At 38.3% G+C, this 250,182-nt stretch overlaps 7 protein-coding genes and 1 long non-coding RNA gene across 17 annotated transcripts; 1 reads left to right on the top strand and 7 right to left on the bottom strand.

The window, feature by feature from the left end:
- Positions 1-20,343: 20,343 nt before the first annotated feature.
- gna14 (guanine nucleotide binding protein (G protein), alpha 14) lies at positions 20,344-28,611 on the bottom strand. Its single transcript, XM_084415197.1, has 7 exons — positions 28,380-28,611; positions 25,743-25,927; positions 25,447-25,601; positions 23,476-23,604; positions 23,268-23,397; positions 22,972-23,125; positions 20,344-22,092 (listed from the first exon to the last, which is right to left on the bottom strand). Exons 1-7 carry the CDS (start codon positions 28,546-28,548, stop codon positions 21,902-21,904), a joined length of 1,113 nt encoding a protein of 370 aa, XP_084271323.1. The 5' UTR covers positions 28,549-28,611; the 3' UTR covers positions 20,344-21,901.
- Positions 28,612-36,177: 7,566 nt separating this feature from the next.
- Positions 36,178-48,714, bottom strand: gnaq (guanine nucleotide binding protein (G protein), q polypeptide). Its single transcript, XM_084415198.1, has 7 exons — positions 47,674-48,714; positions 45,196-45,380; positions 43,565-43,719; positions 42,244-42,372; positions 41,960-42,089; positions 39,806-39,959; positions 36,178-38,669 (listed from the first exon to the last, which is right to left on the bottom strand). Exons 1-7 carry the CDS (start codon positions 47,807-47,809, stop codon positions 38,479-38,481), a joined length of 1,080 nt encoding a protein of 359 aa, XP_084271324.1. The 5' UTR covers positions 47,810-48,714; the 3' UTR covers positions 36,178-38,478.
- A 9,872-nt stretch (positions 48,715-58,586) lies between these two features.
- hnrpkl (heterogeneous nuclear ribonucleoprotein K, like) lies at positions 58,587-88,035 on the bottom strand. Of its 7 annotated transcripts, none has more exons than XM_084413094.1 (16): positions 87,910-88,035; positions 85,017-85,127; positions 81,544-81,641; positions 81,404-81,460; positions 80,481-80,524; positions 75,577-75,649; positions 74,337-74,450; positions 74,084-74,212; positions 73,619-73,929; positions 72,992-73,045; positions 68,352-68,394; positions 67,172-67,187; positions 66,962-66,994; positions 66,764-66,831; positions 64,940-65,109; positions 58,587-59,505 (listed from the first exon to the last, which is right to left on the bottom strand). In XM_084413094.1, the coding sequence occupies exons 2-16, from the start codon at positions 85,075-85,077 to the stop codon at positions 59,475-59,477; spliced, it is 1,302 nt and encodes a 433-aa protein (XP_084269220.1). In that variant the 5' UTR covers positions 85,078-85,127; positions 87,910-88,035; the 3' UTR covers positions 58,587-59,474. The 7 variants fall into 7 exon arrangements, 4 of the variants coding, with proteins under 4 accessions (XP_084269220.1, XP_084269221.1, XP_084269222.1 ...); XM_084413095.1 differs by having other exon boundaries at positions 68,352-68,391; XR_014627883.1 differs by lacking the exon at positions 67,172-67,187 and having other exon boundaries at positions 68,340-68,391.
- Positions 88,036-89,406: 1,371 nt separating this feature from the next.
- On the top strand, positions 89,407-119,069 carry ntrk2b (neurotrophic tyrosine kinase, receptor, type 2b). 2 transcript variants are annotated; one of them, XM_084415193.1, is made up of 19 exons: positions 89,407-89,890; positions 91,961-92,035; positions 92,116-92,187; positions 92,322-92,390; positions 92,499-92,644; positions 92,751-92,902; positions 97,190-97,322; positions 102,090-102,404; positions 102,500-102,517; positions 104,508-104,525; positions 104,755-104,772; positions 104,883-104,911; positions 105,668-105,767; positions 106,682-106,870; positions 108,475-108,605; positions 108,718-108,890; positions 109,989-110,229; positions 115,679-115,837; positions 116,031-119,069. In XM_084415193.1, exons 1-19 carry the CDS (start codon positions 89,676-89,678, stop codon positions 116,214-116,216), a joined length of 2,439 nt encoding a protein of 812 aa, XP_084271319.1. In that variant the 5' UTR covers positions 89,407-89,675; the 3' UTR covers positions 116,217-119,069. The 2 variants fall into 2 exon arrangements, with proteins under 2 accessions (XP_084271319.1, XP_084271320.1); XM_084415194.1 differs by lacking the exon at positions 104,508-104,525.
- Positions 119,070-122,121: 3,052 nt separating this feature from the next.
- On the bottom strand, positions 122,122-151,316 carry kcmf1 (potassium channel modulatory factor 1). Of its 3 annotated transcripts, none has more exons than XR_014628047.1 (8): positions 151,100-151,316; positions 135,699-135,866; positions 135,382-135,521; positions 134,075-134,176; positions 130,739-130,916; positions 130,327-130,612; positions 127,056-127,371; positions 122,122-124,204 (listed from the first exon to the last, which is right to left on the bottom strand). XR_014628047.1 is itself a non-coding variant. In XM_084415195.1 (7 exons), exons 1-7 carry the CDS (start codon positions 151,113-151,115, stop codon positions 127,110-127,112), a joined length of 1,152 nt encoding a protein of 383 aa, XP_084271321.1. In that variant the 5' UTR covers positions 151,116-151,316; the 3' UTR covers positions 126,592-127,109. The 3 variants fall into 3 exon arrangements, 1 of the variants encoding a protein (XP_084271321.1); XR_014628048.1 differs by lacking the exon at positions 122,122-124,204 and adding an exon at positions 126,592-126,763; XM_084415195.1 differs by lacking the exon at positions 122,122-124,204 and having other exon boundaries at positions 126,592-127,371.
- Positions 151,317-153,808: 2,492 nt separating this feature from the next.
- On the bottom strand, positions 153,809-209,506 carry camk4 (calcium/calmodulin-dependent protein kinase IV). The gene is made up of 12 exons (XM_084412850.1): positions 209,410-209,506; positions 209,162-209,308; positions 187,137-187,215; positions 186,412-186,474; positions 186,068-186,150; positions 184,883-184,955; positions 165,939-166,029; positions 165,092-165,166; positions 164,891-164,966; positions 162,070-162,196; positions 157,816-157,968; positions 153,809-155,209 (listed from the first exon to the last, which is right to left on the bottom strand). The coding sequence occupies exons 2-12, from the start codon at positions 209,269-209,271 to the stop codon at positions 155,045-155,047; spliced, it is 1,095 nt and encodes a 364-aa protein (XP_084268976.1). The 5' UTR covers positions 209,272-209,308; positions 209,410-209,506; the 3' UTR covers positions 153,809-155,044.
- A 2,155-nt stretch (positions 209,507-211,661) lies between these two features.
- wdr36 (WD repeat domain 36) lies at positions 211,662-235,301 on the bottom strand. The gene is made up of 23 exons (XM_084414842.1): positions 234,989-235,301; positions 233,675-233,702; positions 233,458-233,558; positions 232,494-232,611; positions 232,273-232,405; positions 231,842-231,896; positions 230,586-230,718; positions 230,329-230,504; positions 230,104-230,224; positions 229,948-230,013; positions 229,274-229,357; positions 228,122-228,285; positions 227,917-228,031; positions 227,661-227,826; positions 223,846-223,954; positions 223,452-223,531; positions 221,962-222,069; positions 218,683-218,780; positions 218,453-218,598; positions 218,246-218,362; positions 216,986-217,067; positions 216,708-216,895; positions 211,662-211,927 (listed from the first exon to the last, which is right to left on the bottom strand). The coding sequence occupies exons 1-23, from the start codon at positions 235,148-235,150 to the stop codon at positions 211,778-211,780; spliced, it is 2,700 nt and encodes an 899-aa protein (XP_084270968.1). The 5' UTR covers positions 235,151-235,301; the 3' UTR covers positions 211,662-211,777.
- A 393-nt stretch (positions 235,302-235,694) lies between these two features.
- Positions 235,695-236,781, bottom strand: LOC311294143. Its single transcript, XR_014628018.1, has 4 exons — positions 236,702-236,781; positions 236,577-236,603; positions 235,970-236,068; positions 235,695-235,831 (listed from the first exon to the last, which is right to left on the bottom strand). It is a non-coding gene; the product is annotated as an uncharacterized lncRNA (long non-coding RNA).
- Between the last annotated feature and the right edge of the window lie 13,401 nt (positions 236,782-250,182).

The raw sequence follows: 250,182 nt of genomic DNA, 5'->3' as shown, positions 1-250,182 counted from the left end.
TGTGGAGGCCATTTGAGTAAAGTGAACTAATTGTCATGTTCAAGAAACCAGTTTGAGATTATTTGAGCTGTGTGTCATGGCATGTTTTCCAGCTGAAAGTAGCCATTAGAAGATTGGTGCTCGGTGGTCATAAAGGGATAGACATTGTCAGCAACATGCTGCATACTCAGGTGGGCTGTGGCATTTAAACGATGCTCAATAGAAAAGGCTATTGCAACTTACGTTTCATGCTGACAAATCAGAATTGTTGGGTCTAGGTAACACTTCATCAGATAAATAAAAATATGTCATTGCAAAAGGGCGGAAGTTTTTCTTGATTAAAGAATATGAGGGCACATTAATTAAAAACAATATGTGCACAGATTAATTATTTAAAATAAATACTGCAAAATATGAATTGTCTATTTTGATTTCATGATGACTAAGTACAATTAAGTGGCCTTTTATTTAATTAACATTATTTAAAAATATACTTTAAAGATTTGAAGTACACTTCAAGTGTTATACCTTAATATTATACCTACTACAGTGGTAACTGACAAATAATGTCAACATTAATATTTTTTGTTGTGTATCTCACAAACCCTGCCAAGAACATGTCAGTTTTATATTTCACCCCAAATTCATAAAGACATTGACACTTTGCATAAAGAAAATGAAGCATATGTTACATTATATAATTTTCACATTTTCCCCCAAATTCACGTTCACATAACATAAGAAAATGTAATTCTCATTAGTGTAATGGGAAAGAAAAGCATGATATATTATTTATATTAGAAATTATTTTTTACATAGTGGTAGTATTGGTAGTAAATTTATGCTAATAAATAAATAACAAAACTAGGTCTGGCTGGGATAATTCAAACAGAATGAGTTTGTATGTTAAAGGGTTAGTTCACCCAAAAATTTTAATTCTGTCATTATTTACCCTAATGTCGTTCCAATCCCGTAAGACATTAGTCCATCTTCGGAACTGTTATAAATGAGGCTGGCACCCATTCATCCAACTGCCAGGGGGAGCTCTCTCCCGAATACTAACATGGACTATTGCTTTGTTGGTTAATTCCTTCCTCACACCAGTATAAATAGCCATGAATTTCCACTGCTTCCTTGTGAAGTATTGCCAGTCTATCACTGCCTTACCAAGTGTTATTCATTGCTTATTATTTGCCTTCTTGTTATGACCAATGCACTTGCCTTATTGGATTACTGCCTTTTGGATTTTGAAAAACCACCTCATGCGAGCGTGAAAACTTTTTTGCAATAAATGGGAGTTTTTGCGAAATTGACATGTTTCCATTGAGCGTATTTCCAATTTCAATATGCGCAATTTGAAGGGTAATGGAAACGCGGCTTGTGTTACTACTGTGGAGGGAAGGATCATCAAAACTCTGCTTGCCCTCACAAAGGGAGGAAACATCCAGTCTCCAAGACAAGTGTGAGTACCAAGAACCTTTCTTCTCCCTGTTCACACAGTTTTTCACTTCTAATTGAACTCTCTTCTGATGATAAAGCAAAATACATTTCAACGCTAGTTGACTAAGGAGCCACACTTAACTTGATCCACCAAGATCTTGTGCAAGAACTACAGATACCTACAGTACCTGGTCTCCCTGCAATCAATATTACTGCTGTAAATAATGCACCCATCGGCACATGCATCACTCTCCAAACCGTTCCAGTAACACTCCGATTTGGCCTATTCCACATAGAAACAACTACCTTGAATGTCATCAACTCCTCCAAGCACACTCTCATCTTGGGCCATCCATGGCTGGCTGGCCATGATTCCACCATTTCCTTGAACCAGGTGGAGCTCAAACAATGGTCAAATGTCTCATGTCTCACCACAAGTATTGAAAGTCAAGTCAAGTCACCGCTTTTAACAATATGGACTGTTTCAAAGCAGCTTTACTGTGATTATAGGAAATTAAAGTAACAGAGATTGTTTTGGCTTTACAGCAACAAGTTATTTTCCAGCTAAAGTTAGTTTTGATAGATTCACTTCTGTTGCAAAGATCATTCGTTATTAACTTAAGGGCCGCTTACACGACACCGTTCTAACAGAAAACCCTTAACATGCTCCGGCACGCTCATTCGCACAACAACAGTGCCTGGTGGCTCGAGAACGCAAACCTTGAAATAGGTTCCAAGGTGCAAGCCTTGAAAAATACAAAATACAAAATAAATAAATAAAGTCAAAGCAGCTCAGCTACCTCCTCACTGTCCTTGGGATTGTGCAATTGAATTATTACCCAACATGGCACCACCCAAGAGCAAAGCCTACCCATTACCCAGACCTGAAACCATGTCAATGGAGAAATGTATTGAAGAAGCACTTGAATCCGGGTTCATCTGTCCTTCTACTTCCCCCACTGCGACTGGTTTCTTCTTTGTTGAGAAGAAAGATGGAGGTCTCCTGCCATGCATTGATTACTGGGGTCTCATTACACTCACTGTCAAATACAGGTACCCACTACCTTGAGTCCCATCTGCTCTTGAACAGCTTCGCGAAGCCCATATCTATACCAAGCAGGACCTGAGATGTGCCTATAACCTAATTCGCATTAGAGAGGGTGATGAGTGGAAAATTGCATTCATTACCACCAGGGGGCACTATGAATATCAGGTTGTGCCCTATGGCCTGGCTAACTCACCAGCAGTGTTCCATTCCTTCATCAACAAAATTTTCAGAGACCTCATTAACAAGTGTGTCATCGTCTACATTGACGATATGCTCTTTTACTCTTATGACAAGAACCAGCATATCAAGGACATCAAGATGGTCCTCTCACATCTACAAGAGTACCAGCTCTACGTAAAGGCAGAGAAATGTGAGTTCCACACAACCAAAACCACATTCTTGGGTTATATCGTCAGTCATCAAGGTGTTGAAATGGACAACTCAAAGATCCATGCAGTCACAGAATTGCCAAGACCCTACACAATTAAGGAGTTGCAACGTTTCCTAGGCTTTGCAAACTTTTATAGATGCTTTATCCGCAATTACAGTCTAATCTCTGCTCCTTTAACTTCTCTGTTAAAGGGCAAACCCTCTAAATTGATTTGGAGTAACACTGCTCAGGAGGCCTTTAAGACACTCAAAACAAGCTTCACTACAGCCCCCATACTAAAACACCCCGACCTCAATCTACCTTTCATAGTGGAAGTTGATGCATCCGACTGTGGCATTGGTGCAGTCCTTTCCCAATGTCATAGTAATCCCGGCAAGCTGTATCCATGTGCATTCTTCTCACGTGAGTTGAACTCTGCAGAGAGGAACTATGATGTAGGCAACAAAAAGTTACTCTCCATGAAGGCTGCACTGGAAGAGTGGCGCCACTGGCTTGAGGGGTCAATCCATCCGTTCCAAGTAATACCGACCATAAGAACCTTGAATACATGAAGGGGACCAAACGACTGAATCCAAGACAAGCCTGCTAGTCACTCTTCTTCACAAGATTTCAATTCACAGTCACTTATCATCCAGGCAGTAAAAACAGCAAAGCAGATTCCCTTTCCCGCCATCATGATCCTCCTCACCTTACACCACAAAATGAACCCATACTACCACCATCCGTTATCATTGCACCTATAAGCTGGAACATCATGGAAGAGATCCAAAGAGCACAACAAGCAGACCCAGTACCACCTGAATGCCCTCCAACCAAGCAGTATGTACCTTGTACACCACGTCAAAGAATGATACAGTGGGTCCATACCTCCTCTAGTACTGGACATCCTGGCATCCACAGAACCATTAGCTTGGTGCGTAACTCATTCTGGTGGCCCTCTCTCACTAATGATGTCACTGTTTTTGTTAAAGCTTGTCCAGTATGTGCATAGTCCAAAACCCCCAGAGATCTCCCAGCCGGCCCGCTTCAACCGCTGCCTATCCCTCAGAGACCCTGGTCCCACCTGTCCGTTGACTTCATCACGGATCTGCCTAACTCCAATGGGTATACCACTATCTTTGTTATCATTGACAGATTTTCAAAGTCATGCAGATTAAATCCCCATGAAAGGTTTACCCACTGCTATGGGAACTACTAGCTATGTTCTATTCCACTAAGTCTTTAGGATTTATGGCCTGCCAGAAGACAGTGTGTCCAATCGAGGACCCCAGTTCACCTCCAGAGTCTGGTAGGCCTTCTGCAAACAACTAGACATCAACATCAGCCTCACATCAGGATATCACCCAGAGTCAAATGGACAGGTGGAAAGGCTCAACCAGGAGATAAGAAGGTATCTCAGGTCCCACTGCAGCCGTGAACAAAAAAGATGGAGCGATTTTCTTCCTTGGGCGGAATACGCTCAGAACTCACTCACTCCTCAACCGGACTCACTCCCTTCCAATGTGTGCTAAGCTACCAGCCTCCATTGTTCCCTTGGACAGGCGAACCCTCTACAGTGCCTGCAGTGAATGATTTGATCAGATGCAGCGAATGGGTGTGAATTGTTAAACAGATCAATCCTGTGACATACCATTTGGAGCTTCCTGCTAACTACTGTATTTCCCCCTCCTTTCATGTGTCCTTGCTGAAACTGGTCCACCCGGCATATGGCCCCAGAACCATAGATCAGGCTTAGAAGAGGGAGGGGTTCTGTAATGAATGAGTCTGGCACCCATTCATCCAACCGCCAGAGGGAGCCCTCTCATGAATACTGACATGGACTATTGCTTCGCTGGTTACTTCCTGCCTCACACCAGTATAAGGCTGGATCCCAAATGGCACACTCCGGCCTAGTGGACATCCGAGTCCACAAGAGAGTGTATTTTGGGACAGTCTTGATGACATCATGCCACTGAAAGTCAAACAGCCAGGAAACTCCTCCCCTCATTTATCTGATTGGGTGTTCGCAACTTCGCAATGATTCCTGGGTAGGTAACTTGTGTGGAGGGTGCGAAAGTGCGGGCTTCGCCTAAGTCTGCATTAAGGGTACAAAGGCGGCGCTCGCGAGCACACCTCTGAGTGATGAAATGCCGAATGGGACACCCTACGGACTTGTACACTTGGCGAGCAGGCGCAATTTAAGGCCACGAGACCGCAAGTCCACATGAAGTGTGCCATTTGGGATCTAGTCTCAATAGCCATGCATTTCCACTACTTCCTTGTGAAGTATTGCCAGTCTATCACTGCCTTACCGAGTGTTTTTCATTGCTTATTCTTCTTGTTATCTCCTTCTTGTTATGACCATTGCGCTTGCCTTATTGGATTACCGTTTTTGCCCTGTTTGCCTGTTTGGACTGATTACTTGTCTCTGATTACCCTGCCTGCCTTATCGACCACGTCTCTGTCTAGTGTAGTATTGGACTTGTTTGCTGAGATAGGCCTATTTCACAAAAATGGCCGCCGAGACCGGAAGTAGGGTAAACTCTTTTCCGGTGTAGGAGCGCTAGCAGTAGCAATCGGAGAACAATGGCGAAGACTAGAAGCAGTCAGACTTGTTGTGCACCTTTATGTTTCAACTCAAAAAAGAAACAACCTTATTTATCGTTCCACAGCTTTCCTTGCGACGATATGTTGAAGAGGCGTTGGATTTGGGCTATACGAATAGAGGAGGGGCCGACATTTACAGTCAGGAAAGGCAGCACTTTTTTGTGTTCTAAGCACTTCACGGAGGATGAAGTCCGTGTTAGAGAGTCCGGTTTTAATTATCTTACACCGCAGGCCGTGCCTTCCCGATTTTCATGGAACAACTAGGGAGAAGTTACATTACGCCAGACACGGACGGCAAAAAGAGGTTTCTGTTGTGTACAGGAGGAAGCAGAAATGGAGAGTGCTGATGCCGCGCTGCTGGCTGGTGCAGGAGCACGATTACGACAGTCGCCGTGATTTTGTGGGAATAGATATAGTAAGTGTGAGTTTAGTCATCAAGTGTAATGCAATTTTAATGAATGGAACAGTGCTTTTTTTCTAACTATAGCTGCTGTTGCTATTGATACTGAGACAAGTAATACATTAGAATTTATCTGGTTATCAGAAAATATACCATTCATCATTAGCTAAATCCAGTATGTATTTACCTCAAGCTGATGTGGTTCCTCACGCTTTCTTAATGACCTATAACATCTGGCCCGATTTGGGTGAACTAAGCCTTTATGGTTAATGTTTCTCAAAATATACAAGGGAAAGTGCATATGTTTATGCTTTCCATTACATGTTTCCCACTATGTACTTTTTTCATTTAAATAGTACTACAGTGTAACTAATTGTACAAGAAAATATTCTACATATAGTATCTAAATTAAAATGAGGTTTATGACTTGTTTATTGACCTCCTTTTAATTTAGAGACTATATGTTGAATATTTTCAAATCATATACACTATTGTGGTTACTATGTTATATACTGTAAATAGAGCCTTGTGTTCTCAGTTGATCATTCTCGTGATCACCCATAAAGATTCATTGTCTTGAATCTGCCCCGTGAAAGTGTCCATAAAAGAATTTACACCTTAAACCACAAAAGGTAAACAAAAAAATCCTGCTATCCCATGATTTATCATGTTCTGTGATTTAAGATCCCCACAGTGTTGAGAGAACCGTGTTGTGTGTTCAGTTACTCACCAGCTTTTGCAGGTCTCTTTCTGTTGCAAATCTCTCGTAAGTGTTAAAGGAAGCAATGGGAGGTGCTCTATGACCTCTTACTCAGAAAGTGTTTGGTCCAATGTTCATTGCTACGGCAACTGTGCCACACCTGACATAACTAAGTGTAAAGTTATAAATCTCTGCTGGAGTTCTCTCATTGCTCAGAAACACATTTCTCTCTCTCTCTCTCTGCTGGAGTTCTCTCATTGCTCAGAAACACATCTCTCTCTCTCTCTCTCTCTCTCTCTCTCTCTCTCTCTCTCTCTCTCTCTCTCTCTCTCTCTCTCTCTCTCTCTCTCTCTCTCTCCTCTCTCCCTCTCTCACTCTCACTCTCACTCACTCTATAGGGACTTTCCATAGATATAATGATTTGTATACTGTACAAACTGTATATTTTATACCCTAAACCTACTTTTAACTCTAAATCTAAACTTTCTGCATTTTTATATTTTCGAAAAACATAACTTGGTATGATTGGTAACACTTTACAACAAGGTCCTATTTGTTAACATGTTAATGCATTAAGTAAACTAAAAATGAATTTTTTTTTTTTACAGCATTTAATAACCTTTGTTAATGTTAGTTATACACAATGTTCATGCTAGTTCACAGTCCATTAAGTTAACATATGCAACTTTTGATTAATGAATAATGTAGGCCTATTGGTAAAGCTGGGGGCCACGTGATGCAGGTGGTGAGGATAGACATGCTTTAATGAGCTCCTATGATTAGCTATATTATTCGTCGAAATTCCTTCATTAATCTCCATAAATGGAATATTTTTTAGTCTATTAAGTATCTGGAAATGTATTATTGTTTATGACAACACAATTTCTATGCCGAAAAGTAGGCTACATAAAACACGACCAATTAGCAACACTGCCGAAACTAACGACCTCAACGCTAATGGCCGAAGATGTGGAAGGTGAAGTATCCTTACAGACTCTGTGAAAGGAGATCAAAGCCAACCATCTCCTTTGACAATTGCGAGGGCGCACAGAACGGGAAATATTTCGTCGAACAGAACGACTCCAAGGGATAATCGTGGCGAAACTCCTGAATTTAAGAGAGAAGCAGAAAATCCTTCAACTTGCGAGAGAACATAAGGACGTATACTTTGAAAACCGGCGCATTCATTTCTTCCCTGATTTTAGCGCGGAGCTGCAGAATGATCGGAGGTGAAGCGAATGTTGAGAGATCGGGAAATCGAGTACTCCTTCATATACCCTTCCAAGCTGCACACGGGTAACGTTAAAGGGTGATTCTCGCGAAATTAGACTTATGAGGTGTCATGAAGCATTTTGATGATAAAAGTAAATGCTATCAAAATAAGAAGGATACAGTTATAAACATCTCTTAATTTTGCACATGATTTCAAATGACATCATAAATACCAATTGTGTTGTTTTTTCCACATTTAAGGGGAAATTTTTCATTACCGCAACAGCATGACTGGATTTGGGTTGTTTGAGATGGAAATAATTATAATAAAAAAATATAAAAAATAAAAAGCTTCAGTGCATGTTATACCATAAACATTTACAGTAAAGAAACATGTGGTATTTGGTGATCATTGGTAAATGAAGTGACAATAATAAGGAATATAAATGTCCAAGACCAATTTTCTCATCCTCTGCAACAATTTTCAATCATTGTTTAAGTCCTCAAAGAACTAACATTTTCAAGGAATTTTGTTGGAAGGGACATAATTGACTGTGACACTCAAGATGGCTACCAGGGTAAGCAGTTCTTATTTTTTCTCTCCAGATAAAAGTTAAAATTTTGTTTGCCATAGTACCGACATGGCTTTTTAGTTCTCATTACTGAAACATGAGTTTGTGAAGTTTTAAAAAATGTTGCCGTTTTAATTTTTTTTATAAACCCCATTATGGTCTAAATATAAAAAGAGAGGGAAAGTTTAGCTAACCCTCATTTAGCTTCCATAGTTAGCAAGAATGTTTAAGGTCGCTTATCCTCCGCAACACCATTATCATTCATTCTCAATGTTTCTCAATGATACTCAATGTTTCAGTAATGAGAAACAGACTTATGAAGGAGAGACGTGCACTATAACTCTTGCTCATTTCAATATAACTTGATATTTGCCTTCTTCTTGAACAGATTGCGTAAACAAAATAGCTTTTACAACCCCCCGAGCAGGGGTCACTAGTTTTTCATTTTTATGAAGTGCTTCCACAAAAAGCAGTATGAATGCAGTATAGGCCACCTACTATAAATGTAATATTATTTAATATTTAATAGTTTTACTGTAAAACAATGTATTTCTAATTTTTTTTTTTACGAAATGTTACATGCACGATGGCTTTTGTGTATTTTGTTACAGGCAAGCATCAGTTGAAAAGAAAAGGGCATCAGCGAAAGACAGGCTGGCAAAGCATAGGGAAAAAATATACAGCAATCCAGTGTTACTTGAGGAGTACAGAAGAAAGGAGAGAGAGAGGTCAGGGGACAGGGTGATAATAGAGAAAAAATATAACTTGGATTCATTGTTTTGACCAACACTTGCACTCACTCCCACACAGACACACGCATGTGCACAGAAACATAAGTACACACACAGACATGCATGTGCGTACGTACACACACACACACACACACACACACACATACATAGACACACACACGTACACACTAATGCTGACATGCAAATGTGAAGGCTGACATAATTGTACAGTATTTCACACACATCACTCACAGACATGCATGCCCATGTGTGTGCGCGTGCTTACACTCACACATGCATGCACACACACACACCTACCATTCCTAAATGAACAATTGTGTGCAATTTTGATCATAGTCCAAAGTTTGTATTTATGTCAGTGCTTACTGCATTTCACCTTTCATTCATTTTTCCTTTTCCAGGTATCGGAAACGAACGGAAAATGGTAAAATTAAGACTACTCAGGATCTCACAAGTAGACAGCATGAGAGAAAAAAGGCATGGTACTGTGATGATTACGATAAATGAGAAAATGAAACACTGTTTATGAAATAAATATTCTTTTAAAAATTGTATGTGTTTTAAAAATGTAAAATAGGGTTAGGCATCAAACTCCTTTGTCAGCAGTGAATGTGTGAGCTAAATCTAATTTCCGAAACATTGATCCTCATTACCGAAATGGCATTTTCATTACCGTAACATGTATCTTTTTCACAAATTAAGTAATAATTAGATAATCATATTTTGTTTTAAAATGTATATACATACTGTACAACACTACTTACGACGATTTACAAATTGTAAATCATCACGTATGTTTCGGTAATGAGAGAAAATAAGGAAATTACAAAAAATATGAAAAAGTAATTTCTCTAGTTTTACATAGCTTTGAGCATGAGTAATAAGAGTCTTTATAAAGCTTAACTTTAACATTAGCCAAAAATACAAATTTTTAACCATATATTTAATATAATGTCATGTTGCGGTAATGATATATTTTTTTTTATGGACTTCATCTAAAAAATGTAAATATTTATATAGGAAATATTTTTTTTTAATTTTCTAAAAATAATGGTTATAATAAGGTCAGACCTTAATCTTATATGTGCAAAAAGAAAATTGGCTTCAAGGATATTTTAAAAATTCTGATGCTGGACACCTTCTAAATCTGGATTTCGTGAGAATCACCCTAAAGCAAAGATCTTCTCCCCGCCATCTGAGGTTAAGAACTTTATTGATTCACAAAGCAAGGACACAGAAGCTTACTCCTGAATGATAATTGATATACTATTCTCTAATGGCCTTAAAGATCACATGTGAGTTAAGAGTAGACTTTATTTTTCTTCTTTCATTTCATCGACCAAAGGCAATAAGAAATAACATCACTCACTGTTGCTATCACAATTTACCGCTGTTGTGTTGACTGTTCCTAGTCTAGTTTGTAATATAGCCTAATACTTTATTTGGTAACACTTTAGAATAATGGTCCGTAGTTAACAAGTAGCTATGCAGGAAGTAATAGGTAGTACTGCATTAACACCGAACTTAATACTATGAACTAATATGGAAGCAATATTAACTAAGCAGTAAGTAATATCTAATTTAGTACAAAGGTAGTTCCTTGGTAGGTATTTGATTATTACTAAAGAAATATATCCTCATTGAGAACGAGGGATAGCCTCATAACCCTTCACCGCTCCTCCCTCAAGGGTAGCGAGGGGGGAAGAACCACTCAGGCAGTTTTCGGCAGTAAAAGGTGCCGTCCACGACCTAGTAAGCTATCCATGCACTTCGGGAAAGAAGGGCACTGGAGCAATCGGCATCCTGTCCTCTGGGGGCGCCCCAGGTGAAACGGCCAGTCCACCCATTACAGATGGACCAGCATGCTCCATGGGTGACTCCACCGGCAGCGGTGGAAGGGAGGAGTAAGGAGCCCACAGGGAATGCTTACTGGGCGAGACATCCAACACTATCCTCCTATCACCCACCCCACGCGGCACCCGAAGGCGGGGCGTGGTAATGGGGACTCGCGCTTCGCGGACGAAGGCGAGTCTCGACCTCAACACCGCAACAGCACTCACGCTGAAACACCAACACTGGGAGGTCTTCCCGGAAGAACACCGACACACTCGCTTGTTGTGTAAACAATAGTACTCTTCAGAGACATCTGATTGGCTCCGAAGCAAAAGGCAACTGGTGCGTGCGTCCACTTCCGTGTTTATACCCGTGCTGCGGGGGGGAGCGTGTTATCACGCACGCCAATGTTGAATTGGCTTGATTAAATAGTAGTACGAAGAAGACAGGCTCCCTAAGCATGATCCCCATTCAGTCGACGTCGACTACGCTGCAGATACACACACCATAAACAAAGCAGTGTGTGCTTACCGTTTTGAATATCAATCCTTTTAAACACTTTCTTTATTCCACTCCGCTCATGTTAATATTGAAATATTTGCCAAGGAACACTCAGGTAAGATGACGTAACATTAGAACAGCCTTCTATCTGTACCGTTTTGACTTCTTTGCTTGCTGTTTTGCTATTATTCTCGTGCAGTGACTTGTTCACTAAGCTGAACAGACAATCAGAGTCCTCTCTCTCACCGACGGCCCGATGCCGATTAAACATGTCGAATTGTCCGAAAAAAGCCGACAAGGACCAATCTCAGCCAACGGTGCGAACACACTGAGAAAACTTAGTTAGCCGATGCACAAAACTGCCCGACGGCCGACCATCGGCTTGATGTATCCAGGGCCTTATAGGCAGTAAAGTTTTGACCAAATTGCTTGCCCTAAGACTAGAAACTGTTATAACAAAAATAATACATCCAGATCAGACAGAATTCGTTAAGAATAGACAAGGCTCCGATAATATTAGAAGGCTGTCTAGTAGTAATGTCTAAAATTGGGAAGGTTTAGCCCACCTTTCTTATTTGGTGCTTGTAGTTTAAGAAGTTGATATTGTAGCAATACAAATAATTGAAATTGCTCAAAAGTAGAAATTATCAATGGTCATTCTGTCTATGGATGCCGAAAAGGCTTATGACAGAATTGAGCCTACTTTTCTTTTTGTAACCCTAAGAAACCATGGGCTTTGGGTCTAAATTCATTGGATATTTAAAAACTATTTTTAATTCTCCTAAAGCACAAATATACACCAATGGTATTATGTCAAGCACCTTTACATTGTCTAGAGGTTGTAGGCAAGGCTGCCCTATATCTCCTTTATTATTTGCCCTGCCCCCCACCCCCCCACTATGTGTATTTAAAGGAAAACAGTGATATATCTGGCTATAAATTGAATTATGACAAGAGTGAAGCATTTCCTATTAATGTACCAGATGAATTAAAATATATAGTTACACCACTAACACTGTGCACTAATGAGTTTAAACATTTAGGTATTCAGATTGATTTAACACATGATGACAAGTTAAAAAAATTGTTTTGCTCCATACTTCTGGGCAGAGTGAAAGATGATATGCTGAAATGGAAAGAATTATCATTAATTGGCAAAGTCCGTGTTATAAAAAGGATAATTTTACCTAAATATATACATTTCAGTGTCTCCCCTTGAACATCCCTAAGTCTTATTTTAAGGAACTAAAAGTGCTTTCTGGCTTTCTGTGGAAAGGCAAAAACACTAGAGTAAAACTTATTAAACTTCAAGCACCATATAAGAAAGGCGGGCTAAACCTTCCCAATTTTAGACATTACTACTTAAAGGAGAACTCCGGTCAATTTTAACATTGAGCTCATTTTTTTGTACATTTGGAGTGCTGTCAATACAGAGAACAACGACAAAAATCGGTGTTGCCTACACCGAGTTATTCTATTTTTAAAATTTGCACCCTATTGACTTCAATGGGGCAAGTAGTAAGCCTGCTTTTTAGCCTCTTAACATCCTTTAAGTGTCATTACAAGTGCACAGAAAATGTGAGTGATTCCTTCCGAGTGAACACGGGTGGATCTGACTGCAGTAGATGTTAGAGATATTAATAAAAATGAAGTTAATTCAGCCAGCGCTCATACCTTTGTTTACATCCTGTTTTCGGTGGAAGGCCATAGTAATCGATTGTCGAGTTCACGCGCATAGGTTTAGTACCTATGATCACGCGCGTGAACTCGACAATCGACTACTATGGCCTTCCACCGAAAACAGGATGTAAACAAAGGTATGAGCGCTGGCTGAATTAACTTCATTTTTATTAATATCTCTAACATCTACTGCAGTCAGATCCACCCGTGTTCACTCGGAAGGAATCACTCACATTTTCTGTGCACTTGTAATGACACTTAAAGGATGTTAAGAGGCTAAAAAGCAGGCTTACTACTTGCCCCATTGAAGTCAATAGGGTGCAAATTTTAAAAATAGAATAACTCGGTGTAGGCAACACCGATTTTTGTCGTTGTTCTCTGTATTGACAGCACTCCAAATGTACAAAAAAATGAGCTCAATGTTAAAATTGACCGGAGTTCTCCTTTAACTTTGCAATTTTGGCCTTTATATGGTTTTGGTTGCATCCTAATAAGGTTGATACTAGCTGGACAGTGATAGAACAGTGGGAGATGAGTTCCATCCCACTAAAGGTTATTCCTTTTTTGGGCTCAAAAAGATGTTTGTCTACATTCACTAAAAATCCATTAATACATCCATACATTTTCTGCATGGATGGAATCACATAATCTATGCAGCCTTAGTACTATTCCGCTTAAGCATTTAGGCTACCCCTTTGTGAAAACCCTATTATACTTCTTGTTATTGCTGATGGCAAAAGCATGGGCGAGTAAAGGTATAAAGACACTGGACAACTTATATGCCATTACTCTTTAATGAGCTTTGAATTGCTGTCCCAGTAATATAAAAATCCCAAAACATAATTTCTTCAAATATTTGCAAGTCAGACGTTGGGTCAAAAAGATCACCCCCCCAGACATTCCCTAAAATTCCAACACGGTCGGCATTTGAAAATGTTGTTTAACAAGATTGTGTCCTCCCTAAAAGGTATTGCTTCTGTAGGATACAGCACATTAACAAATTATTTTAAGCCATTTGACAATGTAATCTTGAAGCAGAGGTGGGAAGGAGATCTTGACTGTACATATGATCTGGTGGAGTGGGAATGTGTTATGGAAAGAATGCAGACTATTTGAATATCTACCAAACATAGACAAATCCAATTTAAAGGTATAGTGGAGGATTTTCCTGAATTTTAGAAAAGATCCGCCCTCTCCACTTGAAAAAATGCACATGCGCAACACTCTACCTGCTCCCGAGAGGTAACGCCTATTAAACGTGTGCACGAGAGAGCATGCACGAGCCTAGTGCGTGACTTGTGCCAGGGCTAGCATCGCTAATCATAGCTTACATTAACTTTTACTAGCAGTGATTTTAAATGGATTTCTCCAAATAGCATGCCAAACTTTACCTGTCGAGTAGAAACTTCGCGACTGAGGCATCAGTGGGAAGCCCAACCTGTGCTTTTAGCGCACCCCAGCGTGTGAAATATTATCCCCAAAACACTCTGGTCTTGTTTCTTTCTTGAAACAAGATGGCCTTTCTCTTCTTGTCATACAATTCGTAGACACTTTTTCTCTTGGGACCCTCAGACATTTTGAAAAAACCCGGTGAGAACGGTGAGCTTCAATGAATGGCTGAAACCGTAGCTCACCACACATATACACCTGAAAGTGCGCATGCGCAGAAAGCGAAAACTACCTAGGGACGAGCACGTACGACGGCCTTACGTAAACATATCACCAGAATGATTGACAACTAGGAGGACCAATAGTCTTGATGATCCACCCGGAAAAAGAAAATCCTCCACTATACCTTTAATATTCTGCATCGAACATATCATACTCCTCAGAAACTTCACATGTTAAATACTGACATATCTGCAAAATGTCAAAGGTGTAAAACGTCTGAAGGCGATTTAGTCCATATGCTTTGGAATTGTCCTGTTTTGAATGACTTTTGGGAATATATAATTGATATATCTTCTCAAAGGGTATAGGTATCCCAATTAGTAATGATCCTAGAATTTGGATATTAGGGGATACTGATTTATTAGATTCCTCTCATCATAAAAAGTACTTCACACTGTTGGCAGGAACTGCAGGAAAAAAAATGTAAAAATATCTACTGTACTGCCCTCCACTGTCACAGTGTGTATCAGTGCAATGCCAGGCACAAAACGTTACATTTTGACCGTGCTCTCTACAGATGATCATGGATTTTTTTTGTATAAGCTCTTTTTGATTGTGGTATACAACAACAATTTCAAGTTTTTTTGTTTTTTTGTCTGATAACTATTACTCAATTGCACATAACAGGAGGATGTTGGTTAGAAGTCTATTATTTTATGTTAGAGATTCAGAATATGCTGAAGTTTGTATTCATTTACTACAAGTATGCTGCTAGTACAGGCTAGTACAGTGCAGTGTTGGGACATATGCTGGCAAATGTAACCTTACAGTTGACTTGCCAAATCACTTCCACTTTGCGCTTGGACACAAAGACAACGCAGCCCTGAAGTGTCAACTAGTCTCTTCCCCTGTGAAGGCCTCCTTCCCTTCCCTTTACCTCTGTACAGATACAACGTTATCAAAATGATCTAGTTCACATGGATACGCGGAAACGAAAATTCTTTATTATGCAGGCCGGACAAGTAATTTGGCGATGTCAATTTGTAAAGAAAGATATGTGCGCAGGCGCGTAGTATGTATATATATATGTATATATATGTGTATATATATATATATATATATAATATATATTCAAATGCGCATACCTATAGACTAAAACACATGATAGGTATGTGCATGCTGTCACCATTTTCACGGATTCACGTTTTTGACGTTTTTGAAGTTTACATGGAGATGAAACTTGCGCCTTGGAACCTGTTTCAAGGTTTGCGTTCTCGAGCAACCAAACACTGTTGTCGTGCAAATGAGCGGCCGGAACACATTAAAATGTTCTGTTTTCGGTTGAAACGGTGTCGTGTAAACGGCCCCTAAGTTAATAACTAATGATCTTTGCAATGGAAGTGAATCAATCAAAAACTAACTTTAGCTGGACAATAACTTTATTCCTGAGCTGCTGTGAAGACAAAACAATCTCTCTTACTTTAATTTCCTATTATCACTGTAAAGCTGCTTTGAAACTATCTATATTGTTAAAAGCACTATATATTAATGAAGGTGACTTGACTTGACTTTACCTGTTCGTTATGTTGTCATTATCACTGTGTATTTAAGTTCTTCTTTGTGTTCCTTTCAGTGGTCCGTTATTGTGTGTTGTGTGCTACACGCTGTCTTGTTGCAGTTCCAACCCATTGGATTACCTGAGTTTACTTTATTTAAATAAAAGGTCTTATATTTGATCTTCTCTGCCTCTTCTCTTCATCATCGGACTTATAACGTTACACCCTGAGTCCCTTTCCTAAATTATTTATTTTGTCAATTTTTGTTGTTAGCAATGTATAAATAATACAAGATGTTAACGCTACCATACTCTAGCTGAATTGCCAAGAGTTCTGTGTATCCTTTGTTGCATTGTTCACTTCATGTTTCCCTGCTGCTCCGTGGTGGTTACAATAGTTACCCTCGGGTCTTCCTATGACAATTAACCATGCCCTCTCATTACATTACATTACTTATCAAATATATGTGTTTTTAGTCTAGATTTGAACTGACGGCGTGTCTGCTTCCCGGACAATGGTAGGAAGACTGTTCCAAAGTTTTGGTGCTAAATAGGAAAAAGATCTACTGCCAGCAGTCGATTTTGATATTCTAGGTATTATCAACTGGCCGGAATTTTGGGATCGCAATAGACGTGAAGGACTATAATGCGTTAAGAGCTCGCTCAAGTACTGGGAGAGCTAAACCATTTAGTGCTTTGTAAGTAATTAGCAATATTTAAAAATGTATACGATGTTTAATAGGGAGCCAATGCAGTGGTGACAGAACCGGGCTGATATGGTCATACTTCCTGGTTCTGGTAAGAACTCTAGCTGCTGCGTTTTGGACCAGCTGTAGTTTGTTTATTAAGTGTGCAGGGCAACCACCCATAATAGCATTACAATAATCTAGCCTAGATGTCATGAACGCATGAACTAATTGTTCCGCATTTGTCATTGAGAGCATATGACGTAATTTAGATATATTTTTTAGATGGAAAAATGCAGTTTTACAGATACTAGACACGTGACTTTCAAATGAAAGATTGGTATCAAAGAGCACACCCAGGTTCCTAACCGACGACGAAGACTTGACAGAGCAGCCATCAAGTGTTAGACAGTATTCTAGGTTATTACGTGAGGACGTTTTTTGTCCAATAATTAGAATCTCTGTTTGTTTTTTGTTATTTCAGAATTAAGTAATAGGAAATTACTATTTATCCAGTTTTTTATATCAGCTATGCATTCCATTAATTTTGTGAACGTCACGTCAGAGCGTGAAGAAATATAGAGCTGAGTATCATCAGCATAACAATGAAAACTAATGCCATGCTTCCTAATGATATCTCCTAAGGGTAGCATGTACAGATACCCCTTTTCCACCAAAAAAGAACTGGTTCGGAACTGGTGCTGGTTCAAAGTTGGTTCAACTTGCGAACCTTCTCAGAACCTGTTTGTTTTTCCACTGACTAGATACCCCAGCGAACAACGTCGTTACGTCACTGTGTACGTTGCCATACGTCTCAGCTTTCCCAGAAACGTTTGTGCCAACTTCAAGCATAACAATTACAATGGCGGACTATATCGTCTTTCTGCAAATGTTTCTCCTGGTTTTGCGATCCTATATTGGGGTCAGAAGAAGACGTTTAGAACACATTTGTGCTGCTCGTCTGGATTACTATAGACGGAGGTTACGTTCGAGAAGAAGTTCGACAGTAACCCCGCCCCCAGCCCCCGACGTAAGCATGACGTGGTAAAAGAACGGTTCTAGTCCAGCAAAGAGTTGGTGCCGCTTTGGAACCAGTTTTCCTGGCCGAGAACCGGTTCTTTGGCTGTCGAAACACAAAGAACTGGTTCGCGAGTAGGCACCGGCTCCGAACTGCCACCAGCACTGCCTTGGTGGAAAAGGGGTAAGAGTGAACAGCAAAGGTCCTAGCACTGAGCCTTGTGGGACGCCATACTGAACCTTTGATCGATAAGACATCTCTTCATTTTCTGCTACAAACTGATAACGGTCAGATAAGTATGATTTAAACCATGCTAATGCAATTCCACTAATGCCAACATAATTTTTGAGTCTATTTAAAAGAATGTTGTGGTCAATAGTATTGTCAGGGACCAAGCAGTTAAGCAAGAGAAGTCACAAGGGAAATTCAAAAGTAAAGCTTTTATTTCCCAACCATCATGACAACAAAATAAAGATAAAGCTTTGGGCCCAAAAAAAAAAGGTCAAATAAACAGACAGTAACTAAACCTCTAAACATAAAAGACCCAAAAATACAACTGACCTCCTACAAAAGAAACGGACTTATATATTGGCTGATCAGACCAATTTTGACACACAAGGGAAGACTAACAACAACAATACTTCATAAACTACAAATAACAACAAAATCTACCTAAAACTTATTCCAAAAGGAATATACTTTTACTTAACCTTAATTCAACAAAAGTACTCAATATAATATAAATATAAATATAAACCCCAAAATATCTAAGGAGAGAATAAGACATAAACAATGGTAGTGTCCAATTAGGCCACCTCCCCCATAAAGCTGCTCCTTAAAGAATATCCTCGCAGATACCATTTCTTTGGTTTAATCATAGCCAGCTTAAAAGTGTTTGGTACGTATCCTAATGACAAAGATGAATTAATGATATTAAAGGGATAGTTTACCCAAAAATGAAAATTCTGTCATCATTTACTCACCCTCAAGTTGTTCCAAACCTGTATGAATTTCTTTCTTCTGTTGAACACAAAAGAAGATATTCTGATGAATGTCAGGAAACCAAGCAGTTGATTGAAAGTCCATTAAGTCCATTGACTTCCATATTATTATTTTTTTCCTACTATGGAAGTCAATGGGGACCAGAAACTGTTTAGTTACCAATCTTATTCAAAATATCATATTTTGTGTTTAACTGAGGAAAGAAATTCATACAGGTTTGGAACAACTTGAGGGTGAGTAAATGATGACACAATTTTCATTTTTGGGTGAACTATCCCTTTAAGAGGATCTATGACCTCTGGAAGCATCTCTTTCAATAGCTTAGTCGGTATAGGGTCTAACATACATGTTGTCGATTTAGATGAATTAGAATGAGTTTAGAAAATGCTTCCCTCTCCTATAACAATGAATATTTTATATTAAGACTCCACCCATTACAGTAGTGGCCATTTTGAAAACTACAGTGTTCAGTTTTTTTTGCTACTCATTCAAATGTTGTTAAATTCTTACAAAAAGTGCAGATGATCTTCGGACTGAGCCGCACAGAGATTACTGAACAGATTTTTTTTTGTATTCATTTTTGTTCAATAGTTATGGTGTCGCGAACATAAGGTCAACCCAAAATTGCTTTAAAGGCTGTATCTTGGCCAAACTTTGATAAATCGAAACGAAAATTGGTACGCTTCATCGGAACCATGATCTGAGGGGCCATTCCAAATTTAGGAACAGGGCCATCTACAGGTTATGAGATCTGGAAAATGGAGAGTTCATTTTCATCTGCACTTCTGAACCAGCTGTTTTTTCATGTATGTTCAATTTCTGATGTTTTTACTCTTCCTGCTCTTCACTGCTGTTGCTGCTGCTTCAAGGGCTTGGCCCCGTATCGCTGCTTGAAGCTATATTGTTTTACTTGTGTTTGTCAGTCGTTAAATGTTTACTTGTATCCTAGGTTGTCTTGTGTTTCTCCTGCTCCCTGTGTTTTCAACCTTGTGGATTATTTTAATAAATCTAACTGCATATGTATCCGATTCTCGGTGAGATTAGTCCGTCTGTGTCAAGATAATCACCCCCTCAAGGACCACACTTGAGATTTTCATTTTCATCCAACTGCATGTGGATCCAATTCTCAGCCTGCTCCTTTCCCTGCCTGAATTCCAACATGTTACACTACATGTATCATGAAGAAAACAATGATCTAAACTTGTATCTGATGATGTTTATGTTGTATTCATGCAATACAATTTTAAATAGTAAAATTGCATTTCAGATTCATTTCAAACGATTTTCAGTTGCACCCTTCTGAAAAAAAAAAAAAAAAAAAAAAAGTGGGATGGCATGATTTGGCACCTAAATGCAAAAATAAATAGTTACTTGATGGAATTAAGTATTAAAATGCATTTGATATACAATCAATTGTGTTTTGTCACACTAAAATACAACTGCATTGCATCTGTTGTAAAAAAAAAGAAGAAAAAAGAAAAAGTAAATACAATTTAATGTCATACTAAAGTTTTACACACATTAATTTAGATTCTACCTAAAGAAATGATCACATTAGAAATTGTGATTGTATATACAGTAAATATTTACAAACGTGATACTTAGAGTCGTTCCATACAGGGTAAGTAAATTAACACATTGTTGTTGAGGGGTGGGGAGGCTATTTCTTCAACTTTAAGAAAGAACAGAAATCAGTACACATGATTTCTTTAGATGATCTCATGTTTCTTCAATCACTTCAAACATGATCTCATGTTTCTTCAATCTCATGATCTTCAGTTGCTGCCCAGGTGCTACAGAAAATGGCTGCCCACTGCTCTGGGTGTGTGTGTCCACGGTTTACAATGCTTGTGTTCACTTCTCACTCATGTGTGCACTAACTTGAATGGGTTAAATGCAGAGGACAAATTCTGAGTATGTGTTGGTTACCATACTTGACCTTCACTGTCACTGTCACAGATTGGTTCTCACTGCAAAAAAGACTTTACATCACTAAATGTAGAAAGATTAAATAATATCTAAATAAAGTAAAACTATATCTAGTCAATACACATGCAAAAGTTGGACTAATTATTTTAGAGCAACAGCATTTATTAAACACTACATTATTTTAATTACAGTTAACTGCAGTTTTTCCTCTTGTCAACTAACTAAGTAAGGACCACCCAAATAATCTGTGATCAGATGCATCAATGTCACAGTGTGTACTGAGGTATCATTCTGGTATCTATGTCAGTGTTGTAGAGACTATTTGAATAGACAATGTCTACACATGATTTGCATGGATTCAAATTCTGTCTTTTATGACACATGTCTTAATTCATATTTCATTTAAATTTCATGTGGAATGGCGGATACTGACTGAGAAAGCCACATGAAGTGTTAATGTCAATATAACACTCATTTACTCTCTGGAGTAGACTTAGTTTACTGGGAAGTTTTTGGATAGTTTGATGGCAAGTTGGCAGGGTCAGAAATCACTGATATTACTGAAAAATAATTAATTGAATTGCTGGTTGTGTTTTTAAATAACATTTAATCAATTTTTCACATTTATTCTGCATGGGCCTATCAAGCATAATATGGGTTTTAATATAATTAGAAAAATGTTGTCATGAAGGAAAGAAAAAAAAGTCCCCGGAAATCCAGAGGGTAAACACTAAGAACAAAACTAAAGGGAAAATTCACCCAAAAATAATAAATACAAAAAATATTACCATTTACTCACCCTCATGACTTTCTTTATTCAGCAAATCACTAAATTAAATATTTCTTTTTTTGAGTAGAATTTCCCTTTAGTTTCCGCCAATGCAATAAGAATTCACAGTGTGCTTTTGCCATGATCTCAGCACTCACTCACACACAGATCACATTCACATTTTCACTGACTCAGAGGTAAAAAAAAAAAATCCATGTATAAAAGCATTTTTATCACCTAACTCAAGTTAAATGTGGACAGGATGTTCCGCAGAATGGTGTCCTTCACAGCGTTAAAAACAAAGCGGATATTTTCAGTGTCGGTTGCACATGTGAAATGTGCATAGATGCGTTTATTTGTGTCCCTGTTCTGTTCCTCATACATACTCAAGATGAACTTCATTGCGGCATCTGCATCATTTGCAGGGCCTGTTGAGTAAGCAGATAACACAGATTTCATTATGTCTGTGGAGGTCAGTGGCACTGCAGCAGTGTTGGGGAGTAACTAACATTTTCAGTATTATGATAGTAGTTCAAACCAGAGTAATGTAGCTTTTCTTTTTATATATATCATCATTTCATTGCTTTTAAAATAGCTTTCCCCACACTGCACTCTAGAATATTTACCACAATAAATGACATCTTAATTTATTTTTATTTAGTAAACACTGCATAAAATAAGACTTGTCAGAGAATGTGTCTTTTGAGTCAGAATGAAACGGAAGTTGCAATAGTTTTTCTTCATTATATGACATATATCCAAGGCTTCTTGAACTATACATTTTTTTGGAAGGGACTTGATTTTGTCCATCAGGAATTGATTAAATCATTGGATTGTTGTTGTTTGCTAATTGCTGCGATCTCACGTAAGTGACAGGTTGCTGAACGGGAGGTTTTGGTCCTGTCCTCACGCCAGTGAAACCATCATAAGAGAATAGAAGAGATGACGTTGTAAGGGGCAGGGGAAATTATTTTTATTAAAGATTACGAGGGCACACGAATTAAAAAATAATAATAATAATGTGCACAGATAAATCATTTAAAATAAATACTGCAATATTCCATAGAAACATTTTGTTCCAGTGTACTGGCAGATTTTTTTCTCTTCACTTAAATTGTTTTTAACATGTTTGTACCTAAAACAAGTGAAAAATCTGCCTGTTTGGAAAGACAAATTATTCTATGAAAACAAGTCTTATGCAGTGTAAATTGACCTTGTTTAAATAATTTTTAGATATTTTAACTGAAAAATAAGACAAAAATGCTTGTTAAGAATAGGAATTTAAGCCATGTTGTTGGCACTCCAACCTGTATACTGTGGGAAATACGTTTTAAGGTCTGACTTTAAGATCTTCTCCTTCAGGATATCTGTCTTATTGAGGAAGAGGATGATAGATGACTCCTGGAACCAGGGGTAAGAGATGATTGTCTTAAAAAGTGCCTTACTCTCCTCCATGCGGTTCTGTGGTGGTAGAACATCATATCAACAAAATAAACCAACATGAATCCAGAGTTTATCTGTCAAATGAATCACCTATATTGTAATGATGGCAAATCTTAATAAACCATAAGAGCTATTTGAGAATGCAAGGAAGTGGGCTAACCTCATTCGCACACTCATATAAGACCTGATCGTACTCGCTCAGAGCCACCAGGTAGATGATGGAAGTAACGTTTTCAAAACAATGGATCCACTTCCGTCTTTCGGACTTTTGGCCTCCGACGTCAACCATTCTGCAGCAACAGCAGGGATTTTATAATTGACAAAATGGGTTACAGTCATCTTCACACCACCAATAAATTAAGAGTTACCTGAAAATGACAGTCTGAAGGTCAAAGATGTACTCAATAATGCCTGTGGTTGGAACTCGGACTCGTAGAATATCCTGCAGAGTCGGCAAGTAAAAAGCTGCAGATATTCTGTCAATGTCATCAAGGTAACTAGTAAAGAAAAGAAAAAAAAAACATTAAAATGATTTGTCTTGAACCCAATGAACACCAAAGCTCACCAAACACAGAATTAAGCATATTTCAGATTTGCTTGATAAAGAGATACAAAACATTTGTCCTTAAATTACCAAGCATATGCCATATTCATTTTCTGTTTTCATAGTTCTGTAGTATGTTTGATTGTGTTCTAAAAAAATCACTCATTCAAGACATACATTTTATCAGTTCATGAATTCCCTAGGAATCAAACCTTGCCGTTGCTAGTGTCATGCTGTACCATAGGCGTAATTCTATGGGGGGACAGGGGGACACGTCCCCCCCAATATTAAAAGAAGGACAATTTGTCCCCCCCCCCCCCCCCCCAATATTTGATCATACTGTATGATTATGCGGGCAATATCGATGTGATTGCAAATACGTCTTTCTTTCCAGCTCCGAAAATATAAAATCCCGGCCGGTCCATTTCCCAAACCATTCGACTGGCCTTACACTATACATTAACAAAACCTATTTCTTCTGAAATCCATGTCATGTTTTCCCTATGCCTTTAGTAGCTCGTGCACCGCCAGTAAGTTAGGAAAAACCAAACAGAAGAAGAGGAGCGCGAAATCTGACAGACATTTGGCCTACCTGTCAACACTCCCGTTTTTCCCGGGTTTCTCCCGTTTTTTAGCCCTATCTCCCGGACCCCTCCCGGTTTGTTTTTTCTCCCGGGAAACTCCCATAATTTGCATGGCCCAAACTGAGTAAAGCCTCTGTTTAGGCTATTAAGGAAATATAATTTTGGCAAAAGAAGAACTTTTATTTTAAATAAATGTTCATTTTAAATCAGCCTATGTCAGTGTGATATGTTACCATATTATCATGCTTAACACTAAGAATTTGAATAATTGTAGTGTGATGATCAGATGCAGATATCTAAATCAGAGAATATCATAGGTTCGGGCGGTTTGCGGGTGGATTATTTATTTTTAACAGTGGATTCGGGTGACTCGAAGTGCACCAGATTAATGAACTTACCTTTAAAATGTACAAAATTTTCTTCCGGGGGAGCATGCCCCCGGACCCCCCTAGAAGTGTCAAGTACACTTAACAGCATGACTGTTGTATGCTGGTAAGTGTTCGGACTCTGACTTTTAGTTTATTTTGATTAAAAAAATGTGTGCATGCGCCAACACAAAAAATCCCACAGCTGTCCCCCCCAATGTGTGATTGACAATTTCGCCCTTGTGCTGTACAGTCTGAACTATACAGGTATTAAAAATAGCAAAGAGCAGTTTTCTTCTAAATTGTAAGTAGAGCTCTTACAAAAAGCACAATAACACAGTGATAGTATCAGGTGGTAAATAGCAGGTTTTTTGATATATAGGCTACCAAGTCAAGTCAAGTTTAATAGGGTTTGATACAATAGTAATTGTTTCAATACAGCTTCACAATAATAAACAGGAAATGTCATTTTAGCTCGCCAGATGTGGGACAGTTCTGCTTCATTTGTTTTGTTTATGGCTGACTTGCGGCATTGCTATGGCTTAATTGTGGCCCAAATCTGGCAAACAGGAGCGGACCGCCCAAGTGCCATCATTCCACGCGGTATGTGGGCCGGATGAAAGTGTCAAGTGTGGGCCGGATCTGGGCCACAGCAATTTTGCTATCTGGGATTCATTTCAATAACTGTAAAGTTCATTCATTGTGAAACAAGTTCAAATCAAAACAAAAAAACAATGTCCAAAAAAAACCACTGCATTACTATGGTGCACATCTACAGTATGGTAGCCTATATAATACAATGGTTATTTTTGTTAGTGTCAGAAATGAAATATTCACTGCACTTACTATTTGGTAGAGTCTGACAGCTGGAACTCTCTCCTGCGTTCAAAGCATTTCTGCAGGCCTTGGTCTTTCCACATACTCTTGATGGCTTCAGCATATTTAGCCTCCAGTGACAGTACTGTTTCGGGGATCACATTTTTAAGCATTGCAGCATATGTCTACAACACACAGATAGATTTCAGTGTTCTCTCTTTCTTTCTTTTTTTTTTGAGGGGAGAGATAATACATGTTTAGTTAGATATTATATATAAATTTGTTGAATAAAACATATGCTTTGTCTTAGAATTCCTGGTGCATACTGTGTTTTTTCCATCAGCAAAGGGGATGTTCAGGTTCTCCATTGCTTGAAGCATGGTGTGGATGGAAACAATGATATTTTGGAACACCAGCTTGGCAAAGGCCCTCCTGTCTTCCTCACTGTAGCCGCTGCCATGTATAATTCTCATCTGCTTGATGAAAGTGCTCTTCCCGCTCTCCCCTGTGCCTGTGGAGGAACACGGAAAGTTTTATCTGTGAGACATAATGCATTCGATTTTTGTGTAGCTACCTGAAAAGTTTCTTGTGGGAGAAAGCTGTTCCATTAGCATTAAAAGGATAGTTTAACCAAAAATTTGAGTTCTGTCATCCTGTCACTTAAACCTTCTTATTTTGCAGCTTTATCTGGTCACCATATAGTTTCATTTTATGGAAAATAATAGCTTTTGGACTAAGTGTCTCTATTTGTGTTCCATGAGGAAACATACTTTGCACATATTATGGTGAGTAAATGATGACAGAGTTTCTTTTTTGGGTAATTATTCACTTAAATATAAATGGCATAGCTTCAAAGACCTCTAGTGGACTACCGCAGTGTGTTCACGACTCGCTGCTCCTAATGTGTGTGCACTAACTTGGATGGGTTAAATGCAGAGGACAAATTCCGAGTATGGGTTACCATACTTCGCATTCACGTCACTTCACTTTATTGCTGCTCCCTTTTTTTCATCTCAGTTTTGAATTCCACTTTGCTCTGATGTTTTTTATTTTAAAAAGTATGTAATTCATACAGAAAATATTCCTGTTCTTGAGGAACCTGATGGTGCTGTATGTTGAGGATAAGACTGCAGGGCTAATAGTTGTCATACTCATCTTTTCTTTACCAACGTATAATTTAAAACCAGTTTTATTTTCTTTCCGTGGAACACAAAAGTAGACATTTTGACCAGTTCACGATCAATAAAGCAAACAGAACAAAACAAAACAAAACAAAAAAGTAACAAAGCTCGAAACAAAACATAAAATGAGTCCCTTTTATTTATTCCAGAATATTCCAAAGGTCAGGCAAAGCAATTAAATATTCCAAAGCAGTTTGAGAACTTTTTGTTATAAACAGATCATAATCCATTCATCCATTTTCCAAATCACTTGCTGGATGCTGGAGCCTTTCCCAGAATCTCAGGTCATGGGCAGATAAACACCCTGGACAGATGGCCAATCCATCACAGAGATAAACAGACTGAAATATTTCTTCATTGTTCACTAATAATTGTCCAAAGTTGTCTTCTACTTATTAAAATTTGGTGTGGAGCGAAAACGCAGCTTGGCCAATCTTCAAAATATCTCCCTTTTTTCACGAGTTCACACTTACATACAATTAGAGGGGGTAAAGTTGAATGCGTGTTTGATAAATAAATGAATGACAGATTTGTGTGTGTTGGGGGGAGGGGAGGCTAGGTGAACAATCTGTTGTTAATAATAATATTACTGTTCTAACTGTTATTTTGCAGGCAGCCAACTTTACCAACAATTCTCTCACACAAAAAGATCTATTCACTCATGCTCATTTTTAGAAACACATAAAGACCAGACAAAGACTTCTAGTATGGATTTACTATTTTGCATATTTGCCTTAGGATATAAACATTGTGTCATCAAAATGGTCTGCCAGTAAGGTGTGAATGATTTGTATATGATTTGTATTAATATGAAACCGTAGTTAAACTATATTTAGACACAACTTTTCAATATAATAATCTATAGACTGCAATACATCAACTGAAATCATTTTTATTGTGATTGTGAGTATTGTGGTTGATTATTGATGATTGTTTTATTTTTGTGTCTCTGTTTGAGGCCGTCAAAAGCATATTTTACTTGACTACTAAATAGTATGGACAAAACCACGTATGATGCCATCCACAAATAAATCATTCCAACATCGCAGCACTGCATACTGATCTTTTACATGTCAAACAGGTCTGACAAATGGGAATTCTGTTGAAAGGGTGTAGATTATATCACAATTATAACAAGGAAACACTGGATAAGCTTATTCATCTGTTCTTTTATTAAACTAGTATCAATTTACCTGATCAGAAACAGACTGAAACTAAAATATAACATAAAAATAAGAACGCACCAAGGAAAACATAAAAGAATCTGAATCACGTGAATAAATGCGTGATTAAAAATTGTTGACATGCTGGAGCTGATCCTATCACCTATCCTATGCGTGAGGAATTCACAGAATGTTCTTGTTTGCATGCTTACCCTGACGTGCTTACTTGCATTTCAGATTCATAAAGAATAGAAAAAAATAACGCCATACTGTATGAGATGTGTATGAATGACTTTCCATTGACATCTTTTTGCATGTTTTTGCATGTGACCACTAACAGTTAGAGGAAATATGTCATCTAAAGATCTGAAGAGTGAATTTCATAAGCTGTAAAAAAAATATTGTATAAAAGTGGTAGCACATATCATCTGACATTGTGTAATTGTGTAAACATTTAGTAAATAAATGATTGTTTAAAGGTTATTCAATTAGGATGCTGAACAACTCGAATGATTGATATTTACCATTACATTTTTTTGGGTGTCAATCAAAATAAATCTACATACATAAACAAACAAACAAACAAACAAACAAACAAAAAACCCAAGAAAGTACATACCTAAAAGCAAAAGTTTCAGTTGTCGGGCTGCATCCTTTTTGTCCATTCTAAGCTGTCTCTCAATTTCATGGTGAATCCTGGCACATTCTCTGTCTTCACCTGACATGCAGCAGTCCCCCATCCTGGACAACTTGAACCTCCTCCAGTACTTTGCAGTTAATGCATTCATCACCTCACTCAGCAGTTTTAAAAGAGCTGTCTTCAAGAAACTCTATAGGAACACGCCTACCTCAGGAGAGGCTTGATGCACTGTAATTTACAGGTGAAGTTTCTTCCTCATTCAATGGGTGGGTAGTGTCACGTAAGGCATTTGTTTCCTTTTTCCTCTGCACTAATGTCAGTTGCTCTCTGCTTGTTAAATAATTATTAACAAAAAGTATGACGTTCTTCACTGTAAAAGAAAATTCAACTTCCATTTTGTCAGACAAACTCTGTTTGATTGAACTATCGAATGTGGAAAAAGTTGGTATTACATAAAGTATTAAAGTTGATTTTTGACCATTTACTTTGACCAACTTAAAATATTAAACAGCAAGAGTTTAAGATTGGTGTTATATACAAATTTCTGTGGTAGAAGTCATTTGAAATAACCATTTCAGTGTTATACAAGTTAAACTAAGAATGTTCTATAGCACTATTATGTCAATGCTCATCCCAGCAAACACAGAACGTTGGCACAATGTATCCACCCTTCTAACAACTTTTTAACAACATGGCCAAAAGGTTGCCATAACTACGTTGTGTGGTAAAGGTTGTTATAGAACGGGTTCCTCCGCCCAGCAGGGAGTCCAGGTTTTACAGCCGGTACTCCATGATCCCAAGAAAGGATGGGATGGTTTCTTCCGATTTTAGATCTGCGCTGTAGGGAAGCTCAATAAAAAATCAAGATGCTTACTCTTAAGCAAGTCATGTCACAATTCAGGTCGAGGACTGATTTGTCACTTTAGATCTAAAGGACGCCTACTTCCACATATCCATCCTTCCACAACACAAGAAGTTCCTGAGGTTCGATCCCTTTGTGCCTTAGTTATGTGGAAAGAACCTTGGTTCCTGTCTCAAGGGCCCGTGCTGGGAGCTCCTTGTCGTCGCGTCATGCTAACGACAGATGCTTCCCTCACGGGTTGGGGGGCGATTATGAGTGGTCGCCCAGCCCAAGGTCTGTGGCAGGACCATCATCTCTTGTGGTTTATCAACTGTCTAGAAATGTTGGCGGTGTTCCAGGCTCTGAAACACTTCCTGCCAGACATGAGGGGCCATCATGTGCTTGTCAATACATCTGTGGTCTCCTATACAAACCATCAGGGGGGTCTGTGATCGCGCCCCTTATACAAGTTGGCTCACCAGATCCTCCTGTGGGCCCAGGGGAAGCTACTTTCTTTGAGAGCGATATATATCCCAGGGTACTTAAATCAGGGGGCAGACATCCTGTCAAGGCAGGGGCTAAGGTACGGGGAGTGGAGACTCCACCCCAAGGTGGTGGAGCTCCTTTGGGAGAACTTAAGTCGAGCTGAGGCCGACCTGTTCGCAACCCAAGAGACCACACATTGTCCACTGTGGTTCTTACTCAGCCATCCAGCCCCTCTGGGGTGGGACGCTATGGTGCAGACATGGCCGAGGTCACATCTGTACGCATTTCCCCGATTGCTCTTGTGATGGATTTTTTAATTAATAAAATAGTAAACTGCATCAAACTAATCATAACTCTAACATCTAACATTCTAACACTTTGAAACACAATGTACTAAGACGTTCTGGTCTTTGGCTAAATGTATGTGTGCCCTTTCAGAAAACTTGTGACTTTGAGTGTGTTTGTGTATAAATAACAAATAGGGGAAATTAAACTAGACAGATGACTAGGTTTGATTATGAAGGATTCATTACCTAGCAACAGAAGGGCTTGTATATGAAAACCAATCAAATTGTGGGGAAATTATGTAAAGTTTCATGTAATTTTGCCATACCCCTTATTCAATAAAAACTGTTGTATTTGTGTTTTCGGTGGGATTCTCAATGGAATTTGTCTGAGATCCTCCGGCCTTGCTTCTTGGGATATGCTCTGGAGAACTGCTCTGAGATCTCCCGGCCGTGATTAAAGCATTTAAAGGACATTTGCTGAAGTCTGTTTGTCGATTATTCCTGTGCAGGAAGTAAGGAAGTTAGTGGAACAAGTTATTTAGCGAAACACTAGAGACCTTATTACCAGGTGATAGTGTGGATCGGCTCAAGAACACTATAGTGAATGAACGTTACGTATAATGAACGTGCGAGTTGACGCCTATCTAACCGCAATCTAACCCCGCCTAAGAGTCTCACAAAGAGTCGAACAATATCGGTCTCTATAGGTGCGTAGGGGAAAAATCAACCACACTCTGCTCCCAGGAGTTCTGGAAATGGTTCGCCAGCGTCTCGCTCCCTCTTCAGGGAACTAGGGTTACATACGTAACCGAGACGATTTCTATTGTTACCTTTGTTCCCTGAAGGAGGGAACGAGACGTGATGTCGATGACTGACACTAGGGGGTAGCACTTGGGAGCCCCAAACACCTCTGATACTTTGAGAAAAGGCTGATGAGAATTGGCGAGAGGAATTTGCATACTACTCCCCCGGACATAAGGACGTGCATCACTCATTCAGGTTTGTGCTGAGGGGCCAAGACAGTGTCCCAGCTATTTCAGCATGCACTTCAGAGTTTTGGCAGTAGGGACACCATGTCTCGTTCCCTCCATCAGGGAACAAAGGTCAGAATAGTAACCAAGACTTTCCCAATCTGTCGGTCACTTAGATGTAATGTTGATGACTGACACTAGGAGTCCCCCAGGGAAAACGCCACAACAGCTGAACCATGTTACAAGGTTTTGGTGGTGCATATGTCGGCAAGCCCCGCATGCTGGGTAACAAGGGCTCTCACAACATCGTAACCTACTCAACGCCCCACAGAGCAGAGAGTCTCGGGCGAGTAAGCGGGTGCATATCAGCGTGAGATAGATCTGGAAGCACTAGCCAATTGTGTAACAGAGAGACTGTGGCTGTGTAGCTCGACCAAATGAAGGAGGTATGTGATTGTAACAAAATCCCTATCGAAAATGTCCCTACTAAGCGCACACTTATCAAGATGGTTACATTGATGGTTATATTGAGTCGATTGATGCTGTAATTGAAAGCGAGGACGATTTGTATTCAAAGTTTTTGTTCATGGAGGCGCAGGGAGAGAGAGAGGATGAGGAAAATGGTGGCAGCAATAAAAACGAGACAGACATCTCACATGTTGAAAAGGATGTAGTGAATGAGGCAGATTCACAGATTGGAAATATGCAGATGAGAGATAAAATGGAAAAAAAATGAAAGGGAACTTTTCTATAAAAAATGTTATCGAAAAATAACAATAATTTATTGGCCTGGTCCCTGAAGTCACTGTGAGGAGGGATTTCAAAGTCTGTGGTCATATTGGAGAGAGTGGGCAAACCGATAAAGGATAAAGGACAAAGGTGGTGAATATTTCAGTACAGAGCATATTCAGAAGAAGTTTCTACATTCTGTTGGCACAGGTTTGATCAGTGATTATATTAAATTTCATCTGAGGCTGTCCCTGAACGCTTCAAAGATCTCAGATGAAATGTTGATAAACAAAAAATGCAGAAATGCAGGGAGACACCAGCAGCAGAGGGGCGGAGAGAATCTATGAGATGGTTAAACTCCGGAGAGGGTCAGAAAATGTCAAAACAACCCTACTGAGCTTACGGCCAATGGAAGATTCAGCTACAGAAAGGAATGCAGAACTTGTCAGGAGAAAGGTGTACAAGATTGGAAAAACTCATTGGTCCTAGATGTATAGTTGACTGCTTCAACTTCAGATGTAAGGTGTGCCTGTGCAGGCGCTCAGGGACACAGTCCCAGCTCATCATCAGTGAGGAATGGAAGAATATTTGCTTTCCCCACATTGTGACAAGCAGCCAGAGTGAGCTGCTGGACGAAGGGGAAACCCTCTTTGGCCAAGTGGGAAACCAAACCGATATACCCTTCTCTGAATGGGTAGAGTTGAAATTCCAATTAGGGTTGAAATGAGGGGCCCAGGCAAAACTCCTGGTGCCTGTGCTTCTCTCAAGTGAGCAAGGCGTAGAGCAGCCTCCAATCATAGGCTATAATGTTTTTCAGCAGCTGGTGACAAAGGGAATGGAGCAGCCTCCTGATATCATTCCAGAAGTGGTAAAGGAAGCTTTCTCATGTGATTGCAAAAAAGCAGTTGTATTGATTAGAATGATGCAGAACGGGGACCAAGTTGAAAAAGGAGTAGTGAAAGTTGGATGGATCACTACAGTAGTTGCCGAAGGACAGACAAAAACTGTGAAATGTAGTGTGAGGGCTGGTCCTCTTGTTTTAAAGGAGGACGTTCTGTTTGAACCAGAAGCTATTCCACAGTGGCCGGAGGGACTTGATGTCACTAAAATGGTAATCAGTCTTCAGAAGGTAAAATAGACAAAAGTTCAAATCCCAGTTACCAAAATCAGCAATGAGGACATTATGCTTGCTCCCCATACTATACTAGGATGAGTACAGCAATTCAGGTCCATTTATCCAGCAGACACGAAACCTGCTACTTTGAAGTCAGACAGGAATAACAGTGGTGATGGTGTGGTGGCTGGAGTAGTGGTCACTGAAAGTAAGGATATGACCTGTAGGGATGTGAAAAGTCTGAAAGAGGTCTGTGGGACCCACACTGTGGGACCCACCAGTATCAATCGATCATCTCACCCTGGAGAAACAGAGAAAAGTTAAGAAGCTGCTGGGGGAGGAGTGTGCAGCATTCTCGAATGATGAGAACGATGCGGGGTGCATCCCGTCATTCCAAAGACACCAGTTAAGCGTACTTATGTCTCCATATCAAAACCACTACACAAAGAGGTGAAAGAATATGTGGAAGAATATGTGAAAGACCTTTTGAATAAAGGATGGATTCAGAAGTCTTGCTCTTCTTATGCATCTCTGATCGTCTGTGTACGGAAGAAAGATGGTAGCTTAAGCCTCTGTATAGAGTCCCGTGAGCTCAAGTGCAAATCTATCCAAGACAGTCACCCTATCCCATGGGTACAGGACATGCTAAACAGTTTAAGTGGAAGTGCATGGTTCTCGCTCCTGGATCAGGGGAAGACGTATCATCAAGGGTTCGTGGAGGAGGGCTGCTGCCTCTTTAGACCTAGGCAACACCGTAGGCCTATATGCTTATTATAATTAATTTCATGAAAACACACAAACATTTTCAATAATTAGGCAGACTATGAGGCAAACTGAAATGATTAAATCGAGACGTGGTGGAATTAGGGAAAGTGCGACTCATAGACTAGTGTCGCACACAAACTAGCTGTTGTCAGCCTATTCCTGCTTTTTGTTTTTGTTGCAGTCACTGTTGAAAATCCCAACTCGCAAAGATAGGTAGTGCTAAATGGCAAGATAAACTTCGTTGCACGATCTGAGAGTCTGAAACAAGGATTGGTGGGACGTTGTCCTGCTCCACTTCACAGACGCGGAGTGAAAAGAGAATTTTAGGATGACGGGACACTAATTTAAAATGACACTTTATTCAACAGGAAGAACAGCTTGTTCAGCATGTCATACATCATTACGCTATTTCAACACCATTGCACACGCACAGTCCTTCAGTTTCGGTTTTCAATCCGATCAAGTGTTTACATGTCCTCTCGATCGGATTAGTTAAGGAATAAACCACCCCTTTCAATCCGATTGAAATTTAATTTGGATCGAGCTAAATTTTAGGTGTTTACATGAAGGCTTTTCAGCCTGATTGAGCCGTCAATACGATTATTAACGAAATTATTTGGTCTGTTGCAATGAGCCTTTTGTGAAGCTCACTTATCGGCTGTGCCGGTGTAACATCGAGAACACAGAGAAAGTCTCGCGACCCCCTATAGAATGATCTGGGACCTACAAGTGGGTCGCGACCCACTGGTTGAGAAACACTGGTTTAGACTAAAAAAGTACATTTCTCAAAATATTTTATGTTCCACAAAAGAAAGCCAGTCAATATGAGGGTGAGCAAATACTTTAACCTTTTTTTGTTCTCCTCGTGTACCTTGACTAACACTGGAGATCATGTTACATGCTGTACAAGGAACTAGTAGCATTACACCTCATGCTCAAAATGCCAATTATCAAAATTTGTTGGCTGACTGGTTTTAGAGAGATTTTAGGCACTTTTCAGATGGCCAGATTAGGAGCCAAGCTAAACCAACTATGATCAGGTCAAACCAACTAAGACCAGCAACCCTGCTTAGACTGTTTTGAGAGCAGTTTTTGGTTGGTTGGTTGGTTGTTGTTGTTTTTTTGTGTGTTTTTTATATTTTTTTATTTTTGATGACCTGAAATGGCGCAAAATTTACATTTTAAGAAGAAGATGACTATGCTAATACTAGTTTTATAACATTTGAAAGGTAAAGTGAGAGAAAATGCTAGTAGAGCATTGTGAATGTGAATATACAATATGTCCTCATTCAAGCGTTTTGCAAATGTAAATATACAATAAGTTCTTATTTAAGCGCTTCACACAATGAGCTTAAACCAATGTGCAAATGTCACCCAGATCATCAGCTTGCACATCCAAGATTTTTTTTTTAAAAGGCTGAACCCACCTGGCCCCCATATGGTTCCAACTTGGGACCTGTCCAGGCGGTAAAGCGAGTTGGACATCTGCAGGCACTTTTCGTTAGTGCATCCTGCCTTCTGTTTGGACCGAGTGACTGTAAGGTCATCCTTAAAGGAACACTCCACCGTTTTTTGAAATAGGGCTTATTCACCTTCTTTCCTACAGTTAGATAGGTGGGCAAATGCATTTTTGTCTCAGTGCATGCATTGTTTTAGTTTGACAGGGTCGGCGCTAGCTTAGCTTAGCATAATGAATGGAATCCTTTGTTGCCAGCTAGCATGTCCTGAGTAAAAGTGATATAAAAAATAAAATAAAAAACACCTAATTACTTCTTGTGGCCTGCGTATTCACAACAAGTACAAATAGTTAACACTAGGTGATTTCCTAGGCAGATATTGACTTATATATTAAGGACTATATTAGTGGGAAGCACAGGCGAAGCACTGCTACTTGGGCGTGATATCTCTGAGCCCAAGTAGCAGTGCTTCGCCTGTGCTTCCCACTAATATAGTCCCATGTCAATATCTGCATAGGAAATCACCTAGTGTTAATCTGCATCGCTATTTGTACTCGTTGTGAATACGCAGGCCACAAGAAGTAATTAGTTTTTTTTTTTTTTTTTTTAGATCACTTTTACTCAGGACATGCTAGCTGGCAACAAAGGATTCCATTCATTATGCTAAGCTAAGCTAGCGCCGACCCTGTCAGACTAAAACAATGCATGCACTGAGACAAAAATGCATTTGCCCACCTATCTAACTGTAGGAAAGTGTTCCTAACGGTGGAGTGTTCCTTTAAAGGGGGGCACGACCAAAAAAGTTTGAGGACCACTGCTTCTGTTGCTCTCCTCATTTGTAAGTTGCTTTGGATAAAAACGTCTGCTAAATTATTCAATGTAAATGTAATGTAAATGCACTGAGGTTATATTAGTAACACAAACGTTACTGTCCACAACCAATGAGGGGGAATCCATACTGTAGTTGGCCATCCAATAGGAAAACGTTTATTTCCTATATGAAGTGAAACTATGTTTGGAAAGATAAATAAATCCAGAACTTGATTTCATATTTATTTATTTATTTTGAATAAAAGAAGTTTGTTAATATAGCAAAGAATTCCATGCTACGTGTCACATATGTGGAATATTCCACTACATTACATCACCCAAATGAAAATATGAGAAACAAAATCACGTCATGATAGAAACAGGCTGGCTCATCTATGATGCTACGAGAGTGAGCCAATAACCTGTGCTGTTTGCCACAAATATGCAGAGAAAAACTTTATTGTCATAAAGACAAAAAAATATTTTAATTTAAAAAAAAAAAAAATGCTAAATACAATTTCATGGCTAGTAAGAAATATGTGTGGCTGTTAAAGTGTTGTCTTGAAAGTTTTGTCAAAAGGGGTGCCTTCCTTGTCTAACTCCTGCACTACATGTTCTTCAGATCATCATAATTTCAGATCATCATGGTATTTAAGCAGCAGAAGATGGTTTTGTAAAGAACTAGAAAATAATAATCATCTTTGTGAAATGTAAACTTCTGTTGTGGGAACAGGCTGTATACTTAAGAGTTTAAGGTGTCTTGTGTTACAGCTCATTTATGCAACCTTTTGGGATGGAATGAGGAAGTATGGACAAAAACATGCTATTATAGGCTTAGTTCGTCATCCATAACTCCATCAAAGTCAGCCAGTCTAGTCTAGTCGACTAGTCCAGAACTTATTAAACTGTTAAACTTATGTTTAAGTACAAAATATGTACTTGATTCAGTCCAATGTCTCCTGAAATTTCCATCAGAAGCCTTAAGATATTGAAATAATCTGAGCAGAGAACAGCCATGTCTCATTCCAGCAAACCTGTTCTGTAACCTGTTTTTTAACACTGTGCAGTAAAATCATCAGGAGCATTTATTAACTTCTTGAACTGACAGATAAGTGTGGAATAAAGGTAAAGAGTTTGACTTCCACTTTCCACACCAGATATGTTTTCATGCTTTTTGTGAAATGATCGAAGTGTGGTTCTGCTAATGTTCTTTCAAATAAATGCCGCTTGGTTTGATATTTTGTTTAATGCAATGACATTCAAGCAATTTTAAGTGGCTTAAGTGTCTATGGGGTTTTATACTTTTTGATACATTTTAGCAAACATTATACAGTTCTCTCTAAAATAGCAGCCTTTTATTGCAAAAAATGTTTTAAAGCAGAAAATTGTCCAGTGATAAAACCCAAATTCAGCATTGTTCATACTACGCAAACCACACAATTGTCAGCTTCACTCCAAAAAAAAAAGTTTCAGAGGATCACAACAGCAATTTGGTCCTTTACTCATGGCTGAACACAAAACATTCATTTGTTTGACAAGCATCTAATCACATGATACTCTGTACAAATCCGCATCATCTTTAAAACAACTGCACATATTGACCAAATCTTAATTACACCACACTAACCACACTGTAAAGTCAATACAATACCAGTAAGAGCATCATTGGCTCACTGAGAACACTTGTTGGGTAATTTATCACACACACACAAAAAATTCAAAATGTATGCAAGTGCTACAGAAAATATGAATGGCACATTTGTAATTTAAGATAAGGATGATTGCACAGGAATCGTCTCTCTTAGCACATCGTTCAAGCTTTGTTACGGAACACTGATGAACTTAATGGATGAGATCATGAACAGTATGTCATCATCTTTTCTGAAAAGCGCAATGAGAAAATACAAAGAACTGGTATGGTATAAAAATAAATGATACTGGCAAGTCCAACTTATTGCCTGTGGTATGATTATTAGTTTGGCAATACATAAAACTACCACATTAGAGGAACTTTGGCACTTTTAATGTAAATGTTAATGTAATCAAGCTGTTGTCTATTCTTTAACAATGCATGTGCTGTGAAAGGTAGAACAGACCCTTATCTACTAAGCTTGCTCTAACTCTTAAAAAGAAACTACGGTGTCACAAAACCAAATAAGTACTTTTCATTGCCTTCTAATGACCACTTGCCCCACATAATACTTAATATGTCCAAGACGGAGAAATCTTATCACGTTTATAGCAAATTGCTCAACGGGTACAATTTAACCAAAAAGAACCTGCTACAGAATAAACCTTAAACAAGAGGAAATCATTTCATCTGTAATAAAAAGTTCAATAACATAAAATTTTTCATTAAAATGGAATAATAACATTCAAGTTGAATCCTGTGACGTAGCTGCGAGGTGCAAATAAATAATGACAAAGTCGTGAGCAGCTTGTTTTACAGTTCTTAGATAGAAATAACTTGTATGTCCAAATTCATGGAGCAGAAACGGGGACAACCGACTGCTCATACAATTAAAGCAGACTTAATTGGCTCACAGCAGGGTCTAGCGGCAGACTGATGAGTCCTTTGACCAGGCCAGAAAAATGACAGAACCGTAACTGGCCGTTGTTCAGACTAGATTGTATTCCTTCAGTGTGAGCTGCAAGATGGTGTCCTTGACAGCAGCAAACACGAATCTGATGTTTTCTGTGTCAGTGGCGCAGGTGAAATGAGAATAAATGATTTTTTCGCAGTCTGGATTCAGGTCGACAAACATCTTCAGGATGAATTCCCGTGCGGCTTGAGCATCTCTCTGGGCTCCTTGCAGAGGAAAACAGATCTTGGTTAACTTGGTCATACTGAAAATCATCTGAGATTTTACTTAAAATAACCTCTAACTTGGACTACGTTCACACTGTCAGTCCTAATCTGATAATTTGTGTATCCGATTGGATTCGGATTGGGTATCGTAGTGATGGGCGCTTTCGAAACACTGCTTCATGAAGCTTTGAAGCCTTTACGAATCTTTTGCTTCAGAGCGTGTAAAGTGCCAAAGTCATGTGATTTCAGTAAACGAGGCTTCGTTACGTCATAACTGTTTCAAACCGGTTTGAAATTTCAATGGTTAACCAGTGGATTCTAACCGATCTCTGATACATTTTATACATGTGTAGACATTTTAATGAGACAGTGTCTTATTGGCCTGTTTAGCTGAGCCATCCATGGAACAAACAAAAAAAAGCCCTAAAAATTTATAAAACAACATATTATACAGACACTTGATATTTAATCTTAAATGATTAGTTAATTCCATTTGATAGATTTCACTTTCAATAAAACATTAATCAGTTATGATTAATGTTTGGCCTGAGTTTTTGTTGTATTTACATTTTTGACCAGCAGGCGTCACCAGTGAATCATTTTGATCAGCACTTGATTCAATTGATTCGCAGCTTTGAAAGGCTTTGTTTCTCCCATCACTAGTGTATCGTAACTGTTCAGGGCTGCCTTTCCCAAAAGCATCATAAGCCTAAGTTGTTCATAGAGACCATTGGTGGCAACTGTTCTACGATTAACTTAGGCTTATGATGCTTTTGGGAAATGCAGCCCTGATCTGATTTGTGTGTCCCATTGCTCTCTCTCTCTTCCATGGCAATGACGTTGTGCTGGTAGGACTATGCCAAAAACATCTGCAAAGTTGTATTAGAATATGACAATGTGTGGCTGCAGTGCTGGACTACTAATGAAGCAGCGACAGAAATGGAAGTGGCTTTATTCCATGCTGTCATCTCTGCCGCACAGTTAAAGAAGTGAAGACATCCCATTACTGGACCACAGAGATGCCTCCATTATATTATAGTTCATATAGGATCATAAACTTACAACAGTAAATAAACTGATTAGTTAGTTTCTAAGAAAATAGATTAAACAAAACAACAAAGTATTTTTAGACTTACCATCATATTCAGGAAAGTAATCTACAAGATGTGAAAACATTATTTTCTCTTCCAAAATGTCTTTCTTGTTCAGAAAGAGAATAACTGATGAATTCTGGAACCAGGGGTATGTTATTATCGTCCTAAACAATGCTTTGCTTTCCTCCATTCGATTCTGTGGGGAGAAATAACATAACAGGGCCATTTCAGTGGTTATTTTAGTCCTACTTTAGTCCAGCAATCAACACTAACATTCAGTTCACTGCTCCTGACAATTTCAGGAAAAAAGAAATCAAAGTACTTTCATTCAAGCATTGCTAAAGTTTGCCAGCTTGCCATTTAAAGTAAAAAAAAAAAAAAAAAAACTAGTTCAGTCTCTACTGGTCACATGATCACATCATTCAACCAGAGCACGGAGAAAGCCAAAGTCAGTTTTTATACGGTCAGTATAGGTACAAATTTGATTAAAACGTTTTTTTTTTTTAAATGTAGTGGTGTAATTATGTAAAAAGTTCATCATCACACATCAACAAATGTCCTCCTGCACGTTGGTAACTGCAATAACTTTTGAGAGTATTGATTTCACAGATTGAATTCAGAACAGTAAGTAATATTTCAAACCAGCTTTACTACTTTTTATTCTTTAAGAAATAAGAATAAGAATAATCTTGCAAAATATAATTTTATATCCATATCTATATTCTAGGGGCTTTATATTTTTATTCAAAAAATTCACAAACTTGTTAACTACATCATGACCTATATGATATATTCCAACGGTCAAATATGTGGAAGTGAATGTGTTTTGTCATTTAAACATCTTTATAATGATCATGCTAGTTGAACTATAACACGCGATGGCCACCATGTTAGTTTGCACCACAATTCAGAGAATCGGATTTAGCCTACATCATGTAAATTCATCCATTTCGGGATCTCCCGAAATGCACCAAAAGTGGATGGTGAACTGGGAGAAGAATAGAGTTAACTTTATAGTTTCCTACACAATTTCCTACACTATCTGAAATGAATAAAACACATCAAATTATAATTGAAAGGATTATTATGACAGCTTCCATAGACATTAGTGCAGATTAACTGAAACTGAGAGGGCACACATCAGATATGAGGGGACAATGCCCCCTTTTGCCCCATCGTGGTGCCGGCCCTGTCCTTGACCCCCACAAAAAGCATTTTTAGTGCGATTTACACTAACTTGGCAAGGCAAAATTACAATAGTGTAGGGGTAAGGTGCGTGGCAGAGGGTTTTGATGCAAATTGACCAGAGGTTCGAATCCACCTTTTGCCGAATTCGCTTTACTCCCTTTTCCCCATCACATTTCATATCAGAAAGGCATTTATTTTCAATAAAAATTTAAAAAAATTAAAAAAGTGTAAATAAAGTGTCTAACGTATGTTTAATAAGTGTTTATCGGTTAGGGTTAGCTTTATTGTCCCAATAAGGCGGCATCCATTTCATAATTTTAATAAATATAATTATTAAAACTATGTTATTATTGCATACTGTTTAATGTACAACAACACTGAGGTGCAAATAGTATCTTCCACTATTTATAATTATAAATATCATCTAACTACTATTTACACTTATTGCAACGAAAACACTGCTATTTTTACAGTGTAAATAAAATCTATCACTATTTTCACTTAGTGTAAATAGCAGATTACTAAGAAATGCTGTTATTTTCACTTAGTGTAAATAGAATCTATTGCTATTTAAACAAAGTGAAAATAACAGCATTTCTTAGTAATTGCTATTTACACTAAGTGAAAATAGCAATAGATTCTATTTACACTGTGTAAACAGCAGCTATCGCTATTTGTACTTATTTTCTTTGCGATAGCTGCTATTTACACTATGCTGTTTTAACTTAGTGTAGTATTTACACAGTGTAAATAGCATCTATTGCCACTGCCAAAAAAAAAAGACATCTATGAATGTATAAAAACAATGTAGTGATTTGTTTAATATAAAAGTTAAAGATGCAAAAAAGATGACATTAGATTATGTCACTGAACCTTATATGATCAATTAAACATCTGTGCTAAAAAAAATAAATAAATAAATAAATCCATCACACAAACTAGTGTGTTCTGCCAGCATTTAAAGTGGCGACTAACAGCTTTGACTCCCTCTGCTGGTGCTTCATTTACCTCATTGTCAGACTCTACCAGAACTTGGTCATATTCACTGAGTGCTACCAGGAACATGATGGAGGTGACGTTTTCAAAGCAGTGGATCCACTTCCGTCTTTCTGACCGCTGTCCCCCTACATCCACCATCCTGATGAGAAGGAGGGGTCATGAGGTTAAAAGATCCCACGCTTTGGGAGCAGTTTGGGAACATGCATGCATCTGAGCACTGGGCTGTATTTTTATATCAGTGTAGTACTAGATGAACACCTGACTAGAAGAGTAACTGTAAAGAGAAGACTTACCTGAATATGACACTGTGTAGATCGAAGGGGTATTCAATGATGCCTGTTGTGGGCACTCTCACCCTGAGCACATCTTGCTGGGTGGGAACGTAAGAAGGGTTGGCGATGCGATCTAGTGAAGTTAGGTAACTGTAGACAAACAGCGAACATTTTACAGTTCTGACTGAGCCATCTCTATGTTTTCTACTGCAATATAAGAATATGTCCAAGTTGCATTTTACCTCAAGCAACAAAAACAAAAAGTATTATATGTAATTTATCCTGGATCAAGGAAGCATATCTTGTTGCCATTTTTTTGCACTGTGAAAATATTTAAGCTAATTAAGCACATTCCCCATTCTCAGTGTATTTTAATTTTTTCCCATTTATTTTTAAGAACATTTAAAAAAATGAAATTTGAAAATTATACATTTATTTAAAAATATATATTTTCTTTTTTCACTACAGTGATAAAACAGATTTTTTAAAACAACTGTTGTGTATAGATTGGAATATAAAACGTGCAGAACAATTTAGATAGTATAGCTGTCAGAATGACATGTTGGTTTAGCATATTAGTTACATCTTCTGCAAAAACTCACTTTACTCACTGTTTTTCAGACTACAGCTCAGATGATAAATATTTCTCAGAGAGATTTCAGAGATTCCCCCTGTAGCCAATCATTTTATCCCTTAAAACTTTTAAACGTTTTTTCCTAGAAAAATTTCAAAATGCCTTAAAATAGTTTGAATGTAACTCTACACCCTTGTCTCATTTAGTATACGCAGTTCTATAAATCTATGCAAACTAGCCCAACCTCCACTCACTCGCACCAGCTCAGAGATCCACACGTAGACTTTATTATTTACTAGGTAGTTTGTGGCAGAAACACCAGCGATTACAAACCGCGTTTTTGAGACCGTCTTTGGTTCTCTGCAGTTTTAAGAAGAAAATACTCAGCAATGGTGCTGACTTAATTTGTACATGGTTTTTCTTAAAGCATATTAAAAACATCACAAAGACATATAAACAACATTAAAAGCTTGATTTTCACCACAGGGGGACTTTAAGTATCAATTTGGTAACAAATTTTGACAGTAACAGTAAATAGCTCAGATCATTCGGTCTTGGGAGAATTTTGATGAGAAATGTTTGGATGAGAACTTTGAGTGCAGACTTTGGTGCCCTTTTCCTAACAAGGATACTCAGAGAAGCAGAAGACTTCATTTAAAGCCCCATGTGTTCCCCATTTAATCTCATTGGCGTGTAGGAGAAACAACTGAGACAATAGAGAGGTCTCATTGTGATTCCTCTTTCCTATGGAAGATAAAAAGCACTCACTATTTTGTGGAATCCGAGAGCTGGTATTCTCTCCTCCGGTCATAGCACTCCTGAATTCCTGGGTCATTCCATAAACTCTTGATGGCATCTACATAGGGGTTGACCAACATGAAGACCTTCTCTACATCTACTTCTCTGACAATGTTTGCATTGGCCTGTGAAGAAAGCATTTAAAAACAAAGCAGTGCATTTAAAACAGTGATAAGAAGCTGATGCTTCAGCCAATGGGACACAATCAACACTAAACGTCATGTCCTAGCCCACTTATACGTAACCTGGTTACAACTTTATTGACCCGTTTTACTTGAGACTCAAATTTGTTAAAGTACTATTTGTCTAAAGTTCTCACTTCACCTGACCCAATAAGATGGAACTTGATTGAGGCTGTGTTCCATAATATTTCAGCTACGCACAATGGAAAATGGGTTTGCCTTTGGGGGTATCTACAAATGGAAAAAAGCAAGACGGCACATTTCTGCAAGGCAGTAAAATGGTATAATTAATTTCATAGCTTGGAGGGGTAATTGTGTTAAGCCTGGGCAACATGATTAGCCAAAGTGATTGCATCTCTCTCAGGGTATTTGACTCAGTGTTTGACCTACTTCATGGCAAAGTTATTTGAGTGGCACCTAATCAATTTGAACTTCAGTGTGTAGTTTTATACACATAAATGCATTTGGAGCAGTGGCAAGCAGCACAATTAATCTGACACATTAAGCCATGACTCTCATGCAGGCAAAGCAATTTGAGTCCAACTCACAACATTTTCCCCAATTCACTGCAATATTTTCATATCCAGGGCTTGACATTAACTTTTTTGCTCACCAGTCACTGTGGCTAGTGGTTTTCCATAGTTACTAGTAGCCACTCAGCATTTTCACAGGCCACAATTTTGACATTGATACCATAGGGAAAAACTGCCATATAGATATTTTTCATATTATCTCATAATTTGGCGGCCGATATATTAGGCTGCTGTCACTTTAAGACCTGACTCACAGACCCATTATACTGTTTTATATAGCCAATATACTTGTCTTGTGTGCGCAAACTTTGGGTGTGAGCACAAAAGGGAATGAGTAAAATTATGCTCAATACGAGCAATCCTATGGTGAAATTCAAGCCTTGTAACACCAACAATATTCATCCGGAGCAAATGAAATGCGTGACTAAAGGGTTTGTGTGTAATTCGCTGTTGGAGAGATGATATCTATCCTGCGGAAGAGTTTCAGATATTTCAGTATCGATATGTCTCAAAAAAAAAATCGATATTTTTGACAACACTAGATTGCACTTGCCAAAGATGCCTTTTTTTAAAGTTTATATTATATAAAATTCAATCCGCCAAAGTGGCTAGTAGGAGTGACGGTTTACACGCCACAGCTGAAATACACACTCATTTGGCGGGTTGGCAGGTGTTAATGTCAAGCCCTGGTCTTATCTATAGAAGATGCAAAAAAATGCCTATCTGTAACATTCACAGCACTATATAATGTACATTCCTTCACTATGAAAACCTTGGCTCACCCTTTAAAAGTTTGACCTGTGACCATGTCAAAGTAATGAATGCATAACAAATCCACAGACACATCACAAAAGAAAGAGTGAATGGGTACGACAAATTATTGTACCTTATTATGTTCATATTTGTAAAGGATCTGGAGAGTTTCCATTGCACGTATCATGGACTGCAAAGATGTGAAGATGTTTTGGTAGACCAGCTTGGTAAAGCTTCTCCTGTCCTCTTCTGAATAGCCTGAGCCATGAATGATTCTCATCTGTTTAATAAAGGTGCTTTTCCCACTCTCTCCAGTTCCTGAAAGTTGTAACATGTGAAAAGTAAAGTGTTAGCAGTGGAAAAATCCAGTAAATTCAACAAACTGGTTTGTTTGAATGGTTCTTTCCCATAAATGAAAGTAATACACAGATTTTCTTGAATCATCACTCCAAATATGTTCTGATGAAGTCTATGTCAAGTCATGTAAAGTCACCTTCAGTTATATCAGAGCCTTTTACAATACAGATTGTTTCAAAGCAGCTTTACAATGATAACAGGAAATTAATGCCACAAAGGTTGTTTTGGCTATACAGCAGCTCTAGAAGAAAGTCATCTAGCTTAAGTAAGTTTTTAATTGATTCATTTCCGTTGTAAAAATCATTAGTTATTAACTTAGGGGCCATTTACACAACACCGTTTTCAACTGAAACCAGAAAACTTAATGCGTTCTGGCTGTTCATTTACAAGACAACGGCGTTTTGGTGGCCTGGGAAGGCAAACTTTGAAGTAGGTTTCAAAGTGCAAGTTTTTGAAACGGATTTTAAAAGCGGTACTGTTAACTTTAGGGGCTTTTGCACTGGATAGTTCTAGGAACTAACCACCAGGATGGTTCCTCTAGGAACGTTTTCTGGTTGCATTCACGTGACCTTTATTTTGACGGCGCTGTGAAACGCCAGAGCCTGAGCAAACAAACAATTCTCGCATTCTCCGTGTTCATTAGTTTACGATCTAACAGTCCTGTCTAATATGTTATTAGATAGAACTAGTAGACAGTAATGAAAAGTTATTAGCTTATGCCATGTGGTTGATGTCCAGAGATGCTATGGCAGAAATACATAATCATGTTTCGCCTGGTCCCCTCAAAGTTGCGTTGGATTTTCTCCTCCGCGTAAAGGTTAAGAGGCCCATCTATCACCGTTTTCCATGTTCGTAGAGTTAGTTTGTGGAGTAAATATATAGGCTATAATCTGTGTGTTTACACAGCCTTTTTAAAAATGGCGGGTTCTGGTGTACTTCGCCAATCAGTGTACACTAAAGTCAAGTAGGTCACTACGCTACACTAAAGTCAACTAAATTAGTTTCTCCAAAATAGTTCCTAGTTCCTGCAGTGTGAACGTGCCAAAATCCGGGTACTTCCACCAATAGTTCTAGGAACTATGAAAATGTTTGGTGCGAGCCTTTGTGTAAACTTCAAAAACGTGAATCTGTGAAAACGGTGACGGCGCATAGTATATTGGCATGTGCGTTTGAATGCGTATGTGCATAATTTTGTGTTTGTATAGTTAAATAATCAGTTACATCATTAAGTAATCAATTAAGGTATGTAAATGAGCCTGTTTTCAATTAGGTTTAAGAATGTAGCTATGTTTTGGAACATGGTAGCTTGTTTCTAGCTGCATGACCATCAATCATGTTCCCAAAACCAGCTTGACCACTTAAGGATAGTTCACACAAAATTTTTTATGTTGTCATTACTCAATTACTCACCCTCCAAAAGCTTATCCAAACCTGTAACAAAAATATTATGGAATTCAATGGGTGCCGCCAACTCTCTGGTTACCAACATTCTTTAATATATCTTCTTTCGTGGAAGAAAGAATCATACAGGTTTGGAACAACATGAGGGTGAGTAAATGATGACAAAGATTTATATCCTTTTAAGATGATAACTGGTAGATGGTCTCTTTCCGGTCCAAGACAGCGAACTTACACCAACTAAAGACAAGCTAATGTCCAGTTTAGACAAGTAAAAAAAATAAAAGCTGTTAAATTGAATTTTCCAGCATAGAGGAACATAGGACAAAATCTCTCTCTCTCTCTCTCTCTCTATATATATATATATATATCATTGGAATTCAGGAATTAATCTTAAAGGACCTTTAAAATAATGTTCTTATAATAATGATGATAATAGGCATATTGTTATTGAATATATAGCTATTATAAATGTTTTGCGAATCGACTCGAGTGACCAAAAAAGGAATCGAAACAAAAGAACAATTAGCCTAGATGATGCATCGATTCCACATTTTGTTTACAAGCACTAAAGCACGAGTATGTTAAGAGACAATCAAATCCCACCGCACCTGCAACAGTTGTCCCACCTGTCGAGCTTATAAGATTCAAAATATAGCGGATCATTTACCTTCCTCAAAAAAAAAAAAAAACCGTGCAGTGGTCGAAGACACTGAATCAGTTACCTAAGAAACGTATTTGAATGAATGCTTTTTATTTTCAGATGTCAGTTTAAAAATAAAACTACTTGCAGTTGTTACGCCTTGACACATGCACGCAAGTTTTGGTAGAGTCGCACGAAAGCACCGGCTCGTACCCAGCAGGAGCAGTTTGAGCTCGCGCCGAGCGTCTTTCTTGTCACGGCGGAGCTGTCGCTCGATCTCATCGTTGATCCGCCGCGCTTCTTTCGCCTCCTCGCTGAGGCAGCACGCCATGATGGAGTCCAGCGTCATGATTCTTTTTACGAGCTTTTCAGCAGTTCCATTGAAAGAACATCAGTCCCAACTCAAATTGCAATCATCCAGACGAGGCAAGAGAAAGAGTCCCCCTGTAGCGCGTTAAGGAGAGAATCCAAACCACATTCAAAATGTGTCAGTGACTGAAATCCTGATGCGGTTTGAGCTGTTTTGTATCATTCACAAAAGCAACAGATCCTTTGGAATTAATAACTCCATTGCACGTTGTTTTTATATTTGGTGTTCAGTATTGAATGTCTTTCTTCAATACAGTGGTAGTTCCTCTTTAGACTGTGTTAAAGCTGTCCATGAACTTGTGGTGGGGATTATTTGCATGAATGGTGTTGCACCCGTGTAAAAGTCGATCTCCACACCGGGCGTGGTATCGCTGAATATGGCCGACAATACCCTGGAATGCCGTTTCCAAACGTTGTGAACGCTACAACACTCTCGCTCATCGGACAGGATCCGCGCGTTTGAAGCGATTGTGTATTAGTCCATTAGGTTCTTCACGCCTGTTGATTTAAATCCCAGTTTGAATAGGCTCGATTTTGACTCTCGACTCTTCCATATGCAATAGGGATGTATGATTCTCGAACGAATCATTCTTTTGAACAGACTCTTCTTAATGTTTCGAACGAACCGATTAGCACGCATTTGTGGAAAAAAGTAGACTGTAAATAACTTTGTTTAATAAACCGTACAACGGGTGATAATTTGTGTTTTTTTTTTTTTTTTTTTATGGCACAAACGGCAATATTTAGCCTACCTTAACATTTATTTTGCTACTAAAGTAACGAGTAAAATTATCAAAGGGACTTATTCTGGTTTGACTCAAATGAATCAATGTTTGAAATCGACTCAATAAAATGAACTGTCCGAACCAACCGAATCGCTAAAATGATTCGGACTTGTCTTCTAATAGCCCATGTTCATTAAGGCATCAGCATCATCCACTCCCTGTTCAGGGTTCCTACGCAGTTTGGAAAAGTATGGATGGAAAAGAATGTAATTTGATTTAAGTAATTTCCAGGTCTGGAAAAGTATGACAAAGAAAGAAAGAAAACAGAGCATGGAAAAATATTTGTTTCCAGACTCTATATAAAATTAGTAATTTCTAAAATAAAATAAATGTATTATAGCCTACAAGCAGAGTGTTTCATGGTGATTGTCAAACACGACCGAATGGTTTCAATGCACACATTTTCATTACACAAAACTGTTTGTCTTTACCATAAGCTATTCTCTTTTGAACTTCACTAAAATAATGTTTATTTGAATGCCACTTGAACCAGCAACAGATAAAGGAGCAAATGATCATCTAAATCAGACTTACTTTGCTGTTTGGTGATCGTACAACATTAAACAATGATCACAATATCAAACCGATGTGTCAGAGGTGAATATTTGCAGGTTATAAATTGTTTTAGGTTTCTTCTCATCATGTACAAGTGCATTTTATTACTTCAAGAAAACCCATAAAAAAAAAAGAAAGTATTTACAGATGACTGTACTATATCCCAGTGGGCACCTTGATATCAATTTGACGTCAAAAGTTAGTCAAGACTTGATCAAGATATTGCATATAATTTTAAGGTCAGTTTGAAAGGCAATGTCTTCCAGTGGTAATTAGGTGAATATACGAAATATAATGCTGAAAATGTATGACCCATTTATGTTAAATATGGTCTGAAAAATCCACAAGGTTTGGAAATTTGAATTTTGAAATGGAAAATGTGGAACCCTGGACCAATCTTAATACATTGTTTAATGAAATGATATTAGAATTTAGGAACCCATACTTTGTAAGTAATCCTTTCTTACATGATTCCAAAATAACACAAAAAAAAATAGATAGGAGACATATATCCTACAGGGAGCTAAATGATTACAAACTATCTGTAGAACAAAAGTAATTTAATTAAAATATTTCATCGTAGTTTCAAAATAAGCCATGTTCTCATTATCTGTCCTGGGGCCTGTTTCAGAAAGGAGGTTAAGTGAAAACTCTGAGTATGTTAACCCTGAAATGAGGGAAACTCTTAGTTTTCTGTTTCAGAATGGGAGGTATGTTAAACCTGAGAAAGCAGAGTAAGTCAAGCCCGTTTCTGAAAGAGAGGTAACTTATACTCAGAGTCAGTTACCATGGTAACTTACTCTGTGAACCTGGTCAGGAGCAGGTTTTCTTAGGTAAACCCAGAGTTTCTATTGGTCTCCTCCCCTTTTTTAAAGAGGAAGTAGTGTTTAAACACCTCATTCATTCTTTCAGTACATTTTTATTAATAAAATTAGTCTTTTATTAATAAATTAAATATTGCTATTTTTACTGGGTTTTTTTTTTTTTTTGTAAATAAGATGAAGTCTATATAACTCCTTACCTGGCAATTGAAAATACAGTAGTAGATTAGAGTTACATAATGTAGTTGTAAACAAATTCTACAGAATTCAACTGGCATTTACTGAGAATCACTGAACTGTGTTGATCTGTGCAGCAGAAGTTGATGAACCGTCCTCCTGCTGTTCTTCCACACTCTTGGGGCAGGGGGAGAGATAAGAATACCCATTTATACTTAGATTTAAACTTTGATTCTATAGGCTACTCCACATAAAAATGTGAAAAAATCTGAATGTGTAGATTGTTTGATGTGTAGACACTGTAGGCCTCTCTGTGGCAGCAGAAACTCTTTATCCCCATCGTCCTGTGAAGATGAGCATTTGGTCGAGTATAGCCTACACTTTATAACACTATTTGTCATAATGGTGTATTGAGTAGGTTACTTACAACTGCCTGGGGTTCTGTTGGGACAGGAGGCTCCAACAGACAGATATTACCATCAGAATCTGTTGGGACCAACAAAAACCCAAACCAAAGTAAAATAAATGGAAATATCAAAAATAGCCTATATAAAAAATAACACACCTCTTACATTTTATGAAGGCCCTTGGACCTTCGGGAGTGACTGGCTCTGAAGTCCCTCCAGGAATTCCCTCAGCCAAAAATGCTGATGCACTGCTAGACACTGGATGCTATTTAGTTATTTATGTCAAATGTAAAGTCAGGTAGCCTACACCCATGATATGCTCAAGCCTTACTTGATTGAATTATGTTTTCATATTTAACTTTCAGCTGCTGCCATGTTCTTTTAATACCTGCAGGATTGCACCTATACATGAAAATTAAAATTAGGTTGAATAACATACTGTTCTTTCACCTCTGATATTATAACAGTTGGGTAAGTTATTTGTATTACTAACTACAAATGACATCTTCAACAGTGTAATTAGATTAATGTCTACTTATTACTAATTACTAAATCCCATATCAACCTCAACCATTTCAACAATACAAGGAGAGACAAGAAACTGCACTTTTAATGCTTTCAAATAAACAATATACAATTGCATGAATTATTCTTGAATTGACCAAAGTGTGTAGAGGGAGAAGGTTACATAAAAAATATACCTTTTAAAAATGTATGTTAAATATACAGAATTGTTCTATATTCTAATGCAATTACATCAGATTTTACTTTAAATTACAGAAGAATTAAGAGTAATCCCTTTAATTAAATTGCAGTATTTAGATTACTTGGTAATTAATTACACCCAACACTGTATAACTAATTAAAATGTAAAGGTGAGAAAATGCAGACCTCTTTTTGTCTGGCGCTGTTGCCATGGTGACTCATAATATCTGCGCTCCATTGATAATGGCTTTTTATAGTTGTGGTGCACACGCTTAACTCAGGGTAAGTCAACTCAGAGTTCAAGTTTTAACTCAGAGTTGGTTGAACCTCCTTTCTGAAACAGGCCCCTGATCACACTCTCAGGGTTTATTTTGACTGATTATTATGATTTTTACACTTCCTTACAGTCACATGTTTTCCTTTTCAATACAAGTGTTCTGATAAACACAACATTCCATAGAATATGATTTAGGAACTTGACCTGTTGATCTAGTGGCTTATTGGGTCTCATCATGAGTTTTATAATTAATGGTTTCCAATTTTTCCAAAGAAATCCCGTATACATTTCTTTAGTGTTGGGAAATTAATTTCTTGACCTAAATTAGATTTTTAGTGAATAGGGTGAAAAAAATTTCAAACAATTACAACAAATCTTCACAGTTTATTCGCTATAGTTTAGAAAATGGTAATAAAATATGACAAGAACTCAGAGTTATCAAATCAGTTGATATTTCACTGGTTTTGTCCATCCTTCTATAGACTGTCTCACAAATAATTAGGTTGAATAGCTGTCAGCTGTTAAATTTAAGCGCACAATTAGATAATACCAATTTAGGAACCAATTACCAAGCAATGCTTAATTTTGTTCAGTCTGCAGTGTAAAAAGATTGCATTAGCAATAAAAAAACAAACAAACAAAAAACAACAACACTTAAGCAAACCAGGTCAAAGTGTCTGAATAATTTTTGGTCCCAAGTTTTTATAAATTTTACTGGTAGTCCACTGTATGAAGAATTTTCAGGTATAATATGTCAGTTTACTTTATTTTGCTATCCTCACTTACATAAATGAACTAGTGTCCTGCACCCACTATAGTTAAGAAATATATAAAAAATTAGATTTGGTTGGACTGTATTATTCTGATTGTTCCAATCCAATCTGACTTCTGACCTATAATGCTGCCTGAATCATAATCATACACTGTTGGCCCCTAACTGAGCCTAGGTTCTCCAAAGGTTTTTCCTTCATTCTGTCACCTGATGAGTTTTGGTTCCTTGCCACTGTCGCCTTTTTCACCTTTGTTGCCATTGGCTTTTGACTTGCTTAGTTGGGGACATTAAAATTGAACATTTAATTTAATATTCAAAAATAATATTGATCTGCCTGCATTGACACCATTATGAGAACTGAACTGGACGATGACATCACGGTTTTCTCTAGCCTGGATGCCAGCCGAATTTAGCTCCGCCCACAACATTTTTAGGTCAGGAAGTTCGGTCTGGACTTGATCTGTTGTGAAGCTATTATGCCCATAGACAGTATGATTATGCCCGAACAAAAGCTGTTTGGACCAATCAAATTGTCAGGGCGGACTTTAAACGATGATGGACAGATGATCAACAGTAACATAATCATCAACGTCACCAACGAGCGCTTGGGTTGAATTCGTTTACAACAAAGATGACTGCCGCTGGAGAATTGGGATTTCACACAAATAAGTCAGATAGAATAAATGTATATTTGGCGTGCTGTCCGAGGAGAAGGCTCCGGGCTCGGTATTCGGCCTGAACCCAAAGTACTCCCTCCGTATTCCTGGCTGTGGAAGAACAAGCCAAGAGTGAGTGGAAGGATGCTGAAAACTGTCAAAAACTGAAAACGTACTCGGTTACTAACGTAACCTCGGTTCTCTCTAGAAGAGGGAACGAGTACTGCGTAAGTATCTTACACTAGGGGGAAAATCTCTTTTCCGCGAGATATTGAAGCCAAAAATTATCCTTAATTTTGTAATAATGTAAAACGCGTTGCGGCAGCATGCAGACATAGGCAAGACAGCTCGCGTGCCTATTGGCTGACCTGCGGCAACTGCAGCAGCCTATCGAGAGAGGCCTCTCGTGACGTCAAATCCAATGAGGGTGCTTCGCGCCCACTGCATCACGTCCCGCCGAAACAGGCGTGGCTTAGGCCTATAAATACAGCTCGACAGGCTGATAGAATCTGGTTTTTCATCGCCGAAGCGAACCAGAGCGTGTTGCATGCACGGCTAAGATACGCAGTACTCGTTCCCTCTTCTAGAGAGAACCGAGGTTACGTTAGTAACCGAGTACGTTCTCTTACGAGAGGTCTCTTGTACTGCGTAAGTATCTTACGCTAGGGGAACTCAATGTAAAACGCATTGCGTGCTGAGATCCAACACCAAAGTCCCAAGGGCAGGTGCCTGGGGCTCATATAGTGCACGATCACCAGGGAACTCACAGAGAGTCCGGGAAAAAAGGGGCTAGAACAGCATTTTTTCCCAGATTTAGTAGCGTCCTATAAGGCCTATAATGCGGGAACCTCTAGGTTATAAAACCTTATAAATGTAGACGGGGAGGCCCAGCCTTCCGCCATACATATATCTTGCAAGGCAATCCCATTGGACCAGGCCCACGACGAGGCCATGCCTCTTGTGGAGTGCACTCTGACATCTAACGGGCACTGCAGGCTAGTCCCTTAGAATGTCCGCTGAACGAAACAAAGAGCTGCTCCATCTGTCTGAAGACAGTCGAGCGAGACACATAAGCCCTTAATGCCCTGACCGGGCAAAGGAAGCTCGCGTCCTTCTCCTCATTAGGGACCGGCAGTGCCGACAGGGAAATCACCTGTGCCCTAAACGGTGTGTTGAGGGATTTTGGAATGTACCCGTGCCTTGGTTTGAGTATGACTTTCGAGTCATTTGGCCCAAATTCCATACATGTCGCACTCACTGAGAGCGCTTGTAAGTCCCCTATGCGCTTCACTGAAGCGAGAGCCAGAAGAAACACTGTCTTGAAAGACAAGTGTTTAATATCTATCGTTTGGATTGGCTCGAATGGGGCACCTTTCATGGCTTCCAAAACCGTAGAAAGGTCCCACATGGGGACTGAAGGAGGTCTAGGAGTAGCCACGAGTAGCACTGAGCATCCATTTTCCCTGAATCGCTCTAATACCTGAGGCAGGAGCGTGACGGGGGGAAAATCATAGAGCGGGCAGCAGGGCCAGACATGGGCCAGCGCATCCCTGCTCTTGGAAAAAAACTCCGGACAGTGAGCGTTGTCTTGAGACGCAAACAGGTCTACCTTCGCTCTGCCGAACTTCTTCCACAGCAGTTGGACTGTCTGTGGGTGTAGAGACCATTCTCCTGTCGGAATATTGTTCCTGGACAGTCTGTCTGGTCCTATATTCAGAAGGCCTGGCATGTGCGCTGCTCTCAGCGAGCGCAGATTGTGCTGAGCCCATACCAGGAGGCGTTCCGTCAGCCTGTAAAGGTTTCGGGACCTGATACCTCCTTGGCGATTTATATAAGCCACCACTGACATGTTGTCTGAGCGGACCAAGACGTGGTGTCCTCTTATCTGGGGACAAAAACGCATCAGCGCGTTGTCTACCGCCAACATTTCCAGGCAGTTTATATGCAGAAGCTTCTCCTGTTCTGACCACTGGCCGAAGAACGGTCTGCCCTCGAGCAGCGCTCCCCATCCCGAGGTGGAGGCGTCCATAGGAACCACCTTCACACTCGAGAAAGTCCCCAGGCTTACACCTGATTGGTACCAGTCGGTTGCTCTCCAAGGATTCAGAGCTGAGACGCATTTCTGATCGACCTTGAGAGAGACGAAACAGACCGGAGTTCCAGGCTCGGCGCAGTACTCGCGCTTTTAGCCAGAACTGCAGTGGGTGCATGCGAAGCAGACCCAGCTGAAGTACTGACGATGCTGAGGCCATGAGACCCAGCATTCTCTGAAATTTTCTGAGCGGGACAATAGCACCGCAGCGGAAGGATTCCGTCATGCACTGAATATTCAGTGCGCGCTGTGGCGATAGTTGCGCTGTCATAGACAGCGAGTCCAGTTATGTGCCAAGAAAAGACATTCTCTGACTGGGAGACTCTTCGCCCAATTGACTCTGAGACCCAGATTCTCGATGTGTTCGAGTAAAATGGTCCTGTGCTCTATGAGCTCTGAGTGTGATTGAGCTAGAATCAGCCAATCATCCAAGTAGTTCAACACTCGCATGCCCCCGGAGTTTCAGGGGTGCGAGCGCCACGTCCATGCACATCGTAAATGTACGGGGTGCCAGGGACAAGCCGAACGGCAGGACTGTGTACTGATATGCCTGGCCCTCGAAGGCGAATCTCAAAAAACGCCTGTGACGCTATTTATTGCGTCTGTGAGCTTCGAGCAGACGGCTGTTTCGCACGGCCTGCCGTGGAGCTGGAGCACTTCGGCAGGAAGTGCTTCATGGCCTGTGACGCTTTCTGCACTTCAGCGAATCTTTCCACGAAATCATTGACGGAAGATCCGAAGAGGCCGGCAGAAAAGAGGGGAGCGTCGAGGAACGCAGAGCGCTCTGAATCAGACATCTCCGAGAGCGTCAACCACAAATGTCTCTCAGCTACGGTGAGAGAGGCCATGCTCCGTCCTATGGCCTGTGCAGCGGACTTAGTGGCATGGAGAGCGAGGTCCGTGGCGCTCCTTAAGTCCAGCACGCAAATTGCTTCTGGTCCATCTTCATCCAGTTTTCGGAGGAGATCGGCCTGGAAGATTTGCAAGGTGGCCATCGTGTGCAACGCCGATGCAGCCTGTCCAGCGGCGGTGTAAGCGCGGCTGAGCATGGTTGACGTCGTGCGGCAAGCTTTGGAAGGTAGTGCCAACTTAGCGTGCCGTCCAGCAGAGGGCGGGCAAAGATGAGCCACTATGGCTTCTTCCACCGGCGGAAGAGAATGGTATCCTCTTTGGAGACCAATGGAGAATGGTCTTTGACACCGTCAACCGCGGAGAATGCCAGCGAGACAGAGGAACGCATTCTGGCTGAGAGGGGAGCGTTCCATGACTTAGCGACTTCTTCATGAAGCTCAGGAAGAAAAGGCGCGGGTCTAGAAGTCAGCGAAGCGCAGTCCCCTTGAAGGAAAAATCCATCCAGCCGGTTGTGCGCAGGCTGCTCAGGCGTTGACCACTCTAGGCCGAGGCTCGCCGTGGCCTGTGCGAGTAGACGCATCAGCTCTGCTTCGATGCTGGCTCTTTTTCCAGACGGCTCGCGAGCAGAGGGCGCGAGATCCACAGAGCTCGCCCAATCCTCACTGCCCGACGCCAGGATAGAGCAGGTATCATCCCCCACAGACGCAGCTTCTTCGTCGATATCCACGACGGAAGCGGCGGCCGCTGTCCATCAGGAAGAGACTCTAGCGAAGCGGGTGAAGCAGGCGGGCGAACTGGCGAGCTTTTGCGGGTTGGGGGAGGTTCCGGGACCCGATGAGCATGGCACTTTTTAAGGCGCGGTACCGCGGCGGGCGGAGGTGCAGTCTCAGAGAAGGATGCCAGGCGAGTCCTCAGAGTCACCATAGGCAGTAGCTTGCAGTGAGGGCAGCCGCCGTCAGCGAGCGCGAGAGCTGCGTGATCTTCACCCAGGCAGGAAACGCAGATCACGTGGCGATCCCCGTCGCTGAGTGGGGCTCGACACGAGCCACAGGAAAGGGTCATCTTCAAAAAGACACCAGGCTCTTTTTGTGCAATGAGAGTGTGTGTCGCGGCGGCGAACACACATACACACAAAACACAGTAGCAGAGAAAAGGATATAATGCCGGATAGCGCAGCAGGAACGGCGACTGAAGGCGGCGCGGCCAGCGGCTTCAGGTGCAGTGGCTCGTCCCGCTGAAAAGGCTTTCTCAGACGGTGCAGCTTCTTTCTCTCCGGATCCAGCGATGCGTGAGCTTTGCTGAAGAGATGAAAAATCAGATTCTATCAGCCTGTCGAGCTGTATTTATAGGCCTAAGCCACGCCTGTTTCGGCGGGACGTGACGCAGTGGATCTGACGTCACGAGAAGCCTCTCTCGATAGGCTGCTGCAGTTGCAGCAGGTCAGCCAATAGGCATGCGAGCTATATTGCCTATGTCTGCATGCTGCCGCAACGCGTTTTACATTATTGCAAAATTAAGGATAATTTTTGGCTTCAATATCTCGCGGAAAAGAGATTTTCCCCCTAGCGTAAGATACTTACGCAGTACGAGAGACCTCTCGTAAGAGAACTGAATGTTAGGTGAGTTGACAGAGTGAATAAATGCTTCCTCTCATGCTGATAGGGTAGACATGGTAATTGTTTGATAAGTTGATTGGATTGATTATTTGAACGTGCTCCTCCCGAACTTTGTTTATAAAACATCATGTGTAGATTCCGCCATCGCGTCTGTTATAGAAGATATCGACATCACATTCATTTTAAAAGAGGAACAGAGAACCGCGATCAAGGCATTTGTCGATCGGAAAGATGAATGAAGAACATACGTCACTTACTCCGTTGCTCTGATTGGTTGTAGGTCTATCCAATTGAGTGCAGAGGCATTTTCCTTCCTGGTTCGGTTGAAACACGCCCCATAATCACAGCCCAATGGAGCAGTATTCTGACTAGAATCTGAGTATGACGACGTCAGGCTAGGTTTTGAAATTACATGAATTTGTATATTTTAATGTGTTTGAAAGACAAGCCTTCCAGAGACAGTAATCCAAGGTTAAATGACTCACTAACTGATCATTCAAATAATGTGTTTGTCTGGAGCTGATTAGATATGCATTGTTGGGAAAACACTTCTTAAAAAGTGAAGTGATTTCTGTAAATCCAGTGATGAAGTGCTGTGTGGGTCTCAGTTTTCTGTATAGGCTCATGACTAGTGGCTGGTCTGTGTGTGCAATTCAACAAACCTGAAAGACCTTCTGAAAGCAGTAGACTAATAGAAAGTGAAATGTAAAATATAACAAAGAATCAGAATCAATGAATTATGAATAATTTACTGCCATTGTGAAAATAACATGTACTCATTTAATCAATAGAAAAGTAACTGTAGTGTGATTAAGCCTATTTTAAAATGTAATATAATCTAATTACAAGTACTTCATTTTTGGAGTCCGATTATGTAACCCAGATTACATGTAATCAGTTACTACCCAGAACTGGGTATTAGTTCATTAAAAGAACCCTGGTTACTAGATTCCTATATGCACTGCACATTTGAATTGCATCTGTCCCTTTTGAATGGAAAAGCACTACAACCAAGATACAAACACACAACCAACAAGTCATGTTTTAGTAAAAGGTGGCACAGATTTTATTTTATTTAATTTTTTTTAGATTTGCAGCACATTTTACAAAGACACCAGAGGGGACAATGAGAAAGAAAGAGATATGAGATCATGGAAGAGACCTGCAACAATTTTTTTTTTTACAGAGAAGCTTTTATTCCCCCCCTCCCCCAAACCGTGGAGAGAAAGAAGTCTAGAAAGATCCATCTAAAATGGTAAAAACGCTTACAAACAGACGTACAAAAGCGCCAGCAAGATTTAACGGATCCCAATGTCAATGGAGTAGAAACGGTCAATCCATCTCTTGAAGTTTTTCGAATCTGAAAATCGGGTTGAGAAAACTACCAAAAAAACAACAAAAAAAAACAACAAAAAAAACACAGGAATGAATCATTTTCCCATCCTGAATACCTTCATTTTTCAAATCAAAATAGACGTTCATCCTTTAAATAAACCGGCACTGATATTAAAACTTTAAAGAACTGAACTTAATATTTACATTTCCCCCAAAAAGTCTCATCATCAAGAAAACAAGATAAATGGGATAATAAATTCATTGGCAAAAAAAATAAAAATAAAGATTACATTCTGCATGTTGCACAGACTAAGCATGCAGCTCTGGTAAGGCCAACAGCGGACTTCACAGATGGGCTCCCTCTACTTACAAAACAGTACAATCAATAATGGAAAAATCACGTGCAGAAAGAATATGTTAAAGAAATATGAGGATCCACTTGCTTTTGAGAAAACTTTTCCCTCAAATATGTTGTTTAAAAAATATTGTTAGGAGAACTGGCAGGGAGCACATCTACCCAAGAAGCAGAGGAATGTAGGTTCTGAAAACAAGTTGAAGTGAATGGGTATGGCAGTTTGGCTTCGATCTCCACCCTCTAGAAGAACCGACCAGAGTACTGCTTCACGCTGAAAGAGGAAATGACACAGATGAAAACAGAGACAAAACCTCATAGTGCTGGGACAGTTCAGCCAGCGGCCAAGTGATTTATAATCGGAAAACGCTGTTACAATAAACAATACAAAAACTGTATAATATAAAAAGTAAATACAGCGAGTACATCATCTGGTTTATAATACACTGCAGGAAATATTATTAAACATGTTGATTTACTTAGAGCATTTTAAGGTTGTTTCCTGACTCTATTAGCATCTTTAAGGTTTACTCATACTAGCAAGCAACAGGTATTTAAGTCAACATGAAACATTTTCATACTTTTCTTATTTCAGAGTGAAACAGGATATTCACGTGCACATTACTGCTGTCATATCTCTGTTATGCCCACACACAGATACTTTAAAACATCAGAAATTTGACGACTTTAACTCAAATTAGGTAGGGATCGACTAGTTGATTAGTACGGATGACTAGTTTTTCCCTTCATATTTTGTTTTGGTATTTTCGCGGCTATGCTTTAACGTGCAAGCACTATAGGAAAATAAATTTGATTTGACTGCCATTTAGCGGTTTTACCTAGGGCTGTGACGATAACCGAATTACCGCAAAAATGAGATTCCTACCACGGTGCTGAGGTCATCACCGCACTTTTTTTCTCCGAGGCCTTTGCGAGACGAGCGAAGTACCAAAGTGACAGCAATCAGTGGCGAGCACTTACTGATAGCGTGACTCGCTATTTGGTTGAAGAAATGGTGCCATTCCGTACTGTTGAGATGCCAGCGTTCACAGCCATGCTACAGCTTCCTGACCGAAAGTACTTTTCTCAAACAGCGATCCCTGAAATGTATCTGTCAGTGAAGGACGGCATAATATGAGACTTGAAAGACGTTGATTATTTCTCAGTGACAACTGATTTGTCATGATATGCAACATGATGCCATACACGTCGCTAAATCGTACATATTTTACGAGTTGCCCAATTCGTATAAATTGCGAGTAAAGTAGTAAGATGGTACAGACAGAAGGCGGTTATAATTTTACAGAATCTTACCTGAGCATTCAAATGAACAAATATTTTCATAACAACATGAGCCGACTGGAATAAAGAAAGAGATCAGCGTGATTGATATTCAAAATGGAAAGCAAGCGCTGTTTTATGGTTTTTATATCTGCAGTCCTAATTTCAGTTTCCATTTTTGAATGACAAAAACAGACTATTGATACCTGCTGATATAGACAGATATTTACTTGCACGCAGGCGCAGAACACACATGCTAGTTGACAGTCGCAGTTAACTTGACAGTTAAAAATCAACTGGTCCAACTGGCTCTTTTAGCTAACTAGTGTTGACAAGAGATGTTGCATATAATTTGCGGGCATCAGGGAGCTGCTATCAATATGCGGGGTATTGAAATAGCTTTTGATCAATTTGTCAATGACCCTCAGGATATGTTGAGCAACAAAGCCTCCGCCATCGTCTTGTCAGTCATCTCTCCTCACTCTCTTCACGTCATAAGTAAAATCTCGACTCTGCAGCTCTTTATGGAGCAGAGCAGATGCTTTTAGTTTATAATTGTAGTTTAATTGTGAAAATTCAATGGCATCTAAAATTTTGGTTTTGTAGCAACCTTATTTCCAGCTAAAATAACTATATTGTGATGTATCTCAGTGAGAAGAAATATCTTAGTAATTGTATCTCATGATAATAAGACCACATCAATTAAGAAGAGTAAAACAGGGTCCATTTTGATTTCATGCTGACTTTATATTTAACAAAATGACTTAACAATACCCATGCAATAAGAGTGAATAATAAGAGCGTTTCATTTGCATGAGAACATCATTGCATGTTACAGACAGGAGCCAGTTTTGCATTAGAAAGCAGTTACAGTAGAAAGCTAGCATGTAACAGTAGAAAGACTGGTTTACGTCCATGCTGAATCAACAAACAGCAGAAAGACTTTAAAACAGCTTGATTTCAGACCGAGTATAAACCAGAAAAGACATGGTCAGATGAGAGTACAGATGTTAGTCAGAGAAGGTTAAACTGGCAGGCCTCTTCAGTTAGGGTGGGTGAAATGTGTTTGAGGGTAGGGGCAGATGATGCTGGGCCTGTGCTGTAGGGCAGACTGTGATTTGTTGTCACTTCATCTAACTAACAACAACAAAATCACAAGTCTTCCACACAGAAGCAAGCCAGCGTTTACTCCACTCTCCTGGGTCCCACTCATTTGCCCCTCTGTAAATTATGTTTGGATTCTATCCCAAATGGAACTAATAAAACAAACCCTTTTGTACACATTTCACAAAAGGAAAAAAATGTGAAAGGTCAGGCAAAGAGAAGTGCATGAAACAGCAGTCATATGTATATGAAGCATGAAGCAAGTTTGTAGAACTATTGAAAATACAATTTAGTTCCACATACAAAAGCAAAAAGAGAGGCAATTTGGATTAGAATTTCAGCACCTCTATAGGGGCTTTCACACCAGGACTCAGTTACAGGATCTAGCCATCAAGACAGTCCCCCGAGAACTACATTTTTTCCCTAGGGCCATTTTCCTGGATGCAATCGCACTGCCAGTAGGAACTCTGAAGTGACGCAAGCTGTCACAACGCCCTGCCACTCTGGTTGTTATGCAAGACTATCTGGTTGTTATTATAGTATTATAGCATTTGCCGTGTGGTTGATGCCAAATGTCGCTAAGTGAGCAGAAATACATAATCACGTTTTGCTTGGTCCCTTCAAAGTCGCATTGGATTATCTCAGTGTAAAGGTTGAGAAGTACCTAGACTTCGGCGTCAGTCCATCTATCCATGTTTACGTTTATGCATTTGGCAGACACTTTTACCCAAAGCGACTTACATTGCATATCAAGGTACACATTTACATTCTTATCAGTTCTTGCTTTCCCTGGGAATCAAACCCATGACCGTGGCGTTACAAGTGCCAACACTCTACTGTTTGAGCTACAGGAAAGCCAAACGTCAAAAGCCAAATGTTCATGGAGTTAGTTTGTGGAATAAGTATAGGTAAGCAATTTGCACAGCTTTTTAAAAATGGTGTTTCATATGGCCAATCAACGCAGGTTACTTCTTCGGTAGTTCCTATTGCGCTGGGTTAGACTCTACTATGATGTAGGAACTATTTTAGTCCCCCCAAATTGCAATAACTAAAATAGTTCCCAGTTCCTGCAGTGCGAACATGCCAAAAAGCGGGTACCTCCGCCAATAGTTATAAGAAATATGAAAATGTTCCTTCGGTGCGAAAGCCCCCCATTTTCACCCTAACAAAATACAAAACTTAGTATACTTAAGGAAACAAGGATTTGTGTAACTGTGTCCAAACCAGGTATGACTAGTGGTGCACGATATATCGGCCGCCGATATAATATCGGCCGATATGGTCATTTTTTTACACATCGGTATCGTTCCGATGTCAAAATATGGCCGATGTGAACAGGCCGATATTTAATGTGTGAAGCTGAAGAGGTTGATGTGAGAGAAATACACATTTCATACAGATGACATAAGCAGAGAACAGTCTGTTTTCTTTCATTTTGAATTGTTCTGTTTAAAAATAGAAGTTTCAAGCTTTCTATATATGTCTCAGGTCTGTGAGGCAGGTAGGTTTCGGTTCATTTATGAGACGCGCTCCAGGTTCACGCGCCGTCGCCTCTGTCCTGATTAAATATTTTCTAGTATATTTACTTTTTATTTATTAAATCCAATTCAATTCGTTGATGAAACATTGATCAAAATTAAGATACAATTAGGTTTCGGTTCATTTATGAGACGCGCTCCAGGTTCACGCGCCGTCGCCTCTGTCCTGATTAAATATTTTCTAGTATATATACTTTTTATTTATTAAATCCAATGCAATTCGTTGATGAAACATTGATCAAAATTAAGATACAATTAATACAAAACGAAATTAAATTTAAAGACAGGCTTTGTGCTTTCTGCTTGAGGTCTCTGTGAAAGTTTTAAAGCAGTTTTTAAGTGCCGAGAGCGCTCACGTCCGTAACATTGTTAATGCAGTCCAGTGCGACTTATGTTTTTTTCCTCCTCATGACACATTTTTGACTGATCGTTTTTTGACTCGTAGATATTTGAATATATTGCTTGATATATGATACCCATTCGAATTTGATTTTTCTCAAAAGTGACAGCGCGTGTGATTTGTGGATTCTGATAAGCGCGAGTGGAGAAACAGGCGTTTATTTATTCATTCTCAGTGTTGAGAAACGTAGCCTTCATGTGTTATTGTGTTAATAATAACTAAAGTAGCCTACCTAATTATGTTACATATTTAGTTTGTATGAAAACTATCGCGTTCGTTACTTATGGATTAAAAAAGTAGGCTACCGGTGCTGCGCGAGCTCTCTCTCACAAACACGGACGCGCGCACATAGAGAGAGAAGATAATTGTAAAATGAAAACGGGCTAAGTTTAAATTTTGTTCTTGCTTGTTTGTTTTTTTCTGTCAAAATGTCAGAAAGCATTTTGTATTATCCATCCGTGTTTTTAAAATTCGTTAAATGACGGACGTTTTACTGTTAACACAGCCCATATGTCGGATTCGTCTTATAGCCTACTTGTTATTATTTTTAGAATAAGTGATTCGTTATGCTATTATTGGACTCCTGTCTATTCATTGTCAACTGTTTTCTATAAATATGTTTGTATTGGCTAACATTTATTCAGCTGCGTGTCCTGTTTAAAATGTGCAATGTTCAAACGCAAAGACAGTCACAAGAAGCCCTTTTCCCTGTGGTATTTTTTAGAATAATATTTGGATATTGGAATAATAAATGAAGTAGCCTATCTTAATTGTACACATGTTCCTGTTTTTTTTGTTTTTTTTTACTGTTTTCTAAGGGTTTCTTAATTTTAGACAAGTTGACCAGCACACATTATATGCAATGCAATGTGTGTATGTGTGACATATTTTGCACACAGGTAAAGGTGCCCAATATCAGTCATTTCTAAAGTAAAAAAAATGTGTTTTGGAAAATAGCTCTTTATTTGATAATCATTAAAATTTGTTTTCTATACAGAGATATCGACATCGGTAAATATCGGTATCGGCCATAACAGCAATATTAATATCGGTTATCGGTATCGGCCACAATTTTCACATCGGTGCATCCCTAGGTATGACAATATAAAGCAGATGAAAATAGATTTTTTTTCTGTCCAGAAAAAAAGCAGATCTATAAGGATCGTTATATGAAATCATTAAAGAACCGTAATTGTTAAGTGGAATCCGAACCCACACTGAAATCTAATTGGTCCAAAATCCCATTCTGATTGGCTATGATTCAGCACAGCATTTTTGTGAGCACAGAAAAGTTGCTGGAAACCTGTCGCACCTGGTCAGGACACATGATGGTTAGGTGTCAAGATGGGGTTGTGGTAAAGTGATGGAATAGGTGATAGACTTGCCTGTTCTGTAGTAGATACTGGGCATTCTGAATCTGGTCCTGTGTGCCTGTGATGGTAATAATCCGGTCCTCTGAGCCCTCCAGAGGCTCATCTATTTTGATAGAAGCTCCCGACTCATGACGAATCTGCTTGATCCTCTGTCCGCCTTTCCCAATGATGGAGCCGGCCAGCTAGAACAAGAGTTGAGCAAAGCTTTAGTAAGTACGATTCAGGGTTATTATGGTATGCTAAAACAATTGATTTGAAGTATTTGAGTTAAATTAAATTAAATAAATATCTGCCAAAAAAAAAAAGAAAAAAGAAAAAAAAGTTAGTTTTCAAAGGCAGTATTTTGGGTGTGAATTAGGGCTGGGTATAGACCTTTAATCACCGTTCCCATGTCATCACATCCGGCTCCGATTAGTAGCGGAATCGAATTTCTGCCTGCATTGTTAATGGATAACCAATTTTGCCAAGAAAATAAAACTTTTGAATTTGATAATAAATGTAATATGTAGTCTTATGTGATACCCCAGCATGTATGGGTCTCTTTCATTTTAATGTGCACCATTATCAGAGCGATCAAATTGTCAGGGCTGCCAGATTCGCCAGTCATGAGATGAATAAGGATCTGCACGCTGCTAAAGTTAATACCAGAGGAATGGTTGTAATGCACTGTTTTAATTTGATTTTTTTTTATTGTTGCAACAGGTTCATTATGATTAATCTCCCATTTTGTCTACAATATATCTGATTATTGCACTCAAACTTTGATGATGTCCCATTTAAGAGGTTTTTTTAATAATCAACTCTGGGCTGGAAATATTCCCTTATTTGAACAACTTTTTAACTGTACAAATTTGATACTACTTGATTGTATCAGAAAGTAAAGAAAAAGCATAAAAAATGCAAACATTATTTTTCGTCTTTATTTGTAATTAATGGTTATATGCGATTATGTACTGCACATACACATATACATATATATACATATATATATATATATATATATATATATATATATGCATTACATAATCGCATTATATATATACACACATATATATATATATATATATATATAGTAGGCTTGTGCGCTCCCCTTTAAATCATGAAATGTGTGTCGGAATAACATGACACCATTTTTTTTCCTGTCATTATACCCGATTAATGATTGTAAACTGGTGTTTTTTGATAAGTAGCTGTGATGAACTGAACATGTTGTGAACTGGACGGCATTGGCTGCGCTGTGTGTTTGTTTTGCATGCAGCCAACGAGGACAACTCAGTAGAAAGAAGTTTTTTGCCATTTCACAGTATACTGTCTTTTTTGCATTCTGTCTTAGGTCAATTTTGTTTCTTTTGCCATAGCACTGAAGATTCAGTAGAGGGAGAACGCTGACAAAGAAACTTCTAATAGAACAAAATTAATAATAAAACCAAACTATGCAGTTGTGTGTTAGTTCAGCAGTATGCATTAACAACTGCATATATTAGCACAAAAATAACTAGTAACTAAAAATAATAAGTAAAAAATGTATTATATATAAATAAATAAATAAATAAATATGACTAAATATATAATACAATAGTATATAAGAAACAATATATAAATAATACTAAAAATGGCACTTGTGCTTAGATGTGGGCAAATCAGACTCGGGTCATTTCCCACCCGCTTGTCTTTCTCCCTACTATTTCCACTCATTTATGTGCACCACCAAATAAAACGCAAAAAGCCGCAAAAACAAAAATCTATCTAAAATTTCCTTTTAAAATAGTATGAAAGCACAAACTATAATAACCTTATATATAATATGGTTAATAAATCTGCACATTTTACACTCACATCTTTAGGGATGGTCACTTGTGTTGTAATAACAGGCCCACCAATGTCGCTGTAAGAACCTCGACCACCTGATGACACAAACATCTTACTGTGATTCAGCCATTTTATAGTTATATGTCGGCCTCTCATTCACACTCTTATACAAGCATAATTACAATATTTAATGCATATTCCATTATCACAGTATCTGACACTCACCAGATTGGAAGGGCTCCCAAGAAGAATTATTGTCTTCAGGTGAAACAAGAAAAGAAAAGAAGATGGAAAAGGTGATCAAGATATCAGAGCTACGACAGAGAAGGATAAAGAGAGAAAAGCAGGAAACACTACGCTATCAAGAGGAGTGCAGTGCTCCGTTTGACTGGAGGTAACCTTGAGCTGGTGTGTGTGAAGCTGAAAAACACTCACCATATCCACCTCCACTCTGTGTACAACGAAAAAAAAAAAAAAAAAAATTCATGGAGTCAATTCAAAGAGCACAAGCATACACTCAAAGCAAATTCTCATATTTTTCAAGCTCCCAATCTGACACACACATTTAAAATGAAAGCAATAAACCACTCGAGGCCATGCAATACAGTGATTTTACCCCACTTAAAGGTTTTTAGGTCACTGCTTCACACACCTAACGCTCCTTACCACTGTAAAACACTTGTAAGGTTTGGGTTCAAGGGGCTAATTGCTTCTTTTTTTTTTTTTTTTACTGGCAACTGCAAAATGACAGATACTGATGATCAATAAATAATTAAAACTCATTTCTATTGCATTGCAACATTTTCATGACAATTAAGCATATTTAGCCTAATTTACATTACTGTAATCTCATAAAAAAAAAAAAAATTCACAATATTTAACTCATTGCATTACAATTTCTGTATTACAATTGTGAGCCCACTGAACAATGAAAATGGAAGGAATAAGTATTATGGTATCAGGAATCAAAGGAGGAAAATGGATTAGTTTGTCATGAATTTGCCAGAATGCCAAAATCCTTAATTCTAAAACGGTCTTCTTTTTTTTATTGCAACATAGAATATATTGCCATTATAAAAATAAACAACTATTCTAGAGAGTTTATTACATCGTTGATATTAGACGATTGTAGAATAGCATATTGGCTATATTGCAGCAGCTTCGAATGTACCACATCCAATTACAGTCTAAACTATCAGTTTGTACAGCAGAATTCAGCATGAATGTGCTTGATCCTCTCTGTGGACAACGACAGGCTTGCCATCTTCCAAGCGCTCAACTCACTCAGAGCAGCGTTGCACAAAGTTCATTGGCGAGTGTGATGGCTTTCACCTACGTATTTAACTGCTCCTTGGTAACCAAGGCAACAAGTGATTCAAAAATCTGTTGCCAAGCAACAGCAGGCCAAACCAGTGCACTAGGCATAAGAGCTTCACATATGCATCCATTACACTGTCACTTCAGAGAGAGAGAATAAGCCATTACACTTTTTTTCTGAAAGTGCCCATTAATGACATGAAAAAGACTTTCCTTCACAATGATAGATGACAATCAAGTAATGAGTCTCAGTATAAATGTTGCAAAACTACAAATTCACATGCACATTTATCCTCACCATGCTCTCGTAGCGGTCTCCAGGTCGCCCCCTTCGATCACTGCTTACAGGAAAAGAGACATGCTTAATTTGATATGCTTGTAGTGGGCATGCATCTGAAAGCTCTGAAATAACCCATATATATATATCAGAGCTTTCCTGTCTGTCACACGACGCACAGAAAAACGCACGCCAGTTTCGTGCGCACCAGAATAGAGTTCTCTTTCGTGCTTAAACGAATAATATACACAATTATATCCTCATAAGAGCAGTCTTAAATGAACGTAAAGCGTTGTGAGTGAGATCCGTGTCATCAGCAACCACTAATGCTGTCTGTCATTAATGTTAATCAAAGAACAAAGATAACAGAAAATACTCACTGCTCGAGACTAAAGAACTTTTGTAGCTTTAATAAGGATTAACCTATATTTAACTTGTAATTTATGCAGTGCAGACTGTTTGAGAACTTTATTCAATTTCTGTATATTTCACAGGGCACAGGTAAATATGACATTTATTATGGGTTTAAGTGAGGAATTATTTTAAGTTCACTTAAATGAAAAGTTATATATTTTTAGAATAATAAATGGTAATTTTTTTTAGAGGTTTCATTACACCAATGTTGAGTGACTATAATCATATAAAAAAAATAAAAAAGAAATCTATTTCATTGAGACATCATGTTGTATTAGTAACAGTGATACTGGCCTTCATTCATAAAAAGACATTAACCAAGTATTTAAAATATTGGCTACTGTCTTTATGTAGTTTCTACATTAATTTGGAGATTAACATTGAAATTATTACATTATAAAATAATTTATTTAAATGATTACATTTTGTATATTAATAATGAATATTTATAAATTAAATATATATTTAATTAAAATATTGATATTTATTTAAATTATTTTTTTCGCAAATTCTTCTGGTTAAAATTGCAATTTAAAAAGTGTTGTGCATATATATATATATATATATATATATATATATATATATATATAAAAATAAATAAAGACTAATAATGTTTATTGCAAATTTTTTACAAAATAAAAATTACTACTATTGTAACAACACTTTCATTATTAAAAATAAAATAAAGTATTTAAGAATAAATATAATAATAATACATTTTATTTTACTGAAAACCTTTATCTTATGGAAAACTGCAGGGTGCCCTGTTATCATGCAGGCTGTCAGGGACACAGGCGGCCTATAACTATAAATCATTAGCCAGGAACACTTCAGTACACTAATACTGGAGAAAAACACATGGATTGTCTACTTCAAATTTTTTTAGCGAGAAATAATATTTTTCATATTTTTACCCAAAATTGGGTGATGTGAGCATTCTAAATATGTTTGTTTCATTCATACTGGAAGCCGGAGGGCGCCCTCGCGCAGACAGTCCAAAGTATGCCTCACAGAAGTAAAACTTATAACTTCCAGAAAATCCCTAATATGGACAAAGGCATCCAGCTATCACTGTAACTGAATAAAAAGAAGATAGAAAAGCTTTGACTTCTTTTAAACAAAGATAATAAACAAGACTACAACAGTTTTTCTGTATTCTTCAAGCCAACTCATGTATTTTCATAAGAATAAATTATATTTATAAATGCAATGAATGCTAATCGACATTAATTCGATTATAAAAAAATAATACATACATACGATAATATGTGATAGGAAGCCACTTCAGATCCTAAATGGAAGTTATTTAAAATATTTGACTGACATTATTAAGTGAGTTTGGAGTAAAACGTAATATTTGGTACATTTTGCTTTTCAAATCCACATCATAAGTGACTCAAAATCACAGCACTTGCAGAGACGGAGCAGCTTACTGCTTTTTTCAGTTTACTGAACTGATCAAGCCGCTCTGATCACACTGCCACTCCTCACTATGAAACACACTGTACATATATTTATTAAAAAATAATAATAATAATAATAAAAAAAACCATTATGCCATTTCATATTTTCACCTAGCCAAATCGGGATTTCTGTTTTATTTTGATTAATTGTGCAGCCCTACATAAAATAAATATTTAAATTGAAAAGGCCATCATTTGATTACAAATTGTAATTGAACAAAGCAGTATAATTTTAACACACTGCTGAGAGTGAATATTCACTAGGAACGAGACTTGAAATTGAAAAAGCATGTCTATTTTTTCATGTCTATCAGCTTTTAGGTCAAACATAAACCCATCTTGAGTCCTCATGAGTCCTTAACTGTGCTATGGAGTTTCCTTTGTGTCTTTTTTATTCAATCAAATTGCGTTTGAGAATAAAACTAATTATATTATAATTAAAACAATTAAAAGATTGCAAAAAAGTATTCTAAGGCTCAAAAATAAAGAAGTTGATCACAAAATGATTTACAGTGCATGTAAATCTTTGAAAACCTTTATTTTTCGCTGTGCATTTCGAACACTTTTCATCACAAACGCACACATTTTGCTCTCTTTTCTGCTGTCTTTTTTGTGGGTCTAAATCTTTTGCTTGCAAGTTGAAAAGTTTTGCTTGCGAATGAAGCTGTGTCTCAGTGGGCGGTCTCTACCAACCAGGATGGAAGACCCTTTTCTATTGGTCACCCTGGATCGAAGTGACAGGTTGACCACGCCCACTACGTTTTCCCGCTGCTGCCGTGCAGTGTGTCTGAGAGAAGAGTGAGCGGACTTGTAACATGGCGAGCAACAGGTCCTTTACTGGATAAGATAACTGATTTAATATCACTGTGGCGAGCAAGACGAGGCCGGTGGCGTGATTACTGATGAGCGACACCTGCGCGACACACTGGTCTCATGTCTCTCACGGAGGATGAAGATGGAGAGGACAAGCCTGGATTTTACATTGTGTTGTGTTTTATTATGTGTGGCCAGTCTGTAGTTAGTTTTACCGCAGAATAGATTTTATTAGCCAACACAACAGCATTGCTAGCAGCCAGAGCCACCAATAGTAGCCTATACAAAAATTGGTTCTAAGCCAGTTTTTTTTATATTTTGCTGTAGTGTGTCAGTAGGAAAAATCTGTTTACATTTCCAAGCATTTCAAAATTAGCTGATGTAACAAATACATAACATTCAGGAGCATTTATATGTAACTGTGTAGGCCTACTTAGTTTTTGACTAAATACAAATTCAGATCATTGATCACAAATTATAAAAATCACTGTTATTTCTTTACTTAAGGTACACTATTTAACTTTTGGTGCCCTAGAGACATGCAGTTTTGTTAACAGACAGATCATGCAAATGACATAGCCTTTAGTGTGACTTGCTACTAGTAGCTGCTGGTAGCAACAGCCGGATTCTTTTCTGACAGTCAGCGTTATTTCAATCTCTACTTAAGATTAAATATGAATATGAAAAATTATGAATATGAAAAATATCTAAAACCTGTCGTGCTAGATAAGTGCATGTAAAACAATGTAATCTATATATCATTAACGAAAGAAAACGAGTGAAGTAATTTATATTTATATTATGTATTTTATGTACCTACATTATCATAATTTTTAAGCCTAATATTGTTAAAAGCCAATGTAACGTCTCTTCTGCTGCTAGCACAATCACGGTTCTGGGTAGTCTAATGAAATGATCCGGAAGTTATGGCAGATCAGAGATGATTACCTAAGCCCGACCATTTGGCCCGACTTTACTGGTTTAGCCAACGTTAACTATTTAAATGGTAGATCATAACGAGAATAATTCAGTTCACTTGCCACTGAGTTTATGATATTAAATCAGTAAAGGACCTGTTGCTCGCCATGTTACAAGTCCGCTCACTCTTCTCTCAGACACACTGCACGGCAGCAGCGGGAAAGCGTAGTGGGCGTGGTCAACCTGTCACTTCGATCCAGGGTGACCAATAGAAAAGGGCCTTTCATCCTGGTTGGTAGAGACCGCCCACTGAGACACAGCTTCATTCGCAAGCAAAACTTTTCAACTTGCAAGCAAAAGATTTAGACCCGCAAAAAAGAGCTAAATTTGTGCGTTTGTGATGAAAAGTGTTCGAAATGCACAAAGAAAAATAAAGGTTTTCAAAGATTTACATGCACTGCAAATAATTTATCAACTTCTTTATTTTTGAGCCTTAAAGGTATAGCGGAGGATTTTCTTTTTCCGGGTGGATCATCAAGACTATTGGTCCTCTTAAGTGTCAATCATTCTGGTGATATGTTTGTGTAAGGCCATCGTACGTGCTCATGCACACGATTCACACGATGGCGTGCGCTTAAAACACAGGTTGGGCTTCCCACTGATGCCTCAGTCGTGAAGTTTCTACTTGACAGGTAAAATTTGGCAAGCTATTTGGAGAAATCCATTTAAAATCACTGCTAGTAAAAGTTAATGTAAGCTATGATTAGCTCGTGCATGCTCTCTCGTGCACACGTTTAATAGGCATGTGCATTTTTTCAAAAAGTGGAGAGGGCGGTTCTTTTCTAAACTTTGGGAAAATCCTCCACTATACCTTTAAGAAGACTTTTTAGCAATCTTTTATTTTTTTTAATTACAAGATAATTCGTTTTACTCTCAAACACAGTATGTTTGAATAAAAGACACAAAGGAAACTCCATCTTGTGCTTTCTCCTTTTATGTTGATTTGCAAACATGTAGTGTGCCAGTCAATTTTCTGCTTTTGTGGTTACTTACCTTGGTCTGTCATCCATATTGCTGTGATAGCTCTGGTGGGAAAATCTATCACCTCTGGAAACAAAAATGGTGTAATCAGTTAATCAAGTATGATTCATGATATAGGACAGACTGTCCAGAGAACTCACAGAAACTGCATTGATTCCCTTATTTACATCATTCAACAATATAATGGTAATCACTTAAAACACAAACAACTGGAAAAGATAATAAAAACGCACCTAATTGCAACATTTATATAAAATAAAAAAAAATGAATATAAAGAAATACACCAGGACTTAAATGTCCACAAAACCAGCAACCATAAAAACAAGATCTAATAATAATAATAATAATAATAATAATAATAATAATATATAAAAATGAAAATTATAGTTCCTATCATTAGAATTATGTTAATTTATTATTTTTGTCTATTTTTTGATACATATATTTTTTTCTTTTCCCATGTTTGATTATTTTGTTCTGTACATTCTGTAGCGCTTTTTGAGTCTGAGAAAGGCGCATTACAAATAAAATGTATTATTATTATTATTATTATTATTATTATTATGCCCTTTTTGCAAAAATAAAATGTAGGTTGTAGAAAACACTGCAATGCACAAAAAGCAACATTCTCTACATACCCTCCTCTAGGTGGTGGTGGTGGGGGCAGAGGCAGATTTCGGGCCCTACTGCCCCCACGTCCTCCTCTACCTGGTGGCGGTGGAGGTGGTCCACGGCGTGGGCTCATATCATCATAATCTCGTCTGGAAGGGGGCATGGGACGGCCACCACGGCCAGGAGGCATGCGATCGAACCCTCCCCGGCCACGCATCGGGAACCCACCCATAGGCCGTCGCCCTCTCTCTTCATACATCATGGTAAAACCACCATAGTCATACGTTTCATCATAAAAGTTTGGGTCATAGGGCTGGGCTCGACCTTTAATAGGAGCCTACAGATAACACAGGACAAATATAAGCTTTATTTATGAAGCAAAGTGTTTATCTAAAGAAACTGTGAATGTTGCTACAATGTCAAATGAGAAAACTGTATAATAAAAAAAAAAAAAGGGTAAAAAAGTCCTTGCATCTCTGTCATCATCTCACCTCTGAAATCAGCTCTAGAATGACCTTGATGCACTCAACCACACGCTCAGGTTTACCCCCGACTAACACTACGCGGTCAGTGGAGTGGGGGCAGCATTCCTGGAAGAGCTTGATTGTAGTCTGGGTATTCTTAAAAATTAATACAATTTCTCATCAGAGAAATACATATTTTTGGTTAAGCTGATATAAATATTTTAAGCTTCCTGGTTCCGAACTCTATTTTACGACATGGTATTTTTAGCACTGAGCTTACCTCCCTCAGTTCCTTGATCTTGGCACCTTTAACTCCGATAATGCCTCCGGCCAAACTCTGATGAATCAGCAGACGCAGCTCACAGTCAAAGTCAGTCCCGCTATAATGCTGATACTACCAAATATACAGAAAAAAAGAATGTTTAAGGACACGTGCAAACCAACCATACATAGTCCCATCCACAGCTTCTCTATTATTATTCATTGAAATATTTGATATAATTAATATTTTTAAAACAGTTTATATATTTTTAGCAATGACAAAAACTACTGTACTGTATACAAAGTCTACAGTAAGGATGCGATGCACCGATACCACTTTTTTTCAGACCAAGTACAAGTACTTAAATTTGGGTACTTGCCGATACAAGTACTTAATAACACCATTACAGGTCTTCTAACAATGTTTTATTTTCATCAGATGTTTTTCACTTTCTGACTGTAACAAAGTATACAACTTGTATAATCAAACTGGTTGTGTTAAAGGAGCTAATTCTCACCCCCCCCCCTCTTGACAATTTAGCAGAGCATAGTTTGCAGTCTGCTCTACTTTTATCATCATCGCTTATCTTAAAATATCTCCAAACGGCTGACATTACTCCTCATTACTAGACTACCTGCTCAACTGACGAGAGGTTAGGCTAATGTCACTTTGCCATAAGGGGCCGTTCACATATCTCGTTTTTTGCGCATGCAAATTCGTTATTTCAAATGTAGGTGCAAGCGCGCTCGTAATAGAAGTGGCGTGGCGCGCTAGTTTTTCCAGGCGCGCCTATGGTCATGGTTGCATAGCAACGACAGAAGCCACGAGAACGCAAGCGCTTGTGGAAAGGAGGAGGAAGCAGTGCAGCCGCGCTTTCCACACGTTTTTAGACGTGATATGTGAATGGCCCCTCAAAGCGGTATTGGGTGCGGTTGTATCGGGGTAGTTTTACAAGTACATGAGCACAGTATCGGACCAACACCCGAGTACTGGTATCGGTATCGGTGCATCTCTAGTCTACAGTATAGCTTTCCAATTTGGAATAAAATATTGTATAAAGTCGGACTCAAAATTTAAGTTGTTATTCACTGATTTTTTTTTTTTAAATCATATGCGTTTGGAACAATGCCTCAACTTTTAGAGTAGACTAGCGTACAGCTGACATCAAACCTAATGGATATGGACTAAATCCTGCAAAACACCAATTTGGATTTCATAGGGTTTTTAATACCTTCGATACTGGGTTTGGTATGCTCACCTCCTCCAGTGTAGGGATGATCTTCAGCAGAATCTCACCAATGGTCTCTATATCTGCACTCACACTCAGGATACTGTAGCAGAACATCAAGTGAAATGAAAGATAAAAGCAAAAAAAACAAAAAGAAAACAAAAAACAGATACAAAACTTTAGATCCTGAGCCCTGCTGCATACCACAAAGCAATTAAGTAGGGGGAAATAACAATTTAAACCAAAAGAAAGTAAAAAAAAAAAAAAAAAAAAAGAGGACTGCTGAACACATGTTTTAAGTTTTCCAACACTGGACTGAGATACGGGCAATCGACATGCACTCAGTTCTCGCACATTCAATTAAAACAGGCCTTGAAGAGATGGGCGACAGTGGAAGGGCTGAGACTGAACAGGCACTGTACGGCTACACGAGCCGAGAAAATGAGAGAGAGCAAGACAGGCCTGCTTACCACTATGCCACCACCAGATCATTTGGGAGAAGAAAGGAAGAAAAAAAAAGAAAAAAAAAAGTCTCTTGCAATTCACTCTATGGTGCCATCAGCACATCACATTCTCTCAACGACGAGAGAAACCAAACCAAAAACAAACAGAAGCAGCAAAAGACCAAGGCGAAGGGGAAGGGAAAGAATGAGAGATTTTTGCAGATTAAGAACCTGAACGTATGTGGGCTAAGAGAAGGAAAAAAAACAAGGGGAAGGAAATGCAGCACCAGAGAAAAATCAAAGACAACAGTGATGAGTGACAGAGAGGGCTGCGTCACGGCACTAGCTCAGAATCATGGACAGTGATGTTGTGAACAGTGAGAGAGGGGGGCTCAGGGGTTGGGGGAACAAGGACAGAGCGAAAAAGAGATGGGCTTTTCCACAGAACACTGTCAGAATCATCAGCTATGAAAATAATCATCCAAACTAGGGCTGGGCAGTATAATGAGGCGTAGGACGCGATAACTGGTAGATATTTTGCAATATTATGGCAGCTATATCTGCATGCATTAATGTGACACTTTTAACTTTTAAACAGTTTTAAGTTACCGCAAAGACCAAGAAGTAATGCAAAAATACTAGCAATGCACTTAAATGAATATTTTCGCAAAACATCAAAAAGGAAATGAAAGTCGCCATGAAGTTTTTTTGGCTTTTAGTAGGAATATGTTAGCCTTAAGGTTATCTGTAAGCTAGTATGCTGCAAAACAATGACAAAATTCGCATTTAGAAGATATTAGCATTCAAAACTTAGTCTCTTACTTCCGCCAATATGTATCAAAGATTTTCATGACATCACGATGCACTTCAGCTTCTCATCAGATTTTCTGTACAATCAAATGCTCTCTAGAGTCTATAGCGTCCCGCCCTCTACATTATAAATAGACGCTGAAGCTGCAGCCAAAATCGGTCAGTTCACACATTTACTATTTTCTTCATGATGAATGACAGATAGGGAACGATTAAAATATGCTTTCCATTGGGGCGAATGAAGTCTGGTTTCACGTCATTGTCACACGAACCGCCGCAGCGTGCAACAGTCTGCTCCGGTCCAGATACACGATAGCACAAAGCGGATCATATGCACGAGTCGGCGCAGACTACAAAATGTATCGGACCCATCTGAATTATGCACAGAATGCTATATTTTAAAGCGATTTGGTGAAGGTTAGGAGGAGAAACGGTTAGAAATTAGGAAGAAACTTTGGCTTTATCGAGCCAATCGGCTCTGGCCGAACTGATATAAATTAAACGCTACAAAACGGGAGGGGTTGTTCGGGGCTTTAAAAAGCAACTTTTTAATGTTGTTTATATGTCTATGTGGTGTTTTTAATATGCTTTAAGACAAACCATGTGCAAATTCATAAGTCAACACCATTGCTGAGTATTTTCTTTTTGAAGTTTACCAAAGGCAGTCTGGAAAACGCGGTTTGAAATCACTGGTGTTCCTTACGTCACAAACTACAACCAATCCCATCACGAGGGGGGCGGGCTTTAGTATATCATTAACTATGCTATGAAGCAGGGGAGTCACAAGAAAAGCCAGGTTATCCCGGTATACTTTTCTGTTGATATGAAAAATAGGGTACATTTAGCAATATAGAGGGTGAATTATGTATAAGATGTATATTACGATGTTATGATGAACAATATGCCTTTCTCCACGTTCTAAGTTGTTCAAAGGGTTTCTAAGCATACTGATGTTTAGAAGGCAGACTGAGATGGCGAACGTGTTTGTGTAACATTAGCTTGTGTAACATGGTTACACGGTTTGTGTAACATTAGCAACACATTATTAGCTGTTTGATAACAGTCAAGCAAAAGGCCAATCATAATCATAATCATACAGTTATGTGTCCGACGCTGTAGAGAGCGATACATAAAGGAATAAAATGATTGACTACAGGGGGACTTTGAAGTTTTCATTTAGCCGAGAACCGAAACTGAAAATAAAGTTGCTGTAATTAAATTTTGGTAATTGGCAATTCTTTATGCTATTCAGGGTGTCATGTTCTCAGGTGATAAATTAAACCAGCCGTAGTAAAGTGAAGCTGCTAGAATAATTTTAGTAGCATCTAAGAAGCGCTAATTAAACGTCACTGTTTCAGTCAATGATTTCAGCGCTCCAAAACTGAAAAAAAATTAATAATAATTGGGCCGCTTCACCCAGATATTTTTGATTGTCGAAGTTTCAGTGCATTACAATAAAATACAGAGTGGGACAAATGTAGAGGTGGTGGTGGCGGTCGATTCAACTTCCAATGATTCGAATCAATTCATAAATTGATATTCTAAACGTCTGTTAATGTTGATGTTGACGGAACAAAGAACGGTGCAGCACAGGACAGTTTAGAGAGCACACAGGCTTGCAACAGGGGACAAATGAAGCTTACTTGACAACAAAAGTTCCATATCAGTATTTTAACAAATAGAAAAAAGCCTTAAATAACGTATAATTACCAGCAATCCGGCATAAGCTTTTTTGTACTTTTTACACGAGAAGTGCGTTCAACATGGACGTGCAAGCGGTTGCTGTGGTAATGAACAATACCTGCTTGTAAAAGCGAATTAACATCTCCTGTATCGTAGGCTAAATCACCAAATATTGAGAATGCAACAGTGCATATTATATTTCTATAACTCCAAAAGACTGGCCACTGATCGGAACCAGCTGATATTGGTACAGGTATGATGTCACTTTGTAGGCCAAAATGCAGATACATGTTAGCATTTTAGCACTTCCAGTTCCGTCGTCCTGAAGTCAATGGGCTTTTTGGTTAAATGGCTGAAACAAGGTCTGTGGTGAACAAGCTCAAGACACTTCCACGTTTTATTCTACGACAAAATACATCGGTATAAACACACTCGTGATTTTTTTAAGCCGTTATGCATCTTGAAAAATTGAGTTGCTAACAAGTGGCTAAATGGGACAAAAGAGGCTGTCGGGGGCATTAAACGTTAGCCTCATTATGCTTATAATTGTGCTCAAACTATGCTAACTCAAACTTTCAGGGGAAATGTTTTTAAAATTAAAATAAAACAGTTGTCGGAAGCTTAGTGATGGTGACATTAAAGTCGTGGAACCGTGGTGTAGTTAGTTTATAGCGTACCTTTAGCTTTTTGCTTCTGGCAGCTGCATTTAGGCTTCAAAACTCACAAAAGTTGTGTTCATCTGTGAAAATAATATTTTTTACAGTATTATATCTCAGTAAAAATCCTAATGGGTTTTTGTTGAGGGAACCAGTGTGATGATAACTACTGGTTGGCCTACAAAGTGACGTCATACCTGCACCACTATTTCGACGATGCAAAAGACACGCTCATGCCATGAGAGACGAATATGTAAGGCTGAGTCTGTTTTAACCGGGCTTGAGTAAAATAATAATGTAATTTATTATGAATAATATAGTTCAATATAAAATATTTAGATAATATAAATTGATTGATGAAGTAAAACAATTGAAAAATAATAATTCAACAAAACTTTTATTAAAGTTTAATTACACCTATGAGCTGTATTTAATATCAATCAATTGGGGGCACAGGTTCTTAGGGGGGCAGCAAGGACAATAAAATTAAATAAATTTATTGAATACATTTTATTCAAAAATCAAGAAACAATTTTTAATCGAATCATGACCCCAAGAATTTATTATAATCGAATTGTGAGATTCCAAAAGATTCCCACCCCTAGACAAATGCAACATTTAGTTGGTTTTGGTTATTGAGGAACGATGCAACTTCTCGAATATTGAATTAATTTGGGGCATATTCACAGGTGTACCTATTTTACAAATCTGAACGCAGACTATCCAATCAAATTTTATATTTATAGTTTTAATGTTTTGAGTCTTTCATTTTACAAATGTTAAAGCTGTTTCTGCTATCAGACTTAATCTTTTGTTGAATAATCTGGTATTTTGGTTTGTATACATTATGTTCCAAATAAAAAGAACATTTAGCTTGAAACGCATTTAATTCACTCAATTATTTGAAAAGTGGAATTACATTATGGTCATAAAAAAAAAAAGAAAAAGTTGTGTTAAATGTGCACCAAAAATCACATTATGGTCATACCGCCCACCCCTAATCCACACATTCAGCAGATTAATATGAGTGCAGTCTCTCTCCGAGGCAAGAGAAGTGATTGATTACATACAATTCTGTGCAACAAAGAAAGTTCGCAAATTATATTCAAAGACTTAATGGGGGTGTTGGGGGAGGAGAAAAGACATTTAAATATATACAAAAAAATATATACAAATTAAGAAAAAAAAAGTCAAATGGAACAATACACGTTTCTTAAAGGGGGGGGGGAGGGGGGGGGGGGACTATATGTGTGAAAATGTTAAAATGAAACAGAAGGCAGGTTATCAAAGACATGTGTTCTCTTTCTAATCAGGCAGTGAGGCAATAACTGGTGGGACATACCGCTCTGGGCCACTGCTGTCTGGGACTGATACACTGGCATTGTACTGCATTGGTCGTGGAGGTTGGCATTGGGCAGGGGCATTCAATCACATGATGTCAAGTAAGGTGCCCGTTTAAGGAGGGGCACGTTTATGGGCGGGGCCAACCGGGGTGTCAGGTGGGCGGGCGGGCGATCAGGGGCGGAGGTTGGGCCAACATCAAGGTGGGCAACGCAGGAGGGGCAAGTCGATCCAGTACATGGGCAACGGAGGAAGGTGGCCAAAAACAAAAAAAAGTAAAGGAGAGGGAAGAGGGGGAGAAGGAATACATTTTTAATTGAATACAAGGCTTTACTCAATCTACTGTCCAATTTTTTTTCTTTTTTCTTTTGAAGAGACTTGGCAAAGAATGCACAAGAAAAAGGGCTGGACAGATCTAAAGACACTTTAAAATGTAGAACCACTGGGCATTGGGCAACAGTGGTTCATACAGGACTATGGGTCAGCTCAAGAGTCAAGACATCTGTAATTGGGTTTTCGAAGTGGGGGAGAGTGAAAGAGAATGTCTTCAACAATATAAGGTTGAGAAGTACCTCCCCTTTTATACACAGTGTCAAAGACTCACAAAATAGCCCCATTTCAGAGAGCTTGTCTGTCCAAATGAGCCAACCTATAGCTACAAAACGGAAGATCTGCCCTCAGGATCAAATGCATTCAAAACTTTGGAGGATTTTAATGGGATTTTAATGGACGGATTGGTGTCATGAGTTTTGATTTCTGGGATTTCAAATCCGACTGATTCGTGTTTTTGACTGATAAAGCTGAAATGCTCATGAAAACAACTGTTGGTCAAAGGATGTTGTCAGAAGTCTTGTTAATACTTGACCATTAGAGAACATTGTTTAAAAGCTCATGATAAGCATGCAGCATGGTCTTAATACTCACATCTGTGCGCAAGGCTTTAATGTTCTTGCCTCCCTTTCCAATCACAGCCCCTGCATTCTGAAAACACAAAATTACACTGTTAAAATGTCATTATACTGAAGAAACGGAGAAGAAAAGTGCATGTGTACGGCTTTACTCACTTTGCTCTGGAGAAGCACCCTGAGTTCCACCATTTCATCTGCGTTGCGGGAGCGTTTGAATGCCTGTTCCTCATCCATGTCCTCAGCGGGGCGCTTGCCTGAGGGAACACAAATCTGGCACTTGAGCCACAACCACAATTAAGACATTCCTGTTTATCAAACTGCTCGTTCTGAGAGAGTGCCACCATGGAATTCAAAACATAATCAGACACTAGTGGATAAGGTTCTCAAAAAAATTTGAGGACCTATAGAAAGCAGTTTAAAGAAGTACAAAGGAGACATCCAGAGAAAATGCTTTTAACAATCATTCACATACACACTTTGTGGTAAAAGCTAAAGCTTTTGAGCCAATAGAGTGCAACAGTCAGGATCTGGAAGTAAAAATCCCATTCATTTTCTCCATAGGCGAATTGATTTTAAATGATATCTTATAAATCTTTAAAGACTATTAGGCCTATTGTGAGGACAGAGTTGCTAATCGATGGTATATGCTTTTGCTGAAGCCATCACTCCGCAATTTCAACTTAACTTGCACCAAAATAACATTTTAGTGCCCACCCACTCCCATTAAACACTGCAAACAACACAGAGCCAATCCCCATTGTGTGTGTGTGTGTGTGTGTGTGTGTGTATTATGTATACAAGCCAAAATCTGCTTTATTATTATTATTATCATTATTATATTTACAACAGGATCTGCATTTTCATGGGTTTAAATAAAAAATTGTTTTGTTATAAAGAGACAATAAAAACAACTTAGTGCATCAAAACCACTCCTTTTGCTCCACTCCACGCCAAACATGTCAGTCTCTGAGTAACATGTAATTTATTTAAGCCATAAAATAAACTTCAGGGTTCGACATTAACGCTTTTCTGGGACAAGTGAAAGATAATTTTACTTGCCCAACCGGACAAGTATCCTGATTAAAACGTCAAAAACAACAAAATAATGATTCTGATTTTATTACATTTAGTCTGAGTGGCAACTGATAGTGGATAATAACACAACCAAGAGTGTTGTTTTCCTGAATAACATGATTGAAAAATGTGACATTTCATACAACAGTTCAATAAAGTAGTTTATATTTAAGCTATGCAGTTATGGCAATTTCTTCGCTGTTTTTGCTCGCGGGTTTCTCTATAGAGCTCCCCCTACAGCTTCGGAATAGATATTTGACAACACCGTCGTAAAAACTCATTGGCGACTCTTCATGCTTCATTAGGCCTACTGAACGATTCAGTGTTTGAATGAATCAGTTGAGTCACAGATTCAATGACCCATTCATAAACAACTGCCTCATTCTTAAATAATCGGCTGTTTGAACGAATCGTTTGAATAATGACTCACTCAATAAGACGGTCACATGCATCACCTACTGACAGTTCAGTTTCATTTTTAAAAGTCAAATCAACTCCAGCTCGTTTTATAATTACCCTAAAATCAAACAGTTCACCCCTCATGCACGTTATCACGTCTGTCAAAAACTTGGCTGGCTGTCAGCTGGAACACATTAACATAAACTCATGGGCATCAATCACTTCACTAAATACTTTAAGAAATAAATTATTACCAAACAATCCATCCGTTCTCAACAATAATAATAATAATAATAATAATAATAATAATATATATTTTTTTATATTTACAACAAGCAGAGGTCCAGGGAGTACACACATTACCTGTAAAATCCCCACTACCAGATGTTTTGAATGTGCTTTCGCTTTCCAAGAAGATAAAAAAAAAAAAAAAAAATGGTGGTCTGTAGCTAGCAGATATCTGACAAATCATGTAAAAATGTAGAATGTTTTATTGGAAAATGAAACATTTTAATCAAACTTTGATAATTGGCTTAATCTTTTAAACAATTAAGATGATAGTGATCAAACTACATTTAAAAAAATAATAAAATAATAAATAAAAATTATTCACCTGTGAAGTTCCTGAATCTATGCTTATGAGGGCCTGTTTACACTTGGTATTAAGATGCGTTGTGGACGTCTGATTCACAAATAGAACGTATCCGTATCTTTTGTCCACTTTCAACCACTTCTGTCCTGATTTCTTCAAGGGGAGGGTCAATGGGCAGATAAATGTATGGGCTTTTTCAAATTTTCAATGTTACGGACATAATAAGCTTGAGCAATTTACATACAGTATGAACGTTCCGTTCCGTACAGACGACGGAAAAACAGAGAGAGCTCTATAAGGTTTTGTTTCTGCTCTGATAGCCACGCCGAACACTGTGAGTGTGTGTTAGAAATGGTAATATAATGCCGAAAGAACATTGTGCTTGGTATGTTTTTCATCTTCAAACCAAACTTGGGTCTTAATGCCGACAAAGTTTAAATCCCGTCTGGCTAGCACACTTCCCATAATGTTCACAGATTAAGTCAGTAGGCAGAGAGTAGGCTGTCTTTTGTGGCTGTTTGAACGCATTCGATCACATGAGCGTTTTCATCTACCTCTGGAAGTGGTCTAAAGTCGATAAGCTCAAAACTTTTTAGACCCCGTTTACCCCTGTATTTAGCGTCGTCCACTTCTGATCCAATCGACCAAAACGCTTCTTTTTTTAAGTTATGTTTTTGGCCTTTTTGTGCCTTTATTGGATAGAACAGTAGAGATTTTGACAGGAAAGCGTCGGGTAGAGAGAGAGGGGAACGGGATCGGCAAAGGACATGGGAATCGAACTCGGGTCGCCAGAGGTGCGCTATATGTCAGCGCGCTAACCACGAGGCTATCGCCGCCGACCAAAACGCATCTTAATCGCAGGTAAAAACAGGACCTGAGTGTCAATTATGTATTATGTATAAGGTACGTCTCTGTCTCTGTCTCTGACAGACAGCATGTTGAAGCCATCGCTTTTTATTTGATTGTCATTCAAAATGCTTCATGGGATTGTAGTTCTTTCCTCCATTAAAGTTAAGAACACAATCTTGTTGTACCTTTGCCTTTTTGTCAGATTTTAGTTGGTTGGTTCATGACTTTTAACTCTTTAATAGGGATGTGCAAGAGCACCAAAGTACTTGGACGCGACAGCAATAATCGATCATGAAAACGATGATCACCGTGACTTTAAAAAATACATTTCTTTTTTAGTTTTTTTATAGTTGTTTTATTGCAGCATTTTGGGCGGTACAAAAACATTGATGATTAATAATCCAGCAGTGTTATTTTTTCTCGTCATGGCTTAGAAAATGTGCAGGCTCTCTGGAATCACTTGATAAAGTAGATGAAAATACAATGAAGTGCGAGATGTGTAGCGCCAATCTGCCAAACATAACGTTATAATGGAGCACACTACAAAATGTTGTGAATTCTTTGTGCTTTAGTTGCCTGCGTTTGTTGCCATGAAAAAAAAAAAAAATCCTTATGGGGATTTAAATATTCCTATGGGAAAAATACTTCCAAAAAACCAAAGCCACAGAAAAAGGGGGTGGCCACTGTTGCGCTCTATTCAGAGACTATACATTACCGTTAGTGTCAATGTTACTGAAAGTGGTCTCTTCTTCCTGCTGATCAATTTTTGTCTCCATTGTCTTCAGCCAGCAGTCAAAATGGAATAGGCTGTCCTCGACGGGTCACTCTAAGAGACAGTGTGTTGAGTATTAAAAACAATGCAGAAAATACCTTTTTTAAGTCCACATGAAATCAAAAATATGTTTATTTAACGAATACTCGGGATGCACGATATATCGCCCACCATATCGGTATCGGCCGATGTGTTCATTTTTAATGTTATTGTTATCGATAACATTTTTGCTTTTACTTATTATTTTTTTTTTAATAGCCTTTTGTTTTGTGAAACTAAGTTTGTAAGTGCAATTGTAATATTATATCTATTTTGTGTGTGTGTATATATTATATTATATATACACATACATATACATATATACACATATACCAAACAAATGCATCCGATTTGAGTATATATATATATATATATATATACACACACACTCAAATCGGATGCATTTGTTTGGTTAACGCCGTAGTAAAACGCTTAGGCTACTGGTGATCATCTTCAGAGCATGCAGCTCAAACAGCAAAGCACAACATTAATAACTATGATTGGGGCTGTCATATTACATAACATTATAATACTACTGTAATAAAATGTTGTGAATTCTTTGGGTTTAGCCTAGTTGCCACGTTTCATTGCGTTCTTATGGGAAGAGTGCATCCACAACAGGAGTTACATATCCTGACTAGCACATAACTTAGTTCAAGTTCACGTTATTTTGTGCAGATACAAGTTGTAATATTATGTTCATGTTGTATAAATATCTGATTAATCTCATATAGGATGCGTTTCGTTGATTTAATTAACCCACTAACAAAGCGCTTCACCGGTGTTCACTCAGCTTCAGCACACACAGCTAAGTGCTGTTATTTGAAACAGCAGATAATATTACTTTTAAATGTTTCTTTTTAATAATGATAATTAATATAATTAATAATAACAAGCACTTATTTTTATCATTATTATTTTAATCATTATTATTTTAATCAACAATATGATTTAATTAAAATAATTGTATTATTGTCCATGCAGAGGCCATTCCATTTTATTTATCCATGGCACATGAATTTTGATTCTTTATATGCAAGTAACACTGTCCAATGACTTGTTTGCATTATTTAGACATTATCTTATTTATTTGGCTGGCAATAGGTGTTTTTTGTTAATAAAGAAAGTTGGCCAAAATACATTTTAAAAGTTAAGGAATACATTGGTTCAAACTAGGCTACTGTATTGTATATGTTTGTATAGGTTTGTAAGTGCTTGGAACATGGTATCGGCCAAATTTTTCATATCGGTGCATCCCTAATGAACAAACTTTCCTTGGTAATAGCTTGTTCCATATATAAAACGACTTTCAGCTGATGTCAACAAGGCTTTATTTCTCAACGCCTCCATCCACCTGTCGGTGGTTCTGATTTATGTGGCGATCCAACACTGTATCAGAATCGTACAAAATGTAAGTAAAAGTCCTTAAAATCAAGAATTATAATGTATTGATTATACGAAGAACTACATAGGCCCAACAATATGCAAAACTATTAACATGATCTAGACTGAACAGGAAAATGATTTGATGAATTTATGCTACAATACTGGAGTGTTTGACTGTCTGAACTAATGGACTTTGACAACAACAGAAAATACAGGAAGTGTTTTCTCCTGAGTCCTGCATGGCAAAAGATAAGCCTGTTCTTTCATCCTAACTACACATGATAACATGGTTAGTTTCGTTATTTGCATATAACACCATTATTTCCCAGAATAAACCAGCGACTAACCAGTTGAAAACCACTGATACAGAGACAACTTTTCACAATCCAATCATTTCCAGATTAGTCAAATCAAGTCCTGTCCTACAGTTTTATCCTGTTCACTCCAAAATATGTTATTTTAGAGAGTCAAACAAGTCGGTGTCTGTACCATGGTGCAATATTAGTACTTACTATAGTACTGAATATAACCGTTTTCATGCACAATGTTATTTACATGGTAATTTATAGAATACCATGGAATTACCACGGTGTATGTCTACAAAAAAATGGTAATAGAACTTTTCTGTTATTCTTCTTGTCTGATAATATACAAATATGTTAGGCATACGGTTACTTTAAAAGCAAATTCAAAATACAAACAAGGTATGCAAGAAAGAAAGCAATTAGAAAAACGTTCTAATTTAATTAATTTGATCAAATACAAGACCATTTAAACGCAACGCGCATTTTGGGACCTGACGTTAACTAACATTCACACTGGTTACAAGGACTAGTTTAGGGCTGTGTCAAGGCCCAGTGCTTCAAAATGGTGCGCAAGTAACGTTAGCATTTAGCCTGCTAGCCTTCCAGTTCCAGTTACCATAACAGTACAAGCCTTCATTAATTGACAACACAGCTGCATTTACTGAACTTCACAAGTGAAATACATGTCAATTTTGCGGACTTTAACAAGAACATCTGTCTGAACATTTTAAACGAACGTCCTATTTTTGCACAAACGATCTATGGGCACAAAATGGCTTGGAAATTCACAACACGGGATTTGGTTAGACCATTTAACGTTCCTCTTTTTATATAACGTTAGTTTGTTTCTGCGTGCAAGACTCTGCTTTGGTTGAATAGTATGAGGGGAATTATTGTCTGCTGACTGTTGCGACTGAACAGCAGGAAACTCTCCATTTTGAGAAAGGCTCGTCTTAGCAAGCTAGCAGGTTAATTTACAGCACGGCGACGTATATAATGGTCTAATTAACGCTCGACAGTTCTGTTATTTATTATTACAGGAAATAACAGCACAATTTCCAACGGAAGTGACTTTGTAGTAATATGGTTCAAAATATTTAACAAACCTGCAGGCAGCCCTTCCGTCACACCAATTTTCGCCCGAAATTTCTGCGCCTTCTACCTTGATTTCATTGTAGGTTTACGTGCATTTTTTTAGCTTCGTGATTGGCTATGCCAGAACTCAAACGCGCAGCTGTATTGGTTAAAAAGACTGTCAATATAAAGGCTAACAATCTAATTGGGTAACGAGTCTGTCAGCCTTGTGAAATTGCCCCGCCCCTTAGCATTCGCTTTCATTATAGGATATCGTCATAGCAACTGAGAAGCGCTGTCGTTTTCTTTGGCGTTGAACAGCTTGGTATCATATATCATAAATATAATATGTATAATTTGTTTTATATACTCACAAATTTACTGTCGATCAAGGTGCACCCTCTCATGCCGTTCGCATTGGACATCGCACTGTATTGCAAAAAATAATAGGCTACAAAACCCAGTAAAACTGATATAGACCGATAAGAATACAGGACGTATCTTATATTGTACAGGCGCCTCTTTTTAAGACCAAAAGGGTGGCTTTAATGGCCGGAATGTAATCATTGTGTTAAGGGAAAAATCATATAGTGATTGCAGCTCACATTGACTGTGATAAAAAAAAAAAAGTGTTGCCTAATGCATTTGTCGCCCTCTCCTGGTAAAAAATATAACAGTCCGTCACCTTTCACTTCATCTTTTGGCTTGTGCTACTATAGTAATTTCCTAAACCAAGGGCCCTCAATGTACACATGATGAAATTAACTCAAATGTTCATATAACGCGTGGAATCTAGTGCAGATGGACTCTAACTTCTCTCACAAGATGAACACGGACGTCAAATGTGAGATTCAAACATGAATTTTCCGAATTCATCATTGCGCTCGCGCCCGTTCCCTTCAGTTCACATAAACTGATAATTCGGTAAACACCCCAAAGTAATATAATTTATTATTTATTATTAATATTATTTCGTCTCCTTGCCATAGACTACACTGCGATTGGAATGCGAGACTGACATCAGTAAAAAAAAAAAAAACATCCTGGCATTTTTGTTTAGTAATTATTTTTCTAGATGCAGCCCATCTTGTGCGTCAAACAGCACGTCACACTCCAATGGCTATTCATGAAGTTGTGGTAGGATTGCTGAAAAGAGGATGGAAAAGCAACACAGCCAGCTCATATTGAACTGTTAAACAGACGAACAAATGAAAACAATCAAGCAATTTCCCAAATTACTCGATATAAAAAATAACATAAAATAAAACATATTTGACAGCCTATACCAATCTCCTCGTCCCTGTCAATATGCATCTCCCAAAGATAGCCCCTTGACAACATAGGTGATCAATTATTGCCGATATGACATCGCTGAGAGCATCTTAACGTCCCCCTCCACATGTAATTACAGCGATGGCTGAGGGAGATGCGGTCGGTAATCAATAGGCGCTTGCAGGTACGCGCTGCTGCCTCTTCACACGCGCGCGCACACGCACACTGTCTCGCTTGTTTTCTTCCTCAGCGCTGGATGTGAGACGTCAGCGTCACCACCGCAGCCCGTAGACACACACAGCCTGCGGCCACACGTTTTACCACCGCGTCTGGAAGAAGCAAAACCCGGATAGCGCAACATATTGGCACGCGAACATTTCCCCGTTGCGTTTTCACCTTTCTGCGGAGACCAGAAAAGGCCACTCATGACAGTCTCGCGTCGCGCACAACGTCTTTGCGCATCCCACAGCAGCGGCGTCTCATCTCGGAATTGCTGAAAATACTACAAGACATTACACAACAGTGAATGCATCGCGCTAGACCTGCTATGACCACAGGGGTTCATGGAATGGCTCGCTGGGGGTTGTGTGGGGTTTTATTCGGGCTGCTGAGGCTCAGCTCGGCTTGTCCTGTGTCGTGCTTTTGCAATGCCTCGAGGATATCGTGTATCGATCAAGAACCAGGGATCGAGGATTTCCCTGTCTTGGTGCCAGAGTCTGATATGGAAAACATTACGGATATGTAAGTGCAGTGTTTTAGTGAGAAATAAACCGGGAGACCTGCTCCTCCAGCTTCACGGATGCGTAAAAAAAAAAAAAAAAAAAAACATGCGCGTGTGTTTGTGAGCGTGTGCGCGTGAGGTGTGTGGGTAGATTCCTCAATTCGTCGAGGGACAAAATAAGTTTAGTGCAGTGCTATTCCATGACATCCACAGCCTGACCATTTCAGCCACGGCTATGAGCATGTGTGGAGTTTGCTACGATAATTCAGGGCGTGCGTACGAGCTCTTGACATCAAACGAGACCATAGGGTGACATGCAACAGACATCATGTCGTGTGTGAGAGAGGATGAGAGCGGTTGAAGGGAAGGTGTCGGGGACACGATATACAATCGATAAGTTGACATGATAGCATATCTAAAGGTTTATATATATATATATATATATATATATATATATATATATATATATATATATATATATATATATATAAAGATGATCACTCAGAGAATAATTTAGTGGGGCTGCTGACTCACCTCAACTGACTTTCTCTACCATAGCAGAAAAGAGAAATAGAAAACACAATCGGCTTACACTCAAATTTATAAATCGGCCACATAACGACATAACTCTATTAGATGCATATCGGTGAAGATAGAGCGTCCGCTTCACAGAGATTTAAATCAGTGATGATCTGATATGCATTAGGCAGCACTGACTGGCTTGAGAGACCGTCAAATGCCTTGGTCTTGGGAGAAAAATGTCCTTTAGGCCTGCCGTGAGGGAAACGCTTATAAACTGCTGTTATTTCCGAATAAAATTCAGTTTTACGCGTACATTATTCCATGAATTGTTGTGTATAGGCTAGTTGGGGAGTAGTCTAACGTGTCCGCAGAGCAATAGGCATCGGCGCCTACGCAAATATGTCACTCCGTTTCCACGACAACGGCTCACTGGACCCACTCCAGGCATGTGCGCGCGCTGTAGTGAAATCATAGCTTTTTCACGCGCACCTTTATTAACTTGTTCATATGGTGACGGTTGATGTCAAATTACCGTGCGTCTATTTAAGCTGTCTCTGAAAAAAAAAAAGAGAACTGCCTGTTGATATTTTCAATTTTGCTCTAATTTAATAATCACTGTTTTTGCATGCCAGTGCGCCTTGAAAACAGTTGACTTGAATTTATTTGTTAGACGCGTAGCTACCTTGTTAAATTATGTTCTCATATAATATTACTGAAACGTATTATGCTAGCAAAAAAAAAAGTATCATTATTTTCTTGAAAATAGACTGCAATGTAAATACCATGCTGTACTTTTTTGTAAGGTCAATATTCACTGAAATTAATTGGCTTTATTAATAATATAGTTACCTATAGTTCATATATTCTAATACTGAAACTTACTAATAAAAAAGTAACACAAATACAATAAAAATAAGTTTTTATAAGGTACCATGGTAATAGCATAGTAGTTCTTTGAAGTTACAATAGCGTCCAAAGGTTTAGATTTAGAAATATTTATTTTTATTCAGCAAGGATGCTTGAAATTGATCGAAAATGACAATAAAGGCATTGTTACTGTATTTCACTGAACTTTCTATTCATCAGAGAATTCAGATTTTTGTATTTACTTGTTCACTCAAGTAATAATCAGCACAACTGTTCAGCACTGATTATGATAAAATATATATATATTTCTGATGCTGAAAATTCAGCTTTGCCATCTCAAGAATAATTTACAAGGAAACATTTTAAAATAGAAAAGAGTTATTTTAAATTGTAAAACTATTTCACAATATTGCTATTTTTACTGTATTTTTAATCAAATAAATGCAGCCCTGGCTAGCATAAGAGACCTCTTTGAAAAACATTAAAAATCATAACAACACAAAAAAAACTTTTGAACAATACTGTATAAATCACAGTACTATGGTACAACAATGTTTTTTAACATATGCCATGATAGTTAAATATCATGATATACGAAGATGAGAATTATCTTCAATAAATCATGATACTATTGTGGTATATTCATCAATGTACCACAGCACTTTTGTAAGGGTAGTAATCATTCCTTTTGCTTTCCACAGCTATATCTCAAATCAAAAAAGGCTATTTACAATTAACGAGGACCATATGAAGTTCTACTCGAATCTCAGGAATTTGTGAGTATTTGATATTTTAAGAAAATATTGACACTTTATAGAAGAGCAGAACTTATGTGAGCATTTACTGTCTCCCACAGAACAGTGACCAATACTCACCTGACATATGTATCTACGTTGGCCTTCTTCAACAATTCTAAACTTCAATATCTGTGAGTCTATTTTTTAAAAACTGAATTGAAATGTAATTATTTAACAAATCTGTGATGTTTTCAAAGAAATCTTTACTTTCAAGTAATTGAACTGAAAGTAACTTATTTTTTATTTTTTATTTTTCTATTTGTAGGAATCTCAGAGACAATAACTTATCAACACTCTCTTGGATGGCAATTCGTAATTCAAACTTGTCGACTTTGTAAGATCTTCCTTTCAATAATAACACTTACAAAACTATGTACAGTGGGCTGTTTGTGCAGCATACAAAGCAGCCTTCGGTTCCTGAATCTGTTTGGGTTTGCTATAGGTTGCTCTCTGGGAACCCTTTGCAATGTGCATGTGAGAACATCTGGATCCAAGTCTGGTTGGATGATAGTGAGAGAGAGGGTCTGCAGTGTCTACTGGAAGGAGGAGGGGCAAAAGCCCTCTCTAGACTCACTCTACCGTCATGTAGTAATGGAACTCAAACACACTTAATGCACATCTAATTTGCACAGTTTGTGGTAAGAAGTATTAAAGCATAGTTCTTAAAAACGTGAAATTTCTGTCCTTATTTCAGAGTATCCGCATGTCGAGGTCATCCCTGCTGTCGTCAGTCTAATGGCAGGAAGTGATGCTACTGTGATGTGCAACGTGTCTGGATCCCCGACCCCCGAGCTATCCTGGAGCTTAAATTCTAGTGATCACCCTCCTCTCTCAACCAGCCATGAGGTAACACCCTGTTTGCCCTTTAAGTATAAAGCTAGTTGGAATAGCATACTAACATAGTGCTCTTACTGTTTCTGCAGTATGCATATTGTAGGCAGCATGCAAATTGTCTATAGGTTAAGAATACGTGGTCAACCTACTAAATGTGTATTCAAACACTGTGTGCAATATTGTATCCCACAATGCAATGCGCTTTACTTCACATTCCAATTTTTGTTGACGGATGTAATTATAGCCATGATGTTAAAGGGGTCATGACATGAGAAATAAATTTGGAGGATCCCAGCACTGGAAACAAGTGATGGATAATTTTAATGGTGTCCTGATTTGCGTCAAAGGATTTGTTTGTATGAAGCATTTTGTTTTGTAAATGAGGCACATGGAGAGTTCGCAAAGAAACTTTTGTTGAAAGATGAAGCAGCCAACTATATTGGATCTGACAGCAGCTGCATCACAAACTCAACTTTAATTTTGAAAAACACAAAATGATTTCATAATGCTTTGTTGGTAAATGATGGTTGTATATGGATAATGTTTTCAAAGCATGTGCAAGTGGGCGTTGATACTGTTTCCTATGCGTTAGCCAATCATAACAGTGGCAATTTACTAACAAGTTTTAAATTGATTATTTCACACAGAGGGTCAGAATGAAATAATATATGTATATATATATATACACTGAACAAAATTATAAACACTTTTGTTTTTGCCCCCATTTTTTGCCCCCAATAAGAGTGGCCTTTTATTGTGGCCAGCCTAAGGCACACCTGTGCAATAATCATGCTGTCTAATCAGCATCTTGATATGCCACACCTGTGAGGTGGATGGATTATCTCGGCAAAGGAGAAGTGCTCACTAACACAGATTTAGACAGTTTTGTGAACAATATTTGAGAGAAATAGGCCTTTTGTGTTCATAGAAAAAGTCTTAGATCTTTGAGTTCAGCTCATGAAAAATGGGGGCAAAAACAAAAGTGTTGTGTTTATAATTGTGTTCAGTGTATATATTATTTAATTCTGACCTTCTGCATGCATGCATATATATATATATATATATATATATATATATACATATTGTGTGTGCAAAAAAATGAAGTGAACCTCAAGGAACATAGTAAAATAATTAAAAACATCTATGTCATGACCCCTTTAAATGATAGTTCACCCAAAAATGAAAATTCTATTGTCAGTTACCAAACCCTTAAGACTTTGATTTATATTTGAAAAACACAAATTAAGATAATTTTAATAAAACTTCACATATTTCTGTCCCTCCATTGAAAGTTCATTCCGTCAAATCTATTTGACACTTCAAACAGTTCATAAACAGATAAGGTAAGAGTAAAAGCAATCCATATGATTTGAGTGGTTTAATCCAAGTCTTCTGAAGAGACACGATTGCTTCATATGATATAACATTTGTAATGTAATGTAATTTAGGCTTTTATTCATATAATCTTTTTATTAACACACAAATACATATAGGTAAACACATCAAATATGGTAAAGAGAAGTTCAATCATTCTTTCTTGACCAGCGAGAATAACCTTGTTGGTTCTCGGATGCCATGTTTAATGTGCTCTATGCATGTGTGTTGATTAATGTTTATATGTGAATGAAAGCCTAATCCATTTATCATTTAAACTGATCATGTCTCTTCAGAAGATTTGATTGTAAACTGACTATTCTTTGAAGATGCATAGCATCATGAGATCTTCCACAAAATCATAAGTAACCTTAGATCATGATGATAAACTTGGTGGAAGTCTACAGAGCCCCTATAGGGAAAAAAATATGAGATGGGAGGAAAAATTATTTGTCAATGCTTTTGCGTTCTCTCGCAAATGTTTTGCATTCCACCGAGAAACTTTGCATTCACTCACAAAGAACACAAAAGTTTTGCACGCAAATGCAAAATTTCTTGGGGGAGCGCAAAGGTTTTGCGAACAAACGCAAAGTTTCTCGTGGGAACACAAAAGCATTGGAATCTATTTTTTCGCCCATCTTGTATTTTTTCCATCACCATGTCCCTCTAGGGGCTCCGTAGAATACAGTGTTTAACGCGCTAAACTGAAGTACAGTGATCATGTTTTATGATAGCCCTTGTCGTAGGCCTATACGGATCTCACATCAGTTTTAACCTCTCTACTCCTTGCGCCAGTTTTACACATTAAATACGTTTAAACATTTAATCTCTGTAGCATCCTATAATGGGCTTTCAAAAATCATGACTGATCACAGCGCTGAAACCACAGATGCTTGACTCTAGCCCGTGAAAGCATTATGTTTCCATTAATATTTAAAATGCTCACTATACTTACATTAAAGGAGCCTTCACCCATGGTATAGCAGCCTGTAAAACAGATTAAATACTGAGATGTAGAATAAGAACATGGATTATTTAGCACCAGTTAATGGTGCTTTGTTCACCTGGGATGTTTGGTGTCACTGCATAGTTAAAGAAGACTATGGCGAGCATAACAAACAGCATTAATCCTAACCCTGAGTATGACATGTAACTCGCCCAGCACAGTTTGTGCTACAGATATGAATTACTTTGTAAGCAAAAAGATTTGTATATTTGCCTAGTGATAAAATGACTGAAAACATCTCATAGACTTATGAGAAATCTCATAGACTCATAGAGGAGAAAAATGTAAAAGAAACATTTTGACTACTGTTTTCACTTGGTACCAGATGTGCAGAAAACATACTGGCTTGCTTTACTGACTGCAGTAATGTTTGTGAGGTTTATTAATTAAATTAAATTGTTAGTACATAAAGGAAAATATAATGCATATTTTAAAACGATATAACAATGAACATTTAAGTTGTATCTTAAGTGTAAATTCGACTTTCATATTATATTATATGACTTTCACAGCTAATTTAGGTTTTGTTTATAGTGAAATTATGTTATATTATTATGTTGACCTATTAAGTAACATTTGGCTTATATCTAAAGAAAATATATTAATTACGTAAGTATGGTCTTTATAATAAATAAAATGTGTTCTTTGAATGTTTTTGTCTTGGGGCAAATACTTTTGATTTATATTAAATAACATTTGAAATAAAATTTGAGAAAAAAATAAAATACAGTCCCATTTCTAGAGAAATTGGGACATTTTGTAAAATTCAATCAAATTAAGAATCTGTGATTTGTAAATTCTCTTTTACCTTTATTTAACTAACAAAAGTACAAAGAAAAGAATTCCAAAACTGACCAAACTAATTGTATTTTGATTTTGATGGATACAACACACTCCAAAAAAGATGGGACAGAGGCAAAACAAAAGTGAAAAGGCTATAGAATACGTAAGCAAAACTGTTTTGAAACAGTCCACAATAAGTATTTGAATTGGTAATAGGGGATGGTTTTGGGATTGAGGGTAAAAGGAACATCTTTATAAGCAAAGACTTATATGCTCTTTCAATGCCAGGCCTCATTCTGCACGTGCTACAACAGAGTGGCTTCTTAGACACTCTACACTGTAGAAGGGATGTGCTTGACTGCCTGCCTGCAGTCCAGATCTGTCTCTTATTAAAAATGTATGGCCAATCATGAAAAGGAGAATCCGACAAAAACGACCACAGACTGCTGAGCAGCGGTCTTGTATCAGGTGAGATTGGGCAAAAATTCCACTTGCAAAAATGCAACACTTAGTATCCTCAATTCCCAAACTATTAAAAAGTGTAACTAAAAGTAAAGGTGATGTGACACAATGGTAAACATGCCTCTGTCCTAACTTTTTTGGAGTGTGTTGCAGCCATCAAAATCCTGGTCATTTTATTTACAAAATACACTTAAGTCGGTCAGTAAAAACATTGGAAATCTTGTCTTTTTTTGTCAGTTAAACAAAGGTTCAAGATAATTAACAAACCACAGATTCTTGATTTTATTGCATTTTACAAAATGTCCTAACTTTTCTGGAAATGGGGTTGTAAATTTGGCTGTAACAAATGAAAGAATAGTTTTGGTTGGTCCAAAATTGTATACCGGAATTTCAGAAAGTTGTTTGGGTGGTCTTGCTTGACTTTGGTCAGTAAGAAAAAAACACTTATAAATGACCCTGAATCCCCTAGAAACCACATAACAACACCCTGGCACTCACTCATAACACCCTAGCATCATGGTAACGAGTTTCACATGGCCAAGTTTAGATTTTCTTCAGTAAATTTAAAAGTGTAAGTTTCAAATGGAGTCTACCTAATTCTATGAAGCATAACAACAGCCAATATTAGATTGATGTATACACATATTCGAGTTGATGCGGTTTCTTTCTCACAGATCAGCAAAATCGAGCTTCAGTCTGTGCTGACTCTAATTGGACTTTCACCTGATGACAACGGCAGAGAGCTCACCTGTAGTGCCGAGAACATTGTGGGCCAGAATGAGGCTTCCGTCCTTCTCAATATTCTTTGTAAGAACTCAGTCTCAGAAGAAGTAGATTTGCTTTGCATTGTTTTGTTCATTTGAGTGAGCCCCAAGTTAAGTTTCATTCCAGTTCCCCTCTAACAGAAGGCCTAGAGCTCAAATAGTGGTGACGAGTGGTATAGACCAAGCACACAAATGCTGTACTTGATTTAAAGAAACTTTGATAAAATATTACTCCATAATTATATAAAAGTATAAATATTATTCCAAAATTATATAAAACTATAAACAAACTATTTCATTTATTTTATTTTTTTTCATTTGAATGTGCTCCTTCCTCATGCTCAAAATACCAATTTAAAGAGAGAGGGGTTTAATGTCCTCCTAGTCACTCAGATAGAACAGAGCTAAAACAGGTTAGAGTTCAGTCCGACATTATTATGAATCATTCGGAGTCAGTACACTGCTTTGAGGATCATATTACTCCCAGTTCTTGGCTTATTTTTTGTTGCACAAGACTAGTTGATTTGTTAACTTGTTAGACTTTCTCCAACTGGATCACTGAATCAGAGAGTAATTAACTTATGCAATTGGATCAGTCAATTACATAAATTAATCATTCATTGCAAACTGTGAACCAGTTCAAGCGATTCATTGAGGGGTGATGTCATGAATTGGACATCACTATTGGATCTTGGTGCAGATCTTAATTTCTTCACTTAAAAAATAACTAGCAATGGCATATGAATCAGTAGAATTGAATTTTAGTGCAAATCCATCTCTCACTTGGTTAGAAGCAATCCAAATTTGGCAGATGCCAACATGGACAGGTTGCGTTGCATCCTCATCCTTTTACACCATGAATGAAAACTATTCAAGGCGAAACAGCTGAAAACCACTTACATAGAGGATGAATTTTATTTCATGTATCACAGTTTATAAACTAATGAAACACCAAAGATTTTCTCTGCAAGAAAATCTCTCTGAGAGGTACCTATATTGTGCAATCCTGTAGGACTAATACAGAAGACCTTAAAAGTCAGCCAGTTTTCTTAATTTCCATTAAAAAGTAACAATTTAACATAATTCAATTTTTTTTTTTTTAAGAGTTAGTAACCTAGTAACCTTTCCCAACACTGCTGATGAACATGAATTAGAAGACTAGAACATGTGGTTATGTTTCCATGTATGGGATACTCCTATTGTCAGGTTTCTAAATTGAACGAATCTGGTTAGTATTTAACAATATCATCATGAGAATATAGAACTCAATACTTCAATAAACAATACTAGTGTTAAATGTTAAGCATGCAGTAAGTGATTTCTGAGGAATGCTGTTGAAAGTGGATCGGACCGAGCACCACAACACACTTGGCAATCAGCGGTAGGGGGCGTTTACACTCATGATGAGGGAGGAGAGAGAGTGAGCAAGAGGGAAATTTTAAGACTGTAGAAAGAGAGATGGCTGAGAGACATTACAAAAAGGTCAGTGGAATATCACTGGAAAAAGAAGGTTTATGATTAGGCAAGAGCTTTAGGACCCACGTTAATATTGGAAAAGATTTCCAGCGCTAGAGAGACCTAAGGCCTGAAAATGTAACATTGGGTTTGCTATGTATCACTGAACCAAGATATGCTGTTATTGTAATGTTAGCTATAGTAACAGGACAGTTTTGAGTCATTGTTTGTTTGGAGCTGGTATTCTGCTGGCAACTAACATCAAACTCTTGCTTGTATACTCTGGGAAGTTCGGATCATTTTACTCTGACTCGGATCTTTGAATCTCGTTCATCAAAATGAACTAATCTTTTTTCGAGTCATTTCATTCATTTCAGCAGAATGTATTTAAAATGTTACATGTTATTAGCCAAATTCCCCAAACACATCAAATGTTGATCGCATTTAGAATGAGAAAAAAATTGCGACGCAAGGAAAGGCCAAATTATGAGAAACAGAAACGATTAATTAATTTATCTGGGTCTTCAGGCTATGCAGTCTGTTAGTTTACCTCACCTCCCGATCTAAGCCGTTCGTTCATCCTGCGACATCCCAATAAACTGAGCTTTGCAGTCTGTAGTACCGGATACAGAATTGATTAGTACACGTTTCAAGTCTATCGACTTCGAGTTCGAGTCATTCGTTCATCACGTGACAGCCCCAAAGGCTGAGCTAGGCAGTCGGTACCGGATGTAGAATTGATTAGTTCATCTTTTGAGTCTTCAGGTTCAAGTCGTTCGTTCATCACATAATAGCCCCATAAGCCTTAAGACTTCTGACCCGAAGACTCGAGAGGTGAACTAATCATTTCTTTTTCCGGAACTGACAGCATAGCCTCTATGGGACTGACGGGAAGAACGAAAGACTCGGACCCGAACTCGAAGACTCAAGAGATGAACTAATAATTTCTGTTTCCTGTACAGAACCCATAGGATGTTGCGCATGCACGGTCAACACAAAATGAACGAATCACTCTCATAGACAACTCGGTAGTCCCGAGTCAGATTAAAGATTTGTTCAAAATGAACGACTCATTCATGACCGACCCATCACTAGTACTGAATATTTATTTTTTGTTCTTCCTTGTTCCTTCGTCATCTTCGCTTTATATTTCATTATTTTGCTTCGATAAAGCTATGATAAAGATACATCCACTCTTGCATTGTGTGTTCGTGCATTTTGAGGGCGGAGCAATGAAGGGAGGGGTGTGTTTGTTTGGGTTGATTTCAAATGTCAACAGCATTTCTCATAAATCGCTTACTGCGCCTTTCAAGTTTAGGTTTCCATCAGACTATGTTCCAAATTTTTAAATGAAAGTAAAGTCGTCAAAACTATGAAATAAAAGAGATGGAAGTATGGGAATTATGTTGTGAAAAATGTTAAATCTAAAGTATCTTATATTCTAGCTTAAAAGTCGCCACCCTTTGCCCTTTACATGGTCAACATTTATAGCTCTGCACACTCTGGGCTTCCCTCAACCAAAATCATGAGGCGCATCCTAATTTTAAACAGTATTGAAGGAGTTCACATGTTTGCTAGACACTTGTTGACTGTCTTTCTTTCACAATCTGCTCCAATACATCTATATAAAAAAAAAAAAAAAACTATATAATTTTGAAGGGCAATTGATACTGTAGGCACAATTTATTTTTGTCTACGAAACAAATTTGAAGCAGTCAAACATAAACCATTAGATCAAAAGTGCAAGGAACATAAATTCAAGTCAAGTGTGTCCAAACTTTCAATTGGGGCTGTAAGTAAAAATCACTCAACCTCTAATCGTTTTACCATTTTCCATTATTATTTCAGTGGTGGAATGTGGCTGTTTATTAAAGGTGCAATTTGCTTCTCAGAATTTGTGCAAAATAATTCATGTCATTGAGCAGTCACACTCACAAACATTGTAAGTAATTAATATTTTTCTATGATTTGTATGTTTGATGTCTTCCAGTTATATTTTGACATTTTGACAAAATAATAGGATTTCAAACTGAATTTGAGGTTCTGGGTCATTTGACATGCATGTGTGTGGAGATTAGATGGCTTCCTTTAAGAGAATACAACTATTGGGCGGTTTTTAAGAGCTCAAGATACATTTGAAAATGTGCCAAATGCTTAAGATTCAGGAAGTTTCCCCTCAAGCTATCACATTAGTCTACTGGGCCTGACAAAACTCACATTGTTGCATAATACTGCTTGAAAAACTTTTCAACGCTTTCCCACTCAATAGTAAGCTTTAAGCCTTCTGGTAGAATTTACCCATTTTATTTTATGTGGTTATTATTGCTTCTTTCATAGTTAAAGGAATAGTTGAAACATAAAGGAAAAATTAAGTTTTCAGTCAGATTCAATGAAGATTATTTACTCACCTTCATATCATTCCAAACGCTTCCAATTCCTGGAACACAAAAGCAGATGTTTAGCACAAGGTCCAAGCTATTCTTTTCCATAAAACAAAATAAACTACCATTCAAAAGATTGGGGCCAGTATTCAGCAAGGTGTGCATTTAAAAAAGTGCCAGTAAGATTTTAGAGAAAAAAATATAATAAATGCTGTTCTTTTGAACTTGCCTGAAAGAATCAAATAATCCTGAAAACATTTCATGATTTGAACACCAAATCAGAATATTAGAAAGATTTATGAAGGATCATGTGACTCTGAAGACTGGAATAACGGCTGCTGGAAATTCAGTTTTGTCATTACAAAAATTAATTATATTTTTTAAATATCTAACGTTTGAACGGTAGTTTATTTGTACAGTAAACTGGGGCTGGCAAGCTTTGAAACATATTTCAAATGTCCTGAAGCCATACAATTCATGCTTGCAATTCAAACATAGCACATTGCAAACGCCCAGAACAAGTGCAAGAAAAAAATACTTTTCAATTAATTGACATCAAACATGGCTCATTGCATCTTGATGAGCAGCTTGGAAATTCTGCTGCTAACATAACATCTAATTTTTCTCTTAACTTATCAGTGACAAACCAGTTAACAACCAGCTTTTAGTCTTTGACGACATCCTTTTATCCATTTTGCTTTTGGTTATGCATTGCATGTTTCTTCATGTTGTTTTGTAATATTACAGTAAACCTCTTCATTTCTTATCATTCTCTTGTATTTCTCACCCTAGAATCCTTCTTTATTGCCCCTCCATTCCATGTGCTGTCAGACACTTTCCTGTCGTCAAACTACAGCAAATTTTTCCACGTTCCTCTTGTTTACTCCTGTGGAACATCCTGTGATTACACTTCCTCTCCTCCCCTCTTTCCTTCTTTCTCGTTCCTCTGCTCCTTCTTCTTTCTTCTGGGTCAGTTCCCCCTACTATAGTGCAGCTATACCAGCCTGTGAGGAACCAGGACTGGTGCATCCCTTTCACTGTGACGGGCAACCCAAAGCCTGATCTGCACTGGTACCACGAGGGAAAGCTGCTGGAGGAGCAGCAGTACATTAGGACCGAAATCCATGAAATCACAGATACGGAGTACCACGGCTGTCTGCAGCTTGTCATTCCCACTCACATTCATAACGGCATTTACACGCTGGTGGCCAGCAATGAGTTCGGAGAGGACAGCGGAAACGTGTCGGCACACTTCATGCACATACCTGATGTGGACCACTCGGGGACAGGTATGGCTCTATAATGTGATTTATTATTATGTTATAAAAGAATACAGCTTATTATAGTGTACAAGCAAACTGCAGTCATATTTTTGTTTCCACAGAGGGAGAGTTCTATTACGGTAAGATCATTTTAGTGAATTATAGCAAGCAAAATTTTTAAAACAAGTAAGCTGGATGAATCTTTTTAAAGGAAATCACTCCCCAACAAAAAACTTTCACCCTAAAATCAAAATAAATAAATGAATTATATTTTGCATGAAGAAATCTGTTTAAGACCTTTAAGATTTTTAGCATAGTGACAGTATTTTTGATGACAAGTAAGCACATTTCCCAACTAAATTCTTCATAACTGTGCTTCATTACTGTAATCCAAGGAGGAAGAAGGCAGACAAAGTGCCATGGTTACTAAGTATCAAGGTGGTAATGATGGGGGGAGGAGCCAGGCAGGCCAGGAATGGAGGAGTAGTCAGGCGAGAATCCTGAGCACAGCCAGGATGAAAGCCCACGGTGGAGTCGACGGAGGGAGGAGCCATAGTGGAGACTTGGCTGACAACACCTGGGGCATGACTGATGGAGATGAAGCCAATGGTAGTGGTACCTTGGACGCAGATGGAGAACAGATGGGACTGGGCAACACCGATGGTCCTGGAGGCCGAGGCAGAACCGCAGCAATGAGCGTCCGAGGTGGAGCCAGGGTGCCTGATGACTGAGGTGAAGCCGGTGGGACTGAGGTGGAGCCAGGGGGAAGGCAGAGCCAGACAGCCAGACGTCTAAGTTCTTGACTCAGGCAGGGTGAAGTCTGACCAAGGCAGAGCCAGATGGACGAGGGAGCCCATTGGAGCCGTAAGGATGATGGTATCTGTTGAAACTGAGGGAGGGAGGATCCAAGGTGGAGCCGACAGGTCAACGGACCGAGGTGGAGTGAAGGGATCAGGAGTTAGAGGCGGAGCCAGAGATCCACTTGCCTGGGCAATGCTGGTGACTGAAAGACCCGATGCAGATCAACACAACTGAGTGCCGTTAGAGGAGAAATCGAGGTGCTCAAGGAAACCAACAAAGATGTGGCTGATGGACTGGCTGAATTACAAAGCGGAGGCGGGAAAGGGAGGTTGGGTGGGATCAACGACGATGACACAGACTTTGTACTGGGTGATGAAACAGGCTTTACGCAGCGGCGGTGGGAGGGGTCCTCCTCCATTCCCTCAACCTCCACTACCACTTCCACGGTGGCACAGGATTTTGCCGGCTCACACACCTGGTCAGACTCACTGTGGGGCTCAGGCTCCAAGGCGATAGTTGGCTTAGTCCTCTTGTCTGGCTCGTCCATCGCGGCAGATTTGAGCTCCCCGTCTGCGGTGGGCTCTGGCTTAATGTTTGTGCATGGCGTGGGGGGTGGTTGGCTGGGCTCTGGACCTGGCACAGTAACGCGAGCAAGGTGGGGCTGTACGATGGTAATGGTATTTCTTTCAGCTTCGCCCACAGTAAATACATCCACCCAGAGACTGAAGTTTATGTACTCAGCTAACGTCCAGCAGGTATTCCCCTGGGGCATCAGGAAGTCTGTCCAGCCCGCACCTGAAGCCCTCCATAAGGGTGTAGTCATCGCAGGTGGCGCGGTGACAGATTTAATCATGAAGTCGTGAAAATCATCCTGTTCACATGCAAATATATATTTTTTATTATTATTATAAATTAAGTTCAGTGCAACAAATACTATACTTGACATTTGACTTTACAACACACCTTTATAAATAATTTATCATACATTTTAAGTAATATATATTTTAAAATTACATTCATGCAAATTTTTGCATTACAATAGACTACTGGCATTTGGAGTTTGTGCTTAATTGCCATGAAAATAATGCCACAATGCAAAAAATCATAGTTGTAAAAAGAGACTTTAGTTTAGACTGCATTTTCTTTATGCAAAATATAGTTTCATATGATAATGGGGTGAAATATTTCGTAGACATTTCTTATCAGTTTTCATTAGATTTACCCAGCTGCTGAAAAAATAAAAACATTGCTAAAATACAGTTTATAGAATGATATTTATCACTGAATAATTCATTTCGATTTTTTTTCCATTTAAATGATGTAACACAGACACAACATTTAGTCCAGGTAAGACTGTTTTTTCGAGACTTTAGTTTAGACTGCATTTTCTTTATGCAAAATATAGTTTCATATGATAATGGGGTGAAATATTTCGTAGACATTTCTTATCAGTTTTCATTAGATTTACCCAGCTGCTTAAAAAATAAAAATATTGCTAAAATACAGTTTATAGAATTATATTTATCACTGAATAATTCATTTCGATTTTTCTTTCCATTTAAATGATGTAACACAGACACAACATTTAGTCCAGGTAAGACTGTTTTTTCCTTTATTGCTCACCATTTATATGTATTTGTTCAAACCTTCAGATTTTGAACTGCAATCGTATACTTAGTGTTATTTGTTTTGTCTGTTTTTAAGAAACCCCACAACTGGAGGACAAAGTTGCGGTATGTTTTTGTATAGAGCGATTAAAGGAATATTCCAGGTTAAATACGTCTTGAGTTCTACCGACAACATCTGTGGCCTGCTGTCAATTACTATAGAAAATTGAGTAACACTTTATTTTACAGTGTCTTTGCTACATATGTTACATGTAGTTTCTATAGTAATAACTATAAATTATGCATAATTTCATGCAACTAACCCTAAACCAAACCTAACCCTAATCCTAACCCTATAGTAAGTAAATGTAGGTAATTAAAGTGTAACAAAGACACCTTAAAATAAAGTGTAACCAAAAATTGTTCTTTCAGTTTATACTTAAACTGAAAGTCAGTGGGGCCAGCTTTCCAGAGAGTTTGAAAGCAAAAAAATGAATGGTAATACTTTTGTAGTTGGATGAATTTTTCCCCAATGACTTCATTTGTAAGAACGCATTCTTTTTTGTTTGCTTATACAAACTGAGAGAGAAGTCACATTATTGTCATCAGTGGTAATCGACAGCAAGCCTCAGATATTGTTGACAGAGCTTAACATATATTCACCAGGAATATTCCATTAATTGTTTGATATATTATTGGACAATTTACAATTGCAACAATATTGTAGAAGAAAGTGATTTCAATATATAGTAAGTGTCTTTCTTTGATACAATGTTACTTCTATAAATGTTTTAGGTTTACTGTGCTAAATCAATTCAAACTGACTCCAGATTGGAATCGCGCTTGGTAGAGTAAAATCTACTATGTGTTTTTATATTCTAGGTTTACATAGTGGTTGGGATAGCTGTGGTTGCTTTAACTGGATGCATCGTTATGTTAGTTTTCCTCAAATATGGTAGAAGCTCCAAGTTTGGTATGAAAGGTAAGTTCATCATTTAAATCTTTTCACTTCTGTCAACATGAAATCAAAATGGACCCTATTTACCTTCTTAATACACATACCTGGTGTACGATGCTCCCATGTATGTTATTTCAAATCAGTTTAGGCATTGTTTTAGCAAACATTTTAGGGGCCGTTTACACAATACCGTTTTCAACTAGAAATGGAAAACCTTTTATGCATTTTGACCATTCATTTACAAGACAACTGTGTTTTAGGGGCCTGAAAACAAACTTTTGAAAACATTTCAAAGCACAAGTTTTTGAAAACGATACCGTTATCCTCTCTGTGTAAACTACAAAAACACGAATTTGTGAAAACAGTGAAGTTATGTGCATGCGTATTACGTGCGCAGTCTAGGCGTGTAGTTTTTCTTTACAAAGTGACATCGCCAGCTACTGGCCTGGCAGCATAACACAGCGCTTTTAGTCATTTCCGCTAATCCGTGTGAACAGAGACAAAGGAACGCAAAGGAAAAACGTTTCTGTTTTTAGTACGTCGTTGTCGTGTAAACGCACCCTTTGTTAACTTTCAGGTCTGTCTCTATTCTAATATGGAACTCCCACTTTTCAGTTCTCATTGGAAAATAATTTTTTTTCTAGTATATCTTGTTTCACTCAGAAATTTTTTCACATTATGTAAAGCAAAAAGACTTTATTAATGGCTGGCAGATAACATTATCTATTACAGTAACCTACAGACCACAAATATAGAATAATAACATAGAATAATATTAATTTTAGTATTTATTCAAAATAATTGTTATTGTTTCCTCTTATAATAATAAAAAATTGTGAACGCATTTGTATGGTATGTTTATTCATGTGTATTGACCCAGCGAAGGCTTTTCATTTCTATGGATTATTGTCTGTTTTTTTTTTTGCCCTCTCCACCAGGCTCCTCATCTGTCATCAGTAATGACGACGACTCGGCCAGCCCGCTCCACCATGTTTCCAATGGCAACAACACGCCATCATCCTCGGAGATGGGCCCAGATGCTGTTATTATCGGAATGACAAAGATTCCAGTCATCGAGAACCCCCAGTACTTCCGCAACCCTGGCAGTATGCTGAAATCGGACACTCGTGAGTTCCCGTGGCGTGCTGGGCCGTCAGCGGCCCCACTCCATCCTCTGCAATAGATTCCAGCCTAGGTTACCACTGGTCAGTTGTCATAGTAACCTCCCCTTCTATCACCATGGCGATGATATCAGGGATGGCTGACGCTGTGTAACTTAATCACTTTTAGACTGTACATTTCAGCAAGCATTCTTCATTCAAATTTTAGGATCCAACACAGTTAATTTGTATCTTACCAACCTTATCAGTCATTAGTGGTGTTTGCTAAGGCAAGCATCCCACAGGGCAGCTCATATGTAGGGTTATGTCAGCATGAAATCAAAATGTACCTTATTTATTTTATTATTGCATATTAATGGTCTTATTATGAATGGTTAATCCGTACATATGCTTTTTTGACCTCTAACATTATCTATCTTTAATGTCATAAATTACTCTTCCTGTGATCTCTCCTGAGTCACATCTCTCTTCTGATGTATGCAAGGCTGCGCCAGGGTTATCATTAAATAAAAGTAAGACATAAACTAAAACCATAAAAATGTCATTATCTGAAATAAAATGAACATTAGCTAAAAAAAACTTAAAAAAAAAACTAAAACTAACAAAAATGACAAAGACACAACAAAATTTCTAAACCTATCTAAAATTAAACCAGAAAATATAGAAGAATAAAATATAGACATATTAACATTTTATACTGTATAATACAATATAAAATATAAAAACTACTATAATAATATATCAATGATTCTAAAATAATACTGGAACATGTTGCATTGATTTAGCCAATCACATTCCAGTACACAAGCTCACTTTTTACAATCCAGTCAACAACTGATGGAGAAACTCAAGTCTTGCCCTACATTTTCTCTCTGAATTATGTAGTTGTAAAGTAGTAAACTTCTGTTTTTTGCATAAATGAATGACTGAACAACAAGACTTAAAGGGATAGTTCACCCAAAAAATTATTATCAATCATTAATTACTCACCCTCATGTCATTACAACCCTGTAAGACTTTCGTTCGTCTTTGGAACACAAATGAAGATCTCTTTGATGAAATCTGAGCAATTTCTGTTCCTCCACTGACAGCTACGCAACTACCACTTTGACGCTTCAAAAAGTTCATAAAGAGATCATAAAACTAATCCATATGAAGAACCAATGAGTTGCACAGCACGTTTGAGCTTCCACAAGAACCAATGAGGTTTGTTTTCATGCGTCAAACAAGTTCGGTTGAGCTTCTGTTTATGTTCGCTGATCAATGTTTATATTTGAATAAAAGCCTAAATTAAATCTGTTCATCATATAAAGCGATCGAGTCTCCTCAGAAAATTTGGACTAAACCTCTTAATTCATATGGATTAGTTTTACGAAGTGGTAGTTACGTAGCTATCAATGGAGGGACACAAATTGCTCAGATTTCATTAAAAAGATCTTCATTTGTTTTACGAAGATGAACGAAAGTCTTACAGGTTTGGAACAACATGAGGGGGAGTAATTGATGACAGAACCCCGACAGCTGCCCACGATGCCCTAGTTTTTATATGAACAACCATCACTCAAATAGTAAAAATCTAGTTTTAACTACAAGTGTTATTTGTTTTGCAGTTGTCCAACACATAAAGCGTCACAACATTCTGCTAAAGAGGGAGCTTGGAGAAGGAGCTTTTGGAAAAGTGTTTTTGGCTGAATGCTATAACTTGTCTCCTGACCAAGAGAAGATTTTGGTGGCTGTCAAGGTATGGTATATTTACACAACAAAACATTCACTGAAATTACGCAAGTAATTTCAAGTATATACATAAGAGATAATACAAGTAAGAGAAAATACATGGCTTTCTTATCTCACAGACTCTGAAAGAGGCCAGCGAAAGTGGGCGAGCAGATTTCCACCGAGAGGCGGAGCTCCTGACCAACTTGCAGCATGACCACATTGTCAAGTTTTATGGCGTGTGTGTAGAAAGTGACCCCCTCATCATGGTGTTTGAATACATGAAACATGGAGACCTCAACAAGTTTCTCAGGTTTGCATGAGAGCGTTTATAACACCCACACTTACTGTTTTTATAAACATTGATGTTTTAGACAAGTTCTAGGTTACATACAAGTTAAATTGATAGTTCACCCCCAAATATTTTTTTTTCATCATTTACTCTCATCTTGTATGAATTCTTACTTTTGTCCTTAGAGTGAAAGATAGTGAGGTCCAAACCTACCTTGCTCCACTTTCACTTAGACATTCTACTAGCTATAAGTAACTTTGCAACAACATGTCAACTAACTCTCATTAGAGTTTTAGTAGACTGTAGTAGACTGTTAGGTTAGGTGTTAGGTGTCAGGGTTAGGGTAAGTAAAATAAGTTGACATGTAGTTGCAAAGTTACTTAAAGTCACTAGAATGTCTGTTGAGGGGCTAATAATAACTAATAACTCAAAATAAAGTGTTAGCAGATATTAAGCAGACAGCTTACTAAAACTCTAATGAGAGTTATTTGACATGTATTTGCAAAGTTGCTTATAGTTAGTAGAATGTCTAAAGTGGACCATTGAAATAAAGTGTTACCAAAGTATCTTCTCATGTGTTCTACAGAAAAAGAAAGTCATACAGGTTTGGAAAGCAAATATTTGTGGCCCGTGCTAGCAAAAAAAGGAGTCGGAATGCGCACAGGCTGAATCTGAGCTACAGGCAAAACAAGTGAAAAATGTCAATTTTGTCAATTCTTTCTAAAAGTATCTTTATTTGTGCATTTTCTGAGAGGAGTACATTTCCTTTATCCATGTGCAGTTTTTCTCTGCTCGCTTCTTGCACTTCATTTTTGAAAATTTCCTCATTCCGACTCCTTTTACCAGCATTTGTATGTAAAGCAATGCATATACAATGGAAGTTTTTGGGGCAAGAAATGTGAAGCTAATAATTCTAAAGAACATGGATTATTTCAATAAAGAAATTGTTCTAAGTCTAAGTAAGTCGAAAATTTTTATATGGCTTTACATGGCTTTTCATGTAAACGTGTGTCGTCCGCTTTCTGATCTTCAACTTTTTTCAGTCATACACATGATTATATACACTTGATCATACACATATTTTCATCCTCCCATATTTTCACTCTCTCTCTCTCTCAGGGCGCATGGTCCAGATGCGGTGCTGATGGCGGACGGACAGCAGAGTTTGATGGTGGAGTTGACTCAGCCTCAGATGTTGCACATTGCTCAGCAGATAGCAGCAGGCATGGTGTATCTGGCCTCACAGCATTTTGTGCACAGAGACCTGGCCACACGTAACTGCTTGGTGGGAGAGAACCTGCTTGTCAAGATAGGAGACTTTGGCATGTCCAGAGATGTGTACAGCACCGACTACTATAGGGTAAGTTTGGGTCACCTCGGAAATGTCCATATTGCTATGGTCCTTTTAGTCTGAGGAACTCAAATATACTACAAATTTCTTATTTCATTTAAATCTATATATCTATCTATGATCATACAGAAATAAAATAATTATATAAAAATAGAATTATAGATAATAAATTCCTTTTAACAAACATGAACAACAGCGTTAACAAAATTATCCACCATATAGATTGAAGGGACAGATTTTAGTCATTGACCCATATGAATTTTTCACCGGTTGATTCTTAAATTATTACATTTGTACACTATACATCTCCCAAAATTGATTACCGGTATATCAATTTTTTATATTCTTCTGAATTTGAACCACTGAATTGGTGAAAGCAATTTTGTAAAGCAAAATGGAACGGAAAATAAAATGGACCGAAAATTTCCTGTACTGTTATAGGTGGCATTTTAAATATAAAATATTTTTTAATATTTTTTAAATGAAATCTGGAGGGTGAATATGGATTAAATTGAAAAATAATTAAATTGTGTGTGAAATGTTTTCAGATGAAATATTCACAGCTTAAATATAGAGTCATTGTGAATTTCAGCCCCCGAAATGCAAGCCCTGAAAATACAATACATTAAAATACAAGCACTGTTAATGCAGTGCTTTTTTTTCATTTTTATTTTTTTTACTTTGTGTAATTCAACATGCTTTTTTGTTTCAAAGACACTAAATTACTTCCATAGGGTTTGTTGATCAATATGAATTAACTATTAATGCGAATTAACTATTCTCTCTCTCTCTCTGTTACTTAAAATATATAAAAACATATTTTGCTTTGGTTATCTGTTACAGCAAAAAAAAAAAAAAAAAGGTAGCTGTTCATGCTGTTTAATTTGCGACTCCAAACAGAATTGCAAAAAGAAAGACTTTTGATTGAGCCAATGTTGCCATGTCGTGACGCCCAAGTAAACATACTGCAATTGTGTTGCCACTAATAGCACAACAAATGACATATTACAGTGTTCAGAACCAATCATTTCAAACCGAATTAGAACCATCCTATTAAAATGCTGCCTATCCATACATTCTTATTGGGTGCTCAAACTAAACCACTGAGGAGTGTGGACACAGAAACTCTCCAAGAACTGGTCCACAGGCCCACAACTGCTCAGAGACAAATCTTTGCTTAAACATTTACGATGTGTGAATGCAAACATGAATACGTGTTGCAACAAAATATGCTAGAGGACTTTTAAAGTGATTTATGATTGGATGAAAGTGAATGACATTAGCATGTATGTACCAAATGATGATTGTTTCCAAACACTCTTACTGCCTCCTTCCACTTTATCTCTATCTGCCATTGGAATAAAAAGGTAGTCCCAATTGAGTCGAGGTTGACATGGGCTGCTCAAGCAGAGCATTGACTTGAAAGTGTCACAGAGCTACTTATTGATTCTCTGCAGTTCAACCAACTGTCAGAGGTCGATTATAACCTAAAGTCAGTTCTAGTCTGGGTTATTTTTTCCCAATCCCATTCCTTTTGTTTCCTGACATTTCTTATTTGTCAGTTAAAGGCAAAACACTTTTTTTTTTAAAATCTGTTCTAATTTGTTGAACACAGATCTGACATAGGGAAAAAATGAACACCTAAAAGCAAAGGGCAGTTTGTATATGTCCATAATGGATAATATGACTGATTTATGACTGATCATTTCCCTCATGAACACTTTTGTTTTTATGATTTATTATTATGACTAATAATTATTTAAATGCATGCATCTGAACAGCTGATTAAATACTGTAAATATGAAAGTGCCTCAAAAACCAACAGTTCCCCACAGTGAGTTCTTCCAGAAAAAGCCCAGACCATCTGACACTGAAGGGCTCTCCCAAACCTGCATGCTGCCAACACAGCCGGAAACACTCTGCTGTGTCAGCAGCCGTGTGTGTGTGTGTATGTGTGTGATGAAGGAATATCAGCTTCCTCTGCTGTATAACAAGAGAAAAAAAAAAAACAGGAAAACAGGATTTTGTCATTGCATGATTTCCAGGAATCCTGCAATGCAATGTCAAGATAATGAGGTCAAACTGTTTTAAGTTTTTCGCGATAAACTAGGCATTGTGGCAAAGCACTGTAGTCAGCAGGCACCTGGAGGACTTATATTAGACATTAGCTGCAAACTGCATGTTTCATATCAAGCTAATTCTCTCTGTTATGCTGTTAATGCCCCATATGCTCAATCTGAGAGTGGATGAAGTGTCTCCCATTTATGCAAGCGTGATTTTCAATGCCACAATTCCTATTCTTCTGGTCTTGAATGAGTGGAAAGTTCATTGTGCTATCTAATGAATTGTTCACCTAAATATGACATTTATCATCACTTATGCTCATGCTATTCCAGGTCTTTTGAAAGAGACCCAAAAAGTGTTGAAAATATTCCCTTCTGTGTTAGCTCTCCAGTCTCATTTACACTTCTGCATATTCAGTTCTGCCACATTGTGATTAGTCATGATACACAAGAACCAATGGCATCTGGTACTTGAGAGCTGCATTAGAGGGGAAGCTTAACAATGAATCCTGTCTGTTCTCCACAAAGCTATTCTGTAGCTTTAGAAGAGTTGGTATATAGCACACAACTTGATTTGGAACTATTCTGGTTGTAATGTAAGGGAACTTAGGTTTAGGTTTATGTTCAATGGTGTTACCTAGTTATTACCCAGTTATTGAAATTACATGACTGTTCAAAAGTTTGGGGTTGGCACCATAAAGGTAACATTTTCTATGAAGACCATGCTTGTAATGAATTATAGCTCCTTTTATACTTATTTATAAGTAAGTATTACTATTTTATAAATACATTTATAAAGACCCATTAAGACCTATACTGCATTATAAGAACAGTTATAGTTATATTTTTGTATTTAGATCATTTTTTTAGAATTACTTTTAAGTTATGCATTTGCCTTTTCAATGCGCATGCTCATAATCCATTATACACTGATTTTTAAGTATTAATTAGGCAGTCGTATTGTTACAGGAATATATTTATAAAGATGCAGCCTGCATTGCTATTATGTTAAATTATAGTTCAAATTACTTTTTAGTCATTCAGATTTATTTCTGTCAAATAAGTGAATATATTGTCATAAATAGTCGTGTTGTGTTCATATAAATACTTATTGTGAGTGATAATACAGGTACTAACCTTTATAAATGCATCATTGATAGCTTTAAGTAAAGTGAAAACATAGGATTCAATTTTCCTAAAGCAAATGTTAATAAATCATGAAGATGTGCTCATTATACTTTTTACGTTGTTTACTTGTAAATGTAACTAATAAACAATAATTTCTATAAAAATAAATAAATAAATAAATAAATAGAAATCATTAATACAAACAGCTGAAAAAAATATCTTTTTTTTTTTTAATGTTACATACTAGCAAAACACTGCAACAATATATATATTTTTAAAAGATACTTCCAAACTGCTATAAGCAATGCCATGCATATGGATGAGGAGATATAGATCAAAATTACCATTCATGACCTCTAATGCAAACATTAGCCATTAAAGACATAATTGATAACTAATTGGTACAGAAAACAAGCGTCTCTGGAACTATTTAATATTTGATAATTTATAAATCAGTGTATAATGGATTATGAGCATGCACATTGCAAATAAGCAAAAATAATATAAATGTAACTATAATTGTTCTTATAATGCAGTATAGGTCTTAATGAGTCCTTATGAATATATTTATAGAATAGTAATACTTACTTATAAATAAGTATAAATGGTGCTATATAATTCTTTATAAGCATGGGCTTCAAAGTGTTACCCAATTTTTTTAAAGTTATTATGCTCTCAAAATTTGATCAAAATACAGTAAAAACAGTAATATTGTGGAATATTATTACAATTTAAAATAACTATTTTCTATTTTAATGATTTTAAAATGTAATTTATTCATGTGATGACAAAGCTGATTTTTCAGCATCCAGGATCAGTGTCACATGATCATTCTAATATGCTGATTTGGTGCTCAAGACACATTTCTTATTATCATCAGTGTTGAAAACAGTTGTGCTGCTTAATTTTTTTGTTCAGGATTCTTTGATGAATAGAAAATTCTAGAAATCATTAGTAACATTATTAATGTTTTTACTGTTTTTTTTTTTTTTTTACCAATTTAATGCATCCTTGCTGAATAAAATTATTGATTTCTTAAAAAAAAAAAAGGTTTTATATGTATATATATATACAGTACTGTGCATGTTAATACATGTTAAGACACTGTAGTGTGTCAGTAGGAAATATTAGAAGATATTTGAAAAATCCAGAAGAACTGCTGGAATGTCTCCAAGATGCTTGAAGAAACCTTCCTGCAAAGCCTACAGTACTATGAAAAGTACTGGCACTTGTGTTAAAATGCTGTAAAGTGAGAATGCTTTCAAAAATAAAATCACAAATTGAATTTGTTTATGATTTAACTTCTATTAACTAATTCAAATCAATATATGGTGTAACGACCCTTTGCGTTTAAAACGTCTTTTGTCCAGGTACGCTTGCGCATAGTTTTTCAGGTAGCTTTGCAGGAAGGTTTCTTCAAGCATCTTGGAGACGTTCCCGCAGTTCTTCTGGATTTAGTCTGTCTCAGTTTTTTCTGTTTCTTCATGTAATCACCGACGGACTCGATGATGGTGAGATTAGATCATACCGGCTGTTGTCAGACTCCTTGTACATACACAAATCTCACTGGATTATTACAATTAATGGCAAAAAGAATGTTTGGAAATGTAAACTGATATTTCCTACTGACACACTACAGCAAAAGATATAAATAACTGACTTAATTTTAATTAAGGCGGGGGGATATTAACATGCCTAAGACTTTTGCACAGTACTGTGTATATATATATATATATATATATATATATATATATATATATATATATATATATACACATATATATATATTACTGATCCCAAACGAACGGTAGTGTACATGCAAAACAGGATTGTAAAATAAAGTGCTACCAATAGTCCTTTAGTATGCAAATAATATTGTTTTAAAAAATAAATGTCTATTATCTATTGATAGATACTGATGACAGAACACTACAATACAGTACTGTACCTCATTTTTTAAGAGTGTTATAAAATTATTAGTGTTTTTAAATATTAACATGAATTGTTAGATGATGACAAAGGAAATCTAAATGTCAAAATAAGCTAAGTTAGCATGCACAATTAAATCTCAAATGTCAACCAATTCACACAATTAAAACATCTCCATTATTGGCAGATAACTAATATAGTACTGATATATTGTGCATCCCTTAAATGTATATAGTTTACTTAGCTTATTACAGAGACACTATTATTGAAATGGTAGATGGATATAACAAGTGCATGTGCTTCTATCAGTCACTGTGAATCTGTATGTTTTCTATCAGGTGGGTGGTCACACCATGCTGCCCATCCGCTGGATGCCCCCAGAGAGCATCATGTACAGGAGATTCACCACAGAGAGTGACGTTTGGAGTCTGGGTGTGGTACTCTGGGAAATCTTTACCTACGGCAAGCAACCCTGGTACCAGCTCTCAAACAACGAGGTAAGACATCAGATGTTACATACCTAATCATACATAACCTGTATCTTATATATTCACAAGGGAAGTTTGATCTTTCACACACAGCGATTAGTTTTACCTTGTAAAAACTACTGTTTCTAGGCAGACTGATGCACCCTTAGAGAAGCCTGCATTCAGTTGTCATTCTGGACCGTGTTTGTGCTGCCTCCTGCAGGTGATCGAGTGTATCACACAGGGACGGGTGTTGCAGAGACCTCGTACTTGCCCCAAAGAGGTGTATGACCTAATGCTGGGCTGCTGGCAGAGGGAGCCCTACATGAGACTCAACATCAAAGAAATCCACAATCTGCTCCAGAGCCTGGCCAAGGCATCGCCTGTTTACCTGGACATCCTGGGCTGATCCGTTTGCCAGTATGGGTGTGTAATTGTTAGTAAGGAAGAGTGTGTGAATGCATGGTATAAAAGGAGTAAGGGATGGAATATAACTTGAGTGACTGAAAATAGATTCTGTGTGTGTGAGTGTGTGTGTGTGTGTGTGTCTGTGTTTTCATAAAAATGGCTTGTGCTTCAGCCTTCTCACCACATAGACTAAAGGCCTTAAAGTTGACTGTGTGCATTGCTTTGAGTTTTTACATGTCTGGACATGTCCATGTCTGTACTGCATCATTGTGTTTTCTAAAAAACCCAAATGGTCTACAGACGGAAACATCTGATTGTTGTAAATATGCATCAGAGACAATGCAGACCTTGTGTTTTAGAACCTTTTTGAAAAAGGTAACTCGGTTTGGCAAAGTTTACACTTGTTTTTCTGTCAGCATTTGTTTATCGAGATGGACAAAATTTGGACTTGATGAGGACCCAGCCATTAGCACAACCGCTGATGACACCCTGGCGACATTCTGGCAGATCGCAATACTATTCATACCGCAAATTATCGAGTAACAATCATGGAACTGCCATTCATGTTTCATTTGGAATTTTTTTGGAACACATCTGATATAATTTTAGACTATTCTGTGCCAAGTTTTGATGTCTAACGCTGAGGTTGATGAAAGGCGTTTTTGGACGTCTCAGTGCACCATCTAACTCAGTGCGAACTTTGTAATAGAAGCACAGCGACAAAGACTCCTCCAATTTTTTATTCTTTTTTTTGCTTCGGAAGAGGCTTGAGGTTGGACATAGTGTTTTGGAGTGAGCACAGAGGCAAAGTCACCAGCAGTGGCACTGACATTTCTCAGACTTTGTTTGGCTCCCTGGCCATATGCGCTGAAGTTCTGACTCAAAGGGCACTTGTCTCTCGAACTGTGGTTCGAAGAACAATGGGAGAGAAGCTGTTCTTGTGTCAGTCAATGGTAACATCTTCTTTTTTTTTTTTTACCTTAGGGTGCTTACACACTAGAAATTGATCTGATGGACTGACCATCCGTCCGTGGTATTTCCCTGCCTTCAGCCCAATATACATAGGTTTTGGAGAATAGATGGATGGACAGAGCTGGGGCAGTTTGAAATCAAGCTGGAAATACAACCAATTGGATTTCTGAAAGCACAAGTGGACCCGCCTCCCTGAGATTCTCATTGGTCTACGGATGCCCACGTCAGAGCACGTTCTCTCCACTTTTGGTCACATAACAGAGCATCAAATCGACGAATTCCCAGCGTTCTCCGACATGGCATAAACTAGTGTGTAGGCGCCCTTATCATTGTCATGTTGCAATTTGATGGACCTTGCCTTTGCAAAGACCGAAGATTTTTATCTTAACTGTTCCTGGGGAGAACAAACCATAGATGTTGTCCATAATGCAACCAACCTGCCTGAACAGCTGGATTTATTTGCTCTCTGATTATTCATTATTACGTTTATGTAACAATTGCGAAATAACTGCTTAATAATATGTGTATGTGATAATCTATGATCGATTTGTTTTCGATGTAATATGGTCCGTTTCAAAGCGATGGGCTTGGTGGGCACTGTGAAGTGAATGTTCATGTGAGAATGACACAAGTCGTACTGTCCCTGAGGTCACGACAGGAAGACCCAATGAAGGGACTGTCCCGATTCAACTTGTGTTCCAACCCAGTTACCAGAGGAGGACTACAAAGGACTAAATGGAAACTTTAATTGTTATTATCAGATGACATTATACATTGCCTTTGGAAAGTATTTAGAAACTGTCTCTTTTTTTCTTTTTTTTTCTCAGTTCGTTATGTTGCAGCCCTATGAAAAAAATTCATATCAGTCAACACTCCAAAGAAAGTAACAAATTTGTGAAAACTTTGCAAATGTATTTAAAAAAAACCTGAAATATCACAATGATTTAAGTATTCAGACCCTTATCTCAGTACTCGGCTAAATCACTTTCGGTAGCGATTACATCCTAGAGTATTTTTGGATGTGATGTGACCTGGATTTAAGGATTTTCTGCCTTATTCTCTGCGAATTCTTTCAAGCTATGTCAGGTTGGATGGGGACTGTTGGTGGACAGAGATTGTCAGGTCTCTCCAGAGATGTTTGATTCATTGGGTTATTTTTTTAGCTCTGGTTGCGTCACTCGAGAACATTCATAGAGTTGTCCCTAAGCCACACTTGCATTGCTGTGTGCTTAGTTTGGAGGTGAACCTTTGGACCAGTCTAAAGTCTTGAGGGCTCTGTAGCTTTCCTTCCATATTGACCAGTTTCTCAGTCCCTGCGCCTGAAAAACACCCCCACTGCTTCACCGTTGGGATGGTATTGCACAGGTTACAAGAGGTGCCTGGTTTCCTACACATGTGACGCTCAGAATTGAGGTTCATCCGACCAGAGAATCTTGTTTCTCAGTCTGAGAGTCATTTAGCTTCTGTTTTGTGCAAATTCCAAGCATGCTTTCATTGGTCTTGGGCTCAGGAGAGGCTTCTGTTTAGAAATTATAGAGGCCACTGTGCTTTTGGGGACCTTCAATACAACAGCTATTCCCAGATCTGTGCCTCCACACAAACCTGTCTCTGAGCTCTGAAAGAAATTCATTTGACATCATGGCTTGGTTTTACCTTGATATGAATTTTCATCTGTTAGTTAGACCTAAAATAGACGGGTGTGTGCATTTCCAAATCTCGTTCAAATCAATTAAATTAGCCACAGGTGGACTCCAGTCGAAATGTAGATATATCTCAAAGATGATCCAGAGAAATGGGATTCTGAGCTAAATTTCAAGTGTCTTAGCAAAGAGTCTGAAAACTTGTGTCAATGTGATATTTCAGTTTTTTATTTTTAATAAATTTGAGAGGCCCGGTAAGAGTTAAGCCCACAACACACCAAACTGATATCAAAGAATTAGCGGCGACGAAAGATAAATATTGTCACCTCGCATCAGCCAAAAAAGGTGAGCTTGAACACAACAGCCAACGGCCAACTAGCACTTATGTTCTGTTTCTGCATGAGAGGAAATAACTGTCTATTCCAGCAGATGGCAGTAGTCTATATTCAACATTCGTGCTTGCTTACAATTTTGAATATAAATTGGGTTGATCAGTTGGTCTTCACTTTCTCTATTCTTTATGGCCATGTTGTTATAAAAGCCCTGTGCAATCACACACTTCGCACAGCCATACACTCACCTAAAGGATTATTAGGAACACCATACTAATACTGTGTTTGACCCCCTTTCGCCTTCAGAACTGCCTTAATTCTATGTGGCATTGATTCAACAAGGTGCTGAAAGCATTCTTTAGAAATGTTGGCCCATATTGATAGGATAACATCTTGCAGTTGATGGAGATTTGTGGGATGCACATCCAGGCTCCCGTTCCACCACATCCCAAAGATGCTCTATTGGGTTGAGATCTGGTGACTGTGGGGGCCATTTTAGTACAGTGAACTCATTGTCATGTTCAAGAAACCAATTTGAAATGATTCCCCCACACCATTACACCACCACCACCAGGCTAGCCTGCACAGTGTTAACAAGGCATGATGGATCCATGTTCTCATTCTGTTTACGCCAAATTCTGACTCTACCATCTGAATGTCTCAACAGAAATCGAGACTCATCAGACCAGGCAACATTTTTCCAGTCTTCAACTGTCCAATTTTGGTGAGCTCGTGCAAATTGTAGCCTCTTTTTCCTATTTGTAGTGGAGATGAGTGGTACCCGGTGGGGTCTTCTGCTGTTGTAGCCCATCCGCCTCAAGGTTGTGCGTGTTGTGGCTTCACAAATGCTTTGCTGCATACCTCGGTTGTAACGAGTGGTTATTTCAGTCAAAGTTGCTCTTCTATCAGCTTGAATCAGTCGGCCCATTCTCCTCTGACCTCTAGCATCAACAAGGCATTTTCGCCCACAGGACTGCCGCATACTGGATGTTTTTCCCTTTTCACACCATTCTTTGTAAACCCTAGAAATGGTAGTGCGTGAAAATCCCAGTAACTGAGCAGATTGTGAAATACTCAGACCGGCCCGTCTGGCACCAACAACCATGCCACGCTCAAAATTGCTTAAATTACCTTTCTTTCCCATTCTGACATTCAGTTTGGAGTTCAGGAGATTGTCTTGACCAGGACCACACCCCTAAATGCATTGAAGCAACTGCCATGTGATTGGTTGATTAGATAATTGCATTAATGAGAAATTGAACAGGTGTTCCAAATAATCCTTTAGGTGAGTGTATATGTGATATGGAGTGTAGATTGAGGTGAAACCCATTTTAATAGGTTCAACATTTATTTTAATTTTCACTTTTAGGGTAAACATTTAAGCACTGTGAATTTTCACAGGAGAAATCCAGTCACTTCAATAGGAATTGTGTGAGCTCTACTGTGTGAGCTGTGCTTTATACATCATTTACACTATTGAAAATGGACATTGTTTTTTTTGTCCACAAGATTACACTACTGTGAATGCACTTTAAGGGTGAAACATAAAAAATGAAGGAATCTAAATACTTTCTGAATGCACTAAGTATTTCCAAAGTGGAGTTTGCTTAGGCAAGCGTCACTATTACTGTTGTTCATACCTAGGGCTTACTTTAATATTACACTAATAGGTACACATTCGATTCAGTTGTATCTGTAAAACCAGGCCGGTCAAAACAAAATCTCGTCGAGTTCTTTAACCTGACTATCATTACTGTGGATTAATTCCAGGGCTATAGTCCTTCGACTTGTCCTCCTCTGCAGGAGTAAACGTTTTTCTTTTTTTTTCCAATTCAGATTGATGGGGCTCCTCGTGGTCCCCAGCAACAGATTTTGCCCCGACTGACTGATTCTTCAAGGTGTGAAGAACTGGAGATGTGTTGCTTTGAAAGCGTCTGTATATATGCAATTAGACTGTAAATATACATGAGCAGGATCAATCATTGTTTGTACACTGATGTCAAATTCTTTCCAAACAGTTTATTGGCAGGACCTACTTTTAACAGCCGACATCACGAGTCGTCAAACAGTGTCCAATCGAGTCAAGTGTCGGTCGTTACGGTCATGATCTTTTGAGCAGTGACTTATGACCTCTTAGAGCTTTGCACTTTCTTTATAGATGTACTGCTCATATTTTTGTAGTTTTCACCCTACAATTGTAAGCACTGCAAAAAAAAAAAAAAAAAAAAAAAATGCACTGAAAGAGGTTATTTACATTGAAGGGGATTATTTGCTAATGTTACAGATATTGGAGAAATGTATTCGGTCAGTTACGCTAAACAATGTTTCTTCTGTTGTGGCAGACTGACTTTACATGAAGACTTTATTGAACAAACATGGCATTTTCTCCATTTTTTGCTATACAGATTTCTGTCTGTTCTAATAGCCAGCCTGTACTTTATAATCCATTCTGTACAGTTCTAATAGATGTCTATATAAATAGTATGTTCTCTATATATTCTGTTTTAAACAGGCATCACGTCAAATGTGTGACATTATAAAGAGAAGAAAAAACATCTAATGGGCCTCTGGCAATATGTGAGTGTACAGTTTATTTTTCGTAACAGTGTGTGTTCTTTTTCCTGTGGTTGTTCATAATGAAAATATGATTATTATTTTTTTTTATATCTGTAATTAATCAACTTGCCTTTTCCCCTGTGTAGTAAACAATTTGACGTTACCAACACTTACTGCGCCCTTTTTATTTTTTGTTTAACTGAGGGTTGATTCACATCCAGGGGGAAAGAGCTCCCCCATCCTTGTTTCATTTCTGAAAAGCTCTTAACATTGTATATGAAAGAAGAACTGTGATTGAGCACTGCAACACTGTTTATGCATTATTTATCTTGTAACCCAAGTTTTTTTTTTTTTTTTGCTCAGTTGGATCAATCCCATTAAAACTGTCGGGAAATGTCCTGGTCACCCCAAAATCAAAAGAAAAATAATAAATACTCTTTTTAGAACAATTTTTTTTTTTTGATTTTGGGATGGAATATAATCTGGACATAATGCACTTGTTTAAGCAATTAGACTTAGACATTTATGTTCCACTTTTCTTTTATTGGTTTAGATGGATCACTGGTTGTGAGAGAGTGAGTGAGTGTGAGTGAGTGTGTGTGTGTGTGTGCGCGCTGCCGGAAGACTCAATCTCTCATGGCTTTAGGTGTCAGTACTCTATGCTTGTGCATCCTGTGAGAAGCTTCTCTGCAGTCAGTGGAAATGTTCCTTGTAATACTGTGCATTTAATAAAAGTGGTATGTCTTACAATATTGTTTATATGTTGCAAATTATATTCATACCTTTAAAGGTGCACAAAGTAAGTAGTTCACTTAAAAGTAAAACAAAAACAAAAAAACAATTCAAATCAGTTTCCTGTTTGCACACAGCTGGTTTCCTCTCGCAGTTTAGTATTAATATCCAAAGACCACTGTTCATGATCAACCAGCTAAACCAGCTATACATAATGACTTTGTACACCTTTAAAAACCTATTCCACACACACACACACACACGTACAAACAAGTCTAAAAGCTTGGGGGCAGTTACACTTTTTAAACGTTTTTGATATGCTAACCAAGGCTGCATTTATTTCATTTGATCAAAAAATAATAATATTGTGATATATAATTAAAATGAACTTTTTTCCATTTTTCCATATTTAAATTTTTTATTTATTGCAGTGATGGCAAAGCTAAAATTACTCCAGTCCTCAGTGTCACATGTTCCTTCAGAAATCATTCTAATATGATGATTTGCTGCTCAAGGAACATTAAAGGGGTGGTATAATGCCCTTTTCACAAGATGTAAAATGTAAAGTGTGTATGTGAAGTTTTAGCTCAAAATACCCCACAGACAGTTTTATATAGCATGTTAACAAGTGACAAAAAAAATTCACTTTTTGAGGGTGAGCAAAAACGCACCGTTTTGTGTCTGTTCCTTTAAATGCAAATGAGCTGCTGCTCCCAGCACAGAGGGCGGAGCTTCAAGAGCTTGCACTCACACTGACATGCACTGAAAATTTCAAAAACTCTCAGCCTTTTATGTTCAAACCGGATTCAGACAATGATGGAGAGACTCAAGAAGAAGTGACAACATGTAGAAGCAGCTGGACATTTCTGAAAGGTTAGTTGATGAATTTATGTATCTTATGTGTAGTTATATTCTAGTCATTGATTAGCATATTCTGTCTTGATAATCCGTAAATCGTGTTCAGGGGGCGTGGTTTATGTAAATTATAGGGTTGGTGATGTCACTAACCCTGGAGGAATGTGTAGTCCCAATGAGTTCTTTAAAAGCAAACATCCCCCTTTGCTTTGAACTTTGAGCTTCGCAACTTTGCAGATGTTGTTTATGCTCAAACAGCAACATTACACACTAACTAAAGTTAAAAAAGTGAAATCATAATCAACCAACCCTTTAATGTTGAAAACATTTGTGCTGCTTAATGTTTATTTATTTCCCCCAGTATTCTTTGATGAATTGGAAGTAAAAAGTATAGCATTTATTTGGAACCATTTTGTAACATTAAGACTTTAATGTCACATTTAATGCATCTTTATCCGTTTTTTTTTTTTCGTTTTTCTTTAAGGAATATATGTGAATCCTCCATGTGTAGGGATCCGTCATTCATTGGCCTGTGGATTTAAATACAACAATGCAGTAAACTAAGGCTTTATTTACTATTTCAAAGAACTTAAGCTAAACTCATTTCTCTTCATTCTAAGAATGATTTGGTTTTGAATAATTTGTATTATGTAGTTGCTCACAAAGAGTTATTTTGGTAGAAAGGCCACTGTAAGGCATGAGAGGCATCCCAAGGGTAATATTTAGATCTAACAATAGCCGGTGAACTGACAAGGACAGTTGTTCCAAACCAAGGCACGATTCACAGAGACGATCAATTGTAGCTTGCACAAAACTTCTTGTGGCGAAGTGCCCGTGGTAAAATGGCATCGGGTATCTTGAGGCTCGAGGGCTGAAGTCTTAGTGGTGTTCGTGATAATTGCCTGTGGTGGACAAACGGTTGACAAGTCAAGCACTTTTTTCTGTTTTAAAGCAGCATCTTTAATATTTATGGGCTTGAATGTGTTACTTTTCTTAATAAAGCTTAGAGATGAAGTGCGATTTTTTTTTTTTACACTAAAATACCTTTCAACTTCTGTCCAAAACAATTGTGCGAGTTTGGGGCGGGACTACCTGTTTGACCAAAGATTGACAAGATTTGCATATATATGCTATTTTGTAGAGTGAAGTGTGATGTGTTCACACCGAAAACTCACAAGAAGCGCACTTACCTTACCCAGATGTTTTACTTGTTTAGCCGAAAAAAAAAAAAAACGCTCAGCTTTTTTTCCGTAGCGGAAGGAGCACCGATACAACCCTTCTAAAATTCATGCACTAGTACATAGTACATCATTTGGGATACAACTATGGAGGCGATATATGAAAAATCTATTTAAAAACCATCAGTGGTGTTTTACTAGGCTGTAGGATGAGTTTCTAAATAGGTTCATGTGACTAGTATTCAGACCACAGTCACAGAGTAAGAGGGTTTGGTTTTCATCAAAAGCTGTGCGCCGTTTTTATTGTAGTATTCTAAATTTACATTAAAAAAGAAAGCCTGCCCATGTCCTAGATCCATTATGAAAGTTAACGCACAAATTCCATATACATCTCATTGTATTTTACATAGAGGATAAAGAGTATAGGCATGGAGGTGGCATGACCAATCACAAAGCTTAAAAAAAAAAAAAAGAAAAAAAAAAAAGATAAAAAACCCAGAATAAATAGAAGGTGCTGTCTATTAGCAGAGTATGTAAGCATGTCACTCTTTTGAGAAGTTCAACATCAAGCCTGTAGCGTGGCAAATCTTGTGCCCTCCTTTACCGAAGAAGAGAGATGGGTTCCAAGCGTACTAAAAGCAGAAATGTGAGGAGTAGAGCGAAATGACAATGGAGAGCTTAACTTGTCTGTACAGGTGCATAAGTTAGAGAGTACATCTGGTTACACAGACACTAAGACATCGACGTCTAGTTAAAATGGTAAAAAGCAGGTTATCTTTTGTCGATACCCGTCTTGTTCTTTTTCTCGTAGGCAACATTTAATATGTTAATTTGCCACGCCCAATCAGGGCAGACCATTTTAACGTCCTACAGAGCGCAACAGTAGGGTTTCCGAAGTATAAATCCTATTTACTTCCTCCAAAAAGAAATGGATTTTTAACAAGAACATGTAAACAGATCTACAATGAGCTCAGTTTGGTTTATAAAAAAAAAAAAAAAAAAAAAACCTTTTGAAGAAAGAGTTCCCATAAAGCACTATGAAAGGCATAATCAAGTAAAGGACCGGTCACACTAAGACTTCATTTTTAATTTGAATCAACGGCTCTTAATGAGTCTGTTCAGACAAACATTTGCATGCCGTCAATGAGATTATTATTATTTTTATTTATTTTTTACGGATGGGTGTTCTAATCTCTTTTCCAAACTGGCCAACCACCAATAAGAATGCCTCCCAGAGTCACTGCTGCTTCAAAGAGAATTGAGAATTTTCACTCCTTAAATTAAATTACTTCTATATTTGTTAAATTATTTTGCAATAAATATACAATGACATGTAATGTTGTCAGCCTTACAATGACAATAAAGCCGCGTTTCCACCGAAATTACCCTGAACAATGAGTTTTTTTCCCCCGGACCTGTTGCTGTCTGCGTTTCTATCGCGGTCTAAAGTACTGTGAAGATTAGGCAAATTACTCCTATGACGTAGGCCTGCGCGCGACTTTCCAGTTCCCGCTGGATTTCACCCTCCGCACAGAAGGTGAATAAAGCCTGAACCTCGTCGTCGGTCCAGCGGTCGTAGTTATTTATTAAATTACACTTTATATTTATTTGATTATGTCATTCACAATGCTTTGATGGGTTGAGGAGTTCAATCCATCACTAAATTAAGTATACAGCCTTGTACATTCATCTTTTTGTATTTTTAAATACAAATTCAAGTTTGCAATTTTGCGATTCATCTCGGAGTTTGTTGGTTTCGTTTTTTTATCCTTATGAAGAAAATGCATGTGAAAACCCCATGTTGCTGATAAAGCGAGCGTTCACTGTTGCGCTCTGTAGCGTCACAGACAAGGAGAGGCAGATTGGAGCCGAGTGACAAAAGCGTTTAGCAGTTTTTCTCGCGAAGCTAATGCAGGTTCCAATTTTGCGGTCGATTTCCATACTAAAAAAAAAAAAAATCCTACATCTTTTGATATTTCACCCATTTCAAGTGGGCTTCTGTTCAAGTAACCCTGGGGAAAATAAAGTTAAAGAAAGCTTTGGGATATTTTGCCTTTTTAATGACAAGGTCATTAAAAATCATGCACGCTGCAAATAACCTCATGCAGTAGTTATGGTAAACCATCCAAGCACTTTTATTCATTAATATTCATAAATACACACAGCAGCTTCATTAGAGAAGGTCTCTTGTTTCCTCTTCAGTTTTTGAATGTGGAGTATTTATAAGGAGAGCCTTTTGCAAGACACAGGAAGCAGAGGTCTGCCACAGATACCTACGCTCACCTGCTAAAGGAAAAAAATTAGTTATGTGGAATTGATTATCAACTTATATATATTTATATATTTATATTTCTTGTTTTCTCTCTCGCCCCGATTATCTGTCTCTCGGTTTCGCTCACTCTCTCACACGCCTGTTCTGATGTATTTAGATTTTTTTTTTCCCTCTCGCTCTCCTTTCATGGATTTATACAATGTAACAAAGGTGACAGACCTGAAATTACAATCACCAAAAAAAAAAAGAAAAGAAAAAAAAAGAAAAATTTTTTTTAGAGAGAGCTGTGTTTTTTTTGCCCACCGTCATTGGCAGTTACAGCACAGAGGACATTGTCTGCGTTGTGGTGGGATATCATCAAAGAGGAGGCGGTGGAGGCTCCTTGCCTGTGGAGCTCTCCTTCAGGTTGAGGCTCTCCAGAGCCACGTCTAAAGGCATGATGTCCACGCAGCCCATGGCGCCGAAGTCAGCAAAGTCTCGCCTTTCGTCCTCGTCGGAAGACGAGCTCTCTTCTCGCATTAGTGTGGACAGCAGCAGCTCCTGCACGAACAGGCTGCGGTCCGCGCGCTCGCTCTCCAGCGCCTGCCGTTCTGCCTCCGACATTTTCGGCTCGTTCAACCTGGTGGAATTAGATGGACGGAGGGTGACTACTGAATTACAAGTACTAAACTCAAATACACTTTATTTTGATGGTCCCTTTGAACATTCTACTAACTATAAGTAACTTTGCAACGACATGTCAACTAGCAGTCATTAGAGTATTAATACGCTGTCTGCTTAATATCTGCTAACTCTTTATTGTGATGGTCCTCCAACAGACATTCTACTGACTACAAGTAACTTTGCAACTACATGTCAACTTATTTTAACCCTACCAGTCTACTGATACTCTACTAACACTCTAATGAGAGCTAGTAGACATGTAGGTGCAACGTTACTTATAGTCTCAGAATGTGTTAAAGGGACCATCAAAATAAAGTGAAACCCAAATCTGTAAAAGAGCCCTATGAAATCTTTTATATTTTCCCAAAGTCCATTTTATTTCTAAGTTTATATTTTAGTTTTCCTGCATTGTGTAAATCATAGGGCCCTAATAATATCACATTAACATTGAGTGTATGTTTTCTACAACATCAACTAACTTAGACTTAGGGGTGGGCGATATACCGGTAGACATGATTAACCGGTAGAGATTCAACGCTGTGCTGCGGCACAAAACCGTTCAAACGCAATAAGCAGCGAAAGAGAACTCATATGCACACACACCTGAAGCGTGGGCACATAAAGCCGCTGCATATAGAGTGTGCGAGTTCTTTTTGGCTCTTATGTGTCAAAATGCCCACCTTTGCAAGTATCGTCATATATATTACATATAATATTACTTGAAATTGATTTCTTTGTTTCTATTTTATCACTGACTGTTTACTCTTCAGTGAGGTTCTTTTTTTTTTTTTTACTTTGTTAGCTAGGCTAATATTACGTTATTTTGTGATATTAAAATTGGTGATGAGATTTATGAAAATGCAATGGTATAAATGTTTTATATAAAACTTGTTAAAAGAAAAAAAAAAACTATTTTGTGATATATATCGCTATCGTGAAATAAAATGACTCATATTGTGCTACAATATATCATATTGCCCACCCCAACCTAGCATTATCATAAAAAGGTCAAAATATCGGACATTTTAAGACGCTTACAAAAAAAGTTCAAACATTTTAACAAAACTTATATTATTTTCTTTTCTAAGAAATAACAACAAATAATGCCAAACTAAGATAGCATGAAACTTGCAATTGTCTTTTTTCCCCTTACTGTGATGTATAGCGGTTGGACAATGAAACTGAAACACCTGGTTATACACCACAATGATTTATTGGTATGGTGTAGGGCCTCCTTCTGTGCCCAATCCAGCATCAGTTTGTCTTTGGAATGACAGGTCCTGCAGTGGCCAGAGGGATTTTGAGCCATCCCTTCCAGAACAGTGGCCATGTCACTATGTGATGCTGGTAGAGGAAACCGTTTTCTGACTTGCTCCTCCAAAAAACCCAAAGTGGCTCATTAATATTTAGATCTGGTGACTGTGCAGGCCATGGGAGATGTTCAACTTCACTTTCATGTTCATCAAATTATTGTCACAAGTCTTGCTGTGTGTATTGGTGCATTATCATGCTTATATGATGAGAATGGTTCGGTTGTCCTTTGCAGTGACGCACCCATCAAGCACAGTAGGGAATGCCATGATATTGCAGCCCAAACCATCAATGATCCACCCCGTGCTTCACTATGGGCAGCAACAGTCCGGGTGTTAAGCCTCTTTGGGGCTTCTCCACACCGTAACTCTCACAGACTTATCAGAGACAAATACATGTTTCACATTGTCCACAGCCCAAGATTTGCACTGTTGGCACCATTAAAACTGACATTTGGAATTGGCACGAGTGACCAAAGGTTTAGCTATAGCAGCCTGACCACGAACATTGACTCTGTGGAGCTCCCGTCAAACAGTTTTGGTGGAAACTGGAGAGTCGAGGTGCACATTTAATTTGGCAGTGAGTTGGGCAGCTGTGGTTTTATGTTTTTTGGATACAATCCATGTTAGTATCTGGACATCCCTTTCAGACAACTTCTTCTTGCTTCAACAGTTACTCCTGTTGGATGTGGTTCGTCCTACGTGGTGGTATGCCGACATTACCCTGGATACCATAGCTCTCCATACACCACAAAGACTTGCTTTCCTGGTCACAGATGAGCCAGTGAGACGCACGCCAACAATTTGTCCTCTTTTGAACTTATGTCTCCCATTATGTTGTGGATTGCAATATTTTTTGTACAGCTGTGCTATTGGGGCGGCAGTGGTTCAGTGGTTCATGTAGGTTGTCTACAAACCGGAAGGTTGGTGGTTCCATCCCCGGTTCCACCTGACCAAGTGTCGAGGTGTCCATGACCAAGACACCTAACCCCAGCTGCTCCCGACGAGCTGGATGGTGCCTTGCGGTCATCGGTGTATGAATGAATGGGTGAATGTGTGCAATATGTAAAGCGCTTTGGTGGCCATGGGTCTGTTGAAAGCGCTATATAAATGCAGTCCATTTACCACTTACCATTTATTGCTCTAACTCAACCTTCACACTCTGCTCTTACTGATAGAATGTAAAATATACACACATACGTGAAACCTCCAACTCTATTGGCCAGTGTTTCAGTTTCATTGTCCAACCCCTTTATATCCGAATAAAATGGTTTCTTGAATGAGGAAAAAATATTAGGGTGGGACTTTTTCCATATATATATATATATATATATATATATATGAAAAATGTGCAAGGATAAATCATTAATAACAAACACTACATTCTATGTAGGAGAAGTAGGTAAAACTACTATAAAAACCTTCATCGTGCCATTGACCAATTGACTACTTTTATAAAGCTATTAAGAGCTTAAAAGCAGCAAACTCCCACACATGGGGGGGGGAATAGATGCTAGAGATGTCACCATGGTGAGCTGATGATGTAAGACCCATCCCTTTAACACAACAATTTTGAGCCTATGGCGAGGTCTGAGCCGTACCGTGTGAGAAGGAACTGGGAGCTGTGGGAGGCCAGCGGGTTGCTCTCAGTCATGGCTGTGTTTGTGGCGGTGCTGGGCGGCGGGATGCTGGCGCTGATGTTGCTAGGGTTGCTGCGTTGGCGTGTAGCGTTGCGAGCCGTCTCCAGCTGCTGGCGCGCCGCCTGCGCCTGCTGGCGCTCCAACTGAAGCTGCATTTGCAGCTGCTGCAGCTGCGAGGCCGAGGGCCCAGAAGAGTTGAGCTGCCCTCCCGCGGAGCGCCGCACACCCGACAGCTGAGAGAGCAACTCTGGTGATGTAGACACAGGAAGAAAGAGAAAGATTGTGTGAGACGATTCAGGAAAGACTACACTTGCATAAAAAAAACAAGGCCAGATAAGAAAGTCCTTACTTCCTGCCCTTACACATTACACACCTGCTATGGGGTCCATGGCTTCCCTATTGCTTGGAGAATAGGAGGAGCTTTGTGAAGAGGACAGCCCACCAGTGGAGCTGCTGGTAAAGTGCATGTTAGTCCTGCGTGCCCGCGGACCGCCCAGCCCCCGCCCAGGGTGGAACATCCGACGCACGTGCCGCACGCCGCTGCTCTCATCGTGCACATGCTGGTTAAGGAGCAACTGGTTGAGAATGCGTCACCACACACCCGATGCAGAAGATCATCACATCTCACGCTGATTCAGCAAATATAGTCATAATGCATAGACATAGACAAAGACACAATTAGGGCTGTCACTTAACAGTCGAAAATCGATTGCACAATCGATCGGACCAACCAACACAAGTTTCGAGAACGAAAATAGGGAATCGATTTTAACCAAATATGTCCACTATTAATTTTAAACGAATTAAACAAATAAAAACGATAGATGTAACAAAACTCACAAACAAGCAGAAAAAGAAAATAAAGAATTCCAAAAGTGCAGTAGGCGTTGCGAAAGCTAAAAAGAAAATTCCCACCAATTTTATGCGCCTATAGTTTCAATCGGCTGCTATTGGTGTTTTGCCAAAAAAATGGAGGACAACGGCGATCAACCTGTGCGACACGAGAGACGAGTGATAACCCCTAATAACTTGAGGAGTTCGATATGGAAGCACTTCGGGTTTTGGACTGTAGATCAAACTATGAAGAAGGACAGAGTGGTATGCAAACTGTGCGATGGTGAGTTCCCATTATCACAGCAGCACTACAACAATGAGGGGGCATATGCAGCTTCATCATCCAGAAGAATACAAAGACCTAGACCCGGTAGAGCCACCTGCAAAACAGCCAAGACTGGCAAACTTTTTTCCCCAATCTGCACCTCTACCTGTAGCACTGAAAAAGGCTATAAACTCGAAGCTCGCAAAGTTCATTTGTCGAGACATGAGGCCAATTAGCATAGTGGAGGGTGAAGGTTTCATTGATTTTGTTCATGAACTTGAGCCGAGATACATTATACCTAGCCGAACCACAGTAACTAAGAAGATTGCGAAAATCTATGACACTGGTCGTGAAAACATGCATCAGAGTGGCAAAAACGTTGTTCTGACTACCGATGGATGGAGTTCCCTCGCTACAGAGGCATATATCACAGTGACAGCACACGTCATTTCAGAGACTTGGGAACTCCACGATTTTGTACTGCAAACGAAGCAGCTGAGAGGTAGCCATACAGCAGAGAATGTTGCAGAGTGCATTGCAGGCATATTGAGGGCAATACAGCCTGATTCAGTTGTTGCAGTCACTACCGATAATGCACTTAATTATGTTAATGCAGTGGAGCAGCACCTGGGTGCTGTTAACATACCGTGTCTGGCCCACACAATCAACCTGGCTGTACGTTAGGGGTTAGATGTCAGAGCCATAGACACAACTCTAGCTAGGCTAAGAAAAACTGCCTCTCATTTTCAAAGATCCACTACAGACAGCAGCCTCTTGGAGGATAAGCAGCGTATGCTAGGCCTAAAGCCAGAGAAGCTAATCAATGATTGTGTGACACGATGGAACTCCACCTACGATATGATTTGTAGCGCATCTGAGCAACAAGCAGCAGTGGCAGCCGTGATATTTGACAAAAAAAATGTCTAATCTAGAACTGACTGAGAACTGAGTGGCGCCTGGTTGAACAGGTGCGAGAGACACTTAAACCTTTCAAAGTCGCCACCCAAGTGTTGTCCACATGCAAATAACACTCATCCTCAGCTGTACTGCCTTTGCAACATGTACTTTTGTCTCAAGTTGAAAAAAAATCAGGTCAGAGTCAGACGAGAGGTCTTGCTCGAGGGAAATGGCCACTAAAATCGAGGCAGATTTGAGCAAACGCTATGACCCCAAAAAGGAAGCGACATTTATGCTTTTGAATAAAGATGCTTACTTGGATCCTCAGTTTCAGCTTTTAATTAATTTATCGGAGGAACAGAAACAACAAGTGCACACAAACATTAGAGAGGAATTGGCACTGCAGTCTGCCGACGATGACGAACCCGTGGAGCCATGCAGCTCGGAATCAAGCAGGGGAAAGACGGCCTTAACAGCAATGGGGGAACAGAAAGAGCGAATGACGTCATGTCAGCAATATTTCCCCTCTGTTGATCGGAATGGAATATCTTTGGGGGGGGGATACAAAAATGAAGTTTAAACTGTAATTTTAAAGAACCAATATTATGCTCATTGAAAAGTTCATAATTTTATTTTTGGGGTGTGCTAGAATACCTTTACATTTTTCATACTGTACATTGCTGCAGCACCTCATTTTAGCCTCTGCCTGAAACGCTCGGTTTAAGCTCCTTTCTCTTTAGAGCTACCCTTCCGAAATGCCCAATCTTCTCTGATTGGTCACCTGGGTCAGTCGTGATTGGTCTGACCATAATCTGGTTTCAGCTCCCTAAGCTTCCTGATCAGCTGTAAACAGAATTACATCTATAGTAACTATGGCGTCGGTATTGGAAGTCGATACAATGTTTTTCGCCTTTGCAGAAGAAGTCTCCTTGACAGCAAAATCATAGCTGTTTTTTGAGGACGGGCTAAAGCAGCCAGCAGGCGGGTATTATGCAAATGTGTAACATGGTGAAGTAGCCAAGTCAGGGCCGTAACCACCATGGACATTGAGGAGCACACGTCCCGTCCCCTCCAATAATTAGAAATGTCTAATTATGACATTTACTACTACTAATAATAATAATGTCTAAAGGGCACACGTCCCCTTACCAATTTAATTCACACCGAAATTCAAGTCACTACTCACTCTACTGCCAGTGAGATCTATGCTGCGACCAGATTAAGTCAGATGAATTGAACTTGATAAGCGGATCAGTCCAGTTTGTGAACAAATTATTCAGTCTGCTTTTTTTTTTATATATAAATTTGGTTACGTGTTTCAGTGAAAAGATCCAATTCAAAAGAACTTTTCATTTATGAATCAGACATTGAAATTTGTTTTGAAAGTTAAAAGCCTCCCCCATTCATTGTAATTGAATGGAAAAGAACGTCCAGTACAATTCTTTGAAACATCTTCTTCTGTGATCCACAACAGGAAAGTCATATAGGTTTGGAACGACATGAGGGTGAGTAAATAATTCAGAATTTTAGGTTTTGTGAAAACATTCCTCAAATATGCAAAGAAACCACATTGACATCATGCAACCACCATTGTGTTATGTATAGCCATAAGGTTATGACTTGAACATATTCACACACAGCCCCCAGTCATTACATGTTTTAGGAATGAAGTCCATTATTTATATACATATCAGGTTCAGATTAAAAGGATATTAAATCTCTAGGTGCTCTGTGTTCAAGTGTGAGATGAGCAGCAAAGTCATCTGTCACATGATTGGGGTCGCCACCAGGCAAAGCTGCACAGATTGGGCAAATCTGAAACAGAGAGAGAAAATCCTTACATATTAGATTTGTGGAATATTTACGTTTTTACAATGCTGATTACGATTCTGCATTGATGCATAAAAACAAAAGAATAGATACATTTATTTATTTATTAAATAGGCCTATCATAACAAACTGTTTATTGTATATATATTAAAAAAACTCTTATTAAAGGCTATATTAATAAAAACGTTGCATATTTCCTTTATAAGCAAAGCACTCTGTTATTACAAAAAGAACATGCATGAATGAGAAAAAGTGTGGGACGTGCTTGATGTTTAACAGAGTTATATGGGGCAATAAAAAGATGTCAATGCGCTACTCGTGCTGACTGACACCCCTGAAGCGCGTGCACAGAAAGATAGCCTATGTGCATTAGGTCTTGATGTAAACCGGCTGCTTTCTGTGTCAATGTTCATCAAACAATAAAAGAAAAGAGGGAATTATGCAACTGTACTATTTCTTACTTGAATTACTTAATATAGATATAGATATATATAAAGATGCATAGTGATACATCGAGAATCAGTTTATAACTGAATCGTAACCTTCTGAATCATAATCGAATTGTGAGGCAAGTAAAGACACACACCTTTATTGCAAATAGAGGTACAAAGCATCAAAACATAGTTGAGCCTGATACTTAAAACTATCTGTCATATTAGCTGTATTTTGCATTAAAGGCACATGAATGATTATATTATTAGTTCAAGAATGTGAAGTTTTCTCTCAGTGGTGGATGAAAATTCACATCACGTCCTGCAGGTGATTTGTGTTTGCTGTGAATAAGTACATCAAACCATGGATAATAAAGGTCTTGAGAAAGCTTGAAAATGTTGTACAACAGTCATCATGGGACAGAACGTTAAAGAATAAAAAAAACAGCAGCTTCACACCAGACTTTGTGACCCGCAACAGCTATACATGACACCTTTCTTTTTCTTTTTTTTGCAATGTCACGGCTGGCAACAACAAGACAAATGGTTTGCTATTTTCAGTGCGCTTGCAGCGAGAGCCCGCCCACACGCTCGTTTGATTGGCTGTGATTGTGATTGATTTTGTTTAATCTTTTAGCCTCGTCGCGTCTAGTGTGGACAGGAAATTTGCTTGTCACTGGAATCTTATTGCATGGCGTTTAGTTAGGACACGGCGTCACATGACCTAAACATTTCAACAAAGACAGCATGTGTACTCACCACCTCTGTAGAGGTCTCTGCGTGCTCTGAGGTCACGTGCTCCTGTAGAGATGTTTCCGTGTAGCCCATTTTACCACAGTAAGGACAAGTAAACGACTGAGGCTGCTCTACTGAGAATGCCTCCCCCCCATAATACAAGTCTGTAGAGAGGTCAGATAAAGGTCAAAAACATTTTATTCAATCAGCATCACTATCATTACCAAGACTTAGTCAGGATGGTGTTGACATTCTGTAATGTTTTAAACATTATCTGAACAAGGTAACCATTATTATGTGATAGAGTAAAAAGCATGGTATTATTTGACATTACTGCTTACCAAAGTCTACCCTGGTTAGTATGCACTGCATTGGGTGCTCCGTGGTGTGTCTAGTTGTCGTGGCTCCACTTTCGTAGCAAGATGCACAAAGGTCGTAGTCGTAGCAAATTAAACACTTGTATCGGCGCCCTCTGAAGTTCCCTTTTAAACACGCATCACAGCTCACACCTGCGGGAGAACACAGAGGCATTTAACTCAAAACAACAGCAGAAGACCCCGATCACATTCAGCACAGGATTCGCCGGGTTAGATTCAATCCATTATAAAACAAACACAACATCAGCACTTCACATGACTCGCAGAACACTTATTCAAAACAGCTCTGTGTGTGTTTTGTCTTGTGCAAAGCAGGAGGAAATTATATCACAGCTCTGACCACTGAATTGTTCGACATTTGGACGGCAGACTAATAGAGTTCAATTTACGCTGTCAAAAAAAAATGTTTAAGGACATGGCACATATTAACCGTCTCTCTTTGAGGGAGCAATAATCCACAATAGGATTATTATCAATATCAACACACATTTTGTTAATTTACCAACATTGTGAAAATCAGGACATTGTGAATAGTGACATTAATATTTAATATATCTTAGTAGATTTAAACGTCAAGGTAAAGCCAGGGACCAGGCGGACGGTTTGCCGTTTTTTCGCTGTGTTCCGCACTGTTGGCTCAAGTCAGGATGCTGTCTGGGTTTTTCCGGGCCGCCGTCGGTGTGAGAGAACTCTGATCGGCTGTTCAGTTTACGAACGAGTCAGTGCACGAGAATAAGAGCAAAAGTGATGAAAGTGAGCAAAGAAGTCATGACAGCACAGCCAGAAGGCTATTCTAATTTTACATCATCTTACCTGTGCATTCCACTGCGCGAATATTTTCATAATATACATATACACCTGTATATTATCCTTAATTCTTTGCCCCGGTATTTCATGTGACTGGCACTCTCTCTGTGTTTAATCAAGCTCTCATTCTTCAAATGTGTGGATTAGAGATGCACAGATTATACGCGGCTCAGGCGGACCAAGTAATAAAAAATAACATTTCAATTAATTGCAGGTCGGTCGCGTTTGGATGAGAGATAAATCATTATAAGTGGTCATTTATTTAAAACACAAAGGAAAAAAACTACGAGAAATTGCTTAACTTACCATCATTAACTAAAAATATACAGATATCATTCTGATAAAAGTCATGTGTCACGTGACAACAGAGTGCAGAGAAAGGGACTGATTGACGGCTAATATTAACCAACCTAAAATCTGCTTGAAAGTTTAATGAATGTTATGTGACTGGTCACTGTAATAGCTCAGCTTTAGTAGCAAATGTTTGTAGAGAAATAAAAACAGGTCGCACCTCAACAATTATTTGCACTTGCACAAATGCTCCCAAATATATTTCGAGGTCGCACAGATTCAATTTCAGGAGCATGTGTGACCAAAATGGTCGCAATTTCAGCCTTGCATCTAAAAAAAATAAATAAATGCAGACTCGTTTGGGATTCTGTCACATTATTACAACATAGTGCAACAAAAGCCCCTTTAGCCCCGCCCACCGATTCACTCATGTCATGTAGTAGTAAATACAAGACAGACGCAAACACAGGAGTTCAGCAACAAAACGCTAGAGACGCCTCTGAGGATTCTGAAGTGCAAAGTTGTGGAAAAACAGTTTTTGCATTGCCATCCTTGTGATCCCAACATTAAGAAAGCGTGGATGAACTTGACACTGTTTGTTTGTTCGCTTCATTTTACTGCAGATAAGACAGAGCTCGACACAGGCTTTTCAGAGAGACTGAAAATAAAAGATGCAGTGCCGCCAACTATATTGGATCTTACAGTATTATCGCAAAACACAAGTGTGAGAAACAACGTTTTTAAATTGCTTTGTCTGAAACAGATCGTTTGATATGTTCTGAGTATTTATACTGTAGTGCCGCAGTCAAACTGAATGTGATTTGCTGTTCTTTCCTTTGATTAAGCATTTATGGGGTTAATGCGTTGGATTATCGGATACAGAAGAAAGCACGTAGAGAACGCTGCTTTTGTTATTGTTTGATAGACGCACAATTCGCTGTGATTCCAGTATAAAAGCCTCAATGAGCGACATCTTCTGTTTTGTCATCAGTAAGACATTGAAATGTATTTTATTTAAAACACAACACTGCAAATGACAATGTAGGCTATACGCAAGTTGTATACGCAAGTCATCCTGGTCAACAATAACTGTGGTAAGTAGCCTACCTACTTAAACTATTTGCCACAACCAAGATTTATAAAGCATATGTAATAAGCATAAATGTTTCACATTGTTGGCAAATAAATCAACTAACAAGATATTTTTCAACATCCAAAGTTTTCAAACCAATTCCACAAGTGTAATAGCGGGAATGTTGAAAAATGTATGTAATTAGCCAATCATGGCAGTAGGCGTTTACTTCCAAGTCTTGAATGTGGCATGCCTATCAAAACAGTGTTTCAAAGAGAGAGTCAAAAACAGGATAGAAAACAGCCTCAAAGAATATATATATTAAAAAAAAAGGTTCATGGCCCCTTTAATAAAAAGTATGCCTTCCATTATTATTATTATTATGCTACTTAAGTATATCATCCAGTCCTGCACACAGTAATAAAGCAGATATTTACCATGTACTTGGTGATAAAACTGATCCAGTGATGGTCTTGTTAAACCTCAGGATTCAAACAGCTGGAACAACATCAGCATAATGCTGTAGAGCTGATCATAGTTCAGATAATCAGTCACTGAAAAACTCAGTGTCTTGTTCTGACCATTATCAACAGCAGTGAAGAGGAAACCAGACTGCTGCTAAACAAATATTTCCATCAGGCATGAACCTACTTCAATTAATTATAGCAAAATGAAAAGAACATCTCTATATAAAATCACCAACACAATGTTCAAAATGACTGTGGACCCAGAAGAACCGGCAAAGCAACATTTAATATTTCTGTAACCAAGAGCGAGACAGTAAAAGACTAAACTCCAGATTTAGATTAGTCTCCAGTGTTGACAGGGAAAAGCCTCTTAAGTGTTTCATGAGGTAATGTCATACTGCATGTTTGCAAGTGAGTTGCATCCCAATTTGCATACTTTTACTATACACATTAGCCATGTTTCCACTGTCGGGTCAAAACCGAACATACTAATGCGTGCCAGGGCCAGTCGTGTTTCCACTGTCAGTTGCGGGGCTTGATCGGGGCTTCCTCTGGGCCAACGGCCAGGGTTTTTTGCCCTTGGTCCAAAGCAGGTCAACTGGGGTTTAAGGAGTGGTCATGAACAGAGGAAAAGTTTCCCCAGAGTCAGGAGAGGGTCAACAACGCTACTCAGTTCCCATGTTATTATATCAGGCCACCAGATAACCTCAACATTTAAAATTTTATCTCAAAACTCACTTTCAGACACCAGCAAGTGAAACTTCCTTTTGAAAAAAAAAAAAAAAACAGATGAAATGCAATTTTTACAAATCCATTTTGAAACCAGTGGAGACGACAGCACAGAATAAAGCCACGCATACCAGCCTCTTACATTTCTGCTGCTGCCTCAAAGGCCCCGATATACTTCAAGCGAAATCAAAGAATGAATTGCTGGATTTTGAACAAAATCAGACCAAAACTAAGTTTGTTTGGAGTTCGTTGAGGGAGTAGTATGAAACAGCTTAGTGAAAAAGTTCGCTACGGCTGGTAAACAACTTTGTACTACCATTGGTCCGTGGCGATTATGTAATAGGTAGGTGTGTGCAGAGGCTCTACCTTCTTTCACACATGAAAATCTTTTCTAGTTCATTTCTACTGTTCAGTCCGTCGAGGTCAGGTGTTCGCGGGTGAAAACATTAACACACTGGAGAGTGGCTTTATAGTAGAAAATTAAGTTGTACTTCTGATGAAATTAGACACTGAAAGTTTTTCACATTCACGGTAATGTCAAATAAACGTGACGACTTTACTAGAATGCCGAATTGCAGAGCTGGTGCAAACATATCCATGTTGTTATGATCAGGTTTTCTTAATTTTGTTGTGCGTGTATTTTGTTATTGAGATATTGAGAATTGTGGGCAGCATCAAATGTTCATTAACAGTATATCACTGGTCACGTATTTCGAACTTCGTTTAACCCCTAAACAAAGAACGAAAAAGAACTTTGCAGTGAGTACATTGGTGCCTTAAGACGCAGTAGTCCAGCGCGACAGCTACACATCGTCATGTTGCAAATAAGACAACATCTGTATTGCAAACCCCTCCACCAACGCAATGTCATTGGCACAGAAACCAATGCAGATATTCCTTAAAGGTATAGTGGAGGATTTTCTTTTTCCGGGTGGATCATCAAGACTATTGGTCCTCCTAGTTGTCAATCATTCTGGTGATGTTTACGTAAGGCCGTTGTACGTGCTCGTCCCTAGGCAGTTTTCGCTTTCTGCGCATGCGCACTTTCAGGTGTATATGTGTGGTGAGCCGTTTATATACTGTCTATGGTGGTGAGCTACAGTTTCAGCCATTCATTGAAGCTCGCCGTTCTCACCGGGTTTTTTCAAAATGTCTGAGGGTCGCTAGACATAAAGTGTAGGGATGCACCGAAATGAAAATTCTTGGCCGAAACCGAAAACGAGGAAACCAAGGCCGAAAACCGAAACACTGAAATAAATTATGCCAATTATTGTTAGTACCATTGCATTTATGGCTATGACTGTGTACTAAGTTTACTAAAATCAAGTCATTGCAATTGCATAAATTAATATTAAAGTTTCAAAGAATAAATCCATTAAAATTTTATGCAAATATTTATTTAGCATTTGCAAAGTATAAAATTAAATGTTTAACTTGACCCCACTCATGTGTACATTAAATAATAATGTAAAAGCCTACTGGCCTGGAGAAAGGTTTAAAAATGAAATGTTCTCTCATAAAAACAAAGTGCATTTAGGTCAATACTGCTGCCATAGCCCAAAATAATATCTGCAGTTATATGCTCATGGACGTGAGTTGCAAAAACCATAAACAGCTCAGGTAAACCTCTGAGAAATGACGGCTGCTCTGCACACACACGCAAAGGTCTCTCGCTCCCTCTCTCTGCCGCGCGCGCTACGTATGCGTGCTCATGCTCGCTCGCGATTCCGGGAGATTTAAACTAATTTGCGGGCATTAGGGAGCCGGTATCAATACGCGGGAGACTCCCGGAACTTCCGGAAGACTTGGGATGTCTGTGTTTTGAAAATCGCTGTCCGTGGGTCACTCTTAGATATATTTAAATACGTCCACACCGCAGATATGTAATGTTGCTTCAGACAAGCACGTGCAGGTCGCGGTGTCTGCTGTTTGCGTCATCACAACATTTCGGCCGTATTGTTTCGGTGATAAAAGTCTTTCGGCCGAAAACCGAAAATGCACTTTTGGGCCATTTTCGGCCGAAAATTTCCGGTGGCCGAATATTCGGTGCATCCCTAATAAAGTGTCTACGAATTGTATGACAAGAAGAGAAAGACCTCTGAAGAAAGAAACAAGACCAGAGTGTTTTTGGGATAATATTTCACACGCTGGGGTGCGCTAAAAGCACAGGTTGGGCTTCCCACTGATGCCTCAGTCGCGAAGTTCCTACTCGACAGGTAAAGTTTGGCATGCTATTTGGAGAAATCCATTTAAAATCACTGCTAGTAAAAGTTAATGTAAGCTATGATTAGCGATGCTGGCCCTGGCACAAGTCACACACCGACAGCAACTTGTAAACAGAGCGTGCACGAGGAGAACTAGGCTCGTGCATGCTCTCTCGTGCACACGTTTAATAGGCGTTCCCTCTCGGGAGCAGGTAGAGTGTTGCGCATGTGCATTTTTTCAAAAAGTGGAGAGGGCGGTTCTTTTCTAAAATTCGGGAAAATCCTCCACTATACCTTTAAGACTGATTAGTCAATTACAGTATGTGAATTAGGATGCAGCCTTAAGTCTTTCAGAATCCACATGAGAACTGAGACAAACACAAAGCAGACAAAAGCTTCCGACAATAATCTACACACAGAAACTGCCGTGGTAATGTACCGCTGGGAGGAATTAGCACAAGGAACTAATTCCAGATTCATATAATGAAATGTTTGCTTGTAAAATTAAATCAAATAGCCTCCTAGTTACTGAGAGGAAATATGTAGCCTAACACATTTTCAGTGTTCAGTACTGTCCACATTTTTAGTTTTATATTGTGGTCTCACATATCTTTGGGTTAAAACTGAGGTTTGGTGAGTTGTAACTAGCATTTCTCTTTATGACCTGCCAAATGACCTCTGCGGCCTATTCACAGCAGAGTCCTGCAAACAAACCAAACAACACATTCAAACTAAACCACAAGAGGAAGATCTCCATTTGCTTCAACTGAAAAACGTGGAATGGAGGTGTCATTACATTTTCCAACTAGCCTTTAAGGATTTGGGTTTCAGTTTGCATCTCTATGTCTTTTTATGACTGACAACATCAAAGTAACAAACAATAACGCATGCTAGTGGTTCTCAACTTTTCCGACTCTAATTGTAAATCAAGAAAACAAGCGATGCAAACAATAAGACTAACCCTATTGAGCTATATAACAATGAATGATTCATTTTCTGTTGAGTGATATCCAAATGTATTTCACCTGTCTAATAAAAAACATAATATATTTAATTGTCTTTGGGGATTCCATGGTTTCTACAAGAGTCGAGGGAAATGCGGATATGACATCATTGACAGGCGACGTACGGACACGGTCAGTGTACTGGTTAAAATTGCTGATTTCTTTGGATTTAAACACTGTTGGAAACGTTTGGGATAATGTAAGTACACAAGTCAACAAAACGTACAACATTGTTCTAGTGATTTCTGGATATTTTAATCATTATTTGATCCTAGGAACATTATCTGTAATGTTTATGACCTTTTCGAGCAGGACAAGCGATATATAGAAATCGTTAAGATAGGTATGTCTATGGCACACTGCCAACACAGGTAAAGATTTTCTTTATGCACGCAATTATGCAGGAAATATTAAGCATGAACATTTATTTGGGATTATTAGAAGAAATTGATTCGAATTTACATTAAATACTACAATACATACAATTGTTACATAACGGCAGTCACAAAGCTCACGGAGACGATGAATGCTTAGAATCATCTTTAATAAGAGCACATAGGAGATACTGAGGAGAAACACCACTAACATTAACAAGAACAGACCAGGAATGCAGGAAAACACAGGGTATATACACAGGGACTAACAAGTTAACTAAATGAGGCGCCAGGTGAACTAAACGACTAATCAGAAACACTGGGAAACTGGGTCAGAGAAAAAAACACTATAAAGCATAACTATGACAGTACGTTCCCTCCCAAAAAGGCGTAAATAGTCCATCTGAGGAGGGAGGGAAACAGGAAATGCTGGAGACTCAGGAAACACTGGAGATACAGGGGCACTGGGAATCATTTATCCAAAAAAGTAAATTAAATCCTCATCAAAAATGTCCTTACGTTCCTCAAGATATCCACCAGAGAGCTTCACCAGAGAGCTTCACCACCGCATCCACCGTGACAAGGTTGTGGGTGGGGCTTCCCTCCAAGCCGACAAACTCCACTAACACTCCCCTCTGCGATCTGCGGTGTTGCTGGCTCGTGCACCTGGTCAAACGCTAGTTGTGGTACAGGCTTCGGGGCGATGACTTCTTTCAGCCTCTTCCTTGGTTCGGGCTAGTCCATCGCGGCAGGCCGGTCTACACAGTCTGCAGTGGGCACATGCAACATCTCCATCGAGTCGCTTGTTGGTGGTGGATAGCTGGCCTCTCTGCCGATGCTGGAGTGGGGCTGGTGACGATGCCATCCTCCGCAGGGCCGATTGTGAATGGTGAGCTGTTATTCACAAGCACCCACTCTACGAATGCGGCAAAATCCTCTTTAGGACCGACCGCTGGAAGGCGTGCCTTGGAACGCCCACTCAGGCTGGTGATGTAAAACACACCTGTCTCCCTGCTCCAGACACAGTAACTGTACAGAGGGACACTGTTATGGTCCGTTCTTCTGTCACGTAATGGTAGTCACGAAGCTCATGAAGGTGATGAACGTTTAGAATAATCTTTAATAAGAACACACAGGAGATACTGAGGAGAAATACCACTAACATTAATGAGAACGGACCAGGAATGCAGGAGAAAACAGTGTACAGGGCTCGAATTTCGGCGCGGGATTGCGCTTTACATAATTTTTATCATTTCCGCAGGTCTCCCCACTTATAATGCGGAAAATTCCCCCGCAAACACTGATTCACTTTAGCATGTAGATTGTATGAGTAAATTAATCCACACAGATTATTAAATCAAATCAATCATTTTAAAACTTTCTGCGAGATGCAATTTCACAAACAGCGTGAGCGATTCAGCGGTGCTGCGTCTTCTCTCTCTCGTCTCTCAAAATGGCTTTTCTCTTTATTTGTATCTTTATTATTTTGTATACATTTTTTCTACTTTTTTCAATTTAAATCAAAGATTGAAATCAAGCTTCCTTGTGTTGTGTAAACTCTTAACAACAAAATTACCCCATTGTAAAAACGCAATGAGTGAGCAAACATTTAGGTGAGATAAATGTAATAATAAAACTGTCTAAAGAAATATATTCCAAAACGAAATTCAGGCCCTGGTGTATAGAGCAGTGTTTCCCACAGGATTTTGTGAAACTGTGGTGGGTGGACCTCGGTCCCTCTGGGCTGAAGATTTTTTTAAGTTAAATTCATCAATCTAGTGCACTTCGAGAGTTTAAAATTAAGAGCTCCAACCCATATTCAGTGTGTAAATTGAATAAAGAAAAAAAAAAAGTCTGTGCATTAACTTGTACCTAAACTTTAAAGGGCACTCAAAACTCTTTTTAGTTGTAATATAGTGTCTTAGTCTACATTACACTACAGAATAATATTAATGATGTTATAATATTATTCCTATGACTATAATAGCCACATATTGTAAAACAAATGCACAAAAAATAAATAATGAAACTTTCATAATTAGTTTTGTCCTAATTACTATACTTTAAAGAGATGCAACACGTGAGCTTTTCTTTTGAGGGAAACAAGTTTACAAACGCGTCTCTCATTACAATTCTAGTGAAATGCTGTAATCGTCAACTATGCAGATGTGAAAATAATGCGTAACTGAGACAAAAGGTGAACTGAATGACTAAACAAACACACTAGGAAACTGGGTCACAGGGAAAAAACAAACATAAAATCACTATGACAACAATACACTATTATTAAATTGCACTTTATTATTTTAAAACGTTTTACCATGCATCATCTTGCTCAGAGCGACAGTATATTCAAGTATAATTATTCAATTAAATGTTATTTGTTGAGCTAACCTAATTATTCATTTAGCCAACGTTTAAGGGCCCGTCCACACGGAGACGCGTTTCGCTGTATACGTATAAATTTTTTATCGTATTGGCGTTTCGTCCACACGGATCCGGCGTTTTGGGAGACTGAAACCGCTATTTTTTGAAACCGGGTCCCAAAGTGGATAAATCTGAAAACGACACCCTTGCGGTTTCGTGTGTACAGCCAATCCGTATATTTTGTGAAACGATGATGTCATCACATCACGTGTCGTCTGTGTCACGAGTAACAGCAACAACAATAAAGGCGGACTTATATGATTGTATTCGTGCTGCAGAAGCTACTAAGCCTACTAGCTTTATTACAGCAAAATCTATTGCTTCTCTGCAACTGTGGTGAGCAAAAAGCGATAATCTTTGTCTTCTTCTTCTTGGTTCGAATACAGCGCGCAAGGTTATGCGCATGCTCAAAGTCTTCTTCTCCGTGTATAGTGTATCTCTGTGGCAGAATTACAGCGCCCCATACTGGTCTGGCATATATACTACACCGTTTTCAGTCGGTTTCAGTGGTTTCGTGTGTACGCAGATATTTCTTGAGACGACGCCGTGTTTACAGAATTTTTTTTTAGAACGAGGAAAAAAAAATATCGGATCGGGAACGCACCGGCTTCGTGTGGACGTGGCCTAAGTCTTTCTTTACTGCTTCGAAATACATGCCGTTACACGCAAGTTCCTGTCCGAATAAAAACTGTTTTATACAACACAACATAATTACATAACCACAGCAAACTGTACATGATGAATTATGTTGTAGGCGCAAGCATAAATCTGTATTCAGATTTCAGAAGAATCATTGTAACATTTGTAATATAAATGCTGAGGTGTCTCATCCATCAGCTGCTATTCGCTACTGTATTGAAGATGAACGTAACTTAAAAAGCACGGGAAATTCCCGACAATAAACAAATAACCATTTAAATGTTTAGGATGTTTGCATTGTAAGAATGTACAGGGAGACTTCAAATATATAAAAAAACTGACTCATTAGGTAATGTTTTCTCATTAAAATCAGATGATTTCCTCTTAATTCAACAGAATTTGAGGGAATACCAATATGGCGGAGCAGTCGCTTCACTTTTTATGGGTCAGATTAAAGTGTAAAAAATTGTAAGTTTGAAAATAAACAGCCTATTAGCACCAAATACTTGTTCAGAAACAGAAAGTAGCGCCGCTGCTTTGTTTACGATGTTACCGGGGCAACGGCTGCATTTCTGGCGCGATCATTAAATCACCTAAAATACATCACAGCAACTTACCCTATCAAGCACCACAAAACCCGTCAACTAAGGTTAACAACAGTGCAAAAATAATGTCAAGAACCTTTCTGCACTGTATTGGACACGTTTTCCGAGAGAATCAAAACAGCACCATGGCTGTGAGCTCGAGGGCCTTTCTTCATTCACTTGCTTATTTCCCATTAAAGAGGTTGCGAGTTCAGTTCTCACTCAGAGCAAAATTCAACCTGTGACACTGGTGCCATGACCAAGATGAAGCACTGTGATGAGCATGGGGACAGGGTAATGGATCCTAACTAATTTATCATTTACTTTGCACTGCACAGACAGAACAACCCTCTTGATTCATCTGCTACTATCTCAGGCTCCCATCCCACAAATCCAAATTTTGCTTTATGTGAAATCAATCACATAAGACACAACATGAGACATCATCTCTTTAGACATTCAATGATCAAAACTCAATAAAATTGACAGCTCCAACTTTAAATTCTTTCTGATCAAATTTAATTCTGCATTAATGTGCCACGTTGCTACATTTCTAAAGCTCCCAGCGTTCCTGTAGAGCACAGAGTTGCCAAGGTTCAATTCCCAGAGAATGCAAGAATCGATAAAAGATCAGGGATATAAAGCATTGGGGAAAAAAGCATAATTCTGACAAAACAAACAAATGTAAGTGGTGTCGTGGTTTCCATAGACATGTTACACTAGTCTCACATGTTTTAGTCTCACTAGACAGACGGCAGAAGGTCTGGACTCCATTGCAGCTTCATTGGCCAAGGACCGCCCAGAGGCCGTCTGACTGACATGTAAAGCAACCTAGCAGTTCGTTTTGTACTGCGTCATGTTTAGGGGCGTGAAAATGTAAAAGTTCATGTCCCTACGATAACAGACTGGCATGCATCTAATAAATGATTCATTCAAGAAGAACACTTGCTGCAGAACTTTACTGCAACGGCACTGCAAACTTCACATGCTTTTGAAAGTCAAGCGTTCAGATGATCCTGATATGCGCTCATTGTCACAGTTGTAAACACGACGGCTTTCTTCTTCCATGAGGGAGTTTGGCGTCATGATGGCTTTGTTTCCAGGCGGACAGTTAAAGAACGCGACACACGCCTCCTGGAAATCCTGTAGAATTGTTGTTTATTTTATTTTTTTGTGAAATATATAAATATAATAAATCTGTGTCTTAAAGGTTGCATCAGCGATTTCAGGCCCAAACATAAATGATCACATTCATCTGATCTTTCCTAACGATCCGCTAGCTACCCTAACCCCATAAGCAGGCCGTCAAAAAACGCGTCTCTGTAGGCAGCCTAGGCTCTGAGATCTGCACACAAAAACAATTGGTTTCACCAACAACTCAAAACCAAAACAAATAGTGTTCCAACCAATCACCGACAGGGGGTGGGTGTTGTGAGGTTGATTGTCCCCTGTCGGTGATTGGTTGGAACACTATTTGTTTTGGTTTTGAGTTGTTGGTGAAACCAATTGTTTTTGTGTGCCTGCTTATGGGGCGGGCAGCTAGCGGATCGTTAGGAAAGATTAGATGAATGTGATCATTTATGTTTGGGCCTTTTTTGGGCCTGAAATCGCTGATACATCGCCTTTAACACATTGCTGTTGCTGCCATTATAAAAGTAACAATGTACTATCAAGGCCAAATGGCATCTAAAACAAACGCAATGTACACAAAGCTGCGCTCTTGTGAAAAGTCCCGTTATAAGTGGTCTACACTCTGATATGAATCTCTTATTGTCATCGTATTTCTAATTTGTTGTTAATGAAAGGATTTGTGCACGAGCATGCAAAACTCACGCTGAACCAAAACTCTGGATTCTGACTAACTTAAACACATCTGATTGGCACTCAACAGATATGTCTGTGATTGGCAACATTGTGCAACGCTGCAAAAACGCGTAGTAAATAGAAACCTTTGACACTCTTTACAGTGCGCTTATACACTCGCGGGGGCGTTTCAAAGCAGTCGGCTATTAGCGAGTACCGCTACTGCAGATATCATCACATTAAATGATAAAATAAATCTTTGGCAGGACAAGAAAAACCCTGTCTGATAAATAAGCTCATGACACCAAAAGTTTACAGATGACAGTGGAATTTAACAATTTTTGTTTGCAATTTCCATAGCAAAAACTACCAGAGCTCAACTAACATAAAACTCCAAACTTTATTAACGACAAAACGAACAGTCAGTAAAACAGATTTTTTTTTGCAAGCAATAGCATAAATCAACAAAACAGAACAAAGAGACAACTTAAATATTAACATTTTTGAAAGTCTAATAGCTAGTATTCAGGAATAGAAATTCAATGATCAAATGTAAAATAACACTGCGTAGTCTTTTCTGTATAAATTAAATATAGGTTAATCTTTGTTAAAGCTACAGAAGTTATTCAGTAAAGAGCAGTGTGTGACGCTTTGTCTTTTGTTGTTTAATTAAAATTAACGAGAGACAGCAGCAGGTATTATTAGGCTGGTGTCACTTTAAGAGCGAACGCACGGATCCAATATTATGATACATATCCGATTTCCTTCTCAAATTTTTACGTTCAATTAAGACATAACCTACTGTATTTACTAGGATACTCACCAAGATGGATTTTGAAATAACATTGTGTGTCTTTGTCCGTTCAAGCATCAACTAGGCTATCATCCGTTTAATTCTGTCAACTGTATCAACACGTCTTTCTCGCTGACCCGGGCCATCAGGCAGTCCTAACATAGTCTGTGTCATAGAAAATCAGAATAAGTTTGTTTTGACACAATTTTTTTTGTTTTTTGTTCCAATGACCTATATGCGAAAGACGATAATTAATAGTTAGGCTTAATTTCTGCTTTTTACAGATGGGCTTTGTTTCTTTGTGGATCAAAGATCATTTAGGTGATGTGAAATATGGATACAACTTAACACCCCATGTTGAAACTAAATTTATCCTAAAACTACATGTAAAAAAAAAAGACATCTTCGTAAAATAATGGCTACAAAAAACGGAAAATGTAACTGACATGCGTTAATAACCCAAGGGAACTCCTTAAGTTTGGATTTGTGCAGTCATATCTGAAATGCCTACTGTATTTAATATAGGCTACCTCAGATGAAATTGAGCATTAATTACAGAATCCAGATCCTCTGTTCAAACGTCAGAGCGAATCTGCCACTGTGCTTGAATCAAAGAGCAGCTGCCAAACTATAACCAATCCGGATGCAATAATAATAATTATCTGAGGTGTCAGTTATCACTAGGATTCTGAGGATTCTCCCATTGGAAGCTACTCTCAAGCACCATGTGTTGTTTGCAGAGAAACTAGACGCATGTGTAAGCAGTCTTCATTCACAGGCAGGTGACATCCGCTGTCTAGAAATCTAGTGAGCTGCCACCAACCCAAAGACAGCATATTTGGGAATCAAAGGCACATTTGATGATGCACAGACATGCTGTCTAGATAGGCAGCTCACTAGGTTGAGACAGACATAAATAGCAAGCACTTAACAAATTGTCTGAACAGATTATACTTCAAATAACTCACATTGAGTTACTAAGATTTCGGTTCGATTCATACATTACAAAAAATTATAAGAATAATAAAATGTACTATAATCTGATATGTAGGGCATAAGTATTCTGTGAAGTACCACATAGTATATCAAAAATGTATTTTGGTAATACCATATACATGTTTTAAACATAAGTACAAATAAAAAGAGAAGCACACAAAACAAGTTTTTTTTCCCCTTTAACATTCCCATTACAAAGGCATCGTGGAGGTAACCAATGGTACATGTCCAAAAACATGCAAATACCATTGTACTGTAGAATGTCCAAAAACATGGTACCACCGTGTTCAAAGATTAAGCTAATACAGAGGTAATGACCTATGCTTATAGCATAAATTATATCAGACCCAAACCGATATTTCAATGTAACGTCATTTGCATTTTATTAATTTTGTAAGTATCGCTGCCCTGACAGTCCTCATTGAGGCTCTGTCAACTTTTAACAGGACAAATGTGTCTGAAGCCACATGATCAAGCCATAACTTTAATGCTGAATCTCTTCCTTGTATCCAAACATACTGGTTTGACTAACGTAAATACTGACTGTCTTCACAAAGGGAGCTAGAAATATAAACGTGTTTCCAGAAATAATAGAGTAATATTCGTAAGCAATCACAGCTATGGCTTCACTGACACCAGCTAATGCTAAATCCAGACGTGCAAGTCATTCACTTGTGCTGGCCTGAAACATGACATGACTCAAGACGGCTCTCACACACACATACTCCCTAACATGAGCTCCAGGGCGGTCTGACTGAGCTCTACCACCGCTTACCCAGCAGAGTACTGGCCTTCGGTCGTCATTCTAGCAGTGCTGGGTAACTTACGGCAGAAAGCTTTAAAATTAAGTTTCTTAAAACAGGCCCAACCGAAGCCCTGACCTCTCCACGGACTACCTGCGGGAACACACTCGCACTCACTCCCGCGGCTGACGGAGCCGCAGAAGGCCCGGCCTAGCAAACAGGCCCAGCTCAATATCACACCAGGCGGCTTCAGGAAAACGCCCTTAGCGCTAACGATGCGGTGTAAGTACATAAAAGGTTGCAAAATTCACGGCGGCCGCCATGATGAGTCTTTCCCAGTGCATTTGAATTGAAAACATGGCAACCCGCGGGTCAGCACTGGCCTACAATTCAAGCCAACGACGCAGCGATCGGCGGTTTTTTCGCACCTACCTTCATGTCGGGACATCCTACAGACAGTGACACAGCCCCTCCTCGGGCTCCCTAACGTCTATGAGTCGGAAAGGTGCCGCTAAAAACGAAATAAAAGTGGGACGCGGTCTTTCTTTCCTATTTTCTCTCTTGAAGATGGATCCGGGGCTTACTTCTCTCCGCTTCCCCCTCCCCGTCTGTCATCAAGCGAATGTGTGTGTGAGAGATGGACCGGGTGCGGGCGAGGTCTACCGGCAGGGGGCGCAGGACTCATCTGCTTCTTCTTCTGTGGTGTTTGAAGGGCGGTAAACTCGTGTTGCTGTTGAATGGGTTTCTGTTAGTGTTGACTAACGCCATCTACTGTAGCTAAATATTAGTATTATTATTTTTACATTATTATTCACCCAAAAGTATTAGGACTTATTAATTCATTAACGTGCGAATTTAATCGCACTAGGTAAAAAATTATAAATTATAGACCGCATTTCTCAACAAATGACAAATTGATTTACTGTTCAAAAAAAGTAAAAACGCTTTTGGACACTTGACGTTTGGACTGTATGAAGATGAGAGCTTCATTCGGTCAATAAAAACGAATCAAAAGCTGATTAACAGTCATTGCAAAAATATCTCTGATATTTCAAAGTTTAAATTTTTGGGGCCTGTAGAATGAACTTTTACATTTGAAGACTATATAAAGGGGCCTTCGAGTGCTAGGTTGGCAGAAAGACAACAAATATGGTGTGAAGAATTGGGCAAATTTATTATAGGCCTACACAAAGGAAAAATAAGAAGATAAAAATATTATATTAGAAGAATTATAGCTGCATGGGTTACGTTGTGCCTAAAAAGTAGCCATAGAAAAGGTGTAGTATCATTTGTTTACAGACATTTATATATGTGTTGCTTATGTGCTTTGATTTTTGTGGCCACTGTAGATTGAAACTGTAAAATATTGAAAAAAAAAAAAAATTATGAAAAATATTTTCTATTAACAGTGTTTAAATAATCGTTAATTCAAAAATAACAACCTAATCAATAAAAAAAAATATGGACCTTTTTTTTTAAAACACCAGTTTAGGAATGGCAATAAAATGGCTTTTAAAATATAAAATAAAAATGATGGTAGTTTTTTACCTGCCCATGGTATCGTGATGATGTTAGATTTCAAATACCATAATACTTTGATATATATACTTTGATTTTCACCTTACATCTTCTTATAAATGTTTAACTTACGAACATCATTATTATATGATTGTTAATTTTTGAACAACAACTGACTTCACTACATAATGCTTAATAGATCATTAGTTAGAAAGTTAGAAACTTGTTAGAAACTTATGTCATGAAAATATACAGTAAGAGCCAGTGTTGGGGGAAAGTTGTTTTTAAAAGTAATGCATTACAATATTGCGTGACCCCCTAAAAAAAAGTAACTTTACTTTTAATGGAAGGTAATGCATAACGTTATTTTTGCGCTACTTTTTTTCTCACCTAGGCTGGGCTTGCTTGTTTGTTTTTTAATAACAAAAAAGCTATATTTTTTTGCAAATGCATTAAAAAATATATATATTTTAAGTACAATCAACTTAGATGTTTAAGTCATTTCAACTTAAATTACATTAAAATTAGTTTGTTACATTGAATCCTGCTTAACTAATAAAAAAAGTTGAAAATTGCTTAACTTATTTTGATGAGTTAAAGCAATGTAAAAACAAGTTGCCTTAACTTATTGATCACATCATTTTTTACAGTGTGTAAGGACCTAAATAAAAATGGCTGCATCCGAAATCGCATACTCTCTATTTTGAACAAGTAATTACTCCACGACCGCTAAAAACATATGTTCTATCTATATAGTATGAGTGTGGGTAGTGTATGTAATCTGGACTACATTCACCATGTTATCATTGTCATGTGACCAGCGTCAGTTACGTCGCTTCACTGCCGTTCATAAATGGGATAGTAAAGTATCCATCGTATGTACGCTTCAGAATCTCGCCAGAAGAAGTATTTCATAAGGGTACTACTTTTTGCCTACTATTTTAAGAGTAGTGTGAATTGGGACATACTTTTGTCACATACACTGTTTTTCGCCTATAGGGAAATATGCAATTTCAGATGTAGCCAATGAAACACAAATGTGTTGTTTATCTGTGTATATAAGTCAATCAACAAAGATCAACAAAGGTCACCAGCAAAGACATTGGTTCATAAAGTGAGATTAAATACACAAAGTATAGGCCTATTTGTATTATTTAACATTAAATTGTTGCAGGTTTGAGTAAAATTCTAGTTTTTTATTCATTTGCAAGTAAAATGAGTAAATGCATGCTCACATTTAGTCTAGAACTACAATAACCATCATGTTTACACAGTGAACACAACGCACCTGCACTTACTCCTGAATTCTCTCAACATGGGGACAGGAGAGGTCTCAGTCAATAAATGGAAAAACAAAGTAACTTGCGTTACTTAGTTGAAAAAGTAACTCGGATATTTTATTGTAAAATTAAAAGTAATGCTTTACTTAACTAGTTACTTGAAAAAAGTAATCTGATTATGTAACTCACGTTACTAATGCGTTTACCCCCAACACTGGAAAGATCCACTGGAGTACCCTGGTTAAAACCCCTGGGTGTAGAGTATTAGATCAACAAGCTACATACATAAATAATGAATCGCACCCATTCAGAACTTAAAAAGGGATTCCAACTAGATTGTTTTGTATTCTTTATTTCTGCAAGTAATATACAGTGCTATCTTATTGGCATTTTTGAGTCCTTAGAAATAGAAACAGGCAGATAAACAAAGTTGACACACTAGTGTCATGTACAAAGTGACCGTCAAATGGCCTCCGATATCATTCTGTTAATTAGACAGCGAGTTTTATCTGTAAAATACAGTGCATTTAAAAAGACAATTGCAGCAGTTAAGATAAACATTCCTACATGCAAAACATGAACCCCTGTATATCCACATTACATTCCTTACATGTGATTATCAGATTATGAAACGGCATTCCCTCGTACCATACATTACAAGCATGCGTTAAAGAATATTGAATAGGATCAAAACTCCTCCATGCTCCTCTGTGTGTTTTAAAACACAGATTCCTTGGTAAAGCACTGGATTCTGAGGAAGTCTATTGCCAGTAAGTCATTTAGATAAAAACCTGATAGTTTTGATTTATTTTAAAGGGAAATTCCTAAATAAGCAGGACTTTAAATGAGATGGTGAAAAGTGTACTTCAAATAAAGACCATTTTGGCACAAGGGAGTGTTTTTCATTGCAATGTTTGCGTTAGATGTTATCCTGTCTCAACAGATTTAGACAAGTAAAGAAAAATCACCATCTCTTTATTTAAACTAAGCACAATATGCTTGTTTTCTAAGTTTAAAATAAACTGTTTAGTAGTATTTCTAAAATATTAAATAACTTTGAAATGACTTATGAAATATAAAAACATGTTATAAGGCATTCAGTTGAAGCTTACAGTATGTAAAGGTTCAGTTCCATATCCACGTCTTTCTACCAATGACCAATATTATGTAAAAAACCTTAACAAATAAAATGATTTCAATTTAATGCAGCACAAATGTGATTAATACAACTAAAAAGCAACATATGCCCTTGAAAGTACGATGATAATTTGGCAATTATCTCAGCAAAAGCATGATGACATAAATATTTACTGATATACAGTTGATTTGGTTCTTCTCATTACCATCCAATGATGCTCATTCACTGTACAAAATCCGAATTTACGGACTTATCAAATGTTGGCGTGATATGGCAACTGGCTGAGTCACAATGTGGGACGTTTCTATAGACAAACAGTCCGCATGCAGAAGAACCAAACAAAGCCCGTTGTTTCTGTCCTTTAAGAGGCCCACTGCAAAAAGCAACATGTTCCTTTCATGAAGGGAAGAAGTTTGAGTTCCAGTGAGGCTCTGTGGAGATCTAAGAGACTTCATTCTGAATCTGAGGCTGTTCAGTGTCTGGCTGATCCTCTGCTGTCTTCTCTTTGACAGAGGATGGACTGCAGTTGGTTTTGTTGCCGTCTGGGTTGCTGTGGCTTCCTGCGCTGCCCAGTCGAGATGAAGCGACCACCGCTTTGACCGCTGCCTGTGGAGACATAAACATAGAGGTGTGCATTGTGTTTAGAATTTGATTACTTTTATATTTAAGCACATTTTGCTGCAAGGTAATGTTTAAACTGATAAATTACAAATAATTTGCTCAAAACTGATAATCATGACTAATAAAGGCCCCCTGAAATCAAAATGTAAGTTTTTTTTAGCTTTTAGTATGAATATGTTAGCCTTAAGGTTATGAATAAGCTGGTGTGTTCCAAAACAATGACAAAATTCGCATTTAGGAGATACAAGCATTCAAAACTTATAGTCTCTCACTTCCGCTAAAATGGATCACGGATTTGTATGACATCACAGCTTCTCATCACATCTTCTGCCCAATCAAATGCTGTCTAGAATCCAAAGCGTCCCACCCCCTATGCTATAAATACCACCTGGCCAAAGCGACGGTTGACATGTCACGGAGCAATATGGGTTGGAGATGTGTGTTCGGTTGCTCAAACGCTCAAGTTTTATTCCGTTTTCCAACTGTACGTTGGTTAAGAAGGAAATGGCTAGAATTTATTCAGACCTACGCATCAACAGCGCTCGGATTCGCTTCCATTGTGCTGTCAAGTACGAATTGCAGTCTGTGAGGTAAACTAAATGCTATTGGTTATTTAAAAAGGGGGAGGAGTCATTTAATATGTCCCGCCTTAGCTTCCTGTTTTAGTGGAAATTACGTCAACGCATCATACAAAGCTGCGCGTTCCAAGGCACTTCAGTGGGCCTTTAATAATTAATTATGATTATAATTATGAAAATGTTTAATTCTGTCATCATTTACTCACCCTCATGTTGTTCCAAACCTGTATGAGTTTCTTTCTTCTGTTGAACACAAAACAAGATATTTTGAAGAATGTTGGTAATCAAACAGTTGACGGTAAAAAAATACTTTGGAAGTCAATGGCTACCGCCAACTGTCTGGTTACCAACATTCTTCAAAATATCTTGTTTTGTGTTAAACAGAAGAAACTCATACAGGTTTGAAACAATATGAGGGTGAGTAAGTGTTGACATAATTTTCATTTTTGGGGTAAACTATCCCTTTAATCACAACTGTTTTCAATTTATCTTTTTACATTTCATCAGAACTATTGCACTTTCATCCAAGAAAAAGGGAAACTCATACACAGGGTTTATTTGACCTCATTTAGTGTCCTGATTTAAAATATTTATCATATACATTAACACTCTCATCCTTAATAAGCTTCTATCAAAAGCTAAAACAGTGAAAGTCCTAATATTAACTTCAGTAAATGCAAACTGTGGTAATGTTTTTGTATAAAGACAACAAAGAAATTTTTTTGGATTTATTATAGTTCCAAATCCATTTATTATAGATTTTCTCGCAGATTTAGTTGCAGCAAATAGCACAAGCAAGCAGCCACATGAAGGATTACAGACTGGCTGTAAAGCACATTCATTTGACCTGAGTACTGCAGTAGAGATTGGAAATTAAATAAAAAAAGATGTATTGTATCTTGGTACTCTTGGTTGTATTTTTGGTTGGTTTCCTGTTCTGTTACCTGTGTATGCACTAATTTTTATGGCGATTCATTGTTTGATTAATTCGCAACACCTGTTTCTCGTTTCCTTTCATACATTCGTCCCTGTCTCCGTTGGCTCCCTACGGCTTCTCCTTCGTTGACCTCAAGCTTCCTCGCCCCGGATTCTATCTCGCCCCGTCAACCCACCAGCTCCACCTTGGCTCTCCGCTCCCTCGGCTCCACCATGGCCTGTCATCCCTCTTAGGATATGTCTACATTAACCCGGATACATTTTAAAACGGCATTTTTGTTTCAAAACGCTCTCCGTCCACACTTGCGGTTTCCAGAAGTTTCTCATCCACACTGACGCAAAATTCACCTTCCTGCGCATGCGTAAACCCACACAAAAGCTCACTGAGATGATACAGACGGAACAGACATAATAAAGTTCTCACGCTATTCTTCTGACAGGATCATTTTATTTAGCAAAATATCTCACCATTCACTGATGCATCCAGGTTGCTCTCAGTCACCATTATATGTTTGGTCAAAAACGTTTGGTTTGCGAGTAAATTTTCTATCATCTTTGCAGGACTGCGATATGAAAAGTGTACAAAGTAACATATCTTTAGCAACAGTGTGAAAGTGAATAGCACATAACAGGCACAATACCGGTATAAACATACATATCTATTGGTTCAATACTCATCACAGGATTAAACATCCGTCATCGTTTTCTAATACCTCCGTTTTCACAGTCCACGCTACAACGTGAAAACGCTGTTTTCAAATTTATCCACTTGGTAAAGCATTTTCAAAAAGCTCAGTTTTCGCAGGACAAAAATGTCTCAGCATGGACGGAAGGTGGACATACTTAAAGGACTTTTACTTGCAGAAAAATAGAAACTAATTATCAATCAAATATAAATCAAAATCAATCACATGCCAGACGGCATGTATTAGATTGTGCATAATAGGTTTTTGGGCAAATTCTTGATCATTTTGATAATTTAGAGGCCTTCGAATTTTGCATATCAAATATGATACATTAGGCTTTACCGGGTTAAAACCTTCATAAAAATGTGTCATTGAGCCAAAAGCCTCAAACCTTGAGTTTTCTTCGAGCATTGAACTCCAGGAGTTTCTTCTGAGCAGTGTCCATATGGGTGAAGTTAACCGCCTTTCCAGTCACCCAGGGGTGCTGCAGCGCCTGCTGCGTCGTCAGCCGTTTCTTTGGATCCTGGACAATCAGTTTCTTCACCTATGGAGCCAAGAAAGACTAGTTAGACTTTCAGCAACACTTTCAGCAACACTTTGAGGTTTCAAATGTGGATTTGAAACCCACCATCAGCAACCCTGAACGTTCAAAATGACTGACAGGCAGAGATGTTTCTGATTGGCTAAATGTTATTATTAGTTTCATTTTCATATTATTCACTTGTTCCACAACAATGCGTGGTCAGCACTACTTCTGTGGTGAAAATCAAGTTTTTATGTTGTTTATATTTCTGTGTGATGTTTTTAATGTGCTTTAAGACAAACCATGTGCAAATTCATAAGTCAGCACCATTGCTGAGTATTTTCTCCTTAAAACTGCAATGAACAAAAGACAGTCTCAAAAACGCGGTTTGAAATCGCTGGTGTTTCTGACGTCACAAACTACCTTGAAACCAATCAGGTCAACGCGTGATCGTCAACGAGTGGATCTCTGAGCTGGGGCCCGTTCTTCTTACGTTGCTTATTACATCCGAGATCAAATGAGACATCCAAGATGATATCATCGTGCGAATCATGATCTGGCTAACTCGGTTCTTCGAACACACTTGCCGGATATGATTAGTATAGCTGGATTGAGTTATCTGAGATAATTGCGCGTTCATGCGCTGGTTAAAAGGGGATATGTATCGATAGTAGAAACATTGATCAGCAACGCTGCTATTGGCTGCTCAGCATGGCCAAAGAGCGCGCTCAGTTTTTCTCCTCAGCAGAGCAAGAACTAATAGTCGAAGTTTATTCGGAATTTTAATGTTTAATCAAAACGCCAGGGAACACCTCAAAGTCTGCAAAAGCCAGGAGAGAGGGCTGGCAAAGAGTAGCAGACAATTTAAATCCGTTAGAAGTGGCCATGTCAGATGTTTTTATCACTTATTAGCCTATATTTTTGTATTTTAATAATTGCATAATTACTTTGTTCATTGTAATGTCAGTCACCACAACATGGGAACAAATAAAAGTGAAGTACAAAAATATTCTACATAATGGTAATTTTTAGTTATATTATAGTCTCTTTTATAAAAGGTACTGTTAAATAAATGGTGTTCTGTTTATAAAAGCAACCAAGAAAAATAGAAAAGATCTTAGTAGCCTACACTGTAAAGTAATTTTTGCTGCATTAAATTAAGGCCGTATAGTCATTTCAACTGTTAAATCTTGAGTAATGATGAATTGCTTTGACTTGTTAAAGTGAAAACTGATAAACTTATGTTAATGTAAAAATATTTTGCCATGAGTTATTGATCACATTTTTCCCCAGTGTAGTTCATTGTAATGACATTGTGTTTTCCTCTTTTGTGCACTTTTACATAATACACCAACACTTGTATCTGTTCCCAAGAAAGTGGAGCTGAAATATGTGCAGTAAGTGGACATTTTCTAACTTTCCAAAGGAAAGAAAGTATAAGACTTTGTAATGTCCATTTGTTTCCATTGCACTGGACAGTGAATAAACCCTCTCAGATAACTGTCATATGGAGGAACTAACCTGCAAGTGCATAAATAACTTTACTTAATTTATACTTGTATGCTTTATGGCTGCAATATAAGTTGCAGGATTCCACATCTACAGAAAGGCCTACAGAAGAGTCTGCACAGACAGAGGAGACATAGGCCTACAGGTGGGCAGTGTATAGCCAACTTTTCCTTTTTATTTGTTGCATGAGGCATGTGTCTAATATCACTTGACCACTGGCTTTTCTTTACAAAGAACAACTGAAATAAAACTCAAGGAACTAAGCATATTTGTCTTTTATTAAACATTTAATGAAAAGTGTTTTGTTTTGGCAATGTTGTGTAATATGGCACATGCAACAATGTCACAGGCCCTGTCAGGTGTGCAACCCTCAAGAGTTTTCAGACACTGACATCTTCCCTTTAGTTAGCCAAAGTTAATTTCATTGTGTGCCCTTGTCCTGGCTAGAGCTGCATTGTAACTGGTTTGGGTCAGGGAATGGGGTCATAAAACACCTGTCTGCAGGCAGGAACATGTCATAATCACCTATGAAAAAATGCAGTTCTGTTAGGATCAGCATAAGTGTATGTAATACAGTGAGCTTGCTATTTAATTGTGGAACTTTTCTTACCACTTTCAAATAATGTGCATAAATGTGAATCTCTGAAAATTCTTAAGTCATGCACAGATCCTGGCCATTTTGCTTTCACATTTGTGATATGGAAGATTTTAGTCAACTGCCTTTTTATTTTATTTGATATAATATCACTAATCTGGAATATTAAGAATCACAATAGTAACTGGGCTGCACACTTACATTGTGAACCCCCTTTCTGTTCAAATAATCCCCTTCATTGAGGCCTTGATGGCAGTCAGTCTATGGTACCAATCACGTTAGTGAATCCTGAGCGACATATACTGTAATCTGCATGATCATGATTGCATGATCTTCATAAAAAATTATGATAGCCCCAAAAAAATAAACTGCTTTACAACGTTGGGTCTTAAGTGGCTTGGAAATGCCACCAAAAAAAACCCAACTAAAACTGTTTTTTAAACCTAAAAGCGCCAGGTAAACTCCGAATGACACGACAGACAGCACTTTCCATCAAGTTCTCCGCATCTCCAATAGTGTAAAGGAAAAAGCCACTCGCAAATAATCTTAGGGCAATGCAAATAGTTTGTGCTGTAGTTAAAGCCCGACTCCGACAAGTCGAAAATAAATGTGCGTTTCCAACAAATTAATAATGTAAACGACAATCTCACGACTGTCACGAGAAAAAAAATATATCTCAGAAATCGCGCTGCGCTGGACTTCACGTATCAGCTCCGCTTATAAAGCCATGCACAGTCTAATCCTGTTAACATGAAATAAGCCTGCTCCCGAGCAGGTTTAAGATTGCGCACCTGTTGCTATGACAGCAAGTCCAGGATGAGCGTCGAAGAACCAAACAATCCAAGATCATGCCAAATCGCCAACAATCAAATCCAGCTAAGTGAGTTAGCGACGTACGAAGAACGGGCCCCTGGTGTGAGTGAGTGGAGGCGGGCTAATTTGCATATTCATAGAACCACATATACTAAATGAAGCAAGGGTGTAGAGTTACATTCAAGCTATTTTAAGGCACGAAAAAACGCTTAAATATGTCATTTTGGGGAGTTTTAAGGGATAACGTTATTGACTACAGTGGGACTTTAAGAGTGTAGATCTGTCACAGAGATGTGTGATATTTCAGGACATCTACTGTATTTCAGTGATATCTGTCAGGTAATGGGGACATTTTTTATATGTGTAATTCCAAAAAATACTTGGCTAACACCACCCCACCACAATTTTATTTGCCTATCATAAAATAAAATGGTAACACTTTATTTTAAAGTGTCCTTGTTACACGTTACATGTACTTACTGTAGTAATAACAGTAAATTATGCATAATTACATGGAACTAACCCTAAACCAAACCCTAATCCTAACCTTAACCCTATAGTACATGTAGTTAATTAATATTACTGTAACAAGGGAACCTTAAAAATAAAGTGTAACCAAGAAAACAAAAAAAGTTGTTTATAAAGAAAGTTATTACGTTTCAGACTAGTTACATTTAAAATATGCACACTGTACCATAAAGGAATGCAGTATTTGAATATATGAAAATTAACGTATTATTTTGCAACATAAAAGTATAATTTATTAAATATCTTGAGTGTGCATTATAGTGATTTTGTTAAGAGGTGTTGTTAGGCACAAAATGTAGCAGATTTAATGAATTGGCAGTAACAACAAAATTATAAAACTAATGTTTTACTTAAAAATCATCTTATTAACAATAATAATGAATTACTCAAATAACTCCTCCACAAAGTGATATAGTTCATTAGGATAAATGTAGTGTAATAATGTACTGAAATAGAATTGAACTGATGTGCACTCAAAGGTGTGCGTTTATTTCAGGGGCAAACACAGATCATTCATTTATTAGAACGGAACATTTACTACTTTAAAGTATAAAAAATAACTTGAAAGACATCAATAAATGTTTCTCTGTGTGTGTGCTGTTTGTATACCGCAAATATTTGGATTTTTTTAGAGGTTTATAAGGATTTTATATAGAGAGAGAGAGAGATTTACTCACAAGGTCCTTGGCATTGAGAGACACATTGTCCCACCAGGGGGAGACAAATTCATATTCACAGTTCAGGATACGTTTAAACATGTACTGGTCTCCTCTGTCATCAAAAAAGGGTTCAAAACCACATAACCTATAGATAGAACAGAAACAGAAACAAGTTTTAAATAAGTTTTAACAGTTTAATGTGTTTTAAAATGTAATTTATTTCTGTGCTGGCAAAGCAGAATTTTCAGCATCCATTACTCAATGTTTAAGTGTCACAATGATCCTTCAGAAATCAATCTAATATGCTGATTTGGTGCTCAATCATTAATAATGTACATTTATATTACTTAATATATTTGTGGAAACCGTAAAAGTTCAAAGAACAACATTTATTTGAAATATAAATATTTTCTAAAATTATAAACGTCTATACTGTCATTTTTGATCAGTTTAATACATCCTTGCTTAATAAAAGTATGTATTTCTTTTAAAAAATCTTACCCTAAACTTTTGAATGGTAATGTATAATGGTTTCCACACAAAAAATATTAATAGGCAAAAACTTTTTACAACATTGATAATAATAATAAAAGTTTCTTGAGCACCAAATCAGTATATTAGAATGATTTCAGAAATAATCATGTGACATTGAAGACTGGAGTAATGATCGCCATCACAGGAATAGATACAATTTTAAAATTAAAATGGAAAACAGTTATTTTAACCTGTAATAATATTTTACAATTTTACTGTATTTTTAAGCAAATAAATGCAGCCTTGGTAAGCATAAGATACTTTTTATTTAATTTTTTTTATCGTAATTATTCCAAACGTTTTATTGGTATTAAATAATGGTGCAAATACCAGTAAATTGACTAGCGCAAACCTTAGTAAATCGCGTTGTGTGATTAATTTAAATACTCTTCTCCCATACATTTTGCGTTTGAAAGAGAAACTCCTACAAATGCATATGAAATAAGGTCAGCCGCAAAAATAACCCTGTCTACTCATTTTTTAGCGCTAATTTTTCCACTGCGTGTATTTAGTAAATCCTGACATCCTGACAAATCCTGACACAATCCTGATTTGTAGCAGAGTTGTCTTTTATAAAAAAAAAAAAAAAAACCAGACTAGGCATAACGAGGAATGGAACAACCAGGTAAACATGATGATAATGGATAATGGACAGCAGGTTATGTGACATACCCGATTATGTTTAAGGCTAGGCGGATAACCTCAACTTTCGGTTCCAAAAATGGAGTTAACTTTCAGGGCAAGTAGCCATAGCAACTTATACCTGAACATAAGGATAGTGTATGTTCTTTACCAGAGTTAGTTTACTTCAGAGGTGTTCATGCGATGTGTGTCCAAATGATGAGGCTCCAGTGGACGTGATAGATTGCACACAATATTAAATATATAATTAGTTATTTCGATATATAAAGTGCTATTAAAACAAGGTAATGTTAATTTATTATAATATATAGCTAGCCTATATAATTCTCATCTCTCACATCGTTCATCTGCATTCAGACGTTTTTTTATGCTATAATGTATTTATCTAATAAAAGACATAGGCTATATGATATGATATATGTTACCTTTCAAGCAATGTGGAAGCAAAATGACTAAACAAAAAATAAACGTATACAGCCATGTTCTCTTTGCAAGCACAGACTGTTATTTAGTTTAATCAGTCTTTGTTTTTATTATATAACTAGCATCAAACAAACTATATAGTTCTTATTCTCAGTGATTAAAGATTATTAAACGAAAAGATTGAAAAATGATTGCACAACCACCAAGTAGGTGGCGATATACTGTATATAAGTATATAAATCAGCATCTAACAAAAGAAAAATAAATTTGTAGTATGGCACACTTTTTCTTAGCGTCCGTTTCCATGGTGACTCGTTGATTCGACGCACTGTTGAGAATGTCTGGTGTGTTAACCGTTAACATACATAAGTTGATGAAATTACGCGTTTTTGGAACCAGCATACCTCGAGTAAGCAAGGTTTGGTCAATCAACCTAGAGTTCAGGGTATGTTTGACGGTAGATAACCTTGCTTTCTGGAATATACCCCTGAGCTCGGGGCTTAGAACCAAACAATCAATGAAATGGAGAACAGGTGCAACCAATAATCAAACAATGAAAAAACATGGAAACTGACACACAAAACAGAAACAAACCATGATAAATACCTTTAGATTGACAACTGCAAACTAAATTACTACTAATTCAAATGAAAACTACAAGACTAATGTCTGTCTGTTCACTTTTAATAGTAAAAATTGTACATATTCAATCTGGAACTGAGCAGTTTTCTTTTTCTAATTTGTGCAACTTTGTAGGTACTTTGCTAATTTGTGCTAATTTGTAATTTGTGCTACTTTTTAAGATCGTCTTGTATACAGTACATCTAAATATTATCCCCTGTGGTTAGAAAGTGTATAAATACATTAATGCCTATTTCACTTGAATTTCATTGGAATACATATGAAACATTCGTTTTCGGAATTAAATTTGAGAGCTATGGCAGAGTTTTTCAGTGAATAACTAGCCGGTTCCTTACAAATGGATTTAATAGCATGTAGGCTAAATTATGACATTTTTAAAACGTTTTTGACAAAGAGTACAAATTTCTCAGACATTTTGTAAAATAATTTATATCTAATTCCTGGAATTACACACAAAAGTTCAAAACGTACTTCACACTTTTTATCAGTGAGGCTGATCTGAGACAAAACCAGTGATTGATATGACAGAGAGATTGAATGACTAAGCACAGCATTCTTGTGAGAGAATAACTTTAGACAAGTATGTCGTGTCACTCACAAAATGTACGTGATAACTCCCACAGACCACATGTCAACCTCAGGGCCATAGGCACATCCCCGTAAAATCTCAGGAGCTGAGGAAGAGAAAGAAAGAACATCAGAAGAAAAGAATAAACGGGGGAGGTGATGCTCTGCTGCACTGATGCTGTAAAAAGAATTAAAAAAAAATCTGTAATTCTCTTTGTGGAAATGAACTCACCACAATAGCCTGGAGTCCCACACACAGTCTTCATTGTTACCTGATCGTCTACAATTTTCGACAAACCAAAATCCGCTGTAAAGATAAATCACACCAAATAAAAACAGATTAACAAAAAAATCCAAATCTATCTATCTATCCATCCATCCATCCATCCATCCATCCATCCATCTATCTATCTATCTATCTAAAATGTTTTTTGTTTTTTTTATTCTTAGTGTTAAAATTCTTGAATACAATAAAGAATTCTTGATACATTCCATTAAAAATGTAAATGTCTTTAAAAAAAGTCTTACTGGCCACAACCCCTTTTTTCTTTTCTTTTTTACATATATATGTATACTACTGGTCAGTAAGACTTGTTGTTTTGTTTTTTAAGAAATTAGGCTAACAGTTTAATTTAACATTTAGCACCAAATTACCATATTAGAATGCTTCATTCTTTCATAAATAAATAAATAAATAAATAAATACTTGTGCTTATAGTGCTTAGTATATGCAAAGACTAGTGCTTAATATTTTTTTCTGCATTCCAATAAGTTTGCTTTATGATGAAAACTGACCTGGACAGGTTTTCATGACATTAAGTCACATGCTGAAGTTTAATACTTCGGCTTATGAGTTCAAATCCTTAACCCAAACAATGAATGAGGAAATCATTACAAATGAACTGTGACAGCTACATTTGAATATGACATAAGTCAGTGATTATTTTTCCTTTAAATCTTACAGTGAATGTTCCTCTAATGCACAACAGGATCATGTTGCATGTTTGCAAGCTAATTCACCAACAAGAGATGTTTAGCCAAACTGCAGTTCCCCCCATCAAGCGAATGGAGAGCCTTACCTATTTTGAGCGGAGCATCTGGCGCTGATGTGGCGTACAGCAGGTTCTCAGGTTTCAGGTCTCTGTGCACTACACCATTCTCATGCAGGTACTGCAAACACACATACAGACACAGGGGGCTTTCACTTATTAATCTGTGGTGTACACAGACACATGTGACTGTACAATTTGGTGACAATAATTAACATGCATTACCTTCACCATTAATTGAGTAATACGATTTTTAGTTTTCAAATTTGTATGGGAATCTCCTCTGTGGTTGGTAAACAGATTAATCTGGGCCTGATAATGAGCAAATTTAAAGTAATGACCAAGCTGTACTGATTAAACGTGTTTCATAACTGACATAATTTAGTGCATCAAGAGATCTTTCCTCTGCTCTGAGGCCATTTAAGTTTTACACTGTGTGCAAGGAAGCACTGTATTGATATTCCTCAAACATTTTTATGTTTTTTATTACACTAGTGTCACACTTGCTGTGTGTGTGTACGTACGTACATACATACATACATACATACATACATACATACATACATACATACATACATACATACATACATACATACATACATACATACATACATACATACATAATCCAAAACGTGTTTTAATGAACAGAGTAACACACTAACTTAACAATAGCAACATCAACACAAGACAAAGGACTGATGAAACTGAGGGCTTAAATACACAGGGATGGCAATCAACAGAACAACGAACAGGTGAGGACTAATCAGGAACCATAGTAACAAACAAGTGGCGGGAAAACTGATAACAAAGAAAACTAGGTAAAACCAAAACACGGACTGCATCCAAAATCACATACTTGCCTACTACATATATAATAGATGAAAAACAGTATGTATACCGCGCCGATCCGAGTTTGCGCCGACTCGCCGAGTCTGATTCTAAAGTGTGCATACAACGGACCCTTTACTATCACATGAGGCCATGAGAGAGGATTTGTGAATGGCAGTGAAGCGATGGAACGCTGCTAGGTCACATGATAATGACAACATGGCGAATGTAGTACGTCCAGATTACATTCATACACACATTTATACTAAAACATACTTTTTTTTAGCGGTCGTGAAGTAATTACATATTTAAAAAATAAGTACCTACTCAAGACAGTATGCGATTTCGGACACAGCCAGGGACAAGAACTCAAGCAAAACAGAAAATACATGTGACGCTTAGGTGTGTTATTTATGTGTGTTTGTTTTTGAAAAACTTTGTAGATGTCAACCATCCTCAAAGAAGCCATTCTTATACCTTCTTATACCTGCAAGGTTTTCCAACCCTTATCCTTAATTCTATATCTGCCCTTTTGAATTTATGACAACATGAATAATTTAATAATTTGTAAATACTTTTTATTTCAATAATTCATGCATCAAAGGGTTAAGATTAAAGGTTGAAAATCTTAAAATGATCACTATTTAAAATCTATCACTGTAAAATCTTGTTCCAGCTAATACTTTTTAGTTGACTTCATGTCAACAATTTGTTGAACTAAACTTAACTTAATCCCGCCAAGATTGCGGGATTCGGGCTACTTTTAACCTGTTGCCGTAGGCTGATTTTTTTCCTGTGCAAAGGTTTGACATGCATTGTAATTTACTGGAAAGCTTGTATAGAAATATTTTACCCATTTTATATTCTACCAATGACAAAACTGTGCTAGATGAGTTTTGTTAGGGAGGAACACTGGTAAGGAGCCCTTGAGCGCCTTTATGGAAACAGACTGTGTTTATGATTACTATATAGTGATTTTAAAGTTGAACAGTGACTGTTAAATATATATTGAGAGCCATATTTAGAGTTCTGATATTTGGCTGCCTTCAGTAAGTGTTGATATGCAGTTGCTAAAGTATTTGGAGTGTTTTTAGCTCTATTCATTTGGTTTGTATTAATTAGGTTGTTGCTATGTGTGTGAGGTCAATTCATGTCCGTATAACAAATTGACAAGTTAAAGGTGCTATACAGAATCCAGAAATGTTTTTTAAGTTTCGTTACAAGCTGTTCACACTTTGGCAATACAAAAAGCGATTAATACATGAGAATTCGTACATATAGCCTCTAACCAAAGTTAAATACTTAGTGTTAGGGCTTTGTTCAAATCACTATTCCTCAGAATAAGTAATGCTAAAAGTGACACTTGTCTTAGCAAATACTACTAATTAGACCAATGTCCATCGCTTTCAACAGATCTGTGTTTATAATCAGCCAGACGCACTTGCCAGTGCCTTGGTGAGTGTTACCACGGAAACTCATTAAACAGAGTAGCATGGGCCATAAGTCTGCCTGGTTACAGAGAAACAACACGTGGTCACTATCTATCATGTGCTACCGAGGGAACGATGGACGTGAGAGATTCCCAACCTGAAGAAGATGTGTGAAAGGTATTAATACCAGAAACAACAACAACAACAAAAATATTTATAAACTCATTATTCTAAGGCAAGAATTTACAGTACTATTGCTCCGTCAAAGCAATTTTGATGTGGCCAGTAAGCAATCTCTTTGTAACTACATACTACAGAACATGCTAGCAACTAGCTATGTAGAAAAATAGGAGATAAATTCTCTTCGAAGAAAAGGTTTCATATAGAACCCTAGGGGTATTGACTTAAAGGGCAGATGTAAAATAAGTCTCTGATGTCCCCAGAGTGTGTATGTTAAGTTTTAGCTCAAAATAACAGATAATTTTTTACAGCATGTTATATTGTCATTTTTTGGGGCTCAGAAAAACGCACCGTTTTAGTGTCCCTTTAAATGCAAATTAACTGCTGCTGCTGGCCCAGGGGGCGGAGCCTCACGAGCTTGCGCTAAGAGCCAGGACAATCTCATCTGATAATATGAAAACAGAAACTCTCAGTAGTGGTGTTCATTTCGACTCGGAGTCGCACAGTAATGCCCACAGAGCCAGAGAATATATGCTGTATGGAGATAGAACAGGAATAGTTTAGTTTAATTACGGTTATTTGTCATCTGCTTTTATCCACTATTAATACAAGCCTGCTGTAGCAGACCCCGTCCGAATGATGACCAAAATATACTGATGAGTTCAATTAAGTTTATTGTACCTCACACAAAAGATGAAGCCTTAGTTTTACTCCAGAAAATCACTGTAAGAGCGAATAAACACAGTATATAAGTGCGCATTAAAGTCTTATCCATAAACTCTCTCTCTCTCCCTTTATTTATCATGGAACATACACAGCGAAATACACAAAACACTCGTTAGAACTAACAGTAAACAAATATATACACACCTTTTCAGTGGGTGCTTAATAAACTGGTAAACTGTATATCCACGACTGGATGAGCTGTCATAAAGTGCGCGCTCTCACTTTCATTTTTGCCGTGATCAGTAACGTTAGGCCTGTCGCTCTGGAGACTGTAAGCTGAATCACGAACAGTACAGATCCATCCTCGAGTAACAACGAGAGTAAATGAAGACTAAGTTCATTCTTACATCCAACAACAAAACACCTCAATCGCTTAGGAGACATTCTTGTCTACAGCTGCTCCAGCGTGGAAACAATGGCGGACTGTGTCCAGCTCACTCAGGGCGGATCTATGCTCAAACTGCAGTATCAATCAACAGTCGTGGGAGGGGCCTGTGCAAAGTGACGTCACATTGCCCCGAATCTAAGAACAGCTCATTCTGAGACAGTGCTTATGATTTATGGGGATTTTAATCATTATAGGGTGGTTGTGTACACACACTGCCAACACACATTTACGTTCAAACACGTGTAAAAGTGAATTTTGCATAATAGGTGCCCTTTAATTTTTAAAAACGCTTTAGTTTATGCCAAAAAGACTCTTTAAGGAGAAATGTATTAAATGATTCCATAATGCTTTCATGTTTAATGAGTCATTTCAATCTTTTCTAGTGATGAAGCATGTTTATTAGCTGTTTAATTCATATGAATTAATCAAAAAAAAATTGTATTAAAACAAAATGTATAAAATGATCTGATGATGGAACCCCTAAAAGGTTCTATTTATGAAGTGCCTGACAGAACCCTTTAAGGTTCTATAGAACCATTTCTTCTAAGAATGTGCAATAAAGTGCAACAGTTAGGTTCCAGAAGTAAAAGTTCCATTCATTTCCTCCTTAGGAAACTATAAATCAGTAAAAGACAGACCTATTGTGCGCTATGACGTTGTTATACTAGTATAGGCTGTTTTTACAGCCATCAGTCCACATTATTTCATCTTATTTTTAAATAATCATGTTAAACAGTAGAATTCCAGATGAAAAACTACATTACCCATGACTCTCCCTAAATCTCCACCAATTAAAGAATCGAAACAAGCAAATCACACAAAAGTGTCACACTACTGTCACCTGATGGAGTTTTGGTTCCTTGCTAGTGTCGCCTTTGGTTTTCTCTGAGTTTACAAAACATTTAATATTCTGTAATATTATCAATTTGACTGCACTGTAATTATTGGATGAGACTTAATTGAGCTGGATGATGATGATGACACTATGACTTTTGTAGAGCTGATTTATCGCTGAATCGTAATTTGTATTATAATGTATGAACTCTGCAACATCGACACATCTTGTTATTGATCGGAATTGAATCAACATTTAACTGACTTGAGCTAAATAACGAATAGCTGCTTACAACCGAATTATATACATAATCCACATCTTTAAATCAATAGTTTTTATCCATTGTATTGTTTCGATTGTCATTTGCAGTTCTTCATGGGAATGTAGTTATTTTCCTGATTAAAGTCTTACCTTTACCTTTTTGTCTGATTTTCAAATACTTTTTTCAAATCAAAGTTTGTAATGTTGTGATTCACCTCATAGCTGGTTGGTTCACTTCATAGCTTAGAACTCTTTCACAAAGACTTTAAAAAAAATCCATTTGGGAAAAATACTAAACCAAGGCTGCTAAAAAAAAAGTGGACGTGGACTGCTGCACTCTATTACTTAGAGTATATACTCTATTACTTATACTTCTATTACTCTGTTACTTAGAACATCCTAGCAACAGCATAGTAACACCCAAGCAACAATTCACAATGCATTGTTGTGGCTAGTATTACACTCACAGTTTTTTAGAGAATAGTTTGTTTGTTTTCATTTGGAGTATTTACTTTGGCTTGCAATTAAGCAATGCTAAGCTAAAGTGCTAAAGTTTCTAAAAGGCCCATTATAGACTCACGCCATATCTGTAATCTCTAAACATGGATACTCAGGTTTAAGTGCTCTCCCATATATAATTCACATGGGAAAATCAAGCCTTACACTGACAAAAACTTCTCTTAACTGTCAAACTAGTATGCACGACTGCCCATATAAAGGCAGAGTCACCACAGTCCCCAGTGTAAAAACATTCCAAATGGTTTGTTTGCAATAGAGCCGCAGAATGATTCCTCAGAGGACGAGCAGTACAGTGTGCCAGCTTCCCAACACCAATTATTATGGTGACATGAAGGAGTGTTATCTTTTAGTGGGGTCCGAGGGGAATACTCCCATCCTGTTCAAAACTCAGTGGAGCTGACACACATAAAGTACATCTTCTCTCTCCTTCTCTTCTTCCTCTCATCTGACAAGAGCAGGTCTGTAGCTCGCCACTGCTGCCATCTGTGTCCCCACGCCATGAAGATTATTTTAGCAACTAGCCTCGTTATGTAGGTCCACACAGTTAAAGGTAAAGAGTGTAATTTCAGTGCCACTAGTGGCTCCAAATGGAACTGCAAAATGAATGACTGTTTTCAAACTTAAGTTACCGTCTTTGTAAAGGCTAAATCACTCTTCACCGACAGATGTCGACCAACAGCAATAGATACGTTCACGTGGCTTTGTCAGATCCTTCTGTTAGCGTTGGTCAGCGCTTGTTTTCGCCAACTAAACATGCTCAATCTGCAGGTCGTGAAATGTGTGAGAAGTGACATACTGTAATCTGGTGATTGTCGGCGCTGGTCGAAATCTGTCGTTGCAATGTGAATTAGTCTTAACTCGTTTCACCTAAGGTGATTATATATCACCCTGTAGCCCAAGACTGGTTGCCCACTGAAGGTAAGCAGGGTTGAGCCTGGTTAGAACCTGGATGGGAGACCTCCTGGGAAAACCAGGTTGCTGCTGGAAGAGGTGTTAGTGAGGCCAGTAGGGGGCGCTCACCCTGTGGTCTGTGTGGGTCCTAACACCCCAGTGTAGATCGGGACACTATACTGTCAAAGAGCACCGTCCTTTGGATGAGACGTTAAAGCAAGGTCCTGACTCTCTGTGGTCATTAAAAATTCCAGGATGTCCTTCGAAAAAGAGTACGGGTGTAACCCCGGCATCCTGGCCAAATTTGCCCGGTGGCTTCTGTCCATCATGGCCTCCTAATCATCCCCATATGTATGTACTGATTGGCTTCATCACTCTGTCTCCTCTCCACCAGTAAGCTGGTGTGTGGTGGGCGTTTTGGCGCAATATGGCTGCCGTCACATCATCCAGGTGGATGCTGCACATTGGTGGTGGTTGAGGAGATTTCCCCTTCCGTTTAAAGCACTTTAAGTACCCAGAAAAGCGCTTCAGGGGAATCAACCTAGAACTGGCTTATAGTTGACTCTTAAAATGACACGTAACCCCAAAATGACAATCTGTCAACATTTATTCACCATCAAGTGGTTCAAAGCTCATATGACTTTCTTTCTTCCATGGAACATTACTTATTTTGTGTAACAGGAAATAAAGTCACATGGGCATCATTTGGAGCGACATGACTGTGAGTAAATGATGGCACAACTTCCATCTTATGGTGAACTATCCCTTTGAGGCATCAAATGGAATAGCACATATAATGGCTGCGTTCATAATTAAATCAAAATTACTTACTGAATACTGCTCAGAATTCTATAGAAGACTGTTTCCACCATGGAAATGAGATTTCTCGCAATTTTGAGTCTATATCTTGCAATTTTGAGTTAACATCTCACAATTTTTTTTTTTTTTTGGGAGTCTTTTCCTTGAAATTCTGAGTTTACATCTCTAATTCTGACTTTTTTTTCTTGGCATTCTGAGATTACATCTCACAATTCTGACTTTTTTATATCTCAGAATTGCGAGACGTTAACTCAAAATTGCGAGATATAAAGTAATAATTGCGATAAATAAAGTCAAAATGTTGTTAGAAATTCGCAATTCTGAGAAAAAAGTCTGGTCACACTTTAGATTAGGGTCAACTTCCCATTATTAACTAGAACTATTAACTACAACTTTTGCCTCAATAAACTCCTAATTACTTATTAATAGTCAGTAAGGTAGTTGTTAAGTTTAAGTATTGGGTAGGATTAAGGAATGTAGAATATGGTCAGTGTCACAAACTGCTCTGACACACACGGGTATGAGGATCCAAAAGCAGCTTTTATTGGGGCAATCCAGAGTCATAATCCATATTACAGACAAGGGTCAAAACCCCAGGGAAGACAATCCAAAAAATAACAGAGTCCAAGATACAGGCAAACAGAGAAATTTAGGAAACCGGGCAGAAGGTCAGAAACATAACACAGGAGACAAGAGCAAGTGCTCAGAATTGCAGTGACACTAAACAAGACTTTGCAAAGAAAGAGTGAAAAACACAGGGCTTACATAGGAAGGGCTTAACAAGCTAATGAAACACAGCTGAACCTACTCGCAACATAATGAGTCCAGGCAATGGGTTATGGGAATTGAAGTTCATGATGACAGGAGGAGTGCCCTCTGGTGGAGATTATGGTCACTCCAGCTGGCGGACGTGACAGTCATGCAGAATAAGGCATTAATATGTGCTTTATAAGTACTAATAAACAGCCAATATCCTAGTAATATGCACTTTCCTAAGCAACTAGTTATTAGTGAGAATTGGACCCTAAACTAAAGTGTTACCAAAAGTTACCTATTCTACGCTCCTTGCACTGGTTGTCAGTCTGTTACTGAATTGATTTTAAAATGTATTTATTTGTTTATAAAGCTCTTAATAATTTAGCCCCTAAATATCTCACCGATCTACTGTTTCTTATAACCCATCCAGGTCACTACGATCACGGAAATGTCACCTCCTGTTTGTTCCACTGCTTTCGCAGTAGCTGGCCCTAAACTGTGGAATAATCTGGCACTGTCTATCAGAACAGCTCCTAAGTTAGCCGAATTCATATCTATGTCTCATGCTTTTAATCCTTTGTAACTTGTATCTGTCTTGTAAAAAAAAAAAAAAAAAAAAAAAAAAACTTTTTATATTAAATTACATTATAAATTACTATATTATAAATCACTTTAGCTTCTGCGAGGAAGCTGCCACAACGACCTCCCCGAGGTGGACCTGGAGATCCGGAGCGCTGCGTCGGAAGCAATGTGGCTGAGGACCGAAACGAATGCCAGACTGAGCTGCAGGGGTGGAGGGCCAGAGGGCAACGGACGGCCTGCAAGTCCATGGCAATAGGCAGGCGAGGTCTGACCCAGGCGGAGCTGGCAGGTTGAGGGAGCGCGGGGACGTCGCGGGCCTGATGGTCGACAGAGGAGCCGAGGAAGGGAGGAGTGGAGGCGGAGGAGTTAGGATGACTGGCCAAGGTGGAGTAGTGGGGACAGCGGTCGGAGGCAGAGCCAAGGAATCCCCCAGCCTGGTCTAAGATGGCTAATATTGTATATTTAAGTTCCTGTGTTTCCTCAGTTCATTGTCAGTTATTGTTACGTGCACTCTGTTACGCCTTGTGGATTATCTGAGTTTGATTTATTATTAAATACCCTCGTATCAGAACCTTTTGACTCTTCTTCATCTTTGGACTTTTATAGTTGTGACAGAGATGAAAAGTCACAAATTTATTTTTATTTTTTTAATTTGTGGCAGAAACAGGCTTCCATATATACACTCACCTAAAGGATTATTAGGAACACCTGTTCAATTTCTCATTAATGCAATTATCTAATCAACCAATCACATGGCAGTTGCTTCAATGCATTTAGGGGTTTGGTCCTGGTCAAGACAATCTCCTGAACTCCAAACTGAATGTCAGAATGGGAAATAAAGGTGATTTAAGCAATTTTGAGCGTGGCATGGTTGTTGGTGCCAGACGGGCCGGTCTGAGTATTTCACAATCTGCTCAGTTACTGGGATTTTCACGCACAACCATTTCTAGGGTTTACAAAGAATGGTGTGAAAAGGGAAAAACATCCAGTATGCGGCAGTCCTGTGGGCGAAAATGCCTTGTTGATGCTAGAGGTCAGAGGAGAATGGGCCGACTGATTCAAGCTGATAGAAGAGCAACTTTGACTGAAATAACCACTCGTTACAACCGAGGTATGCAGCAAAGCATTTGTGAAGCCACAACACGCACAACCTTGAGGCGGATGGGCTACAACAGCAGAAGACCCCACCGGGTACCACTCATCTCCACTACAAATAGGAAAAAGAGGCTACAATTTGCACGAGCTCACCAAAATTGGACAGTTGAAGACTGGAAAAATGTTGCCTGGTCTGATGAGTCTCGATTTCTGTTGAGACATTCAGATGGTAGAGTCAGAATTTGGCATAAACAGAATGAGAATATGGATCCATCATGCCTTGTTACCACTGTGCAGGCTGGTGGTGGTGGTGTAATGGTGTGGGGGATGTTTTCTTGGCACACTTTAGGCCCCTAAGTGCCAATTGGGCATCGTTTAAATGCCACGGCCTACCTGAGCATTGTTTCTGACCATGTCCATCCCTTTATGACCACCATGTACCCATCCTCTGATGGCTACTTCCAGCAGGATAATGCACCATGTCACAAAGCTCGAATCATTTCAAATTGGTTTCTTGAACATGACAATGAGTTCACTGTACTAAAATGGCCCCCACAGTCACCAGATCTCAACCCAATAGAGCATCTTTGGGATGTGGTGGAACGGGAGCTTCGTGCCCTGGATGTGCATCCCACAAATCTCCATCAACTGCAAGATGCTATCCTATCAATATGGGCCAACATTTCTAAAGAATGCTTTCAGCACCTTGTTGAATCAATGCCACGTAGAATTAAGGCGAAAGGGGGTCAAACACAGTATTAGTATGGTGTTCCTAATAATCCTTTAGGTGAGTGTACACTGCATGCTGCCTACAGAATTAAATAGTAAGTGAAAGAATGTGCATAATTCCCGCTCAATCGGCCCAATGGTTTCCGATATTAAGCGGGTGAAGGTTTCCTGCTCGTTCTAACTTTTGAGTATGGCAAAGTTGTTTAACTACAGTTAGACTTTTATCTGATTCCATTTTATCGCAACCTCAAATTTAGTTTGGAATGCCAATTGATTATTGACCATTTATATAATAATTTATTTAGACACTTGATTATTCTATTTAACTCTTTACTCTTATTGTACTCATTCATTCGGATACCAATGACGCTTAGGCTCTCGCGCTAGCCATTTAACGCGTCCCATGATGCTTTCTCCAAAAATATGTTGTTTAGTCCACACATATCTGTATACTCTTGAATAATAATAAAAAAACACTATCTCTAGTAAGAAGTCATGACCACTACTACAGATATAAGCCGACCAACATTACTTTCTCTGATAGTAGCTTTGGTTTGGTCATGCCATGGTTTCCCATATACACTTAGCTAGAGTAATATTACATTAAACAGAGGTAAGGCTCACCCTATTTAGGTTGGCCGAGCAACATTCTGTTGTCCTAAATGGAAATTCCCTTTATTAGCCTTTACAGTCTTAGTACACTTGAACCAGTGCCAAGAGTTTGCCGGAACTGGTGTGCCCTATGCTCCACTCAAAACTGGACTTTTGTCCATTACTAACCTGACGCAGCTTTGCGGTAACAAGAACGTAATCTACTAGAGTTAATAATTTCAGAGCAAGTCAGAATAAAATCAAATGTAACAATTGATTATTAATCAGATAAATGTATCATGCCAATTACATAATTCAAAGATAATCAATACAAAACATCAAACATTCAGAAATAAATAGTAAAAGATGCATACCTGACCTCGGAAAAATACATAATGCGGAGTGTCTGGATGACACTCAGCATTACGGGCTGATCTGACAACAAATCGCACCTTGAGCCTCTTGCAACATTTCTTTAAATACTCAGACCAAGACAAAACATCCTGAGAGAAAACTGGGAACTAAGATAGGAACTTACAATAGGAATTTGCTATAATCAAGGTCCCATACCTGGATAGTTTACATCTTTTGGGGAAAGAAAGTAATTTGCATGAAAACCTTGACAGAGGATCCATCCTCCTTTGTAAGCAAGATATCTATAAACTTTTAAAAACCTTTATCACCTTTTGGTTTACTTCTGTGGAGACGAGGCCATTGTATCAGTCGCACTGAGACATTTCAAATTATACCAAACATGTGTCGTGGAAATTTTAAACTGTATATTAAACTAACCATGTTTCTAACATCTAACCTTATTTAACATCTAACAATGGAACAAGATGTACTGTACGAAACCAATGGAAAACTTGTGTCTTTGACTGTCTGCGTATGTATGTAAAAATAACATAGTTTTGGGAAATGAAACTAGACAGTCTGTTAGAATCTTGTGATTAACAGATGAAGTCATCATTAAAACAGAGTTTGCTTTACCTAGTAACAGAGGGGTTTGCATATGAAGAACCAATCAAATAGTGGGGAAATTATGTAATGCAGCCTGACATTTATGTCATACCTCTATACAATAAAAACTATTGTATATGTGTTTTACGGTGGGATGTCTCAATGGAATTTGTCTGAGATCCTCCGGCCTTGATTCTTCTTGGGAGAGTTTCTCTGAGAACTGCTCGAAGACTCTCCCGGCCGTTATTAAAGCATTTAAAGGACATTTGCTGAAAGTCTGTCTGTTAATTTCTGCTGTGCAGCAAGAAAATGAATTAGTAAGGGAAAACAAGTTAGACTAGGTGAGATATCCAAGTGGGGACGTCGATTTGAAGACGAGACTCAGATATCAGGTGGGGACGTCGCCAGGAGACGAGACCCAGGAACCCAAGTGGGGACGTCGCCAGGAGACGAGACCCAGGTACAGAGTTGGGTGTCCATTTGGAGACACCCCAGACAGGTCCGTTTAGGGAAGCAAGTAAGTTAGGGTAAGAGACTCGGCCAGTTGTCGACTTAAGACGCAAAGAGCTGGAGTATAAAGGTTATTAAGTGTCGATTTGTAGACGCTCTGTGTCGATGAGTAGACGCAACAGATTTATTTATGAAGTGTCGATTTGTAGACGCTAGATAGTCGGGTTTTAGGGGAAAAATCCACTACACATGACTTTTAATTCACTTGCATTGACATAGAGGGAAGGAAGTTGGGGAAAATGAACAAATGTGAAGGAAGGACAGGAGGGAAAGAAGCTTTCCCGCAACAACTTTCTGGGGTGTGGAGATAAATGGCTGTATGTGTTTGTGTTGTCTACATCTCAAGATATCAAAGTATCTTACAGTAGGTTATGTTAGTCTTACAATAGAATCAACTTGGTGGCATCAACTAATTTCAAACCTTCTGAGCAAGAAAGATTCTCAATTCCACCAGTAAAAAATACATAATTTTCGAGAGCTCCAGACTTCAAAAGGAAAACTGAAAAGATATTATAAAGTCCCAAGCCACTGAGGACATCCCAGCCAATCACACTGTCAGAAATCTACAAAACACAGATCCAGAGGGATGCCAAACAGCCAGCTGACTTTGATGTGACAGACACACATATTCTGCTGTTGTGAGGGAAACTGTGAATCTCTTCACACAATATAACACGTTAAAAAATACTTCCTGAAAAGGTGGGCCACTTCAAAAGGGACTTGCAGCATTCACGTTTCCTTTCTTCTGCTCCATTTTATGCCCCAGTGGGAGTGGGAGAGTTGGAATTCTCTTATTGCAGCCCACCAACTAAATCCAGCCCATGAGAAATTTGCCCACTTTCTTACTATCTCCTTGGCAACCGGAATCTTTGATGAAGTGAGAGCCAGTGGTGGAGAACACACTTTAAACGGAAATGCTTTTAAAATACATTCACAGAGATGAAGAACAGGTCTACTTTCTAATTCAGGCACCTACAGTCAAACCAAAATTATTCAGACACCATCTAATTTTTTATATTTTTTACTAGTTGGTGCAGGACACTATAGTTAATTTATGTAAGTTAGGATAGCAAGGTGTCTGAATAAATTTTGGTTTGACTGTATATCAATAAGGCACATGGATCCATGACTGATATAAACAAAAAGTGTATGCACAAGTTACACAGTAGATTACAAGATAGATAAGACAGGAGGGAGGGAGAGAGAGAAAGGGAGAAATATAGTAGAGCTTGCTCTTTGCAGAAGAAAAACGATAAATGGTCTCCTGTGGTCCTCAAATGCAATCTAGATCCACTTATGGTAACTTCATATTGGAAATAGGATTCTCTTTCCACTAATAATGGTTTCACTGATGATCTAATGTGTGCATATACTGTAAGGTTTATGGACAAAAATCTCAAAGCCTGATACATATGCATGAGTTACAGTTTTGCCGGTTGCTAGGTTTTTCTGAGTGGTTGCTAGGGTATTTGAAAAGTCTAATAATGCATTCTGGGTGGTTATTTAACAAGTCATCAGGATTTTGGTCTCTAGATATTACTAGGGTCTCCTAGAGTTTTCAGCCTGTTTTATCATCAGCCAGAAGATAATTGTTCATTTGATGACTCAGAAAACCACTGAAAATTAAAATCTCCAATACTGCAACAAATATATTTTTCCTGGCCACAAATCAGGTGGGAAAAGTAGTCCCACCTGAGTCTTTATTAGAATAACCTATGCATCACTGTTGCATAAGGTCAGGAATAACCCATACAGCAAAAAATATATATATATATATATTCAAATATATGTTTTTAACGTATTTCAAAATATACAAAAAATATATATTTGGGAAAATATATTTGCGTCAATATACTTTCTAATTATTTTTTTGTATATTTTAGAAAATATATTAAAAAAATACAAATATATAGCCTACTTTTAAAGCATTTAAAAATGTGTTTTGTCCTCCATATATTTCAAACCAAGAAAATCCATTTTTATATTTCACATTGAAGGAACAACTTTATTTGTTGTCTATAATAAATGAACATACACTCACCTAAAGGATTATTAGGAACACCTGTTCAATTTCTCATTAATGCAATTATCTAATCAACCAATCACATGGCAGTTGCATCAATGCATTTAGGGGTGTGGTCCTGGTCAAGACAATCTCCTGAACTCCAAACTGATTGTCAGAATGGGAAAGAAAGGTGATTTAAGCAATTTTGAGCGTGGCATGGTTGTTGGTGCGGAGTACCATGGTGTGGAGTATTTCACAATCTGCTCAGTTACTGGGATTTTCACGCACAACCATTTCTAGGGTTTACAAAGAATGGTGTGAAAAGGGAAAAACATCCAGTATGTGGCAGTCCTGTGGGCGAAAATGCCTTGTTGATGCTAGAGGTCAGAGGAGAATGGGCCGACTGATTCAAGCTGATAGAAGAGCAACTTTGACTGAAATAACCACTCGTTACAACCGAGGTATGCAGCAAAGCATTTGTGAAGCCACAACACGCACAACCTTGAGGCGGATGGGCTACAACAGCAGAAGACCCCACCGGGTACCACTCATCTCCACTACAAATAGGAAAAAGAGGCTACAATTTGCACGAGCTCACCAAAATTGGACAGTTGAAGACTGGAAAAATGTTGCCTGGTCTGATGAGTCTCGATTTCTGTTGAGACATTCAGATGGTAGAGTCAGAATTTGGCGTAAACAGAATTAGAACATGGATCCATAATGCCTTGTTACCACTGTGCAGGCTGGTGGTGGTGGTGTAATGGTGTGGGGGATGTTTTCTTGGCACACTTTAGGCCCTTTAGTGCCAATTGGGCATCGTTTAAATGCCACGGCCCACCTGAGCATTGTTTCTGACCATGTCCATCCCTTAATGACCACCATGTACCCATCCTCTGATGGCTACTTCCAGCAGGATAATGCACCATGTCACAAAGCTCGAATCATTTCAAATTGGTTTCTTGAACATGACAATGAGTTCACTGTACTAAAATGGCCCCCACAGTCACCAGATCTCAACCCAATAGAGCATCTTTGGGATGTGGTGGAACGGGAGCTTCGTGCCCTGGATGTGCATCCCACAAATCTCCATCAACTGCAAGATGCTATCCTATCAATATGGGCCAACATTTCTAAAGAATGCTTTCAGCACCTTGTTGAATCAATGCCATGTAGAATTAAGGCAGTTCTGAAGGCGAAAGGGGGTCAAACACAGTATTAGTATGGTGTTCCTAATAATCCTTTAGGTGAGTGTATAACGCATATAACAAAATTGCTAAAAATTCTAATAAAAAAAAAAGGGAAAATATAACAATAATAGTTAATTCAAAACATAAAAAAAAAATAACGTTTACATATTACACATTTAAAGAAAAACTTTTTTTGTTGTCTACAATACATGAACGTTTCCCTTAGAAGGGGAACGAGTCACTGCATCATGGAGATTGAGCGCGCTATGGGAATGCTCCGCGTGATCCGCTACCGCAGTCAGGTGACATCACATGTGCGCGGGCACGGTTTTAAAAGTCTTCAGGAATCCATTTGTCTGATGTGCATGTGGAATTCTAAACCACTAATCTGTCATTATGTCTCAAAGAAAATGATATGGATAGAGAAAGTGTGTTTAGGAGATGTGAAACGCCAGGTCCCCGTTTTATTACACTTGATGTATGGGAGTGGAGCACGCATGGCCAGTTCGCATGGCCAGTTCGCAAGGGAGCTGGTTGTGTTGACTGTGATCGTTTCAACCCCATCTTCTGACTCTGTAGCTTGCAAAAGGATCTCAGGAAAGTCATTGCAACCAGGAGACAGCAGATGTCGAAGTCCTGAGACAGTGGATAAAGAGGAATCTGCTCCAGGTAGACTAGACAAACTTTTCCTCGAGGGTCATAATTGTTTTCCTCCCTTGAGCCTTCCATTTCTTCACGATCTTCATGAGATCGTGGAGGAAATCATCCTCAGCTTGTGGGTGAGCATGTGTATGTGGGATTGCCCTGGGTTGAAGAGACTCTTGTGAGTTATCACTCTCCTGGCAGTGGCATGGCAACCTCACTGAAGGCTCCAGTCCTGCCCTCTAAGCCATGCCGGTTTATATCGCAGCTGGTGGGCAAAGCATAAGCGGAGACGGGCCAGGCTGCTGGTGCACTGCACACCATGGCAGTGTTGCATGTGTACCAGGCCGACTTACTGAATAACTCAGATCTAAGAGAGGGGGTGTCTTTAGACGCAGTCCTGGAGCTCCGCCACATCACAGACCTTGCTCTCCGTGCCACCAAGCAGGCGGCTCGTGCCATTGGCCGCACTCTTGCTGATATGGTTGTCACAGAGCGACATCTGTGGTTGAACCTTGCAGGGCTCAACATATTTCCTTGACACCCTGCACACATCTTCCGGGCTGTTGAGATCCTGGTTCAAAAGTGAAGAATAATCCTTTGCTCACTTGGAGTAGGTTGCCCTTTGGAGCTGATGGCCTAGGTCTGGGTAGCAGTACCCTAGTCTGCCCCTCCTTATTGGAAGCTGCTGGCAGACGCGGTGTTGCTGCGATCTACCTAGTCAGCCCGTTTACAGGAAGTGCGCACAGTATTGAGCTGCGGATGTCATACCTCAGGCAATTTAGCCCTTGTTCACTTGTTGCGCTGTATGGCAATTTTTAGATATAGCCTAGCTCATTGGAGAATTTCACAGCACAGTGAGCAGGCATTTGTTCAGTATGGTATAGTGGGTATTAACGTTCCCATTGTATCCACTTTGAAAGGGAACGTCTCGGTTACGTATGTAACCCAGTTCCCTGAGAAGGGGAATGAGACACTGTGTCGTGTTGTCATACTTCCGGCATGTCTGTACTTCTTCCTTCAGACAATATGAAGTTGATGACGTTTTCTCTAGGTGCCCTCTTATACCCTGACAGCGCGCCTGTCCCATCACCTGACTGCGATAGCCAATCTAGACTGCCGTATAACAAACGTGCTTTAGACACCAGCTCACGCGGAGCTTTCCCATAGCATCAACTCCATGACGCAGTGACTCGTTCCCCTTCTCAGGGAAACGTTCATGTATTGTAGACAACAAATAAAGGTTTTCTTTAAATGTGAAATATGTAAACATACTTTTTATTAATGTTTTGAACGAAATTGTATTTTTCATTTAAAGGATAATTCCAGTATTTAACACTTTGAGTCTATTTTGTAGTTTGTTTTGGATGAACAAGAGTGGTGGACAAAGAAATTTTGACAATGGTTCCTGTCTCGACTTTTTGACTATTTTAGAATTGCCCATGACCGCTTTAGAATGGGAGTCTATGGCCATGCACAAACATGTCCTTAAAACAACCCTTAACGTTCGTTTTCAAAACTGTGCAACTCACTGAGTGGTTAGTGGTGTTCGTTGATGATTAAAAAAATATATCGGCGCAATGTATGATTTCGATCCGTTTATTTTTCTATAGTGGAACTATTTTTTCAGATACCCCACAACCACGTATAAACTTCCGCTCGATATTTGAGTCTGAAGCGTCTTTACCGTTCCCGGTAGCGCAGTAATATCAACGAGCAATGAGCAAATCAATGGGATTTTACAAAATGCCAAATAAAACACGACAGAAACTGTATTTCGCTACTCTACTTGTTTTGGAACATCAACAAACACCACTAACCACTCGGTGAGTTGCACAGTTTTGAAAATGAACGTTAAGGGTTGTTTTAAAGACATGTTTGTGCATGGCCATAGACTCCCATTCTAAAGCGGTCATGGGCAATTCTAAAATAGTCAAAAAGTCGAGACAGGAACCATTGTCAAAATTTCTTTGTCCACCACTCTTGTTCATCCAAAACAAACTACAAAATAGACTCAAAGTGTTAAATACCGGAATTATCCTTTAAATTTAATTAAAAGTAATTGTGTTATGTGCTTTTGTAAATTGTTTATTGTTTTAAAAGTATCACTATTTAGGTATTTGATGTTTAGTTTTAGCTTTAGTTCAGTTTTAGTTTTATTTATTTCCAGTTAGTAATTCAGTTATTGTTGCCAAGGCAACATTTCTAAATTTCATTTAGCAGATTTTTCATCCATTATTTTATTATTTTCAGTTTTATTTCAATTAACAAAAATGTTTTAATAGTTTTAGTTTTAGTTAACAATAATTAACCCTTGTTACCAAATGCCTGTGGGCTGAGTCTGGTCAATGTAAACAGTATTTTGTGGACAGTAATGAGTCATGGCTCTTTCTGGTATCCTTGCAAGATGGTTAAAGAAATTGACTGTAAAAGGAAAAAAAAATTTACCATATTTTTTTCTTGGTGAGGTCAAACGTCGTGCATCCAATCAAACTCTACAGTATCCTACAGTATCATCTGTCGTTTAGTACAAGCTAGCCAAATTCGGTAGATGCCAACATGGACAGGTTGCATGGCATGCTCCGATTTTCGAAAACAGTGAAAAACTACACAAAAAATATTATGAAAATATGGGCAATTGCACGGTTTACTGAAATCTGAAATCTCTCTTACTGAAATCTCCTTGATATATTTATAAATTTAGTAGCTGTGCATTTCTCATGTTCAGCAGCCTATAATACAATATTTGGCCCATTGTTTGTTTCATGTGTTAGGCTGATAAATCACACCTCTGCTGTAGTTTATGCATTTACACAATTGTTAATTTTCTTATTCAGCCGTGTCTTTTTAATAATTTGAAACACTGTTGGGTCTACAGTATATGGTTCAGACTCAGAGCAATATTAATGTCAAACAATTTTGGTACATTGTTGGGTTGTCACACTATGTCCAATGTAAAATCTGTATTCAGTAGTTCAGGAAAAGCAAAAAAAACTAGAAGATGAGAATGGCTTTCAGCCAGGAAATGTAATACACTCACCGCGACTGCCTCGAGCACTTGTTTAACTGCGTCAGCAGCGTCTCGTTCGCTGTAGTAGCCCTTCTCCACCACCCTGAAAAATGGAAGGCACCATTTGGTCTCCAGTGTAACTCCATATTGAGCGTAATTTTCCAATTTTCCCTTCATTATTTTCCAGCCTTAGAGTGAGTCAACCACACCTCAGCACACAAAATGAATGGAGACGTTTCTATCGATTGTCCTTAAGAAGAGGCTTGGGTTTCACAGTCACAAATGTTCCTGTATTAAAGTCTAATTCTGCTGAGTGATTAGTTCATGACTGCAGACATGCACCTGTTATTTAGTAACAGATGATGAAGCTAAATTCAGGTCTTACAGTTTTTACTAAAAGCCTTTTACTAGACCAACTAGATTTTAACATTTTCTGCCAGGGCATTGCTAAAGTTTTCTGCACTGTAAAAAGTGGTAATATGTTGTATTTCTACCTGATTTAACCCCCCAGTTTTGTTGGTATAAAATAATTTAGGTCGATTCAGTGATGTTAAACAACGTTTTGGATTTGAATAAAACCCTGTTAATTTAAATATTACCAAGGTTACCACTTTTTCAGTGTGTTTTGACCCATGCTGCTATGCAGGCCCCACTAGTCCTGTTTTACTTTTAATACTCTTATTATATTCACATACTTTTAACTTTTAATCTTTTTTTACACAAAGACAAATTAAAGCCTGTTATAGAACCATATTATTTTGTTTGCATGACAAACAATGTTAATTTTTTTAAATGTTAAATAAGCTTCATTTCCCTTGCTCTCTCCCCTCTCTCTCTCAATATATACAGCATGTATATATATTCATTTTCAGAGGAGATGTGACTTTAAAAAAAAAAAAAAAAAAAGTTCTCCTTTAAAATCGAGTCAAGTAAGTGTTTTTTCCACCCATTTTATCACTCACTAAAAATAAAAAAGTTAGCTTGCTTTGAAAAGTAATCACACCTCTCCTCAACAAGGTATCATATCTGCAGCAAAAACAAGTTAGTGCTTACAGAAAAGCCCTAACTCTAAGTATGAGCATTAGACATAGTGATGCTTGACTTAGCAAACACCATTAATTAAAGTTCTGGGAAAAAGTGTCAATGCACAGCATGGAGTTCACAACTTAATCAGCCATTATTAGCTTGTAGCACTTTACCCCATGGTGAACTGACCTGTCAAATAATTCTCCGCCGGTAACAAGTTCTAACACGAGACTAATCTCCGCAGGGGTCTCAAAGATCTCCTTCAGTTTGATCTGACAGAAAATGGAATGAAAAAAGAGAGAACGTTTCACTGGAGGAATTCAAAAACATCAAATGATTAATTATTGATAGTCTATGGTAGCTATAATGTCTGACTAACATTTGCATAATCAGACCTTACTAAATCAAACAGAGACAGTACTGCAGAGACAGCTAAGTGAGTGTTCTTGTATATGTATGCATATTTTAGGCTGTGTAACTACCATAGGACACAAGTAGACAAGGCCCTGGATTTTTTTCCCCTTTTGACTTACTATATTTGGATGAGAGAGGCGCAATAATACACCTATCTCCGTTCGTACAATCTTCTTGTCAACCTGCAAGAACAACCAAGATATTGTCTGAGTACAAAGTGAAAAAGGTGGACAATTATGAAGCCATTACAATCAGGTGAAGTTTAATAGCAACATCAGCTCAGTGCAGAGAGAAAAACTCAAAAATGAAAGAGTAAATCAAACAATGTTCCACATTTAAAGGGAATAAAATATTCTATCATCATTTATTCTATCACCCTCATGTCATACAAAACTTGTATTTTAAAGAAAACCTTTCTTTTCATATTCTTATACGTGTTCTATTCTTCTTTCAATTATGTTTAGTAGGCCTAGTTCTCATTGTAACTTGACACTACATTTATGCAGCAACTTAATGCAATGCCATAACACCATAATATAATTACATATGTATTAGAGAGGCTTAAGATAGCATTAGTATTCCCTACACAGACGCAAGAAAGCACAAATGATGGTATGTTACAAATGTCAAGGTATGTGGAGTATGGCTCTGACAACAACACTGGCTGACAGCAATTTTTACCCATCATGCATCAGAGTGATGTAGAGAAATGGAAGACAACAGCGGTGAGGTCTTTAAGATCTTAGGAAGTCCTGACTAGAAACTCCTTGGCTATACGTGGCAGAACAAAGGCAAGAGAACAAAGCATGGTAACATGTGGAGTGAAATCTGTCAGCGCACTTACTGTTTTTTTCAGCATTTTCACAGCATATTGCTTCTGGGTGCCTTTCTGATGGCATCGGAACACCACTGATGTGGCTCCCCTGCAAGAGAGAAAAATAGCAAATGACTCTTTGAAATGAAAATTCAGTTGTATCCCATACATTAATATTTACCACTATAAAATGACGTTCAAATATTTGGGGTCAGTAGGATTTTAAAATGTTTTTGAAGTCTTTTATACCCACCAAAGCTGCATTTAAACAGTAAAAACTGTGATAATGTGAAATATTATTAAAATGTATTTATGTCTGTGATGGCAATGCTGAATTTTTTGCAGTCATTACTAGTTTTCAGTGTCACGTGATCCTTCAGAAATTATTAAAATATGCTGATTTGGTGCTCAAGAAACATTTACACATTATTATTATCAATGATGAAAACACTTTTTTTTTTTGGAAACCATGTTACATTTGTTCAGGATTCTTTAATGAGTAGTTTAGACAAGCACTTTTAATTTATATCAGTGTAAAAGTCTTGATGCATTAATTTAATGCATCCTTGCTGAATAAAAGTGTTAATTTCTGCTAAACTTGATTGTATGTTGAGAGACATATATAAACTGAGAATTAAACAAATCTTTCAGGTTTAAAACATGTTAAGCAGCATCTGTGACATGCTGGTATCAGACACAATGTGTGTGTTTACATGTACAGCAAAATAACTCTCAAATATCAGATCATATTTTTATTAAAGCATTGAAAGTGTTTCTTCCATACAAAAATGACTACTGTTCCAGGTGGATGAACATGTAAACAATAATTTGCCATCCCCACTGTCAAAAAATGACAATATGAAGTTTAATATTAATACCACCACTTTTGAAATTATAGCAATGAGAATTTATATATTTTAAATTCTAACCTTGTCCCCTAATCAGAAAGCCAACTGTATATTATCTTACTCCTTGTAGTGCCATACATTTTGATTTGCAAAAATTGTACCTTGTACAACAGCTTGTCAACTGAGGCAGTACCATTAAAAATACAACTCTGTACAAAAACACAAAGAAATACATCTTTCAAGCTCTTTAAGTGAGCCATTTAGCAACTGGTAACTATGGCACACGTATAGAAGTGTTTGCTAAGGCAAGTATTACTATTGCTCATACTTAGTATTAAGCATAATGGTTCATGATTAGACTAAGGGCCAGATTTACTAACAGCTTGCACCAGTCCAAACCCTCTTTTGGAGTTAAAAAACTACTGTCGGGATTTACTAAAGACACTCAGTGAAAAGTTAGCGCTGAAAATGCGTGGATTTTTACAGCTGACTTTATTGCTTTTGCATTTGTAGGAGTTTCCCTTTCAGATGCAAAATTCATGGGAGGAGAGTATTTAAATGAATCACACAAAGTGATTTATTAAGGTTTGCGGTAGATCCGTTGGTCATGGAAATGATCCGACTGCATCTGTGTTCTTTATTTTGAACACTTCTTCATCAGTAGATCTCGCACAGAACTTTCCACTCCCATCAGCCCTTTTTTGGAATTGTGATCTCACGCTAATTTGCCATATCTATTAAAATCTGGCCCTATGTGTTAAACATAGGTATGTGACTTCTGTGTCACTTGTGCTATGGCTATCATCACAGAGAATTGGGGATGGGCTCTTTTGACTTGGGCTAGTAAGAAACTGCATAGTAACACCCTAGCAACCACTTAGAACACTTAAAGTCCCTGTAAAGGCAATTCTAAAAAAAAATTCTAAACACATTATAAATGTTAGAAATGTATTACTAAAACATATTACAAAGACTGTGAACTGTGAAGTACTGAATTGTGGAGTTAGACCGTTAAACAGTTTTTCACCATTGCTGTGTTCCTGATTTTTTGGGCGGGGCTAAAACGGGGGCTCGATGACGCACTGAAGCCCCTGAGCTCCTGGACACGCCCCTACTTGATGACGCATCGGAGCCCCTGACGCTGCCCCTCCCCTAACAATATAGCACATTCATTCACATCAGTTTGCAGATCGCGAGTTACTACAGCTTACAGTTTGCTAGCTAGCTATGCCTTCCTCACGGAAATGCGTACTACCTGGATGCGATCACGTACAAAACAGATCGGTGTCCTTATTTAAATTTCCGAAAAACGATCACATCAAGAAGAGGTGGATTCATTTTGTGAAGAGCCACCTTGATGGAGAGCTTAGGATCACCGCCAAAATCCGCCTCTGTAGTGATCATTTTACACAGGATAGTTTTATAAACTTTCGTCGGAGACAAATGGGATTCACTGATAATCCGCTGTTACTGGTGAATGGGGCCGAACCGATTATCTCCCGCCTCGGCCTTCATCCTCCCGTCGCGCCGACAACTGGTGCCATCGTCGGCTGGCTTTCGTCAGCTTTCCCGCGAGTGGGCGTGGTTTCAGCGCAGCCAGCGGACACGCCCCCAGCGTTTGAGAGCAGAGACTACTGCTCATTTTTGCAAGATTTTGATAGCTTATTTTATGTACTTGCCGGCTTTTTTTTGTCATTCAAATTTGGCTGGGTGGCTAAAAACACCTTTTTCTGTGGTGTGACAAACTCAGAAAACATACTTAATTTTGACTTTACAGGGACTTTAAGCAACCATTCATAAAACATCTTAGCAATGGATTAAGAAATACTATAAATTGACATAGGAAAAACATTGGAACAATGTGCCTCTACCAACATTTTTGCAATACTTTACAAAAAATATACATAATTTCTCTTAAAATGAACACTAGTGGAGGTAAAACACTAACAACTTATAGTCCTTTTTTACAAAAAAATATAATTACAGGGGCAGGTTTTATTAATAAGGATTTATTTTGTGTGATTCCTTGCACAGTACTACTGTATGTTATGACCTTAAAACACTTGTGTTATAGTGCATGATTAGTAAACTAATACATTTTGACATTTGCTACACCTAAGCAGCAACATATGGCTTTTCTGATATAGTAAACTTGGTCGGTTGCTCACATGGTACATAAAAATTTGTAAAAAAGTTGAATGTTGTTAGAGGGAGTAGGTTCTTTTAACCTAATGCCAGAATACAATAGCTTAACAACCACTCAGAAACACATCTAGATCATCCTAGAAAATGTGCAGTAATGCCCTGGCGAGCATCCACAACACCTCAGCAGCTTCATAGCAATGCGCAAAAAATAGACATAAACATCTAGTTGTTGTTTAGCTTTGTGAGCTTTCAGTCTCTTAATATCTTCATAATCAGATCTCTTACTACGGTATTTTGCTGGCACAGGACCAGCACAATATGTTGGAGGCAAGAATCAGCCAGCAGTTACAAACAAGCATCTCAGCTGGAAAGTGTCCAGTGTGCAAATAAATGAAATTTGGGTGGACAGCTTGGCTAATGCAATTAAAGCGGAGAGGCCACCTCAGTGTCCGAGAACTAGCATCTGGGTACTCATTAGGAGACCGGTGCCAGATCCACACAGCTATAGATCCCCTGCCTCTCTCTCTCTATGCTGACCGTACCCTCCCACTGACTGTACAAGTGAATAGACATCAGGCGAGTGTAGCAACCGGCTTACGGCTCCAATCTGCTCCACATAATCCCCAGGTCCCAAAAATATTGATTTCAGTTGGTTATATAACCACATTTGAAAGAATCCATTCCTACCAACATTAGTTCCTGTTTAGGTTCTCTCTGGATCCTTAGCAGGGGCTTAAAGTACTTGAGTAATTGTACTTTGATACTAGCCTATACTTTGTATAGAGTAAATGGAATGCTAATTCAAATGCATTTGCAAAAAAAAAAGCCCTTTTTTACTATCAGAATTATTTTAAAATTTTAACAATTTCAGGTTACAAGTATCAGTTTATAATTTGGATTAATATTTAAAATTGTCCTAGAGCCTTACATAGTCAGGGCATTGAAAATTGCCAAGGCATAGTTCACCCCCCAAAATTTATTCTCTCATAATTTAATATCTTTTTAGGGGCAGTATGTTTTATTATTATTATTAATATTATTATTTCTATTCAATAATTAAAATTAAATAGTTAAATAATTAAAATAAATAATTACATAATAATTTAAATTAAATAATTTTAAAGAGATTTATGTAATAAAGATAAACTTTTTTTTTTTAAATAACTTGAATTTATTGTAATCTAATCCATGTGGATTATGTATTAGTTTCAGTTCATATGGATTTATTTTATGATCTCTTTGAACTTTTTGACATATCAGAGTTTTGGTATAATGGACTTTCAATGGAGGGACATAAATCTTAGATTTCATTACAAATTGCTTTGTGTTTCAAAGATGAACAATAGTTTCTAATAGGTTTGGAACAACATGAGGGTGATTCATTTTTGGGTAAACTTGATTGAAGGTGATGTACAGGTGGAAGATTGAACATTTAAATTTGTAAAGTTTACAAATGTCCGTTTTTAGTTTAAAATACTTGAAAATAATTAAATGTGGGATCTTTTTTTTATGACCTTAAGTACATATTTTTCTAAAAAAAGAAATCTACAATTTTGACATAGTACCAATACTTTCAAGTCTCTAATCTTTAGCCTGTGATTGGAATTTATAATACTTTGGTTTATTTAATCATTAAACTTTAATAAAAATGACCTGACAGACGGATCTATATTAATGAGGATCCCTGGCTCACAGGTTGATGGGCAATTTTTTTTTTTAAGTTGTATAGGGTCAAAATATGTTGTTGACTTTTATTTAACACAGTATCAAGAACAAGATAATCCAGGATTATGTTAACCCAAGGTTAAAAATCTCTGTTTTTGAGAAGAAGAGGTTTTGAGAGCACAATTAGTTTCAAATTCATGCAGAATCATCTTATATTTATCATAAAATACATTTTTAGTTGAGATTTTAAGAAATCCTCCACTGATAAGTCACTCCGTCTCTATTAATAAAGTCAACCTCATTCTATTGCAGCACTAAATCCTTGGAATGAGATGCTACAGGGATTTCCATCTCATTAACTCCCAACTGGACTATTTAGCATTGTTTGATTAAGCATTTGCATGGGATTAGAGGCATTGCATTGTAAGGTGATTGACAGAGGAATTGTCCATGAGTGAGAGCTAATTCAGAAAATGCAGCTTACAACAAAAAAAAAGGGATTTTGTGAAGGTCACTACTAGCACAAATCCTAGAATAACATAAACATCTGACAACTGACTATAGCATTAGCTTATAGCTAAAACCGCCACCAGTGAAGTTTGTTTAGTGCTATTCTCCCCTGGTGAAAAAGAATTGTTCTGATTGTGCACTTGTAGTGTTCTTCAAACCTTTAAGCATATTTTTAAAAAGACTGTACATTCAGATTATATAATATTAATGACATAAAAGGCCACTTACTATAAGTATACTTAAAGAGAGTACATTTTCATGACTGTTTCTTAAAACAATAGTTTTACATTAAAAGTTTTACTTTACATTTAAATCATTGTTTTAATAATCTTTTGTCATGTTTAAGTACACTTATTTTGATGTGCTGACTAACATACTAAAGCACAAGTACTTGATTATAATTTTAACTGTAGTGTGTTATTCAATATTGCATTTAAAGTTAATATATTTTAAATGTGCTAAATTACATTACAAATGTACAAATATCTTTAAAAGGTACACGGTGTAACCTTTTTTTGTTCAAAATTTACAAAATGTATATTAAGCTACATGAATCCATCTTCCAAACCGTGCTTTATATTATATTAAACTATTAAACTAACGACTATATAAGACCGAGCGGAACGCTCATATACATAAACAAGTACCTCCAGCTATAATGTTCTTCCACAAGATGTGTAGTTTTAACAGTTATTAACTGCTAGAGCAACAAAAGTTACACAGTGTACATTTAAAGACTCCCTGTGGTGAAAATCAAGTTTTTAATGTTGTTTATATGTCTATGTGATGTTTTTAATATGCTTTAAGAAAAAAAAACATGTACAAATTTATCAGTCAACACCATTGCTGAGTATTTTCTCCTTCATCATTTCTTGGATAGTTCACCCAAAACTTTGAACTCTATCATTATATACTCATGCTCATGTCATGCCGACTTTCATTCAAATTCTGAATGGATTATATATAGCCTAGAAAGCATGCAAAGAGCACTCCCTTTATAATCACTAAAAAGCTGTCACTCATGTAAGTTCCATTATAATCAATGAAGCTGTCTACACTGCACAATCAATCTCTTATTTACATTGTGTCTACACTTTGTGAATGAGAGGATTCACAAGCGTACAAAACACAGCGCTGAACAAAAACTCAGGCGTTCTGACCAATGAGTGGAATCTGACTACATTAAACACCCCTGATTGACCACTGCGTTCAAGAGATCAACACACATGTCTGTGATTGGCTACATTGCTCACCGCTTTAAAAACACGTAGTAAATAGAAACATTTGACTTTTTCCAGAGAGTAAACGCAAACGCACTGGAGTGTTTACCACATCTGTTTTCGTCAATATGATATTTATCAACTGAGGATGCTCTTGCTTTTTTAAACCAATATTTCCACTTGCCATTGTGTAGCGTTTACAGTTGAGCTTGTGTGAGTGAATGGAGGCGGGGACTGATTTGCATATTCATGGTTTCGCGTATACTAAATGAAGCAAGGGTGTAGAGTTACATTCAAGTTATTATAAGGCATAAATAAATTATTTTCAAAAGAAAAAAGGTTTAAATATGACATTTTGATTATCAAAGCTGAGTTTTAAGGGATACAATTATTGAGTGCAGGGGGACTTTAAATACATGATATACATGTTCAACAGAAATTACATTAAAGTATATTTTAATTCACCATCAATGCTTGTCAGTGCATTCGGCAGTACACTTAAACAATTTCATTAATTATAAACAATATAATACTAGACAGTAGAATTCATTATGAAATATAAAGATGTACTTAAAGTCGCCATGAACCAGAAGTTACAAACGACTTTTCTCCAGTGTTGTGACGTATTTCCAAGTGAAACGGAATATTGAATAGAGGGCAGGGTTTTACTTTAGCGCTCCTCCTCTCCATCTCTCGCTCATATCAGACTAATGGTTTGAGGGGAGTTGCCACGCCCTCGCGCCATAGCACATGACAGGAAGAGAAGAGAAGTCGTTTCGAGGGGGGAGGGAAGGATAACATATTTGATTGAAGAATATAAGGGCAAATTAATTTTTCAAAATTAATGAAGTGCACAGATAAATCATTTGTAATAAACACTACAATATTACATATAAAAATACGAACTGTACAATTTGATTTCATGGCGACTTTAAGCCCTATTTAAGTGGCTGAAAAAATCACTCTAAAGTTCAGGGGTGCGTTCTCCGAAACTACCTTAACGCTACGTCGTTCTTAAGTTGTACCTTAAGAAGTACCTTTTCGTTAATACGTGGTTTCCGAAACCTTCTTAGTTAAGTATACCTTCTGTAAGTCATACGTTCGTAAGGTTGGTCTGGACCACTCTTAGCTTTACCTTATCACTGTTGCAGGTCTATATGAATATAATTCAGAAGTTTTAATACACCCAGACAGTGTTCAGTTAGGCTAATTCAATTGTTTTCATGCAAAGAATAAAATTGTCATTACAATGATTGTTGTTAGAATTTTAATTATATTATTATATAATACAATTTTATAAATTTATTTTAATTAAAGAGCGCTTTTAAAGGCCAGTGAAAGCATAGGCTAGCCTACTGTTAAGTCCTATTCGGACGCTAATATTGTTTCTCATGGGCTCGTATGGTATTTTAAACATTTACAGGGGTAAGTCGGTTATTTTAGTGCCGTCCGAATCCATAATATCAGTGTTTTTTCTCACCCAACCTGTGTAAAAATCCCTGTCCAAATTAGTACCTACTGTTTTTTGACAAACAGGTCATGTGGTAATTTAATTGCCGTCTGAATCCACATCTCCGAGTTTACAAAAAGAGATTCAAAATCCACTGTTTAAATCCTTTTTGATCACTGCCGAGCACCGTACGTGACGTACACTTTTATTTACTGAAATGCTGGAAAGTATTTACAAGAACAATATTTCATCGCAGCTCCACCTCAGCGAACAAAAATGGGAAAGAGAAGAAAGCACATAAAAAATTAAAATGGTTATTATGGCAGCAATATATAATAGCCTATAATTTTAAAATATGTAGGCAAGTATAGGCTAGTATAGATTGGATTATTTTTTTAAAATATCCCATGAGTCCTAATAAATGCAATTTAAACTATTTCTGAAGTGATTATTTTATAAAGAACACCACTTTCTAGCTTAACGCAGTGAAACAGCCCCTGCACGAGAGAATAATTGATTCTCGAGCCATCGATTTCAACCAATTCAGCACCATCGCCACGGACAGCGCCGGGTAACGTCGCACGTAAGAAGGTATATCTTAAGCAGCTTCCTAAGGTACGGTTCGGGGAACACACCTAGAAATGGTATACCTTCAGTTAAGGTGTACCTTTTAAGTCTTCGTAGCGCGCTAAGAGACAACGTTATCGGAGAACGCAGCCCAGCTCATTGCTTTTCATATAAACTTACTTAAACTATAATATTTAATACTATACTTACTACTATAATATATACTATGAATTGCAATTAACATGCAATGAAGTGTTTAAAACATTGTGTTCAGTAAATTATTTAAGCAATTTCTATTGTAAATTAAAATTGTGTTATTTTAGTAATTAGTACTTTTTTACTAGTACTATACTCCAGTATATTCTGGCCAAGAACCACCCAAGAGCCGTATGACCACCATGTAACCATAAACCAGTTTAGGGGCACATAAATCAGTCTTATATTATATAAAGTCTGAGATTAAAGTGGAATATACAGATGAAGTCAAATATATCTCATTTACTTGCTACTAAAGGCCCAATTATTCATGTTAAAGTCAAAGCAGCTCATCACAACTGTGGTGATGCGCGCTGTTTCTCAGGTGGATGTATAAAAACTTGCGCACTCTGACTTCTGGAAATTGCAAAAAGCCAGCCAATCAGATATGAGCTTGCAGTTTTAAGAAAGTTCTTGCTATTTTTGTGTACAGTATGGTCTATAAACTGTCCATGGGCGAGTCGGGCTGAGACTAGTTCAGAATCCACAAAGCCTTAACTTTCACATCCTGTTCTGGGAAAAATGAGATGAAATGGCCTGCTGAAAGAATAAACTCTAGTACACTCCTTTTGAAAGCTATAACAGACCGGCAGATGGGACTCCTTCCCGTCATAAACCTCCATCACTATTAACGGCTCAAACTCAACCAATATTCATTACGTTAATAATATCACATTGTGACTGGGAGGTACACAGGGCAAAACAACTGCATCCACCAGTTATGGCATCATTATGAAACACGTATGGGTGATGATACAGCCTGATTTCTATCAGGGGTGCTTGATCCACAGACTAGCACACTACAGCACCATGTGTCTATGTGTCTAGATAATAGTACTAATAATGTACATATTATGAACTAATAATGTGTAGTTACCTCTCAAACCTTTTTGTCAAGGATTCCCAACCTTATTTTTATCAGCCAAACCCCTTTGACCTCTGAGTACCTCTGAGATTTTAAGTTAATATTTCAATAATTTGACCAAAAAAAATTGCATGTTTATGGTTGTCTGATGTTGGTCAATGGTCACATGATATGCACATCAACAAAGAAAATATTTAATAATTTTAGTGTTTTATTTTGTTTTTATTTTAAAATTATTTATTTATTTTCAGGAGTGTACAATACTTGAGTAACTACTTGATTACTATAATTAAGTATTATTTTGGGGGAACTGTACTATACTCAAGTGCAATTTAATCAGAATATTTGGACTTTTTACTAGGTTTTACTTAATTTTTTTACATAAAAATCATTTAGTCAATGTAATTGTCATCTACATTGTGAATTACAGTAAAATCAGCAAGTTATGAGAATTGATATAAAAAAAATCACCATATCGGTATCGGCGGATATATGTTCATTTTTAACGTTATCGTTAGCGGTCCGATAAGAAAATTTGGCCGATATATTAAAGCCGATAAATAATAGATTATTTCCTTCAGCTGAGACACTTCAGATGCACACTGTTCGTCATGATGGTTTTGAATTGCTTGAAATATGATTGGAATCACTTTGAAAAGGATATAGGCTACATAAAATTATAATGAGAACATTATAATTGTTTGACTGAGACATGGCTTTTAATGGTGAGACTTTTGTTTTTGTAATCAGGTTCTCAAACATTATATAAAAATATGGATGCAAAATGCCACAAAATGAAACAATTTAAAAGACATTTCATTATTGTCGCAGACAGAAGGAATGAACTCACATCACTAAAAGTGGACTAGAAGTCCATATTGTGTTTTAATTCTATATCACTTATAAAGCCTACAGTCCACATCAATCCATTTTGAGCAATTTAGTTTGTCAGACTTTCAAATGTAAATGTACAGGTTGTTACCTCGTTCTTTGTTGTTCTATGTAAACATACACAAGATGGATGTTTTTGACCTATATGCACTATTGCGTTATACACTTTGTTTTTACCCCTAAACCAAATCTATCAGTGTCTGTCTGACAGAATATATTATGCAATTCATTCACACCGCATGGAGAAAATAATTTGAAATGCTTAAAAAAGAAACTCCTCACTCATTTTTATTTTTTCTAGGTTACTTCTATTTTTAATTAGTACAATTTAAAGTAACTTTTTTTTTTTTACTTTCGCTCAATTATGGTTTTGGCTAGATATTTATTTTTCATTTTAAATTTTTAAATTGTATTTTTTTATTACTTTTTACACCTGCTTTATGTTATGACATTAGCCAATCATTGGGCGTTAAGTCTAAAGAGGCACAGTTTCTCACTAACATTATAAGTGAACCTCAAGGAACATAATTAAAAAGTTAAAACATACAGTATTGATATAAACATTAAAAAAATACATTATAAAAAAAAAAATTAACAATTAAAAAAGGCATGTGATAATTTTTTTATTTATAAAATGGATAGTGCCCATGTTCAATACATCATTCCAGTCAGTCTAAAATACACCACATAACCAGGACTATATTACAATAGCAAAACCACCGAAACCTTATTGCTTAAGTAGGACTCAATTTTCAATTTTATCCACTAAATTGAGTTGCATCATGGCCTACAGGTGAATTTCAAACAAGTCCCAAGCAAAAGGTTTGCAATCATAAAATATAGGCTATTGTTTACTAATTTAATCTTGATCTAACGGTAGTACTCGTAGTGTATAACTGTAAATAATGTTTTGGATGAATGTGGCTCTCTTACTGTAACCACATCCATCACATGAATTCTTAACAGTTGCTTTCCTGTGCACTTAATGCACAGCTGAGTCAGTGTGGAAGTGTATGTTACACAAGCTGCTCCTGTTTCTGTTTTCTACTTTCCAAGCATTATATAATCACAGCAGAGACTGAGAGAGAGAGTGAGTGTGAGTGTGAGAGGGAGGAAGAGTAGCTCTCTAGGGAGTGTGGTAGGCTTCATTATTCAGCTCGCTCTGCCTTCTTTAGGATCTGGGCGGTTTGCATCTGGCCCCATTTACAAAAGTCCAGCATCTATGCCCATGGCCAATTGTGAGCTGATAATGCTAATGTATGAACTACTTTAAACCTCTATTCATGGCATTCTTTTCTTGAGATCCAGCTTAGATCTTAGTCCAAAGCACAAATATTACTAGGAATAGTTCACCCTCATGTCATTCCAGACGTATGTCGTTTCTTTATTCTGTCGCACACAAAATAAGATATTTATCTCAGTGTTTTTTGTCTAAAAAATGAATGCAAGTCAATGGGTTGCAATGCAATGCATCCCTGTCCGAAAACTTAGCCCTAATCCTATTCCTACTCCTAAACCTAACCGTACTCATAACTTATCCCTAAAATCAGAGGGAAATGATGTAGAAGAACCTACCCTGGTTGTAAGCCTAAACTTGACATTAACTGTAAACTTGTTCCTCAAATATGGATATTCCCTCCAAGAATATGTTGTACTTAATCACATTCACCGTTGCAATGCAGTGTTGTTAAACTAAAACTTAAACTATTAAAAGGAGTTTTTGGTAATTGAAAAAAAAAAAGAAACGTGAAAATCAGAAATGCTGCTAATTTCATCTATTTCAGCTAATTGAAATAAGTTGAAGAAACTTAAATTTCTAAAACAAAAAGTGAAAAAATAAATAATACAAGGCGCTATATAGAAATATAAATAAAAAAACTAATACAAATGATAAAGTACATAGTCAAGTCAAGTCACCTTCATTTATATAGCGCTTTTTACAATATGAATTGTTTCAAAGCAGCTTTACAGTGATAATAGGAAATTACAGTAACAGAGATTGTTTTGGCTTTACAGCAGCACTAGGATACAGTTATTGTCCAGCTAAAAATTTTATTGATTGATTCACTTCTGTTGCGAAGATCATTAGTTATTAACTTAGGGGCCGCTAACATGACACCATTCTAACAGAAAACCCTCAACGCGCTCCAGCCGCCCATCCACCCATCCGCACAAAACGGTGCCTGGTGGCTTGAGAACGCACTCCCGGAAATAAGTTCCAAGGTGCAAATGATTATCAGTTATCTCTGCGCAAACCTCTGCGCAGTGTCCAGGCGCAGGTCCTTCATCAGATTTGGATACAGCCTGGATCTGGCGGACTGGGCTAAACCACGGGATAAACAGAGAGACTAATATTAGCGTAGACGCCATCCTTCTTATGATGTAACAAGTACATCAGGATTTATGGGAAGTGTTCCCGGTTCCGGCTGACCTAAACTATGCAGCCTAACATTAAATTATAGAAGTCTATAATGTGTTATGTGTATAATACACATAGGCCAAAGATGTGTGTTTTTAGTCTAGATTTGAACTGACAGAGTGTGTCTGCTTCCCGGACAATGTTAGGAAGACTGTTCCAAAGTTTTGGTGCTAAATAGGAAAAGGATCTACCGCCAGCAGTCGATTTTGATATGCTAGGTATTATCAGCTGGCCGGAATTTTGAGATCGCAATAGACGTGAAGGACTATAATGCGTTAAGAGCTCGCTCAAGTACTGGGAGAGCTAAACCGTTTAGTGCTTTGTAAGTAATCAGCAATATTTTAAAATGTATACTATGTTTAATAGGGAGCCAATGCAGTGGTGACAGAACCGGGCTAATATGGTCATACTTCCTGGTTCTGGTAAGAACTCTAGCTGCTGCGTTTTGGACCAGCTGTAGTTTGTTTATTAAGCGTGCAGGGCAACCACCCATTAGAGCATTACAATAATCTAGCATTGATGTCATGAACGCATTAACTAATTGTTCCGTATTTGTCATTGAGAGCCGACGTAATTAAGATATATTTTTAAGATGGAAAAATGCAGTTTTACAGATACTAGACACGTGACTTTCAAATAAAAGATTAGTATCAAAGAGCACACCCAGGTTCCTAACCGATGACAAATACATAACAGAGCAGCCGTCAAGTGTTAGACAGTATTCTAGGATATTACGTGAGGACGTTTTTTGTCCAATAATTAGAATCTCTGTTTTTAGTAGTAGGAAATTACTATTCTATTACTATTATACTATCATAAAGTTTTTTTATATCAGCTATGCATTCCGTTAATTTTGTGAATTGGTAAGGGGTATTTCGTCAGGGCGTGAAGAAATATAGAGCTGAGTATCATCAGCATGACAGTGAAAACTAATGCCATGCTTCCTAATGATATCTCCTAAAGGTAGCATGTACAGAGTGAACAGCAACGGTCCAAGTACTGAGCCTTGTGGTACGCCATACTGAACTTTTGATCGAGAAGACATTTCTTAATTTATAGCTACAAACTGATAACGGTCAGATGAGTATGATTTAAACCATGCTAATGCAATTCCACTAATGCCAACATAATTTCTGAGTCTATTTAAAAGAATGTTGTGGTCGATAGTATCAAATGCAGCTCATTCCAACTCATCACAAATGATTTGCTCTTACCATCCGATCGTGGTTGTATCTAGTGCTGCTGCAGCACTAGATACAACCACGATCGGATGGTAAGAGCAAATCATTTGTGATGAGTTGGAATGAGCTGTCTCAGTACTATGGTACGGTCTAAATCCTGACTGAAAATCCTTGCAGATATAATTTCTTTCTAGAAAGGAACATAGTTGTAAATATACTGCCTTTTCTAGTATCTTTGACAGAAAAGGTAGATTCAAGATCGGCCTGTAATTGACTAATTCTGTAGGATCAAGTTGCGTTTTTTTAACAAGCGGTTTAATCATAGCCAGCTTAAAAGTTTTTGATACGTATCCTAATGACAAAGATGAATTAATGATATTAAGAAGAGGATCTATGACCTCTAGAAGCATCTCTTTCAATAGCTTAGTCGGTATAGGGTCTAATTATAGCCGATTTAACAAGTTTTGTAAATTCTTCCTCTCCTATAGCAATGAATGAATCAAATTTTTCCTCAAGGAGACTACAATGCACTGCCTGATGCAATACTGTAGTAGACAATTGCATAGTTATAATTGTCTCCCTGATATTATCAATCTTGTAAGTAAAGAAGTTCATAAAGCCATTACTGCTGTGCTAAAACATTTGGGCTTGAAGCTTTATTTATTTAGTATAGCCACTGTTTCAAATAAATACCTAGGGTTTTGTTTATTTTCTTCTAATAGGGTTGAAAAATAAGCAGATCTAGCAGCTTTTAAGGCCTCTCTGAATACAATCGTGATCTCTTTCCATGAAATGCGAAATACCTCTAGTTTTGTTTTCTTCCAGTTGCGCTCCATTTTTCTGGCTGCTCTCTTAAGGGCCTGAGTGTGCTCATTGTACCACGTCGTTGGACTATTTCCCAATGGAGCAACTGTGTCTAAAGTGCTGTAAAAGAGAAAGTTAAAGGTTTCTGTCGCAATGTCGAGTTCTTCTAAGCTATCTGGGATGCTGATATGATGAAACTGATCAGGAAGATTATTAATAAAGAAATCTTTAGTGGCAGAAGTGATAGGTCTAACATATTTGTAACAAGAAGTTGGCTTTGCAGCCTTGGCTAAAAGAAGTATACACGAGACTAGATAATGATCTGAGATGTCATCGCTCTGCTGTAGAATTTCAACGGCATCAACATTGATTCCATGTGATAATATTAGATCTAGAGTATGATTACGACAATGAGTAGGTCCTGACACGTTTTGTCTAACTCCAATAGAGTTCAGAATGTCTTTAAATGCCAATCCCAATGCATCTTTTTCGTTATCTACATGTATATTAAAACCACTAACAATTAGGACTTTATCTGCAGCCAGTACTAACTCTGAGAGAAAGTCAGCTAATTCTTTGATAAAGTCTGTATGGTGCCCTGGTGGCCTGTATACAGTAGCCAGCACAAATCTCAAACGTGATTTATCATTTACACTAGATAGTGTTACATTAAACACCAACACTTCAAAAGAATTATATTTGAAACTAGACTTCTTAGTAATTCTGAAGTAACCCTTTTCTTTTTAAACGAGATTCATGTTTATAACAGTAAATGTTTATATATAAATGTATAACATGTTTATAACTCATTTAAAGTAATGCAATCGTTTGGTTTTAGCCAGGTTTCTGTCAAACACAGCACATCTAGATTATAATCTGTAATCATATCATTAGCAATAAGTGCTTTTGAAGTAAGGGATCGAATATTCAGCAACCCGAGCTTTATCATTTGTTCATCTGTATTATATCTGTTTTTTTATTTGTTGAACATCATTACCTTTAAATGGGTTTGGGAGTTTTTTGTATTTCCTAATTCAGGGAACAGACACAGTCTCTATATGATGATAGCTAGGTGAAAGAGTCTCTATGTGATGGGATTTATCTGACCTCAGTGACGTGAGACAGCTAGCAGACGGTCGGTTTAGCCAGTCTGTCTGCTTCCTGCCCTGAGCCCCAGATTGTCATGTTTGAGCTCTAAAACTATGTGCCATATTACTAGAGAGAAGGGCAGCACCATCCCAGGAGGGATGAATACCATCTCTTTTCAACAGGTCAGGTCTGCCCAAAAAACTTTTCCAATTGTCTATGAATTCTATATTATTTTGCGGACACCACTTAGACAGCCAGTCTTCAACGTTTTTTAGCCACTCTTTAACGTTAATTTTAGTGATCTCCGACTGGCGAAGTCGAACATCATTAGTGCCGACGTGAATAATAATCTTAGAGAATTTACGATTAGCATTAGCTAGCAATTTTAAATTTGCTTTGATGTCAGGCGCTCTGGCTCCCGGCAAACATGTGACTATTGGCACTTTTCCACTGCATGGTACGGCTCGGTTCGGCTCGGTACGGTTCGACTCGGCGCGGAACGGTTCGGCTCGCTTCGCTTTTCCACTGCGTGGTACGACTCGACTCGGTACGGCACGGTTCGGTTCACTTTAGCTCGGTTGCTTTTCCACTGCAGTTAGTACCGCTTCAAAGTGGGTGGGACTGATCGTTATAGTTGCCGTCTTTACTGCAAAGACATCATCATATTAAATGCGAATTTTTCATTCCGTGTTACCCCATCCGCTCCTCGGCAACCAACGAGAGGAAAGTACGCACCTCGTCCACTGACCACGATTCAGCCATTTCTTTTTTTGAAGTTTATACTATTTTAAAACAAGTAAAACAAGTACTTTTAAAACAAGTGCTACAGCGTTGGCTGTTGTCTACTGGCTATTTAAATCTAGCGGGTTTAGTGTCTCGTGTCGTAAATACAATGACGCTGGTAGTGATGTTTCTGTCTGACCAATCAGTAATCTGCAGTGTTTTCACGTCACATTTTAGTATCGGTACGGTACGCTTGGAACCTCAACAGAGGTGGTACCATTTAAAGCGAGCCGAAGCGAGCCGTACCGTACCATGCAGTGGAAATGCGACATAAGTGAGCCGTACCGAACTGAGCCGTACCATACCATGCAGTGGAAAAGCGCCAAAGCGTGCCGTACCGAACCGAGCCGTACCGTACCATGCAGTGGAAAAGCGCCATTAGGTGGCCGGTGCCTCTATTTTTACGTTTCGTGTAATAGAATCACCAATTACTAGGGCACATTCAACAGGATTCACAGTGGGTGTTTCACTGAGTGGGGAGAATTTATTTGTTATGGTAATCGTAACGGAAGAGCGGTGTTTTGTCCCGCGACTATAGCGTCTCACAGTCACCCAGTTGCCCTGCTGCACTGGCTCTACAGCTGGAACCGAACAATGTACAGAGTTCACTAAGCTAGTTGCATCCAAAGCAATATCTAAAGCCCTTGCACTCTTCCTATCCTCGATTAAAGTTTGGATGCGTGTCTCTAGTTCTGAAATCTTCTCCGTCAGCCTGACTATCTCCCTGCATTTACCACATGTAAATCTTTTAGTGCTGACAGAGAAGGCTATGCTACATGTGACACGAAGTGCAAGTGACAATAAGTAATGTTTGTTGACTGATCTTACTCACCACAGTTGTTTGATGGACTCGTAAAAGGCGCAAGTGAATAAATAAATAAATAAAGACGGAAGTTAACAGGCTAGCGAATTACTAGTGTGTTGTGCTATCGATAACGATTTAGATTGAAGCTAGTGATGTCAGGTTAATGTGTGGAGATGAGTAAGTTATATTTAGCAATATAAACAACAAGGAATGATAGTAAATAAAGATTCAAAACAGATAGTGGAGCGGCTAAGTGCTTATGTTTGGCAGAATCGTTTAGTTTATGATACAAGCGTGAAAATTGGCATGAGCAGTCTCCATGGGTCACTTGACAAGAAAATTGTCCGAGCCACTTGAAATTTCAAGATGGCGGCCATTTTTCAAGATGGCCGACACCTTAGTGGAGCAGTTAAGTGATATAGTGGTTTATTTGGTGATACAAGCATGACAATTGGCATGAGCAGTCTCTGTGGGTCACTTGACAATAAGCCACCTACAGCTACTTGAAATTTCAAGATGGCGGCCATTTTTCAAGATGGCCACCACCTTAGTGGAGCAATTAGGCTTAAGAAATCATTTAGTTGGTGATACAAGCATGAAAATTGCCATGAGCTGTCTCAAAGGGTCATTTGACAAGAAACCGCCCACAGCCACTTGAAATTTCAAGTGGCTCGGACAATTTTCTTGTCAAGTGACCCATGGAGACTGCTCATGCCAATTTTCACGCTTGTATCATAAACTGAACGATTATATCGCTCCACTAAGAAAGCTATACGGAGCATACAGATGCAAACCACTCAGCAGCAAGGCAGACGGAAGCAACCGATCAACATAGATAAATTACTATAACTTAAAAACTACAATTAAAATTATGTATGTATATGTGTATATATTTTTTTAAAGCTCTTTCAAAATACTAACTGTCATAGAATATAAATAATACAAAAATAATAATGGTTCAATGTTTTTGTTTTCGACCCCACTGACTTTCAATATAGACCAAAATACTAAACATTCTTTAAAAAAAAATGTCATGTTCCAAATTTTCTGTTTTAGCTGTTCTATATCTTTAAGGCAAACATCACTATTGCTTATATTGCTTATACAAGTGCAGAACTATTTATGCAAAATGAATGATAGTTTAAAATCAGACATACAGTTTTCACCTAGCAGTCAGAAAAAAAAAAAATCTTTATTTTTATTTTATTTTTATCAATTGCATGGATGGAGGGACCGCTATGTAGGGACCAGAATATCACAAAGATTTGGAGTGGGCCCTTTAGACCAGTAAGTAACCAACTATAATATTCTAGCAACGCTCTAACAACCATCCAGAACACCCGAACAACCGCACAGAAATTGCCAAAAACACACAAAATACCATAGCAATACACATACAAAAAGTCTAAAAAAGTACCATGGAACTACCATGTTACTAGCAATCCCTGGGAAACCGCTAGCATCTTGCCAGTGATTTTTTGCACAGGCAAGAACCACTCACATATTTTCCAGAAAATGTACAAATCTGGGATCATTTGTAATGTTGTGCCTCAGCGCTGTCCGGTGAGTAATCACATTAACAGATATATTACCCCCGTCAGCACAGATGCATGTGATTCTTTTCTTCCAAGATTAATTGCATTAACTGAATTTATCTTTAAGTGCCTGGAGATAAGCATCACTCTCAGCTGAGCGGATGGCAAAATCCATTTGTCTTGCTTCCGCAGGCTGTACCAGCTCCATATGCGGGTGTTGTGCTGTAATACGTTCATGCGCTGGGTTTCCGTTCCTCAAATTAGACACCTTGATTGCGAATGTTCAGCATCTGCCATAAAACCTCACAAAAGCTTTATAATTAGGCCTTATTAATTTTCACCAAATGTCATTTTTATGTTCTGAAAAACAAAGCAAAAGCTAAAAAAAATGTGTAGGATACATATTTTCATTCAGTGGAAGAATATTGTTTTACTATACAATTTGTCCAGTAAGGCACTCACAGTATTCATGCTCCTTTAAAGAAACTAAGTGTCCATTTCCATTTGGACTGTGGCCCAGGTCTCTCCAAGTGTCTAGAAAGTACAGACTGTAGCTCTCATCTTGGCTGATTTAGTAGTATGGTGTGTGGAGCAGCCATTGTTACATAGAGAAATACAATTTATGGGCATTCAGCAACAATTCATTTGCCAACCCGTCAAAGATCGATGAATGTTCCCCCTCCTACGCACTGCTGTGCCCAGTCCAGAGAGGCTGAAACACCACAATCTGATTATCCAAGACAATTTGGGCTCAGCACAAACAAATAATGTTATATTTCTGATATTTAAAAAATCTAAAAATTCTAAATACTATGGTATCCTATTCATAATGATATTGCTATTTAAACCTGTTCGCAATGCAAGATTTTACCATGATTTTTGGACAATATGCAAATATTATTGTTTTTTTTTTAGATGTGTCTTAGAAATAAAAACAATAATATTAGCATGGTGTCCAAAAATCATGGTCACTTTCATGTTGTTCCAAACCTGTAAGACTTTTGTTCATCTTCGGAACACAAATGAAGATCTTTTTGATGAAATCTGAGAGCTTTATGTCCCTCCGTTGGCAGCTACGCAACACTTCAAAAAGTTCATAAACAGATCGTAAAACTAATCCACATGAATTTAGCGGTTTAGTCCAAATTGTCTTAAGAGACTTGGTCGCTTTATATGATTACCAGATTGAATCTAGGCTTTTATTCACATTTAAAATGTAAACATTGATCAGCGAACATACACAGAAGCTCAACCGAACCTGTTTGACACGCGAGAACAAACCTCTTGCGGAAGCCTAAACGTGCTGCGTAACACAATAATGAACCTCATTGGTTCTCACGGGAAGCTCAAACATGCTGCGTAACACACGAAAATGAACCTCATTGGTTCTTTTTGAAGCACTGAAGTGGTAGTAGTGGGGACAGAAATTGCTCAGATTTCATTAAAAATATCTTCATTTGTGTTTCGAAGATAAACAAAAGTCTTATGGGTTTGGAACGACATGAGGGTGAGTAATTGAAGACAGAATTTTAATTTTTGGGTGAACAGTTGTTAAGGAAGTAAGTGGTTATGGGTTTGGAACGACATGAGGGTTTGTAATTAAAGACATAATTTTCATTTTTGGGTGAATAGTTGTTAAGGAAGTAAGTGGTTTCAATAGTTGTTAAGGAAGCATCTTGTCCTATGTTGCCTGCCAAATACAAAAGTACATGAAGTTCTGCTGATTTAATGATACCAAATGTTTCAGACTCAGTGTCTTGGAAACACTTTGTACTTAGAGGATGTCCTATCCTATTATATTTATTGCCTGGAGACAAATGAATAGGTGGCAATGTAAACACCACTCAGGTTTAGTCTAGACTAATGACTCCTGTCTTAGACTAGGCTAATGATTCGTTTTTTCTAATGATGTCACTTTTCCCATGAGTCTCAATGAAACATTTCAACGGACTGCTAATGTCTGCCTCGTGTACATGAATTCATGATGACGATCAATAAATGCCCTGCCTGAGAAAGAAGAGAATTTGTGTTAAATCCATATATCCTAAATATTCAGATCTCTACACAAATAAAGAGAAGAGTTAAAGTCTGACAATAAAACACATGATAGGCTATTTCTGCAGAATTAGATTCAGATTCAGGATTTTGCAATACAATTTTTAATGTAGCACTTCACATGAAAAAGGTACAAATTTGTGTCCCATTGTCCCAAATTTTTTAAAGCAGTAAAGTCGATTGTTTAAAAAACTTTTAGTGTTGAATACATTGGTCTGGCTCAATGCTGTTACCAAAATTATTTATATTTATTTATATCTTCTTTTTTTTTTAATACAAGGGGGAAAAAAGAAGACATTTCCAAACAGCTGACCACTACAAGTGACAGCAAACAGCAACATTTTGGTTAAAACCCTGGTTAACAAAAGACACAAAGCCCTAGTTTTTTTGAAGTGGACTGTAATCGTCAAGCTCGACACTAATAATTGACCAAAATTACTGCAAGAAAGATCAGCAAATAGGCCATTCACATTTAATTCAAGGAAGTGTATCTGTAAAGTAACATTATAGATGTATTAATGCCTATATTTCAAAATGATAGCTAAATTTAGGTCAAATTATATTTCCATGAACGCTACAATAAAAAGGCTACACAAATACCGCATTCTTTGAGTGACCTATTAGATAGATTAGATCATTGATTGCAACAAGAAATTTTACACACATTTTTAGTGTTGACTGCGTTTGTCAAGCTCAACTATTCAACATTGTTACCAAAATTACTATAGGCTATTCAACAACAACAAAAAACTAGTCTTATATTTATTAGAAATTTAAGTTCATAATAACTATAAACCAACATCTGCCGGCCGCGACACGCATATTATGGCAGCCTATATTTTGTTAGGGGTCCAAGAAATGAATATTGTCTTTGATAAGGGTTTGAGAAGCTGCTTATTTTCAAAGATGCACCACATCCACCCCCAAAACTCAATTGCACATTAGCCTACTGCTGCACTTCCACTTACCGTCCCAATTCAGACTCCAGCTCATAGAAGTCCGCCAGCGTCTCTTTCTTGGATCCATCGATCCAGTATTCAGGAGCGGCTCTAGAGGCGGGCATTGTCACTTTCAGCATCTCCAGCGCTTTAGTTCACTATCAGCGCAGCGCCGACCTGTACAGAAACAACAACGTCAAGAAATGGCGTGGTAAAAGCGGGCACACAATCTAGAGAGCCAAATTATATACATTATTTTCGAAAGAGTTTGCCATTACCTGTAATGTGTGTTGGTGAGGTGCACTGAGTGGCCGTGAATGTGTATCGTCAGTTGATCGCGGTTGTCATGTCGCTCTCTCTGAACGGGGCGCGCGCGGCTTCCACTGGGTCTTACTGTCGCCTATGTAGGGCGCTGAGGGTGTGTGTGTGTGTGTGTGTGTGTGTGTGAGCGAGATATTTACCTGGATTCAATGGACGTCACATATTACATAACACTACTCCGGTATATTTTTTGAAGTTAGATATCATTATGGCATTATGGTTATATTTAAACATATCGATTTCATCCAAGTTTTTTATTATTATTATTAACAAACGACACCTTTCTGTCTATATAATGAATAATTGGCAGATTTCAATAGGCTACATGCAGCTAGTTGGGTGAATCTAATTAAGTCTGCCATGAAAGGAAAAACCCAAATCTGACCTCTTATTTTATTTACAGATAAAAAAATAAATAAAAAAAAACCATTTATTTTCAACTGCGTTTTTGAAGCAACGTTTTCAGAAACTAAAAACATGAAAAGAGGGCGCTAAATATCCGCTCGCGAACAGATCGCTGAGGTAACCATAGCAACACTGGCTCTATTGATAAAGGGCAAATGCTTATTTAGTACTATAACAATAAAAACATATTGTATTCCAAATTCTAATGTAAGTTAGCACTTTCCATGAAAAAGGTTCAAGTGTGTGTCCCATTCTCCCAAATTGGTCATGTTATAGTATCATTTTTTTTATAACTTTTAGTTCCGGTTTCACAGACAGGGTTTAGATTAAGCCAGGATTAGGCTTTAGTTCAATTAGGGCATTTAAGTAGCTTTTATAAACGAGCCTTAGAAAAAAATATTTTAAGATATGTAAGCACAAGTTGCTTTGAGTTAAAACAGCTCAAACATGCATTTTAGTCTGGGACTAGGCTTAAGCCTTGTCTGTGAAACCGGGGGTTAGTTAGTGTTTACTACATTGGTCGGGTTCAATGCTGTTGATTTAAGTCAATTAATCTTTTTTTATTGTTTAATATAATAAAATAAAAAAAGTATCAAATAGCTATAAACTAACATTAGTTAGAACCAAGTGCTAGTATTAGTTAGTACTACAAAGTGACAGCAACATTTTGTCGTCTTGTCCTGTCAGGCGTCTTCCCTATATGGATTAGTATGGAATGTATATATCGATAAAGTGCTTTCATTATTCATCACATTTTTATAGATTGTTATGAAATATTATATTTATTACATAAAAAAAAAAAAAATACAAGACATAGAAGCCTCAAAAATTACTGACAATACTAAATAAAATGAACACACTGCCCCAATTAAGAAATTATATTTAGCATTAAGTCAAATGAAGTCCAATAAGATTTGATGCACTAAACTTTTTTTCATGGGCAGTAATTAAACAAAATATCATTACTATATCATATCATTACTTCATTGAAGTTAATTTTGTTTGTTTTTAAAATAGTGTCTGGCAGAATGATTTACATTATTGTTTTATTATGTTACTTCCAGTTTTCACAAATGGCATGAATATGGCAATCTTGAACCACCCCAATACTTTTGCCCTTTTCTTGGTAGACTATATCAAAGTGCCATGGCATTACCATCTGATCTGAAGTACTTTTTTGGAAGTTATTCAGAAAAAAACATGTTTTATGAAAGCATTTATGACCCCAGACCTCTGAAGCATGTACATTTACTTCAGTCTTCTTTCGTTTGGATGACAGCAATCCCCTTACAGATTTTGACTTAATGTGCATTATTGAGCAACTTTTTCGTACATTTTTCAAATATGCCACTTTCAGTGATGATTTGAATGTGTTATGAGGAAGAAATCACCCACACGGAGTCCAAATCTGTACTGGCCTGCATGACTGGTCATCCTTTAAAGCTCAAGCAGTGCAGGAGTGTTTTGGGCTCCCACACAGAGAGATCCATCTGTTCAGTATCTGCTCAACACAAAACAACCACAATCCCAGCTAACCACCAGCATCACTCTCATCACACATTCACTTCCTTGCTGCGCAAGTCGTACAAAATGAGAAGCACTGGAAGATGATGGAGGATCCTTTCGGATGTAGGGGTGTGTGCATATGTATAGCAGATATACTGTGTGCAGCTTTAGATGACAAAATATCAAATCAAGCAGCATTTATTTTAAGGCTTGGTTTGATATTGTGTCGTCCATTCAAAACCCACTATGTAAACATAAGAGTGCCATGATGTTTAAACTATTAGCAGAAAAATTATATAGATTTGGAATAATTTTAATGTGTATTAACAAAATAGAGCAAGAACATTTAGTCTGATACAGGCAGTCAACAAGATTCTCAGAAATGCAAAAGATCTACATTGAAAAAAAGGTGCTTTATATTAGTGCACTCTTGATGTAAGACAACAGACAAATGTTCTGGTTTAAGAGCATCTGCATGGACATCCACATCTCCTCCAGGTTCTTCGACACTCTCTCTGCCTCCTCCATCAGTTCCGGCTCGTCTGCGATGAACCGAAGATGGAGCTGACACAGAAAGACGGCATTGTGAGAAATAAATAAAAAAAAGTCAAAAACCTCAAATTGATAAATTACTACATAATGTTTAGATGATTTTAAAATTAAAATGTACAGAAATGAGAGTCAGTCTACAAAAGGTGCTGAACTATAAACCATAATGGGAAATATTTTCATATAACATTTGCTGCCATCTGCTGTTTAAAAACCAAACAAATCCAGTGTGTCCTAACCAGCAACATTACAACTTTCAAGCATAAATGAATTTCTCTATGTAAAAACGCAGTGACAAAATCATAACCAATCAGAACATATCTGATGTTTGTTGGAGCCCCTTTATAAATGTAAGAGATAATTTGTTTGTGTTATAAACCTAATTTGCATTATTACACAATTTAATATTTACATTATTTTAGGTTCATATAGTTTATAAAAGTACTATTCATAGTATTTTTTTTTAAATGTTAATTGATACTACAATAATATCTATATCTATATCTATCTATATATATATATATATATATACACAGTGAGGAAAATAAGTATTTGAACACCCTGCTATTTTGCAAGTTCTCCCACTTGGAAATCATGGAAGGGTCTGAAATTGTCATCGTAGGTGCATGTCCACTGTGAGAGACATAATCAAAAAAAAAAAAAAATCCAGAAATCACAATATATGATTTTTAAACTATTTATTTGTATGATACAGCTGCAAATAAGTATTTGAACACCTGTCTATCAGCTAGAATTCTGACCCTCAAAGACCTGTTACCCCTAATTTCCACCAACTGCGGAACGGCTGCGGATCCGCTCCGGAACGGCGGCGGAGTCAATAGGTTTCCATTAAAGTCAATGTGTGTATTTTCACTGACTGCGGAACGGCTGCGTTCCGACTCCGGCGATCCGCAGCCCTCCGGAGCAGATACGCAGAGCTTCTATTTTTGCCGGATGCCGGAGAGCTCCGCAGCACTACAGGGCAGAGTGCGCAGGACAGGAAGTCGAGAAAAAAACAGAACAAACCAAAACAAAATAAAAGATCCGGTTAATGTTCTAAATAAAATACACCGTGATCATGGCGGATCATATTTCCCTACACTACACCTTGAAAACGTCATAATATACCATTCCTCATAACGTTCTGTTTATAGAAACTATATATCGCGGGATCATACGTGAATTAGCGAGATCTCGTGGGTCCTCGTGACTTCAGCTGTCAGTCATGGACGCAGCCATTCCGCAACAAATCCGGACCTGGTGGGTATTGAAGGACGACGGAGCACGGAGCCGACACGCAGCGGAGCCGATCCGCAGCCGTTCCGCAGTTGGTGGAAATCCGGGGTCAGTCTGCCTTTAAAATGTCCACCTCCACTCCATTTATTATCCTAAATTAGATGCACCTGTTTGAGGTCGTTAGCTGCATAAAGACACCTGTCCACCCCATACAATCAGTAAGAATCCAACTACTAACATGGCCAAGACCAAAGAGCTGTCCAAAGACACTAGAGACAAAATTGTACACCTCCACAAGGCTGGAAAGGGCTACGGGGAAATTGCCAAGCAGCTTGGTGAAAAAAGGTCCACTGTTGGAGCAATCATTAGAAAATGGAAGAAGCTAAACATGACTGTCAATCTCCCTCGGACTGGGGCTCCATGCAAGATCTCACCTCGTGGGGTCTCAATGATCCTAAGAAAGGTGAGAAATCAGCCCAGAACTACACGGGAGGAGCTGGTCAATGACCTGAAAAGAGCTGGGACCACCGTTTCCAAGGTTACTGTTGGTAATACACTAAGACGTCATGGTTTGAAATCATGCATGGCACAGAAGGTTCCCCTGCTTAAACCAGCACGTCAAGGCCCGTCTTAAGTTTGCCAATGACCATTTGGATGATCCAGAGGAGTCATGGGAGAAAGTCATGTGGTCTGATGAGACCAAAATAGAACTTTTTGGTCATAATTCCACTAAACGTGTTTGGAGGAAGAAGAATGATGAGTACCATCCCAAGAACACCATCCCTACTGTGAAGCATGGGGGTGGTAGCATCATGCTTTGTGGGTGTTTTTCTGCACATGGGTCAGGGCGACTGCACTGTATTAAGGAGAGGATGACCAGGGCCATGTATTGCGAGATTTTGGGGAACAACCTCCTTCCCTCAGTTAGAGCATTGAAGATGGGTCGAGGCTGGGTCTTCCAACATGACAATGACCCGAAGCACACAGCCAAGATAACCAAGGAGTGGCTCTGTAAGAAGCATATCAAGGTTCTGGCGTGGCCTAGCCAGTGTCCAGACCTAAATCCAATAGAGAATCTTTGGAGGGAGCTAAAACTCCGTGTTTCTCAGTGACAGCCCAGAAACCTGACTGATCTAGAGAAGATCTGTGAGGAGGAGTGGGCCAAAATCCCTCCTGCAGTGTGTGCAAACCTGGTGAAAAACTACAGGAAATGTTTGACCTCTGTAATTGCAAACAAAGGCTACTGTACCAAATATTAACATTGATTTTCTCAGGTGGTCAAATACTTATTTGCAGCTGTATCATACAAATAAATAGTTAATACATTGTGATTTCTGGATTTTTTTTTTTTAGGCCACATATTAAGCTCTAGGTATATTAGATGTTAAGCAAACAATCAGTTCTCGTAATCAACATGTTGGATGCAGGAGAAATAGGCAGGAATAAAGATCTGAGTGACTTTGACAAAAGCCAAATTGTTATGGCAAAGAGAATGGGTCAGATTATCACTGAAACGGCAAGGCTTTCCAAAGGGTGTTTGGTGCCCAAAACTCTTCAATGCAGGAGGGCAAGGAAGGATATCCCATCTGGTCTGAGCTAACAGAAAGTCTACTGTGGCACTGCACTCTGCTGCTCATGGGGCTGCGTAGCTTCAGGGCCATCAGAGTGTCTATGAAGACCCCTGTCCACCGCTGAAAATGCCTACAATGGGCACAAGAGCGTTGGAACTGGACCTTGGAGTGGTAGAAAAAGGTCGTTGGTCTGACAAGTCTCGTTTTCTTCTACATCAAGTAGATGGCCATGTATGTGTGCGCCATTTTCCTTGGAAAGTGATTAGTGCTTTATTTGTAAATTCTGAGATCCCGGAACAGGGGAGCATGGTGACGGATCCGGCAAGTTAGTGAGGTAGGAAAAGGTAACAGAACATATGCGCAATCTCAGTCGGGTTTCCATCTAAATATTTTGATGTGCATTTAAAAAATACGCATACGATTTATTAAATGAAAACGGACATGGTGTTTAAATGCACGTCAAGGTTTATTCGCATACTGATGATGTGCATCAAAGTTGAAATACACGTTGCTTGTCATGCGCAGAAATGTGAATAGCGGTCAAATCCAATAAATCATTGCCAAGACATGCATTTCTTAAACTTTTTTTTTAAATACATTATCATAGCAAATTAACAATGTTATCATTACTATTCTTATCCACATTTTCCTGAACATATGTACACAGGTGATAACATAAATATATATTTTTCAGTGGTGTATGATATTAGCCTGGTCCTACCAGACTCTCGTACATTTCATTTGTACAGAGAGTCTGGCCACCCTCCAATGACAAGCGTTAACTTCCTTGAAGGCGGGTACTCTGTTGAAGTTTAAAACTATTGGATCTGCCCAGAGCCACTCTGGATCTGCCATAACCAATCGCTAACGTTTGGTCGTGACGTAACCCTACAACTCAAACTAGCGCACAACATCAACGTCATCGTTCTCAGCCACTCCCTCTGTTCGCTGATTGGACAGCAAAAAAATTGGCCGGAGAAAACCCAAGAATATACCGCAAACCCAGACGGAGTACTGAAGGAAAATTGAGCGGAAATACGTAGGAGGGCGGAGCCAGGCTGGTATCATATAGGGGCTCCCCAAAATTAGATGCCAGATCAGATTTCGGTGGTACCAGATCCGGCTTGTTAAGGCACAAATTAAGCCCTATAAAAGATGGCACCAGGATGCACTGTGGGACGATGACAAACCGGTGGAGGGAGGGTGATGCTCTGGGCAATGTTTTGCTGTGAAACCCTGAGTCCAGCCATTCACATAGATGTAAATTTGACCAGTGCCACAACCAAGTTCATGACAATGGTGTTCCCTATTAGATGTGGTCTCTTTAAGAAGGATAATGCACCCTGCCACACACTGTTCAGGAATGGTTTGAGGAATATGATGAGGAGCTCAAGGTGTTGTCCTGGCCTAGAAACATGAGAGAAGTGCCGGTTCGCAAGAAAAAGCGAGGGTACGCAACAGATTAAAATATAGAAGTGTCGGTACTGCCCACTACGATCACTATACACACACGAATACACAAATCGTGGTTGGCAAGTTTGCGTGTGAGTTTGTTTTCGAGCCCTTCATTGTTCAAATTTTCATTTCCTCTGGAAATGGATTAAACATAATTGGGTTTTTTTAATCATAAATATTATAATACTATATTATAAATATTTTCAAAGAAAAAACATCAGCTGGAAGTGAGCCCAAATCCACCTCGTCTTCCCAAAAAACGCATTCCATAGTCTTTATTCGGCTTTATACAGCTATGTGGAACAGGATTTTAGATCAATGATTGACTGCGGATGAGGGATTCCCAGCGTATTAGAAAGAAACAGAAACAAAGCAACTGGCAGTCATGGCTAGTTGGGCCAGAAACTAGCAGGTCCAACAAAAAGTCTTATAGCTTTGTATTGGAACTTAGAGACAAAGATAATGTGTTAAGAAGCTTATATTAAAAATAGTATGTGAAAAAAATAAAAGTCTGCAGATTGCTTATGCCGTACCTTGAGGAACAATGCAAGGTAGGATTGAGCCAAGTCAAAATCTCTTTTGGACTGAAGAATGCTGCTGATCATCTTGAGGAAACTCTGCATAACTCTGACATCTCCACCCATATCTGGAGACAGGGCCCGAAGTTCTGTTTCAATGGCAGAGGGGCCCAACTCTCTCAACAGCTTCACTGGCTCCTCATCTATCATGAGAAAACAGATGATCAACACAGTGAATGTGTTGCAAGTTCAAAAGTGCAGTCTCGTTTCAAATAACAGCATAAGAGACTTACACGAATTGCTGTCTAAAGCGTTCTCAAGCTGAAGGTAGAAGGTGGACTTCTGTGCCAACACTCCCAAGTTGACAACTTTAGACTAAGGAAGAAAAAAAAGACGACAAATTTAAGTGATCATATATGCATTGCATATAAATATGCATAATTCATATTCTACTTATACATTATATATAGTTTCAACTAAAAACAACAACAAAAAAAACACCCTGAAACCTGTACTGTGTGTGCTAGACTAACTACAGCACTTGCATATTTTTGCCCTATTGTTGGTTTGATTACTTCTTTTGTTCTCCTCATTTGTAAGTTTCTTTGGATAAAAGCATTTGCTAAATAATTAAATGTAAATGTAAACATATAAATATTTTCCAGTCAATACTTATACCCAAACTTATACCCACCCCGTTTCACATACAAGGTTTAAGTCCTAGACTAAAATATGTTTGAGCTGTTTTAACTGAAAGCAACTTGCACTGGCATTAGCTTAAAATATATCAATGCCATTGTTTTGTCTCAAGATGCACATCATTAATGTTTTTTTCTAAGGCACGTTTATGAAAGCTCCTCAAATGTCCCAATTAATCTAAGCCCCGTCTGTGAAACAAGACCAAAGTGTTTTTATTTTTCTGAGGCATTACAAAAATGGAAAACATTTGATTTGTATAATCTACAAATTGACATATTTTCAACAACAATAAATACTATCTGTGGGATTTCAAATTTAAGAATTTGTTTAAGGTCTGCTGATCCTACATCCTGGATATACCATCACATGAAAAACTAAGGTCAACTACACTGTAATTTGGGCATTCAAGGTGAACATGATGGTATACATTTACTGATTAGATTCAATATAGTTTCCAGTGAGGGTTTTTTGTCTGTCTTTGATCTTCCTACTGACAGTCAAAGTGTGTGTGACAATTGTGTGTGAATGTTTACATAGTCGTATTGTTACTGTTTATACAATTTGGGGGGTACCATTATCTTCAAAGTTGGGGGTAATCGCCTGTATTGTCTTTAGATGATTTGTTTTAGTGGTCACATCGGCTGTGTGTAAGGTCAACACCTTATAAGGACTGCCCTCTGACTGCCTATAAGATAACATGTAAAGTTCCCTTAGCCGGACGTGATGACTGCAGCTAACAACAGCACGTGTTCTTAATAAAGAATCCTGCTGGAGATACAACAAGTCTCCTGATCTTCACTTTGGAGTTTCCTAAATACCAAACTCAAGAGAGACACCATCAAAAGAGAGTTTACCTGGCCCTCTGAGGGTGTGTTTGGTTGAGCAAACTGGGGCACCAGCCCTGGAATGGTGGGAATGAAGAAGGGTGCTGCTTTGGGTAATTTTGGAGGCTCTTTGGGTTTGTTCTTTTTCTGTAGATGAAGATTTGAATTTAAGAGTTTATCAAACATATCACACTTAGGCACAGACTTGTTTTTTTGACGCTTTTACAGGCATAATACCTTGATGATGTCCAGATGCAGCAGGTTCTTCCAGCGCGAGTCAGGAAGCAGTGAGAGTGTGACCAGATGTTCATCCAGCTGTGCTGGTGAAATGTACTCAGCCATCTCAGAGCTGTCAAAGTCTAAACCTTCCTCTTCGTCTGTTTCTGTTTAGAAGCACAAAATTAAAAGTATTTAATATCAAGTTAAATGATTTTAAAATGATAATCAATATGATCCTGTGGTTGCACCTTTGCTTGGGCAGGTGCCTGGCAGCATGATCACAGTCGGCTCATAGTCTGCAGGTAGAGGGCGCAATGACACCATACTGCACAGTGTGTTATTGGACCTTAAAATTAAACAACAATATTTCTTAGGGAATATACAATTTTTCATTGAGTCATTTCTTTGAATCATAATACTTGGGTCATGACATGATGTTTGGAACAGCACACTACCATACCAATAATTCTATAAAACATAACATGAAATATTTGTAATAGAAAAAATATATGACACTTCAGTTTGGGGAACACATATTCACTATGACGTTTATGAACTATGACTTTTGCCTCAAACTCCTAATTTACTGCTTATCAATAGTTAATGTGGTGGTTAAAATGTATGTATGGGGTAGGATTAAGGGATGTAGAATATGGTCATAAAGAATAAGGCATTAATGTGTGCTTTATAAGTAATAATAAACAGCCAATATGGTAGTAATATAGTAAATAGTGAGAATAGGTCCCCAAGCTAGTGTTAGTGTATATATATATATATATATATATATATATATATATATATATATACACAATTATTTAAATATAACAGTTTATTGAACCTTTTGACAAAATACAAAAAAAATCCCTCATGTGTTTATTGTTGAGTATAATATTGGACACACCAGGCTTTTATAGCTCATATAGTATGGAGCTCATATTTGAGGAAAAAAAAAACCTTAATATTTGATATTTATGTGGCCAAAAGTAAGAGATCAAATTCTGACAGCTTCAAAAGTAAATTAGTGAGTCATCAATGAGAAACATTATAGCAGACTATTTATATAAAATGCATATAAATATCAGTTGTCACTCTATATTTCTGAATAATGTCTAAGTAAAATGAGAAATACTTTGTTCTATAACCAAAGCTCTGTAGTTTTTATATGCAATATATGCAATGCAGTACAATGATGATTGAGAGATGTACAAATAAACATTTCTCAAAAGTCTGATGTATCATATTTGATATGAACATTTTAACATGATTGTCCTAAAAAATGATGCATGGATAATCAAGTAAAACCAAGTTGCTTCAGCCCAGTAATTGTTCATCTTGAAATATTATTAATACATGTTATTCTTACATTTACTTAATAAAAATTTCACAACAAAAAAATCACGTGTACCGCATTTGTACTTGTTTATACAGTGGTTGTCAGAATTAATGGCACCCCTGGTAAATATGAAAAAAAATGGCTGTAAAAAATAAATCTGCATTGTTTATCCTTTTGATCTTTCATTCAAAAAATTAGCAAAAATCAAACCTTTCATTAAAGTAAAAGAATTGAAAGTGTGGGGGGAAATCACAATATAAAATAAATGCTTTTCTCCAAAACACGCTGGCCATAATTATTGGCTCCCTGTTATTAAATACTTTTTGCAACCTCCTTTTGCCAAGATAACAGATCTGAGTTTTCTTCTATAATGCCTGATGAGTTTGGAGAATAACTGACAAGAGATCAGAGACCATTTCTCCATACAGAATCTCTCCAGATCCTTCAGATTCAGAAGTTCATGTTGGTGCTTCTTCTGTTCAGTTCAGCCCACTCATTTTCTATAGGGTTCAGTTTAGGGGACTGGGACGGTCATGGCAGAAGCTTCATTTTGTGCTCAGTTACCCATTTTTGTGTTGATTTTGATGTTTGTTTTGGACCGTTTTCCTGATGGAAGATCCAACCACAGCCCATTATAAGATTTCTAGCAGAGGCAGACAGGTTTTAATTTTTTATCTGTTTGTATTTGCTAGAATCCATAATACCATGTATCTGAACAAGATGTCCAGGACCTCCAGCAAAAAAAAAAGGCCCACAACATATAAGATCCAGCAGTATATTTAACCGTAGGCATGAGGTACTCTTTATCCCTGTTTGCACCAAACACATCTGGTGGGTTTGATGCCAAAAAGCCCTTTTTTTGTTTCATCTGACCATAGAATCCGGTCCCTTTTGAAGTTCAGTCATGTCTGACAACTGAATTTTTGGAGGGTTTTATTCTTGAAACCCTCCCAAAAAACATGTGGTTGTGTAAGGGTTGTTTGATCAATTTTTTTTTTAGGCTTTCTGACCCCCAAGACTCAAGTAATCTCTGCAATTCTCCATCTGTGATCCTTGGAGAGTCTTTGGCCACTCAAACTTTCCTCCTCACCGTGCATTAAGACAATATAGACACACGTCCTCTTCCTGGCAGATTCGTAACATCTTTAGTTGATTGGAACTTCTTAATTATTGCCCTGATGGTCAAAATGAGGATTTTCAATTCTTTAACTATTTTCTTACAACCACTTTCTATTTTGTGATGCTCAACAATCTTGTGATGCACATCAGAACTATATTCTTTGGTTTTACTCATTGTGATGGATGATTAAAGAAATTTGGCCTTTGTGTATTCGTCATATTTAAACTCCTGTGAAACAAGAAGTCATAGCTAGACAATTTCATGTTCCTAGTCACCCTGGTGTGCTAAATAAAGGTAAATATTAATGGGAATATACTTCAGAGATATTTTACTCGTAAAAAATTCTAGGGGTGCCAATAATTTTGGCCGACGTGTTTTGGAGAAAAACATTTATTTCATAATGTGATTTCCCCCCACTTTCAATTCTTTTACTTCAATGAAAGGTTAGATTTTTATGAATTTTTTGAATGAAAGATCAAAAGGATAAACAATGCAGATTTATTTTTTTACAGCCATTTTTGATCATATTTACTAGGGGTGCCATTCATTCTGACAACCACTATCTATATATATATATATATATATACACACATATTTGTGTGTGTTTTATGGTACTTTACACATGATTGAAGAATGCTGAAGGTTTTTACAAAAAAAAACTATAACCCAGAGCTTTCTGGGAATAAATGCCTTGCTCTCGGATACAAAGGTGAAAGTTCACAGATTGATCCCTCTTTTTCATTTTTGGAGCCTGGTCTGACCTGATATTGTGTTGCATGGAAAAAAACATCAATTGGAAATGACATCGGCTTAAGTAAATTACTAAAACTATATAAAAATGTTTAATTCTTCAAATATAATGCCATTCATACATCAGCAGATTCAATTGGCAACATCATGAACTCATTACACATAACCTTTTCAGGTCTCTGTTCAGTCATGATAAATAAGATATTTGTGCTAATTGTTTCACCAAAATTCAACCGCACAAATCTTAATCTCATGTGTGTGAAATAACTCATTGAAGTAAAAACAAGAGTTTACAGACACAATATCTGCAAGACAATCTCTTACCATAAGTAAACACCTAGGGTGTCAACATGCGAAGAGGCCAGGAAGTTCCCGGTAGGGGACATACTGAGACTGACGGCTGCCGCGTCTACCAGGAAACAGTCGACCAAACTATGAATGACAGCAAGAGAAAGTGGAAGGATGTGAAAGTGTGAAAGAAAATCATTCAGTCATTCAATTGGGCCAGAGGGGACTTCATCGGCTGGAGGAATCCCCTTTAGACAAACGAAAAATATCCAACAAACTAAATGTCACTACGGCCGCATCTTTGAAAGATAATAATTATCTCTGAATTTGGTTTCACAAGTTGCTTTGAAAAGTATCAGTGACTGACTAAACAGAAAAGGTCATCACAAATATCTAACCAGTCAATAATATAGAAAGTGGAAAAGGTGTCACTGGACTGGCCTGGTCTTTCCCTCCTTCAAAAGGCTACTTTAGTGGTTTATAGTGGAACGACCGTGATGCAATCTCCCTATTAAATCTAAGCATTACCTATACATGTTACAAGACACGCAAAAATTAGGTTCATGCCTGGCCTCTACAATTACTTACTTTCAGGGCCAGATTATGCAAATGAAGAAAGGGAACTTTCATTAGACTTTAGCACTTCCATTGAAAAGACATGTTAACATGGATAAAAAAAACAACAACTAAACATCCTATTGTTAAAATATTTAGAAGCACTCAATTAAAGATTTTTAAGGTCTTGTCAATAAACAATAAATACCTTCAAAAACAGTAAAATTCGATAACATTTTTACTAAAACTGCATAAAATGAAAACGTGCATTTTAGCTGCAACATCCTTTACGTTCAACAGTATTCAAAACAAGAAGAAAAAATATGGGTATCAAACAAACAAATTATAGTGCCATTTATTTTAAACATCATTTATCATATATAGCAAGTCTAAACAAATGTATTTAAAGCAAAACTTTACAAAAAAAGTTGGATTGGGTATCTATGCAATTGCAATAGTTGATTTGGAATTAAAGTTGCAGCACATTTCAGATGATAAAACAAGTCTTCCAGAAAGTAAAGAGTCCTATTCTTGAGGGTCACACTTTTATCATTAACCTCTCATGCACTGAGCAAAACACGATGTCAGCATGCACACGTTTCAACTGCTGTAGATTTTTCAGCAGAGAAGTTATTTGCATACTGATTAGGGCTGCCAATTTAACATGCTATTGTAATATTGTAATGAAAAAAAAGATACAATTATCATGTCCAATCTGCATGTAAATTTTCCTACCATCTGAACTATTTGAGCTTGAAGCACCACCTTCATGGTTTCATGTATAATGAGTGCTCCAGCCACTTTTTTTTTTATTATGTTTTTTTATAATGTCTTTGAATTCTCTTAATTTGGGTGTTTTTCCGTAGCAAATATTATATACGCAACAGAAAAGTACAGCGATCTCATCCATTAATTGTAGGGCTCACTGGCTGCCAGTTGAAAAGCCTTGGTTTATGCTCTAAACTTAGTACCTGCCAGATGGAAGATCCCATGTTCTGATGGTGCAGTCCATAGATGCTGTAATCAGCCAACGTCCATCTGGACTAAATGTCTGGACAAAAAGCATAAAGGACACTTCATAAGCACTTCGTTACGCATACTTAATTCACCCAAAAATGAAATACATTATTTACTCTCGCTCATGCAAAACCCATACGACTTTCTTTCTTATATGGAACACAATAGGGGAAAAAAGTATTTTGTCCACATTAACAAACTTAATGGTAACCAGGACCTGTCAAGCACCAAACAATGAGAAAAAATAACCACAATAGTAGTCTAAAGAGTCATTTCAAGTACAAATAATGGTTAAGAATGGCCAAAGACTAGTCAATTTTGAATTATGTAGTTGAAGCTGAAGCTCACCATGTCGTTGATCTGCCCACGATTTCCAGAGAATTTGCGAACAATCCTCCTAGTTTCCATGTCCAGAATGTGAACTGAAAAATTATCCAGCGCGATAGCAAGCATCCCGCTGTTTGGAGAGATCAAGCATAAATCAACATCACTGTCATCCTAACTAGGGCTCTATGACATGGCTAAATTGGGCGTTTTTTTGTGCGCATTTTTTTTTATTTATGTGCATTTTGGCGCTTTCATCTAGCATTTTTAAGCAATGGGTGGATGGAAACATAACTAATGAAAACAACAATAATAAATAAAAAACAATACTGCTAGCATTTTGTGGAAGAACACTGTTTTGGTTGTGCTTCAGGCTCTGCGTGACTGTGTTGATGAATTTGGTTATCCTCCTGCTCATAAAACACTTACTACTAAGAGATATACAAGTTTAGATGGAAAGAATCTCAAGATTACTATCTGAAGACGTTACTGTAGCTATACCCACTAATAGACACTGTACTTTCTTGAAAATAAATTTCAGCACAGCGCTTTTACCATAATAAAATGACCCTTCACAATTGATAATGCTTTACAATAAACTCTGTTAGAGAGCTACATATGGCAATATATCACACCTGTCGAGTAATAAAACCAGCATCTCTGCATCACTTTTACAACATTTCAAATCCTTCAGTTCTCACCATCTCCGAAAAGCCAAGCCAATGTTGATTCTCTTTTTATTATGAGCGCTGTAGCACTCTCTTTATGCCAGCAGACTCTCCTCTATTCTGCATTTTTTCTCTTCAAATGAAATACATCCGATTAGCCAAAACATTATGGTCACCTGCCGAATATGCTACGGGTCGTCCACCTGCTGCCAAAACAGCGCAGAATCACAGAGGCATGGCCTCTACAAGACCCATGGCCTGGAGGTGTCCTGTGGTATCCGGCACCAAGCCATTAGCAGCAGATCCTTCACGGCCTGTAGGTTGTGAGGTGGAACTTTTTGATCCAGCACATCCCATGGATGATCAATTGGACTGAGATATGGGTAATTTGGTGGCCAGGGCATCACTTTGAACTCTTCATCATGGTCATCAAACCATTCCTGAACAATGTGTGCAGTGTGGCAGGGTGCATTATCTTGGTGAAAGAGGCCACTTGCACCAGGGAACACCACTGTCATGAAGGGGTGTATCTGGTCAGCAACAATGTTAGGTAGGTGGCACTGGTCAGACTTACTTCATATGAATGGCCGGACCCAGGGTTTCTCAGCTTGCTCATATTGCTGGCTTTCTGTTGTCCCACAGCGCATCCTGGGAATCACTCCCCCAGGGAAATGGCGCGCACGTATCGGCCACCCACGTAAAGTAAAAAAACAAAAAAAACGTGACTCATCGGTCCAGGCAACATTCTTCCACTGTAGATGCTTTCAGCGGTGGACAGGGGTCATCACAGGCACTCTAATTGGTCTGTGATTAGTCATCAAATTTTACAAATTGATTAGTCAAAAACTTAGACCTTCTGTGGGCTTCGACCAGACAGGATAGCCTTTGTTGCCCTCGTGCATCGATGAGTCTTTGGCCCCAAACACCCTTTGGCTGGTTTGTGATTTGTCCCTCCTCAGACCACTGTTGTTACATTCTCACCACTGCTGACGGGAATCAACCCACAAGCCTTGCCGTTTCAGAGAAACTCTGACACATTCTCTTTGCCATAACAATCTGGCCCAAGTCAAAATCGGTCAGATCTTTATTCCTGCCTATTTCTCCTGCATCCAACATGTTGATTACGAGAACTGATTGTTTGATTAACATCTAATATACCCAGAGCTTAATATGTGGCCTTGTTAGGAGAAGATCAATGATATTCACTTCATCTGTGACTGGCCATACTGTTTGGTCATTATGTGGCAGTCGTGGCCTATTGGTTGGAGTCAGACTGGTAATCCAAAGGTTGCGGGATCAAGTCTCAATACCAGCAGAAAATGACTGAGGAGGTCCCTTTGAGCAAGGCACCTAACCCCCAATCGCTCCCCGGGCACCACAGCAAAAATGTCTGCCCACTGTTCCGGGTGTGTGTGCCCACTGGCTTGCAGTGTGAGTGTGTGTTCACTACTTACTACCCCTAATGTGCGTGCACTAACTTGGAATTTGTCCTCTTCATCCGAGTATGGATTACAATACTAGGCCTTCACATCTCACTTTCACTTTTATTTTGGCCCATCAGTATATACAGTATATGTGCAAATACGGAAATTGACACATCGGAACATTGATCATGAACGCAACGAAGGTGAAAAGCGAAAGTGACTTTTGTCCCAATACTCAGAATTTGTGCTCTGCATTTCCCCCCCCATCCAAGCACACACAGACACACAGCAGTATTGAACACACACACACACGCACCGGGAACACACACCCGGAGCAGTCAGCAGACTGCTGCGGCACCCGAGGAGTGATTGGGGATTAGGTGCTTTTCTCAATGGCACCTCAGTTGTGGGCACTGAGAGTGGAAGAAAGAACTCTGTTCATTTACTTCCCCTACCTACATTTCCTGCCGGTACAGAGTCTCTAAACGTTAGGCCACAACTGCCTAAATGACACTAATTATTCTGATACACAGAAGAAAATGTATTATTTATGTAATATTCAAAGAATGTACAAAAAGTAACTATGCATTTATTCTTTTTTTGTTAAACTGATGTGGGCCATTTGTTCATAGATTGTAGTGCTCATAAACAATGAAAATATGAAGACCTTTTAAATGTTCTTCCTCATTTTTAATATAGACAAATAGATCTGCAAAGTAATAATGCAGATTTTTTATATTTCTGAGAATAATTTATCAAAATGTATTTGTTTTGTTCATGATAGTTGTTAATAGTCTCTAATAAGAAGATTCTTGGGAGTTTGTTGTCATAGGGTTATATTTTTATAATACATCAATTTGCCCCCAACTCAGTTGTTTGTATGTTTTTTCTCTGCTCATATTTTAATATTCATTTTTCTGTATAATGAGTGTTTTGTAGGTCTGTTTAATTGGTTGTTGCCTCCCTTAATTCCACATTCTACACTCCAACTTTTCTAGTTTAACACACCCATGTCACAAGTCTTTTTCAAATCTGAGGTGTGAACGACCAGTGGTAAAACGGGAGAGTTGCATGACACTTTAACAGCCAGCTGCAGAACAGAAGATTTATTTTAGGGTTAAAAAAAATAAAATAAAAATAAATAATCAGTGTTCAAAACTATCCTTGCTGTAGCCTGAGGAATCATCCATTGTTAAATCACAGAAAATTCTTGGTATACGTCCCCCTCTTGTGTCTTCTAAAAGAGCACAATAATCCTGGTTGTCTGAAATAATCACAGTTAAATCAAATAACCACGATCAGATGGTTATATTTAATAATCACGAAAGACCTAACAGGTACACCGCAGGGTTGAAGCCCATCTCACGTAATTACCAAAGCAATGCTCCGCTTGCAGATTCACGCCTCAGCCACTAAAGGGTCAAATCTTCTGTACCATAAAAAGTGTTTTTAAAACTATGCATAATTAATTATGCATTAAAGGTGCAGTAAGCGATTTCTGAAAAACACTGTTGAAAGTGGATCGGACCCAGCACTAAAACACACTTGTAGCCAATCAGCAGTAAGAGGCATATACACTCATTAAGGGGGAGGTGCCTGTGTTGCATGGCGTGTTCCTGAATTTGGGGGCAGAGCTATCAAGATAGGGGTTTGATCCTTTTGGGCAAGGGAGTGTTTGTTGTGGGGATTTTAAATATCAACAGCGTTTCTCAGAAATCGCTTACTGCAACTTTAATATCTTTAATACCTGTCCCTGTGAAGCTGAGATGACGCCGGGGTGGCTGGCAGGCTTTGTGAATGTAACAGCTCCTTTGATTTAAACTTCCAGATTTTCAGAAGGCGATCTGCTCCCACACTAACAGTCAATTGGTTCAGGGCATCCACAGCGACCCCACGCACAGGCCCTGTATGCGCTGCACACACACAAACACACAAAATGCTATTGAGATCAGACAGGACTGACACATATTTCGCCCCTGATGTTCAGGATAGGGTTAACTCACCCTTGTCCTCTCCGTAATATCCTTGATGAAAACCAGACTGCATGTTGTACACATCAATGTGTCCTGAAGACAGTGCAATCACTGTAAAGTTCCCGCAGGAGGTGATATCCACAGCCTGGACAACATATGACCAAATCTGATTAGCAGTCATCCGTTACATAGCTAAATGATCACGCAAACATATAAATCACATCTACACACTTACGGTTGCATGGACATTGACTATCGTCAATCCCTGGTCCCTGTTAAGGCGTTCAGGCTGCAACCTGTGAGCACCCATTGAACCTTTCTGGTAGTTCCACGTCGTAGCCATAAGGAAACCACGGTGGCATGCAATAATGCCATCCCAGTCACTCTGACGAGCCGTTTCTATACAAAATAACATCAGCAGCATTACACACAGTTATAGCTTTCAATATTTTAGTTGTAATGAGTTATTTATAAGGTAATTCTAACACTGTTTTGGATATAGAGAGAGGATCAGAGTTTAAATTAAAATTCTGTCATCATTTACACACCGTCATGTCGTTCCAAACCATTAAGGCTTTCATTGTAATATTAACCAATTACCTCTAAAATAAGTCAGTTAAACTGTGCATTGCATGTAGCCCCTGAGTACAATAAGCAAACCCATTATCATTCTGCTATGAACATAATTGTCCCCCCTTGTGAAAGCGCACAGCTTCGGAAAACAAATGAAGATATTTTAAAAAGTTCCAATATTTTTAGAAAGCCCAAACATGCATGCATGACTCATGGGAAACTATGGGGTTTGTTCTCACTTCAAACATGCATGATTGAGCTACCATTTGCCACATTTGATGTGCTCTATGCATGTGTTTTGATCAACATTTAATCCTAAATTAAATTTGTTCATCATATAAAGCGAGACTTGGAGTAAATCACTTGATTCATAAGGATTACTTATAAAAAGGGGTGGTGGTGGCGCAATGGATATGACACATGCCTTTGGTGTGAGAGACCCGGGTTCGAATCCACTGTGAGACACCAATGTGTCCCTGAGCAAGACACTTAACCCCTAGTTGCTCCAGAGGCGTGCGACCTCTGACATATATAGCAATTGTAAGTCGCTTTGGATAAAAGCGTCAGCTAAATGAATAAATGTAAATGTAAATGTAAAAATGTCTTTATGTACTTTTTGAAGCTTGAAAATTTTGGTTGTCTGGACTTTCAAATGAATGAACAAAAATAAAGAGAATATTAAAAATATTTTCAAGTGTGTTCCGAAGGTGAACAAATGGCATGAGGGTGAGTAAGTGATGACAGAACTTTCATCTAATCATTTTAAAAACATACATTATCACCGGTAATTTAAAAATGAAATCATTTATCAGACCTGAGGCAAAAGTTGTGATGGCTGGAAGTTTTTCAATGTCATTCCTCACACCTTTTTTTTTAGCTTTTGTTTTGTTGAGGGTGCCTGTTGGTTAAAAAAAGAGAAAGAAATAAAAGAAGTGGTTTACAAAACAGATACTACTTGGGGCAAACCAAGATTAAATCAATTGTCTTTATAATGTAACAAGCCCATAATCAAGTGTTTAAAAGTAATACTTAAAAAAAATTTAAGGAATATTTTAAGTGGCAAGAAGGCAATTTTAGGTTGACTTTGTGAAGACTGTTTTAAAACAGAGTGCTGTTTAACTGAAAGATATAACAGCATGGTGTGAATTTGAAGGTGGGACTACCTGTAATAAGTAGTTTAGCAAATAATTGACTTGATAGTTTGAATGATGGGAAACTAAGGCTTAAGGTTTTTAAGAGTGTTTGGAAAACTTGTTTGGAAACAAGGTAAGCCTCGCCATTACTAATAATCTGAACAAACTCAAAATTATTAACTTAAAAAGTATAAAAATATTCAACTTCAACACCCTAGCAAAGCATTAAAACCACTTCAGAAAATGTACAAATCGAATTATTTTTGATGCAAATCTGTTTGGTACTGCTAGTTATAAATCCATTACACATTTTACCTTTACATGCACTAACAAGAAAATGGCAAGTAGTTATTACCGTGCCCCAAACTCTTGTTGAACTTTTCATGAACAGTTGAAAATGACTGCAAAGTACCATCTTGACCTATTATGAGAAGTAAAAATATTAAGATCATTATACTTAAATACATTTATACGCCTTTATGTATTCATAATGTACTGGTTACGACAGTACCTGCGCTAAGGATTTGAGAGCCGCTCTGGTCATGGTGCCGAATCTTTGTTGGTGGGGCGCTGTGACCAATCCGATGTCTTAGAAGACGGCCCTCCCCTCCGGAAACGTCAAAAATCCACACCTACGTCACACATACAATTGTTTACTGGCATAATACACATTCAAATTCTACCATCACATCTGAATAATTTACATTATGAAAAACAAGCCAGAGCAAACACAAACCCGTATGGCATTGTCCGCTCCGTTAGTGATCAGGAGGGGTTCATTTTGAAGAAATGTGAGGCCGGCAATGGCTGTTGTATGAGCATCTCGCATTTGACAGACTAGTTTCTTCTCCTCTAAATCCCACAGCCCTATGTGTCCAATAGGACTGCCAGATGCCATTATTGGATGCCCATCTGCATGGCAAGGACAAAGTAAGTGCAATTTAATTGGAAAAGTATAGTATACACTTTGTGAGGCCTAGGCAACAACATTACCTGTCCTGAAGGATAAAGCTGTGACTGGACCCCAGTCTTGTTGGAACTTCATCAGCGTTTCATCAAATCTGATATTGTGAATGATGATCTGGCCAGATGCTAAACCCACACCCACAACATCCACAGCTGTAGTCTAAAGAGATTCATTTCGACAGAACACATTACACACTAGTTATCACACAAAGAAATCAATTAAGGAGCCATTGGCTCCTATAAGAAAAAAATAGGCGCCAAATAATTGTTTAGGTGCCACATAAGAATAAACATTTTACATTTTTTAAACACTTAATTTCAGCCATCCTATCTTGTGTTTACATCTTTCCCCTCATTGTACAGCTTCAGCATTGTCATCCATCTTGTGGATGTCCTGGGAACTAAGGTTCACTTAAAGTGGAAACTTGAACGTCTTTTCCAACTTGAGATTTATATAGTCACAAAGAATTGCTCTTTACACAGAATCTGAGCCAGTGTTACAGACCATAATTATGTCAGCATCACTTGGCCACTGAGTGTAATTGGGCCTCCTTCTCAATGCATTCTATAAATGTTGTCTTATGTCTTGTACACATCCAGTCCATTTTTCTTCATTAGTAATATCTGAGAGGTTAATGTGGTGAAAGGCAGCTCTTCAAGTTGATTTTTATTTTGAGCTCCTTTTATTCTTTATCATCATGTAGACAACAGGTCCAAGTGTAACTTTGCCGATTTTCAACGATTACGGAAGTATATGTAATTGAACAAAACACATCATTCAGCAGAATTTTGACAGCTCCAGGGCTTTCGTGAAAACTACAGATTATACTTCCACATTTTTGTATCCTTTGCAATTTTTTTATATCATAACACGTACATTTATATCGTCGCCAGTGGTGATCTTAGCAAAAATATCACTCACAAATTAATATTTTTGGTCGACCGTTTTAGGCGCAGTCTGTAGCCCTCTCATTGAACTATAAAAGAAGGGATGGTTGATGGATCGTCCACCAACTGACCTGGTTTGAACTTAAATCTTAAAACTTTTATCTTTTTAAAAATGCTGGAAAAAGGACGCAGCATCTTTTAGAGGCTTTTATCATCTTTGATAGTTTCGTGCAAAGGTTACAGATATTCAGCGCGTTTATTTGTTTTAATATCAGTCAGTTTCTCGACTCGACCACCTTCGTGGATTCTGTTTTTGAATTAGTCAATGATGAATAGGTGTAGTTTTAAATGTGCACAGGGTAAAGAATAATAATAAAGAAAGTAACGAGACCAACCTGTTGAAGAACAGTTACAGCAGATGCCCATCCAGGAAATGTGAACAGGAGTTTGCTGGATTAAGAGAGGAAGATTTGTTTTATTATTTCAAACAACATTAACACAAAGGTCATCATTGAGAACGATCATCATCTGGAATAATGAGAATTACATTGTGACAGAATTTCTCCTTTTCATCTTTAAAAACTTTTCAGAGTGGAATATGACTTTGGTGAGTTTCAACTCGTAAGTAACACTGCTACCAAAAATGTTTACTGTAATGTCATTATAAGCAATGCAAATACTAAAAATATATAATAATTAATCTTCATTTCATTAATCTACAATTGAAAGGCACAGAGCACACTTCAACTGTATAAACACTAACTTTAAATGTCATGGAAGCCACTAATATCACCAACTACATTCAGCATTCATTAGAAGTGCATACTTTGATTTGATGTTCCATAACTGAAGACTCCCTTGACTGCTTCCAAACAGGATTTTGTTCAGGTAGGTGCTCGGGTGCATCAGAGCAGAGACCTCAAATGATGCTTTGTCATATGAAATCTGCAGGTATGTGTCTGCAGTGAGATTGACAGAACATATTACATACACTGTGATTCTGCTGAAAGAAATGAAATTTAAACATAGCAAAAATAACCAACCAACCTTCAGACGCGATATCCCAAATAATGACAACATTGTCCTTGTCGACAGAAATGAGATGATCTCCAAAAGGCAACAGTAAGTGAACATCAGCTTGATGGCCTTTGTATGTGTTAACAACCTGGATGGAAGAGACAGTAAAAACATATTACTTATCACTTATTTCAAAGTCTCTTTAGTTTTATGCATCTTTAAAGGTGAAGTATGTAGTTTCTGCGACACTAGTGGCGCCTAGCGGAATTACAAAAATAAAGCATGTTTTCATACATCCTCGCAAACTGCCCTTCAGTGAGTCGTGATTCGTGCCTCCCCAACTCAAAATCACAAACAGCTCTTACAGGTGCTTGTGAAGGCATGTCCCAACAGGAAAAAAGCAGGCTACTTTTATAAGTGAATAAAAGCCTAAATTAAATCTGTTCATCATATAAAAAGTCTCTTCAGAAAATGTGGACTACTTTGACAATTAATATGGATTCGTTTTACGATCTCTTTATGAACTTTTTGAATTGTCAAAGTGGTAGTTGCGTAACTGTCAATGGAGGGACAAAAAGCTCTCAGATTACATCAAAAAGGTCTTCATTTGTGTTCTGAAATTGAATGAAAGGCTTACGGGTTTGCAACGACATGAGGCTGAGTAATTAATGACAGAATTAAAAAATTTGGCCGAACTATCCCTTTAAACACTCTCTGGCTCGGCCTGCTACAGTAGCCACGCTCCAAAACTTTCGCTATAGGTTGAGCTGGTAAGAGACTGATGGATCTGAGCGGACTGCTCTCAGTGTTTGGATGGTGCCTGGGAGGCTCAATGTTTAGACTTTTGGGGGAGATAAACCCATGAATGACATACCAATAGTAGTCAATGAACAATAAACTGGGTTAAGATATATATTTATATTAAAAAGAAAATTGTACATACTTCACCTTTAAGAGCACAGTAGATCACTAACTATGGACTTTCATGCTTTACCTCTTTGCTTTTTGCAAAAGCTGAGATAAGTTTTCCATATGCAGCATACACAAGCATACGATCTGCCGCCAGGGATGAAATGTCTTCTGGCAGGGCATTACCTGTATAGGTGGTTAAGTGTTTCAATCAAATGCCAAAGGGAAACTATAATTGTTTGATCATGTATGTGCTGAAAATGTGCTGTAATCAGGAAATAAATGTACTGAATCCTACTTACTGACTGCAACGATTCCAAGTTTCTTTACCTGCCAGAAAAAAAGATGGGTTCATTTTATATTGCACTGAAAGCAGTACCATAAATTAAAGGGATATTCACCCAAAAATGAAAATTCTGTCATCATTTACCCCCCCCCCCCCCCCCCCCCCCCCCCCCCATGATGTTCCAAACCTGTAAGACTTTCGTTCATCTTCGGAACACAAATGAAAATCTTTTTGAAGAAATCTGAGCTTTCTGTCCCTCCATAGACAGCTATGCAACTAGCACACTTCAAAAAGTTTCTTTATGATCTCTTTATGAACTTTTTGAAGCGTTGAAGTGGTAGTTGTATAGCAATGGAGAAACAGAAAGCTTTCAGATTTCATTAAAAAGATCTTCATTTGTGTTCCGAAGATTCCGAAGAGGTTTGGAACGGCATTAGGGTGAGTATTTATTGACCGAATTTTTATTTTTGTGTGAACTAACCCTTTAATTAATAAAAAGCCATATTATATAAATTATTTATTCATCCATCAAGTTATTACAACTTACAATTATTATCACACAACTTATATTACTTTAATTTTAACACCATATTTGGTTGATTACTGTATCTAGAAAAGTATGGCTACGCAAATAAATACTGAGTAATATTAATACTGAACAACGTAGCCTATAACAACATAAATAGGCCTACATGTAACAGTGCAACATAAGAAAATAATGTGCTGCCAAATTTTGCACAAAATTAATCTGTCACTTTGATACAAAACAAAACCATGCATATCTAAACCGATTTCACTAGTGCATAAGCAACCAAAAAAAGTACCGTAGTTACATGGTAACTTTGAGTATCTGTGGTGGTATGATAACAATGGCAATACTATGGTGCATTTACTGAAAAGCTTGTTTAGAGTTTACCTTGCTTTTGGACACGGTATCATGGTAGTACTATGGTATTTTAGACATTTACAATGGTACTATGGTATTCTTGGACATATCATGATACATAATCTCCATACCATAGTATTACAATCACTGTAACGTTACAACTCGCGCTTTGACATAAACCAGACCACAGGTATTTACATTGTATTCTATGGTGAATTCAAGGATACTATGGGTGCCACATGCATTGTAGGCTACTAAACTTTTAAGTTACCGTATGTACCATGGATTTTAAATGATTCTCCCAAGTAACGTTACTTCAAATAACAGTATTACCACTGAAGAGGTTCAAAACAGGTTAGACACTAAGCATTATTTAACTTAGCATTAAATATTCTATAAAGAGGTTGTTTTGACTGAATTCCATTCATTCGAATTCGCACTTACATTATACGTGTGGAAACACTGTCCGACTGCAGTGACCACATAGAACTCTCTGTGTTTCTTATGGAAGCGAAGCACGTGCGCCAGATGATTCGAGTAATTCCCCAGCGCCCTGAATCCAGAGAAGATCGTGCTTCCTTTCTTTCCCGCAGACATATTTCTCATGTATTTTCACCCGTAGAACTTTAAACTTCACTGACTTTGCACAGAATTCAAGTAAATGTTTAACACCGTTTCCCCCACATTTCTGTATCGGCACCCGATGTTGTCAAATGGTGTTACATTAAACACGGTTCGTCTGAAAACTCTCTACAATGGGTTCCTACTCACAACATCAATCATCACATTTTCAAAAAAAAAAAATGTAAAAAAAAATTCCCATTTGTTAAAAAAAGAGAACACACTGAATGAATGAATATAAAGGCATAATTCTTTATTTTCATAAACGTTGTTGTCTACATATATACATGGGCTTATATATTAGTAGTTTCTGTTAATTTAAAATTATGAAAAAATAAAAGACTGGCACAGTGCATACCATAAGACAAAACATTTCAAATATTTAACTGTTCAGCAAACATTTGAAAATAAAACATTCATGCTGTGCACACTGTGCAGAACAAATACAATCATCCATCTCTCAATAAATTTTCTTAATGGATTGATACTTGTCCTATGTAGGGCTGTGAACAGGTTGTTTTTTTTAGGTTAGAGTAACAACTTTAAACATATCTGTTACTAGCTGTTTTGCAAGTTCTCTAGCAAAAAACCACACCAGCATCTCAGGAAGGATTTCTTAGTGCATGTCTCCGGCGATTTTAGGGTTGTTCTTTCGGTACACATCTCCTGAAAAAAAAATTACAAATACAATTCTACAATGTAATAACAACATTACAAAAAAGAACAGAATAATTCAAAATAAATAAAATGCTTTTATTCTAATTGTTAAAATGAGCAATTGTAATGTAACACATTTGTTCTTACGCTGCTGGTTCTTATCATCATTTGAAGGCCCTGCACTTTTGTACAGTTTCCAGCTAAAGTCCAGTCTAAGATGCATGTAATGTTTTTTGTCCGATATCTCTGTAAAAAGAATTAAGTAAAGGCAAAATATTAACATTCTGTTAACACTTTACTTAAAGTCCTTATGTATAATGCATTATAAAAGTATTATGACTTGTAATGCACCTTATAATGCATTGTATGGTCTCATGAATGATTGTAACCACAGTTATAATACACTATAATACTTATCTATTCATTGAACACACCTTTAGAAAGTATATTGCATTAAAACACATGACAAACAACCAATTTCAGAATCTGCAAATATTATAATGCATTTTAACTATGGTTACAATTATTTATTGGAAATATATAATGTATTATAACATACCTTACAAATACCTTTATAATGTATACATAAGGGTAAAGTGTCACCAACATTTTTATTCTCTTTTTTACAATATTTATTTATTAGTAGTTTAAGATGCACATAATATTTATTTTTTAATGCTTTTGGAAAATAAAATTAAGTAGGCAATATTAAAATGTATTTATTTATTCTGGAAAAAAAGGCTGCATAACTTACCTGGTTGCTGCAGGACAAGTTATAAACCTGGCAGGGAAGAAATTGCAGATTTATTTTACCTTATGTCAATAAACAATCATAAAAAAAAAAAATAATACATTAAAATTACCAGCATAAAGACTTACCTTCAAATGATGTATTATAATATTTTGGGAATCCTCTTGAATTTTCTGGAGGCATTGTAGATTTGGCCATTTTCTATTTGACCTGACAAAGTGTAATGTGAGAACTACAAGGAACAACTCTGTAAAAATAAAATGTTAAGAGATAAGAAAAAAATATCATAACATATGCTCAGTAAATAAATGCAAGTGAAATAGCTCTTACTACAAAGATTTCTGGTGTTCATCTTTTGACACTATTGCAAATCACAAAAGACGCCTCTTTTATAGACCAAACGGAGAGCAAGGTTTACCTCAGGCATCACTTTGTGGAAGATAAATGCTTCTACGTATAAGGACTTATTATACATGATGACTCAAATCTCATTGCCTTCACCCCACACATTTTCATAGGAATTCCACAGATGTGGCCAAATCATCCAGAAACTAGGCAGGCAACACATACATTGTATATGGATTTTCCCAACAACGTTTATTTGCCAATTCTAAGCATTTACACAACAACAAATATTACAACGCAATATTCTATGGCCTATTTGTTGTGGTGTTTCAAACCAGGTTTGATAAAGATCACTATTATAGCTGTCCCACAAACATAAGATAAGAAATGATACAATCTCAAATAAACTTTTTCTAAGAACCAAAAAACACACACACATCCAATCACATTTTTACAACCATTTGGCTGACACAGAATAAGATTAGAGTTGATACAATCTCGTATAAACTTTTTTTAAGAACCAAACACACACACACACACACACACCCACACCTGGTTCGCTATATTTGTGGAGACGTAATGGATTTTATACTGTACAAACTGTATATTCTATCCCCTTCTATCCCCTTTCAGCATAAAAAAAAAAAAAAAAAAAACTCATTCTGTAGGCTTGTTTCCTCATGGGGACTGTCGGTACACGATCCGTATTATGTTCCTTAATGTCTTCTGTAAACAACATTGAAGGGATTATTTTCCTCATTTAGATTATATAGATATATATTAGCCTATATAGACCCATAGGGCCTACTAATACAAAATTACTCAACTTAAAATTAACTAATATTAGCAGCTTTTAATAAATAAAAAAACGACACAAACCGTCTTTGACAATACTACTGACCTCAGACCAAAACACGGCAAATTAAGTTAAGCCTAATACCATACAGCAATGAATCGCAAAGGAGTAGGCCTATGGAGGAAACTCACAACTCCTTTATTATTTTGGATTGGCAACCACGTAAACACATCGTAATGCATAGCGTAAGCTACATTTAAAAGCATCAAAATAGACCCGCTGTGAAATGTTAAACACAATACAACTAACGTTACACAAATATGCCTCAAGTTGTGCCGCCTGGCCGTCAAGTGTTTCATCGCATGCGTGGTACCGCTACGCGCATGCGTGAAACGGATCGTGCAGGTGGAACGGATCGTGTACCGACAGGGACCTCACTTTAGGTTCCCACGGTGACACGAGTCCCATAGTCCCTTTCACAGAGCGCGTTGATCCAGGGAAATTGTCGTAAAATTGCTAGAGTGCTTTCTGTGTGAACGCAAACACGTCCCGGGATTGATGCTGGGATCGATGCCGGGATGGGGACCTGGTAACATTGCACATGAGCATCACATAAGCATCACTCAGTGACAGTCCCGGAACGCGCCCTGTGTAAGCAAAAGCCAGGACCAATGCCGTAAGGGGTGTGTCGTAGTGATGGAGCGCGTGCCATATCGCACGGGCCTTCCTACAACCTATGCTACAGCATATGGGGAACGAGCCACTCGGCAAACCCGGTGGCGCTACTGGGGAGTATGGACTCATCTTCGTGTAAAACTGACGTAAAAAAGAGGAGTTATCAGCAGAAGTGACATCTGACTGACAGAAGTTCAGTTATCACATCCTGACGTCACGTGTCTTTACGGGATCTTTACACGATGTGTGTGAATGCACTCACAGATTACGGAAAATCACTGGCAGTGTGAATGAATCAAAATCAAACGATCCCGGGACACAATCCGTGTATTTTTCGGAATCTCTGTGTGTAAAAACACACTCTCACACACACACACACACACACACACAAATAAGTTTTGCAACCCTTCTGGCCCACACAGGTAAAATCTCACAAAGTAGCTACGATTTTTAAGTTTGCCTTAATACTCAAATTGTATGTGTTGCAGTGAAGAAAATCTGTGCCACGACATTGTTTGTTTTACTTTCACTTTCCCTTTGCGTGAATGGGTGGAGAAGGAAGTTAGATATAGTGTGTCGTACCTGGAAAAGATGCGTCATCCGTTTGTTTGCAAGCGAGGTTTGCCAGTCCATACCAGCCGTTAGTCATTAAAAAACGATTTCTTTAAAAGGAAATATCTCCCTTTACTTTGAAATTTGAGCGTTGTAACTTTGCAGATGTTGTTTATGCTCAAACAGCAACATTACACACTAACTAAAGTTAGAAAAGTGAAATGATTCATAGCCTACTACTCACTCAACCACCCCTATAAATGATTAACATAACATCTGACAGGAAAATCGTCCATAAGTATCGCGGATGAGCATAAACAACATGAAAGCATCTGAGTGCGTGATGTAGCCTGTGTCCTATTGTGTAGGAGAATTTACTGTTGTCAACACTGCTTATATTACATGATATCTACATAAAATAACTAAACATACGTTATCTGTTTTATTTGTCCATTGGTATTGTTGATCAATTGAGGAACATTTATGTTGCATGAAAAGCGAGTTAACACATCAGCATCAACCTCAACAAGTAAATGTTTATTGAGCTCATAAATCACAGAGGTAAAGTGAATCTTGTCTGGATGTTACAGGAACAGATGAGGAGAGTGGCTCATGAAGGCTTTGAGTGAGTAGGCTATACTACAGAAATGAATGAAAAAAATCTATTTAAATCTTAAGTTGTAGTTTATTTTAATTATTGTAATTTCACAGAGAGTTATTACAGCACTTTTCTGATTCTTGATTTCTGTGCATTTGCTGCAGAGCTTTTGTGGTGGAGCAAAGGATGCAAGGCAGGGTGACGGCGGCATTTGTGGAGGAAAAAAAGGAAACCCTGAAATAAAAATAAAATTAAGATAATTTTGTTACATGTAATGCAGAAATCAAATGACATTGTGCTGTTAACATGTCTGTTTTTTATTATGTTTTGTGCATTTTTGTAGGATTCTGAAATTTCTGCTGACTGGTATATCATCATCACTGAGGATGAGGAGCCCAGAGCTGAATCCTGGAAATGGTGTCATGGATGAGACCCTCCAGTCCAGACAGTGCACTCAGGCAAAGATAGCCTCTCGATGTCCCTTTCCCATCCATAATCAGATCCCAGTCTGACTGCAGCAATGAGGGACATGATGGACGGCAGAGACAGGTGAAGGTGGGAACGGTGGTCAGCTGATTCATCAGAATAAAGCTGAAGAATGAGAACCGCTGTTTTGAGATGGCAGTAGTACGATGTAGGGGTCACCGCCTGTAAATATTTGATTGTTAGAACAATAAGTATGAATAAAGCTTTGTTTCATGTTTTGTTGACTTGTATCTCTCTCTATATATATATATTTTTTATTTTTTTATTGTGATGGTTACTTTTTTAATCTTTTTTAACTCATTCATTCATGTTTCTTATTGTTGTCAGTAAATAAAATATAATTAATTTCATTAAATAATGCATTAATCAATTGCTTGACTGAAAATTGAGATGTGTTCACTGTAATGTCATATGACAAAACAAATTACATTTGGCTTGTTTTACTAAAATATATAATTTTCAGTAAAAAATAAATAAAAAAATAAAGTATTGGTCAGCATTTATCATTATTATTGTGCATAAGTTTTGGAGTGGGATAGCAATGCAATTCATTTTGGGGTAATTTTTACGGAGTGATGCTTACATTTTCCCAGAATAAAATCAACAGTTTTCTCCAAAGGCGAGATCTTCCCACAGCTGCCCAACATCTCCTTTGTACAGACACTACAAACGCTGAGGAAAACTGTAGGGCTGTAACTGTAACTTCTACGTAGGGCTGTCGAGTTACTGATGTTAGTGCACCTGTCGCTCATATCATTTTGTTATTGCAGAACTTATAGTTACATAAAGATCAGGGTTGTATCTTTACCATACAATACCATAGTTGTATCTTTAACAATGAACAATCATAATGACAAAAACAGAAAACATAAAGATCATGGGTTTGTGTACATCATAATATAAGATTATATACACGGGAAAAAAAGCACAATGAGAGGTTAAATATCTTTGAATAATTCATCATAATACATAAATAAAATGCATTTTTTTGTTTGCCATTTTTAAGCCTTAGGGATAAAACCAGAGTTAAATTCAATAAGAAAAAGAGGAAACCAATGGAGATTTGAGCGACTTTTGATTGTGGGCGAACATTTTTGCATATAAAATGAAGAAATTTAACAACATATTCAAGAGATGACTATTTGGGGGTTTCGTAATAAAAAATAATATCTTTAAGGATAAAACTGTGGGTCACATTAGTGGGTTAAAAATATAAGAACTTAAAGGGATACTCCACTTTTTTCAGAAATAAGCTCATTTTACATCTCCCCCAGAGTTAAACAGTTGAGTTTTACCGTTTTAGAATCCATTCAGCCGAACTCCGGGTCTGACGGTACCACTTTTAGCATAGCTTAGCATAGATCATTGATTCTGATGAGTCCAGTAGCATTTCTTTCAAAATGACCAAAGAGTTTAAATATTTTTCCTATTTAAAACTTGACTCTTCTGTAGTTAAACCGTGTACTAAGATCGACGGAAAATGAAAAGTTGCGATTTTCTAAGCCTATATGGCTAGGAACTACTCTCATTCCAGCGTAATAATCAAGGAACTGTGCGGCTGTACCATGGGTGCAGCAGGCGTAATGATATGACGCAGCGCCTGAAAATAGTCCCCAGCTCGGTAACTTCTTCCAACATGACCGGGACTAAGTTTGTCTAACCTATTAGACCTATTTTCAGGCGCTGCGTCATATCACTACGCCTGCTGCACTCATGGTACAGCCGCACAGTTCCTTGATTATTACGCCGGAATGAGAGTAGTTCCTAGTCATATATGCTTAGAAAATCGCAACTTTTCATTTTCCGTCAATCTTAGTACACGGTTTAACTACAGAAGAGTCAAGTTTTAAATAGGAAAAATATTTAAACTCTTTGGTCATTTTGAAAGAAATGCTACTGGACTCATCAGAATCAATGATCTATGCTAAGCTATGCTAAAAGTGGTACCGTCAGACCCGGAGTTCGGCTGAATGGATTCTAAAACGGTAAAACTCAACTGTTTAACTCTGGGGGAGATGTAAAATGAGCTTATTTCCGAAAAAAGTGGAGTATCCCTTTAAATCAACCCATAATTTATTGGTAATACTACAATCACAAAAAAAAAAAAAAAATGGGCAGCTGTTTCTTCAAGACCACAAAAATGAGCACGTTTTGTCAATATCAAGATATTTACAGATAGATGAATTAAACCTGTCGAATATCTTTTAAGTTGTTGCGCTTGTGATAACATCAACATGGAGGATGATGTACGGCTCGCATTCATACTTAAGGAGATCAGGCTATAAAGTACCTACTCTTTTAGCGCTCGTTAAGTAAGTACTTATTGAAATTAAGTACCTAATCGGTGAGTATGCGGTTTCGAACGCAGCCAGAAACCTCTTTCACATGGAAACATTTGCTAACAATGGGAATTTGCATTCAGAGTTTACACCTTTTGTGAGCAGAATGCCATTTGCCTGGAAGACACACCCTCCTCGATGTGCAGGTTATCTCTAAACTCTTAAAAACTTTATTTACTTTTTGGTTTACTTATGTGGGAATGAGACATTTGTACCAGTCACACTGAGACATTTCAAATGATACCAAACATGTATAAAACTGTATGATAATATTTTAAACCATATAGACTTTTGGGTGAATTTCAGGTGATCTCAGCATGAGAGAGAGAGGGAGTGGGGGAAGAGGGAAAGAGATGTATTCGGAGGTGATACTTGCGTCTTAAAGGGTGATTCTAACTTCACAAGAGAGAGTTCAAATGTTAATTTCCAGAAAGGTCCTTTGTCTTCTCGGGGAGTGGTCGTTCATCAACCAGACTGCCCGGCATTTTCTAATTTCTCAAGTCTTACAGAAGTAACTGAAAAGAGGGGTACAGGGGATGAGAGGGGTCAGCAACGATGGAGTCTGCTTTCCTCTTTACTGCACAGTTATAGAGATCTACAAGTTAAATCTGCGCGGGCCCCAATAATTTTAGATTCCTTTTTGATTCCTTTTGTAAGAAAAAAATATGCGGACGTCGAAGATCTCAAAAATGAAGTTTAGCATAGCAGTGGCAAGGTACACAAAGCACCTTGGGTTCACCGGTGTCAGAATGAACCCAGAACATCCAAATCTTAAACCTTTTATCCTGTTCTTAATGTAAATTAAGTTGCTCTTGTTGCAACAGCTGTGGTCTAACTTAATGAAGTTGTGACACCCCATTGTCTGAGAAAGTTCTCTGTGTCCCACACCCAGTCCCATTCTACAATTGACTACCATTTGTTCAGGATGTGATCAACCCAAATGGTAATGAAACAATATAACTTGATTTTCTTTCATCTCTATGATAATTAAGCCATTTTGGGGATGAGCTCATTCTAAAATATATTTTGGAGTGGAATCTGGGTCGAGGCAGACTGCAATTTCTTACAATCTGGATAATTTTTTCTTATTTTCAGCAGAAAGAAAATTAAACCAGGATGCAATATTAAAGGTCATAACTGATTCAACAAGAGAATGATACACTGCTGTATATAAGAAGTAGATATTCTGTCTTACATTAACCCTTCAACCTTCTCAAAAGAAATAAGCACTGTTCTGCATTTACACTACATAACAGGTCTTGATGCCCAATTCCTGACTATATTTGCTGACTATATCAGATTTTTTTTTTATGTCCCGCTTACATCATCTTTTAAAAGTGACCCGTATCCGATATTTGCATTTACACTATACACTGCCGAAACCATAGACATAACAAATACATAGACGCCCTATTGGCCGCTGGATCGTACGACAACGGCGCCGCCATATTGCAGAGGGCAACTTTCCCATAACTCTCATAACGGAAACTTAAAAAAATGCCTGCTTCGTGTGCTGCTTGGGGCTGTACAAATCGCCACACAATTGAAAACAGGTCTTGGGGACTTATCTTTCACAAGCAAGACTGAACATTTGTTTCTGGTTGTATTTGGTCATTATATATTTAGTAATAGTAACGTTAGTTGGCCACTGGAGTCAGTCAGACTAAAATAGCTAGCGATGTCGCTAGTTAACTTAGCTGTGAAAGTTGAGACATGAGACATGAGTTGACATGATTTATGTTATAGTTTTAGCTTATATTATATTTTATATTATAAAGTATATTTCCTGAAATCTAAATATTCATCTATATTTTCTTAAAACCGACTTTTATGACAAGTACTCGTTTCGGGTAGGTAGCCTACTAGTCACTATTTAAAGGTGCTCTAAGCGATGTCACACGTTTTTTAGGCACATACAGCAAACATCTCCTCACCATCCGCTAGCTGCCTGTCCCCTGAACACACTGTAAAAAAAACGCGGTTTCACTAGACACCCCAGGCTCCACAAACAACAAGAAAAACAAACTGGGCTAACCCGCATCACGAAACATAACGTATTCGGTTACCTAATGTAACCTCGGTTCTCTCTAGAAGAGGGAACGAGTATTGCGTAAGTTGCTTACGCTACGGGAAAGTCATCTTTTCTCGAGATATGAAGCCAGAAAATTATCCTTAATTTTTGTATTTACTGTCAACGCAGTGCAGCAGCTAACAGACCTAGAGCGACTGTCTAGCGCGCTCATTGGCTGCCGCGCGGCAACTGCAGCAGCCAACCACTGAGCCCCGCGTGACGTCACGCCCAATTGAGGGCGCGCGGGCCCTTACACGTCAGAGCCCGCCAGAATGGGCGTGGCTTTAGTGTATATAAGGACGGGCTCGGGTGCTGCTTCCCTGGTTTTCATTCAACTGAGTGAAATCAGCTCGAGGCGCGAGCACGGCAGGTTACGCAATACTCGTTCCCTCTTCTAGAGAGAACCGAGGTTACATTAGGTAAATGAGTACGTTCTCTCGTATTGCGTAAGTTGCTTACGCTACGGGAACCCCTTGTCAACACCGTGCGCGCCGAGCATCCACTATATGAGTCCCAGGGGAGCCCGGGGAACATAAATAGTGGGAATCAGGTGGCCAGCAACGCGGGCCAACACAAGTATATAAGCACACTGTAGGGGAATACAGAGCAGCGCTGCCGGTCTATTATAGAACATCAACCCTAATAGTGCAGCTCAACCAGGAGAGCTAAGTCACGTGAGAGTAGACTGCGCACAGACACTGTGGGCAGAGCATACATCCCGTTAGACTGACAAAACTTTAGCCTGCAAGGCGGGAACTTCCAGGTTATAGAACCTGACAAATGTACAGGGGGAGGCCCAGCCTGCTGCCATACAAATGTCATGAATAGAAATCCCGCTGGACCAAGCCCACGACGAGGCCATGCCTCTAGTGGAATGAGCCCTGATGCCCAACGGGCACTGCAGGTGTTTAGACGCGTATGCTGCTGCGATAGCGTCCACTATCCATCTGGACAGGCTATGTTTCGAGGCGGCGAGACCCTTGGTGCGCCCATCAAACGAAACAAAGAGCTGCTCCGAGCACCTGAAGGCGGCGGAGCACGTAATGTAAACTCTCAGCGCCCTGACAGGGCATAGCAGTTTTACATCGCCCTCGCTACCGGATGCTGGCAGAGCCGATAGGGAGATAACCTGCACTCTGAAGGGAGTGCCAATCACCTGTAACGTGCCAGCACGTTAAGTGTAAGTGCCAGCACGTGTAAATCCCCCACGCGTTTGACTGATGACAGAGCTATCAGAAACGGGGTTTTGAGCGACAGATATTTCAGATCCACGGAGTCTAATGGTTCAAAGGGATGCGTCTTCAGGGCCTCTAGGACCAAAGAAAGATCCTAAATAGGAACCGAAGGGGGCCGCGGGGATTCATCCTCCTGGCTCCTCTGAGGAAGCGGACGATGAGCTCGTTCCTTCCTATTGACTGGCCGCGCGTTGGCATAGCGAATGCTGGAATAGCCGCCACATACACTTTGAGCGTGGAGGGGGACCTGCCCTTGTCCAACAGCTCCTGAAGGAAGCAGAGCACCCACGAAACCCCACACGTACGTGGGTCTAGATTCTTGTCGGTGCACCATAAGGAGAACACAGACCATTTAGACGCATTTAGCCTTCTCGTAGAAGGAGCTCTAGACTGCGTGATTGTGTTCACGACCCCTTCTGGCAAAGCAACGGGTATTCGTTGATTATCCACGCATGCAGAGACCAGCGCTCTGGGTGGGGATGCCAGATTGAGCCGCCGGCCTGAGAGAGCAGATCTCTTCTCGCCGGGATCGGCCATGGGGCTACCTGTGACAGCCGCATCAGCTCTGGGAACCAAGTCTGATTCTCCCATTGCGGGGCTATGAGGAGCACAGAGTGGCGCGCTTCCCTGATTCTCTTGATTACCTGTGGTAACAGCGAGATCGGAGGGAAAGCATACAGTGGGAGGCTGGGCCAGGTTTGGGCCAGCGCGTCCTCGTTCTTTGAAAAGAACTTTGGGCAGTGAGCGTTGTCTTTTGATGCGAAAAGGTCGACCTCCGCCCTGCCGAATAGGCGCCATAGTAGCTAGACTGTCTGAGGATGCAAGGACCATTCTCCCGGGGGAATGTTGTCCCTGGACAGTCGGCTCTCAGGGAGCATAGCGAGTGCTGAGCCCACACGAGGAGGCGTTTTGTTAGATCGCAGAGATTCCTGGATCTGACACCGCCTTGGCGGTTCACGTAGGACACCACAGACATGTTGTCCGATCGGACTAGAACGTGGTGGCCTCGTATCTATGGGAGGAAGCGCTTCAGCGCGTTCTCGACCGCTATCATCTCCAGACAGTTTATATGAAGGCGTTTCTCTCGGTCTGACCACAGGCCAAAGACCGGTCTGCCCTCGAAGAGAGCATCCGTCGAGATGACCTTTCGGTACGAGACAGCTCCCCACTCCTCGTTGGTACCAGTCGGACGCTAACCAGGGCTCTAGTGCTGAAACGCAGCTCTGAGTCACTCTGATTCGTCTGCCGCCGGAAGCCCAAGCTCGGTGAGGCACTCGAGCATTCAGCCAGCGTTGCAGCGGGCGCATATGCAATAAGCCCAGCTGAAGCGCTGCTGCCGCTGACGCCATACAGCCCAGCATTCTCTGAAATTTCTTCAGAGGAGCGGTGCTGCCCTTCTGGAAAGACGCGGGCAGGCGTTGAACACGACGCGCGCGCTGTGTTGACAAACGGGCCGTCATTGCCACAGAGTCCAGTTCTATTCCCAGAAAAAAAACTGACTGACTGGGCAGTAATGAGCTCTTGGTCCAGTTGACCGTGAGGCCCAGGCTTTCCAGATGGCTGAGAAGCACTGTGCTGTGAGATATAAGTTCCATCTCTGACTGTGCCAAAATCAGCCAATCGTCCAGATAGTTCAGAATTCGCAAACCCCGATTTCTCAGGGAAGCGAGAGCCGCGTCCATGCACTTCGTGAATGTACGGGGTAATAAAGACAGGCCGAACGGAAGGACGGTGTATTGATAACTTTGACCCTCGGAGGCGAATCTCAAGAATGGCCTGTGACGGGGTGTTATCTGTATCTGAAAGTACGCGTCTTTCAGATCGAGAGAAATAAACCAGTCCCTCGAGCGAATTTGCGCGAGTATCTGTCTGGTTGTGAGCATTTTGAACGGTCTTCTCATAAGAGCTTTGTTCAAATATCTCAGTCTAAGATAGGTCTTAAGATAGGCTCCGTCCTTCTTGGGTACGAGGAAGTAATGGCTGTAAAAGCCTGCCTCGCTCAGAGAAGGTGGTACCGGTTCTATGGCCCCTTTGCACAGTAGCTTCATTATTTCTGCACGAAGTAGGTGTGCTACTTCCGAATTCACTGTCGTCTCGGTCCGTGCTTGAAAGTGCGGGGGACGGCGAACGAACTGCTGCGAATAGCCCTGTTTTACTGTGCTCAGCCCCCATTCTGAACACACCTGGAATAGCTTCCCATGCTTCTGCATGTACAGCTAAGGGCAGAATGACCTCCGGGTTTCGATTGCCACACTTCGTGGGCTCGATAACCTGACTCAGAGGTATGAGCGCGGCGCGTGCGCTCTCGGTGCTTGGATACGGCGGCTCGCTGACAGCGATGGCTGGTTGTTTTCCACACGATGTCCCGGTTTTCTTGGACGGGGAACATTTTGTGGGAAAACTGGGACGCGCGAGCAGCGCCGGGGGTAAAGTGTTTGTCAGTAAGTGTGAGCGCTCGTGAGCGGGCACAGGACTTACATTTATAACATGACCGGTAAGAGGTAATTTTGGCCATGTGACAGAGCGGGCAGTGAGTAATAATAATAATAATAATACATAAGTCTTATATAGCGCTTTTCAAGGAACTCAAAGACGCTTTACAAATGAAACAAACAAACAAAAATGAGAATGCTATTATAGATTGTAGGCGAGCTGAAACAGGTGAGTTTTGAGCAGTTTTTTGTAGGTGGTCAGTGAGTCTGAGTTTCTGATGTGGATGGGGAGTGAGTTCCAAAGGGTGGCGGCAGCGATGGCGAAGGCTCGGTCCCCCAAAGTTCAGTGCTTTGATTTGGTGATGGGTTTGAGAAGGTTTAAGTCGGCAGAGCGGAGGCGTCGGGAGGGGCGGTGGTGCTGTAAGAGGTCTGTGAGGTATGGAGGGGCCAAGTTATTGAGGGCTTTGTAGGTGATGAGCAGAACTCTGCAGACCACGGGCTCGTGGACACATCTACTTTTAGTACTCGAGCGGCATTTGCCAGCTTTATGAGAGTGGGCTCTGTGAGAGACACAGGGGTTATCGTGCTTGTGTGTAGCGGTGAACACTGAGATGTGGGCACATTTTCTACACTTAAAATGCCAGCGGCTTGAGCCGGATAACCAGATATTGCACTCTTTTTGAGATTTCTCTGGGTAGCCGTGAAAACGGCATTTGTGTGCAGGCGAGCAGGTAATTTTACCGGCTCGTTGGCTTCCAAATACACTTCTGCAGTAGCCTTGCTTAAGGGGACTGACAAAGCGGCGTGTTTTGACGGTGGTCCGGCCGCAGCGGGACTTAACCGCCTCTTCCTCTCTGTGACGGTGAGCGACGACATGCACCTTCCAATCGCCTGTGCCGCAGACTTAGTAGCGCGGAGGGAGAGATCCGTCGCGCTTCTAAAATCTGTGATGGCGGCCGGGTCCAGGCCCTTTTCGTGTATCTCGCGGAGGAGATCGGCCTGGAGAATCTGCAGGACTGCCATTGAGTGTAGTGCGGATGCAGCCTGTCCGGCGGCAGAGAAAGCGCGGCCGACAAGAGCTGACGTCGTTCTACATGCCTTAGACGGGAGGGTAGCCTTTGAACGCCATCCCGCAGAGGGCGGACAAAGGTGCGCTGCTACCGCCTCCTCCACTGGGGGGATAGTGTTGTACCCCTTCTCGGCGGCACCGACAACCTGTGAGAGCGCCGAGGAAACGTGAGAGTGGAGTCTCATGGAGAATGGTGCATTCCACGATTTAGAGAGCTCCGTGTGGAGCTCCGGCAGGAAGGGTGCAGATCTGGATGCGGGCGCTTGACGGCGGCGGTGAAGAAAACAGCCGCCGAGTCTGTTAGGCGCGGGCTCCTTAGGCGGTGACCACTCGAGACCGAGCTGTCCCATGGCCTTGGAAAGGAGGCGCATAAGTTCCGCATCCACGCTGGAGCGCGTCCGGCTGGATTCCTGGACCGAAGAGGAGGCAGAATGGTGCGAACCGGACCATTCCTCGCTGTCTCTGACGTGTAAGGGCGCGCGCGCCCTCAATTGGGCGTGATGTCACGCGGGGCTCAGTGGTTGGCTGCTGCAGTTGCCGTGCGGCACCAATGAGCGCGCTAGACAGCCGCTCTAGGTCTGCTAGCTGCTGCACTGCGTTGACAATAAATACAAAAATTAAAGCTGCATTATGCAGCTTTGCCGACTTCTTCGCTGTTTTCTCTTTTTGCTCGTGGGTTTCTCTATAGAGCTCCCCCTACAGCTTTGGAATAGATATTTGACAACACTGTCGTTAAAACTCGTTGGCTCGTCCTATCTTCTCCCGCTGGTCATGTGTATTTGTTTTCAAAGAACCCGGCGAACGCACGGAGCCATGTCCACTGAGGAATGTATAATACACAGAAGGCTAGCATATAAATGTTTAGACAGTATATGTGTGCATTGCCGTAAAGCAGTTTGTTACATCGCAAGACCTGATATCACGCGATACTTCCTGATGCTGTGGCCGGCGGGCCGCCGGCCCAAAGTTGCAAGGGTGGTTTTTCGTCTCACAGGCGCTCGAGGGGTGCGA

This window comes from Rutilus rutilus (genome assembly GCF_951802725.1).
Source record: "Rutilus rutilus genome assembly, chromosome: 7".
NCBI lineage: Eukaryota > Metazoa > Chordata > Actinopteri > Cypriniformes > Leuciscidae > Rutilus > Rutilus rutilus.
This window is presented reverse-complemented; position numbering and strand designations above follow the sequence as displayed.

Coding starts and splice junctions, on each gene's coding strand:
- gna14 (XM_084415197.1), bottom strand. CDS start 28,548: ATGAATGCATTAACTGCAAAGTACTGGAGGAGGTTCAAGTTGTCCAGG. Junction 25,928..28,379: donor ACTGAAACTTTTGCTTTTAG/GTATGTACTTTC, acceptor GTTCCTCCACAG/GCACAGGGGAGAGCGGGAAG. Junction 25,602..25,742: donor TTGCTGATGGAAAAAACACA/GTATGCACCAGG, acceptor TGTGTGTTGTAG/ACATATGCTGCAATGCTTAA.
- gnaq (XM_084415198.1), bottom strand. CDS start 47,809: ATGACGCTGGACTCCATCATGGCGTGCTGCCTCAGCGAGGAGGCGAAA. Junction 42,090..42,243: donor CTACACAGTGTCATATTCAG/GTAAGTCTTCTC, acceptor CCTTCTCATCAG/GATGGTGGATGTAGGGGGAC. Junction 38,670..39,805: donor TTACTTTCCTGAATATGATG/GTAAGTCTAAAA, acceptor TTCCTCTGCAAG/GAGCCCAGAGAGATGCTCAA.
- hnrpkl (XM_084413094.1), bottom strand. CDS start 85,077: ATGGAGACAAAAATTGATCAGCAGGAAGAAGAGACCACTTTCAGTAAC. Junction 74,451..75,576: donor TCATCCCTACACTGGAGGAG/GTGAGCATACCA, acceptor TATATTTGGTAG/TATCAGCATTATAGCGGGAC. Junction 74,213..74,336: donor AGATCAAGGAACTGAGGGAG/GTAAGCTCAGTG, acceptor TTAATTTTTAAG/AATACCCAGACTACAATCAA.
- ntrk2b (XM_084415193.1), top strand. CDS start 89,676: ATGCATCGCGCTAGACCTGCTATGACCACAGGGGTTCATGGAATGGCT. Junction 97,323..102,089: donor CGTCCTTCTCAATATTCTTT/GTAAGAACTCAG, acceptor CTTCTGGGTCAG/TTCCCCCTACTATAGTGCAG. Junction 105,768..106,681: donor CTCCAAGTTTGGTATGAAAG/GTAAGTTCATCA, acceptor CCTCTCCACCAG/GCTCCTCATCTGTCATCAGT.
- kcmf1 (XM_084415195.1), bottom strand. Junction 135,522..135,698: donor ACTAACCAGGGTAGACTTTG/GTAAGCAGTAAT, acceptor ACCTCTCTACAG/ACTTGTATTATGGGGGGGAG. Junction 127,372..130,326: donor TCCCAGTTCCTTCTCACACG/GTACGGCTCAGA, acceptor TAATTCCACCAG/GTTGAACGAGCCGAAAATGT.
- camk4 (XM_084412850.1), bottom strand. CDS start 209,271: ATGCTGAAAGTGACAATGCCCGCCTCTAGAGCCGCTCCTGAATACTGG. Junction 165,167..165,938: donor AGATGCTCCGCTCAAAATAG/GTAAGGCTCTCC, acceptor TTATCTTTACAG/CGGATTTTGGTTTGTCGAAA. Junction 155,210..157,815: donor ATGCTCGAAGAAAACTCAAG/GTTTGAGGCTTT, acceptor ATGTCTCCACAG/GCAGCGGTCAAAGCGGTGGT.
- wdr36 (XM_084414842.1), bottom strand. CDS start 235,150: ATGAGAAATATGTCTGCGGGAAAGAAAGGAAGCACGATCTTCTCTGGA. Junction 233,703..234,988: donor AGTGTTTCCACACGTATAAT/GTAAGTGCGAAT, acceptor TTTTTCTGGCAG/GTAAAGAAACTTGGAATCGT. Junction 232,406..232,493: donor TTGGGATATCGCGTCTGAAG/GTTGGTTGGTTA, acceptor ATCTCACTGCAG/ACACATACCTGCAGATTTCA.